Consider the following 227378-nt stretch of genomic DNA (forward strand, 5'->3'; position numbering starts at 1 on the left):
ATTACTGCATGCTAAACCACGTGGTACGCTTCTAGAATAATGCCAGCTCAATGCTGGCGTTAACCCTTTCAGGACCAAGGGACATATTTGTCCCATAACTTTAAAATCCTATACATTTTGATTGGGATAGTCTACAGTTCTAAATTTGATATGTACGGATTCCATAGGATACTGCCTTTATGTAAACAAACTGGTTCCGACATTCATTCATTAGCGTCGTTGTCAGATTGACGAGAAGATTCACTTGCCACACTGTCCATAAGCCAGAAGTGTGATTTTAAAAAAAATAAAATAATGATATTTCACAAAACAAATCAATTTTTTGGCATCTGCAAGCCCTTTTTACCATAAAAATGTCGTCAAAACCACAAAAATTGGCCTACGATCCTTATGGTCCTGAAAGGGTTAAGGTCTAGCGCGCTATTCTGTGCGTTAAGGCTCTAATGCGGCTTAGTAAAAGGAGCCCTAAGTATACCTAAAACTCATTTTCTCTACAATGAAATTTGAAAGTCCCTCATTACAAAATCTAAGACAATACCATTTGATGACTATTTGTAATCTCTGTAAAATGACTGCGTAAGAGTGTGAATTTATGACAATCAGGTTTCCTGTAGAATTTTTTTTAACTTCTTTGGGATAATCATGTTTTAGTTCTTACTGTAACAAAATATAATAGCGTGATTGCTGTAGAAGTTAACTCTGTAGTAAGAGCATTTTCAAAGGGATAAATATTATATTGTCAGGATCATTTCATCATGGCACACAGAACCCACTAAGTTGTACTGCTACCAGGAGCAGAGAGAATAATTTACAATCACAGTATTTCTCAAGAATTCAAAATAGTTTTTCTCAGCAAAAACCCTCTAAGATTTTAGTTTTTCTATTTCATGCACTATATTGAGGAAAGACCCCTGTGGGACCCTCCATCTTTACAGAAGAAGAACAGGTCAAGCACCATAATGGACACTCTATCATAGCTTTTTGTGTGCCTTCTGTTTTAACAGACTTTCTTTCAAGCCTTGCAAACATGCTGCTTCTCTGGATTATGTAGCAACTCCAGAGCAAGACTGTCATCAAGATAGAGGAGCTAAGCAGACAGAAAAGCAGAAGTGTGCACAAGTTGCTGCTATGCTGGTGCATGAAAGGGACAGTTATAAAGTTATACCAGACTGGCCTGGTTAAACAGATGCGCATGTACGCCGTGACCACAGCACTGATAGCAGTGATGGAGAGAGGAAGAAAAGAAAGGACATGCCGGGGGGGGGGGGAGGGAGAGAGACAAAGGTCATGCTCAGATGACTTTAGTAAAAAGCCCCCAAAGACAGGGTGTTGGGAACAGATAAGGCAGGTGGTTTTCGGCCACCACCCAAGTTTGGAAATGGCATGCGTAAATGCTAATGATATACGTCGGAAAAGCCAATTAAGAGAGTAAAGATATAGCCAATTAATTAATATATCAATTAAGATACCAGGATAAACTGCCAATCATATTAGCTTAGCAACACTACGATGCCTTTGAAAAAGGATAAAAGTAGTTGTAAAAAGGGAACTTAGAGCAGACAGGGACTTTTCCACAGACTGCAGCTGTGGTCAATTATCTATCTCTGCTTGACACAGAACGCTGTACTTTGACTTTGATTAAGCTGTCATTTGCTTTATAATAAATCTACTTATTTTAGAAACAGATTCTGTGTGAGGTCTGTCTTCTTATAATAAGGGTTCCGCAGCGCCCTTATTAACAGCAACCAGGTCTTCCATCTCCTGTTTCTGTGCAAATGATATTCCATAAGTAGGGTGTACGATGTACCTGCCTGAAGCACTGCATACTCCTTCAACTGGCATCATTTAAGATGAAAAGCGATTTACATAACTTGAAATCAACTTTAACAATTGAAAAAAAAAACTAATTTCACCTACTAAAATGATTACTTAGTTAAGAATACTCTGCTAGATTTCTGGACATGAAATACTTAACATAATATTGTGGCAGGGAAGAAATAAAAAAGTAAAAGGACAGGCTCTCCTTGCCAAGAAAACCAACTTTGAAATTTATAATGCATGAGTTGGCTGCCCCAGATACAAAATATTTATAAACACATTAAGGCAGCACAGGAAAATTGGGAGCAATAGATTTCCTTTCCCATTTACATGTAGCTGAATTAAAAATGCATGTTAAAATGCCCCAACACACATAAGGCACATGTCAGCTTCTGGGGCCTAGAACTTTCACTCCCTAAGCAAAAAAAAATCTAGATGTACTAAACCTTTGTGTGGTAATTCATTTTTTATATGCTGCTGGAACATTTTTCATCTGAGGCATTTTTTAACACCACTACTGAGGTTTCTAGATTAATACGTATTGCTGCACAAGTTTCCAAAACAGAATATATATGCCTAGTGTGGCACACTGCACAAGATTTCAGAGAACAGTCAGCATTCAGGGCACCAAAGCTGTGTTTTCTTTCCTCTACACTTCTTGTCTTACATGCACTACCTTGCACTGGCACTCATGGCTGGAGATTTTCTTTTTGCCAGAATTAAAAACAAACTAAAATAGCCTAAGTAAAAAGTACCAAACTATTATTAGAAAACTCTAGGTCTTTAAAAAATCCAAAATACTCTAGTATTGACTTGTACTCTAAAGACAGATGTAAATGGGAAATGACAATTACTCTGACTGGTTTTATGCTTTCATGATGAAAAATGCAGTTCTGAATGCTCACACATCAGTGTATTTATTTCAGTGTAACTTGCAGCACCCCTGGTTTTGGTTCTGTGAACCTGTGAAAACAAAAATACAGACATGAGTTAGGTTTGCAGACTTCAGAAAAAGGGAGTTCTTTCTCATTCTCAAAGCTGGCTATAAAAACAGGATGGGTCCCATCAAAGCAAGGCAAAAAATACTGACTGAGATTGACAGCAATCTCCTACTTTCCCCTTCTGGTACCAGACTGTGCCACAAAATAACTATCCAAGACTATTGGTACATCTCTGGAGAGTCTGGCACTACTACTACTATTTATCACTTCTATAGTGCTGAAAAGCATATGCAGCGCTGTACATTCAACATGCAACATACTGTCCTTGCTCAGAAGAGCTAACAATCTCATTTGGACTGACTTAATACTTAATAAATACTTAATATTTATTAATGTCAAAATACTTAATAAAAATAAACAATTTAATTTTTTCCTGAGTGAGGGGATCTCAACAAACCACATGATGGGAAGAAATACTTTTACATGATTAAAGACATAAACCACTAGACATAAACAGAGGTGTGGATGCATGCTGATTATAGAAAGAGAATTAAAAACAAACAAACAAAAAAACCTATGGGAAAATCCAAGGAAAATTTACTGACTTATGCTAACATCAACCCGACATACCCATGTATCCAAACTCTTCATCATGGGTTTAACTACAACAAAAGACAAATTTACCAATAAAATCCAACAAGATAAAATTTAAAAATCAAAATAAGAAAATCTCATGTAGCACGTGCTAAACGCTAATGCATCCATAGGATATAATGGACGCATTAGCGTTCAGCATGAGCTAAAACAGCTAGTGTGTCTTAATAAAAGGACCCCTAAATTACAAATTAGTTAAATCCAGGGAATATCTATATAAATCAAATGCTTGTACATATAGAAAATTATAATCACAACAATGAAACAAAACTTTGATAAATATACTATGAGGCTCATTTTCAAAAAAGAAAAATGTCCAAACTTTGGCATAATGGGGCAGATGGGTATTTTTTTCACCAAACCCTACCAATTCGCTTTTTTTAAAACCTATATTCTAGATGGATTTCTATGGTGCTTGTCCACAGTGCATCTATATCTCAATAGGGCATGTTAAATGTGTGGTTTGAGCAGGACTAAAGTGGGTTTATTGATATGGACATTTTTCTTCAATAATCGAACATTTTAGAAAACGTTAAGGCACAATTTAGATGTTTAGGGTTAGACTTGTTTTAACACTGAATAAGGGCCAAAAAGTTCCCAGACTGACTAAATGATCATTGGAGGGTTGAAGGCGTGACACATACATACACATTCTTCCAATGGTCACAGACCCCGTTCTTCTAACCCCAAAAGATGTGAAAGAAACAGTACATACCTGCCTTTATGATAGTTTCAGACCTGCACTAGTACAGTGGTTAGAGATGGGGACTCAGGCCCATACTGCACTTTACTACATTTATGGAATATGTGAGCTTTCCAAAGTCCACCCAAATCCTACTGTACCTACATGTAGATGACACGTAAGAACTATTGAGGTGGTATACAGTTGGGTCCAGCAGACTTAGAGGGTTCAACACACAACATAAGGGGGTTGTAGTGAGATGTGTATCTGGTCCTTTTTATGTGAAGTTCACTGCAGAGCCCCCTAAGATGCCCCACTGCTCTGCTGGAATGTCTGTGTGGCCAGTTTAGTAAAGATGCTGGCCTCACCTATATACCAATGGCTTATTGTGTGTGGTTTTCTTCTGGACTTTTTTTTTCTTCCAAAAATGGTTCAAAGAGATAGATGCACTGAGGACAAGCACATCTGAGAAATAGCTATTTTCAAAACCAAAAAGATAGACATTTTTCTGTTTCAAAAATGGTCATGTTTGCTCCTGGATTTTTGTGTGCCATCTGCAAAATGTCCAATCTCAGATTTAGATGTCATACTGAAAATGCCTCTCTCTATCAGACATACAAACAAATATACAAATAAAACACTATGGGGCTCATAATCAAAAAAATAAATACGTCTAAAAACCAGCCTAAATCGGTACTTGGATGATCTAAAAGACAAGTTGTCCAAGTGCCGATAATTGAAACGGGTTTTAGATGTACATAAAAACGACTTAGGCCTTGTCAGTGCTGCTGTACGACCAGAGCTAAAAGGGGCATTTTAGGAGGAGTGGTGAGGGCGGGATTTGGGTAGGACGTGGGCTGATCTAAACTTAGTTGTACTGCAAGTATAACCAAAATTTTACGAGGCTGCCTGGACGGAAGTTGTACGTTGTGACTTAGGCCATGTAAAAACAAGTCTAAGTGGCAATAAGGTATCCAAAGTGACCAGATAAGCACTGCAGACACAAAGTACAGACCCACACACACTGCCCCAGTGATCACTGACCCCCACAACACCATAAAAATCGTAATAAAAACATACACATCTGTCTCCAGAACATCAGCAACTGGCAGTCTGGCATAGGAAAGCCTAGTAGAATTGCACAGAGGTGGCTTAAGTGGTCTTGGGGGTGGGATAGTGAACCATGGAGAGGAGGACCCAGGCCATAAGCCACTCTAATCACTACATTCATGGTAAAATATGTGCACCCCTCAAAACCCTTTTGTACTGCCATATAACCGGCACCTGCAGCCATAAGGGCTATTGGAGTGGTAGACAGGTGGGTCTAATAAGTTTTGGGGGGCTCACCATGACCTATAAGGAAGCTGTGGTGAGATGTTTATGTGGCACCCTTTTTGTGAAGTTCACAGTAGTGCCATGTAAGGTATCCAGTACTCTGGTGCAATGTTTGGATGTCCAATCCATCACTTTGCTGATCCTGCCCATGTCCAAAAGGTCTTGTTCTGGACGTTTTTGACTTGGACAAATTTTTGGACGAGAATGGGGTATAACGATAGATGACTTAGTGGTCTGAATGATCAAACAGCTGGTCATCCAACTAGAAGATTTTCGGGGGAAAAATATTTTGGACGTATTTTTCGGGAATGGACATTTTCCTTAGCCGACTTTGGGCGACTAGCGACTTAGGCCAAAAACGGACTTAGACATTTCTTTTGATTATGCCCCTCCATGTATATATTCACTCGTTACTGCTTCTGGTGCTTTCATCTTCAAAATGGCAATGTAGTGTATGGGGCCAGTCTACCATATAAGGGAATTTCTCCCTTATACGGCAAATTGACCCTGCCTAGAGCATCCCAGAGTGCACTACACAGGGTGGGGCACCACCATTTTGAAGATGGCAGTGCCAGAAGAATGAGTGGGTATCGTCCTTGCCCCTTTTAAGGTATGAATCGGAGGGGATTGGGGAAGGGTTGGGGGTGCCACTAAACGCCCGGGATTTTTTTCTTTTAAAAATTGGGTACAAAGAAAGGTGTGAGGAAGAAAGGGAGGGGGAAGGAGCCATTAGACCTCCAGGGATTTTTGTGGATGTTGGAGTTGGGGTTGGGAGAAGGGGCTCACTACTATGACTACTATTATTTATTATTTATATAGCGCTGAAAAGGCGTATACAGCGCTGTACATTTTAACATACAAAAGACAGTCCCTGCTCAGAAGAGCTTACAATCTAATTTAGACTGGACATTACAGGGTTGAGGAGATTATGGTAGAGGAAATGATACAATGGGTATAGGTATCTGACAGCAATGAGTGGGAGTTAAGAGTTGAAAGCAGTTTCAAAAAAAGTGGGTCTTTAGCTTGGATTTGAATACTGCCAAGGATGGAGCACAACATATTGATTCAAGCAGCCTGTTCCAGGCATAATGGTGTAGCAAGAAAGAAGGGAGTTGGCAGTGGAAGAGAAGGGTACAGATAAGAGGGGCTTGCCCAATGAGTGGAGATCACAGGGAGGGGAGCATAGGGGGAGATAAGTGAGGAGAGATATTGGGAAGCTTCAGAGTGATTGCACTTGCAAGTCAGTAAGAGGAGTTTAAACTGTATTCAGAAATGGTCAGGGAGCTAATGAAGTGACTTGGGGAGAGGGGTAATATAAGAATAGCGTCTCTCATGGAATATGAGTCGTGCAGCAGAATTTTGAACGGATTGAAGAGGCGAGAGACAGGTGCACAGGAGGCCCGAGAGACGTACGTTGCAGTAGTCTAAGCACGAGGTGATTAGAGCATGGACAAGGGTTTTGGTAGTGTGTTCAGAGAGAAGAGGATGGATTTTGGTAATATTATAGAGGAAGTAGCGACAGGATTTGGCGGTTTTTGGATCTGAGCAGAGAAGGAGAGAGAGGAGTCAAAGATCACCCCAAGGTTGCGAGCTGACGAGACAGGAAGGAAGATAGTGTTATTCGCAGAAATAGAGAACAGCGAGAGGGGGAGGTGAGTTTAGGGGGAAAGTTAAGGAGTTCAGTTTTAGTTATATTCAATTTGAGATGTCGGTGAGACATCCAAGCGGCAATGTCGGACAGGCAGGCTGAAATTCAGGCTTGAACTCCTGTAGAGATATCTGGTGTGGAGAGGTAGATCTGGAAGTCGTCAGCATAGAGGTGATATTGAAAACCATGAGAGAAGATCAGTGTACCAAGAGGAGAGAGCCCAGGACAAAGCCTTGGGGAATGCCAACAGACAGCCGGATGCGGCGGAGGAGGTTCCACCGTAACATACGTTGAAGGTATGACGAGAGAGATAGGAAGAAAACCAGGAGAGAGCAGAATCTTGGAATCCCAGCAAGGACAACATGTTGAGAAGGAGATGGGGATCCACAGTGTCGAAAGCAGCAGACAGATCAAGAAGAATGAGGATAGAGTAGAGTCATTTGGCAAGAGCAGTTTCTGTAGAGTGGAGAGGGTGAAAGCCCGACTGAAGCGGGTCAAGAATATTATGAGAAGAAAGGAAGTCCAGGCAACGGCAATAAACAGCACGTTTGAGTAGTTTGGATAAGAAGGGAAGGAGGGAGATAGGGCGGTAGTTGGAGGGGGATGTAGGGTCTAGTGAGGGCTTTTTAAGGAGGTGTGTAACTACAGTATGTTTGAAGACATCAGGAACTGTAGTAGTGGAGAGCAAAAAGGTTGAGGATGTGACAGATGGGAGGGATTACAGAGGGAACAATGGATCCGAGTAGGCAGATAGGAATCGGATCAGAGGAACAGGTGGTAGGTTTGGAGGAGGAGAGAAGGTGATCAGTTTCCTCTTCCGTAACTTCAGAAAAGGAAGAAAGGGTTGTTGAAGGGAGGTTGATAGAGTGGACAGTTGGAAGGGGTGGTGGGGGAGGTGACATTGTTGAGAATTCAAGGTGGATCTTGTGAATCTTGTCGTGGAAGAACTCTGCCATCGTCTGGGAGGAGAGTGAAGAGGGGATGGCCGCACTGTTCCCTCTAAGCTGAGCAGGAGTCCTCCACCCACAGGGCCACTAGACTATCAAGTATCTTTTTTTTTTTTTTTTTTTTACTGATGGAGGATGGGAGTTGTATTGGGGCGGGAAGGAGGAAGATTGCTAGACAGGGCTGGATGGTTAGGTTGGAGTGAGAGAGAGTATGCTACTACACACCCAACTCAGTAAACTCCTCTAGACTGCCCTGGAGCTGGTACAAACTTTTTATTTCAGAATAGCTAATGACCTTACTGATGCTCAGGCCTAAGTGGGCCTCTGGAGCCACAAAAAAAAAGAAAAGAAAAGTTAAAGTGGCAAAACCACTACAGAAAAATAAAAGGGAAAGTGAAGAAACTAAGAAAAATAAAACAATGAGGAAAATTTCTCCATGTACTGCAAAAGATGTCACTCAAAAAGTCAAAATGTTGAAGAAGCATTATGGAGAGCTTAGTAAGGCCCCTTTTTATGATGCTGCAATTAGGCTTATCGCTGGCTGCAGCAATATTAGCTCCAAAGCTCATAGGAATTCTATGAGTGTCTGAGCTAATACTACCATGGACGGTGATAAAAAAAAAAAAAAGCTTAATGTGGCTTCATAAAAGGGGGAGAGGAAGGGATAAATGTGACCTCTCTGCTATGGGGAAAAACAAAGACAGCTTCTCTCATGTATAGCAGGAAGGCACTTGTGCAAGCACGGTGGGACACTGCCAAGGCTTCTTAAATCTGTAGAATGCTAGGTAGCATCTGCACTGGGGCTCCGTTGGATGATGTCACCTGTATGTGAGAAACATTTTCCTATTTGACCTTGCAGAAAACTAAGTTACACCTGCATTAACCATGTGGAAGTTTTCTGCATGAGCCTCTATGTTACAGAAATAACCACAATTGATGCCCATGAGAATAATCTATAATTACTTGAGGTCTTGCAGTCTGCAACTCACAGCCTTACCTTCTTCAGTAATAAAAAGGGCAGTGCTAGGTATTATGCAAAATCAAAACAACTGAAATGTCAAGAAAGATGCAACCTCCCTCATTCTCTCTTTTTTTTCAAGCACTTTCTCCAATTTTCATCTTTCTTATCTTTAGGTTTGCTTAATTTTTCCTAATTAAGGAATAATTGCTGTATATCTTATGTGTTACTTTTTTTGTTTTGACGATATCTTTGTTCCTCTGAATTATCTGGTGTTTATTATTGTAATATATACATTAAAACAAAGTGTGGGTGTAGTTTGGCTGCAGAGTTGTACTTTTGATGCCATAAATTTATTCTCAAACTCTCTTAATAGGTCATCAGATATGCTTTCTGTACATGATCACTTTTAATCCATGGAAATGTGTGCACAACTTAGTCAATGATTTCATGAACTTTAGTCGTTACCTAGTACTCCTCACTGACCCAATTTACTGTGCTTTATTTATATGGTTTTTTTTCTGGGTTTATGTTTCTTTTCTGTGTTTATTTATTTTTAACATTTCTTTTCCGCTTACAACCTAAGCGGATTACAATTTATGTAAATTACATTATTTTAAGGCACTTTTAGAAACTTCCCTCTCTGTCCCAAATGGGCTCACATTCTACGCTAATGTGCCTAGGGAAATAGAGAAAATGAAAAAAATATTATGGCCTCTTTTTACGAAGCCGCATTAGCGGCTTTATCGCACGCACATTTTTAGCAAGCGCTAACCCCTGTGCTAGCCGAAAAACTATCACCTGCTCAAGAGGAGGCGGTAGCGGCTAGCACAGCTGGAAAATTAGTGCACACTATTACGCGTGTTAAACCGCTAACTCGGCTTCGTAAAAGGAGCCCTATATTTATGTAAGAACGTATCCAGCAAAAATAAAAAGAATAAAACCAGGAGGCAATAAAATTAAACAGAACGCAACAAAAATAAAAACTAAAATGAAATAAATAAAATAAATAAAGTCAGGTCAGTAAAAGTAAAAGTTCCAAGCTTTATTTCAGTCTGATGAAGGCTGAGCAAACAAAGGTGGAGAAGCAGAAAGGAAATAAACTATGCAGGACTTCAGGACGCTCCAACGTCGATGCAGGAAAGAGCCAAGAACCCCAGGCAGGACCATGGACGCTCGGATGGCCATTGGCTGTACAACGGAATGAAACCATCTGCACACAACTTCTTCCAATTGCTGCAGTGCCTCTCAGACTAGCAGGCTGACTCCAAGATGGATTAAACTGCACCTCCTTCATCCGCACATGCTTGAATTCACACAGTGCCATCCTCTCCACCAACGTGCAGCTCTAGTGTCCATCCCAGCTCAGCGTCCTCCAAGCACCCTCGCCGCCCAGTTGAGCAGTCCGAAGATGCAGCAAGCCTCTGCTGACATCACCACCAGTCTGCGCCCCATCACATTGCAACACAGCACAGCACCAGGCACCAACAGACAAAGAGGTGCAATTCCCCGATGAGAAAACGACACAGAACCACTCAATCCTGGTCATAAAAGGTAAAAGGCTTATTGCCAATGGTCAAACACAGGGGAATAAAAGATAATACATAATGCCCTCTAGTCCATTCAGATTAGATCGGCCCAAAACAAAGTAAAAGAACATAAACTAAACATGTTACTAAGGGCATTTTCCTAAATTCATTGGAAATCAGCTGTATTTACATGCCAATGTTCTTTAACAGATTTAATCAGCCTCTGCGATATATATGAGAATGGAAGGATGCATACCATCCTCTGTGTTTCCTCCTTATCAGTTCTTTCTTTATCAGTTTTTTCTTTTATCTATCAATAGTTCTCTTTGGGCCTTATATATGGATTTAGCTGGATAACCCAATTCACGGAATCTACTGTTTAGCACTTTGGCCTCCTGTTGAAATAATTCATCCGTGGAAAAAATATAAGAAAAGAAAGGGAGATAAGTGTAACAGTGGAGAGAGTTGATAAGTTTTTACAGGAGTTAAATAATGTGTGCCGTTTTGGGTGACAAAAGTTTTTAATAATATCTTGTATGATTTGCAGGGGACAACCTTGATAAAGCCACTGGGCGAAACATGTTGGAGGAAAACAATCCCCAGCCGACATAGTAAACCTGAGTGTGCAAAGTAAGTACTTTTTAGCACATTTATGAAATGAGAACTTTTGATAATAATTAATAATAAAATGTAGTATGAAAGTATATATATAAAATGCAGAAAAGAAACGTATGAAAAAAACATATAAATAAAGCACAGTAAATTGAGTTAATGAGGAGTGCTAGGTAACGACTAAAGTTCATAAAATCATTGCCTAAGCTGTGCATACATTTCCGTAAAAGTGATCATATATGGAAAGCACATCTGATGACCTATTAAAAGAGTTTAAGATAAAACTATATTTGGTTTACATTGCCTCACGTCTATCTGTAATTGTATTTGCTGTCATTGTTAAGTGAGCAAGGTACCAATACTATAAGAGCTGAGTATTGAACATAAATTTATTCTCATCACTAAACACCCCCCTTTTACAAAACCGTGCAAAAGGTTTTTAGCGCTGGCCAGCGTACTGAATGCTCTGCACTGCTCCAATGGTCAAAGAATTCCTATGAGCACTGGAACAGTGCAGAGTATTCAGCACACCGGCTGATGCTAAAAACCACTTGCATGATTCTGTAAAGGATTAATAAACGTTTTTTGAAAGAAAAAGTCAAGGAAATGTCATGGAGGTCAATGGAAAGGAGATATACATTTACATTAATTCTTTTCAAATTTCAAGGGTGAATATGCTGCTAGTACCAACTACATGACTATTTTAAATTTTAAAAAGAAAAATAAATGAGAGTGGTCTACTGTTTTTCATGCTGGTAGGATTGGATTGTGCTTTGGTTCCTTGGCTGTCATTGAAATGAAAAAAAATCAATAAACATTTTTTAAAAAGATATCTTTTGAAAGAAAAGTGTCTGATTTTCCTGGTCCCTTCTTTGCCTAGGATGTGCTGAACTGCACACAAATGCAGCCAATATAGAAGATAATTCTCCTTTCTGAGACTTGCACCAGAACCATTCACTACATCCCTTAGGCTACATCTACTGAGCAGACTCACAACATAGCAACAAGGGATAGCAGCTGTAGTTTTCAAATATCTGTAACAGAAATCTAAAACCTTACCTAAAGCTGTGGTTTGTGAGGTAATCAGTTACAGCCGGTCTGATGCGAGCAACTCCTCCCTGGCTATGGTTTCCTCTTCCCGTAATCACTGAGAGATAGGGCTTACTAGCAGTGTGCTTGTACTCTGGTATAAGAACAATTTGGTTAAATATTTTCTTTTCTGTCAAGCAGTTAAGGATTTCAACAGTTCTTTGTATCTATATTTTCGGGAGTCAGGTGCCACATCAGTTTTGCTGAACATGTGCTTTCTCAACTTTTCATTCATGATTTTAGCCACCTACTATCTTCCCTCCCCCAGGAGGGCCAAGCTGGTGTATACAGGTAGTCGTCGACTTACGACCGCAATTGGTTCCGACTGATAGGTCGTAAGTGGACGTAAGTCGGCCTATGTTAAATTAAAGCAAGAATATTAGACTGGGTAATGATATTTTAATCATTTTAATCATCTTAAAGCTGCGTAGCAAGATTCGGAGAGTGGAAGTCACGTCGTAAGGTCGAACAGTCGTAACTTGGATAGGTCATAAGTCGACGACTACCTGTATAGGTAAAATCCTAGATTGAATCTCATAATTTTTGCTGTCCATACACATACACATGTGTCAATTTAAGAGAAAAGTTATCACCAACAGTCTGAAAGATTAGGTTTCTTACCTCTGCTAATCTTGATTCTTGTAAATCTCTTCTGGAGGCTGAACTCGTGGGTTCTTGTATGTCTGATAGCTTCTACTGCAGGGCTACTAAAACTTGTTCCCTTGCCTTTGGGCTACCTGCCCGGGAGCTTCTTGTCATGCTAAGTTACTAGAAAAGCCAGGTAGATCTATGACAACAGGAAACAGGATCTATGAGAACAGGAAACAGAAGAAAAAAGAGAGGGCGCGGGAACTCCGCTACCAGTCAATTCTGCTCAAGAAATTATTACACTAAAAACTATGGCCAAAAAAGGCCAACTGCAATCAAACACAGAATGCAAACATTATAAAACTGCAAAACATAGGAAATTTTATGAAACATAGACACAGCCTGACGATCAGAAGGGGCACCCTCCCGGAAACCCCACCAACCCATAACCCTTACAAAAGGAAATACGCATGTAATTCTTAGTGAGGCTGGTCAAAGATAGAAATCCAGCTTACCAGTTACTGAAGAGGTGAACTGCGAATCGAACAAAACAGATGAATGGGAGTTCAGCCTCCAGAGGAGATTTACAAGAATCAAGATTAGAAGAGGTAAGAAACCTAATCTTTCATTCTTGTACAATCCCTCTGGAAGCTAAACTCGTGGGACGTATCAAAGCAGTCCCAAACCTCAGGGGGGGGGCGATGAGCCCACCGCCAGAACAGAAGAACCAAAGGCCATATCACCCTTAGCTGCCACATCAAGCTGGTAAAACCTGGAAAAAGTATGAAGGGAAGCCCACGTGGCCATCCGACAAATCTCCTTAGGCGAGACAGCATGAGATTCAGACAAGGAAGCCATTCCTCTGGTAAAATGAGCCTTAACCCCAAGGGGAGGCTGTTTCCCCGCCACCACATAGGCCATGGAAATGGCCGCATGTATCCACTGTGAGATGGTAGCCTTGGAAGCAGGTTGACCCGGCGTGTAGGGCCCGCCAAGACAAACATATGGTCCGACAGACGGAAGTCATTAGTGGCCTCTAGGTATCTCAAAAGGAGACGCCGCACAACCAGAGACCGCAAAACATGGTCCTTACGCTTGGAACCCGAAGTAACAAAGGCTGGTAGCTGAACTTCCTGGTTGACGTGGAAAAAGGAAACCACTTTCGGAAGAAAAGAAGGCACAGTCCTCAAAATCACCAGACTCCGTGATACGAAGAAAAGGATCTCTGCACGACAAAGCCTAAAGCTCCGACACGCTATGCACCGATGTGACCACCACAAGGAAGACGGTCTTAATGGTAAGATCCTTCAGAGAGATCCCATCCAGGGGTTCGTAGGGCGGACGAGTCAGGGAGCGTAGGACCAAATTCAGGTTCCAGGTCGAGCAAGGCTGTCGCAAGGGAGGCCTTAGCCTCCCTGCCCCCCTCAAAAATCGGACATCTGGGTGAGATGCCAGAGAACCCCTGAATGAAGAGGGACCTAAACAGGAGAGTCCTGCAACCTGAACACATAGAGAAGAGACCGCCAGACCCTTCCTGAGGCCAGCCTGCAGGAAGTCCAGAACATGAGCCACTGACGGTACCAAAGGGTCCACCAGAACCCCTGCACATCAAGCTGAAAACACCTCCAGGCTTTTGTGTAGGCCGATAGTCGATAACCACAGAGGTATAACCCCTGGCTGTCAAGACTGCCCGCTCAAGCACCAGGCCGTAAGATCAAAGCAGTCCAGATCTTGAAGTGCAATCGGCCCCTGTGTGAGCAACCTCTCTCCGAGGACAACCTTCATGTACCAAGGTCTCCTGGGCCAGTCCGGAGCCACAAGGATCACTGGACACCTGTGAGAGGACACCCGGCGCAGCACGTGCCCTATGATGGGCCACGGGGTAAAGACATACAGAAGTTCCCGTCTGGGCTAAGGTTCAACCAGAACGTCGAGTCCTTCGCTGCTGACCTTCTGTCTACGGCTGAAGAATCTGTCTGCCTTCCTGTTCTTTGATGATGTCATCAGATCGAAAGTGGGATGACCCCAGCGGTGCACTATTGCCCCGGACGCTAGTCCAGACAGGGACCATTCTCTCTGGTCCAGAGTTTGACAACTGAGGAAGTCTGCCTGAATGTTGTCTATGCTGGCAACATGAGCTGCAGACAAAGCCAAGAGATGACGCTCCGCCCAAGCAAAGAGCATCCGAGCCTCCAAGCCCAGCATGGGATTCCTCGTGCCCCCCTGACAGCTGACATAGGCAACAGCCGTCACATTGTCCGAGAACACATGGACAGCCTTCTGGTGGAGATTCCCTTGAAATCTCAGCAGAGCAACCCAGATCGCTTGCAGCTCCAGTCGATTGATTGACCATCTGTTCTCCCTCGGCATCCAATGGCCCTGCATCGGGACAGACATGCAAACTGCTGCCCATCTGGAGAGACTCGCGTCCGTAGTCGGAGTCAATCAGTCCAAGACCTGCAGAGGGAGCCCTTTGGTCAGAGTGACCGGGTTCAACCACCACATCATACTGCTGCGCGCCACTCAACCAAGGCAGCTTCACCCCCAGCGCATCACTCTGGGGATTCCATCGCATCAGAAGAGAGGACTAAAGAGGACAGAGGCGAGCTCTCACCCATGGAATCACATCTATGGTCGCCACCATGAGGCCCAACACCTGCAGATACTGCCAGGCCGTCGGTGCTGGGACCACTAACATGTCCTGAATCGCACTCCCGAGTTTGAGTTTTCTTGATTCTGGAAGAAATACCTGGTTCAGACCCGTGTGGAACCGGATTCCCAGGTACTCCAAGTCCTGGGTCAGCTCAAGGCGACTCTTCTTCAGATTGATCACCCATCTGAGACATTCCAGAAAAGACATCACTTGTCGAACCACCAAGTGGCCCTGCGCCCACAAAACTCTGATCAGCCAGTCGTTGAGGTACAGATGCACGAGCACACCCAGAGATCACAGATGGGCAGCCACCACCACCATGATCTTGGTAAAAGATCTGGGCGCCGATGTCAAACCGAAAGGGAGCGCTGCGAATTGGAAATGCCTCCCAAGAACATGAAACCTCAGGAACCTCCGATGATCTGGGAATATCAGGATGTGGAGATATGCTTCTGTGAGATCCAAGGAAGTCAAAAACTCCCCAAGTGCCACTGCTGCTATGACATAGCACACCAATTCCATCCGGAAACGTGGAATTCGCAAGAATGTGTTCACAGCTTTGAGGTCCTGAATTGGTCTGCATATGTCGGAGTCCTTCTTAGGCACGATGAAGTAAACTGAGTATCTCCCGGAGCCCAAGTCGTCCCGTGGGACCAGCTCTATGGCCGCCAGATCCAGTAACCTGCGCATCATAGTGCGCACCTTGCTGGCCCTGTCCATATTTCCTTCAGGAAAGGACAGGAAGAAGTCCGCTGCTGGCCGGAAAAACTGAAGTCGAAGCCCGTCCCTGAGAACCTCTAGGTCCGAGATTATCTTTAGCCATTCTGGAAGAAAAGCCAAAACCCGCCACCTGATTCGGGGGGAGGGGGGCCTCCCTAGAGACCTGGAATCATAATTTCTTCTTGGAAGGGACAGAAGGTCGAGAGTTGGAAGGCTGTTGGCGCCCTGTACCTCCAAAGCGAGGTCTGTAGGATGCTCTGAAACGGTGTCCCACCGCAGGGGGTCCAATGTACTGAGAGGTTCTCCAGAAGGGATGAAAATTCAGCTATCTTGTCCCCCTGGTCGGACGAGGCCTAAAGCCAGGAAGCTGGTCATCCAAACCCTGGCCATATAACAGCAAACCTTTAAAGGGTAATTTGCTCAGTGTAGCCTTGGATGATGAATCACCCGACCACTGGCGAATCCATAACATTCTCCTAGCAGAAACTGAATAAGTTCCCAACTTAGCAAAAACTTTCAAAATATCATAGAGTCCGTCTGCCAAATAATTCACTCCAGAAACCAGGAAGTCGAAATCCCAAAGGACAACCTCCTCAGGGTCTTGACGAAGTTTAGTATGACATGCCCAGGCCATAAAGGAAGTAGCCGCTGCAGCTCACACTCCCGTTGCAGTAGAATCAAAAAGACGCTTCATGACAAAATCTAGTCTTCGGTCCTGGACATCCTTCAGGACAACCCCTCCATTCGAGGGCAAAGATGTACATTTTTTTTTTAATTATTATTTATTTTTAAATTATATATTCAAATTTCACAAGAATACATCTTGTTCCATCAAACACAGGGAGGAAAACAAACCTACAAATTAAGGCAAGGCAGATATTGGGTTGTATCAATAGAAGTTTCGTCAGCCGAAAGCCTGAAGTCATAATGCCATTGTACAGGGCCATGGTGAGACCTCATCTGGAGTACTGTGTGCAATTCTGGAGGCCACATTACAGTAAAGATGTGCGCAGAATTGAATCGGTTCAACGGACGGCCACCAGGATGATCTCGGGGCTCAAGGGTCTCTCGTACGAAGAGAGACTGAACAAATTGCAGCTCTACACTCTTGAGGAACATAGGGAGAGGGGAGACATGATCGAAACATTTAAGTACCTCATGGGACGTGTCGAAGTGGAAGATGATATTTTCTTTCTCAAGGGACCCTTGGCCACAAGAGGGCACCTGCTCAAACTCAGGGGCGGAAAATTTCATGGCGACACCAGAAAGTATTTCTTCACAGAGAGAGTGGTTGATCATTGGAACAAGCTTCCAGTGCAGGTGATCGAGGCAGACAGCGTGCCAGACTTTAAGAATAAATGGGATACCCATGTGGGATCCCTACGAGGGTCAAGATAAGGAAATTGGGTCATTAGGGGGGTGGGTAAGCAGAGTGGGCAGACTTGATGGGCTGTAGCCCTTTTCTGCCGTCATCTTCTATGTTTCTATGTTTATTATACACTCATACAGATTATCCCCTTCTTAGACCACCATAATGGGGGGGTGAGCAAGCAAAAATAAATTATGAGAGAAAATTAAGAGGCATTAGTTAAACCTATAGGCTTATGTATCAAGCGCCCTTTACATCCATTGTCCTTCAATCCTTGATGATCTTCTTAACATCTAGAAATTCCTTCAAATGATTAGGAGAGAAAAAAGTATATTTAACACCTAAGTATCTGACCAAGCATTTACAGGAGTATGCCAAAAGAAAATATGGATATACCCTGATGTTGCTAAGACCACACAAGAATGGAGGAAAGAATTTCTCTCTATGCGTCAACAGACTATAAATATGGGAGCAACATTTCTTTTGGCATACCCCTGTAAATGCTTGGTAAGATACAAAGATGTACATTTAGTGACCTGAGCCACCGCTGAATCCACCCTCGGCGGGACTAGACGCTTGGAAAATTCCGAAGCCATGGGATACAATTTAGCCATGGTCCTAGTGAACTTCAGGGGACCCTCTGGGGCCTCCCAAACCTCCAAGAGTATTTCCACCAAATCTGCATGATCGGGAAATGCTGCGGAAAGCGGGGGCTTAGAACTCATGACGGAACACTCTGCATGAACTGCTGAGTCTGAATCAAGTTTCAATGTCCGCAGGGATTCAGAGATAAGATCAGGAAGGCAACTGGACTAAAGAGCCTGCGCAACGTCTGATCCTCTCCCAGATAGCGGAAATCAGTGTTCTGGGAATCCCCGAGATCTGCTAGGCTACCCACATTAGTGGAGCCCGCCGAAGAGCCATGCGACAGCAATGGCATAGAAATCGATGCAGGCACCAAGGCAATAGCGGGAAGTTGCCACTGGCTTTTAAGCGGACCAGTAAGGGAGCAGACTGACATGCTGGAATCCAAAGGCTGCACAGACTGCCACACCAGAGTCTGACAGCCAGACACAGGCATTGCTCGCTTTCTCATGAAAGCCTGATACATCATACCCACAAATTCCGGCGGAAAATAGTCCCCGGCAGCCAGAGCCGATTTGCAGGACTCAGATCTGGAATGTTTTGAAAACTTATGAGACTTTTCTCCGGAACTGCGCTTGCGTTTTGCGGAGCACCCTCCTCGCCCAATTTTGGCGTCCCGGACGCTGGAATCGCGTCTCCGGCAGAATTGGAGGAAAGCAGGGCCTCCCCGGAGGATAGTACGGGATCCGCGCACGGTTCACACCCCTCACGGGACGCAGTGGACATGATACACGGCTGCGAATCCGTCAGGCATCTGCAAAATTTACGGCATGAATCCATACCATCCTGTCCTGAGGTGGCCATCTCTGAAGTTTGAAGCAAAAACAAAGCTTCTAAGACCAAAAAATATAGTTTTAAAAACTTTGAAGAAAATCGAAGATGACCGCCAGGGGTGCTGATTTTGACTAAAAATTGGCTGTTAAAAACGTAGGAAAATGCAAAAAAATGGCGATTTTAGAATTTTATAGGTGTTGGGGGGAGGAACCAGGGCATGCAGGGAAACCCCCTAAAACCCTGATTTGAGCACCCTCCAAAATCAGCAAACTCTGTGACTCACAGATACTACAGAGACATATGCTGCAATGACAGTCTATGGCAGGCTGCAATACACAGTACAAGCAAGGAGATCAGTACCTCAGGAACTGATTAAACTGGATTTTTCAGGTCTTCTGACTGCCTCACCTCCCCTGTCACCTCAGATCATGAACACAAGGACCCCTAAGGGAAATTAAGGAAGAGGCGCGGATCCGATCCTGGCGTACTGCCACGGAACCGCAGCAGCCTGCGCTCTACCCCTTTGCGGACGAATCAGGGGAGAGATGGCTCCCGATCCCAGAGACCCAATCCAATCTGCAGGCTGTCCAGAGGGCTTACTGCAGGTTAAGCTTACAGAGCACCCTCCAAAAGCAGACAAAATTTAAAATGTCTGTGATCTCCCGCTGAAGGATCACTCGCACAGAGTTGATCCGTAGCACGTGGGTAAACCCAAAAATAAATCCCAAAAGACTATGAATTGAAAACAAATCACGAGCAGAATAGACTGGTTTCAACCATGCAGTGAAGCTGCAGGATCAAAACTGAGCATGACATAAAGCTCCCGGGCAGGTAGCCCAAAGAGGAGGGAACAAGTTTTAGTAGCCCTGCAGCAGAAGCTATCAGACATACAAGAACCTACGAGTTCAACTTCCAGAGGGATTGTACAAGAAAGGGTATATCTAGGTCAAATTATTACCAAAGTGAATTACTGGTCATATAATGCAATTGAGCTCAAAAGTACAACAGTTTATCCTGTGACCTGCATACTAGTACTGCCCAATTCAGGAAAAAAATATTTTGATTCAATGCAGCCTATTGTATCGATTTTCCTGCCAAATTGGATTTATTTTATAGCCTCTTCATCCCCTTTGCCTTCTCCTACTCATACTGGCGCTGTGGTGTAAAAATAAACAAATAAAAAGGTATTTTCCTCTCTCTGTTAAATTCTAGCTCACGTTCGCAGTCTAATACCAGCTCTGGCAGGATATTTAATAGGGTTAATTATCTCATTCTCAGAGTCATTCCTTCTAGATATCTGTATGCATTTCCCTGCTCAAGCTCTTTTATACTATAATTTTCTGTCAGAAAGAGGTTTCTAGTTGTCCTTGGTTTCTTTTAAGAAAGGTTGCTCTTCCAGATTAAGTTATCCTGATGCCATCCAACAAACTCTTCTCTACTTGGAATTGTTTCATCATCCACAGACAGTAACTGTGATATTATTTTGGGTGAACAGCACATCTAGGAGTAAGGCTAAATCCTACACTATGGATCTACGCATCTGTATCTATACTATGAAACCTACCAACACAAGTCTATTGCCAACCTCTGCACTGTTCTAAATTCATCAATTCCTATCTCCCTATAGAACAATATCTTCTCCTATTCTGTTTGCAATGCACCAATTTGTATGACAATAATTTTCAAATTGTAAGTCGCCTTGAATCTGTTTGGACATAGTGTGACTAAGAAATTCCAGATTAGATTAGATATTCCTTGGGTATATAAGGAATTGTCAAATTGGTCAAGTAAAATGGTACACCACAGTAATATATTTTGTGAACAAGACAAAAGTATTTTAAATGAAATTATCACAAGATTAGAAGCCAATATAACTGTACTAATAGTGGTCTAGCTTGGTCTGATCTGTATACTTTGAGGATGTGAGCCACAGTGTTTTGTAAAGTCTGTAATCTTTTTAATTCCAATTTTGGTAAAGCTGTGTATATAGTATTGCAAAAATCAATTCTAGAATTGGAGTGGAAGAGTGGCCTAGTGGTTAGAATTGCTGCCTCAGCACCCTGAGATTGCAGGTTCAAGCCCAGCACTGCTCCCTGTGACCCTCTTTTTAATGACATTTGTTCATGAAAGGAAAGTTTAGAGTTAACTAAAATACCTAAATAACAGAAAAAATATAATGCTGTAATGGAAATGCCAAACAACAGTCCCTTCCCGATATAAGCAACATACATGCTTAGATTAGTTTTTAACTTTTCTAGTATTAAATAAGTTAAAGCATTAAATATTTATTTGCACAGAGCACAATAGAGCATAAAAATAGAATTATGCAGGTCTCATGAGGAGGCCAGTGCCAACAAGTTGAATATTAGCCATTGAAAACACTTGGCTATCAGCTGGCACTTTTGAAAACCTTGCAATCACGCTAATACAAATGTTAGAATTGTGAAATATACATATGGAATGACAGTATTTGAATGATTTTGGCTATTTGAGAAAACAACTGCAAAGGCATACTTGAAAGAGAGAAAGAACCTATCATCTAGCACATTATGGTCTTATCAGCACTGAGAACCAAATGGTATCTTAACATCCAATTTATGAGTAGGAACTATGACAAAACATAGCAGTGTTTTTGGACTAGGTCTCAACAAATTTATTAAATCTTTGAGCCAATCCAGAAACTTAGGATCCAGCAGTTGAGATCTCTCTCGCTTATTCCCTATCCCTACACTATTATTCCCAGTGAATTTATTGGGGTGGGGGAGATGGGCATTTCTCCCTGATCAGCAATAATTTTTTTAGAAACTGATTTACTAAGGCTCTTTTCCTATTCTGTGTCCGAGCAAAGGAACTTTAGTAAATCAGGCCCAGATTCTCAAAACTTTAATGCGGTCGCTAAGCTTGTTTCCGACGATTTAGCCTGCATGAATTTTAGCAGCAGATTATCAAAAGGGCTTATCTCGGTCTTTAGCAAGCTTTCTAGTAGTCTCCAACACTGCCATGCAAATGGGCTCTTCCGTATCGAAGGTAAAAACCTAATCTTCCATTCTGTTATATCCCTTCCGGATTCCATACGCTAGGTGACATACCAAAGAATGGACAGAAAAGCATGCTCTCAACACCGAGGTCCCAAAAGCGGCATCAGAGTAAGCTGCCACATCCACTCGGTAAAATCGGATAAAGGTATGAAGAGAGAACCAAGTAGCCACTCTGCAAAGTTCATCTGGATGAATCACTCAAGACTCTGCCCACAACGCAGCAAGACTTCTAGTTGAGTGAGCCTTAAGAGAAACCAATGGCTGCTTGCCGCAGGCGATGAATGTCTCGGAAATCACCAGGTGAATCCATTAAGCGATTAAAGACTTGGATGCCAGCAGAACATGGCGAGGTGCAATTGTCAGGACAAAGAGGTAATCAGAAAGCCGGAAATCATTAGTCCTTTCCAAATAGTGGATCAAGACTCTTCTGATATCCAACTTGGGTAAGATCTCATCCTTTCGCTCTGATCCTGTGGAAACGTAGGCAAATGAACCTCCTGGTTGACATGGAAGGCGGAAACCACCTTCGGTAGAAAAGAAGGTACAATACAGAGAACAACTCCCACATCTATAATACAGAGAAAGGGTTCACTGCAGGAAAGAGCCAGAAGTTCCAAATAAACCGTGCCAAGACAAAGGCAACCAGAAAGACAGTCTTGATAATCAGATCCAGAAGAATAGCATTCTTCAGTGGCTCAAATAGGGCTTCCCCAAGGCCCTGAAGAACGATGTTAAGATTCTATGAAGGGAAAGGAGGACGCAAGGAAGGCTGCAAACGCAGTGCCGTCTCATAAATCTGGTCACATCTGAATAAGCAGTAAGCAAACTAGAGCTGCTGCGTGTTCTGAAGAATGAAAGGCTTGAAATCTGAACTTTAAGGGAGGCCACTGTTAAACCCTTCACTAGACCTGCCAGAAGAAAAGTTAGGACCACTGAAATGGGAGCACTCTCAAACTCCACCTGGTCCTTAGCATACCACTGTTAGAAAGCTTTCCAAGCTTTGGCTTAAGAAGCCATAGTAGAGGGTTTCTGTGACCACAAAAGTGTTGAGAGAAGTACATCTGAAGAACTGCACTTCAGCAAAGTTGAGTGCTCAAGAGCCATGCCGGAAGACCAAAGTGCTGTGGATTCTCCATGGGCATCGGACCCTGACTGAGAAGGTTTCAAGTTTATTCATGGCTTGATATACCAACCTTCACATGTATCTGGGTGGTTTACAATATTAAAAATTAGAAAGGTCTAATATAATTTTTGATTTAGGTGGGATAAAATAAAAAGAGGGTAAACCTAAAGCTATGACGAATTATGCCTGATTAGAAATGAGAGGTTTTGGGGGATAGGGAAATTTTAATTACGATGATAAATAAAAATAAAAGGAAGGGTAGGGAGATAGGGAGTAACGAGAGGGAAACAAGGCTGCCAGGGAGAGGGAGGTTGAGCTTCTTGTCCCACTGAAGACTGATGAGATTTGCAAACCACGGATGGCGAGGCCTATCTGGAGCAACTCAAATCATGAAACTAGGATATCCGGTGAATGACCTAACCAACTGGAGACCATGGAGGGGACACATAAAGGAGCTTGTGAGGTGGCCAGGGCTAAACTAAGGTGTCCAGCCCTAAGTTTCCATGCCCTGTTTGATGACTGAAAACGCGTATGACCCTAGAGTTCTCTATTGACCCCATCAAGTCCATCTGGGTATAACTTCAGCACTGTACAATCCGAAGGAAACGCTTTCTATGAGAGGGACCATTCTCCCAGGTCCAGGACTTGTCGACTGAATAATAATAATAACTTTATTTTTCTATACCGCCATAATCGAGTGACTTCTAGGCGGTTCACACTGAAGAGAGCTGGACAATCAGCGAGTTACAATATGCAGACAATCAGCAATTACAATATGCAGGTTCTTAAAACAGTGAATTACAATGTACAGTTTGTTAAAAATACAACATTATATGCAAGCGTGGACATATTAGAAGTAATAGAAATGGTTTAGTGTAGTTATTGTTTAGGTGATAAATCTATCAAATAAGGCAGTTTTTGTGGCTTTCCTGATCGCGTTGTAGGTCAGTTTAGCTCAATTTATGTAGTTGTCCAGCCAAGTTTGCTGTTTGCTTGCTTGTACATAAAAGACCTATCCTGAAAGGTCTGTTGACTGTTGCCCTGTGCACCACTGAAAGAGATAGAAGACGTAACTCCGCCCGGCAAAAGAACATGCGAGCCTCCTGGCCCAAAGAAGCGTTTCTTGTGCCCCTTGGTGAATTATATACGCCACCGCCGTGACGTTGTGAGACCACACACACCACTGTTCCTTCCAGAGTGGGCTGGAAGAGAGTAACGCCAGGCAAATCACCTGAAGCCCCAAATGATTTATCGAACACCACCATTGTCGAGATCACTGCCCCTGAATAGAGCAGTCCCTGCAGTGATCACCCTAACCTGACAAGCTAGGATCTGTCATAAGAGCTAGCCACTCTAAGATCTGAAGAAACCTGCCCTGGCAGACAGCCTCTCCCTGAAGCCACCAGCGCAGACTTCTGCATGCTGGTGTCATCCAGTGGAGCTGCATCTGAAAGGGATGATGTTGTGGAGACTATCAAAAGTTCTCCAAAATAGCTTCCAGCAGCCAAATAGTTTCACATCAGCTTCAAATGTGCTGCTGGAAGCTATTTGGATAATTTCTTAAGGAGAATCTGTATGGCTGTTGTAAGCTTTTCTGAGAATCCCTGAAAAAACCAAATGTGTTGGTGAAACGAGTGCTTGTTGGAGGTTTTGGCTCTGTCGTTGAATTGACTGTGTACTGGGAGAGGCTTATGTTTGCCGTTGGGGAAAAAGAAGAAAAAGTTTGTACCAGTGAATCCTTTCTAGTTCCGTCCTCTGGCGCCAGAGCTAAATATTTTGCTTCCTTTTTCAGCGATTTTGTATTTGGAACTTTGCATTTCATATATTTATAAAAATGTATTCTAAAAATTTTAATTTATATATTAAAAAAGAATTAAAAATGCTGTACACAGTAGTGAGGTTTTCCCCTTTTAAGATCTTGTTACATTGTGCTGCGGGTGAGTTTTTTTGCCCATGATAAGAAAAGAATGCCAGCTGTGAATCATCAATGATTTCTGCATGCTAAAAACGTTTTTGAGGCTTTTTCTCCACCTGTTTTTGAATTTCAATGTTGGATCTTAAAGAGGTGGCCCACTGCAGGTGAGTGACATTTTTTGCAATTTTTTAAATTTAAACATCTCTATCATATCTCCCCTCTCCCCCCTTTCCTCCAAAGTATACAGATTGAGATCTTTAAGTCTGTCCCCAAACGCCTTAACCCTTTCAGGACCATAAGGATCGTAGGCCAATTTTTGTGGTTTTGACGACATTTTTATGGTAAAAAGGGCTTGCAGATGCCAAAAAATTGATTTTTTTTGTGAAATATCATTATTTTTATTTAAAAAATCAAACTTCTGGCTTATGGACAGGGTGGCAAGTGAATCTTCTCGTCAATCTGGCAACAACGCTAATGAATGAATGTCGGAACCAGTTTGTTTACATAAAGGCAGTATCATATGGAATCCGTACATATCAAATTTAGAACTGTAGACTATCCCAATCAAAATTTATAGGATTTTAAAGTTATGGGACAAATATGTCCCTTGGTCCTGAAAGGGTTAACATGAAGACCACACACCATTTTAGTAGCTTTCCTCTGGACCGACTCCATCCTTTTTATATCTTTTTGAAGTTGCAGCCTCCAGAATTGTACTCAATATTCTAAATGAGGTCATACCTCTCCCTATGCAACCTAGCATTCTTCTAGCTTTCGCTGTCACCTTTTCAACCTGTTTGGCCACCTTAAGATCATCACATACAATCACACCCATAAGTTCTTCACCCCCTAAACTTACTGTTCCCTTGGGTTTTTGCAGTCCAAATGCATGACCTTGAATTTCTATTTAGCTGCCAAATTTCAGACCATTCTTCAAGCTTCGCCAGGTCTTTCTTCATGTTATTCACACCATCCGGTGTGTCTACTCTATTGCAGATTTTGGTATCATCCGCAAAGAGGCAAATCTTATCCGACAACCCTTCAGCAATATCATTTATAAAAATGTTAAAAAGAACAGGCCCAAGAACAGAACCTTGAGGCACACCACTGGTAACATCCCTTTCCTCAGAGCGATTTCTATTGATTACTACCCTCTGTCGTCTTCCACTCAACCAGTTCCTGACCCAGCACATCACTTTGGGACCCATCTCAAGGGCACTCAGTTTATTTATTAGACGTAGATGTCTGTGTGGAACGCTGTCAAAGGCTTTACTAAAATCTAAATACACCACATCTAGCTCACATCCTCTATCCCACTGTTCTTCAACCGCCAGTCCGCGGACCGGTGTCGGTCCACAAAAAAATCTTGCCGGTCCATAAAGGATTCGGGTCCCCGCTGCAACAAAACGTGCCGGCGTCAGCTGACATGCAACCTCCTGTTGCTATCGCTATGCTGGGACTTCTGCCTTCCACCGCCAGGACTCCTGCCACATATGCCTCCTGCTCCTGCCTTTGTCTCCGCACCTCCAGACAAGCAGCGGCAGCTCTGCGTGCTTTTAACTTAGGCACACAGCTGCCCCTAAGCAGTAGTTTAGCCGCGGTTTCATGAGGCAGCCTCGGGCCTTTGGTAGTCCAGCCCACATCACATCATCAAAGCGGGCTGGCCTACCAAAGGCCCTGAGGCTGCCTCATGAAACCGCGGCTAAACTATTGCTTAAGGGCAGCTGTGTGCTGAAGTTAAAAGCACACAGAGCTGCCACTAGCCTAAAGAGAGGAAACATTTGCTGGAGAGGGAAAGAGGGAAGGGCGAAGGGGTACTCCTGGACAAGGGAGGGAAAGGGAAAGGGAAGGGAAGAGAGTTACTGTTGGATAAGGGGAGGAGGAAAGGGAGAAGGGGTACTGCTGGACAGGGGAGGAGGAAAATTGGAAGGAAACAGCTGGCAGGGAGATTAGAGGAGGAGTCGGAGTCAGGAAGGAATGGAGAGATCAGATGAGGGAAAGGGGAGAGACAGAGGAATGAGAAAGTAGAGAGAGATTGATGCTGGGAAGAGGGTCAAATGAGAAATAAGGAGAGAGGGACAAAGATGTTAAATTTGGTGTAGGAGAGATAAAAATGAAGAGAGCAGAATGAATCATGTAAAAAGGAGAGAGGGGGCACAGGCTGGATGGAAAGGGGCATAGAAAGAAGGCAGATACCATATGGAAGGGGGAGAGGGCATACAGTGGATGGAAGGGGCAGATGCTGGATTGAAGAGACAGAGGGCAGATGATGGATGGAAGAGAGTGAAAAGACGATTAAAGCAGAAACCAGAGACGACAAAGGTAGAAAAAAATTTTTTTATTTCTATCTTGCAATTAGAATAGATCAGATTTGAAATATGTATCCTGCTAGAGCTGGACACGACAGCTCTAAAATCTACCCTGCAGGAAGCAATCAACCTCTACATAAAAACCGTGAGTATACAACGGAGAAATAATAGACCCCAGTGGTTCTCCACGGAGATCTCGGAACTAGAAAAGCAAAATAAAAGAGCATTTGTATCCTACAAACAATCACAATGACCGGAAGCTAAAGAAACCTATCTGGTGAAATCTATAACTGTTATAACAGGGATGCCAAACTCCGGATGGAAGAAAATATAGCTAGGCATGTTAAAAAAGGGGAGAAATCCTTTTTCAGGTATCTTAGCGACAGAAAAAAGAACACAGACAGGATTGTACGCCTAAGGAAACCTAACGGTAACTTTGTAGACTCGGACTCAGATAAAGTCGAACTACTCAATAGCTACTTCTGCTCAATCTTTACCTGTGAGGTGCTGGGATCCGGACCGCAGCTACAGACAAGGGGGTGCTCGGAGGACCCATTCCGCGATTTTGAATTTACCGCGAGCAACATCTACCATGAGCTATCGAGGCTAAGAGTGAACAAAGTCATGGGACTAGATAATCTACACCCCAGAGTACTTCGGGAATTAAGAGATGTCCTGGCAGAGCCGTTAGCTGCACTTTTCAATCTTTCCCTAAGCAAGGGAAAAGTCCCCTTGGACTGGAAAACTGCTAACGTCATTCCACTCCACAAAGAGGGATGCAGGTCAGAGGATGAAAATTACAGACCGGTGAGTCTCACATCAATAGTGTGTAAACTTATGGAAACGTTGATTAAAAACAGATTGGATACGATTCTGGATGACGAGAGACTGAGGGATCCCTACCAGCATGGATTTATGAAGGGAAGGTCTTGTCAATCTAATCTGATAAGCTTCTTTGACTGGGTAACGAAACGGAGACTGGGTAACGAAGGGGAGAGTCCCTGGATATCGTGTATTTGGACTTCATTAAAGCTTTTGATAGCGTCCCACACTGTAGGATGAATACGATGGGACTGGGAGAAACATTGACTGCATGGGTTAAAGACTGGCTCAGTGGTAGACTTCAGAGGGTGGTGGTAAATGGTACTCCCTCAAAAACGTCGTAAGTGACCAGTGGAGTGCCGCAGGGCTCAGTCTTGGGTCCAATACTACTTAATATCTTTGTACGAGACCTGCCTCAGGGACTTTGAGGTAAAATTACATTATTTGCCGATAACGCTAAGCTATGCAACGTTGTGGACAGCGCAACCGTGCCCGACACTATGAGGCACTTTTACTGGAACAATGGTCTAATACTAGACAACTGAGTTTTAATGCCAAAAAGTGTAAGGTTATGCACCTGGTAGCGGTAACCCCTGCAGAACATACACCCTGAATGGTGAAAACTTAACAAGAACTGTCGCAGAACGGGACCTGCTTGTAATCATTAGTGAAGATATGAAAACTGCCGATCAAGTGGAGAGAGCTTCAGCCAAGGCTAGACAAATGCTGAGTTGCATCCAAAGAAGTTTTGTCAGCCGAAAGCCTGAAGTTATAATGCCATTGTACAGGACCAAGGGGGGACCTCATCTGGAGTACTGTGTTCAGTTTTGGAGGCCATATTATTAAAAGGATGTGAAGAGAATGGAATCGGTTCAGCCAATGGCCACTAAGATGGTCTCAGGACTCAAGGATCTCCCTTATAAAGAACATCTAAGCAGACTACAGTTATATTCTCTCGAAGAACGAAGAGAGAGGGGAGACATGATAGAGACATTCAAATATCTTACAGGCCGTACTGAGGTGGATGAAGATATCTTTTTCTCAACGGGTCCCATGGCAACAAGAGGGCATCCGCTCAAACTCAAGGGTGGGAGACTTCATGGTGACATCAGGAAATACTTCTTCACCAAAAGGGTGATTGATCGCTGGAATGGTCTTCCATGTCAGGTAGTTGAGGCCAGTAACATGCTCGACTTCAAGGGACGATGGGATAAACATGTGGGTTCGCTAAGGAGAAATGCTTAGGGGGAGAGTTCTTTTAGAAGGAAGGTTCTTTGAGTGGGCAGACTTGTTGGGCTGACTGCCCTTTTCTGCTATCGTACTCTATGTTTCTTTTCCTCTTCCTTTTACTTATTTGCCTCACAAAAAGGTTTGTCGCTCTTACAATTACACTCTTACAATTACACCTTTCAGTTTTGCCCACTGCATTTCCACTCCTTCCAGACATTCCCATCCAGACAATTCCTTGACGTAATCCTCCATGCGAACAATGTTAGTTTTTATTAAGTCTAGAACTTTTGCTTTTGAATGAGCCCTCTCCATACCCATCTTAATATTAAACCGTACCATGCAGTGATCACCCACTGTAACATCAGAAACACTTTTCCCGTTTGTAAGACTAAGTCCAGTATGACCCCATCCTGCATGGGTTCCATTACCAACTGCTGGAGCAGTTCTCCTTGTAGAGAATCCAAGATCTCCCTACTTCTAGAAGACCCAGCAATAGGGATACCCCAATCAACATCTGGCATGTTAAAATCACCTATTAGCAAGACTTCCCCTTTTTTAGAGATATTCTGAATGTCTATTAAATCTCTATCTACTTCTTCCGTCTATGAAGGAGGCCTGTATATCACACCAATGTAAACATATTCACCATTCCCTCTTTCCAAATTGATCCACAGTGCCTCTTCCTTGCCCTGCAGATCCTGCAATTGTGTGGTTTTAATATGATCTTTACCATATAATGCTATGCCTCCTCCTTTTCTTCCTACCCTGTCTTTCCTGAACAAATTATAGCCCGGTATAACTACATCCTAGTCATGGTTGTCCGTGAACCACGTCTCCGTGATCACCACTATATCCAACTCCTCTTCTTCCATCATAACTTCTAGATCCAGAATCTTGTTTCCCATACTTTCTAGATATTGCCCCTTTTTCCCATCCGTGTAGAGGTATTCAGTGATTTACTTACCTGAGGGCTTATACTCACCCGGGAGCTTTGATCACCTTGCCCCATCACTTCTAGTTTAAAGCCCACTTCAGTAGATTAGCCAGCCTGCCAGCAAAGACACTTCTTCCCTTCTTTGATAGATGCACACCATCCCTGCTCAGCAGCCCTTGGAAAATAATCCCATGGTCCAGGAAGCCAAAATGCTCTTGACGACATCTTCCACGTAGCCACGCATTCATCTCCAGGATGCAAGCTTCTCTGCCCTGGCCTTTACCCTCGACAGGGTGGATGGATGAGAATACAACCTGCACAACTGCTTCACCTTCTCTCCCAGAGACACAAAGTCACTTTTGAGACATTCGCAGGGGTGCCTAGCAGTATCGTTAGTGCCAATGTGCATGAGCAGCATCAGATAGTAGTCATCAAGCTTGATGAGTCTTGGCAAGCTCTCCGCAGCATCTTGGATTTTGGCACCAGGTAGACAGCATACCTCTCGTGATATCATGTCTGGTCTGCAGATGGACACTTCTATACCCCTCAGAAGGGAATTGCAAACTACCACTACCTCCTAGTGGTCGCAGATCCAGTAATTTGGGGGATCTCGAGCTTTGGTCTTTCCTTTCCTTGGGATGCTCTCATCCCCTTCACTTTCAGGACAGCATACTTGTCTTCAGTTCAAGGGCGGGGCGGGGGGGGGGGTGAAAGTCACAGTACCAATCTTGCAGTGTTCCGTAATCTGAGTCCAGCTGCCTTCCCCAAGCACAGCCTCTTCTTCCCCACTACTGGAAATCTTTGATGCCTCATGAACGATTTCATCGATGTACCTCTCATTCTCAAGGATGCTTCTTAGTCTTGCCACATCCTCTCTCAGTTCTTTTACTTCCTTCATAAGGGATTCAAGCTGAAAACAGCTTGTACATGGAACTACTCCCTCTGCCTGGGTAACATTTTCTGTCTGCAGAGACAGAAGTTGTAACCTGAGCAGCAGATTTGGTGATACGATATTTCTCAGCCATATTATGGTGCAGAAGTACTTACACCTGGAAGAAAAAGAAGGAGCAAACAGTAGTTCATAGGTTGCTGTGAAAACTGTCTTTAATGCAGATCCTCTATAACCTTTCTTAGAACCAGGCTTACTGAGGGTTAGGCACTAGGTCAATATTCCTCCCCTCAAGGGTCACCTGTGGAATCTGATCTCTTAAGAAAGTCCTCATAGTTCAGTCTCCTCTTAAAAAAGTCCTCAGATTTCCATGGCCAAAAAAAAAAATAAAAAAAAATCGGCTAACAGCAATTCACACGGTCTTAACAACCGTGTTTTATGCATCCAACCCTAAATGGTTTGTTGAAGAAAACCAGTTTTCTGCTAAGCTCCAAGCTGGGATAGAAGCCGTGAACTATACAGAAGGGGTTTTGTTTTTTGTTTGAGAACCAGGGCTTCCAGGAATGAGATGATGCAAAAAAGAGAAATCAGAAATACTGATTTTTTTTTAAGGGGCAAGAGGACTTTTCTCTAGTTTGGACTGAATAAAGCTAAGTGCTAAGAAGTTTTCTTTTTGTTTTACTGAGACTGTATCTTTGTGCTAATTCCTGCGTATGACATGCATTTAACGAAAGCTATTTATGGGCCACTGGTAAGAGGAGTGTAAAGTTTTGCCCTAGGCATATCGCTAGATCCTGCCAAGTCTAAACTGGAGTGTCCCTGAGAGGTATCTAGGCGTCCATTTATGTTGAGAGCCCACACTCTATAATATACTTTTTCTGCACCACCTGGTTGTTCTGTTAAATTACTTCCCATTGCCACTGAAGCCTGAACACAAGACCCAAAATAGACTAGACAATACAAAAAATAACAACTTATTTATTTGAAAATTGTTGATGTGGTGAAATATTTTGAAGCAATTGTTTGTTATTTCTTGTTTATAATTGTATGTACTCTGCCTTGAACCTAATTTATACCCTCCCCCCCTTTTTACTAAGCTGCGGTAGAGGTTTCTACCGCAGGCAAGCGTGCTAAATGCTCCGAGACTGCTCCTATGAGTATCAGAGAAGCATTGGACCATTTAGCATCCCAGGCCACAGTGGAAACCTCTACCATGGCTTAGTAAAAAGGCCTTAGGGAGTTGGCAGATTAGAAGTTCTATATAACATGTGCATATATGCTAGCATGTAAGTAAAGAGAGATCACAAGAAAAATAATGAAATAAATACAATAGTACAGAGAGCAAAAGAAAAATGTGACAAAAAAACAAGGAAAGAAAGGTTTCTCCCAAAGAGCTATCTGTAAAATGAAATGGTTTAAGCCAAGACTTCTAGAAACAGAGGCCAAGTGTTTCCCCGCTTACATCTAGCCACTGTCTGTTTTATTTCTTATTTAGCTCCTCTAGAGGAGGGTTCCTACCTTCTGATTTCTGCTTCAGCACATGACGCAGGTGTTTCAAGGCCTCCTCCACATGCAGACCGTGTAAGTCAAGGACATTCTCAGATAGCAAGGATTCATTCAGTTTTTCAAAGATCTGTTCAGCTGCTTGAGTATTTGCTTCCTTCAATTTCCGACCATGAAGGTGACCCTTGAACAGTGAAAGAAGCAGCAAACGTTAGCTTTCTTCTGCGTGCCTGGACAATGAAATAAGACCAACTCTTGAACTGTCATGGCTCTTGCTGTAGCATTCACTCCTCAGCAATTCATCAGATTTTACAATAAAATAAAAAATAAAAAGCTCTGAAAGGTGCCTGTGTTGTGAAGGATCCAAAGGGCCTCTGGGTAAATGGATATAAGGGAGGAATGGAGAGAGTATGTCAGTCATATGATAAACAGAAATTGTGGAGTTTAACTGAGCCTAGATTTAGTGGCCTTGGGGGATATGAACTGTGACGAGAGGTATAAATTAGCTAGACTTAATGTTCCTGCCAAGAGACCTTGAAGCTTTGACAGATATCATGCGTCTTGCAGTAAACAAGTCCTGAGAAAGGGGGCTTGTATTGCTTTATAATTAATATTAAATTTACTAACCTTGGAGAAAATTATTTAACTAGTGAATCTGAATGTACTATACTGGATATGAAAGAAAGAATAAGGAAAGAACATATCCGTGTAAAGTTTAGCCAAAGAGAGAGAAGAGTTTGCTGTAAATGTTAGAAAGTATATGTCAGCAAAGAAGTATATTGATCAAAACTTTGTTATTGTGTAAAAGAATACATGGAATGTATTATTATGCTAATAAAAGATGCATGAGCTGAGAAAGGGTTAGAGTTCTGTTTGGCAAGACTGTCACATTTTCACAGCTGCAACTGCCTTCTCTCAGATGGGAGCCAATGAAGTGACTTTAGGAAAGGGATAATGTGAGTAAAACGGCTCTCCTGGAATATGAGTCGTGCAGCCAAATTCTGGACGGATTGGAGGGGAGCAAGATGGCTAAGTGTAAGGCCTGAGAGTAGAGAGTTGCAATAGTCTAAGCATGAGGTGATGAGATCTCTGGCTGCTTACTTTAAATCCTAACTTGTGTTTAGACACACCTTGGGCTCTGAAGTCTAAGAGCCGAGGTAAGGGTATGGAGACTGCCAGGTTCTACTGGAGCAATCACAAAACGGTCATATGTTCTTCCCACTGAATTTCAGCAACTGATGGTAAGACAGACAATGCTCATCTACCACATCTTGGAAAAGTACACCCTTGTATAACACACAAACTCCATTTTATTTTCCTTTCAATGCAAGTTTCTTGCCTTTTTATGAGTATATTTAAGCATTTTTTTTTTTCTTATTACTTGGAAAGTTGATTTCATCAGGTTAGTATTAAAGTAATTGACCTTGCTGTCTAAAATTCAAAAAGATCAGTTTTCATTAAAAGTGCCTGAAAGTTTTGAAAACTAATTGTGATTTTAACAAAATGTCTACAGATTTCCAGTGTACCTGCTCATACCATCTTGAACCTGTATACTGCATTTCATTTTCTTGTACATAGTCTATTAACACTAATGCAGCCCAAACTTTCTTTCAGCTCCGGCATACTAAACGGAGTAAATGTTTTTCGCAGAACTCTAAATGGAGCAAATGTTTTTTTGCGGCATATTATAATTGAAATTATAAAATTGTAAAATCAACAAAAAATTAAATGAGAGTTTATTTAAAGTTCTTTAAGCTATGTATGGTAATTGTAACAATGGTGAAACTAAAGTAGATAGAATAGAATTGCTAATCAATGCAATGGATGTACTTGTTTTGAGTGCAAATTAACTCAAAACGCAGCTTGATAGTCGACAAGCAAACATGCATTTCATCATCCACCATCTACAGTTCTCTTTTTTTCAATTTAATTTGTCAGAGCTGAAAATCCAAGTTCACAAAGATAAGAAGATTCAAATGGTAACAAAGCCTCGATTTCTTTGTTGCTCAAGTTAGGATAACTGCTACATATAAAATAAATATAAATCGAATCGAATCTTCTATTTGTGTGTCGCTCATACCTATACAGGCTCAAGGCGACTGTAAAGAGAGATAAGAGGGGAGAGAGAGGAGATGGATAGGTAGGAGGGAGAGGAAGGGGAGAGAAAAAGAGGGGCGAGAGGAGGAAGAGGGAAGGGAGAGAGGAGAGGGTAAAGGAGATTAAGTATCGAACAGATGGGTTTTCAGTTTTCTTCGGAAGATGATGTGGCAAGGTTCAGTTCTGGTCCGTTCTGTAAGGCCATTCCAAGTTTGACTCCTAGGAAGGTAAGCATGGAGTGGAAAACTCGTTGCAGCCATTCAGAAAACAGCACGGGCCGAAGCGGGAGCACGGAAAGCTTTGCTCCTGACCGCCACACTCTTCTGACCTCTGTGCCGCTGGCTGGGAAGTAAGAAGAGGAGACAGCTAACGAGCATGGAAGGGATTTTAAAAGGTACCGGAGGGGGGGGGGGGAGAGGGATGTTTAAAATAGCAAGACAGCCATCTAGGAAGGGATGGATTTTTAAAGGTACTGGGGGGTGAGGGTGATGTTTAAAATACAAAAAAAACTGTCTAGGGAGGGATTTTAAAAGGTACCGGGGATGAGGTGGGGGATGTTTAAAATACCAAGACTGCCATCTAGGGAGGGAGGATTTTTAAAGGTATGGGGCGGGGGGTATGATTAAAAAAGGTACTGGGGGTACGTAGGGGGTATGGGGGATAATTTAAGGTACTGGGGGGTATGGGGGATGATTTATGGTACATGGGGGTATGGGGCCTGCCTGCCATTAGGCCAGCCCTGTTCCTGCCCACCACTAGACCACCAGGGGGGGGGAGGGGCAGGGTACAAAGCCTGGCAGGGAAGTGGGACAGGGTGCAAAGCCTGACAAGGAGTATGGGGTTGGGTACAGAGCCTGGCAGGGAGAATTTGGTTCAGAATGTTTTTTTCTTGTTTTCCTCCTCTAAATCTAGGGTGCCTCTTATGGTCAAGTGTGTCTTATGGAGCAAAAAATACAGTAAGCTTTCAGAATATTAGCTATCCACCTCTACCTCTACCGCCAATGAGACCAACAGGGTTGCCTGAGTGGGTATTTTGTCATTTGATGACTCTAGGAAATTTATAAGATTCAAAAGTAATTGCTGGATCTATGACATGCGCTTCCTTGACCTTAATGGTTAAGAAAGCAGGAAGGGAATTAATAATAATGCAAATTGAAAATGACAAGTTAGCATTAGGTAATTGTAGCATTTTAAAATATGTTTGGAACAAAATGAAAGAAGATAAGAGGTATGTTATTAGCTCTCATCAAAATTTCTATAACTACTTGCTGAATCAAATGTAATCTATCTTTGATATTCTTGATCCTAATCTATAAAGCTGGCAACTGCGGTTCTATTTTTGTAAACTTTGGAATGGAGGTGTAGCCTAGTGGTTAGTGCAGTGGACTGAGAACCTGGGGAACAGCTCCTTGTGACCCTGGGCGAGTCACTTAACCCTCCATTCCAGTGGAGGGACAGGAGTCCTGACTGATGGGTTCTCTCCCCTTATTCGTGAGGATTGCAGAAGGCATCATTTACTTTTTTTTTCAACTCCGTCTCCTACTATCACTTGGCAGTGCTTCAGTCCCTCAGTTTTTCCTTCGGCTAGTTGAGGTGGTGTCATTTTTTTCTGCTCTGCATCTGTTTTATTGTTTAAACATTTTTTAAATCTGATCTTGAGGCTTCCTGCTGCTACAGAGGCTCCCAGAGATCCTGTCTGGTTCAGAGGCCTGTAGCTAGGAAGATATGGGGGGGGGGGGGGGAACCCTTCAGGGCACCTGCCTGACCAACCTGCATTAATTTTGGGACAGCTTGAGGAAGGTACCCCTGGAAGTGCAGCTTGCCCTGAATTTGGTCAGGCATTTAAGCACAGGCTGAGTGGCCCTGTTTTGGTATAGAGGACTATAATAGATGCCGACTGCATTCCCCACCTTGAGGACGCATAAAGAGTTAATGGGCTCAAGGATGCCAGACCCATGAGGTCTGTGTAAAAAGCAACCTGAAGAAACAAACCCCTGGAGGAACTTCAGGCTTCTGTGAGGCAGAAATATTCTCCATGTTCCAGCTGCAGTGAGAGTTGATGTAGGTACAGCACCTTCCTATTCTGTGAGTAATTTCAAGTTTTATTAAAATTTGATTTAATCGCTTATCAGAGTTTCTAAGCGAAGTACAAAAATTAAAAAGGGTACAATAAAATTTAAAACAGACATATTGATTTAACACAAAATACAAAAAGGATCAGACTGACAAACAAGAAGGGAAGGAAAGGGGAAAATACATTTGTTGTAGGATAGAACACACAGGGTAGGGGATTAAACACAATTAGGTAGGGGATAAAATTAGGTAGGGGATAAAAAATGGAGAATCTTGGAAAGGATGGAAGAAGGTACAACTGTTCATGGGATGTTATAGAATGAAGGCATCCTTAAATAAATAGCTTTTTAATTTGCCTTTGAACCAGTCAAGGGTTTTTTCTTCTCTTAAAAGCGCATGTAGTTCATTCCAAATTTGCAGAGTGGTGACTGAGAATGTCATGGCATTTTGTACTAATTGTCTTTAGCGACGGAATAGTTAGAAATTGTTGGTAGGTAGACCTAAGTGGGCGAGTGGGCATATATGATATAAGAAGTTTGTCTATAAATTGTAGCGCTTTTGATAAGTGTTTTAAATGACAGCAATATTATTTTATATGAAATCCTATAAGTAACCAGGAGCCATCGTGTCTTTTCTAAGAGTGGTGTTACATGGTCGAATTTATTACCGTTTGAAATGAGTTTCATGGCTGTGTTCTATATTATTTGGAGATGATTTATTTCCTTTTGGGTAATTCCCTTGAATAGAGAATTACAATAGTCGAGTTTGGCGATCACTAAAGAGTGGATCATAATGTTTAATGATTTGGGTTCAAGGAATTTTGATATTGAGCGAATCATATGAAGTCTCTAAAAGCTAGATTTGACCACACAACTAATATGATCGCGATATGAAATTTTTTGATCAAAAGTGACTCCTAGGATTTTAATGGTTGTAACTGTTTGTAATGAACTATTTTTAAGAGTAATAGGGGCACTTAAGGTTATCCCTTCTTTTCAAGGGAAAAGCATTGTCTTAGTTTTTGGGATGTTTAAGGCTAGCATATTGTCATTTAACCAAAGTCTAATTTGTTTTGAGTTTTTTATTTATTCTGGTTATTTCGTTGATGTCTTCAGGATCCAAGGGGTGTAAAAGCTGTATATCATCTGCATAGGTGAATATAGAAGAGCCGATAGATTGTTCATTGCTCCATACACGACCTAGCTAGAATAAAAGTGCCGGTTAGCAGAAAAATACATTAAAATACATTAAATTTAAAGGGAAAGTACCCTTTAGACCGGCACAGCCTCAGGATTCCCCCCCCCCCCAGAACAGACTCCACTGGCTCTCTAAGGCGGAAGCCTGACTGGCATTGGTGGCCAGGCTATCAGCTGAGGCACCTTTACAAAAACTTAGTGGGAGGTGGGGGGGGGGGGGGAGGGACCCAGCATGAGACCTGCCAGGTTTGATACCCCCGTGGTCGGACGGATCCTCAAACAGGACCTGTCCAAGCTCCATCTGGCACCAGAAAGGGTACTAGGAGTCCTAAACAAACTCTAACAGCTCTAACAAGGGGAGCCTTAATTTTTTTTCCTATCTCACCTGCTTGGAGACTGAGAAAGACAGGGTTAGGAGGGGGAGCCTCAGCTAATATACTACAACCAAAGTTTTGGTCTCAGTCTCTATCTGCTGGTCACAGTGAGATATTACCCATCAGTAAAGAACTGTACCGGTCTAGAGAGCGACATATAAGAGAAGAATTGCTGGCTGGGATCTTTGGGGGGAGAAAAAAGTAACAAGTGATAGCTAAAATAATTAGAGGTTATGAAGAAGATAGCTAGCTTTATATTTTAAATAGATAGCTTTACGTTTTGAGATGCTTTTGGATTAATTGGAATGAGCCTAGGTTCCGCAGCGGGGCAGGGAGGTTATTCCAAAGCTCAGTGAATTTGAAGAAAAGGTATTTCCCTAAATTATCTGCATACATTACACCTTTTATCGAGGGGAAAGATAGTTTGAGTATGTGGGTGGATCTGGTAGTGTCAGGTCTCGAAGAATTCCAGGATAGTGGGATTAAGGGAGGAAGAACGCCATGTAGCTATCATCTTAACATTAGGAAAATCTTTTTTTTTAAAAGGCCCAACAGTTTCCTCTTGCTTTTTTCAGTTCCCAGCTCAAATTGAAACAAGGGCTGAGACATGGTGCCATGAAACTATTTCTAACTCAGATTTTCCCCTTGTATTTATAACCCCTCTGATTTCATCAGCTCAGTTATTACAGACACAGTTCTCAGCTAAGTATCATATATCAAGATTTTTTCCACAACTCTGTCACCATAATAAAATCACTAACACTACCTCCCCCCAGCCATCCTTTCCAACAAGGTACTGCAAACATCTGTACAGAATACCTAAACCATCTGTGGAGTGGAAAAACTAATTGGGATTCACACTCACGACCTCTGCAAGAAAGTGGTCAGTACACTTACTAAGAGAACAGACAGGCTTAAAACTATAATTCTTTATTACCTGTTGTGCATAAAATGTTGCAGCTCCCATCAGTCCCCTTTGATGGGCCTCAGCTGCCTTACGGAAACATTCCAGTTGCTTTTTGCGGTGAAGCAAGGCTTCTGCTCGCAAGTCCTCATAGTCTGGGGTCTCAATGTCCTGAAAGTCTCTTGCAGTCAGAATGTCCTCTTCTACTTTCCCCTTTTTTGTCTGGAATAGCAAATGCTCAAAATGAGGACACTGGTTTGAGATGTCAAGTCTTTTCATTTCACTGCAGCAAAAAGCAAACAAATGCCTGTTCTCCTTAATGAATCAAGCTCAGCACAGTCTTTAAAAACTATATATTAGGTATACCCAACATGTTGACTAAATAGGCTAGGATTCTTCTGCTTGGAGGAAAAAATGGTTGAGAGGATATAGGAATGTAAGTCTATAATATTATGAGTAGTTTTGAATAGATACAAAGAAAGTCAAAACATCACAAAACTAATAGATAGTATTTTGAATAAATCTGAAAAAACATTTTTTTCACTCAGTACATATTTAAGCTGTTGCCAGATGTAGTCAAGACAGTTTTAAAATAGCTGGGTACAGAAAGGGTTGGACTATCTTAATGCGGTGTAATCTGGTTGTGCAGAATCACTTAAAAAAATTGTAAATGGTACAGAATACTGCTATTAGATTGATATTTGCTGCTCATAAATCTGACAGAATTTTCTCTTTTTCCTTGAGCTTCTCTGATTGCTTATTGAAGACTGAGGGCAATTTAAACTGTGTAAACTGGTTTTCACAATATTATTTGCGCCTTTCTTTTTTATTATTATATTTATTAATTTCAATCTTAATTACCAAGCATAACTTGTACAGAAAGCAAAATTGGTCATATAAATGTTCCAAGATAATAAACAATAACAAGTAAATAAAATAATTTAGACTAATTAAGCTCAAGTCCTCAAAATGGATCAAATGTGTTATAGTCTAGCGAGAAACAAAAGAATATTTTACTTTAGAATCAAGACTGGCTAAGGCATTGAGTTGCGGTGTATATACCATCAAAACAGGGCTCAAGATTGTTCTTTTTCCAAACGAGATAAAGACAAAAAGTTTGTCGACTGGTTTGGTTCATAAAAGACATATTTAACTGCTTGATATACAACAATACATTTACAAGGGTGCCGCAAATAAAAGTGGCACCCAAGGATGTAACCCCAGATTTCAATAACAAAAATTCTCGATGATGCTTCTGCGTCTCTCGTGTCAAGTCAGGAAACATTTGTATTTTAAGACCTAAAAATTCTTTGTGCTTATTTTTAAAGAAAAGTTTTAATAACCATGTTTTATCAATTGACAGAGCTACTGATATAAGCAAAGTAGATGGCATTGCTGCCTTTTTATCTTTATCAGATACTTCCAACATTTCAAATAAGTTTAACAATTCTTGATTTGGTAAAGATTTATGAGCTTGATTTTTTTCCAGGAAGATAATATACTGAGGAAAATGGAGGCAACGTTTCTTCTGAAATATCTAAGATTTCTAACAAATATCTTTTAAGCATTTCCCTAGGAGTTACAGATGTAAGCCTAGGGAAGTTAATCAATCTTAGATTATTATAACGAGAATTATTTTCAAGCATTTCCACTTTTCTTCTAAGGTTGACATTGTCTTTTATCAGGGTCTCATGCAATTGTTTAAAAGTTACTATATCTTGGTCATGTTTCTGAAGCAAAAGATTAGAGGCAGTCAATCCAGCTTTTATATCTTTTAGATCTTTAGAATGTTCCAGGAATTTCTTTTCAATTTGTTGAAGTTTGGGACTTATAGCCTTCACAAAACCAGCCATAAGATCCCATATAGACTCTACTTCAGGTCTTTCAGGCATTATCACTGGATTAATAGCAAAGAAAGTCTCACCGGTCTTCAAACTTTCCTGTTGTCTTCCAGCTTGGTCTAATCCGCCCACCGAGGTTGAATTAAGATCAAGTAATCCATCTGGAATCCCTTGTATTGGAATTCCAGCCTCCAGACTCCCCACCGAAGTATCTCTCTCCTCTGGGGAAGAGAGACAACCAATCTCCAGGGTTTCCTCACCCCTGGAGAGCTGGTACTCTAACGCTGCGGGGGCGGAGCCCTAACATCAGGGATTAGCGTTATTTCAACCCCAAGAGGAACTGCAGTAGCCTTGCCTATTCCCTGCGTCCTCAGCAGGCTGTCTCTCGACTCCACCAACGCCAGCTGCAACTGTCGAAAAATTTCATCAATGTTGCCAACAACAGGCACTGCGGGGTGCTGTGAGGCGGTAGCGGCACTTCAGCCTCTCCATTTCGGCATCAGGTAGGAAATCTATTTTCTAAGAGTGAATTCTAGGACGGAAATCTCAAGGCACGTCCTGTCACGCTGCCATATTGGATCCCTGCTCCTTTCTATATGCTGGACTTTATTCATTTGTTAACCGATAGAACTTATTCCTCCTATCAGTAGCATGCCCAGCTTGCTGGCTACCTGGGGCGGAGCACTCCTCTTCTAGTCAGAGCAGCCCCCTCCTCCAGGCAGCAGGGAGGTGTAGGGAGCAGTCATGGGGCCATGATCCACATTTGTGCGACCACTGGCTCTGCCAGTCCTCCGCCCCAGAATAGGAAGTTGACGTCAGAGGGGGCAGGGACGGTGGAGCAGACTCCCCCACATATGCTGATTGCAGCACCCCCAACTCTCTGAACTCAGGTGGACTACCCTCCCCACTCCCCCACCCTTAGTTCACTACAGCTTCCTGTAATCAGACATTATTACATTTTCCAAGTGTCAAAAATATGAAATCTCAAAAATTGTTCATATCAAGTATCACTAGTGGTAGAAGATTCTGCCTGTACCTATATTAAAGATGCTGAGAAATTATTTACAAGTTAGGAAAGCATTGAAAACTTATCTTTTTCAAAAATTTGTTTTATCTTAAGTCTTATTTTACCAATGTTTTAAGCTGATATTTAATTTGTTAGTATTGTACAGTTTATTTTTTTCCAGGAATGGCCTGGTTCTTTTAATTTATCATCAGCATAGAACTGCATAGATGACTGTGGAATGCAAGTATTTTATTTCTGATGTAATGCATCATAATTTTGATGTGATATAATTTAATGTTAGACAAGTTCCTGAAAGAAAAGTTCAATCTCATTAGCCATGTAGACTTGGGAAGCCAGTACTTGTCCATGAGAGTAAAGATAAAACAAAAAAACAAAGAATCAAATCTACTCTCTATAATCTGCCATGCATTTGTTACTTCATTTGGCCACTTACTGAAAAAGAGATGCTGGGTCTGATGGACCTCTGATCTGACCCAGTATGATACATCTTTTATTAACCTTTCTATAATTAATTTTTCCTACTGATAAAGTGTTGCCTGAAGCCTGTGGGAATAGTGCAATTTGCCTGTGATTTGAAAACATGATGGTAGATAAAGGCCAAATGGCCCATCTAGTCTGCCCATCCACAGTAACCATTATCTCTTTCTCTAAGAGATCCCACATGCCTATCCCATGCCTTCTTGAATTCAGACACAGTCTTCTCTCTACAACTTCTTCCGAGAGACTGTTCCAAGTTTCAAGTTTATTGATATACCGCTTTACATACCAAAGGGTCTTTTAAGGGCGGGACCGCCGGAAGAGGAAGCAGCGTAGACGCAGGGCTAAGAGAAGGGGCAGGACCGCCGGCAGAGGAAGCAGCAGGACGACGGTAGGCAGCTTCTACATGATGGGGGGGGTGGGGAGGCTGTGGGGGTGTGAGCGGTCCTTCGGGGTGGGGGTGGAGGTGTGTGTGCGAGCGGTCCTTCGGGGTGGGGGTGCGAGCGGTCCTTCGGGGGGGTAATCGGACGTCGGGGGGGGGGGCATCAGGCTTTCAGGGTGGGGACAGGACTTCAAGGGGGGACAGGACTTCAAGGGGGAGAGGAGAGTCGGGGCGGGCTAAAGGAGAGTCAAGCTGGCCAGAGGAGAGTCGGGGCTGGCCAGAGGAGAGTCGGGGCGGGCTAAAGGAGAGTCGGGCTGGCCAGAGGAGAGTCGGGCAGCGACGGGAGAGTCGGGGTGGCATGCGCGGTATAGGGGTGTGCGCGGTATATAAAAATTTATTTACATAAATTACAGTTTCCCACGCGCTATACCTGTGTGCGCGTTTTACACGGGTGCGCGGTATATGAGTGAAAATACGGTAATGGTGCTTGATCAGTCATTTTTTTTGTAATTGACTTCCTTTTGTATTAGGCAAATAATACACTTGGGGAAAAGGTGGCAAATTTTCCTCTGGAACTTGGAGAATTTCAACCAGGTATCTCCTAAGCATTTCCCTAGGAGTTGGACTAATACATTTTTTAATTATCTTTCAGAGGTCAAACCTTGTTTCCTTAGGTCATTAAAGTATACTGCTGTTACAGTATCCTGTCCTGAGGAAGGAGAATTTGGTCTCTGAAAGTTAGTCAAAAATGTATTAAAATTAGTCCAATAAAATGATCACCGTATTTCAATTTTCTATTTCTAAACATTTATCAACACAGCTACACTACTACATTATCCTAAAGCAAAAAATAATTTTGTCTACCTTTGTCATGTGGTTTCGGCTTTCCTCATCTTCTTGTCATTCTCTTTCTTCCATCCACTATCTGCCCCTTCCAGAAACTGTCTGTCTCACCCTGCCATCTCTCCTCCTGCCCTCCCCCCCTTTGGTCTGGCATCCATCATCTTCCCTCTGTTCCCTCATGGTCTGGCATCTCTCTCCTTCATTCCCCCCTGTGGTTTTTAGCATCTCTCTCTTCTCATTTCCTCCACTCAGATCTGATATCTCTCTCTCCTTCCACGTTCTCTGGCATCTCTCTCTCCTCTCTCTTCCCTTTCCTTTTCTTCTCTGGTCTTCCTTCTCTATTTTCTGCCTACATCTTAATTAAATTCTTACTATTCAGTCCTCAGTTTCCTTTTTCACCGTGTCTACCCACAGCATGCCACCCCTTTCCTTCACCTCTCCACTATCTCACTAATTCTATCTTCTTCCCCCTTTTCAGCATGTCCTTTTTCTTTATCCCCTCCTTTCATCCAGTATGTGTTCTCTTTCTCCACTTCCATTCAACATTTGCTCTCCCTTTCACTTGACATTCATAGAAACATAGAAAGGTGATGGCAGAAAAGGGCTACAGCCCATCAAGTCTGCCCACTCTACTGACCCACCCCATTAAGTCTGAGTGCTGCTCGACCCACGTAGGGATCGCACATGGATGTCCCATTTATTCTTAAAGTCGAGCACGCTTGTGGCCTTGATTACCTGCGTCGGAAGTTTGTTCCAGTGATCTACCACTCTTTCTGTGAAGAAATACTTCCTGATGTCACCACTAAATTTCCCTCCCCTGAGTTTGAGCGGGTGCCCCCTTGTGACTGAGGGTCCCTTGGGAAGGAATATATCGTTTTCTACCTCGACACGACCTGTGACGTACTTAAAAGTCTCAATCATGTCACCCCTTTCCCTGCGCTCCTCTAGAGAGTACAGCTGCAATTTTCCCAGTCTTTTCTCGTATGAGAGACCCTTGAGTCCAGAGACCTTCCTAGTGGCCATTCGCTGGACCGACTCAGCTCGAAGCACATCTTTACGGTAACGTGGCCTCCAGAATTGCACACAGTACTCTAGATGAGGTCTCACCATGGTTCTATACAGTGGCATTATGACTTCAGGTTTGCGGCTGACGAAGCTTCTATTGATACATCCCATCATTTGCCTCGCCTTGGATGAGGCCTTCTCCACTTGTTTGGCAGCCTTCATGTCTGCACTGATGATCACTCCCAAGTCCCGTTCCTCTGAAGTCCTAGCTAGTGTTTCTCCATTCCATGTATGTTCTGCATGGATTTCTGCTGCCGAGATGCATGACCTTACACTTCTCTCTCCCCTTCTCCCCACTTCCATCATTTGCCCCTTCTCTCCCCCCCCCTAATTCCAAACGACTCATGCTTCCCGCTTCCATAGATTTAACCTGGTTAAATCTATGGACGCGGGAAGCATGAGTCATTTGATTTAAGGGGGATTTCCTTGATAAAGCCCTCTGGGCGAAACATAGGTCTATGTTAGAGTGCCTACCCCCACCCGTGTAGATTAAGATGAGTATCTATTTATATTTAAAGCAATATAACTTATAATGTAGAAAATATTTGAAAGGTTGAGACCAATGAAGAATTTTGGTGCCTATATTCTGTATGGGTATAAAGTCTAATATATATACGGGTGGTACTGCTGAGGTCTACATTGATAGATAAGACTCTTATGATATAATCTTCTGTGATTATCGCTGAAAAATAGCTGGAAAGCGATGACCACAAATGCTCGCAGTCTAAGCAACAAAGTTCATGATCTGCAAGCCCTGATGTTAGAGGCAGATCTAGATATTGTCGCTATCAAAGAGACATGATTCAGTGAATCACATGGATGGGATGCAAACATACCGGGTATATAATCTTTTTAGGAAGGTCAAAAAGGTGGAGGAGTAGAGACTGGAAGCCCTGAATATGTATATCCTAGAGGAAAGGAGAGACAGGGGAGATATGATTCAGACGTTCAAATACTTGAAGGGTATTAATGTAGAACAAAATCTTTTCTAGAGAAAGGAAAATGGTAAAACCAGATGACATAATTTGAGGTTGAGGGGTGGTAGATTCAGGGGCAATGTTAGGAAATTTTACTTTACGGAGAGGGTAGTGGATGCCTGGAATGCGCTCCCGAGTGAGGTGGTGGAGAGTAAAACTGACTGAGTTCAAAGAAGCATAGGATGAACACAGAGGATTTAGAATCAGAAAATAATATTAAATATTGAACTAAGGCCAGTACTGGGCAGACTTGCATGGTCTGTGTCTTATATGGCAGTTTGGTGGAGGATGGGCTGGGGAGGGCTTCAATGGCTGGGAGGGTATAGATGGGCTGGAGTGGCAGGCCTGTGAGCAGGAGGGACTGGGTATCCCTCCTGCTGTTTACTTCTTGAATAGGTATGAGTGAGGTTTGGGGGGTGTAGGGGGTATCCCTGCTGCCGATTATTTTTTTTTAGGAAGGGGAGTTGAGAAGAGGAAGGGTCAATTCAGGGGGGTTCTGGCCAGGGGAGGAGGGGAGGTGTCAGTTTGGCAGGTGTGTGGGGGGATCGTGGCAGCAGGAGGAGTGGGTACCCCTGTAGGTTTTTTCGGGTTGTTAGTACTGATCCAATTCTGGCATGCAATGTTAGGCCATCGATCGGATGGCTGTTTTTAATATTAATGACCTCATTTGCATGACAGAATCGGAAAATGTATGACCACATGGAAAACCACACAATGAGCTGTTTTGTGCATCAGGTCGGCAAATTTGATCAGTTGCTAAACCAGTCAAACCAGTTTAGCAACAATCTTTAGACAATGGGAGACTTTAGTGCATCTAACCCTCAGTCTTCTTTGCTAGAGAAAATGTGGCTGAAATCATTCTCACCTGCACCTGTGGAGGAGTTACTCTCTAATGGAGGTAATTTTATAAACCTTGTGTATATGTACAATGTTGAACTGAGCACATACAAGGCTTATTATAAAATTAGATCATACCTAAAAATATACATGGTGCAAGTAGGTGTGAATTTATAAATACACGTACTCATGGGAAGAGATTGGACAGATCATAGGTAAAGGCATGATTTACATGCATTAAAAAACCCCAAAAACATTAATACTTTAAATGGTAACATTTATGCCTACTTCCGAGATAGTATAATGTCAGCATCCACAATTCTAGGTGCTATTAGAACACATAGAGGTAAGTAAGGAGGATGTCCTCAAGCAGATAGACAGGTTAAAATGCGGCAAATCGCCGGGCCCGGACGGGATCCACCCAAGGGTTCTGAAAGAACTAAGACAAGAAATAGCGGGCACAATCCAGCATGTTTGCAACCTATCCTTGAAAACTGGAGAGGTACCAGAGGACTGGAAATTGGCGAATGTCACACCTATCTTCAAGAAGGGATCGAGGGGTGACCCCGGAAACTACAGGCCGGTGAGCCTGACTTCAATTATAGGGAAGATGGTGGAAGCTATGATCAAGGATGGTATTTGCGAGCATATCGAGAGAAATGGCCTACTGAGAACAAGCCAGCACGGATTCTGTAAGGGAAGGTCGTGCTTAACGAACCTTCTGTACTTCTTTGAGGGAATAAGCAGTCGGGTGGACAATGGGGAACCCATTGACATCATTTACCTCGATTTTCAAAAGGCTTTCGACAAGGTGCCACATGAAAGGCTGCTTAGGAAACTGTGGAACCACGGGGTGGGAGGGTATGTGCACAGATGGATCGAGCACTGGTTGTCGGGTAGACTGCAGAGGGTCGGAGTAAAGGGACAATACTCTGACTGGCGGGGAGTCACAAGCGGTGTGCCACAGGGATCGGTGCTGGGGCCGTTACTCTTCAACATATTTATCAATGACCTGGAAAAAGAGGCAAAGTGCGAGGTTATAAAACTTGCAGACGATACCAAACTGTGCGGCAGAGTTAGGTCTAGGGAGGAGTGTGAGGACCTGCAAAGGGACCTGGACAAGCTGGAAGACTGGGCAAACAAATGGCAAATGCGCTTTAACGTGGAAAAATGCAAGGTCATGCATATAGGTAAAAAGAACCCGTTGTTCAAATACAAATTGGGGGGGGCATTATTGGGAGACAGCAGTCTTGAGAGAGACTTGGGTGTGCTGGTAGATGCATCACTGAAGCCATCTGCACAGTGCGCAGCAGCCTCGAAAAAAGCCAACAGAATGCTGGGCATCATAAAGAGGGGCATAACAACCAGGACGCGGGAAGTCATCATGCCATTGTATAGAGCTATGGTGCGTCCACATCTGGAATACTGCGTTCAATATTGGTCGCCGTACCTCAAGAAGGATATGGCAGTGCTTGAGAGAGTCCAAAGGAGAGCAACGAAACTGGTAAGAGGGCTGGAACACTGCCCATATGCCGAGAGGTTGGATAGGCTGGGGCTCTTCTCTCTGGAAAAAAGGAGGCTCAGGGGAGATATGATAGAGACCTTCAAGATCATGAGGGGCATAGAGAGGGTGGATAGGGACAGATTCTTCAGGCTGAAGGGGTCAACAGGCACGAGGGGGCATTCGGAGAAACTGAAGGGAGATAGGTTCAGAACAAATGCAAGGAAGTTTTTCTTCACCCAAAGGGTCGTGGACACTTGGAATGCGCTACCGGAGGAAGTGATCAGGCAGAGTACGGTACAGGGTTTCAAACAGGGATTGGACGGATTCCTGAGGGATAGGGGGATCGTGGGATACTGAGAGAGGTGCTGGGATGTAACACAGGTATAGAAAGCAAACCAAGTAATAAGCATAGAAATCCAACCAGGTCGTGCATGTGCAAGACCGGAGGGTTGGGACTTCGATGGGAAGATAAAACTCAATGGGAAGCCAAGGTGGCAAGGGGGCCCCTACTGGTGTCTCAGACAGGCCGTGACCTGTTCGGGCCGCCACGGGAGCGGACTGCTGGGCAAGATGGACCTGTGGTCTGACCCAGCGGAGGCACTGCTTATGTTCTATTTCTGCAGGATCTGCGTTAGCATTAGGCTAAAAATAGGTGTTTGTTCTAAAATTACCACCAATGTGTACACTAGTTAAAAATGAAAATTAGAAAATTTCAAATAGTCACAACATACAAGTCCTACTAAGCCCTACAGCTACCCTTCTGGGTTTCTAGCAAAATACAGCAATTACCCGGAAAACTAAATACCTGGGAAATCAGCCAATTCTGGCCACTTGGCATATCATCACTTTTTCCTGGAAATCTGAACCACGGTTGAGCCATTAGGTTTCCCAAGTGAAGGGAATGGCAACACTAGAAAAATACATTCTCTCATGTCAAAGACTATGACCTATAACAAAGCATGAGATACTTATTGAAGCTACCTGTAAAGATAGCCATGAAATATTACAATAAAAATTTGCCTATGTATTACTGTATTTGACCTAACATTCTCAGTTTTGTATATTATCACCATATATACTCGAATATAAATCGAGACCCCCCAAAAGGAGGAAAAATGATTGACTCGAATATAAGACAGGGGCTTAATATTCAAGTGCCATGCCCTGCCAGGATCTGCACCCAGTGTCCCCTCCCTCACGCCCTCCCCTGCCAGAGTCTGCACTAAGCCCCCCTCCCTGCCAAGTTCTGTACCCAGTCCCCTTCCTCCCTGCCCTGCACTCAGTCCTATTCCCTACCAAGCTGTGAACCAAGCCCCCTTCCCTACCAGGCTCTGAACACTGTACCTCTCTCCCTGCCAGGCTCTATACCCTGTCCCACCTTCCTTCCCTGTACCCTCTTCCCACTTAAAAGAGCCAACCTCATCAGCGACGTCACAACATAGAAACATAGAAAGATGACGGCAGATAAGGGCTACAGCCCATCAAGTCTGCCCACACTATTGACCCTCCCTATTAAGTCTAATGACCCCCTTAAGTATAATTGTAATTATACTGCCACTCTACTGACCCGCTCTTTCAAGTCTATACCCTAGTGACCCTATCCCTTGGCATGACCCTCGAAGGGATCCCACATAGGTATCCCATTTATTCTTGAAGTCTGAGATGCTGCGTGCCTCGATCACCTGCACTGGAAGCTTGTTCCAATGCTCAATCACTCTCTCCGTGAAGAAGTACTTCCTGGCGTCTCCACGAAACTTCCCTCCCCTGAGCTTGAGCGGATGACCCCTTGTGGTCGAGGGTCCCTTCAGAAGAAAGATATCATCTTCCACCTCGACCCATCCCGTGATGTACTTAAAAGTCTCAATCATGTCTCCCCTCTCCCTACGCTCTTCGAGAGTGTAGAGCTGCAATTTGCTCAGTCTTTCTTCGTACGGGAGACCCTTTAGCCCCGAGACCATCCTGGTGGCCATCCGCTGAACCGATTCAACTCTGAGCACATCTTTACGGTAATGTGGCCTCCAAAATTGCACACAGTATTCCAGATGAGGTCTCACCATGGCTCTGTACAATGGCATCATGACTTCAGGCTTCCTGTTGACGAAGCTTCTCTTGATACAACCTATCATCTGCCGTGCTTTAGTTGAAGCCTTCTCCACTTGAGTGGCTGCTTTCATGTCAGCACTGATGATTTCTCCTAAGTCTCATTCTGCCGTAGTCCTGGTTAAAGTTTCTCCATTCAGGGTGTAAGTTCTGCAAGGATTTCCGTTACCGAGATGCATGACCTTACATTTCTTGGCGTTGAAGCCTAGCTGCCAGATCGAGGACCAACTTTCTAAAGTACGCAGGTCTTGCTCCATAGCATCCTGTAGATTATAGCCGTTTACTATATTGCATAGTTTGGCGTCATCAGCGAATAAGGTTACCTTGCCTTGAAGCCCTTGAGTCAGATCCCCAATGAATATGTTGAAGAGGAGTGGGCCCAGGACTGAACCCTGTGGCACTCCGCTAGTCACCCCCGACATTTTAGAGAGGGTACCGTTAACCACCACCCTCTGAAGACTTGATTGTCCTGTACTCCCCTCTGACCTCCAACCCAGCCAGCAGATTAACCTTTCCCCTTAACTGAAACCATCTAGTGGTAGGTTGGGACAGGAGGATCCCTCCCATCTTCTGCCCTGGCCAACACTAACAATTACCACCCTCTCTCGCGTACCTTTTCCCTGGTGGTCTGTGTATCCCGTACTGAACCCTTCCTGCAGATTGCAAAGGTAGTAGCCAGTGGCGTACCTGGGCTGGCACGCAGGAGCGAGCTTTTTGTGCTCCCAGTTGGCCCTGCATCACTCCTTGATAGGCTGCTGTCAGGGAAAAGATACGCGAGGGAGGGTGGTAATTGTTAGTGTCTGCTAGGGCAGGAAGTCCGGGAGGGTTTCGGGTGGTCACTGGGGGATGACCCGAATATAGGACAAGACCTCCTTTTTTTTGGACCATTTTTTTGGCCCAAAAATCTCATCCTATATTTGAGTATATATGGTATTTATTTTTTATAATACTACTAGATGCATCCAGCACTGTGTTCAACTTGACATTTTACAGTGGAAATTCAGATAATACTATGCCTATATATATATAGGCAGTGTGGTTGCCATGATAGTCCAAGGTAAGGGTAATAAAAAGGGTAATAAAACAAAAGAAAAATAAGGTGATATCTTTTTATGGGACTAACTTAATACATTTTTTGACAAGCCTTCAAAAGGCAGAACCTTCTTCTTCAGATCAGATATGAGCAAAAGATAATATCAAAATATATATAAATGAAACATGCAAAACATTTCAAGGAAAAGGCAAGAGTGTAGAAGGGTGTTTCTAACATTTAGGCACCTGTGGTTACACTAGTCATAGAGCTAGCATAAGTTCGGGCATCCAAATATGGTAGGCTCATGTGTAAACTCACATGTGTAAGTGAGAACCCTGCTCATGCTCTGCCCTCTGGAAATATAACCTAAAGACATTACAAGGGTATTTGCAGAATAGCACTCAGGAACCCCTGCTAGCGCTTATACAGGTATGTACACACATGTGCTAAGGGTTAGTATTTAAAATATTTAGATACAAAAGGGGTGCATAAACTCAGGCACCTGGATTACATACATCCTTTTAAGCTCATTTTTGGGAAACGAAAGTATGATCATGTTTCCCCTTTGTTGATAAAGCTTCATTGGTTCCCAGTTCGTTTTAGGATCCAGTTTAAATGCACATGCATAATCTTCAAGTTTCTCTATGGAATATTTGATCCTTTTGACCCCTTATGTTGGAATACCCTTAGACTTTGCTATTTGAGAAATACACAAAAATATAAGCTATCCTTCCCGTCCTTTTTTTTTTTTTAATATAGTGTACCCCTCCTGAAGAAGCCATTTGGTGAAACCTAGGTTGGGGGGCCGGAGAATTGCATGTATGCAATTGAAGCAATTAAGATGGTGCCCGGAGTAGCTGTATTGATTATTACCCACCATTACAAGATAAGTTATTCCTTGTTTTGGACCTGTGTTTACAGTGATGCAGCACAAGTTTTGTTGTTAAGGTGGGTGAGACTGTGAACCACTATGATGGTCTCTATACACAGCTACCCCGTGATTTCACTGGGATAAAGTTGTGGGTCTGAGTGTTCACTAGGTGCTCCAGCTGACTGTAGCAGTTTATGAATTTAAGTTAATGTGTTTGGAACTATAAGGTGACCAATGATAGTGTTGATATAAATTTTTATCAACACAACTAATATACTACTTTATCCTAAAGCAAAAAAAAAGAAAATAAATAGAATTTTTTTCTACCTTTGTTGTCTGGTCTCTGCTTTCCTCATCTTCTCATTCAATTCCTTCCATCCACTGTGTGTCTTCTTTCTCCGTCTTCCATTTGCTCGGTTACTGTGCCTCTCCCTTCAACCCCCCCCCCCAATTGGTCTGGCACCCATCTTCTTCCCTCCGCTCCCCCATAGTCTGGCATCTGTCTTCTTCCCTTCCAGCGTCTTCTCCCCACTCTGTCTTCCACAGTTCCCTTCAGGGTCTGTTCCTCTCCACCCTCCTTCAATGTCTGTTCTATTCCTTTCTACCACCATACTTCCCTCCCTTCTTCACCATCTGTTCCTTTCTACCACCCTTCAGCTCCTCTCACGCGGCCTATCTATCTACCTCCCTCCCTCTTACTTTTGTGGCACGTTACAATGTAATTTGTGCAAGCCGCTGGAGCCTGCGAGCTCGGTCCCCAAACAATCTTGCTTCTGTGTTCCTATTTTCCCCATTTCTAATATCTCCCCTATGTATCTGGCATTGCCTCCCCCGTGTCCATATACCATCCCCATGGCATGTATGTCCTCTTTATGTCTCTGTCCCTATGCCCCCATGCACATAATTTCCCCTGTTTCTGTTACCTTCCTGTGTCCTGATTTCCCCTCTCTTCCTCTTCCACACCAATGTGTCTCTTCTTTCCTGCTGTGGGTTTCTTTCTCTCCCTCTTCATCCCCTTGGCCCAGAATCTCTTTCTCTTTCACTCCCTCCTTCCTAATGTGAGCCGGGAACACGCGTGATCCAGCAGCACCCTCCCGCCCAAATGCAGCGTTCAGTCATCTCCCTCCACCTCACCTTAGATGCCGAGTTTGCCGGCTTTCTTTTTCGCCGAGCTGCACGCGCGGCTGCTCTGTTGTTCAATCTTCTCCTCTGACGCAACCAGAAACAGGATGTTGCAGGAGAGAAGATTGATCAACTCCAGCAGCTGCGCGTGTGCGGCTTTTTGAAAGCGTGCGGCTGGGCGAAAAAGAAAGCTGGCAAACTCTGCATATAAGGTGAGGTGGAGGGAAGGAAATGGCGGAACGCTGCGATCGGGGCTTATGGACCATGCGATCTATGATTGCCTCACTGCGGAGACAAAACCATTCACCGCTCCACGGGGTGGTGAATGGCCTTGTCCCCATCCCCGCAGAGACCACTATTTTTTCTCTCCCGTTTCGGCGGGTTACCCGCGGCTACTCGCGGCTAGCTGCGGGTAACAACCACCGTGTCATTCTCTAGTTGCAACGTCAGAGAGAAGGCTTCCGGTTCAGGTGCAGGATGCGCGTAGGAGCCACTGCCCGTAGCTTTGTGCACTGAATCAGTGAGGAAGAAGGAGCTGGTTCGAAGATAACGCCACATCGATCGCACCGTGGACCGGCGGTTGAAGAACACCGTTTTGGGCCTGATGCACATGCTGGCCCTATGGACTGGCAGGAAATTTCTGTGGACCGGCACAGGTCCATGGACCGGTGGTTGAAGAACACTGCTCTAGGGACTGTGTTGATTCCAAGGGGCTTTTGCAGAATTTTATGACCTAGCCCAGATTCTGCAGGGGCTGTACTACTTGTTCCACTGCTCTCCTTTCTTTAGATTTGGACAGAGCTCTTAGCAGCCAATAGTCCAGTAAAGGATACCCCTGAATCCCTGCCTTGCCCAAGTTTGCTACTATGATGACCATTTATTTATTTGCAATTATTTATAACCTGCCTATCCACAAATCTAAGCGGGATACAATAAAGACATACAAATTCATAAAAAACAGTAAAAACAATTACAATACAGCAGAAAGCAATACACAAGCAACTAACTCACATAGTCACTTATCTAGCACCAAAAAAGCACTCAAATAAAACAGTTTGCACCCTCTTTCTAAACTGGCAAAGCATGTTTGATTGGCGCAACGCCAAAGATAAGGCATTTCAAAGCACCGTGCCCTGCACAAAAAACATAGATTTATGGTTTCCTGTCAGCCTTACGGTGGCTAGTGATGGAATTTCTAGTTTCAAACTGTCTGAGGACGAAAGCTCACGGGAGGGACAATGCCACTGCAATAAATAACGGACACTTGAAGGGCAATTATACTGAAGAACCTTAAACATCATGCAAAGAACCTTAAATTCAACCCGTGTACCAAAAGGTAGTCAATGAAGCTCTTGAAGTATCAGAGTAATATGATTGATTTTTGAAGCATGTTCAATAAGGCGTGTAGCGGCATTTTGTGCCAACTGCAATGTGCGTAGGACACATTTAGGAAAACCTAAATAAATGGAATTACAATAGTGAAGTAGCGGTGAAATCATCAATGTGATAACAGTTCGAAAATGGTCATACGAAAGATAATCATGTAGCCTTCGAAATAGATGCAATTTAAAGAACATGTCAGATATTACTGCCTTGATTTGGGCCTTAAAAGACAAAGTAGCATCAAACATAACTCCCAGATACCTACACTGCCTACGAACTGGAACAACCTCCCCTGCAAGAGAAATCTCAGATGGACTCGAAACGAAAATTCTTCCCGCGACCGATAAACACCACTTCGGTCTTAGCGACATTTAACTTCAATTGATTTTGAAACATCCAGTCCTGAATAATACCAAAACAATCATTCAAGCATGATAAAAGCTTCATCCTGTGATTTTTCGATAGGTCATATAGAGCATCTGGTACATAATCGATTCCAGCCATAAGTAGCTTAGAACGCAGCTCAGAATCTGCTTCCGGAGTAGACGTAACTTAAAATGGCAAGCTCATGTGACATAAGATGCCGCTGCTGATGCCTTCTCTCCCAATGCCATGGCCTTAAACTGTCTTTTAATGACCAAGTCTAGCCTGTGGCCTGTGCATCTTTTAGCACCACGCCCCCTTCTTTGGGAAGGGAGTTTTGTAACCTGTGCCATGAGAGAATCCACCTTCGGCAGGAGAAACAGATGTTGAAATTCAGCATCATTTGGGTAGAGCTTTGCCATGGCTTTATCTACCCTCAGGGGCCCCTCAGGAACCTCCCAATGGTCAGTCAGCATCTTTGTACTGTCTGGATGTGAGGGAAAGCATATAGTCTGAGCTTTTGTGCTGCTCATGAGTGAGCATTGAGCAATAGAGGTCTACAGCGATTCTAAGTTTAATTTCTGGAGAGATTCTGTAATAATTTCCAGAAGTCCTGAGGGCTTAAAGAGCTTGAGCACTGTTGGGTCCTCTCTGAGGTTAAGGGCTGCCACCATGACGTGGCTCAGCCCACCCAGCTGAGATGCCAAATCTCCTACTGAGGACCCAGATTTGGGAAAGTAAAGGCATTGATTCTGAGCCTTATTCATCCCAGTCGTCTTCTATAACCATGTCTTGCTCATTGCATTGCTGTGGGGAAACTGCACTCTTAGAGGATACAGACCCTGGCACTGACCCCTGAGGAGTCAATTTTGACATTGGAGAGGATGTTCTGGGCCAGCCTATTCCTTGGTGGCGGTGGAAGCATGTTCCCCAATGGCGGTGGCTTGGAGGAGGGCAGGGAGAAAGAAAGAAAGGGGGGGGGGACAGGGAGACAGAAAGAAAGAAGGGAGACAGGAGTCACAGAAAGAGGGCATGGAGAGAGAGAAAGACAGACATACAGAAAAAAAGGGGGCATGGAGAGAGAAAGAAAGAAAAAGTTGGGAGAGGGAATGAGATCTGGAGGAGAGGAAGCATACAGGAGGCTGAAAGAAGGGAGAAATATTGGATGCACAGTCAGAAGAATAAAGTGCAACCAGAGACTGATGAAATTACCAGACAACAAAGGTAAGAAAAATGATTTTATTTTCAATTTAGTGATCAAAATGTGTCCATTTTGAGAATTTATATCTGCTGTCTATATTTTGCACTATGGCCCCCTTTTACTAAACTGCAATAGCAGTTTTTAGTGCAGGGAGCCGATGAGCATCGAGAGCAGCGCATGGCATTAAGCGCAGTTCCGTGCGCTAAAAACCGTTATCGAGGTTTAGTAAAAAGGGAGGGGGTATATTTGTCTATTTTTGTATAGTTGTTACTGAGATGACATTGCATAAAGTCATCTGCCTTAACCTCTGAAAACCCGCGGAATATAAATGATAATTAACATTTTCTCTGCGTACAGTGAATCTATCTTTATGGAGATGATGCAGTATACAAACTTAAGGTTTAGTTTAGTTTACAGTGTGCTTTGTGTTTTTAAAAATTTTATTGTTGGTAGATCATTTTGACTTGGCCACGAAGGTAAGGGGAGGGAGGAAGGGAGGGAAGCTGCTGAAAGACATCTAGTAATCCTTGCAGGTTTGACTGTGCAGGGAATTATGTTTGTAAAATCATGTTTTGTTATGTGACTGGCATTATTTAGACTTTAATTTCTATAAATCAATAGAATGAAAATGATATAAAATTGCTTGCTTGTTTTTATGTGCATACGCTGAAGGGAAGTTGAGAGAGAGTGGACTGAGGACATTGAAGGGAAATGGGAAAGAGAGAGTGGGGAGAAGATGCTGATTTATAAATTGACAATTGTACAGAATATTGTTTCTTTTTATACTTTAATATAATAAGTTCAGTGTAAAACTATTCGAGGCTTGTGTGGATGGGATCAGGTGATTTGCGGGGATGAGGAACAAGCTCACGGAGATAAGGCGGGGACAGAGACAAATTTTTTCCCTGTGTCATTCTCTAGGCTCTGCCACGAATTGATTTTGACTACGTGCGGACGAGCGGGGTGTCAGTCGGGTTGACATAGCCATCATAGCGCAAGCGGGCATGGGGTATCTTAATCGTTGTACTGCTGATTTTGGCTCTTTTGACTAATGAGTTTGCCTACCACTGCCCCAGAGGGATCAGAAGGGACAGCATGTGGAACAAGGATGGTCCTTGGCTGGCCATCCAGTGCAAATCTGGCATGAATCCACAATTACACAGCCTGAGTCCATTTACACTGATTTTGAGCCAAATCAAAGTGTTTTGAGATAGACAGAAGCTTTTAAATTAAAATCAGGAAATCTAAGATGGCTACCGTAGCAGCGATTTTGGTACTGAAAACGGCTCATGGGAGCTAAATAAAGAGTAAAAAAAATTGGGGGAATAGGATTTTAGAGGTGGGGGGACCCCCATCTTTAACCCCAGAAACCACTTCTGGAGACCCTCCCCAACCTGATTTTTCTCATAGACTATTACAGCCTATATTCAATGTGCCAGACAAGTACAGGGAGCTGCCTAGGCTGAAACTGCAGCCATAGAAACGAAAAGATTTCTGCAATAGACAAGCCTGGAAAACTGGTCAGCTTACTTCTCCAAACTGCCCCTCATAGCTCCACTGGAAGTTGCACGCAAAGTTGGGAGGAGGAAACACAGACAGCACCTGATCCTGGTGAAAAACCACCACGGGGCCACTCAGTCTGCACTCAAGCTCTCTACTACTACTATTTTACATTTCTATAGCACTGATAGGCATATACAGCACTGTAAAACAACATATTTAAGAGACTGTCCCTGCTCAGTAGAGTTTACAATCTAAATTAACAGATAACACAACAAGTTGGGGCTTAGGGAGCTTCTCGGGGTGCTTAGGGTGATAGGGTATCAAGTTAAATGCATTCTTGAAGAGGTGGGCTTTTATTCTGGATCTGAATAGTTCCAGGGACAGAGCTTGACAGACTGACTCAGGCAGTTTGTTACAGGTGTAAGGTATAGTAAGAGAGAAAGGGCATAATTTGGATTTGGCAGTTGAAGAGAAAGGAACAGATAAGAGAGATTTGCCTGATGAATGAAGTTCCCGGGGTGAAGAGTAGGGAGAGACAAGAGGAGAGATATTAGAGGAGCTTAAGAGTGAATACACATGTAGGTCAATAAGAGAAGTTTGAATTGTATGTGGATGTGGATGGGGAGCCGGTGAAGTGACTTGAGGAGAGGGGGTGATGTGAGCATAATGACTCTGGTAGAATATAAGTCATGTAGTAGCATTCTGAATGTATTGAAGGGGAGAGAGGTTAAGCTGGAGGCCAGTGAGAAGCAAGTTGCAATAGTCTAGAAGAGAGGTGACAAAGGGAGTAGATAAGTGTTTGGTAGTGTGCTCAAAGAGGAAAGATCAGATTTTGGTAATTTTATAGAGAAAGAAGTGACAGGTTTTGGTGGTCTGTTGGATATGTGCAGAGAAGACGAGAGAAGAATCAAAGATAGCACCAAGGTTGCAAGCTGATGAGATAGGGAGGATGGATGAATGCTTTATCCACTGAGATAGTGAGGGGGAGGGGGGGGAAGGAGATGTAGGTTTGGGCGGAAAGATAAGTAGTTCTGTCTTAGCCATGTTTAATTTTAAGTGATTATCCACCTTAGGCTATATAGTTTACTAGGGATATCTCATCCACAGTTCAACTAGTTATACTAGTTTTTTAGCCCGTTACATTAACAGGTGCTAGAATAAATGTGTAGACTTAGGCATTTCTTTCTGTTTTTCTCCCTGCCCACTGTCTGTCTGTCTTTCTTTCTGTCTCTTCCCCCTGTCCAGCAGCACCCCTACCCTGCTCCCCCTGTCCAGCAGTAGCCCTTCTCCCTTCCTTTTATCTCCCCCTTGTCCAGCAGCACCCCTTCCCTGCTCCCCCTGTCCAGCAGTAGCCCTTCTCCCTTACTTTTACCTCCCCCCTGTCTCTCTCAGGCAAGCTCTCCTCCCTTTTACCTCCGGCTCCTTCACAACGCCAAAGAGCCGCGGTCATCTTCCCACACGCTGTTTGTGCGCCTGGAAGCGGTGCCTTGACCCCTAGAGGCCTGGACATTTGCCATTCATCGAGGTGCAGGCTGGCTGGGGTGTGGGAGAGGGGAAGCCATTGCCACGTATGTGCATGAGAACGAAACCGCCGCAGGCTCCAACTGTGCATGCAGCAGCATGGAGTCACGGAGGTACGGAGACACACAGATTGAAGTGCGCATGCAGATAGTCTTTTAGCAATGCATATTTGGTATTTATCCCTACTGTCAACTTTATTGTTCAACTTTAAATACTCAAAGCTCGAGTTTTTCATTGCTTTAAGCTTCAAGAATCCACTCTTCATTGGTTCTTTATTAAATGACAAATTTATCCTCACTGTTCTTACTTATTAATACAAAATATTTTATATTTATTATTCTATTTTATTTTCTACTTATTACTTAGCTTTGTGGTTTCACATGCAGGGGGTATATGTAGCCAACATGTTTTGCCTGATGCTTTAAAAAGGCTGCCCCTATTTTCTGTCAACCACCATCTGAGAGCTGCTGGCGCCCCAACCAAGATAGCACCTGGGGCGGTCCTCCCTCCTTTACAATGCCACTGCAGCCACTGACCCTCAAGCCTTGCATTGAAGAATGCTAGTATAGAAGGACTGAGATTGAGATAAACACTAAAGAATAACACGGGATGGTTTCCTAAGGTTGTCCACGGGGATGGGGACAAATGTCACCATGTCATTCTCTACATGTCTTCATATAATAGTATTAAGTAGGCATCTCTTTGTCCTCAAACTAGGCACTCTCTTATGAAATTACCCTCAAGGTAATTTGAAAGAATGCTGTTCCCTTCTCTCTCCACAACTCATGGTGTTTATTCCTAATCTAATCCTTTCTGGTTTAATCTGTTGAGGGTTTTTTTAATCAAAATTTATTCATTGGCTTTTGAATGACAAGGCAAACAGGTAATGGCAATTATAAACATATTCATGTGCAAATAGAGGCTTTCACATTTTATATCGGATATAAATGTAAATTCAGAAAGCAGCTAATTAATCATGGAACTACACATCACGTAACGATATGGGGGGGGGGGGCATGGTTTAAGCATGGCTTGAACAGGACTAAAATCTAGATGTGTAACATAGTAAATGACAACAGATAAAGAATTGTACAGTCCATCCAGTCTGCTCAATACAACATAGGTGGAAGTCCAAAGCGCCTACCTAAAAATAAGTGTTGTTAGGGGGCGGGTCTCGTATGAGGAAAGACTAAAGAGGTTAGGGCTCTTCAGCTTGGAAAAGAGACAACTGAGGGGAGATATGATCAATGTCTACAAAATCCTGAGTGGTGTAGAATGGGAACAAGTGGATCAATTTTTTTACTGCATCAAGATTTACAAAGACTAGACACTTGATGAAGTTACAGAGTAATACTTTTAAACCAGTAGGAGGAAATATTTTTCCACTCAAAGAATAGTTAAGCTCTGAAATGCATTGCCAGAGGATGGAGTAAGAGAGGTTAACATAGCTAGTTTTAAAAGGGTTTGGATAAGTTCCTGGAGGAAAGGTCCATAGTCTGTTACTGAGAAAGACATGGGGAAGCCACTGCTTGCCCAGGATTTGTAGCATGGAATATGGCTACTCTTTGGGTCTTAGCCAGATACTAGTGACCTGGACTGGCCACTATGAGCACTGTCTACTGGTCTTGAAGGACCATTGGTCTGACACAGTAAGGCTATTCTTATGTTCTTATGCTTGTCCAGAATATGGAACCTCAAGAACTTTCTGCGAGATGGAAAGATGAGAATATGCAAGTATGCCTCTGTGAGATCCAGAGAGGCAAGGTATTAACCCCCAGTGCAACCGAGGCAATGACCAACTGCACTGTTTCCATGAGGAAGTGGAAGTCTTGAAGCTGCGTTGACCGACTATAGATCCAGAATTGGTCTCCAGTCTTCTGAGTCTCTTATGGGCATGATGAAGTATCTGCCCAAGCCTCATTCTCCTTGTGGTATGGGTTCTATGGCTCCTAGAGCAATGAGCCTCTGAACTGTCACCCACACCCAGGCTGCCTTTTCCAAGTTCCCTGCTGGAGAAATAAGAAAGAATTCTGTTAGGGGCCAGTAGAATTCTAACTTGTACCCCTCCCAAATGACTTCCAGCACCCACTGATCTGAAGAGATCTGTGTCCAAGCCTGCCAGTACTCTGCCAGCCTGCCCCCCCCCCCTCAGGGGAATAGCTGCTCTCCTGGCATCATTGTTGTTTCTTGGAAGCCACAGAGGGATGGGATATGGACCATTGGGGATGCCTGGTGCTCAGAACTTTTGTCTCTGACCCTGGAATGTCCTCTGATTGGAGGATGCTCTTGAATACTGGTGAAAATAAAAATGGCGGGAGCCAAAAAAATTTCCCCTGCCAGACCTCCTGGCATTCAATGTCTACTATCTGGTAGGGATTTTGGCTTATGATCCACCACACTAGCCATGAGATCATGCACACCCTTGCCAAAGAGCAACTGTTCATGAAAGGGGAGTTTGTTCAGGGTCATCTCAGAAGCTGAGTCTCCCATCCACTACCTATCCCAAAGCATTCCCTGGGCAGAGATAGTATATGCCGAGACCTTGCTCAGAACCCTGAAAAGGTCATAGAGCGCATCTGCAACATAGTCAACCCCCTTCAAGAGGAGCTGGGGGTTAGGGCTGCCATCTGAATCAGGAATCCGGCTTAGACGACAGAGGCATGCCTGGGCAATATAAAATACTGCCACCTTGAATCCCCATGCAGAAGCCTCAGATTGTTTTTAAGGACAAAGTCTACTCTGCAGCCCTGTGTGTTTTTGAGGACTATATCCCCTAGGAGTGAAGGGGGTATAATCCTCGCTTTGTAACCTGCACCACCATTGAATCCATTTTAGGTGCAGCAAACCACTGCTGAAACTCAGCATCCATCAGGTAAAGCTTAGTCTAGGACTTAGCTACCCCTACGGGTCCCCCGGGAACACTCCAGTGATCTGTTAACATTTTAGTAATTTCTGGATGTGAGGGAAAGCAGGCATTCTCTTCTTTGCTGCTGCTCATGAGCGAGAACTGAGCCATGGAACTGAGGCAGCTCCAACTTTAGCATCTGAACTGCCTCCACAATCAAACCTTGCATGCCAGGGGGTTTGAATAACCTTCAGATCCTCTCTGAGATCCAAGACTGCCACCTGATCATGGTCAGCCCCTCCCATCTGGGATGCTGAATCTCCCAGTGCTGAGAACCCTTAATAAAAAAATTAATGGCATAGACTCTGATCCTTCGTCCTCCAAGAACTAAGGTCCCTGAAAAATCAGCATGGCCTTTAACTAAAAATCCTGGCACTATATCCGCTGAGGCCCTCGTGGGGTTAGGTCGGCTTTTAAAACCTAAAAAGGTTTCATACATCATTAAATTTCATCTGCCACTTGGATGTCCAGTCTTCCAATTTCCTATGGTCTGCCTGCAATTTTTCACAATCTGCATGCGTTTTAACAATTTTGAACAGTTTAGTGTCATCTGCAAATTTAATCACCTCACTCGTCGTTCCAGTTTCCAGATCATTTATAAATAAGTTAAATAGCACCGGTACCAGTACAAATCCCTGCGGCATTCTACTGTTTACTCTCCTCCATTGAGAAAAATGACCATTTAATCCTACCCTCTGACCAATTCCTAATCCACAACTGATTTTTGCCACCTATTCCGTGACTCTAATTTTCTCAGGAGCCTCTCATGAGGAACTTTGTCAAAAGCTTTCTGAAAATCTAGATACACTACATCAACCGGCTCGTCTTTATCCACATGTTTATTTACACCTTCAGAGAAGTCAAGCAAATTAGTGAGGCAAGATCTCCCTTAGCTGAACCCATGCTAACTGTCTCATTAAATAATGTTTGTCTATGTGTTTCACATTTTAATTTTTATAATTATTTCCACCATTTTGCCCAGCACTGAAGTCAGGTGTGTAATTTCCCGGATCTCCCCTGGAACCCTTTTAAAAAATCAGCGTAACATTAGCCACTCTCCAATCTTCAGGTACTACAGAAGATTTTAGCGACAGGTTACAGATCACTAATAGCAGGTCAGAAATTTCATATCTGAATTCTTTTAGTACCCTGGGATGTATACCATCCAGTTCAGGTGATGTCAATTTGGCTTAATACATCTTCCAGATTCACCGAGATTTCTTTCAGTTCCTCCACATCATCACCTTTGAAAACCATTTCTGGTTCAGGTCTCTTACAATCTTCTTCCGTAAAGATCGAAGCAAAGAATTCATTCAGTCTCTCCAATATGGCCTTATTCTCCTTGAGCTCCCCTTATGCTTCATGATCATCCCACGGATTCCCTCACAGGTTTTCTGCTTCTGATGTACCTAAAAAATTATGTTTTTGCCTCTTTGGTAAGTTTCTCTTCATATTCTCTCTCAGCTTTTTTTATCAGTGCTTTTCATCTAACTTGCTTGTTCCTCTTTTTATTTTCTTCATTCAGATCTTTTTTTCATTCTTTAAAGCAGTGGTTCCCAACTCTGCTCTAGAGGACCACCAGTTGGGTTTTTGGGATAGCCCTAATGAATATGCATGAGAGAGATTTACATATAATGGAGGAGACAGGCATGCAAATCTGCTCCATGCATATTCATTAGGGCTGTCCTGAAAACCTGACTGGCTGGTGGTCCTCCAGGGTTCTGAACCACTTCTTTAAAGGATATTTTTTTGGCTCTAACAGCCTCTTTTACTTCACCTTTTAACCACACCAACTCTCATTTCCTCTTCTTTTCACCTTTATTAAATACGTGGAATACATCTGGTCTAGGCTTCCACGATGGTGTTTTTAAATAACATCCACGCCTGATTTGCAGTCCTAACCTTTGCAACTGATCCTTTTAGCTTCTTTTTAACCATTTCCCTCATTTTATCAGTCATCCTTTTGAAAATTATCACTGAAAACTTAACAAAGGTATTTTCAGTTTTGAAATTACTGCTTCTAGTTGAGTCTTCTCCAATCTGAACTAATATTTCAGGTTCTCCTCATATTATCAGGGCTTTGCCTGGTTAATTGCTCTCAAAACAATGGTGGGCTTTAGCCATGAAGTCCAAATTTGCAAGCCCTGGTCAGAAAATCTCACACAGTTCCTATATATAACTTGTGTTAAGTGACAGGGGGAGGATCCAGGGATAATATTCATTTATTGGCCAACAAGTGTATTCATTCTGTAGCTCCTCAGTATCTCTCCTCTCTTGTTTTTCCCTATACTCTACTCTATATGCTTTGTTCATCAGGGGAGGCTCTCTTGTCGATGCCCTTCTCCTCCACTGCCAACTCCTGACTCCATCCTTTCTGCCTCACTGCACTATATGTCTGGAAAATTCTACCTGACTATGTGCGCCATGGTATTCAAATCCTGACCTAAAACACACTTTTTTGAAATTCCATACCATACCATACTGATTCTTCTATCCCGCAAATGTCAACTAGGAATCATTGCGGCTTATATAATATTAGAAATGATGCAGAGGTCTATACCACATGAATACGTTGTAACAGATCAGTGTAGTGAAGAGAATAGATATGTTTTCAGTGCCTTCCTGAATTGGAAGTGTGTGGTAAGTCGTCATAGGCTGCTTGGGAGTTCATTCCAGACTTTGGGTCCTTGGAATTCAAAGGTGGTCTCAAAGAGAGCTTGAGTTTATATCCGATCCTACCAACTTGTAAAAGCATCCATATCTGTTGTTATTCCCTCTTTACTCCCCTACCTCTGTGTTTTCCCACATGAGTTGCATGTATAAATCACTTTTGTCCTGTATGTCTGTCATATTTAGATTGCAAGCTCTTTGAGCAGGGACAGAATCTTGCATGTTTTTTGTACAGTGCTGTGTGCATCTGGTAGCACTTTAGAAGTAATAAATAGTGGTAATAGTTGATTTGAAAGAAAAACTCACTACAGCTTTGTTTCACAATCCCCTCCCCCTCTTTCATTTAAGAAGTCAATCAGTCTAGCTAGAAATACAAATGGGAGGAAGGCTGTCATTTAGGATAGGCTGTCAGTTTCTTTAGTTTGGCCTTTTCCAATAAGTGGTAGGTTTTCAGTGATAATGCATGAGATAAAATAAATAACAAAGGACAGGTGTAACACCAGTTTTTTGGAATTAATCAATGAAGTAATTAGTAAAAAGCAGGCTGTTTTATCAACACATAACTAACTACCTTTTCTCTTGTCTTCTCACTTTGGTAAGCAGGTTTTTGAGCTACGACATTTTGAACTGGGTCTGCTTCAAGAACAAATTCAAGCAGCTGCTGAGTCATCTCCAAAGAATAGCTGTGGGAGGTAAAGAAAACAGATAAAAAAATGATATAGATTACAAGTTAGAATTTATGTTTTCTGCCTACTAAAAGAACAGAAGCATCAGATTTCAGCCTGTGGCATCTACCCTACAAAATACTTTATAGTCAGAACTGTAAAACAGAAGGCTCCAAATGGTTAAACAAAGATAAGTGGCGGGATCCAAGATGGCCGCGGACAACAGTTAGTGAGAGAGATGCTCTCAGAGAATAGTGTTTTGCATACCGGAGTTCGCAGTGATGCTGAAAAGGAGAGGAAAAAGCGCTGCTGGAGCCTTGCGGCGCTTGGAGACTCCCTCACAAGCAACAATTGATGATTTTTTGAGGCGCCTTCAACAGGAATCTTTTGCATCTGGGAGTCGCCCGCTGGAGCCACAGGCATTGAGTGAAGCCGCTGTGTGTCTCCCTGGGCTGGAATCCACGCTGAGCCCAGACGCTAGGACCCCGCCTCCACAACCGCAGAGTGCCAGCTCTCCACAGGAGGACAGTCTGCCCGAAGTGGTGAACTCTATCTCCCGGGAGGCTATCTCGAGTTTGGCACTGGATGAGAGCTTGTCTGCGGGGAAGCTATCGATGGAGCAAGAGGAACAAGGCGCTCAGAAAGGACTCGGAACAGCTGGACAGGAATCAAAGGCTGCAAGTATGTTCATAATTACTAAACCCACTAATGTTACCCTGGATTCGCTATGGGATTTAGTTGTGACTCTGGGTCAAACTTTGTCACCCCAAATTAAAGTGCTAGAACAGAAGTTCCAGGAACAAAATGAGGATATAAAAACTTTGAAACAGGATAATATTGTAATTAACACAAAAATTGAAAATGATTTTTTGGAAGTTAATAAGATTCAGTCCACTATAATCAGAGACAATCTGAATCTGAGAAGGAAGATGGAAATTTTGGAGAATAATAGCAGATCTAATAATCTTAGAATTTTAAATTTTCCCAAAATATCCTCAATCTCAGCTAAAGAAATGTTAAGAAAAATATTTTCAGGATATACTTGATGTCTCGGAAGAAATTTTTCCTCCATTTTCAAAAATCTATTATCTTCCAATGGAAAATCAAGGAAGGCAGCAATCCAGGCAACAACAAGATCAGGATCAGGAGCAACAGATGGACTTAACAACTATGCTGGATATCTCATTGAAAGAACTAGTCAGACCAGCCACATTGTTGGTCAATGTAGTATTGCTGCCAGATAAAAATTGGATATTGAAATTATTCTTTAAGAACAGACATAAGGAATTTCTAGGTCAAAAAATTCAAATATTTCCGGATGTGACAAAAGAAACTCAGAAACGAAGAAAACAATTTCTGTTGTTAAAGCCAAGAATAACTGCAATGGGTGCAACCTTTCTTTTACGATATCCATGCAAATGTTTAGTAAATATAAATCTTCTAACTATATATTCTTTGAACCCTCTCAGCTGTCAGGATTTCTAACCATGAAATGTCTTGAGGGGGGAAATGTGATAACAACTGCATTTGAATAAGAAAATTTTTTTTTCCTGTATTCACTGAAAGTTGTCTGCTTTTCTTCAACAGGATGTTATTTCCTTTCTTTTTATATTGATTCACTCATTTGAATCTTGAATCGCTCCAATATGGGACTTTAAAGATTGATTAAGTTGATAATTTTATTTTTAAAAAATTTATTGTTGTGATATTGGAATCTATATCTTATTCATTTTCTGTACAAGAAGTTTATTTTCTTGTTTAAATTGTTAAAATAATAAACAAATAAAAAAAAAACAAAAAACAAAGATAAGTTCACTTGCCAAACATTTCCGCATAACCACAGAAGAAAGGTTTTACCTTGTTAATCTTTTTTCTTGTAGTTGGGTCTTATAGTCCTGAACACTAGGATCTTGTATCTGAATCAGAAAGTTGCTTGCAGAAAACTGTCAATCATGTTTTCCAACTCTACCTCCTTCCCAAGGAGCTGCTCCTGCCCTCTCAGTTTATACCACAGGTGTCAAAGTCGGTCCTCGAGGGCCAGAATCCAGTCGGGTTTTCAGGATTTCCCCAATGAATCTGCATGAGATCTATTTGCATGTACTGCTTTCAATGCATATTCATTGGGGAAATCCTGAAAACCCGACTGGATTCCGGCCCTCGAGGAGGGACTTTGACACCCCTGGTTTATACAAAAGCAATCAAGTAGCAGTGTAATCAAAGACATAATCAGTCTTATTAGGTTTACCCTCTTTTTATTTTATCGCACCTAAATCAAAAACTATATTAGAACTTTCTAATTTTTAATATTGTAAACCGTCCAGATACATGTGATAGTCAGTATATCAAGCCATGAATAAATTTGAAGGAGGAAAAAGCAATGTTACTTACCATAACAGTTGTTATCCAGGGACAGCAGGCAGCTATTCTCACTAATGGGTGACGTGATCCAACGGAGCCCCGATGCGGACGCTTCTTTGAAGAAAACTCGAAGTTTCGAGTTGCCAGCACCGCGCATGCGCAAGTGCCTTCCCACCCGATGCACCGGGCGTGTCTCCTCAGTTCAGCTAGCTAGCAGAGAAGCCAACCCAGGGGAGGTGGGTGGGATGTGAGAATAGCTGCCTGCTGTCCCTGGATAACAACTGTTACGGTAAGTAACATTGCTTTATCCCAGGACAAGCAGGCAGGTATTCTCACTAATGGGTGACCTCCAAGCTAACCAGAATGGGATGGAGGGAGAGTTGGCAACTTAGGAGAATAAATTTTGCAATACTGTTTGGCCAAACTGTCCATCCTGTCTGGAGAACGTATCCAGACAATAGTGTGAAGTGAAGGTATGAACCGAGGACCAAGTGGCAGCTTTACAAATCTCCTCAATTGGTGTTGATCTGAGGAAGGCTACAGAAGCTGCCATCGCTCTGACCTTGTGGGCTGTGATTTTTCTGTCAAGGGGCAATCCAGCCTGGGCATAGCAGAATGAGATGCAAGCCGCCATCCAGTTGGATATAGTGCGCTTGGAAACGGGGCGTCCCAACTTGTTCGGATCGAAGGAGATGAAAAGTTGAGGAGCAGATCTGTGAGGTTTGGTGCGTTCTAGGTAGAAAGCCAAAGCACGCTTACAGTCCAGAGTATGAAGAGCAGAGTCTCCAGAGTGAGAGTGTGGCTTCGGAAAGAACACTGGTAGGACGATGGATTGGTTGAGATGAAATTCTGAGACAACCTTAGGAAGGAATTTCGGGTGTGTGCGGAGAACCACCTTGTCATGATGGAATACTGTAAAAGGCGGGTCCGCAACCAAGGCTTGTAGCTCACTGACTCTTCGGGCAGAAGTGAGGCCAATGAGAAACATCACTTTCAGGATCTTGAAGGTTTCTATCATGTCTCCCCTAAGTCTCCGCTTCTCCAGGGAGAACAGTCCTAACTGTTTCAATCTGTCAGTATATGAGAGATTTTCCATACCCTTTATCAGCTTAGTTGCTCTTCTCTGGACTCCCTCAAGTACTGCCATGTCCTTCTTGAGGTACGGCGACCAGTACTGGACACAGTATTCCAGATGTGGCCGCACCATTGCACGATACAGTGGCAGGATGACTTCCTTCGTCCTGGTCATGATACCCTTTTTAATGATACCCAACATTTTGTTTGCTTTCCTTGAGGCTGTGGCGCACTGCCCCGACACCTTCAGTGTTGTGTCTACCATCACTCCCAGGTCTCTTTCAAGGTTACTTACCCCTAGTAGTGATCCCCCCCCATTTTGTAAGTGAACATTGGGTTCTTTTTCCCCACATGCATGACCTTGCATTTCCCTATGTTGAAGCTCATTTGCCACTTTTTGGCCCACTCTTCCAGTATCATTAGATCCTTTTGGAAGTCTTCGCAGTCTTCCATGGTTTTAACCCTGCTGTATAGTTTGGTGTCATCCGCAAATTTAATGACCTCACATTTTGTTCCCACCTCTAGGTCGTTTATGTAGATATTGAACAGGAGCGGTCCCAGCACTGACCCCTGCAGAACTCCGCTCGTGACCCATTTCCAGTCTGAGTAATGTCCCTTTATTCCAACCCTCTGCTTCCTGTCCGCCATACAGGTCTGATTTACCTATGCATAATATATCTTTTTATTTTTTTCTCAGCTTCTGTGAGAGACAGAAAATTCTTCCAATCCAGATTAGTCCTCAGGCAGAAAAAGCCCATACACAAGGCGGGGCTTTAGGATTACTAGACACATCTACAAGAAAGAAGATTACCAAGGTAAAAACCTAATTGTTCTTTCTAGTGCAATGTGTCTAGTGGTCCTGAATGCTAGGGACATACCAAAGTAGTCTCCAGAGTCTAAGGTGGGTCCGCTGTGCCTACCTTTAAGACAGAAGCCCTGAAAGTGGCATCTTTCCAACTTCCATAGCCTCAATACCACTCTATGTCAAACTAATGGAAGGCCTCGTAGCCAAAATCCTCACCAACTACCTAGAAGACTACAACATACTCCACCCTACACAATCTGGCTTCAGACCTAACTACAGCACAGAGACACTATTGGGTTTCCTCATAGACATAGCTAGACAACACCTCAACACAGGTAGAAAAATGCTGATTATACAACTGGATCTCACCGCAACATTTGACCTGGTAGACCACAACATCCTACTACAAATACTAGATACAATAGGAATCACAGACAAGGTGCACACATGGTTTCAAGGATTCCTACAATCCAGAACTTACAGAGTAAAGTTGAACAAAGAAAATTCAGAACTTTGGTCCAACCCCTGCAGCATACCCCAAGGATCTCCACTATCCCCAACTCTCTTCAATCTCTACATTGCATCCCTCGGCACCTGCCTGGACAATTTAGGCTTAACCTCCTATAGCTATGCAGACGACATCACCATTCTTCTTCCTTTTGACCAACCAACGTCCTCCATGACAGACACGCCACACAGGACACTTGAAGCAGTAGCAACATGGATGAAAAATCACAAACTAAAACTGAACCCAGCCAAGACAAAATTCATTCTCCTCAAAAATAATAAAACTCCAACCACAACAAATCTAATAATAAACTCAATCACATACCCCAAACAACCCACTCTAAAACTTCTAGGAATGACGATAGACCAGTGGTCTTAAACTCAAACCCTTTGTAGGACCACATTTTGGATTTGTAGGTACTTGGAGGGCCTCAGAAAAAAATAGTTAATGTCTTATTAAAGAAATGACAATTTTGCATGAGGTAAAACTCTTTATAGTTTATAAATCTTTCCTTTTGGCTAAGTCTTAATAATAATATTGTCATTTATAGCTAAAGAGACATATAAATCAAGAAACTGTTTTATTTTACTTTTGTGATTATGCTAAAAATACCGAGGGCCTCAAAATAGTACCTGGCAGGCCGTGAGTTTGAGACCACTACGATAGACAGATGCTATACTATGCAACCACAAATCAACAAAACAATACAAAAATCATTCGCGATCATGAGAAACTTCAGGCAAGTTCAAAAATTGTTCGACAGAACAGAATTCCAGCTCTTGGTCCAGTCCCTAGTCCTATGGCTTCTAGACTACTGCAACATACTCTATCTCCCCTGCCCTGCAACCATGATAAAACAACTACAAACAGTTCAAAACACAGCGCTAAGATTTATCTATTCACTGAGGAAACATGACCACATCAGGCAGCATACCTTGATTTACACTGGCTCCCAATACAAGCAAGAATTCAATTCAAATTCTACTGCCTACTATTTAAAACCTTAAACGGAGACAGCCCAACCTACCTAAACAACTGCCTCATCCAAACTACCTCAACCAGACATAGGAGAACCCACAAACTATTCATGCATCCACCAATCAGAGATGTATAACGAAAAAAAACTGTACGATGGCCTTCTAGCCACACAAACAGCAAAACTGGACTACCAACTCTTCAATTTCCTGATAACGACCCCAGACTACAAATCATTTAGAAAAGAAATAAAAACCATGCTATTCAAGAAATCCTAGAAGACAAACTAACACTACAAGACTCATCCCAATTTCTCTGAAGCAACCCGTTCTTCTCTTCAATTCCTCTGGAAATGGCCAGATAACTTCTTTTATAATCTGCCTTGAACCACAAGGTATTGGTGGAATAGAAATCACTAATGTAATGTAATGCTACGCCCACCCTATAGAACCTGGTAAAGGTATGAAGGATAGACCATGTAATCGCTTTACAAACCTCCTTGGTCGAGACAGCCCTAGTCTCCACCCATGAGGCAGGAACTCCTCTAAGTGGAGTATTCTTTCAACGTGATCAGTGGTTGCTTACCACATCCCACATATGCGGAGGACACAGCCATTTTAATCCATCTGGAAATTGAGGCTTTAGACACCAGCTCCCTTTCTTGACATGACTGGTGAGATCAAAAGGTGATCTGAAAGGTGAAACTCATTGGTAGCTTCAAGGTACCGAAGAAGCACTCACTTGATATCCAGCAAATACAACAGTTTATCCTTTTTCTAAGACCCTGTAAGGCAAAAAGCAGGCAAGCAGATTTCCTGATTGATGTGGAAGGCCAAGACTATCTTCAGTAAGAAAGATGAGCCCATGCATAAGGAGAGCCCTGCTTCTGTGAACCTAAGGAACAGCTCCCTGCAGGAAAGAGCTTGTAACTAAGAAACTCGTCTCACCAATGTAAATCGTCACCAGGAACAGTCTTGACTGTAAGGTCCAAGAGGGAAGCCTCCCATAAAGGCTCATACGGAGCAGTACTGAGACTTTGCAACACAATGTTAAGGTTTCAGGAAGAGAAAGGGGAATGCACCAGAGGGCACAACCACAGAGCCCCTTTAATGAACCAGACGACATATGGATGAAAGACCAAGGAGCCTTGCTCCCTTTGAGCTTGGAAACAGGAAAGCCATGCTAGCTACACTTTGAGAGAATCTACTGAGAGCCCCTTCTGATGTCACTCCTGCAAAAAAATCCAGGACTACTGAAATTGGAGTTCGCCAGGGCTCTACATCCTTCACTGAACACCAGAGCTTCTTTGCTCTTTGAGTCAGGATCTCACCTTCACATTAGATCTTTCATTTCTCCACAGAGTAAATCTTCCTCTCGCATTTCCTGCTGTCTTATCAATTATTCCAATCTCTCTCTCTTATTTCTAGTTGTCTTCCTCTTTACCTTCTCTTTGTTCCTACTCACCCATCCTGTTGTCTTTCCCCTTCTTGTTCTTCTTTCCTATCCATTATTGTATTTCCTACCCTCCTCTCCTTTTGGCACAGTAAGTCCTGTACGTCTTTTGTATGTCTGTCATACAGTTCCCCTTGAATGTTGTAAAAATTTTTTTTTAACTATGCTAATCGCTTAGAATTATGATTAAGTAATTTATTAAATTTTAAATAAAACTTGAAACTTGTAACAACCACATCCGAATAACCCTTGCAAATCAGGGCTGCTTGCTCATGCCGTAAACCCAAAGTATTCCAGATTCTCGATAGGAACTGGTCCTTGAGTGAGAAGATCCATTTGGATCAAAAGTCTGAGGCTGTCGGCCCTCTGGATATGAACTAGGTCTGCATACCATGGTCTGCAAGGCCAATCAGGCATTACTAGGACTATCAAGCCAGGATGTGTGGCAAGCCTATGAATGAATCGGCTGAGCATGGGCCATGTGGGAAACATATTTAAGAGCTTATTCCCAGGCCACAGTTAGACTAACACGTCCAACCCCTCGCTTTGAAGCTCAGCTCTTTGGCTGTAAAAATGAGGTGTCTTGATGTTCATCGCCAAGGCCATCAGATCCATCTGTGGAAGCCCTCACCACTGAACTATGGCGTCAAACACCTGTGGAGTAGAGAATGACAAGGGGAAAAATTTTTCCCTGTCCCCGCAGGAACTCATTTTCCCATCCCGGCGAGTTCTTTTCCTGTCCCTTCCCCATTCCTGTAAGCTCTATCCTCATCTGCACAAGCCTCAAACAAATTTATTTTTTGTAATTGTTTATTTAAAGACAGTAGGATATACACAGCAATACAATCTTTACACCAACAAATAAGCAATAATCACAGAACATAGTGAGACCCTAACCCCCAAAATCTTGGTATGGCGGTTAACATTCCATTGGTCACCTTGGCCCTGCACTATAGAAAGTAAACCCCCTAAAACAAGAAAACATAATGCCTCCCCACACCGATAACAATAATTGCTGCAACAGCACAGCAAACCCTTAAAATGAAAGTTCCTATCAGAGAAGTTCTTTGTGTCTCCCTTAACTATAATACCAAGAAAAGATAATAAATCAGTGCCTTAGCAGCCTCAAGAGCCTCAACCTTCCAATACCTTCCCCAAATATCAAGAAATTGCTGCCACTGTCTGGTCAGCATAACAGACAATCTATAACGATCTCATACCCATCCACATTAAAGACAGAGTAGGCAGATCAGGACTTCTCCAATGCTGGGCCCCCACCATTCTAGATGCCGTAAACGTTAAAAGCATAAGTTTGTCCTGGGTAGCATCCATCCCCCTCCACCTCAACTCCCAACAGGGCTGTCTCCACCTTCAGCGGTAGAGGAACCTGCAGGAGACCACTTATATAAACCTGCTCCCAATACGACTTGAATAAGGAGCATTCCCATCTCATATGGTAGAATGTGCCCTGGGACCCACAGCCCCTCTAGCAATCCGCAATAGCTGTCCCAGTTATGTTAAAATGGCTGGACCCAGATACCATCTCACAAAAAGCTTGAGAGCATTTTCCAATAGGGGGACAACCCTATATGATGTAATCATAAAGATATGCATTCCCATTCCCTCTGAGTAAAGATTCTCTCCACATCCTGTTCCCAAGCCAGCATATATGATGTTTTCCTGGTGTGGTCAGATTATAATAACTCGTATAGTATCAAAATACACCCATGTTATACTGGGTGCCCCAAGCACTGCTCAAAGGCCAATCTCCTGAAAGCCCCCAGATCTGCTGCTTGTACTCTTAAGTAGATAATTCTTCATCTGTGACGTTAAAAGAAGCCCTGCAGTATCCAGAAACAGGGGTGGAAAATAAAGGGATAATACAAAAACCTTTATTTTGTCCACCTAAGCCTAGAGTTAGAACACTGCAGGAAGAGAAAACTCCTTTAAATAGTAGCCCTGTGTTAACTAAACCACCTCAAAATCCTGTTCATCTTTCTCCAAGAATGTGAAAATAGGGAAGTATAATGAACTACAGGTGCATCCTGACCCTGGGTGACCAATCCCTTCATATTCTTTCTTGGAATGTGTCTGGCATAACATCTCCAGTGAAACGAACTAAGATCTTGAGACAAATAAAACACCATCACGCAGACATGGCTTGCTTGCAGGAGACTAAATTAACTCAAGAAGAACACCAGAAGTTGAAGAGGGGCTGGGTGGGCTTTGTGTATTCTGCTTCTTCCTCAGGAAAGAGAGCGGGTGTTTGTTTACTGGTGCGCAAAGGTCTACAGTGCTCTGTCACGCCACTTTCTGAGGACCCCTTGGGTTGATATTTGCTCTTACATATTTCACTACAGGGTACCGACTTCCGGCTGCTGATTGTCTATGGCCCTAATAATTACTCCCAGGACTTTTTCGATTCTCTGATGTCCTTGGGTCTCCAGGATACGTTTTTGCCCCTGGTTGTAGCTGGAGATCTTAATCAGGTGATGGACGTTACCCTTGATCGCTCCTGTTCTTCTGAGTCTTCTTCCCCCAACTTGACTAAAGGAGTCCCTTTTTTTGTTGGTCTTTGGGCTTGGTGGATCCTTGGAGACTTCTCCATCCTCTTGAACGGGACTATACTCACCAATCTCGCGCTCACGGGTCTTTTTCTCGTTTGGATTACCTTTTGATTTCGGAATCATTGTTTGCCCGTGTTTCCGAGGCCATTATTGGACCTTTGGAGGTGTCCGATCATTGCCCTATATGGCTGGATGTAGTTTGGGGTTTTTTCCCCATGGGCTCGCGTCGGAGGCGTTTCCCGTCCTATCTCCAGGACGATTCAGCTTTTTGGGAATATCTCCGGACTAGCTGGGATGATTATTTGTTGACTAACGCCCAACACCGTTCTGACCCAGGTCTTTTTTGGGAGAATGCTAAGGCTGTTCTTAGGGGGGCGATTATAGCGTACGTAGCGGCTTGGAATAAACGTATTTCAACTGGTATTATTTGTCTGGAACGACAGTGCTCTTCTTGGAAAGCGGCTTACTTGCGCAACCCTACCGCTGTTTTACGGGATGAACTTCATTCGGTACAGGTCTCTCTTAATGCTTTAATACATGATCGTACTAAGCGTTCTCTTATTTATTGAAAATATAAGTTCTACTGTTACGGGAATAAACCGGGTCGGATGCTGGCATCTTTAACTAAGAACTGGCATGAATCTAGGTATATCTCGCGACTCCGGAGTGGCTCTGACTCTTATCATACTAGGCCGGCTGATATTGCTGATGCTTTCTATCGGCATTTTTCTACTTTTTATTCTGGTCAAGGTCCTTATTGTGGTCCTGACGTTCTGGACTATCTGGAGGATGCTGGCCTGCCCCGTTTTACGGATCTACAGAAGGAATTTTCCTTGAATCGACCTTTACAAGGTTCGGAGATCCAAAAGGCGATTAAGAACTTACGCTCCTGTACAGATCCGGGCCCGGACGGGTTTTCGGCGGAATTTTTTAAGATGCTGTCGCCTCAGCTGTGTGACTCTTTATTGAGCTATTATGATACTGCTATGGCGGCTGGGACTTTCCCGGACTTTGCAAATACAGCCACTATCATGTTGCTTCCTAAACCTCATAAACCTAGGGACGAGGTTGAATCGTACCGACCGATTTCTTTAATTAATGTTGATTTGAAAATTTTAGCCTGCTTGCTCGCTAATCGTTTAACACCTCTTTTGCCTCACATCATTTCTCCAGCACAGGTTGGCTTTGTTCAGGGTAGACACTCAGTTCTAAATGTACGCCGGGCGCTGTTGGCCATGGCTCGGGCGCAAGCTTCGGAGACCTTGGGCATCTTTGTCAGTCTTGACGCAGCCAAGGCCTTTGACCAGGTCCTTTAGCCTTATCTTTTTGAGGTGCTTGATTTTGTGGGCATCGGGGCTGTTTTCTATCAGCACTACATGCTTTATATTCTTCCCCCACTGCGTCTATCTTAGTTAACGGGATCCTTACGCAGTCTTTTGAGGTCGGCAGAGGGACTCGTCAGGATTGCCCGTTGTCGCCCTTACTATTTCTGCTCTACTTAGAACCCCTTCTTCGGACAATCCAGAGGGATGATGTTTTGGTTGGGCTGCAGGAGGGCTCCTCTCAATTACGGGTATTGGCTTTTGCAGATGATCTTTTGTTGGCTTTGGCTCACCCTCAGAGATCTTTATCCAGGGCGCTTGAGCTGCTGGATGAGTTTCATCTTTTCTCTGGTCTGACGTTAAACAGGCAGAAGTCTTTAGTTCTTCCTTTGCAGGAGGTGGTTAGGAGCTCTTGGTCTGGACCCTTTCCTTTAGAGTAGGCATCCACGACCCTGCGTTATCTAGGTGTTTTGATACCAAAGGATTTGGCACAGCTTTATTCGCTTAATGTTCTTCCTCTGCTTACGCGAACTGGGCAGAGGTTGCGTGCTTGGCGCTCGTATCCGCTGACACTTTTGGGTAGAATAGCATTATACAACATGATGGTTATCCCCCAATGGCTTTATCTCCTACAAACTTTACCTTTGCTTTTGCAACGTCGCCATCTCTGGGTTTTACATTGGTCCTTGTTGGGGTTTTTATGGGGCAGTAAGCGTTCTCGGATTCCTCTTCGCACTCTCTCTTTACCTACTGACCAAGGGGGACTTGGGTTGTTACATTTGGGGAGATTGAATGTTGCTTGTCAGCTCTGACATGTGAATGATTGGTTCTGTGGGACATCTAATTTTTCAGCAGCCGGGGTTGAGTGTCTTGCTAATGCTCCCTTTCACTTTAGTTATTTATTACATGCCAAGAGTCTACCTTTGCGCCCTCAAACTTATGGGGACCTGTTCTTATTTCCTGTGCGTAAAATCTGGAAACAAATTTGCATGCAATTGCGCATTCGGTTTGATGTGACACCATGCTTACCTATTGCTGGCAATGGGGATTTTTCTCCTGGTCTTAGTTTGGGCTCCTCATCTCTGTGGACTCGGAAAGGCTTGTTTTATTTGTCTCAAGTATTGCAGTCTGATGGCACGCTGCAATCCTTCCAGATGTTGCAAGACTCCAATTTGCTATCGGCAGGTAATTGGTTGAGCTATCGTCAACTTTTGCATTAAGTACAATCTCTCCCTAGCCAGGCCTTGACAGAGGAAGTTCAGGAGATCCTGTCGGAATCCTTTTGTCTGACAGCACAAGTTCCCACCCCCCTACGTTTTCATCATCGCTTTCTACAGGAATTGGCTGGGGAACTGGATTATGAATCTTTGGCTCGTTCATGGACTCAGGACCTACAGTCGACAGTAACGGCCTCTATGTTGAAACGGAGTTTTAAGTTGAGGTCTACCATCCTGGTTGCAGCGGTGGAGAGGGAGCGCTATTATAAGTTCCTGGTTCGAGCTTATTTTGCCCCTGTGCGAGCTTATAGAGCGCATATTAGCTCTTCTGTGAGTTGTCCTAAATGTGCTGCCCCTCGTGCAACCCTGGGGCATATGTTTTGGTTATGTCCTGGCATTCGGGCTTATTGGCGGCGTATCGGTCTCCTGATCCAGTCTCTTTGGAAATGCTCTTGGACCCCCACAGTGACTTTTCTTTTTACTTTGAAGCTTTCTCTGGTCACGGTTAAACCGGGTGTTGCTGCCTTTGTTCAGAGGGCCATTTTTGTGGGTATTAAGACTATTTTACAATGTTGGTTGACTCCGCAGACTCCTACTGTCTCTCATTGGCGGACCCATATGATCCATCTGGTGGGTTATGAACGCCAGGCTATTCCAGACCTGGACTCTAAGCAGGGTACTTTATTTCTTCGTTGTTGAATGCCTTTCTGTTCAACTTTGTCGCCCACAGCTAGAAGTCGCTTATTATACTGATATATTCACGATTTGTTTGGTGGTGTGGCTGTTCCCGGGGAGGGTGGGGGAGGGAGTGGTTGGTGGGTGGGTGGGCAGGGTTTTGTTTGCTGTGTATTGCTTTTGTTTTGCGTGTTTGTATACTGGTTGGTTCTTGAAAATTTAATAAAACAGATTTAAACATAATGAACTACAGGTTCCAGCATGCCACAGACAGGAGAAAACAAAGTCCAGAGCTGGAACATTTACTGCAATCAGCCCAGCTGACACAGGTTCTAATCAGCGGTAAATAACCGCTACTATGAGAGACAGGGGGGCGAATAGACGGCGGAGTGAATTTCAAAGGAAGGAGAACAGTGATATTGATGCAGAAGAAGGGGTTGATATTTATAAGATGGTGAGAGTAAGAGTCCAACACCGCCTCCATGACCATCCGGGCGAGGAATATGAGAGAAAAGGTACCCTCCATGATTCAGGGCGGCAGCCGAAGCAGAGTCTTCAGGGCAGATCCAGGTTTCAGTTAGTGCTAGCAGGTGGAGCTTTTTAAAGATAGAGAGGTCATGGATGAAGGTAACTTTGTTGGATACAGAGCGGGCATTCCACAGGGCACATGAGAAGGGCATGAAGGAATGAGGGAGGAGAGGAACAGAAATAAGATTTGTTAGATTGCGGCGTGATCCTCATGAGTAGGCTGAGGGATGATTGGGAGGACCGGGATTAGGATCAATGTCCCCAGCAGAGAGCAAAAGGAGTAGGAGGATATGAGAGAGTGTGGGAGAGGCATCAACATTTGGACTTGTGTTGAGTTTGAATTGTAGAAATTCAATGTTTGTTTTCGACAGTGAATGTTTGCTCTTATTTGTTATATTGTCTGCGATAAATTACTGCAAGACCACCACCCTTACGACCCTGTCTGTGATTATACTAATACAAGAAAGCTAATACACAAGAAAATTCTCCCTCAATACCCCAGATTTTCCGAGAGCTGGACAGAATAGCATTTGACATGGAAACAACCTTTGCCTTCTAAGGGGTTAGAAACTCTAGAAGGCTAGTGTGTCCAAAAATCTCCAAAGAGGAGGAACCAATTGGGGAAAACCACTCCTCAGGAGAGAGAAGTGGGGTAGACATTTCTCAAGGAAGCCTTGGAGTCAGTAAAATAGTGGAGTCTTAGGAGTATTAATTTTAAGTACTAAAACATGTTTATCCAAAGGGCCTTCTATCACCAAAGCATAGGCCAAACCATTCTTTGCTTTACATTTATCTATGAGTCACAGTAATGTACCTGAAAGTTCCAATTAAGTCTAAGAGAACTCTATCTGCAGAATCAGTGTTCTATGGGTACACTGGCTTTGCTTGGACTCTGAAGAAGCTCCAAAGGGGAATTCTCCTTTGGGCATAGGCCTACAGCTATGCACAGCAGTCCAGCACAATCTTATATCCCAACACAGCCCTTGTTGAGGACATTACTGAGATGACTTTCACAAATTAGTTTCAGGGTAGCCTAGTCATAGAACCATTTGAAAGAGTAAATAAGTGATCCCTGTTAACCCATTGCTCACTGCTCCTAATTAAGTCATATCTCCTCTTATGGTAGTCATAGTATTAGATTTCAATTTGCTGTTTACAAGTTTATTATACTTAATATATCACTTTGAAGACCAAGTTCATTCAGTGGTGTACATAACAATAAAATCAATAAAACCCCCAGTTGTTTCATTGGTTGTATTTATGTTTATATTTGGTAATTTTGTTATTGTTATGCTGTGTATGTTTTATGATAAAATGTATTATAAAGATTATTAAGATTATTGTAAACATGAGCGAATCCCACGAGGTCTTCGAATGACAACAGCACCTCAGATATTTAAATCTGATGATATATTCGTGGATACCTGGAATAAAATACTTAATAGATGTTCTCTGGATATTATGTTGCTGATCATTGATTGCAGTAAAAAAGAACTACATCAACAAAAAGGTTTGCTAGAAGAACAACTAAACAATAAACGCACGTCTATGCAGCCAGAAACATTGGATCAAAAAATGACAACAATTTACGATACTAAACTAAACTAAACTAAGCCTTAGGTTTATATACCGCATCTTCTCCACTGAAGTGGAGCTCGACACGGTTTACAGAGTTTAAAAAATATGGGAAGAGAGAAGAGAAAGAGTTTACAAAGCATAAAAAGAGGGGATGTAATCAGGAGAAGAGATTATTATATGCTAGAGAAAAGCCAGGTTTTCAGTTGTTTTCGGAATAGTTGGAGGGAGTCCAGGTTCCGCAGCGGGACAGTGAGGTCGTTCCAGAGGCCAGTGATTTTGGAGAGGAGGGATCTACCCAGTTTACCTGTGTGGAGGATGCCGTGTAGAGAGGGGAAGGATAGTTTATGTCTGTGGGCAGATCTAGTGGTAGTTGGTGTCGGGGTGAGGAAGGATAAAGGGATTAGGGGCGGAAGGATGCCGTGAATGATCTTGAAAGCCAGGCAGGAGCATTTGAAATGAATTCTGGAAAGTACTGGGAGCCAGTGAAGATTGGTAAGTATTAACAATTATCGAGACACTATTAAAAAACACAAGTTGAAAAAAGCCAACAGGGATGCCACGGACTATTCTACTAATAAAATCTATAGATGGATGTACTCAAACCAACAGTCATCGACTCGTGATAAATCATCTGATTCAAGCTCTTCTGCTTTGACCAGAAGCGATGGATCAGTTAAGAACTCATCTGATCAACAACATACAAGTAACCCTCAAAAAAACCAAGGAAGAGAACGTCCCAGAGGCAGAAGCAGGGGCAGACGAAATACTCACAGCAACCGGTATTAGTAAAAGAAACAGAAGTTGGTAGTTTTTCACGGAACTCTACTGTTGTCAATATATCTCATAAACAACTAAATCACAAATAATATGAGGTTTTAGCTAAGGGTCTTTTGTTTGTACCCACTACCCCTTATAATCACTTCCAGTTTCAAATCGATATTGAAAGATTTGTACGGAAGTTGTCCTTAAGAAAATTTTTTGGGGGTAAAGAATCTTTTTCAGATAGATCTATAGTTAAAAAGAAATCAACGTGGACCCCTCCTGGGCTGGTAGACCCTCTTCTAGTGGCATTTAAACAAGTAGTACTTCAAGATGCAGCTAAACTACGATCTAACAAAATTGAGTCTTATAACTTATCCCGGGAAGAGTGGAATATAGTCAAGGAATTACAAAATGATCAATCTCTTATTATCACCAAAGCTGATAAAGGCGGGGCCACAGTTCTTTGGGATAAGCAAGATTACCTGGCAGAACTAAAACTCCAGCTTTCTGACACAACAACTTATCTTCCTATAGACCAAGATCCCACAAACCGGTTGCAACTTTTAATTTTAACCCTGACGCAGGAAGGGTTTGATGAGGGATATGTAACAACTCATGAATTTCAATTTTTAAATTCTCAACAACATACTATCCCCTGGATCTACCTGGTGCCAAAAATACATAAACGTTTACATAAACCCCCGGGTCGTCCGATAATATCCTCTAAACAATCTATTCTTGAATCTTTATCCACCTTAGCGGATTATTATCTCAAACCGATTGTGACAACTAGTCAATCTTACATCAAGGACACTAATCATTTTTTAACATGGTTACAACAGATTGAACTTCCAGAGGGTCCCATAATATTGGTGACGTTAGATGTAGTATCTTTATACACCTCTTTACCACAAAGTCACTGTCTTGAGGTAGCTCAGAAAGCTTTAGACAGCCGTATCCGTCCTCATCAGTGTCCTACAGAGTTTATTATCTCTCTTCTGCGATTAGCATTAATGGAAAACTTCTTTACGGATGGCTACTCCTTGTATTTACAAATTAAAGGAGTGGCCATGGGAGCAACTTGTGCACCTTCCATCACATGCTTATACATGAAGGAGTTTGAAGAACAGCATGTATATGATAACTTGTGGACTAATAATATTAGGGGGTGGAAAAGGTACATCGATGATGTTTTCTTGCTGTGGCAAGGTTCCCATCAGCAACTTAACTCTTTCTTCGAGTGGCTAAATACAAGAGACTGTCACATACAATTCACGCTGCATCAATCTATAGTGGGCATAAATTTTCTGGATACATGGGTTTCTATCAAACAGGGAAAACTAGAAACAACATTATATATTAAGCCCACAGACACTATCAGTCTTTTAGAATATAGCAGCTGTCATCCTGTGAACCTCAAGGACAGTTTACCATTCTCTCAGTTTTTGAGGTATCGAAGGATTTGTACCCATATGCCGGACTTTAAGTCATCGTCTAAACAACTTTCTAAATCTCTCTCTGGTAGAGGGTACCCCAAAAAAGTTTTAAGAAAGGGGTATCGAAGAGCCAAGAATAACCATCGGGAGTGGCTCTTACAAAACAGCAGTAACCCAGGGATACCTGTCGATACTAATGAAGAACTAATGACCTGTGTTCTTAGACACAACACGGAATCTCAGCAATTGGCTAGCATCATCCGTAACCATTGGAGAATTTTACAAGGTCTCCCATGCTTTGAAAACGTTCAGCTCCGTTTGGCGTACACCAGGTCACGAAACCTTAGAGAATATTTGAGCCTTAAACCTGATGAGTACATTCCGTTGGATAGGTCGAAAGGTTACCATTCTAAGTGCGGCAGTTGTCAAATCTGCCCCTTAACCATGCAAGGATCTTCTTTCGAGAATCCGTTGAATCATAGAACATACAATTTAAGACATAAAACATCTTGTAGATCAGAATATGTGGTCTATTTGATTAAATGTCCCTGTTCTAAGATCTATATAGGGAAGACCACTAGGCAGTTTAGGATACGGATGTCTGAACACAAGTCATGCCTGCATCTGCAGAGAAAAGAAGTTCCGCTGGTCACACACTGCTTAACTTACCAGCACACATTTCAGCAACTGACCTGTATGGTTATTGATCAAATTCCGGAATCATGCATAGGAGGGGATAGGGGGAAAAAACTTCTTCAGAATGAACAGAAGTGGATCGATCGACTCCAGAAAATACAACCTAAAGGTTTAAACATAGCGCTTAATTGGCAAGCCTTCTTTGGTTGAGGGTCGGTTCAGTCAGATCTGTCAGTTCAGTCCAGCTCAGACGTGTTGGTCTGCTTTGTCAGATGTGCCTGTTTATTTAAATGTATTCAGTTTATCTAAATGCTTCCAATTTAATTCACCATCAAATAGCTGTTTTCTGTAAATTAGATATATACTTTAAAAAAAAGGGGCTCTTTAATCGGGGCAGTTCCGGATATGACGTCAGACGCCGACATAGGCTTTAAGTAGCAGAATCTTTACTGGCAGTCTCGGTCATTTCACCCTGAATACGATGGCGTGATTTACAACTTCGGACTAAAAACACAGTAAGCAAAATGCAGTTGAAGTTTTAGTGTTATAAACGGATTTTCCATAACTTCTTTATTTGTTAAAATCATGTAAGGTGGTGTTGTTTCCATGTACGTTTTTCTAGGACAGTTTAACTATGATAGACATAGTTACTAAGTAGTAACATAATAATGAGAAATTTTAGTAACAAAGATGTTTTATTTATTTGTATTGTAGTATTGAAGCTAATCCTCTCGCTGTTCTGAAGAAGCTCTTTGAAATGTATAGAGAGCGAAACAGAGATCTTCCGTCTTGACTGAGTGTGGGAAGTGTGCCGGGCAGTCGATTACCCAAGCTAAGTACCACACATCTACAGCATTTATTTAGAGTGATACATCAATTTATGTTAAAACTAACATCTATAAAACATCCACATAAAGAAAAAAGATAAAAGATAAAAAAAGAATAAACAGGCATATTGAGAAAATAAGACAGTACCCAATGATAGCTCAGTTGTGGGTTTAACGGCCAAGATAAGTTCTGGCCATTGACCCTGGGCACTTGAGGCATTTAGTCTTCTTCTCAACGTATATGCCTGCTCTATTTTGCACGTTTTAGTTTCATTGTTGGCTCTCATTAGGATTCTGAGTAGCATTACTATTTTGATTGAGTGCATTTATGTTAAAATGTACCTGCTATTCACCACCTTGGGTGAATCTCTTCATAAATGTGGTCAACAAATCTCAATAAATAAATGAATACATTTTTATTTAAAGTGTAAGCTGGAGGAAATGACTTAAGTGGCATCAAAGTTATGGACAGGACTATATATGTTGAAGAAATAATGAAGTTGTTGAACAACAAGGATTACTCCATCCTCCTTAAAAAAAAAAAAGACCTTACTAATAAAGATACTGGGCTAGATAGAACTTTGTCTAACTCAGTACGGCTATTTTTATGTTCTTATATAGCTAATCATTGTATGTTAGCTAATAATTCACTAAAGAATGCCCAAAAGTAGCAGTGGTTCTGTGGCCATTTCTAGCTATCAGGTTTGTCTGGGATCCTTTTAAATATGAATACACTTCTCCCTCCGTATTAGCAGTTTCAGCATTCGCGATTTTGATTATTCATGGTTTTTAGCTTGCTGACTCCTCCTCCCCCCCACCCCCCATTACATCAGCTTGCACAGAGAAATCTCTGATTCCAAGCATTTACAGAGAAAATATTCCTGAATTCCCAGCACTCTCTTCACCGTGTTTTGCCTCTCTTTCAGGAACAGGCCAGTTCTCCCACCATGTTGTTCGCGGTTTCACATATTCACGATGGTTTTTAATATAAAACAGCAAATAACGTGTGAAAAAGTTATTCACGGTTTTTCTGTATTCGCGGGTCTGTTAATCCCCTATCACAGCGAATACGAAGGGAGAAGTGCATTTGCAATGACTAATGCAATGCAGAATACAGATCATTAAAGATATAAAAGGTACTTTACTTGTTATCCCTGAAGATCTCCACGAGAAGCCTTTGATCAAGGTTTGGATACATCTCCTGCAGCTGTTTCTCCTTCAGTTTGGTAGCACAATCTTTTTTCAGCCAAACTGGAACTCTTCTCTAGACCAGAGTATGAAACCAACATTAGCAGAATACTTCTTAATTACACACAGAAATTGAATGCCCAAGAGATATAGGTTTGATTCTCACTGGTTATAGAGATCCCTTCTCTCATGAGTGATCTGTAATACTTTCAAAGAACTGTCAACACAGTTTATAATAAGAAAAATAAGCCAACAGAAAACATACATGGTAATAAAATGGAAAATAACATGCCGGTGAATTATCTGTGTGTTATCGATAAAGGCCTTTCATTTAAAAGATATTAGTTTAATGCGTACTGTGTCTGTCAGACAGATCGAAATAGTCTCCAGAGTGACAAAGCAGGAATTATGCATGCACACAAACATTAAAAAAAATTACACAAAAAAACTAATTGCTATAATTTTATATTACATAGAACAGTATTTCAACATTATTAGAAATATATAAAAATATTTAATAATAATAATAACTTTATTCTATTATACTGTCATAACCAAAAGTTCTAGGTGATTTACACTAAAAAGAGCTTATAAACTTATAACAATTTAATGAGGCTTATATTATTTCAAATACTTCCAGACCTAATGCCCCAGGGTCACTTATGTACTTTGTTCACCTCTCGCATGTGTACATGATATACCCATACAGTCTTGAACATGGCCACCATGAAGATTCTCAGGTCAGTTTTCAAGCAGAATACGCAATGACATCTGCTTGTGTGCCCAAAGTACATGCATAGTTTAGGTGCTTTTTCAGTGGCACTGCATATATAGGGCTCAATATTCATAATGATTTAAGCAGACCAAAGAGGCTCTGGTCCACTTATAATTGCTGATCAGAGACTAAATGCTGACTATTCAGCAGCACTAAACCGGGCAGTGCCAATGAATATTGGCTCTCACCAACCACTGGGGAGGAGCTATGAACCACATAAATTGAGCAGGTGAATTTAGGATAGCTCAAGAGCTGTCTTAAATTTATCAGCTCATCTTATGCAGGCTGTGGCCTGAATAAGTATCTGTTTATGTTCAAATATTTTTATTAAAACTTAAGAAGTAGAAAACAGCATTACAACCTAGGAATTTCTTATAATAATTCAATCCTTACCTTCTGAATATCCCACCACATTCCCAGCTCAAATCCCATATCACACACAGAAGCTATATAAATTACAATGTCTTTTATAAATTATCTATTACATAGGTGGATCAAATGATTTCCTGTAGTCTAAAGCATGCTCATCCAAAATGGTTCCCAGATCACACAAAATTTTTTTCCACAGCCCTGAATCCAAATCCTATATAGATAATCTCTCCATAAACTTGAATGGAATATTAGGTTTTCACCTTTGATAATCTTCTTTCTGTCCCTGGAGGATTCAGTATGCTAGGTGTTCAATCCCTTCCCGCAATCCAGGAGTTGCAGAAATACAAACACTTTTCTGAACACATGCTCCTCCCACCTTAGAGAGAGCGTTAGGGCTCCCTGTAGTTCAGTCCCAAAGTCGAGCAACATACCTGAACAAATCCATGACAAGGATGGGGGTACTGGGGAAGGTCCCCAGCAATATAACATAAACAATTTGCGAACTGATTTGCTCTGCAAAACATGAAAACAAGCAACAAACAGGCAAAGGCAACACAGAAAAAACATTGAGGAACAATGTAGAACTAACCTGCTATGTGCAATGAGCACCCACATGCGACAGCCTTCAGTAATGTATTCTCACAGAAGTGGAAAACTTCCCACAGGATCTGTCAACTAGTTGGAAGATTCTGAAGCCTGGAAGGAGAATAAGCGAGGCAGAAAGCAGGTGATTCAGAACAAGTGAGAGGGTGGGCCGCACTGAATCCTCCAGGGACTAACAGATTATCGAAGGTGAAAACCTAATCTTCCATTCTGTTATGCCCCTTTGGATTCAGTAAGCAAGGTGATGTATCAAAACAATGGCATCATCTTGGGAGGGACAGAAGAGTCTGCCTGCAACACCGAGGGTGCAGGTCTTTGACACAAGGGCCACCGCGTGAGCGGACTGCTGGGCATGATGGACCACTGGACCCAGCAGCGGCAATTCTTATGTTCTTATGAGGTCTCAAAAGAGGCATCAGAGCGAGCCACCACATCTACCCGGAAAAAAAACAGGTAAAGGTAGGAAGAGAGGACCAGGAGCCACCCTGCAAATTTCATCTGAAAAAAAATGCACAAGACTTTACCCACAAAGCAGCAAAACTTCTAGTGGAGTGGGACTGAAAGAAGCCGGTGGCAGGTTGCCACAGGTGACAAACTGCGAAAATGGTCATATGAATCCATCAGGCGATCGAGGTCAGACATCGGTCAACTACGCCAAGGCAGAATAGACAGGACAAATAGATCAGATAGCCGAAAATCATTAGACCTCTCCAGAAGTGGAACAAGACTCTTTTGATGTCCAACTTGCATAAGATCTGATCCTTTTGCTCCTCAGGCAAACAAACCACCTGGGTGACATGGAAAGCAGAAACTACCATCGGTAGAAAGGAAGTTACGGTATGGCAAACAACTCCGGAGTCTGTAATACAGAGAAAGGGTTACTACATGAAAGAGCTTGAAGCTCCAAAAAACTTTGTGCTGATACAAAGGCGCCCAGACAGTCTTGAGCATCAGATCCAGAAGAATGGCAGCCTAAAGTGGCTCGAATGGGGCTTCCACAAGGCCCTGTAGAACGATGATAAGATTTCACGAAGGGAAAGGATGACCCAAGGGAGGCTGCAAACAAAGCACCCCTCTCAGAAACCTGATCACATTTGGATAAGCAGGAAGTGAACTAGAACCCCTGCATGCCCTGAAGCATGAAAAGCCTGCTACCAGAACTTTAAGGGAGGCCACAGCTAAACCCTTATCTACGCCTGCCTGAAGAAAAGCCAGGACCACCAAAATGGGAGCCCACTCAGGCTCCAACCAGTCCTTAGCACACCACTGTTGGGAAGCCTTCCAGGCTGAGGCATAAGAAGTCATAGCTTAGGGTTTCTAGGACTTCAAGAACATTGAGATGACCTTTCCTCCAACAGAGGACCACCACAAAGGGATCTCAAGGCATTCAAGCCACCAAAAAAGATGAACTTTAGGCAAAAAAATAAGAAAAAGATGCAGAGCAAATCCAAAAGACTTCTGTACGGATTGCTTGCAGAAATTGAAACTACAAGGGGCTCTAACTCTTTCTCTAAGGTACGAGGAGCATGTGCTCAGAAAAGTGTTTGGATTTCTGCAACTCCCAGATTGTGGGAAGGATTGAACACCCAGTGTACTAAATTTGGAAGGGACATAACAGAATTTTCAAGGGCCTTATGCTAACCCACAAAACCTTCCATCAGAAGGAGTCAGGTTACATATCAATTAAACTAATATACCCAGATGGCCATTTCGATCTAAGGATGAAAAACGACTCAACATATCTCCAAGACAATCCATACTCCTTGAAATAGCTCGCAAACAATTCTTCATCCACTTCCTGCCAAAACCATGGAACCTTTTACCCGCAGATATCAGAGCACTGGAAAACATAATGGACTTTAGGAAAGCAGTTAAAACCTCTCTCTTTCGATACCCCAACTACAACCCTCCTACCCACTTAAATGAACTAAGGAAATAACCTCACTCACATCCACATGAGCTCATGGATAACCCCGCAGCCCATAAGGCACAGCATATAGCCAAGTTGATTGACCAAGCTACCTGATATACTGAACTATATTCAGTTATAACTCCCAGTATATGTTCTGTTATTTCCCCAGCATGTAACCTTATCCCTTTGTAAATCATTCTGAGTTTTTTGGGAGGATGGGATATAAAAACTAAACTATGGGGGGGGGGGGGGGGGGGATCTGATGTTTGGATTCCATTGAAAATTTTTGAGCATTACATTGTTTATTCCTTTGTGACTGTTTTACTATTTGTGCTTGCTTCTTTGATGGTTTGCAGTTTGCTCAATTAAAAATGATTTAAACAAAATAACTAACTAACTAAATAAAAATGCTTCCTTGAATCGCTTGGATCCACCACTGCTGCAAGGTCAGCGGATCGTGTCCAATCCAGCTTTGTAAAATGCATTTTTCCCCCATGTGGACAGTACGCTCAATAAAACCTTTAAGACCTTTGGGTATTGGTGTTAGCAAGGGTTATTGAAAAAAAACTGGCTGTATGTTCCATTGGTATCTCCAAAAATTCTGTATAGCTGGGCAGCCTCAAAACATGTCTAGCAAAGTGGCATGAGATTGCAAACATTTTACACAGCAATCCAAAGCACTATGCTTTGCCTTTTATGTACCTGTGCATTCTCAGGAGAAACGTATAATTCTGTTCAAAGTCCGTGGCTAGGATGCCTGAAGTAAATTCACCATTGCTTGTTATAGGTAAATATGGTGAAACCTGAAAGGAAGACTTAATTTACATAGGTCAGGATTCACTAACCTGCTCGATCAGGCCCGATCCAGGCAGGTCCAACGAATTCTGTAAACTCTAACATGCAGATGAGGGCGATTGGAGGAACGCCCTCATCTGCAGGCACAGATCGCACTATAGTGATCTCTGCGCATGCGCAGACCATCTGTAGATGGTCTGAGCATGCGTGGGACCTCTGGGCCGTCGAAGTTGGGGTTTTTTCCCCCCTTTCTTCTTCTATTTTTTAACACCAACCAAGGAACCTAAAGTGCTGCCTGCCTGCCCTGAACCCGAACACCCTGCCTGCCCCGACTCTCCCACCCTTCCCCGCACTGCAAGCCCGTGGTTTTAACAACACGGGCTTAAGCGGGTTAAAACCACGAGCTCCCAAAAGTTCCTTGATCACCTATTATTTTTTTAATAGGCGATCAAGGAACTTTTGGGAGCCCATTGTTTTAACCCGCTTAAGCCTGCGGGTTAAAACCATGGGCTTGCAGTGCGGGGAAGGGTGGGAGAGTTTGGGTTAGGCAGCATGTTCGGGGCAGGAAGGCAGGCAGCGGGTTCGGGTTAGGCAGCATGTTCGGGGCTGCAGGATAGGGGCTGACAGGGCAGAGAGCACCGCAGCAGAAGGCAGGGCAGCCAGAAAGGGCTTCAGCGACTGGTCCTCAGCAGTCGCTTTTTTTTTTGATTGGCCAGCCCAGTCGGTGTTGCAGGGTTTTCTTTAGTGAATCGTGTCCCTGCCTATTTTGCATGCCATTGCCTTCATTTGCATGCACGGATCGTAGGATGGTCGGAAGACAAGTAAGTGAATTGGGCCGGAGTCGCAAACCAATCGGTACACGATTGGTTTGCTTTGTGAATCTAGCCCATAGTCTCTTCTAGGTTATAAATATCTGTTAAAAAAACAAACAAAAAACAGCCCGTGCCACCTCAAACCCCCTTTTAAATGTCCCTTGTTCTCTTCCCTCCCCACTCCTGGCATCAAACGAACTCTCTCCTAGCCCATCTGGCCACCCCTTCCCAAAGTGTAAGTAGGCCCCCTTGATCCTGCCCCTTTGTAGCGGCCTTTCAAAATGGCCATCACAAAGGTACTTTGCTCCTGCCCCCGAAGACCTCTGCTGGATCATCAGGCATGTAGATAGGCTTGGGGGAGCCTACCTACACTTTGGGAGGGAGTGACCAGGCAGAGGGAGAGCCTGGCTGAATATCATCCAGGCCTGCATAAGCTCCAGGTGGCCAGACTGCCTGGAAAATGCCCCAATATTCAATGCCAGTGCCTGGACATGGCATAGAACAGAATATCGGGGCATAATTTAGCTGGTGACAATCAACGCTTAAATGCTGACTGCCACCGGCTGAATATTGGGGGGGGGGGGGGGGAGAATAAGGACAGTGATGAATCTAGACTATATGTTTGGCCTGGCTGCTCCAGGTTATTCCTGGTTCTGGCACTTCCAGACCAAACATGGGGCCTGATTCTATAAATGGTGTCTTGGTTAGGTGCTGCTAGACACCTAACTATCCATTAAAAACCCATTAAAAAAATTTAAATTGCTAATTTAGTTTGTAGGCAGATATCCACGTGGCGCCCTCCAACACCTACTTCAAAAGTAGACCTGCTTAGGGGCGGAGAATAGGTGTGGTTGACTTAGGCATCACTAAGCATTGTAGTTAGGATCTCTAGAACGCCTAAGTCCACTTAGGCGCTGCTAGATGTGATTCTATAAAAGACGCATAGTGGTTGGTTGACAACCGGAAGGAGCAGTGCCTAGAAGTTAGGTGCTGTTAATAGAATCAGGCCCAACATGCAGACCAGATATATAGGTGCCCAATATCAGCACCTACAAGTGTCAAGTACAGTGAGTCACACCACCTGAAAGCCCTTTTCACACCCAATTTTCTGTATGTTTAACTATTACCTATCGGAGTGCACTTAGTATGTGCACTTACACTGAAAATGAAATTCAAGCAGCATTGAGATGTTTGGCACAGCACCATCCATTTAAGTGGCTTTTGAAAATTTACCCCTCTGTATCTAACATGGTACCTCAATACTATCACTATATTACCAGAATAAAACCCAGTGCTGCAATGAATGAAAATTTTGTAGCAAATGAATTTTAAGTAGGATCCAGAAAACATTTCTTGTAGAGGGGAGGAATGCCTAGTGGTTAGAGCTGCAGCCTCAGCACCCTGAGGCTGCAGGTTCAAATCCAGCACTGCTCCTTGTGACCCTGGGCAAGTCACTTAAGACTCCATTGCCCCAAGTATGTTAGTCAGATTGTGAGCCCACTGGGACAGATAGGGAGAAATACTTGAGTACCTGAATGTAAACCATTTAGGCTCTAAGTGATGAATGAATATAATATTTCTCTGTCAACTCTCTATCTTTTCCACCTCATCCCTGCATATAGCTCTTCCCATTATTCCCTTCAATGCTCTCTCCTTTCCCTAGCCCCTTCTCCCCAATACTATCTCTCAGCTCAACCCCCTCCTCCACACACATATCCCCCTTATCTTCGCAAGCTTGTCTCTCCTACCTACATTTTGTTCTGAAGACATTCTCCCTCAATGTTCCTTTTCCTCACCTCATAAAGCTGCTAGCACCCTTACCTTCAAATACATGCTTCCTCCTCACAGCTCTCTCAGCATGACAGTCATGTGGTGTCCGAAACTCAGTGCAGCTCTCAGTCTCATGAGAATAGCACAGGAGTTTGGGTATCATGAGATAGACTGCAGTGGCTCTTCTTTATCTACACACTATACCTAGCCACATCTTCTTCTTGCTAGCTTGTAGATAAATTCTAGCCCCAGAAGAAATCACCCAGCATACTTCATTGGCCTCGTAGATTTTATATGGGCTGAGCTTGTGTTTCAAGGAAATTAGATGAACACATGTTCGGGAGTAGCCACAGACTCAATATACAGTGTTCTTATAAGACCAATTTCTCTATATACTGTAGCTCCCAAATCCTGCCATCAAGAACCTAGAACAGGTTTATTTTTTAGTATCATTAAATATCCAAACTCATTACCAGTTATTTCATGAATATTCATTGTGTATATCCTGAAACCCCAACCCAGTGAGAGGCTCTTAAAGATTTGATCTTAGAAACACTAGTTTAACGAATCATACAGTTCATATTAACTTGAAGTACTCTTACAAGATCCTGGTGCTCTTGGAAAGCAATTTCCTCAGACATGATTTGTCTGAGTGACACTTGTGGAGTCTGTGTATTCCAGTGGTCCATGAATGGCAGCCCTTCCTTAAGCTCTGACTGCTCGCTGAAGACCTTGCATGACCCAGTAGATGCAGGAGCAGGGGGCCGGGACTTCCAGTCTGCATTCTTGCTCAGCAATTCACCTTCTGTACCTTGGAGAAAGGAACTGACCTCTGAATCATCCAACTGGGACTGCTCAGACAAGGACCAGTCTGCAAAATAGCATTTCATACAAGGGCATTTCATTTAATCAGTTACACCCAACAACCCTGGCCTTTATCAGAAATACCTGAATGATAGGTCTACCACAATTGGTAGGATGAAACTGGTAGTTGAAGACAATTGGTAAGATCATCCTACCAACTATTGCCCTACCTCTTACATCTACAAATTGTTGGAAATAGGATCCTTAACCATCCCCCCCCCCAAGAAGCAGCAGCTTGGCAGCATGGGGGTGCCATGCCCTCCTAATCCCCCAGAAGAAACAGCAGCTTGGTGGCAATCACTTCAGAAGACCCCCCCCCCCAATCTCCCATAAGTAGTAAATAGGTCTACTCCTTCTCTTCCTCCTCCTGCACAGCTGTTCACATATCTTATGTGAAAGAGTTCCCTCTGACATCAGAGAGAACCTCCCTCCAATGCTGAGGGAGCTTCTGATGTCAGAGGAAATGCTTACGGGTCAGCCATTGCCTGTGGATTTCTACACAGACCTTAGAAGAGAAGAAGTAGACCTATATGGAGAGATACAGGCCTATGCAGAGAGGTACAAAAAAAAAAATTGGAGGGGGGACACGAAGTACATATCGCGGGAGGGCCTTCCAGTCTGACGCAATAGGCCTATGCGGAGAGGGAGGAGAGTACAAAGAGATACAGACCTATTTGGAAAGGTACAAAAAAAACCTGTGGGAGAGGGACACAAAGAGATATATACCACGGCAGAGGCCCTCCACAGAAGGGCCTCCTGTTCCGACGCAGTTGGCCTATGCGAAGAGGTACAAAAATACCGTGAGAGGGGGCCATGCAATACCTGTAATAGGAAGGGCAACAATTGGTAGGATTTTCCAACCCACTGTCTTCCTACCAATTGTCATTCTACGAATTGTCATCCTACCAATTGTCAGGATCCCATCAAAACTGACTCTAGCAATTGTGCTTCCACAGAGTTGCATATGAGCCATTTAGACATTTATGATCCTTGTCTCTTAATCTCAAAAAAACAAAACCATGGTCATAACCAAAAACATAAAAATACATTTTTTATCACTCACAATATTTACCACAAAAGATCCTCTACGCCTTATTCCCATTTAAAATATATTTTTGGCTAAAACAAACGAGTACAGACAACTGTGATGAATGATACCATAAAACAGCAGGGGCTGAGTGTTAGAGGGGATGACCACTAGTGCTGCCTGATTCAGGAAAAAAAAATTCTGATTCGATTCGGCCTATTGAATCGATTTTTTGATTTGATTTTCATCCCCTTTGCCCTCTCCTACCCACACTGGCGCAGTGGTGCAAACAAAATAAACAAACAAAAAAGACTTTTCCGCTCTCTGTTAAATCCTAACTCACATTCGTGGTCTAACACCAGCTCTGGCAGGATATACATTTCAAATCTGACATATTGTAATCACAAAACAGAAAAAAAAATTATTTTTCTACCTTTTGTTGTCTGGTCATTATTCAAATCATGTTGGTCCCATGCTCTGGTTGTCTTGTGTAACTTGGTCTCCTGCCCATTTGTCGTTTTCTCGGTGCTAACCATCCATTTTTCATCTCTGTGTTTCCCTTCCCTCCCCTCTGAGGTCTGGCATCTTTCCTTTTTTTGTCTCCATCCCCGCGCAGCTGCAGCGATGGACCCCCACCATCCCCAGATCCACCATCTCTCCTTTTCTTAACTACCCTTTCATCCAGCATCTCTCCCTCCTTCTCCACCACCCCAGGGTCCACCATCTCTCCCTTTCTCTTCCCAACTACCCTCCTATCCAATATCTCTATCCCCCCTCCACACCATCCCTTGTGTCCAACTTCTCTCCCTTTCTGTTCCTTCCCTCCCTAAATCCCATTGTCCACCATCTCTCTCCCTCCATCTCCTCTGTTTTTAGACCCATTATTTCTTCCCCCCTCCAGTCCGGCATATGCACATTTCTTTGAATCCCCCTTCCCTCCCTCCCTCTGTGTACTTCTATACCAGGGCCCTCTTCCCCCGAAGGCCTGCCCCCCCTCCCCGAATGCCTGCATGTTTCCCCCGGCCTCCCGGTCTTAACCTTTACTTAATTACAGCAGCGGAGCAGCCTGCAGAGAGGATCGCCAGTGTTTTAGCAATCCTTGCAGGCTGCCGTTGTCTTCAGGAGCATGTTCAATCTTCTGCGATCCTGCTCATGACGTCGGAGGAGGAACTGCGGCAGAGTGAACGTGCTCCTGAAGATGATGGCAGCCTGCAAGGATCGCTAAAGCACCGGCTGCGGGAGGCCAGGGGGGGAAGCCAGAGAACACCAGCACTTCCCAACTGACCCTTGCCCCCTAAAGCAGGAGTGGTAGTGGACAGCCAGCAAGAGGCAGCGCTGCCGCTCCTTATTTAGGAGATCTGAAGGCACGGGAACGAGAGTTGGGCCCCAAATCAGCCAGACTGATTTTTTAAAAAAACCAAATCGATTTGAATCTATTCACCCGAAGTGAATTGGTGAATCGATTTGAATCAGGAATCAGGCAGCACTAGTAACCACTCTCACAGTATATACAAGTAGTCCCACTAGAATTGCAACAGTAAATTAGCCGATGGAAGCCGTTGTACAGGGCTCATCTGGAGTACTGTGTGCAATTCTGGAGGCCACATTACAGTAAAGATGTGCGCAGAATTGAATCGGTTCAGCGGACGGCCACCAGGATGATCTCGGGGCTCAAGGGTCTCTCGTATGAAGAGAGACTGAACAAATTGTAGCTCTACACTCTCGAGGAACGTAGGGAGAGGGGAGACATGATCGAAACATTTAAGTACCTCACGGGACGTGTCGAAGTGGAAGATGATATTTTCTTTCTCAAGGGACCCTCGGCCACAAGAGGGCACCTGCTCAAACTCAGGGGCGGAAAATTTCATGGCGACACCAGAAAGTATTTCTTCACAGAGAGAGTGGTTGATCATTGGAACAAGCTTCCAGTGCAGGTGATCGAGGCAGATAGTGTGCCAGACTTTAAGAATAAATGGGATACCCATGTGGGATCCCTATGAGGGTCAAGATAAGAAAATTGGGTCATTAGGGCATAGACAGGGGGTGGGTAAGCAGAGTGGGCAGACTTGATGGGCTGTAGCCCTTTTCTGCCGTCATCTTCTATGTTTCTATGAAGCAAAAAAAGACAGCAAAACAGTGTAAAAGCATTTTTTTTCCAAATGCTTTCACACATTTTACTCTTTTTATGTGAAATGGAATCCCTCCAGGTGGTACAGCACTGTCATTATCTCTGTAATTTCTTGAAATAAAAGGAAATAAGAATCACCTCAATCAGAACTGAGCCTGGAATCTGGCACCATTCACCCTTTATATGCAGCTCCCAGAGATTATTTCTACCATTTAGTATCTTTCCCTCCCCGCTCCCTGCTAAGACACCTAGGCCTAGATGCTTTAAACTCACCGCACCTGTAACGACTGACACTAAATCAGTTTGAACTGGTTTAGCATTGAAATAATTTACCAACTGATGCACATAATTGCTCACCCCAGGCTTTTCTGTCGGTTCATTGCAGCCTCCGACTCTGCTATGCATATGTAGTGTAATGAGGTCATTAGTATTAAAATGAGATCATTAATATTAAAACGAGCACTCCGACTGATACCCTAACATCGCTTTGTAATGAACAAAATTTAGCAATGACTTCTAATGACCCAAAATTAGCGACCGGTCTGGAGGTGCTGGTGTGTTACCAATAGGTCTGCCATGTGTTAAAGGTGTGTTTATGTGCACCCCTCCTTCATGAAGATCAGCAGGAGTGATGCTCACCCTCCTGCAGATGATCTTCATGGGGGGAGGGGGGGAAGGGCTGAGTGGCCAAGGCAGGAGGGAATGGGAATCCCTCCTGCTAATATTTTTTTGTTCGTATGCTGTTTGTGGTGGTGGTGGTGAGGATAGCACAACCTTCTTTTTTTAATGGAGACAGATACTGTGCATGTGTAACACACGCATATCTGAGCCCATTAAATAAAATAGAAAGTCTTCCTGCCCTGAACAGCTGAGCAACAGGAGGCTGCATCAGGGCTTCCGCTGATCAGCTGTTTGGGTTTACCCTGCCGGCTCTGTGCATGTGTAAGTAGCTTTTCCAATGAATGATCGGATAGGATTACGGTGGATCTGCACAAAACTCATTTGCATGCAAAATTATTTCAACATAGATGGCCTTTTCAAATATGACAATTTATCAGCACCACAGCTACCCACAGGATTTTAACGATTTTAGAGCATCCAGCCCATAGTTAGGTCATTGCAATACTAGGACAGGAGTCATGCACCAGGAGCTCCTTCTAGAATCTTAAAATCAATGACTGGAACTCCCCCTACTCAGAGGCTGTGAACATAGCCTTAGTAGCATCCCCAGCACTATCTGGCCTGGAGAGTGGAAGACTGACCCAGGAATAAAACTTAGGTCCTCTAAGTGCCAGGGCACAGGACTGCTATCGAGCCACTGGAACAGCTTTTGTATTTTTGACTTCTGCTGTCTCAATTATTTTCCACATTACTTTGACAATACAGAGTAGAATGGATCAGAACAACATGGCAAAGCCATGCTACTAAGTAGTATTTAGATAGAGCCAGGGAATTGACAAGGTCAGGATGAAACCCTAAAGCAGTGCAGTGAAGGAAGGGTGGGGTTGATCAGACAAACAGCTAGCTTTCAATGAAGTTTTAATTTCATTTTTCCTACCCAACTCATTTGTACACTGACACAAGAGACTTGCATACCTTCCAAAATCAGCTGATAAGACAAAGCTTCTCGTCTTTGCCGTTCCTAAAGAAAAGTATTAAAAATTAAAAACATCACATGTTACTGAGGAAACATGTCCCTGACCTTTTCTAGAATTCTACCTCCACCTCCCCTTCTCAAAGAGGATCCTGATACAATCCTGTGAACAGGCATTCCATGCTCTGCCTTACAATTGAACAAAAAAAGATATTGGCTATATGACCAATATCATGCAAGAAACACCACTAGTGTGGGCACTGATAAAGAAAGCACAGGAAAGAATGAGTAAAAACAGAGGGCAGAAAACATTTCAGATCCTTTTCAAACAAAGATACAAGATAAGATTCACACAGGAGAAAAGTATTTAAAAACAGATGCATTTTTCCCATCACCTATAATATAGCAACTCAACTCAGCTGATAAACAATCTTGGAAACAGAGTTTATAATCATGAGGGAAAGAAGGGCTGGATTATGAGTTACATTTCACTTTTTTTTCCATTTGACAACTATTTTTCCTAATTAACCTAGCAACCACAAGCAATCATTCCCAGGATAGTGCTGGCAGGAAATCCATGAAAGCAGCCAGAGAACGTCTTTTCAAACTTACCTTGTTTGTATCACTAGAGACCTTTGGTCTGTCCCAGTATGGCAATTCTTATGTTTACCAAGTGTGCACAAAGTTGGCACACTTTAATAAATGGAAACTCAAAACCAGGTTGGATACCAAATTGGTAGGTTCTTTTGGGTTGGTTTTTTTTGTTTGATTTTCTTTTAATTTGGATTTCAAACTTTTCTTAAAACATTTTGCAAAAAAAATGAATCGGTGCAAACTAAGGGAGTAATCACGGGTGGCCCAGGACCCTTCACTTCTTCCTCAGACTCACCCCCACCCCACAGTCAGGTGCACCATTCCTGTAGCTGCCTGGGATCCACAAGCCCTGCTAGCTGAAGATATCCAGAGCCTATCCTAAATTTAAAAAGAATGACAGTCAACAGCAGCACTTTGAGTCGCAGATACCAGGAGCATGAGCATGTTCAGTTCACATAGTAAGAATTGAACATGCTTGTGGTGCCAACATCAACTTTGGTCATTGTAGCAGTGAGTCAAATCCTGCCAACCTTTTTTCAGCCCTATATCTGGCTCCGCTTCGATGTCGATGACTAGCTTGATATGGGCCTGTTCATCTTGGAAGCATGGAGTGACACTGATGGTACCGATCATGAGACAAAGGTACCAGTGTTTTTTTTTTTCTTCTATTCTAGAGCCACACCTATGGTACCGGTCATCGACCGGTGTTCTTTTCTTCCTGCTCTGGAAGGACACCAATGGTACCGGTCGGGGATCATGGGTACTGGTGTTTTGTTCTTTCTCCTTCAGGAGCGGCACCAATGGTCATTGGCCCTGGGTGCCGGTGCTTTTTTCTTTCTACTCTGGACCGACACCATGGGTACCGGTCATGGACCAACTGTACCGATTTCCTTTTCTCTCTGCTTGGCAATGACACCTTCGGTTCCGGACATGGACCAACGATACCAGTGTCCTTTTCTCTCTGCTTGTCACTGACACCGTCAGTGCCGGTCATGGACCAACAGTACCGGTGTCTTTTTCGCTTTCCTTGGCACTCACATCATGGGCACCAGTCACGGACAAACGGTACCGGTGCCCTTTTCTCTCTGCTTGGGAATGACACCATTGGTACCGGTGTCCTTTCCCGTCTGCTCCGGTGGTGCTTTGTGCTTTGATATCGGTTTTGTTCATCTTGGGAGTGTTGACCCTTGGTACCAGCGTTATATCCATTGGTACTGATACCGATTCTCCTTTTTTAACAGTGTTTCTTTCATGTCCATGATTTCGGTCGACATCGGCATGTTTTCACTGTTCCTGAGCGTGATGTAGATGTTTTCTCATTGGTGTCGCCCTCCCTACTCAATGTCAACTTCTCTCTTGACGCCATGTTATTGTTGTCAGTTCTGATCAATGTTGCTGTCCATATCGACCTTCAGGTCGATGTCAGATTTTCTTCTCGACATCGCTATGTTCAACTGTGATCCAGTTATTTGGGTTCTGTTGACAATGTCTCTTGTAGTGCTGCCCGGTTCAGTTTTTTTAATTCTGGGGATATTTTCACTTGAGACTTCTCTGATTTTGTTGACTCCTTCCCGTGTCACCAGTTGTTGTTGCAGTTACCGGTGTCGGTGATTGAGACATAACCAATTGGCTCTTTCAAAAATTCACTATCCAGCCCAGGCTCTACAAGACCTAGACCACCTGAGCACTACTTGTTCACCTTCTGTTAATGAAGGAGCTCTGATCAGCCAGTTGTCCAGATATGGATGCACCTCTGTGATCCTGCGTATCAATACTACACAACCCTCACTTGGCAGGGATGTGCATTTGGCTACCTGAGCAACCAAGGAATCCATCTTAGGCTGAGCGAACATCTGTTGACACTCCTGTCTCATAGGACAGTGTTTCTCAACTTGGTCCTGGAGTACCCTCTTGTCAATCAGGTTTTCAGGATATCCACACTGAACTTGCATAAACTTGATTTGCAAATACTGCCTCCATTATATGCAAATTTCTTTCATGCATATTCATTGTGGATATCTTGAAAACCTGACTGGTAAGGGGTATTTCAGGACTGAGTTCAGAAACACTGTTATAAGATACAGCCCAGTTATTGTTTTCACTACCTTTTGTATTAAGCAGGATATCAAATGTACAATAAGCAAACATTTAGAGAGCCCTCAGGAGCATCCAAGTGCTCCAGGACTAAAACACTCATATTAGGATGCAATGGGAAAGATGTGAACTGTATTTTCACTGCTCAGGATAGAATACTGACTGGAAGGGACCTGCTAGGAGTCTAACTGTAACTTCCACAGGGAGTTGGTAAAGAGCTCTAATAGCACCAAAGTCTTGAACAGCTGGAATACTGTAGGATCCTCCTTGGTCGAGGGTAACCACTGCTTCCTGCATACTAAGAACATAAGGATAGCCTTACTAGATCAGACCAATGGTCCTTCTAGCCCACAATCCTGTCTTCACAGAGGTCAATCCAAGTCACAAGTTAGAATACACATTTTTGTGGATATCTTTTGTTTCATGAGTAAATCAAGGAAAATTTTTGTTGTTTACCTGGCAATTACATCACTTTCTTTTCCAGAGATAAATAAAAAAAAAAGATTTGACATCGATATGTGAACATTTCTTAAGAAAGAACTGAATATTTCATGGGGTATCCTAATTTTTTCACATGACTGTATATTTATTGTAGAGATCATGGAAACCTGACTGGATGGGTGTATTCTGAAAACTGGGTTCAGATCCACTGGTCTATATCATTACATAGAAACGAAGGCAGATAAAGGCCACATGGCCTCTCTAGTGCCATCTACTATCCCTTCCTCCCCTTAGAAATCCAATATACTTTTCCAAGCTTTCTTGAATTCAGATATATTTTCCATCTCTACTACCTCCACTGAGAGGCCATTCCACACATTCACAAACCTTTCCATGAAAAAGTCTTTTCTGAGGTTACTTTGACTTGTTACTCTCCTTCTCCTCTCATATCCAACAGACTGGCAAAACGTGTTTCTGTATAATATTGCTAAAATCCGTCCTTTCCTTTCTGAGCACACTGCCAAAACCCTCATCCACACTTTCATCACCTCTCATCCGGGTTACTGCAATGTGCTTCTCACCAGTCTACCAATATTGCTCCACTTCAATCTGTTCAGAATGTCGTTACACACTTCATATTCCACCAGGTCGTTATACCCACATTACTCCTCAGGTCACTTCACAGGCTCCCGGTCCGTCACTGCATACGATTCAAACTCCTCTTACTGATGTTCAAGTGTACTCACTCTGTATCTCTCCTCTCTTGTTACTCCCTATACTCCCCTCCAGGAACTCCACTCATCAGACAAGTCCCTCCTCTCTATACCCTTCTCCTCTACCACCAACTCCTGTCTCTATCCCTTCTACCTTGCTACACCACATACTTGGAACAACCTGCCTGGCTCACTACGTCAGCCTCCTTTTCTGGCGGTATTCAAAGCCAGACTTAAAATTCACTGATTTGAAGCTGTGTTTAAACACTGACCCAATCAACATATCTGTCTGTCGTCATTCCCTTAATAGTCCCCTACCACCTTTTAGCCCCCTCTGTGTGCCTGTCATAATTAGATTGCAAGCAGGGACTGTCTCTTGCATGTACAGTGTACAGCTCCACATGCACCTGGTACAGCTATAGAAATAATAAATTGTTGTTGTACTTCCAAGTCTATCTCCTTTCAACTTCATCCTATGCCCCCTCATTCGAGTTTCCTTTCAATTGAAAGAAACTCACCCCATATACATCTATGTCTTGTATTTAAACATCTCTATCGTATCTCCCCTCTCCCACTTTTCCTCCAAAGTATACATATTGATATCTTGAAGTCTATCCCCATACTGTATGCTTTATGAAAACGACCATTGACTATTTAAGTAGCCATCCTCTGGATGACTCCATCCTGTTTATCTTTTTGAAGGTGGAGTCTCTAGAATCGTACACAATATTCTAAATGAGGTAAAGGAAGAAGTGAGGAGTAGCCTAGTGGCAGAGCTGCTGTCTCAGCACCCTGAGGTTGTGGGATCAATCCCAGCATTGTTCCTTGTGAACCTGCAAGTTGCTTAATCCTCCATTGCCTCAGGAACAGAAAAAGGCGGTATAAAAGTCCCATCCCCCCTTCTAACTTCAGCAGAACTCACAATTATAGGACTAATAAGAGTTTACATACGTACACAGCTATCCAATACCAATATACTAAAAACTCAATTTTACATAGGATGTTGAGATGGGTGTTGATGTGTCCAGGACAAAACATGCACTATTCCCCCTGCATTTCACAAAGACTCATCCAAATACAGATTCTCTAGGAAAATAAGTACTGTATAAGGACATAAAATAAAGCACATGTATCTGCTGGCACACATGAAGAAGAAAGTGATTCTTAAAAACTGTACACGAGGGGGAGAGGGAAACAGTGTCTTGTACTGCCCCATATGTGTTTGAGAGCAGTGTTTTAAAAATTGCTGCATGTAATAGCACTGATCCCCTCTCACCTCCTAATCCCTTCCTGAACCAGCAACACTTTTCTCCTAGCCCCTTACATCAATACCCCTGCAGAAGCACTTCCCCCCATGACGATTCCAATCCCATCTCTAACTACAGATCTCTGGTGCCCTGGTGGAAGCAGGACTATAATCTTCATGTTTAGAAGTAGCAAGATTACTACTAGTGGGTAAAGGGTAAACCACCTTGCCATGATTAGGAGAGCAGGTATATCTCACAGTTAAGACTTTGGGCTCCTTTTACTAAGCTGCGATAGCATTTTTAGCGCACACAGCATTTTAGCATTCGCTAACTCCGCGCTACACAGCTAGAACTAACGCCAGCTCAATGCTGGCGTTAGCGTCTAGCGTGCACGACAATTCTGCGTGCACTAAAACAGCTATTGCAGGAGTCCTTTAAGTGAAGAGAAATTTTAAAGTTTCAATAAACAGCCATTTACAGGACAATTCTGTTATAAAGACTGTCCTGATTAGTTTGTCACAAATTGTATCATCCTCCTAAGGTACTGCAGTGGATCACATCTCATGACTGACTTAACAAGACTCCTGACATTATTTTAATGCACATTAAAACTAACTCAAATACAATAAAATGACCAAGATTGCCTAACATATAATAGTGATGATGCTAGACTGAAGAGATACAGATATGCAGCATTTCATTTTTTTTTATCCCATGCAGCATGGACATGGTATCTTTATTTGCAAATTATAGCAACTGATGTTGGATGGGCAAATCTGGTCCTTGGGGACCACAAAATGGTTTTAAGGATATTATTTATAACAAAGGTTCATGAGATATATTTTCATAGATCTGGTCCAAAACATTATTTGGAGACTTCAAAGATGAAATTATTTAATCCTGTGTGCACCATGTGCAGTAATATTCAGCACACAAATAAAGACAAAGGAATTCATTTCAAGAATTCTACCAACCATAATGGATTCTTTCCATTTCTTATGAATTGTTTGAGCCAAATTCAGATCCATGTATACCACACAGTCCTCACCAGTCAGTGAACCTGAAGGGGGAAAACAATTTTCTTATTAAAGCGTTCAAAGTGATTGGTCCAAAGATGAGTAAACAAAGAACGTGCTGCCCTTCCCCATGTCACAGAATGCTGTTCACTAATCTACTATTAAATTTTGTGGACTTAATGATAGATATGATAACCCATAATTTCTGAAAGGCTGCAACTCTATAAAACTAAACTTTTCCTCAGATGCCATTTAGAGTAAGTCTCCACGGTAGAAAAACCATCTCTGATTTCAACTTCATGATTCTTTTTAATTTATTTTCCGTTTAATTTGTTATAATAGTGATATACCCTCATAACAATATCCTGAATTTAAGAGACAGCAAAGACACTTACCTGTAGCAGATGTTCTCTAAAGACAGCAGGCATACAGTGGGGAGCAAAAGTTTGTGAACACCCAGTCAGAAGTTTTAGATCTAGCAAGTGTGCTAAGGAAACTAAGGCAATAATGGTCTATTTTTCTTCCTGATGTTCTTCAATAAATGTTTGTTTACTTGAAAGCATGTTTCTGTATAAACACTGTGATAGTTTAGTGTTTTTTTTTAGAAATTTGGACTAAACCCATCAAGTGAGTGAATCTAAATCTTGTATATAATATGTGTGTTGATGCTTTCTTTGAGGACAAGCAGGCATAATATTCTCACATGTGGGACTCCAAGATACTAGGATCATGTCTCTGGAAGAGGTTAAACATTGAATATACAGGAGCCTGATGAAGCCCTATATGGTTGGAGGGAAAGTTGGCTTTAAGTAGAGAATAGATTTTACAGAACTGCTTGTCCAAACTGACTCTCTCTTCTGGAGTTGTGTTATAAACAGTAGTGAGACTGAACGTATGGATTGAGGACCAAGTAGCCACTTTGCAGATTTCTTCAATAGATGCACAGCGAAAATGAGCCACTGAGGCAGCCATATGGCTTGTAGTACCAACTCAGACTGAGTATACACAAGCCAAGTGGAGATGGTTTTTCTAGATACAGCAACTGCTAGCCTATTAGGATCAAAGGTGAAAAAGAGCCGGGAGGACCCTCTATGTGACTTAGTGTGGTCCAGGTAGTATGCCGGACCACTTTTGAAGTCTAATGTGTGAAGGGCTGTGTCAGCCCAGCCTTAACTTGCTGGCCTTACCAATGTCAGCAAAGGCCTATGGGAGATCAAATTCATATCTGATCTTGGAGCATGTCAGTGCAAACAGCATTAGATTGCCCTAGACAACCTAAATTACATCAGTGCTTAAAGGTAACAAAGGATCTTGGTACAGTTATGAGGTGCGAAGAGGTGTTAAAGACAGCTAAGATGTGTTAATGTCTGGTGCTTAAGACAGACAGCTAAGGTTAATCAGAAGCCATTGTCAGAGGCATGCCGGAAATTACATTTGACTCCAGTCTTTAAGGGACAGGTTCTCACTCTATTCTTCTCCAGTCTCTCACACTCAGTCACCTTATTCACCGTCGTTTCAAACAGTTTACAAAAGATAGGGGTACTTAACTTCAATAGATTCTATTTTTAGAACAAGCCTCAAAACGTATAAATATGGGAGATTAGAACTCCCCCCACCCTCTCTCCCTTGAACATCACCTTCTTCTCTGTCCTTTCTCTGGACTCTGTAAAGCAGGCAAACTGTCTTTTCTCTCTCATTAATTGTAATCTTTATAAATCTTGCTTTTCTGTAATATTAAGCTTATTTCTGCACAATATATATATTCTTTATGCAAGCACTCTTAGCTGTCTTTGTCAGTAATTTTACTGCCTACTGAATCTTCAACGAGGGTATCGAACTTGGGACCTGTGGCTTTGGGAAGAAAACAGACAAAATGAAAGATTGAGGTAGAATTCTGAAACTACTTTTGGAAGGAATTTTGGAATTGCTCAAAGGATTACTTTGGTCATGATAGACCTTGTAAAGAGAGGATTCAATGTAAGGGATTGAAGTTCACTCGCCCGACGTGCAGATGTGAGGGTTATGAGAAAAAATACCTTCCAAGTGAGAAGTCTGAGAGAGCAAGATGTGAGCTGTTCAAAGGGAGATTTCATAAGAGCAGAGATCCAGGAAAACAGCACAGGGTGCCTAGTCTTCGAAAACCATCTTTATTAGCAACCAATAGTAAAATCCATATAAAACATGTGGTAAGTCATGGCCTCGATACGGACCATGTTTCAGCTTCAGTGCCTGCATCAGGAGTCCCAAAATGATAGATGAGAAACAATGAAATCCTAATCTTTCAGTGTACAAGGTAGAAAAAAACGTGTTACAGTGTGTTTCTTCCACAAATGAGAGAACCACGTTAAGATACTAAGTGGCAGGAGCAGGTTTGATAGGTGATTTTGTATGGAATAGACCTTCAAACAGGTTCTAAGGGATGCACAAAAAATGGTTTGTTGTCCAGAAACAAAATGCACTGATAGAACTGAGATGACTTCTAACCAAATTGGTTTTTAGATCATAATTAGAGTGGTACAGAAGATAGTCGAAGGATGGACAGAAGTGGACATGAGAAGGGCCCCAGAGAATCCACACCAGGAAGAGAATTGTGTTCATTTGGAGAGAACAGCACTGAGCGGAAGGTTTCCTAGATGCCTCAATGACAGCAGATACTGCAGCCATGAGGCAAAAAGCTTTTACCTTATCAGTTAAAGAAATCATGCTGTTAGTTCAGAGTTAGTAATGTTGGAAACAGTTACAGTTTCCATGGTTTACTAATCGAGAGCTCTAGGAGCAATGGAAACCAAACCTGGTGTGGCCAAAGGGGTGCAATGAGGATGATGATGCCCCAATCTTGGATATAGTTAAAGGAAATCTTGCTTCAACAACCTACATTTCTTTGAATGGATGAATGAACATGTGGATAAAAGTGAACTGGTCGATATTAGAAAGTCATGGGATAGGAGATAACATCCTATTATGGATTAAGAACTGGTTGAAAGATAGAAAACAGAGTACCGTAGGTTTAAAACATGGTTACTATCAGAAGATGATCCAATAATAATTGACCTCCTACCAGACAATTTTAAAATCCTTACGCTAAACCGCGTGGGAAATAAAGGAGGAGGTCTAGCAATTATTCTTAAAGATGGATTTGAGTTCGAACTATTAGATTCCAAAATGACCGACCAACTAGAAATTCTAGCCTGTAAAATTAGCAACCATCATCTAGAAGAATCCCTATCATGCATATTATTCTATGTCCCACCAAAAAGTTGGCCAAAAGCCAAAGAAGACTTCTGTGTATTTGTCCTAAACAATTCACTCGGTTCTTCTTACAATATCATCGCAGGAGACATAAACTTACACCTAGATGAAGAGGACAATACAAACGCGAAAGAGTTTAAAAACTTTCTATCCCTACTCAATTACAACCTCCCTCTACCCACACAAACACATGAAAAAGGCCATCAGTTAGATATGGTAGCCATGTCCACAAAGGACATCCCAAACCCTGCCATCTCTATACGTAAAGGCACCTGGTGTCATGATATCTGGTCTGATCATTTTACTTATTATTTCAAGCTAATCTGGTCTTATTCTAAATCTAAAACGCGCCCAATAATAAAAAGAGAACATCACACCAGAGGCTATATTAATCCAATAGATTTATGGTCACAATATGAATTGCAATCAGAGATAGAAGAAGGAATCGATTTCTGGGTGACTGGATGACAACCAGAACATCCATTTTAGATAAAATTGCCCCTATACGCAATAGCAAAAGCAATGCAAATAAATATAACAAATGGTTTGACACCAAACTTCTAAAACTGAAACAACTAGCTAGACGACTAGAAAGAACTTGGAAAAAACAGGAGAACTAACAGACCGTAACAAATGGAGAGCTAACATAAAAATCTACAAACAAATGATAAAAGACAAACGTAAATCATTCTACTCAATTAAAATCAACTCATCTTGTAATGGTTCACAAGGAATCAATACAAAAGAGCTATTCAACCTGATCACAAATTTATTTGACACCGCACGCTACACCACATCCACACACAACTCTAAGTTACCCTCTGCAAATGACTTAGCACTACACTTCGATTCGAAAATTAAAAACCTTAGAATTCATTGTTCAACAAACGACCCTAGTGATCATCCGATACCTATCACCCAAGGAAATGATACACCGGCAAACATGATCTGGAGCTCCTTTCAAGATTTAGAGTGGAACAATTACAACAGACTATATAAAAAATACTCTAAATCCTATTGCGTTCTGGACTCATGCCCCCCGGAAATCATGAAAGCGGCACCTTTAGTATTTAAACTATCGTTGATGCAATATTTGGCTCATAACCTAAAAATTGGGAAGTTCCTCTCTAATAATGGTCACATAATAATAACCCCAATTCTAAAAAATCGAAAAAAATCTTCAGCTATAATATTCAACTACAGACCAGTAGCATCCATTCCGTTTATTGTAAAAATTATGGAGGGATTGGTACACACCCAACTGATGGATTATCTGGATCAGTTCTCTCTCCTACATGAAACTCAATCTAGTTTTAGACCGTTATTCAGTACTGAGACAGTAATTGCGGCTATTTTAGACAATCTGCGCCTACTGTTTAGTAAGGGTCTTAATGCCCTGGTTATGCAATTCGATATGAGTTCTGCCTTTGATCTAGTAGACCACGGGAAACTGCTGCAATGCCTAGACGCCATTGGTATCAAGGATGAGGTGCTGAATTGGTTCCGTGGCTTCCTTATGTCCCGCACTTATCAAGTATGTTTTAATTATGAACTTTCAGATACCTGGAGCAATCCATCCGGGGTGCCACAAGGGTCTCCGCTATCTCCATTGCTCTTCAACGTCTACATGTCCTCACTAGGCACGCAGCTAACCCAGTTAGGGATAAAACTATTTAGTTATGCAGTTGATTTTACGATCATCATCCCATTTGTTAATTCTATCTCTGAAACTATTCCTAAAGCTTCAGAAGCCATAAACGTGATGGAGCACTGGATGACAACCTTTAGGCTCAAACTTAATTCAGAAAAGACAACTTTCTTCGTTGCTTCGCCACATCCGCTTGACACCAAATCACCACTATGTATCAATAATCTTAATTACCCTATCCAATCTACCATAAAGATACTAGGTGTAACTTTGGATCAGTGCCTAACTATGAGAGACCAGGTGGACTCCTTGATCAGAAAGGGATTTTTCACTCTCTGGAAACTCAGATCCATTAAAGCTTATTTCGATACAGCAGTAGAAAAAATGATTTTATTTTCAATTTAGTGATCAAAATGTGTCCGTTTTGAGAATTTATATCTGCTGTTTATATTTTGCACTATGGCCCACTTTTTACTAAACTGCGATAGTGGTTTTTAGCATTTGGGGCATTCAGCACAGCTCATTGCGCTAAAAACCGCTATCACAGTTTAGTAAAAGGGGAGGGGGTATATTTGTCTATTTTTGCATAGTTGTTATCTAGGTGACATTGCATATTTTAAAGTCATCTGCCTTGACCTCTGGAAAAAAACCCGAATACAAATGATAATTAATTTTATTGTTGGTACTGTAGATTTTGACTTGGTCATTTTAAAAGTAGCTCACAAACCAAAAATTGTGGGCACCCCTAATCTAGGTGTTATCGTTAAGGATATGTTGAAGCACTCATTGTGTGGCAGTGGCTAAGAAAGCAAATAGAATGTTAGGAATTATCTGGAAAGGAATGAAAACCAAAGATGAAAATGTTATCTTGCTTTTATATCATTCTATGGTGCGACTGAACTTCGAATACTGTGTGCAGTTCTTGTCACCATATCTCAAAAAAATTATAGCAGAATTAGAAAAGGTATAGAGAAGGGCGACAAAAATGATAGAAGGGATGGGATGACTTCCCTATGAGGAAAGGCTAAAGCAGCTAGGTCTTTACAGCCTGAAGAAGAGACAGCTCAGGGGAGTTATGATAGATGTCTATAAAATACTGAGTGAAGTGAAACGAGTAGATGTGACTCTTTCCAAAAATACTAGGACTAGGGGGCATGCTATGAAACTACTAAGTAGTAGATTTAAAATGAACTGAAAAAAATATTTCTTCATTCAACAGTAATCAAACTCTGGAATTCATTGCTAGAGAATGTAGTGAAAGCGGTTAGCTTATCAGGGTTTTAAAAAGATTTGGATAATTTCCTATAAAAGTTGTCCATAAGCCATTATTAAGATGGCTTGGGTAAATCCACTGCTTATTCCTAGGAAAGGTAGCATAAAATCTGGTTTTCTCCTTGGAATTTTGCCAGGTACTTGTGACCTGGGTTGGCTACTGTTGGAAACAGGATACTAGGCTTAATGGAACTTTGGCCTGTCCTAGTATGGTAACTCTTAAGTTCTTAAGTTTGAGTAGTGTTTTCCCTATAATTGGAATTAGAGGAAATGCATAGTGGAACTTGTTCCCCTAGTGAAGGAGAAAGGTGCCTGATGCAATGCGATTGATAGCAAATAATCTAAAAGAGAAATATAGAAGTTTGTGGTTCTGAGGGGAAGCAAAGAGATCTGTTCAGTGTTTCCCATCAAGAGAAAATCTATGCAAAATTGTCATGTTGAGAGACCATTCGTGAGGCTGAAGTCTGCTCAACTGTCTGCCAACACATTCTGCTTCCTGCTAAATAAACAGCTCTGAGAAGTATCCCACGAGCAATGACCCAATTCCAAATCTCGATTACCTCCATACCGAGGGGACAAGATCCCATGCCTCCTTATTTGTTCATATTGAACATGGCAATCTAGTTATCCATATGGACAAGTACTACCTGTTGAAGGAGGTGGTCTTGGAATGTCTTGAGAGCATTCCCTATCACTTGTAGCTCAAGAAGATTGATACAAAGGGTTTGGTCATAAGACCACACTCCCTGGGTGTGGAAACCATCCAGATGAGTTCCCCAACCCACCATTGAAGCATCTATGGTTAGACTTTTTTGGGTGGGAAGATGGCTGGAATGAAAGACCCCAGTAAATCCACTGTTAGAAAGAGTGCTGATCTGGGGTGGCTTGAACTGGAGCAGAGAGGGATCCCCTGACTTGGAATCACTGTAGATGTGACTTTTGGTAGTTGACAGCAAACTCTAAAAGCTCAAGGAGGCAAACTCTAAAAGCTCAAGGAGACAAACTATTGAGCTTATGGCATGCTGAGCTGCTTGTGATGAAGCCTTGATCAACAAATTGTCCAAGCTGGGAAATAAGTGAAACCCCCATGAGCGAAGTGTTGCCACAACTACTACAAGGCATTTTGTGAAGAGATGAGGAGCAGAGGCTAGTCTAATGGGTAAGACCTTGTTCTGGAAGTGTCGAAGAACCAATGAAGAAGAGTAAGGTCCTTCAATGAGCAGGTACGCAAAGGCTCAAAAGGGGGGTACCCCAGCCAGGACCAGATTCAAATCTCCAGAGGAAATAGATGGTTGTAAGGGAGGCTTGAGCAATTTGGCCGCCCATAAGAAGTAGATCCTGTAATAACCCACGAAAGGCTGACAAGGCCGCAAGCTGAACCTGGAGAGAAGACCAAGTCCAGGCCATCCTGCAAGAATTCTAAGATGTTATTCAGGGAAGCGCAAAAAAAGACCACTCCTTGCGCCGTACACCACTCCTGAAATATACGCCAAACCTGCACATAAGCCCAAGTGGAAAGTCTCAGGGACCCTAAGAGAGTGGAGATCGCTTTATCTGAATACCTCTTCTTACCTAGGCGTTCCCTTTCAAGAGCTACGCTGTAAGACAAAAGGGACCTGGATCAAACATGGGAATGGGGCCCTGAGTCAGAAGATCGGGCAAAAGAGGCAGAGGAAGAGGAACTGACACCAGATGCCACATCAGATCCACATACCACGGCCGTCTGAGACAATCTGGAGCTAGCAGAACCACAAGGCCCAGATGACGAACAATGCGGAGTAGAACTCTGGCCACCAATGGCCACATACAACAGCCCCTCCAATGGCCATGGTTGAACCAGAGCATCCAGACCTCGGCCTGACCGTCTCTGCGATGAATGAAGAAGCGGGGTGTTTTGGCGTTGACATCCGTAGCCATCAGGTCCATGAGGGGCTGACCCCAAGACTGCACTATCAACTGAAAGGCCATGTGGCTTAGACACCAATCTCCGGGATCTAGCACGTGACTGAGGAAGACCACTTGAACATTCTCCATTCCGGCTATGTGGGAGGCCGAGATGTCCTGAAGATGCGACTCTGCACAGAACATGAGCAGAGCCGCCTACTGTGCCATCTGAGTGCTCTTGGTGCCCCTCTGACGATTGACAAAGGCCACCGCCGTGGCATTGTCCAACAGAACCCTTACAGACTTGCCCGTCCAGAAGGAACGGAAGGCTAACAACGCTAGATGAATGGCTCTGGTCTCCAGAACATTGATTGACAAGGACGCCTCCTCTGTGGACCTCCTCTGCGACCTGAGCTAAGTGACCTAGACATTGAGCTCCCCAACCGAGGAGACTAGCATCTGTGAGAAGCACCGTCCACTGTGGCTGAGCCAGGCTCATCCCTTGAACAAGATGGGAGGTCTGGAGCCACCAACGAAGACTACAGTGAGCCAAGCCACACAGAGGAACAGGGTGATCTAGACTGTGCCTCTGTGGTGACCATGTATGAAGCAGAGCATACAGAAGAGGATGCATGTGAGCACGAGCCCACCTCACCACAACAAGGGAAGCCACCATTGACCCCAAAACTTGGAGGAAATGCTGTGCTCGAGGACAATAGGGCAACCTAATCAGGCAAATTTGAGATTGCAATTTGCTTACCCAGGCATCTGGGAGGAAGACCTTCCCCATGGAGGTGTTGAACACAATCCCAAGATACTTCCAGGTTGACAATCCATCCCAGTGACTGCAGGAACTCCACCACCCGAGCCATGACCCGGGTGCTCTCCTGGAACGACTCTGCACGAATCAACCAGTCATCCAGGCAGGGATGCAACAGAATGCCCTCTGTCCGCAAGGTCGCCGTGACGACCACCATAACCTTGGTGAACATCCGTGGAACCATGGCCAGACAAAAAGGAAGCACACAGAACTGATAGTGTTGACCCAAGATCAGAAAACGAAGGAAATGCTGATGGGAGGCCCGTATTGGAACAAGTAAGACAGACTCCGTCAGGTCAAGAGAGGTTAGATACTCCCCCGGCTGGACTGCCAGAATCATAGATCGCATTGTCTCCATGCCAAAAGACGGAACTCTGAGAGCCCTGTTGACTCCCTTCAAATCTAAGATGGGCCAAAAAGTCCCCTTTTTTTGGGCACCATAAAGTAAATCGAGTTACTTGCAGGTGCAACACTCGAACCACAGCTCTGAGATCTAGCAATCTTTGAAGGGTCTGGCGAAAAGCCTGCTTCTTCCACTCTGCCTGACAAGGAGAAGCTAGAAAATGATCTGGCAGGAAGCGGGCAAACTCCAGAACAGAACTGTCCCGAATCACTTCCAGGACCCACTGATCGGACCTGATCAATGTCCACTTGAAAGAAAACTCACCCAGCCGGGCACCCACTGGAAGCAGAAGGGGTGCCGACAAAGAGTCATTGGTCAGGACAGGCTGCGGGGGAACCGGTGGGGGGGAATCCTAGCCCTCCAAAAGGTCTGCATGTGCTGAAATAAACACCCCCGGGAAAACCCAGAAGTCGGGAAGGTAGCAGTCCCACGCCCAGGGCAGAATCTGCAGAAATCCCGCAGACACTCCCTAACAGTGCCACATCTAACTGCTAGGCGGGCACGGTCCTCAGGCAGGCAGGGCATTTTAGAGTCCGTCAGAGTCTGAACCAACTTATCCAAATCCTCTCCAAACAAAAAAAACCCCCGAAAGGGAAATTTTGTGAGTTAAGTCTTGGATGCCGCATTCGCCGACCAAGCGCGCAGCCACTAGGTAAGATGCGCGGCCACCCCATAAGCCATAAACTTGGTGGAGGTTCGCACAAGTCATAGAGGGCGTCTGAGAGGAAAGAAGCCGCCATCTCAATCTTCACCACCTCTTGATCCATCAAGGAATAATCATCAGACTCACAGTCAAGAACACCATCGGCCCACTGAAACATGGCTTGAGCCCCCCCCAAATAGCCGTCTGGACTCCCAAGACAGAGACATCAAAACTCTGTTAAGTTTCCAACTTACGCTCCTCACGTAAGGCAGAACCGCTCTCTATGGGTACAGTATGCCGTTTTGCAATAGAGAAGACCACCGCATCCACCACTGGCGACTTCAAGGTAGCCCTATCCCCTTCCGGAATGGGATACAAATGAGCCATGGAGCGCAAAAACTGAAACGGCGCCTCCAGTATATTCCACTGCGCCAGGACAATATCCCGAATATCCTGATGCATAGGAAAAGAGCAGGAAGCAGGGTGGATCCCCAAAGAAGAGGGTCCCCCACACATGGGGTCTCAAGTGGCATCTCCTCAAAGCGTAATACCGAGGAGACCTGTTGAACCAAATCTGGGAGCTCATCTCTCTGAAAAAGGCACACCAGATACCTCCTCGCCGGTAGCCAGAAAAGCCAAGGCCCCGCTACCAGCGGCCATTCCCTTGAGAAGATCCTGGAGGTCTCCCCAAGGGTCCAGGTCCTCATGCAGATCCACAAGCTCCTCAGACCACAAATCTTTGTCCCAGGCCACATGCGGGCACTTGGATGAGAGAGGAGGGAATGTAATTCTGTTTAAGGAAAGTTTCCAACTTACGCTCCTCACGTAGGAGTAGAGGGGGCAAATCCGCAGAGGGCGTGGAGGGAACAACCCCCCCACCCGAGACCCCCCGGGACAACCGCAAAACCTCCGCCCACCTGAAAATAAACTCTGCACAAAGCAAAAAATAAATCAGGGCCGGCCGCAATTGCCTCGCATCTGGAGCAAACTGAGCACTTCCCCTGAGAAGTGTTTATTGTTCCATACATGACCTAGCTAAAAGAAAGAAGCCGGTTAGTTAAAAATACAGTAATTTACATTAAATTTAAAGGGAAAGCGATCCTTCAAACCGGCACTACCTCAAGATTTTTTTTTTTTACAGAACAGACTTCACTTGGCTCTCCAAACAATATGCCTTACCAACCAGGGCAGTGTTCTCCCCAGAAATGTTTTCCAGCCGGGTGGCATGAAAAAGTAGCTGGGTAGGGCAGGATGGGAAAATTTGGTGGTAGGGAAAATTAAATGTGTACTATTTTTATTAGTCTATTATTATTTTCCAATGCTCAATATGACTCCTTTTGTAAGGTTTAAGACAGGGGTGTCCAATGTCGGTCCTCGAGGGCCGCAGTCCAGTCAGATTTTCAGGATTTCCCCAATGAATATACATGAGGTCTATTTGCATGCACTGCTTTCATTGTATGCTAATAAATCTCATGCATATTCATTGGGGAAATCCTGAAAACCCGACTGGATTGCGGCCCTCGAGGACCGACATTGGACACCCCTGGTTTAAGAAGTATCCAATTCTAGAAGTGAAAAATTAGATATGCGCCCTCTTTCAAATTGTATAGAGGTTTAAAAAAGGGAAATTAGTTAATGAAGTTTCAATCTAGCCATTTATTTCTGCATGAATTTAAACAACTAAAAAAAAAAAAAAGATAAATATAGCTCATCCAGTCAAAAAGAAATGGCTCTATAGCACCTCTAATAATGTTTTGATCACTAGGTTCCTTCCCGAGGTCTCACTGAGGATATGAAATAGATGCGATCCCCACTTCCAGAACTCTTCCACATAATTTATGGAGAGGTGTTACTGAACCTTGAAGGAGACCTGTGTGACTGTATTACAGCAAAATAAAAAAGTAGCAGATAAAGATCATAGTGAGAGCTAGGGCAAAATAGTTTAGTTAAAGATGCAGGTAATAATTAGCAATGTATTAAAAATATTTTATTTTTATTTGCTTATAATGTCATTTGAAAGCTGCTTGATGTTAATTTAAGTTAATTTTTTATAGTGTGTGTGTGTGTGTGGGTGTGGGGGGGGGGGATGGACAATACCTACGTCAACAGTTAGAATAGGGTCATTTAATCTAGTGGCGTACCTAGTATAAATGACAGCCAGTGCTGATCATTTTTTAACAACCCCCTCCTCTATATACAAAAAAAGATATTTTTAGTAGTAATCCATGAGTCACACAATAAGGGTGCATCTAGGAAAAGGCAGCAACTTAAACATTGCAGTGAGTACTAGAACACCAACGTACACATTGTAAAACTAAACAAGCCAGATCCTACACAGTCAATTGATCCTGTACAGTTGATGCTAACAGAAAGCCATGTCCTTTTCATAGAACACAGATACACCCTCGCCCAATATGGAATAATCACAAACTAAAAATAGAAATATGTAGACAAAAGTTAAACTGAACCAAGAAACCAGACTCTGCATACAATGCAACACCACAGAAACAGCGACACGTCCCCTAATACTGTACAAAATATAAAGACATTAGATGTAAATTAAAAAAAACTGATACATAACAATCACCACTTTACAAATTAACAAATAGAAATAAAACAAATAATGAGAAATAAGAAAATACCATTTTATTGAACTAATCCATTTTACAATTAGCTTTCAGAGGCCACATCCTTTTTCAAGGCAGTACAGTATACTGCTGTTATGGTGTCCTGACCTGAGGAAAGGAGTTTAGTCCCCCCAAAATTGCCTTATTTCCATTTCCTATTTATAAACTTTAATCAATATAGTTACAATACTACTTGATTCTACATAAAGCAACTACAAAAAAAAGTTTTTCTACCTTTTGTCATTTCTGCTTTAATCATCTTCTCTTCACACTCTTCTTTCTATTCAGCATTTGTCCTCGCTCCCTTCCATGCAACATCTGCCCTCTATCTTTGCCCCTTCCACCCAACCTCTGCTCTCTACCCCTTCCATCTACTGTCTACCTTCTCTCTGCCCCTTCCATCCACTGTCCACCCCCTCTCTGCCCTTTCCATCCACTGTCCACCGTCTCTCTGCCCTTTCCATCCAGTGTCCGCCCTCTCTCTTTTCCATGTGGCATCTTCCCTCTTTTTATGTCGCTTCAATAAACTGTATATCCTGTGCCCTTTCTCTCCTTTGTACATGATTCATTTCAGCTTTACCCCCTCGCCATTTTTTTGTCTCCACCCCCTCCTCTATGCTCTGGCATCTCTCTATTCTTCTTTCCTTCCTTCCTTCCTTCCCATTCCACCCCATGGTCTGGCATCTCTATCTACTTTCCTTCTCTCCCCATGCCCTGGCATATCTCTCCCTCTCCCTCCTTCTCTGGCACCTCCTCTCCTTTCTTTCCCTCTGGTCTGGCATTTTATGTCTCCTTAGTTTCCTTTCCCTCCCCCCATGCCCTGGCATCTCTCTCCTCTCCTTCCATCTCCCCCTCTCACTCCCTTATCTGGCATCTCTTCTTCTTCCTTTCTCTCCTAACTTCCTTTCACCTGGTCTGGCATCTGTCTCCTCCCACTCCCCCCATATGTCCTGACATCTCTCCCCCCCTCCATGGTCTGGTAGCTCCTTTCCTTTCCCTCCCTCCCATGGTCTTGGCATCGCTTTCCTCTCCTCTCCATTCCCTGGTCTAATTTCTCCCCTCTCACCAATTGGGTGCAGCAGCAGCAACACTTCTCTTCTCCTTCCCCATTTGGGTGCAGCAGCAGCACTTCTCTTTCCCTCCCCAATTGGGTGCAGCAGCAGCACTTCTCTTTCCCTATCCCCTCCCCAATTGGGTGCAGCAGAAGTATTTCTCTTCCCCTTCCCCCAATTGGGTGCAGCAGCTTTTCTCTTCCCCCTCCCCTCGAAAAAAAAATTGGGTGCAGCAGCAGCAACATTTCTCTTCCTCCTCTCCCCATTGGGTGTAGAGCAGCAGCATTTCTCTCCCCCCCAATTGGGTACAGCAGCAGCAGCATTTCTATTCCCCTCTCCCCCCTTGGGTGCAGCAGCAGCATTTCTCTTTCCATCCCTCCCATCGGCAGAGTCACAAGCTTCCCTCTATCGCTGACCTATCTTCCATAGGTCAGTGACGGAGGGAAGCTTATAACTTGCTGCTCTTGCTTGCTTCGGGCCTTCCTCATTGCCAGGTGCTGCCTTCACGGAAACAGAAAGTAGGCAGGACCCGGCAGCAAAGAATGCCCGAAGCAAGTAAAAGCAGCAAGTTTCTCCAGGGCTCTAATGTGTGCGTGCCGGATTTCCTTCTCTCCCCCCATGGGATGTAACTTCCAGTTTCAGAGGGAAGCCGGCACGCACACGTTAGAGCCCTGGAGCGTGGGTTCAATTCGCATGCTGTCAAAAAAAAAAAAAAAGAGGCAGGAGTCAAACACAATTTTCGGTGGCGAGTCAGCCCGGGAAGGAGCATCGGTGGAAGCAGCAGGATTCGCTGGGCGGTCATCTAAATTAGCCGGGCGGAGTGCCTGGCTAAAAGGCCCTAGGAAGAACGCTGCAGGGAGTAAGGCTAACTGTTGAGGCACCTCTAAAAAAATGTGGGGGAGGTGGAGGAAAGTGGGGGAGGGACCCAGCACGCGACCTGCCGGGTTTGACATCCCCAAGGACAGACGGACCCACAAACAGGGTCCACCCAAGCTCAATCCGGCACCAAAAAGGTGACAAAGAGCCCTAAACAAATTCTAATAGCCCTACTAAGGGAGATGGGTACAACTCACCAACACCTGCTGAAGACTGAGAGAAGACTGAGGTAATTAGGGGTGAGACACCTGATATGTACTATTCCAAAGTTTTGTCTCAGTCTTCACCTGCTGGTCATGATGAGATATAACCCGCTTGTAAGATTAATCTCTGCTGGTCTGGAGAGTTGCTAAAGAAATTAATGTTTCTATCGTTTCACTCTCTTTTTTTTTTTAAAACAGAAAAGAAAAACGAGCCGAAAGGCAAAAAATACGTGCGGAAGGCAACGCAATTTGGACAACACAACTTTTTCACCTGATGCTGGGCGGGAAGGCATTTGTGCGTGCAGTCTCAAAGCTTCTTAAGAAGTTTAAAGTGACAGTACACTTTTAGCACTGCCCGTACCAAGCTATGTGAATGATGTCACCCACATGTGAGAATATGCTGCCTGCATGTCCAAAGATAATATATTATATACGATAATAAAGGCTTATACATCACATCTTGAAACCTATCAGAATGCCCAACTATTTCTACCAAATCTGCCATGCTCCTATAACATGAATTCATAAATAGAATTTTAGCACAAATGCACAATCCACTTTTCTGTTTTTAGCATTATCAAACATTCACAATGAAGCATGCATGGACTTTTAATTTCCATATACAATTTATAAGCACTTACCTGGATCAATTCCAACAGGCCCGAATAGTTCACTTAGTTGAGAGGCCAGTTCAAATGATAGAGATAGTTCTAGACAATCAAACTCTAAAGAATCAGATGATGCCAGTTTACCACTCAGTATCTTTGCTTCGTCTTCCTTTTGAGGAGCCATGCATTTTTCTACTTCACCTCCTCCTACACCAATAGTCAGAAATTCCAAAGTATGTTTATTTTCCTCAAAGCTGTTAGCATCTTCAAGGTTTGTATTTTCTGTTTCTTGGCTTGTTTCCAAGACTGGGCTCAACTTATTATCCATGCTGGAAACATCACCTGTTTCCAATTCTGAAGCATTTTCTTCCTCCAACAAAGATGGGTTTGCATCATCCAATGTCTCTATATCAGACACAGTAACCAGCGGCTGATTTATGACCTGAATAACATAATCAGCACTAAGATCATTTATGGGTTTTGGCTGTGCAACCAGTGACAAAGGCTGCTTAATGCAGTCCACTTCAAATTGTCTTCCATTAGCATTGTGAAGAATATCATTTCCATATTCTGCTTCTTGTACATAAGTACTTAATGGCAGGCTTGCTGCTGCATCATATAGTTCTGCACATACTTCAGGTTTTGCACATGTAATTTTTCTTTCTGACTCACAGAAAGACAACGCTCTGTTTTCAAAATGTTGAACAAAATCATCAGGCTCCTTTCTGGTTTGCTCCCATTTTAAGTCATCCTTTTCTGGGTTTGTACTGGCTTTCAATTCTGCCTCAGTACTAAATGGCCCTACATTAACATTCTTACACACTCCCTGATCGTAATCATCTTCATCATCTTTGAATAATTTCTCTCCAGAATCCAGCAATAGGTTTGTGGCCCAGACTATGTCTTTGTTGCACCTTTCATACAACTCTTCCAATGTATCAAATGAAACTGATCTAAAGAGCTTACAAAGAATTTTTAAGTTTGCCATTTCATCCACACTATCTAGTTCACTTTCTTCTACATAAGTGCTTTTATCATGCACAACTCTATATGGTATTTTTCCCTGAGAATCTAAATCCATAATAAGCTCAAAGTCCTTTGGCTTGAACTGATCAGCTTTGCCTGACAGCACTTTAGTAGATTCTGTAAGAATAGCTTTTTGCTTTTCTATTCTCCAAACAAGAGCAAATTCTTGGGGTTCAGTTTGTGAATACTGGTTTATTCCTTTGCACAAATCCCATTCTGGATTACTTTCCTGTGTGTTTATTGCAAATAGTAGATCTGCAGGTGTTCCAGACACAGAGTTATTCATAAACGTGAGAGCCAGTTTGCATACCCTTCTATTTTGCTTATATTTCATCTCTTTTGTTTCAATAGTTGATGCACCATCATCATGACAAATTGAAGTTATGTTGCCCTGCAGCTCTCCATGAACTCCAGAAGCTCCTTGAAACATATCTACAGTTTGTAGCTCACAGATGTCCACTTGTTCATTAATTCCAATTTCTGTTTTACCATCATTTAGACTATGTTTTTGTGGTCTCCGGGACCTTTGTGGCTTCTGCTCTAAAGTGGATGGCCAAGCAGCCAGAATGTTCACCTCAGTTTTAGCACTTTCTAGCAAATTATGACTAGGAAATTCTGAGGCAAAACTTCTATCTTCTTGCCTTTCAGAATGGCTTTGTGCTTTATTTTCCAAGACATTTCTCAGATCATCATCTAAACACACATTGAAATCTTCCCTTGCCATCTCATTAGATTCAAGAGGATAAGAAATGCTAGATTTTTCCTCATTACAACTTTGCATAGATGAAAATTGCTGTGCTCTTTTATTTCTAAGGACCCTCTGACCCATTGACTGTTCTATTGGCCAATCACCAACAAAATTTAGAGATGAGACCAAAGTTGAGAACTTGCTTTCATCAATTGTTTCCGATTCTGTGGGTACTTTGGAACACCAGTCACAATCAGTTTGGTTTTCTTTTGGCCCCATGTCATTGACTTCCTCCATTTCTCCAGTAGACGAGACACTTAAGATTTCAGTATTTCCAGAGATGACTACTTTGCCTTTGCTTCCCTTTTCAGTATTCTCACTTTCTGTGATTTCTTTTGTAACGTCATGACTTTCCAAATATGCAGACTTGTTGGCAGAATCTACCACTGATACACTTGTAGTGCTCAGAATACTGCTGTTATCAGAGCTGTAGTCTACAATGCCAATTTCCATTTCTTTCTTTTCTTTTTCAGAATCGCTAGTGGAGAAATCTAAGACATTCTTCAATGGTGATGGGCTCATCATCAATACAGATTCTCCCTCTTCGGCTGTCTGGTGACATGTTAAAGATGAAGTCAAAAGATTTTCTTCTTTCATGTGAGTTTCCCCATGAGAGGTATTTCCCCTGAAAAACAAAACAAACAGTGAGTTATACTATGAACACTTCTTTAATCAAGCACAAACAGCAAACTCAATTTTAAAACAACATTGTCAGGGCTGCTAAAAATGGGAATGGTTGACATTAACGTTGCACCATGGTTTTAAACATAAGACTTACAAACAAAAACAAAGCAAACTCAGCTGCAGCTGTTCATGACCTGGCTGAACAGAATAGACCAATTCTATTATTTCTATCTGCATACCTTTATATCAGCACCACAAACAAATATAAAAGCTTAACAAGTGATCCAAGTGGAAAACTAATATTTTCATTAGTAATCTATAAAATTGGGCTCCAGTCCTGGAAAGCATATCACTCAGTATTTCAGGACAGGTTGGCACACACAAACTGCCTCAACCAGTGCATATTCGATAAGAGATGTCCTGAAAACCCACACTAGTATGAGCCCGTCAAGAACCTGATCTATAGAAACACTGCTAGTGTCCCCTCTGCTTTTTTTTTTAGGTTTATAATATTTATTGATTTTCCATTAATATATATCAGAACAGAATATGTACATGCTTGTACAAATAACAACCTTCAAAACAACAGGCAATGTAAAGCTATCTGTGTGAATTCTTCATGGAAGCTTTAAGTAATGTAACAAGTTACAATGAAAACTAAACCACCCACCTCTTCCACCCCCTCAGAGCTCCAACGTCATGAATTAAATAGTAGTCTACGTGCTCTATGGGACAAACCATACACTTGGATCTGGAGCTGCTCCAACCCAGCCTGACTGCAGAAGCCGCAAGGGAAGGAGTTGGTCGGGTATAGGAGACCAGCTCCACCCCCAACAGCCCTTGCAGTGCTTCTTTTCAAAAAAAGATTTTCCTCTTCAGGGCAGCTCCTCTTGGATTGGGAGCTGCCCCAACCCAGCCCGACTGCAGCAGCCGCAAGGGAAGGAGTTGGTCGGGTGTGGGAGACCAGCTCCACCCCCAACGGCCCTTGCGGTGCTTCTTTTCTCTGATGTCAGAGAAAGGGTGGGACCGCCGGCAGAGGAAGCAGCGCAGACGCAGGGCTCAGAGAAGGGGCGGGACCGCCGGCAGAGGAAGCAGCAGGACAACGGTAGGCAGCTTCTCCATGATGGGGTGGGGTGGGGAGGCTGTGGGGCTGCGAGCGGTCCTGCGGGGTGAATCGGACGTCGGGGGGGAACTTGTACAACGTGCTCACGAATATAACGCGCATGGTTATACTCGGTTTGTAAAATCGTGTATAAAGCATGCATTATATGCGTGAAAATACGGTAATTAAATACACAATATAGCAACAGGAGGTTATGAAGAGAGCCAAAGTGTTTAAACACATATTTTGATGTGAATGACATTGAAGGCTTCCGCCATCCTGTGACTGAACCCAAAACAGTGAGGTGTCCTTTAGCTCCACCCCCAACAGCCCTAGTAACGCTGATCACACACACAATCACACAAAAACACCAACCACCTGCTACCAACAACCTCCAAGAGAAAAAACAACTTCTCCACCCGAAAAGACTAACTATAACCGCACTCTCACAAATTCCTTCCTCCTAGCTTTCACAATGAAACCTACACCACAAAAACAAATGGAAACTATCCTACTGATCATCCTGCTCCTAACCAACTGGAAAGCAGCAGCAAACAACACCTCTCCAATTCCAATTATTTCAATTACTAACAGAATTCACTACCCAGCCAGGAGAATCACAGTGGACAGAAACATAAATTGCCAGACCTATACCACACCATCATACCAACATGGGGAAGAAACCACACCCTCACCCAAGACCACTCATCTAACCAAAAACAATAAAGGTGCACAAACAGAATACACCACACTTACATGTGCCTACATAAACATCAGAGCTCTAGGCCCAAAGACAGAACACTAAAAGACTGGATAGAAAACGAGAATCTTGACTGCCTCTTCCTCACAGAAACCTGGCTTACATCAGACTCAGATCCCAGGATAACGGAAGTCTGCCCTAAGGGATACAAAATAACAGTGGTCTGCAGGGGAAAAAAAAAGAGGGGGAGGTCTAGCCATCTTAGTCAGAAACTCCCTAAACCTGAATATACTAGACAAAACGTCCACCCCTTACAGGGAACTACTAGCCTGCCAACTTTCATGCACCACACTAAAAGGATCCATAACTTGCATGCTCTGCTACATAACACCAGGGAATTGGAACACAGCAAGATCCAAATTTGAAGATTTTATATACCAAAACTCACTAACGGCAACTTACAACCTAATCCTAGGAGACCTAAACCTCCATCTCGAAGACCAATCTTCCAAACAAGCAGAAAACCTACTGTCATTCCTCGAAGCCCTAACATACAAGACTTTAGACCCACAAACCACACATGAGAAAGGTCACCAACAAGACATCGCAGCCTTTATGACTCAACAGCCCTTACTGCCAGAGATTCAAACATCAAATAGAAAGTGGCCCCAAACCAAAATCCCAAAGATCAACCTATAACTAAGGTAAATACTTTGACCCCCTCCAAATTCTGGACTAAAACAGATGCAACAATCCAATAATGCAACCCCAAGGACTTCATCTCACAATGGTGCAGGCTAAGCAGAGCTACCCTCGATGAGCTAGCCCCAATACAAACAAAAAACAGAATTAGCAGACGATCAGACAAATGGTTCGATAACGAACTACTCCTACTTAAAAGACAATGCAGACAACTAGAAAGAAAATGGAGAAATAATAACCAAGAACTCACGAAAACAGCATGGAGAAAACTAAAGCAACAATACAAGCTAAAACTAAAAGAAAAAAGAAAGATATACTACACCAAATAGGCAAAGAAATCCAAGACACACAAAAAAAACAACACCTATTTCAAATACTAAAGCTATGGTCACTTATGTTGCTGAGTGCACTGCTTGAGGCGAAGCAGCTTTTATCAACCAATCATCCAGATGTGGAAATTCTTGAAACCTATAGGTATGGAGGGTTGATCCAACCACCACCAGGCACTTTGTGAATACTCTTGGAGATGAAGTGAAACTGAATGGCAGAACTTTGTTCAAAAAATGCTGTTCATCTACACAAAAACAAAAAAACTTTCTTTGTTCAGAGTGTATGGAGATGTGCATTAAAGCAGTTTTACACCTATGGACCGGCGGAAATAAAATAATTATTTTGTGGACCGGCAAACTAATAAGACTGAAATTTTTAAAAACCCCATTGCCGCCCCATCCCCGCGGTCCCATTAACCATCTGATCCCATCCGCACAAGCCTCAAATAGTTATGATTTTATATTGAATACCTCTCGATTAATCTTGTGAAACTCACTCTCCTCTTAAATAAAAAGCACTGTCACACAAATTCTTCTTCACACCTTCACAAGAGAATTAGAGATTAACAGGGTTCTCAAGTGCTCACAGCCATGGACCTGAATTATTTTTCAAAACCAATGGCTGATACCGTGAGCTATCATCGGTCCCGTTTATTTTCTCTATATCTCTGATTAGTGCTTATATTTTTTATATAATATTTTATTTTATTTTATTCTGTTTTATTTTGCCCTTCCCTTTTAGGCTGTATTATTTCTCCTCTTATTCTTCTTACTTATAAATTACTCTTAAAATATATAAATATGACACCAATGTTTTGCCATTCCATCCACTTCAGGATCACTTAGCTTTTTTTCTTCTCCTTAATTCAACTTCCTTTCGTTTAACTTCTTCAACTTCCTTTCATTTAACTTCTACGGAAGATCTCCGTTTCGCCCCCAGAGTTAAACACGGGGCTTCATCAGGAATGTGCCAGCATTTTCTCATTTTTACTCATGGCACAAAAAGTCCTCAAGGCAGAAAACCTCTGTGTAATACACTTCCTCACAGAGAGCCTGGTCTTCAAAAGACCACAAGAGAATTCTTCAAAAGACCAGGCTCTCTGTGAGGAAGTGTATTACACAGAGGTTTTCTGCCTTGAGGACTTTTTGTGCCATGAGTAAAAATGAGAAAATGCTGGCACATTCCTGATGAAGCCCCGTGTTTAACTCTGGGGGCGAAACGGAGATCTTCCGTAGAAGTTAAATGAAAGGAAGTTGAAGAAGTTAAACGAAAGGAAGTTGAATTAAGGAGAAGAAAAAAAGCTAAGTGATCCTGAAGTGGATGGAATGGCAAAACATTGGTGTCATATTTATATATTTTAAGAGTAATTTATAAGTAAGAAGAATAAGAGGAGAAATAATACAGCCTAAAAGGGAAGGGCAAAATAAAACAGAATAAAATAAAATAAAATATTATATAAAAAATATAAGCACTAATCAGAGATATAGAGAAAATAAACGGGACCGATGATAGCTCACGGTATCAGCCATTGGTTTTGAAAAATAATTCAGGTCCATGGCTGTGAGCACTTGAGAACCCTGTTAATCTCTAATTCTCTTGTGAAGGTGTGAAGAAGAATTTGTGTGACAGTGCTTTTTATTTAAGAGGAGAATGATTTTATATTGAACATATTTTATTAAAGTATAAAAAGAAACAATATTCTGTACAATTGTCATTTTATAAATATAAATAATACAGGGCAAGGATCAACAAAACCCCCGTCTCCCCTCCCCTTCACATATATCCCCTCTACTATCAAGAAAACTGAATAAGCCAAATTATTACAGAATGCTACACAAATATCATGTAACAGAATACCACAGTCACACATGGCAGGAATGGTGTTAGGGGAGTGGAACTAGGGCAACTGCCTCCTGGCCAGAGACAGCCCTAAGCCAGCTGGAAGCTAAAGACGCACTGCCTGGGCTCTGCACTCCCCAGTTATGTCTAACATCAGCTCTAGCAGGATACATATTTTAAATCTGATATATTCTAATCACAAGATAGAAATAAAATTATTTTTTTCTACCTTTTTGTCGTCTCTGGTTTCTGCTTTCATCTTCTTTTCACTCTCTTCCATCCAGCGTCTGCCCTCTGTCTCTTCAATCCAGCATCTGCCTCTTCCATCCACTGTCTGCCCTCTACCCCTCCCCCTTCCATATGGTATCTGCGTTCTTTCTATGCCCCTCTCTCCTACACCAGATCTAGCATCTTTGTCCCTCTTTCCTTATTTTTCATCTGACCCCCCTTCCCAGCATCAATCTCTTTCTACTTTGTCATTCCTGTCTCTCCCCTTTCCCTCATCTGATCTCTCCATTCCACCCTGACTCCTTCCCCTCCTCTAATCTCCCTGCCAGCTGTTTCCTTCCAATGTTCCTCCTCCCCTGTCAGCAGTAGCCCCTTCCCCTCCCTTGTCCAGGAGTACCCCTTCTCCCTTTCCTCCTCCTCTTATCCAACAGTAACTCTCATCCCTTTCCTTTCCCTTCTCCCCTGTAAGCAGTAGCCCCTTCCCCTCCCTTGTGCAGGAGTACCTCTTCTCCCTTTCCTCCTCCCCTTATCCAACAGTAATTCTCGTCCCTTCCCTTTCCCTTCTCCCCTGCAGCAGTAGCCCCTTCCCCTCCCTTGTCCAGGAGTAACCCTTCTCCCTTTCTTCCTCCTCTTATCCAACAGTTATTCTCATCCCTTCCCTTTACCTTCCCCTCCCTTGTCCAGGAGTACCCCTTCTCCCTTTCCTCCTCCCCTTATCCAACAGTAATTCTCTTCACTTCCCTTTCCCTTCTCCCCTGTCAGCAGTAGCCCCTCCCCCTCCCTTGTCCAGGAGTACCCCTTCTCCCTTCCCTCCTTCCCTCTCCAGCAAATGTTTCCTCTGTGTAGGCTAGCGGCAGCTCTGTGTGCTTTCAACTTCGGCACACAGTTGCCCCTAAGCAGTATTTTATCCGCGGTTTCATGAGACAGCCTCGGGGCCTTTGGTAGGCCGGCCCATTTCAATGATGCAATGTGGGCCAGCCTTCCAAAGGCCCCGAGGCTGCCTCATGAAACCGCAGTTAAAATACTGCTTAGGGGCAGCTGTGTGCCGAAGTTAAAAGCACACAGAGCTGCCGCTGCTTGTCTGGGGGTGCGGAGACATACGCGGCAGGAGTAGGAGTTGGAAGGCAGGAGTGCCGGCATAGAGACGGCAACAGGAAGTTGCACGTCAGCTGACGCCGGCACTTTTTGCTGTGGCGGGGACCCATGTCATGTTCCCATGAAGACCTCTACCCTGGACTTCAAGGAGGCGTAATTTCACATCACCGTTTGGCCATCTCACCAGCAGTATCTGAGGTTTGCGGTTCTTGGGCAGAACTTCCATGGGAAGTGGTGAAAATTCTTGCTCCTATGGTAAAAAAAATTGCGCCTGTGTCAGACTCTGCATCTCCTTCCCAGCTCCTCTTACACCTATTTTACCTTCAGGAGCCAGCCATGCCACGATGAAGACAGAAGGAACTCAAAACCAAAGCCTGAGACCAATGTGATTTGAAGAATAAAATGACGATATAACAAAAGGTAGAAAAAAATAAATTTATTTTATATTTTATGATTAAAATATTTTAGATTTGAAATATGTATCCTGCTAGAGCTAGTATTAGATATAACTGGGGACCGCAAAGCCCAGGCTGTGCTTCTTTAGCTTCCAGCTGGCTTAGGGTTCTCTCCTGACCAGGGGTAGTTGCCCTAGTTGAACTCCCCTAACACTATTCCTGCCATGTGTGACTGAAGTATTCTGTTGGTTTGATTTTTCTGTGTAGCATTCTGTAGTAATTTGGCTTGTTCAGTTTTCACAATAGTGGAGGGGATATTTGTGAAAGGGAGGGGAGACAGGGGTTTTGTTGATCCTTGCTCTGTATTATTTGTTTTTATAAAATGACAATTGCACAGAATATTGTCTCTTTTTATACTTTAATAAAACAAGTTCAGTATAAAATCATAATTATTCAAGGCTTGTGTGAATGGGATCTGACAGTTTGCAGGGCAGGGACGGGGACCGAGCTCACGGGGACGGGGCAGGGACGAGCTCACGAGCACAGGGCAGGAACGATGATAAATTTTTTTCCTGTGTCATTTGAAGTCTAGAGAACACAGCCAATCATTTCATTCTAGAAGTGGTATATAGGATTCCCAGGGATATAACATCCAAAATTTTTTTTGACCAATTATTTATTGAGGGCTCAGAGATCGAGAATAGAACGAAGATCTCCTATCTTCTTTGGAATTAGGAAATAAATGGAATAGAATCCAAAAGATTTTTCTGGGTAGGGAGTATTACTTCTACGGCATTTAATTGAAGCAAGGACTTCTGTTGAGATGTGAAAGAGGACTTTCTTGGAGGGTTGTTTGGAGGAATGATGACGAAATGAAGAGTAACCCTCCTGAATGACTTTAGGACCCAGGTGTCTGTGGTAATGAGAGTCCAGCGTTGATGATATAACAGAAGATGGGTTGGTGAGGTGGCTGAGAAGGGGGTATTGTGGCTGTGTTCTCTACAAGCATGCCAAAAAGACTGAGCTGGTTTCTGAGGAACAGAAGTCTGATGTTTCTGAGACTTTTGTAATTTCTGCCTTTTCTGTGGTAGGGGTTTTGAAGAGGATGTGGTTGTTGGATAATGCCTCGTATGAATAGGAAGCAGGTCTCTGAGAAGATTTAGAAGGCTGAGTCTTGAATCCCATTAAGGTGGTCCAGCTTTGTTCATGTTGGGTAAATCTTTGAGTGGCATCCTCCTCCTTGTCCCCAAACAGCTCTTCACCAAGACAAAGAATATTTACTAAATGATCCCAAAAGTTAATGTCCATGTCAGAGACTCGCAGCTATGCAAGCCATCTCATAGCATAGACACAGTCGATGCTTTGGATGTCACATCAAATGCATCAAAAGTTATTCTTGCTATAAACTTCCTGGTTTGAAGAAAGCTATGAGTAGTCTCCTGGAATTCTGGAAGTTGGTCAAATAGAATATATTGTTCAAAATCAGCCAATTTCTTAATGAGTGGTTTAAGGTAAAATGACATTTAAAAGTTATAACTGAGAATCTTATTGGCTAACATAGAATTTTGGAAGTGGTGGAACTGAAATTTGTCCACGGTGCAGCCTTCACATCCTGGTGGAGCAATAGCATATACTATGGTACCATAAGATTTTTTAAGAGTAGACTGGACAGGATTGTATTCTATATAAAGAGTCTATCTTCCTTGGAGATATAGGAAGAGTGAGAGGAATCTCCCAGTTCTTAAAAACAGCCTCCTTAAGGAGACTATGTAGAGGCAATTTAAGGAGCTCTTTAGGAGGTTCATCAAAGCCTAATGCCACAGGGAGCTTTGCTCTGGGCTCAATGTCTGACTCCAGCTTAACAGGCAAAGCTTTCCCCATCTGCCTGATGAATTTGGTGAAAGAAAGTCCTTCTGGAGGCGATCTACGTTTAGGCGGTGGAGGTGTTGGATCTAATGGGATGCCATACAACTCTGGAGCAGATAAGATGGGATCAGAATCAGTGTCTCATTAAGAAAGCTCTTAATCAACATCTGGAACTCCAGGAGATTCTCTACAGAAAGAGGGAGAAGGACGATTTCTTGTCTGAGAAATGGGATGAATGTGAGAATGTTAAGATAGGTTCCTTTGACGACGTTGCTACCGGTCAGATGAAGAGGAAGATGGAAGTGAAGTGTGTCAACGAGAATGTCTAGATCTTGATCTGCGTTGAGAGATGCACAAATTGGTACCATGCAATATATGCTTAGATTTAGAGGAGAAAGTATTGGTGCCGTGTGATCCCAATGTTTGTCGATGCCTCGATGGAGAGCTGGAGCTAGTACCTTTGGGCCTCAATGTGCCATGCTCAGGCTGGTCCAGTACCAATGGAGTCAATGTAAGCATCAGTACTATAAGCAGCTCTCTCCAAAAGAACTCCTTCAGTTGGTCCTGGATAGACTGAACCGGTACAGTTGACTCAACACCTGGTACCATTGGTGCTGCAGGGTGGGTGTTGAGGGGTGGGTGACCTTGATTAGAAAGCATACCCTATAGTAGAAACAGCCTGCACAGAAGGAAATCGATGATGGTGTCGGAACTTGGCATGCATCGAGGGACTCGATGCTGAAGATGCCTGTGATGCTGATGGAGTAGAGCAGTGTTTCCCATCCCTTGCCAGTCAGATTTTTAAGATATCTGTAATGAATATGCATAAACTTGATTTGCATACACTGCCTCCATTATATGCAAATTTATTTCATGTATATTCATTGTGGATATCTTGAAAACCTGAATGGCAAGGGGGTACTCCAGGACCGAGTTGAGAAATACTGGAGTAGGGAGGCATCGATGCTGGTACAGCACAGTTACTTACCGTAACAGTTGTTATCCAGGGACAGCAGGCAGATATTCCCACACATGGGTGACGTCACCAACGGAGCCCCGCAGCGGACAGCCTCGAAAGCAAACTTGCTTGAAGATCTCGAGTTTTCGAGTGCTGCATCGCGCATGCGTGCGTGCCCTCCCACCCGAACTAGGGGGCGCATCTCCTGTGAGGATCCTCAGTTCAGATACCAAGCCAAGAAGCCAACCAGGGGAGGTGGTGGGTTGTGGGAATATCTGCCTGCTGTCCCTGGATAACAACTGTTACGGTAAGTAACTGTGCTTTATCCCAGGACAAGCAGGCAGCATATTCCCACACATGGGTGACCTCCAAGCTAAATAAAAAGGGAGGAGGGAAGTTGGCAATTTACGAAAAAAGATTTTGCAAAACTGATTGGCCAAAATGGCCATCCCTCCTGGATAAAGAATCCAGACAGTAATGAGAGGTGAAAGTATGAACCGAGGACCAAGTGGCAGCCTTGCAAATTTCCTCAATAGGTGTTGATCTGAGGAAAGCGACAGATGCCGCCATAGCTCTAACCTTGTGGCCCGTCACTCGACCTTGCAGAGGAAGACCAGCCTGAGCATAGCAGAAAGAAATGCAAGCAGCCATCCAGTTGGAGATGGTACGCTTAGAGACAGGACGTCCCAACCTATTCAGATCAAAAGAGATGAAAAGTTGAGGAGATGTTCTGTGAGGTTGAGTACGTTGAAGGTAAAATGCCAACGCACGTTTACAGTCCAAAGTATGCAGTGACGCCTCACCGGGATGAGAATGTGGCTTAGGAAAAAAGACCGGGAGAACAATAGATTGATTGATATGAAAATCTGACACCACTTTAGGCAAGAATTTTGGATGCGTACGGAGAACCACCTTATCATGGTGAAAAACTGTGAAAGGTGGGTCCGAGACCTGCGCTTGTAACTCACTGACTCGACGGGCAGAAGTGAGGGCAATCAAGAATACAGCTTTCCAAGTGAGATACTTAAAATGAGCCAAAGCAATAGGTTCAAATGGAGGTTTCATCAGTTGAGCCAGAACAACATTAAGATCCCATACAACAGGAGGAGGTTTGATAGGTGGATGAAGGTTAAAAAGGCCCTTCATAAAACGAGCGACCAGAGGATGTGCCGAGAGCGGTTTCCCATCCAGAGGTTGATGAAAAGCAGCAATTGCACTAAGATGAACTCTAATAGAAGTGGATTGAAGTCCTGACTGAGATAAATGAAGCAAATAATCCAGAACTGAAGCCAAAGGAGAAGATTTCGGCTGAAGACGACGACCGGAACACCAAGTCGAAAATCTAGTCCACTTCTGGCCATAACATTGACGAGTGGACGGCTTCCTGGAAGCCAGAAAAACATCTTGAACAGACTGAGAGAATTGAGAAGGATCTGTTATGCAGAAAGGAACCATGCCGTCAAGTGAAGAGACTGCAGATTGGGATGAAGTAAAGACCCCTGACTCTGAGTGAGCAGAGAAGGAAAAACCGGTAGCAGAAGAGGTTCCCTGATGCTGAGTTGAAGAAGAAGAGAGAACCAAGGTTGTCGGGGCCACCGAGGTGCTATGAGAATCATCGTGGCATGGTCCGACTTTAGTTTGACAAGAGTTTTGAGAATCAGAGGGAACGGAGGGAAGGCATAAAGAAACTGACCCCTCCAGTCCAGAAGAAAAGCATCCGCCTCGAGACGAAGAGGCGAGAAAATGCGGGAGCAAAACAGAGGCAGTTTGAAGTTGTTGGGCGATGCAAAAAGGTCCACCCGAGGAGTTCCCCAGCGAAGAAATACTTGACGAAGTGTGGGGGAGTTGAGCGTCCATTCGTGAGGTTGAAGCAGATGGCTCAGTTTGTCTGCAAGACAATTCTGTTGACCCTGAATATAGACCGCGCGAAGGAGAATGTTGTGAGAAATCGCCCAATGCCACAACCTCAGAGCTTCCTGACAAAGGGAATGAGATCCCATTCCGCCTTGTTTGTTGACATAATACATGGCTACTTCATTGTCCGTCCGAACCAGGACTACTTGGTCGTGAAGGAGGTGAAGAAAAGCTTTGAGAGCAAGAAAAAACGCTCTGAGTTCCAACAGATTGATGTGACATCGACGATCTGCGGTCGTCCACAATCCTTGTGTACGGAGACCATCTACGTGGGCTCCCCAGGCGTATTCGGACGAATCTGTTGTGAGCACTTTCTGATGAGGAAGAGGGAGAAACTGCAAACCTCTGGAAAGATTGGAAGAGAGCATCCACCAGCGGAGAGACTTCTTCAATAAAGGAGTTACTGCTATACGTCGAGAAGGCGGATCTAGGGCCTGTTGCCACTGAGACGCCAGGGTCCACTGAGGAATGCGAAGGTGGAGTCTTGCAAAGGGAGTCACATGAACCGTAGATGCCATATGCCCGAGAAGGACCATCATTTGTCGAGCTGTGAGAGACGACAGGGAAGCTACGTGATGACAAAGGCGAAAGAGAGTTTCTTGACGATTGAGGGGGAGGAAAGCTCTCATGTGAACAGAATCCAACACGGCGCCAATAAATTGGATGGATTGAGTTGGAACCAACTGAGATTTTGGAAAATTGATATGGAACCCCAGACTTTGAAGAAACGAAATAGTCTGAAGGGTCGCTTGAATAACCCCTGGAAGAGAAGGGGCCTTGATAAGCCAATCGTCGAGGTAAGGAAAAACCTGAAGTCCCCGAGCGCGGAGGGCTGCAGCCACCACGACTAGACACTTGGTGAAGACCCTGGGAGAGGTCGCCAAGCCAAACGGAAGAACCCTGTACTGAAGATGAAGGTTCCCCACCTTGAACCGGAGATATTTGCGAAAATTCGGATGGACAGGAATGTGAGTATAAGCCTCTTTGAGGTCCAGTGAGCACATTCAATCTCCCTGATCCATGAGAGAGTACAAGACTGGAAGAGAGAGCATGCAAAATTTCTCTTTGACTAGAAATTTGTTGAGAGCTGGGAGATCCAGAATGGGTCGCAAATCCCCCGTCTTCTTTGGAACCAGGAAGTATCTGGAGTAAAACCCCAGATTGTGTTCGGAAGGAGGGATCTCCTCTACCGCTCGAAGGCGAAGAAGAGCCTGAGCCTCCTGAAGAAGAAGAGGGAGTTGCGAGAAACTGGAAAGACACTCTCCTGGAGGGTGATCTGGAGGCACCTGAAGCAGGCGTAGAGAGTATCCTTCGCGGATGACTGTGAGGACCCAGAGGTCCGATGTAATGGTTTCCCAGACAGATGTAAAAAGGGAAAGGCGACCTCCGATGGGTAGGGAGGAGTTCGGATGCAAGGAGGTTGGAATGCTCACCACTGGACCGTCAAAAAGACGGAGCGGGTTTGGATGGAGCAGGCATCTGGGACTTCTGAGGACGTTGTTGCTGAGGCCGTCTAGGTGGAGGCCTAGAGAAAGCTGGTGTGGACTTCATAGGGTAGCGACGAGCTGGAGTCTTGTAAGCTCTAGTCGCAGGAGGTTTCGGTTTGGGGCGAAGAAGAGAGACGAAGGAGCGTTCATGCTCAGAGAGCCGCTTAGTAGCCGGCTCAATCGAGTCATCAAAAAGCTCAGAACCTTGACACGGCAGGTTCGCTAAACGATCCTGTAAGTTGGGATCCATGTCCACTATTCTGAGCCATGCAAGACGGCGCATGGCCACTGCAAATGCCGAGACCCTAGAAGAAAGTTCAAACGCATCATAAGATGCCTGCAACATGAAGAGACGCAATTGCGAGAGAGATTGAAGAATTTGTTTATATTCAGCAAGGCGGTCTCTAGGCCAGTCTGGGCAAAAGGATGACAACTGCTTCAAAAAGTAATTAAAATAAGAAGTGAAGACATAGTTGTAATTTAGAATTCGGTTAGTCATCATCGAATTTTGATAAAGTCTTCGCCCAAACTTATCCATAGTGCGACCTTCACGCCCTGGAGGAACTGTCGCAGACACACACCTTAGAAGGATGAGCCTTCTTCAGGGATGATTCCACCACTAAAGATTGGTGAGAAAGTTGTGATTTATCAAACCCTTTGCAAGGCACAGTGCGATATCGAGACTCCAATTTAGACGGGACCGCCGTCACAGAATAAGGAGTTTCCATATTCCGCAGGAAAGTCTGCTTCAGCACCGGTGTCATGGGCAGACGCAAAGTCTCCTTTGGAGGATGGGAAAGCTCCATATCCGCCAAATATTCAGGCGTGTACTTGGAATCCGAATGCAAATCGATGTTAAGGGCCTGGCCCATATCAAAAACAAACTTCGCAAAGGAAGAAGACTTCGATGTAGAGGCTTCCTGAGGCGAGGGAGAACGAGGCGCCACTGAAAAAGATGGGGAAGCCTTGCGCGAATACTGAGAAACTGGCTCTGAATCGAGACGCAAAGTAATGGAGGACGCCCCACTACCAGTCAGAGGCGGAGTGGTGGAATGTTTCCGCTTAAGACTCCGAGACGGAGAAGTGCGCGGAGTGCGAGGTTTTGCAAGAGGAGACAGCTCCCGAGGCAAAAGTCTCGAAGGTGGAGTCCCCGACCTGGAATGCCTCGATGAAACAGAGGAGGCAACAGTACTCTGAGAGCGAGGCACATGCTTCGAAGGGAGATCCGAAGGCCTCGAGCTTCTCGAGGAAGGAAACTTCGAAGACTTAGAACGGTGCTTCGATCGAGGCAAAGACCTCTTAGAAGCTCGGTCAGGTGAAGAGTCCGAGGAAGAGACCCGAGATCGAGACCTGCGACGAGGGGACCACCGACGAGGCAGAGACTGCTGCTCAGGCTGGACTTGGGCAGACAAGGTCGAGGTCGGGACCAACTGAGCCACAATTGAGGAAATTTGCGTCGTCAAAATTGACTTGAGCATGTCCTCAAACATGGGGACAGAGACCAAGGGACTCGGAGTCACCAGAGGTCTCGTGCATTCCAATGAGGGCGACCTCGGAGGAGAGTATTCCCTTGATTTGGAAGCACGTTTGGAGGGCGGTCTAGAAGACGGAGCCGAACCTGGAGCCCCAGGTTGCGAGGTACTAGACTCCGTTGGCTTCTTAGGAATGGTACCTGAAAAGGAAGCAGGAGACTTACCCCCCAATCCAGGCTTCGAGGACACCGAAGAGGCCTTCGAGGGCGAGGACCCAGAGGTCTTCGAGGCCGAGGCCTGCAGAGGAGGCGAAGTCGAAGTCTTCGTACTCGAGGCTTGTCCCGAAGTGGAGGCTTTCGTAGATGCCTCGGCCGAGGCCACCGCTTTTTCAGGCTCCATTCGAGGGAAAAGCTCGAAGAACCTGTCGCAGCGGCGCTTAAAGGCATGAGGTTGAAGAGTGAGGCAGTGAAGACAGTCTTCCGGACGATGAGTCGTCCCCAAGCAGAGCATACACCGACTATGGGGGTCAGTTATGGAAATAGTCCTGCCACACTGATAACACCGTTTGAACCCGGTAACAGGCTTGGACATAGAAAGGACAAAGTCCGTGTCGAGAACGAGGGAGAGAGGCCTAGGCCTCAATCTCCCAACCAGACGCAAAAAACAAAAATTGAAATGTTTTTTTTTTTTTAATTTTTATAAATCAGAAACAAAGCAAAAAACACAGCGACCGAACAGAAACAAAAAAAAACTACTCAGCCGCGGTGAAGAGAAGGCACAACGCTACGGGAACTAAGTCGACAAGTCTTCTCAGCTCCGCGGAAAACGTTGAACTGAGGATCCTCACAGGAGATGCGCCCCCTAGTTCGGGCGGGAGGGCATGCGCGATGCAGCACTCGAAAGCTCGAGATCTTCAAGCAAGTTTGCTTTCGAGGCTGTCCGCTGCGGGGCTCCGTTGGTGACGTCACCCATGTGTGGGAATATGCTGCCTGCCTGTCCTGGGATAACATCAGTACCGATGGCATCGATTTGTTTCTGGAGGCCATGGTTGGTCCAAACAACTTCTTTTGCTGAATGCGCCAAGCCTTAAGAGAGCACTTTTGAAATGTAGAACAGTAGATGCAAGTATCCACTTGATGCTCCAGGCCCAGACACTGAATACACCAGTTGTGCAGCTCAGTGATGGAGATGGACAGTTGGCAACGAGTGCACTTTTTGAACCCAGCAAAAGGCCCCGACATGTGAGGAAAAATCTCTGCGGCTAAATAAAAAAACTCAATTGTTGCACATCAAGACAAAACCAATGATAAAAACACCGAAGAAGAGAAAGCATGACAGAGGATAACAAAAAACTTAACATGTTTTTTTGTTTTATTAACTTTTTATAAGGAACAACCCCACCCCCCGAAAACTTTAGAAAAGAAATGTAAAACGAGCCAAAGGGCAGAAATACATTGGGAATGCAATGAAACTTGCCCAGAGTCCAAAGCACAACTTCTTTGCTCTGCAGAGAATGAAAAATTGAGGAACCGCGAGCCAACGTTGGGCTGAAGGCACTCAGATGTGCATGGTGCAGGCAGTCTCGAAGCTTCTTAACAAGTTTAAAGTGACAGCATACTTTTAGCACTGTCCATACTAGACTCTGTGGATGATGTCACCCACATGTGATAATACGCTGCCTGATTGTCCAAGGATAAGCATAAGCACAAACAAAAAAGCTAAAAAACCAAAACCCCACATAAAAATCCTTGCAACAAACATCATCATAAAACCTGGAGCAATTCCTATATTTTCATTATAATGCTAGATATCAACTAGCTCCTACCCAGCTCCTTCTTCGTCTTGATCTTGGAGTTGACTAAAATCCTGTTCCAATTGATCAGGGACTGAGGAACCGAGGATGGTATGTACAGTGACACATCGTTCATAGCGGTCCAGCATCCTTTTGATCTTTTCTTTGCTCACACCATGCTTGTTTCGCCTGATAAAAAACAAAGTACTGCATCAAGCTTCAATGCCAAGAGTAAGCAAGCAAAAAGCAATCTACAGGATCCTCAAGTTGCCATTCTGCAAGAAATAATCAATGTCTTATTAAGTCAGGTGTTCAAAGGAAAAATTTAGACTTACTTGATACCCTTCCTTGACTCCTACTAAATTTGTCCAAACCAACATGTTATGGGGCCCTATCAGCAGATGGATAAAAAAGATGAACTCTTCCAGTGACACTATTAACATAATGAGTCCTGCACCTTAAAACTAAGCACTATGCTAATACCAAATCAAATATTTATGTAAGCAAATTTTATCCCTCAGGATGGGAGGAAGACAATTCTCCCTCCAACACAGCTCTACCAACGGCATTACCACTCATGGTTCAAATATCAATCTTATAGTGCCTCACAAAGAAATGCAGCAAAAAAAGAGAAAAGGAGATCCAATAATCCACAGTAGAATCAATCCAACGATAAAAACAAAACTGTGGATGCTGATGTTCTGAGAATGATTTATTTATACACTCACAATAAAACCATAAAAATACAAATGTAATAGTCCAACTGGACCCTAAACGGTCCAAGCAAAGCGCAAACTGAAATTTTGATATGTTTGGAAGCTACCTACAAGAGTGAGGATTATTTATACTGTTATCTATTTGATTTCCTCACACATAAAAATTAGAAATTTTTGCCACTCTTTATGGGATATAGTTATACCAGGCTACAGGTGTGTGGAACAGTCTCCTAAATGAAGTGGTGGAGACAAGAGACTGTCTGAATTCAAGAAGGCATGGGATCTCTTAGAGAGAGGAAGAGATAATGGTTACTGCGGTTGAGCAGACTAGATGAGCCATTTGGCATTATCTGCCATAATGCTTCTATGCTTAAATCTCAACTTCCACGTGTACGCTGACGATATCACTGTTGTGCTACCACTATCCGATCTGTTGCCGAATTTCATTAATCTCCTATCCAATACCCTAACCAAACCAAATAGGACTTTGGATGAAGGCCTTCAAACTCTAACTGAACACAGAAAAAACGAAATTTTTCCTGGCTTCTCCCAATGAACAGATAAAAGACAAGAAGATTCACGTGAATGGCAGAGATTACGAAATCGCACAATCTATAAAAATACTAGGAGTTACCCTTGACAGACATCTAACCCTAGAAAAGCATACAGATCTAATGTTCAAAAAAAGTATTTCAATACTATGGAAGCTCCGCACCGTCAAAAAATTCTTCGATGAATCATCCTTTCGACTACTCGTACAAGCTTCCATCTTGAGCACACTGGACTACTGCAACATCATATATCTGGGAGCTTATAAAAAGACACTTCATAAGCTAAGATTAATCCAAAACACTGCAGTCCGACTCATATTCGAATTAAAAAAAATGGGAACATATCACCCCATACTTCCAAATACTATACTGGATGCCGGTGGGTCATTCCATGTCAAGTGATCAGATTCTTGGAAAGTGCCCTGCATGACCATCACGGATTTTGATGAAACTTCATATGCAGAGTCCACCATGTCTCAAATGAACTTTGGTAAAGTTTTAGTTTCGCCTGTGGAATATTTGTGGAGATATAGCCATTTGTTTGACCCCCATACCACAATGAAATACAGTACGACAATGACATTCTGACAACTTTGAGACACAATATCTCCCGAGCTGTGTTTCCAAAAAAACTGAAACTTAGCTACACTGCACAACTTTTGGAGCTCTATTCAGTGCTACCAATAATAATTTTTGTCGAGCACTGAGTGAATGGCTGAATTACAGTAAACTTGGCCGAAAAAATTAGTGCTCCAAAAAAAGTCAAAGTTTGACATTACTTAGCTCCCACAATAATTGAGTAATAAATGCGAAATTTGGCGCATGATGTCTCAGTACAACGTTGTTTTCAAAAGTACAATTTCAACCTCCAAGCTCTTTCCATTAGTTTACAAATTAAGTGTAAAGTTGCTAATTTGTGTAAAAAGGCCCAAAAAAGGGTATTTTCAGCCTGCTTTTACAGAAAAATACCTTTTAGAAACTCTTTCAAATCAGTCTCATTAGAAAGAGCATATTTCATACCCCCTAGAAATGTGGACTTCATTTTTCAACGCAGGTTAACAATGGCTGAAAAAGGGGAACAAAGTTGGGAGACGTTGCCACGGCAACAACCTCTATTTCAACATAGTTCTGTCATTTTTAAAGTTACAGTTTTGTATTGACGTAATATTACTACTACTCTATTGCGTTGGTCCATGGTGACATTGTCACTACCAGTTCAAGAGTTTGAACTGGCAACCCCATCGCCATAGGGGTTACGCCCGATAGCTGTGCAATACCAGCCACGGGTGGGCCACTTCGTCCAGGTTCCCAAGCCTCACATTTGGTTTCTTTGTCAAGGTTCCAAAGCCTTTTGTTGGTATCTTTCTGGTTCCAAAGCCAATGATTAGGGTGTCTTATCCTAGGTTCCCAAGCCTAAATTGGGTATCTTATATGGTTCCCAAGCCGAAGTGAAGTCCACTTTGTTGGCATCGATTAGTTGGCATCCATTTTAAACTGAATTAATAATAATGTGGATCTGAAAAAGAAAACAAGTTGTAATTTGTGATCTGCATGCAACAAAATTATAACCTCAATTTCTAGTTAGGAATAATCATTAATTAAGAACACTATAATTGTACCCAAAGCTTGAGTAAAAATAAACAGGGAAAAACAGTGTGAAAAGTGACATAATTGTAAGTTGAAACATCTCACAACTTTGTCCCCCTTTTTCGGGCATTGTTAACCTGCGTTGAAAAATGAAGCCCACTTTTCTAAGGGGTTTGAAATATGCTCTTTCTAATGAGACTGATTTGAAAGAGTTTCTAAAAGGTATTTTTCTATAAAAGCAGGCTGAAAATACCCTATTTTTGGCCTTTTTACACAAATTAGCAACTTTACACTTAATTTGTAAACTAATGGAAAGAGCTTGGAGGTTGAAATTGTACTTTTGAAAACAACGTTGTACTGAGACATTATGCGCCAAATTTCGCATTTATTACTCAATTATTGTGGGAGCTAAGTAATGTCAAACTTTGACTTTTTTTGGAGCACTAATTTTTTCGGCCAAGTTTACTGTAATTCAGCCATTCACTCAGTGCTCGACAAAAATTATTATTGGTAGCATTGAATAGAGCTCCAAAAGTTGTGCAGGGTAGCTAAGTTTCAGTTTTTTTGGAAACATAGCTCGTGAGATATTGTGTCTCAAAGTTGTCAGAATGTCACTGTCGTACTGTATGTCATTGCAGTATGGGGTCAAACAAATGGCTATATCTCTACGAATATCCCACAGGCGAAACTAAAACTTTACCAAAGTTTGTTTGAGACATGGTGGACTCTGCATATGAAGTTTCATCAAAATCCGTGATGGTCATGCTGGGAGCCCTTGATCACTTGACATGGAATAACCCCGGTAGAATCCAGAATACTCTTCCAAGTTTGCCTGCATTAGCTACAAAGCGGTCTTCGGGATGCTAACAACTTACCTCGCCTCCCAATTCTTCACCAACAGCCCGAATAAGACCTCTCGCAGAGCAATCCTCTTTAATTACCCATCTCTGAAATCATGTCACTATAAGAAGTACCTAGACAGAATGCTATCATTCCAGGCAGTTAAACTGAACACATGGTTAGCAAACCAATACTCGAGGCCACATCATACGCTGACTTCAGAAAATCACTGAAGACCCGTCTCTTTAACACAACCTGAGTTCTCCCCCTCTGCCAATTTTACCTCCCCGAAAGCCCTTTCTCTCCCTTTACTCTTCCCCTTTCGACGTATATTGCTGTAATCCTCTCTTATTCACATTGCAAATATTTCCTGTAAACAGCTTTAATCTCTTGTACCCTGTTCTAAACCATTTCATACTGTAACTTGATCTAAAAACATTTGCTTCATGTTGCAAACTTCCTGTTTTCTCATTGCATGTATCTTCTTGCAAGCAGCCCTAATCTTATGTATCCTGTTCAAAACATATGTATCTTGTTGTAAACATATGTCTCTCGCTGTAATCACTGAATTCTCTCATTGCACGATTCTTGTTGTAAACCGCTTTGAACTTATGGTATAGCGGTATATAAGAAATAAAATTATTATTATTAAATAATCAGTTCAGGAAAAACAGGGTATGAAGAAAAGGAGGAGGAGTGGCATTATATGTTAAAGATCATATTAAAGTCGCACAATTGCAGGATCTACGGGTTAAGGAAGAGGCACTGTGGGTCAATCTGGAAAGAGGGAATGGAAAATGTATTTACATTGGTGTGATATACTGTACAAGCCTCCTTCATAGACAAAAGTGGACAAGAGATTTAATAGCAGACATTCAGAATATAGCTGTAGAAGGGAAAGTATTACTGATAGGTGATTTTAGCATGTCAGATGTTGATTGAGACAACCTTATTGCAGGGTCTTCTAGAAGTAAGGAGATCCTGGATTCTCTATAAGGAGAACTGTTCCAGCAATTGGTAACGGAACCAAGTTTCCAAGTTTTATTCAAAATTTGATAATCTGCTTATCATTTTTCTAAGCGGTGTACATTGTTAAAATAATTAAGGATACATCAAACATAGACATAGATATTTGCTCATAGACATTCCTCACATAACACTAGATTGGCTCTCCATATGTTGACATTAACAAAATCCATGGAGGATCCAGCATTCTCTGTATCTTTGGATGCGGAGAAGGCATTTAATCGAGTAGAATGGACTTTTATGTACCAAGCAATGAATTGGTTTGGAGTGGGTTCTGGATTTATACAAATGATCAAAGCTTTGTATAATTCTCCTTTGGCCAGATTGTATATAAATAATTCTTTTTCAGATAGTTTTCATCTGAAGAGAAGAGTCAGGCAGGGATGTCCTTTATCTCCTCCGTTATTTGATATTATATTGGAACCTTTATTATTGGCTATTCAACAAGCAGAGAAGATTCGGGGTATTCCTTATGCTGGTCGGGAATACAAAGTATCTGCATATGCAGATGATATTTTGCTTCATTTGAGAAATCCTGAATCTACTATTCCATATTTATTGGACTTGATCGAAAGATTTGGAAAGTTTTCAGGATATAAAATAAATTGGAATAAATCAGAAATCCTTCCACTTAATATACACTCTCAAAAAGAAGAGGGTATAAAATATTTAGGAAAATGGATTTACAAGTCACTGGAAGAAACAAAAATAAATGAAAAAAAATTATTAAAGGTTACAGAAATGTGTGAGCAATGGAATCCGTTACATTTATCTTGGTGGGGGAGAGTTCAAACAGTGAAAATGATGATTTTGCCTGGGTAATTTAAATAATTCTTTACTATTTATATTTGATTTTCTTACTTTTTTGAGCATAGTGTTTAGTTAGTTTCTCCTTGATCAAGGTTTTATAGTTTTTTTATCTCTAATCTCCATATGATTTTATCTTCAAATTTGCCTAATCTTCTCCAAATTTTTTCCTTTTTTCTCACTTTCTTTTTCAGCTCTAACAATTCATCATCTAACCATATTCTTATTCTTTTTATATAGGTTTTTTTTGGGTGCTATTTGATCTAATATTAGTTTTCGATAATCATTCCATTCAGATAAAAAAATTCTCCTCTCGATCAGAAGTTCACATTAGATTATAATGGGTCCAAAATTAAACCTGATTAGTTTGTCCGTTACTAGTAATAGATGTAGTTTTCTTAAGGCTTTTTTGTTTTTGTCACTCTTGATGTGTTTTCCTGCCAGTTGATTTTAAAATTGCAGATATAATGATCGGACCAGATAGATTCTATCCAAGTGGCCTGATGAAAAACTATCTTAGGAACAATAAGTTTATTTGATGAAAAGGTCACCGATCTAATTGGTGATCTTTTATATGAGCTTTTTCTGAACCAGGTATAGAAAATCCTACGGAAGAAAGAAATTGGAATAAAACACATTAGCCATAAAGGCTGCACCCAACTCTATCTGAGCCAGTTCAAATGAGGCTGGAAGATGCTGAGCCCAACAAAGTACAGCTCTTACCACATACGTTTACCCCCGCCCCCACAGACCATCACCTATATCCAAGTGCACAAAAGCCAAAGGCCTACTTGAGGAGCAATTCCGCCTTCCTGTCATGTGAATCCTTCAGAGTTGAACACATGTCTATGGGAATTGTAGTCTTCATCACTGCTATCATCAATGCATCCACCTCAGGGTCATACAGGAATCTGTTCAGACCATCCCGAGGGAGAAGACAGACTGTCCATCCATACTACCAGGATCATTTGCATAAGAGTTCTATGAAAAAGAGAAGCTTTAGAAGGCTTCCACCCACCCCAAGATAGGATCACTGTCCAAGACTTCTTTCTGAAATACAGCTGAGTTGCTAAGTCAAAACTACTTAGTCTATAAAGGAGGTTAGTTCTTCCCCATGGAGCTTTACTATAGGGAGTCATCCTCAGAAAGGCACCTTACAGAAGGGAACTGTCCTCAGCATCTTCATCCTAGTCTTTCTCCAGTGTGATTAGGGGACCATCTATTTTCTCAGTCCATACACTGGACCCTGGGCCTTTTATTTCCCCAGACCATCCCCTGTGAAGGCTCCAGGGCCTCCAAACTGAACCAAGATCCACAAACTCATGGAGCCCTCAAGAGCAGGGTTCTATAGCTCTGAAAGAGCCCTTTGGAGGCATAGAGTAAGAGTATGGCAAAACTCTGGCCACAGATCCAGAAGGGGTAGCCCCTCTGGGGTCTCCTTGGGACACCTATAATAGGGGGGGGGCTAGAGAGGTTCTCCTTCTGCAGTTCCTAGTAGAGACTGTTCCCTCTTGGGTTATGTGGGATGCTTGCAATTTAGTGAGAAAATCGTCACCATGACCACTAAAATCAGTCCACTGTGTCTGGAGCAACCACATCAGAAGGTGGCTAAATCCCCGCTGCATTGCTTATAACCATTGCCAGAGAGTCACTGAAGATGTCCTTTGCTGAGGAAACAGTCCCCCACTTCAATTACATATGAGACAGTAGAAGCCAATGACACTGCTAACTTGCCAGCTCTAACACACCCTTCAGCACCTGCCACCTGCTTTTGCCCAGACATAACAGCCAGCACAAGCTCCCCATCCAGGATTCCAACACACTAAATGAGGCTGGAGATTTCCTTTTTTAACAACTTTATTGAACAGGACCACCTAACTGCTGGTACTCTTACAACCCTTAATCACTCCACCACAGAGGCCCCTACCAGAAGGAATTAGCGATCACAAGTCTGTAGGGAAGTGGGGAGGAAAAACCTAAAAAACATACAAAGTAAAAGATTTTATGCTGAGCTTCAGAGCTGTAGAGGGATGGAACCTCCCAGGCTCAACCAAGAAAAGGTCAGTAAACTAATCTCTGAAAGCCAATACCAGTAAATAGACTATCATCAGGGCCACAGACCACAGATTGTGCCTTGGGGAGTCAGATCTTTAACAGAAGAATCCAACTGTACTTGTCTAATGTGCACCATCTGCTGGGGGCAAAGAAATATTGATCAGTTTCAGGCTGTCACTGTTGATATATCAGATTTGTCTTTTCTTCTTCTAACCAGAATAGCTTGTTAATTTGGCACTTGTTAATTTGGACACTGAATATGACTATATAAATGATGTCACTGGATCAGTTCAGCTGCTCTGCTTCTGTCTGCAAGTAGGGTGGCATAATCAGTTGGTCTGGACTGATCTAGCAGGATGAAAAGGAATGAACTGTCTACTTGGATTCAGAAGGACCAACAGAGTCACACCCCACAGAATTGTTCCCCATTAGTATGAAAAAGGACTCAGCCCTTGGAGAAGCTCGGGTAGTCTCTATTAAATATAGAGAGCTACAAACAAATCAAATTCTTAGACCAAATGGGTTTAAACATTGGATAAATATACACTGTAGATATCTTGAAAATCTGACCTGTTTGCAGGTCTCAAGCACAGAACTCCATACCTCCAAAGCAAAGCATGGTGGGTAAAGGGATTAGTGAGGTTTTTTTTTGCCATTGTAGATCCATCAGCACACAAAATGTTATTTCAGAGCAAGGAATAAAACAGTGACACCACAGCACTTCAAGAGTTCACTGTATGTTCTAAATTTACACATCATGATGGGATATAAATAATGGTAGTTTACTTCACAAAAAAAGCAGCTAAAAAAATATGTGAACATGTTTATTCCAAGAATTTCTACAGAGAGAAACTCATTTGAAAGGAACAAATGTCACATTTCACAAACAATGTCTCTGGGACAACAGCAGTCTGCCTATATAAAAGCTGCTGACATTCGGGCCCTGATGCTCAAACATCTGCCATGCAAGCAAGACTGTCTTACTTGCAAAGCAGCTCAGCTGCCAAACCTCAAAAGGGTTCTCGGGGGCTTTTATTAACCATGGTAGCAGCCACCAAGAACCCTATGCAAATGCATTACAAGGAGCTCATTAGTATTAAAATGAACGCCCACTTCTTGCCAGGGAAAATTTTTTTGGCAGGTCTGGAGCTGCCGGTAGTGGGTTTATAAGTTACGTCACGTGAGTATATGTCCCAAGCAGGACATAAAAGCTGCATTCAAATCACTAAAACTTACACATGATCAAACCCACAACTTCAGGCTGCTGAAGTAGGAGCTCTAACCACTAAGCCACTCTTCCACACTGTGTGGGGCTGTGCTTGAGCTCTGGAAAGCAGCAGCAAACAAACAAACAAAAAACTTCCAGCCTTGGATGTCTTGTCTTTTTTTTTTTGTTTTTTTTGCTCCTACTGCTGCTTATCAGAGCTCAGCACAGCCCTGCATGGTATGGAAGAGTGGCTCAGTGATTAGAACTCCTGACTCAACAGCCTGTGGATTTGATCTTGGGCAAGTCACAAATAACATACTGCTCACAAGCTCCAGCGATCAGACCTATACTGGGCCTGCACAGAAGAGATGTGCCTACCAATTTGCTCTTCTACACAGGTGCCAGGCACAGTTCCTGCCCCCTTTACCGGGCTGCTCAGCACAAACAGTGCTATTTGGGTTGAACATAGCCCGGCAAAACAAAATTGCTCCCAACTTAGAACTTTTTACCGAATTACCAGAGCTTTGTGCAACAGATCCTTCAAGTCCACAGATAAAAACCTGAACAGTCCATCCAGTTTGCCCAACAGTCACATTCATTATCAATTCATGAATTAATTCCACAATTTTGGGAGAAGCTTGCACATATTGTCAGTTCTTTAATCCTTTGTAATTTTTTTTTTTTTTACCTTTCAAGTTCCTTTGGTTTAAACTTCCACCAGGTATCTGGCTCTTGGAACACAACTCTGTATCTGTGCTGCATGGCCTAAATATTAAACACAAAATCAACAAAATCTTACATTTTAAGAGACCAACACATGAAACTAAAAAACAGACCTAAAAATTGCCATACTGGGTCAGACAAAAAGAGGGTGGGAAAGAAAGTGTGCGCAGTGGTTAAAGCCACAGCCTCAGCACCCTGAGGTTCTGGGTTCAAACCCACACTGCTCCTTGTGACCCTGGGCAAGTCACTTAATCCCCCCATTGCCCCAGCTACATCAGATAGATTGTGAGCCTGCCAGGACAGAGGGGAAAATGCACGAGTACCTGAATAAATTCATGTAAACCATTCTGAGCTCCCTTGGGAGAAAAGTTTAGAAAACTGAATGAATGAACGAATTCATCCAACTCAGTATCCCTCTTCTAACATTGGCCAAGCCAGGTCACAAGTACCTGGCAAAATCCCCAAAAGAAGCAAGGTTCCATTCTACTTACCCCCAGTGACAGGCAATACCTTTCCCTCAATCAACATTAATAATGGTTTACCTCTAGGAATTTGTCCAAACCTTTTGTAAACTCAACTACATTAATTGTTTTTACTACACCCTCTTACAATAAGTTCCAGTTTCAGTATATATTGAATGAAAAAAACTTTTTTCTCCTATGTGCTTTAAATATATTAATATAACTTTGTAGTATATATAGTCCATCGCCACTAATCAAATCCCCTTAGTTGCCTGTAGAAGCCAATCTTGTAGTGACCAGTAATGCATTGCTTCAGACTTCTCATTTCCCTATTGCTGCACCAATCAGATTCCCAGAATAGAGAATGACACGGTGGCGGTTTACCCGCGGCCACCGCATTTTAGCCGCGGGTCACCCGCCGAAAACGGGGAAGAAAACTAGCAGTCGCTGCGGCGACGGGGACAAGGCCATTCACCGCCCGCGGGGCGGTGAATGGTCTTGTCCCCGCAGTGAGGCATGAAGGATCGCGCGGTCCCCGCAGCTCACACCCGCCTGCCCAATCGATTCTAGTGTTTAGCCAGCTCTCTCCCTTCTCCTCACCTTAGTTTGTAGATTTTCTTTTTCGGCGACCCGCACGCTATCAGAGAGCCGCGCACCCGCTGCTGCTCAGTTTCGATCTTCTGCTCTGACGCAACCGGAAACAGGAAGTTGCAGCAGAGCAGAAGATTGAACACTGAGCAGCCGCGCGTGCGCGGCTCTTTGGGAAAGCGTGCAGGTCGCCGAAAAAGAAAACCTATAAACTAAGGTGAGGAGAAGGGAGAGAGCTGGCTAAACACTAGGATCGATTGGGCAGGCAGGTAGTGGCTGCGGGGACCGTGCGATCGCTAGTGTTCCCGGCTCAAATTGGAAGGAGGGAGTGAAAGGGAAAAGGATTCTGGGCCAAGGGGATGAAGTCGGAAAGAAAAACCCACAGCAGGAAAGAAAGGGAAGGACTGGCAGGTGAGCCAGATGCTAGAAGCAGGGGGGGGGGGGGAAGAAAGGGAAAAAAGCTAGATGGGGTTGAAAAGAAGAGACACACTGGTATGGAAGAGGAAGATAGGGGAAATCTGGACACAGGAAGGTAACAGAAAGAGGGGAAATTATGTGCATGGGGCATAGGGACAGAGACATAAAGGGGACATGCCATGGGGATGGTATATGGACACAGGGGGGGCAATGACAGATACATAGGGGAGATATTAGAAATGGAGAAAATAGGAGCACAGAAGCGAGATGGTTTGTGGGGATGGGACAGGGACCGAGCTTGCAGGCTCCAGTGGCTTGCACAAATTACATTGTAACGTGCCATGAAAATAAGAGGAAGGAAGGTAGATAGGCCACGCGAGAGGAGCTGAAGGGTAGTAGAAAGGAACAGATGGTAAAGGAGGGAGGGAAGGGTGGTGGTGGAAAGGAATAGAACAGACATTGAAGGAGGGTGGAGAGGAACAGACCCCCAAGGGAAATGTGGAAGACAGAGTGGGAAGAAGACAGATGCCAGACTATGCGGGAGCGGAGGGAAGAAGATGGGTGCTAGACCAATTGGGGGGGGGGGGGGGTTAAGGGAGAGGCACAGTAACAGCAAATGGAAGACGCAGAGAGAAGACTCACAGTGGATGGAAGGAATTCAATGACAGATACCTGTGGAAAGCAGAAACCAGACAACAAAGGTAGAAAAAAAATTATATTTATTTATTTATTTTTTGCTTTAGGATAAAATAGTATATTAGTTGTGTTGATAAAAATTTATAAACAAAGCCCTGCCAGCTGAACATCTCTTTCTCTAGTTCAGCAGCAGGAACTTTGATTTATAAGAAAGGAATAAGCTAAATATTACAGTACTAAGGCTTATATGGATGCAGCGGGGACGGTGACGGGGCGGTGAATGGGATGGCAGTGGCGGTGACGGGGCGGTGAAGGGAACGGCGGTGACGGGGCGGTGCAGAGGATGGTGGGCCGGTGACGGGGACAGATTTTTTCCCCGTGTCATTCTCTATCCCAGAAGATAGATAGGCAGGCAGGCAGGCAGGCAACTAGGCAACCAATGAAAAAGAACTTACCAGGGTAAGTACATAATCTCTTTTTCCAGTGCAAAAGCAATAGGTGAGACATTCTAGACCAGTGGTTCCCAACCCTGTCCTGGAGGACCCCAGGCCAGTCGGGTTTTCAGGATAGCCCTAATGAATATGCATGGAGCAGATTTGTATGCCTGGCACCTCCATTATATGTAGATCTCTCTCATGCATATTCATTAGGGCTATTCTGAAAACTCGACTGGCCTGGGGGTCCTCCAGGACAGGGTTGGGAACCACTGTTCTAGACCATAGGGATGTACAGTAGTCCCCCAAGAAAGTTAGGGTGGGCTTGCTACACCGGCCCTTAAGATTGAAGACCCAAAGGCAGAGTCCTGTCTGGCAGCAACATCCACTCTATAGAACTTGGCAAACGTGTGAAGACCACGTCGCCATCCTGCAAATCTCCTCAGGAGAAACGGATCTAGCTTCGGCCCACGAAGAAGCTACACTCCTGGATGAATGCACCTTAAGAGAAATAGGGGACTGTTACTCTGCAAGAATGTAAGTGGATGAAATGGCTCTATAGATCCACCTGGAGATCATAGCCTTATAAGCAGAAGTACCTCGTATAATAGAATAAGCCAGCACAAATATGAGGTCAGAAAAGTGAAACTCGTTAGTGACCTCCAAATAACGCAGGAGCACCCTCTGCACGTCCAACTTCTTCAGCAGACAATCCTAATGTTTGGAACTTGTCAGCTGAACAACAGTCAAAAACACACTTCCTGACTGACATGGAAAGCTGAAACCACCTTCAGCAAAAAGGAAGGACCTGCCTGCAGAAATTTGGAGAAAAGGGTGTTGACACGACAACGCCTGCCATTCAGAAACCCTACAGGCTAAAGTGATGGCGACCAGAAAAAATAGTCTTGAGAGAAGTATCCCTAAGAGGCTCAAAAGGAGCTCTGGCAAGGCCAGACAGTTCCATGTTAAGGTCCAAGGCTGGGAACGCATGCTTAACAGGTGGCCGGACTTGCAATGCCGATGATCCTGGGATCTAAAACCAGACAGGCCTGCCACCTGGACCCGCAGAGATGCCACCGTGAGGCCTTTATCCAGACCAGCTAGGAGAAAAGCAAGGAACAGCAACACAGGAGCTGAAAAAGGGTCCACCTGTTCCTGGTCACACCAGTGCTGGAAAGTCTTCCACGCCTTAGCATAAGCCGACACCGTGGACGACATATTAAACCTGAGAAGCGTAGCTATCACAAACCCTGAATAGCCTTTATGTTCTAAGGCTGCACGCTCAAGAGCCAAGCCCTAAGAGCAAAGCAACCAGGATCCTCCATGGCTGCCGGGCCTGAGTTAGAAGGTCAGGATAGACACTCAGGTGCAGTCTGCATTCCACCCGAAGCCACTTCAGAACCGCATACCACAATCTTCAAGGCCAATCAGGCGCTACCAGAATGACGTGGCTGGGGTGAATCTCAATCCTCCAAAGGACTCGGCCGATCAGAGGCCAAGGCATAAAAACGTATAAAAGAACCTCCAGAGGACACCACTGTTCTATCCGGGCTCAGATCTGCAACTGAAGTGTGGTGCCTTCTTGTTTCGCACCGTGGCCATGAGATCGAGGCGGGACTGCCCCAGTGCCTCATGATCACCCGAAACATCTGCTGCACTAGGGTCCACTTGCCCGGATCCCGAGTCTGACGGCTGAGGAAGTTTGCTTGAATGTTGTCCACTCTGGCCACATGCACCACCGTCAGCGCCAATAGATGAAGTTCCATTCAAAAGAAAAGAAGTTGAGCCTCCTGAGCTAAGGGAGAGTTCTTGGTTCCTCCCTGACGATTAACATAGGCTACTGCCGTCGCTGCTCAACCACTTCCTTGGTGAAGGAGTCCAACAGCCCTGAAGAGGACTATGACCCCAGTAAGTCCCCACCCCCAGCCAAGAAGACTGGCATCTGTGGTTACTACAATCTGGGAGGCAATGCTTAACGGAACGCCTTGGCAGAGTGATTGAGGACAAAGCCACCAGGTCATACGCACTCTGGCCTCCAGATTCCATGGCAGACTCCGCTCTAAGACATCTCGGTGGGGCGCCCAGCGAGAAAGCAAGGCATTCTGAAGACAGCATGTGCGCCCTCACCCAGGGAACCACATCCAGCGTAGCAACCCTGGAACCCAGAACCTGTAAGTTGTCCCACACAGAAGGGGCTGCCATCTTCAGTATCTCCAAAATTTGTACCAAAAGCTTCTATTTCTGAGCCTCGGGCAGGTAAACATGGCCCGCCGCTGTATCAAAAAGAACTCCCAAGTATTCCAGTGACTGCGTGGCCATCATATGGCTCTTCTTGAAGTTGACAATCCAGCCCATGTCTTCTAGTACGTGGAGCACTGTCGCTACCATACTGCACCCCCTTTTCTGAGAGCAACCAGATAAGGGTGAACCTGCAACTCCATCTTCCTCAGATGAGCCGCTACTATCACCATCACTTTGGTGAAGGTCCAGGGCATTGTCACCAGCTCAAAAGGCAGGGCCAAAAACTGATAATGCTGATTCACCACAACAAACTGGAGAAACTTGTGGTGATCTGGTAAAATGGGAATGTGCAAATTTGCCTTCATAAGATCCAGGAAGGCCAGAAACTCCCCCACAGCCACTGCTGCAATGACCAACCGCACAGTCTCAATCGGAACCGAGGAAGCTTGAGAGCATGAGTGTGCAAGCTTGAGAGCATGAGTGTGCATGCAAGCAGTGCCCCAGAAATGAATTTAACTGTGCCAGCCCGAGCCAGGATGCATCGCTGGGGCTGGCACAGTTAAATTCATTTCTGTTGCGCTGCCGGCATGCACAAATTGACAACCACACCGGCAGTGTAAATTACTGGCCGGCACTGTTAAATTACTGTTGAAGAGACCACAAGAGAAAATTCAGGCAGCAAGAAGGGGTGGGGTGGGAGAGAGAGCTGATTATAACCATAGGCTTGCCCTCTTGATTTCCACCTCCAGCTCCAACTCCCCTCTTGACTTCCTCCTCCAGCTCCACCTCACTACTGGTCTGGCCCAGCGGTACAATGTGCGTAAAGGTGGGGGAGCATGAGTACCTCTCCTGCATCCAATAATATTCTGCACAGCCGCAGTGGTGAGAAAGATTAGGCCTGCTTAAAGCAAAACGAAGCCATGAGGAACTGCAGTGAGAGGCACAAGGTACTGCAATGAGCGTCGGGCATTTGGTTGGATTGGAGCTGGAGCCTCAATTTCTCCCTTGTTTGTGACAGCCCAGTTTAGTTGCAGCAGGAGTCTGCCCTCATCGCTTTTCTCCAGGGTGGGCCACAGGCCATATCGGGTAAGAAAATGTAATGCAGATGAGCTTTGGTGGGGATGGACTCTGATTCTGACTGAAAAGATTCTAAAATAATGTTTTATTATTAATGTTGGTGGGTTAGAACCCACCAACATTAAATATAAAACAGTTTTTTGGGATTTTTTTTTTAAATTAAAACCATCCTGGTCAGTCCAGGATGGTTTTAATTAAAAAAAGAAGATATTTAATGTTGGTGGGTTTCAGGGTGGCGGTGGGCTCTACAGTACCCAGGATGGTTTTAATTTAAAAAAGAAGATATTTAATGTTGGTGGGTTTCAGGGTGGCGGTGGGCTCTACAGTACCCAGGATGGTTTTAATTTAAAAAAAATTTTAAAATATGTTTATGATGCTGGGTTTCTGGGATGGTTTATTTCAGTGTTCTTCAACCGCCGTCGGTTCGCAAAAATTTCCTGACGGTCGATGAAGAATTAGTGTCCCCTGCAAGTGCGTGTCCATCTTCCTTCTGGCTTGGCTGCTCCTTATCTTCAGCTTTGTGCACACTGCGGCAGTGAAGAGGGAGCCGCCAGAAGATAACACCAGGGGTCAGCAATGAAAACGCCGTGTCGCACCACAGGTCGCATAAAACAGCCAGGTGGGAGCCAGCCAGAAGGTAAGACACCAGCCAGAGGGAGGCACCTAGTTGAGGCAAAGCATGGAGGGAGGGAAACAACAAAGGAAGGGGGAATGATTTTACTTTCAATTTAGTGATTGAATTGTGTTAATTTTGAGAATTTACATCTGCTGTCTTTATTTTGCACTGTTCAGGAAGAAATGCATTTGTTTCTTTTTCTCTTGCATCTTTAGGGTTTCCTTTGTATATATTAGTACTTTTAGTTTCTGGTCCTGTATTTGCATAGGGGTTATCTGTGTTCTGGTAGGAATGAATGTTGAGAAGCATACAGTGTGCTTTGTGTAGTTTAATTTTGTGGTTAACCGTTATGTGTTGTTAATAAGATTATATTGTGTGTGTATACATGAAAAATGAAAGAAAAAAATGGTGTTACAATTAGTACTATTATGGGGCAGGGTCTGGCCCAAGACTTAGCCTGGGTTTTGGATTTCAGCCCCTTAATGTGACTGAGTTTGACACCCCTGATCTAGTGTATGGAAGGGACATAACAGAAAAAGTAAATAGCACTGCTCTCCTCCTGCCAGTGAGAGGCAGAGGTGAAGATCAGGTCAGAGGTATGTTAAGAGGAGGATCATACCCATGGGACTATAATAGGGGTCAAAACAGGAGTTGGGGCAAAATGCCATCTAGCTTCTCTTAGGGCCTGTTTTACAAAGCTGCACTAGCGGCTGCTGCGCGGCAACAGCCCCAAAGCCCTTTAAATCTCTATGGGGCGTGGCTTTGTAAAACAGGCCCTTAGTCAGGGGCACTCCAAGCCTTCTCTCACAAATTACTTGTTTTTTCTCTTTCCATAGTGTTTCATATAATCTGCAGGTTTCACATTCAAATTTCAATGCATTGGTCTATTTCAGGGATCTCAAAGTCCCTCCTTGAGGGCCGCAATCCAGTCAGGTTTTCAGAATTTCCCCAATGAATATGCATGAGATCTATGTGCATGCACTGCTTTCAATGCATATTCATTGGGGAAATCCTGAAAACCCGACTGGATTGCGGCCCTCAAGGAGGGACTTTGAGATCCCTGGTCTATTTGTTTTCAAATTGTTTTTAATGTCTTGCTTGATGTCCTATTACCAGTTTACATCATGTGTTTTATATTGTTTGTAATTTGTCATGGCTCAATAGCCTCTTGACAAAGGCAGAGACGCTGAAACACTGTCAGTGTTGAGTCTTCACAGTGCTACAATCAATAAAGTGTATCTTGAATTATACACCCGTGGCTGAATTATTGACATCTTATCCTCACGACTCCTCTGTTATGTTGTTTTTTCTCACTCCAGTGCAGGTACATTTGCTGATACTTTTGCACAGCCATTTCTGTGTTAGTGGATAAGTATTTACAAGAGCTCATCTCAACAGTCCTCAGGCTTTCTAAGCAGCACTGTCGCATTCTGCAGTGCAGACAAACCCTTAACAAAACATTATGAGAGAAACTCACAATTACCGTATTTTCACGTAGATAACGCGCACCCGTGTAAAACGCGCACACGGGTATAGCGCGCGGAAAACACAAATCTATGTACAGAAATTTTTATATACCGCGCACACCCGTATACAGCGCATGCTGCCCGACTCTCCCGTCGCCGCCTGACTCTCCTTTCGCCCGCCCCGACTCTCCTCTGGCCACCCCGACTCTCCTTTCGCCCGCCCCGACTCTCCTCTCCCCCTTGAAGTCCTGTCCCCACCCTGAAAACTTGATCCCCCCCCGACGTCCGATTCACCCCAACGCAGGACCGCTCGCACGCCCACCCCGAAGGACCGCTCGCACGCACTCCCGTCCTCTTGCCCCAGCCAACCGCGGCACCCCCGACACGATCGGGGCAAGAGGGAGCTCAAGCCCTCTTGCCCCAGCCAACCGCGGCACCCCTGACACGATCGGGGCAAGAGGGAGCTCAAGCCCTCTTGCCCCCCCCGACATGATCGCGGCAAAAGGGAGCCCAAGCCCTCTTGCCCCGCCGACTCCCGAACTCCCCGACAATATCGGGCCAGGAGGGAGCCCAAACCCTCCTGGCCACGGCGACCCCCTACCCCAACCCCGCACTACATTACGGGCAGGAGGGATCCCAGGCCCTCCTGCCCTCGACGCAAACCCCCCTCCCCCCAACGACCCCCCCCAAGAACCTCCGACCGCCCCCCCAGCCGACCCGCGATCCCCCTGGCCGACCCCCACGACACCCCCACCCGCCTTCCCTGTACCTTTGTGTAGTTGGCCGGACAGACGGGAGCCAAACCCGCCTGTCCGGCAGGCAGTCAACGACGGAATGAGGCCGGATTGGCCCATCCGTCCCAAAGCTCCGCCTACTGGTGGGGCCTAAGGCGCCTGGGCCAATCAGAATAGGCCCGAAAGCCTTAGGTCCCTCCTGGGGGCGGGGCCTGAGGCACATGGGCCCAACCCGACCATGCGCCCAAGGCCCCGCCCCCAGGAGGGACCTAAGGCTCCCGGGCCTATTCTGATTGGCTCAGGCGCCTTAGGCCCCACCAGTAGGCGGAGCTTTGGGACGGATGGGCCAATCCGGCCTCATTCCGTCGTTGGCTGCCTGCCGGACAGGCGGGTTTGGCTCCCGTCTGTCCGGCCAACTACACAAAAGTACAGGGAAGGCGGGTGGGGGTGTCGTGGGGGTCGGCCATGGGGGTCGCGGGTTGGCTGGGGGGCGGTCGGAGGTTCTTGGGGGAGGGCGGTCGTTGGGGGGAGGGGGGTATGCGTCGAGGGCAGGAGGGCCTGGGATCCCTCCTGCCCGTAATGTAGTGCGGGGTGGGGGTCGCCGTGGCCAGGAGGGTTTGGGCTCCCTCCTGGCCCGATATTGTCGGGGAGTTGGGGAGTCGGCGGGGCAAGAGGGCTTGGGCTCCCTTTTGCCCCGATCGTGTCGGGGGAGGCAAGAGGGCTTGTGCTCCCTCTTGCCCCGATCGTGTCGTGGGTGCCGCGGTTGGCTGGAGCAAGAGGGCTTGAGCTCCCTCTTGCCCCGATCGTGTCGGGGGTGCCGCGGTTGGCTGGGGCAAGAGGACGGGAGTGCGTGCGAGCGGTCCTTCAGGGTGCGGGTGCGGGTGGGAGTGCGTGCGAGGGGTCCTTCAGGGTGGGGATGCGGGTGCGAGCGGTCCTTCGGGGTGGGGGTGCGGGTGCGTGCGAGCGGTCCTTCGGGGTGGGGGTGCAAGCGGTCCTGCGGGGGGTGGGGTGGGTGGGTGAATCGGACGTCGGGGGGGGGGGGAACTATGTAAAAAAAAATTTGTACAACGCGCTCACGCGTATACCGCGCAAGGTTATGCACGGTTTGTAAAAACGCGTATAACGCGCGCGTTATATGTGTGAAAATACGGTAATTAATTAATTTAAAACTATATCACCGATAACTATTGGTTCGCGGTAGACCCAAAAAACATAATGAAATAGCATCATTTAGACATAACCAGATCATGCCACCTGCTGCAAGGAAATGCACAATCAAACAGGATTCATTCTCACAGGACAGAAAGACACAGAAACCTAAAACAAGGGGGATCAACAAAAGCAGAGGGGTCTGAAACATTACAGTTCCCATACACTACAGATTCCAAACACTTTGATATACATATGATGTAAAGGAAAACCCATTACAGTCAACTATTGATCTGCTTTCAAACATATTCAAGTGTGTTAACAGCCTTTATCCCAGCAATGACATTATAACACTAACCATAGCAACATAAGGTTTCATTTCCCATGCCTCTGTGTTTGTGTTGTCTATTATTATAGGGCTGACCATCTTCTCAAATGCTTCTTTGGCTGAAAAACAAACAGGAGTGCAAAGAAAATAAAAATAAACTTGGTGTCTTGATATGGACCTTGATACCCAATGTTTACTCCACTAGCTTGGATCACCTTCCATTATTTGAATAGCAATAAATAATGAACCTGTGTGCCTTTCACAGTTTTTCTGCTACTAAATCTATTGTTTATTCTTAGATTCAGACTAAACAATTAATTCCTCAAAGCAACATACATAGCAATGAAAGGCACTAAAATTCTAAATAAAGAACATAAAATGATCAAACAGCAAAGCAAATTGTCATTAAAATTATATGAATACTAAGATATACTTTGTTATACTTTGATAGAAAGTTTCTCACCTGATAATCTTTACTATATACCTAGTGGTTCCAAAAAACTATTAGAAGAAAGGGGAATAGATCAATTAGTATCACCCGACAGTCTAAATATTTCTCAATTTTTAGTCATCAAAAGACTATATAGCCAAAGGGGCAACACTGTTGCTTACCTTTATAACTGAAATAGAAAAACAACCTATCCTTAAATTATATTTTGTTAATAAAAATGCACTGTTTTGTGGGCAACAGCTATATATCTTTCCAGATATCTCTAAACAGACACAGTACAGGAAACAGTTGCTTATTTTTCCTAAAGTTTCCATGTAAAAGTTTAGTGACTTATCAGAATAATAAGTACATTTTTGTTGATCCAGCTCAATTAGAAATATTTCTTCAAGATAAACCTAAATTAGATATACAGGTAGTCATCGACCGCAATCGGTTCCGACTGATAGGTCGTAAGTTGATTTGGTCATAAGTCGGCCTATGTTAATACAGTACTGTACTAACTATTTTTTACCTCTCCCCGCCTACCTTATCCCTGGTGGTCCAGCGGTGTATCCTGTCTGAGCCCCTCCTGCCGATGTCAGAAGCCAGCAGCACAACCGGGCTGGCACGCACAGGAGCAAGCTTTTAGAACTCCCACCCCGCCCTGCGCTGCTGACTGAAACACTGCTGTAAGTTCTCACGGGATTTGTGGTTTGAGAACTTATGGCAGTGTTTCAGTCAGCAGGGCAGGGCGGGAGTTCTAAAAGCCCGCTCCTGTGCGTGCCGGCCCGGGTGCGCTGCTGGCTTCCGACATTAGCAGGAGGGGCTCAGGCAGGATACACTGCTGGACCACCAGGAAAAAGGTCGGTGGGGAGGGGTAAACACTGTAATTAGTATGGGCTGGGGAAGCACGTCGTAAAGTCGAACGGTTGCATGTCGCATAGGTCGTAAGTTGACGACGACCTGTATTTCCAGTAACTAATGCAGAGGTTGAAATTGAGTTATGTAGAATAGTTTGTTTTGCTTGACATTAGAGGATTATGATTTATTTTTTTTATGCAATTCCCTCAGAAGATAATCAGCCCCCATAATGTGGACTTGATTAATACTTTTTAGTTTGGTATATTTTTTCTTGTACCTTTTTGCAACTGCCTGAAGTTATTATATGTTGTAACAAATGAATAAATTTATAAATAAAAACAAAACAAAACTATATGAGTACTTAATGCATTGAATGACCCTGTCTACCGTACACAAAATTACTGGTTTCTAGAATACTACTTCCAAGAAATTCATTTTGCATTAGCCACACCAAAAATGGAAAAATCACATACAAATATAGCAGGACATAACGTTTCAGATGCAACAAATATAGCATATACAAAAAATAAAAGTGAAGTTACTTACCTGTGGCAGGTGTTCTTTGATGAAAGCAGGCCAAATATTCTCACAGCTGGGCGACATCTGATGGAGCCCAGTGGAGACACTTGCTGGCAAGTTGTTAGTAGAAGTTTCTAGCAGTGTTGCATCATGCATGCATGGTTGCTTCACGCCCAAAGTGTATGCACAGGGTGATCAGCCTCATGCAAAAGCTTAAAGAACACAACTTCAAGGGACAATCAAACTTTCATATTCTCACAGCTGGGAATCCCTAGCTTACCAGGCTCACCAAAAACAAGGTTAGGACAAAGGGGGCTCAAAATATTGAGGCCTTTAAAGGAATTAACCTGAAACTAATTGTGAAGGTGCGGCCTGAACAGAATAAGACTGGGAAGGAGGACGGAGTTGGATTCTAGACACCAAACAAATTATGCAGAACTGGCTGACTGAATCGGCTGCAAATTCTATTCAAGGCTATGAATGTGTGGATATGAATGTGTGGCCGATGACCATGTAGCAGCTTTGCAAATCCCCTCTATGGAGATTGATCTTAAATGAGCTACCAACTAGGGTTACCAGACATCCGGGAAAATCCAAACATGTCCTCTTTTTAAGAGGACTGTCGGGCACCCAGACAGTCATCTTTTCAGAGGACTGTCTGGGTGCTCGGATGGATTTTCCAAAACCCGGTAGTTTGTCCAGGTTCTTAGGATCTTAGGAAGGAACTTAGGGTGCATGCGGAGAACTACCCTATTGTGAAGAAATTTAGTGTAAGGTGAATCAACTACTAGAGCCTGAAGCTCACTGACTGGAATTTGAAGTGACCACCACTAGAAACACAAGTGGCTCAAAAAGAGCTTACATCAGAGATTCCTTGACTCAGTAGAAGGTCTGATGGGAGGGCTTCAACAACAACAAACCTCTCATAAATCGAACAAGAGGCTATGCAGAGATAGGCTTACCTCCTGTGCAGAAATGGTAAGTATTAATCACTGTACGAGTTGAAACTTTACAGAGTTGGTTTTCAAACCAGACTCAGAGATTTGAAGGTGGCACTCAAGCAATTTATAGAGGACAAGTAAGAGAATCTAGGACCTTGTCCTCACATCAGATGGCAAACTTTCACCACTTAAAAGAATAGTCTTAAAAAGAGTCTTTCCAGGAAGCAAGCAAGATTTCAGAGGTAACCCTTGGGCACACTTAAGGATTTAAATTCTATGCTCTCAACATCCAGGCCATGAGGGCCAGAGACTGAGGTTGGGATATAGAAGGCAACCCTTGTTCTGAGTGATGAGGATAAGAAAACATTCCAGCCTCTATGGTTTCAATAAGGAGCGATTAGGATCATGGCACAGTACTATGATCTTGCTTCAGTTTCAGCAAAGTCTCCCCTGTGACAGGTATCAGAGGATATGCATTCAGAAGGCCCTCCCCTCAACTGAGGAAAAAGGCATCTGACGCTAGCATGCTGTGTGATCTGAGCCTGGAACAGAATTGGGGGACCTTATTGTTTCAAGGTTTATTAGGATTTGTTATCTTGCATTTCAAAGTATATCTAAGTGGCTTAAAATATATGTCTAAACAAAAAGGGAAGGGGGGAGTGTTAAAATCAACAACATGACAGTGATGGAAAAAAGGAAAGAACTCCCAAAATTCTTAAAGAAGGAGGTGGGTAAAACATAAGGAAGAGTATCTGTGTTTTGGTTCAACCATGCTACTGCCAATGAGTAACCTAAGTAAATGTGTCTTCGAAAAGAAAGGTCTTAAGCAACGTTCCCACTGAGTTCATGTGAACAAAAAAATTTTTTCATGAGCAAAGAACTGAATTGATGTGTGCAAAAATTTTCTATTACATTACCCTGATAGTATTATATACAGTACACTATACATTACAAATTAAGAATTACAAATATAAATAAAATATGGAAAATAAGATGATATTTTATTGAAAGGATTTAAAATGTTTCCTGTTAGCTCTCAGAGGCCAATACCTCCTTCCACCGGTCAAGACAGTAAGTTGTTCTGACCTGAGAAAGGAGGTTTTGATCTCTGATAGTTGGTCCAAAACGTATTAAAATTAGTTCATTGAAAAAATATCTGAATTCTATTTTCTATTTATGAATATATTTTCAACATTTTATAAGCACAAAAACTTGTTTAAGATAGGGATAAATAAGTACACCTGAAGTAAACAAACTAACACTGACTTTTACACTGCTGTGGAAGAGGTTTCTACTGTGGGCTAGCGAGGTAAATGCTCTGATGCTCCTAGAATTCCTATGAGCATTGGAATGTTTACCTTGAAAGCCCAAGGTAGAAACCTCTACCGCGGCTAAATTAAAGGAGCCCTAAATCTCTATAAAGAGATAAGGGAAAAAATTACTCCTCCTTAGACTACAAATTGGAGGGAAGAGATCATTATAAAATAGGAGAACATTAAAGAAAAATGTTTCTAGGAATAGGCAATAAACTGAACTTAACCACATAAATTTATAAATTCAACCTCTAGGTGTCTCATTAACCTTGGAGATCTTCATTTACAGGAAGGTCTTAAAATGTTGTGGATCATAAAAACATGCAAACTGGAACAGTGCACCCTCTCACAATACTAATTAGAACTTCATATTTCCAGTTTTTAAACAGTGCTCAGAGGTTTAAAGCTCAGACTTAACTATAGGTCATGCCTGAGTTCTTAATCGTCAGTGTCTGGACTCTCAATCATCGCACATGTTTTAATGCATTATTGTCCTTTTAATGAATATGGTGATCAAAAAATCACTTATCTGTTGCTGTTGGATTGAAAAGTTTCTTGTTTACTTCTTTGGGTTCTGACATTTCACAATTGCTGCTTTAGAAAACCCATACCATATAACACTAATGAAACTGATCTGTTAAACTGCCTTCACTGATTGTCCATCAGGCACAACTGCTGAATGAGTTCCCTTAGACCAGTGGTTCTCAACCCTGTCCTGGGGACCCCCCAGCAAGTCAGGTTTTCAAGATATCCCTAATGAATATGTTTTATGAATTGAAGAACAGGACCATTATGAGGACAGAGAGGCCTGCCGATTGTGTTTAAGAAACTGTGATTTTCATGTGCTAGACCAGTGATGGCTAACCTTTTTGAGCCGAAGTGCCCAAACTGCCGCACAAAACCAAAGAATTTCCTCAAAGTGTCAGCACGTCAATTAAACCTTAATAACAAGATTTTAGTATCTAAAAACTCTTTATAAAGTTGCCTGAACTATGTAACATCATTTTTAAAGGTTGGAATCTTTGTATTGTCAGAGAATCAATTTGATTCACAATCCTTTGGTTTTCATTTCAATTTATTGGCAATTTATAATGTTTTAATGATTTCATTCAATTTAATGAATTTAGGAAGAATTTGATTCAGTTACACAATATATTTTAAATGTATTATTCACATAACATGTCAAATGTATCCTGAGTAAAAAAAAAGATAAACTTCTTAAAACTGTTAACTGTGTCAAGACTCGGTGTGTATTCCAAAGAGTCTATACATGTTTTTTTGTAAAATTTACAATCAAATTAGAAAATAGTTAAATCATTACATTTCTAATAATATGATGTAAAGAAAACAAAAGAGCTTTCAATTAAACCAACCGTTTTTATTGGAAATTCCAGATTGGAATACAACAGGGCCATGTAAAGTCCCTTTTTTAAATAACATCTTTAAATAATATTTAAATAACTTAGAAAGTGTCTTAACTGCAAACACTGCTTCATGTAAATATATGCATTGGACATGCTCTGAAAAAAATTAATGTGATTTTTGTTGTTGCATGCATGCTGATAACTTGTCAATCCTTGGCTCATAGTGCGTTAATTTCAGAGCAACACATGCAGCACTCATGTCATCCGTTAATCTGTTTCTAGCATCAGATTTTATACGATTCAAAGCCGAAAACAGCTGCTCACAAGCATAGGATGACCCAAACAAAGTAAGAAGAGCAATCCCAAGTGCTTTCATGGACTTAAAATTGTCTGGCAGAGAATTCCACACTTTTAGGATTTCATTTTCAGAACTGCTAGCAGTGATTTCATGTCACCCTTTCACACTCAATACGTTCAAGAGCCGCACGCAGGTCATTGAATTTACTTTTCCAGATAGAGCTTTCTTGAAATTCCAGTAGCTCCATTTCCAAATTTTGAATATCCAACCACTGTAAGCAGGAAAGATCAAGATCTTCAAATGTGGACTTTTCTGGGGAAGTTATAAATGAAAGGGTTGTCTCCATCTTACGGAACTGAGAAAATCTTTTACTAAAATTCTCCTTTGCTTCGGCTACAATGGTGGAATATGCTTTGTGGATTTCCTGGTGTTTTTTATGACTGTCCACAAATGTTGTAGAATTATCCAAATGTATTTTTAGGTTGGGAAAATATTTTAGCTGTCCACTCTCAAGGTCTTTTTCAAAAACATGCAATTTTCTCTCAAAAGCTTTGATGTCACTAAACATGCTTTCTGCTGTTTTTCCCATGCCTTGTAATTTTTTGTTTAGTACATTAAAGTGGTTAGTAAAATCTGTAAAGAACATGAGGTTGGTAAGCCAGGCCATGTTGGTGAGTTGAGGATAGTCTTCCCCCTTTTCGTTTCTTAAATAGCCTAACTTCTTCCAAGCAGGCCACAAATCTCTCTAACACTCGTCCTCTGCTCAGCCACCGGACATTATTGTACATCATAAAGTGTTATATTGTGCCTGAACCTCATCAAGAAGGGCTTGAAATTGTCAAAAATTAAGAGCACGCGCCATGATGAAGTTCACCATTTTTGTTACATCTTTGAGGACATCGTCAAGTTTTTTGCTGCTTTCTTTGGTGCAGAGAGCCTCTTGATGTATTATGCAGTGAAATTGAATCAGTGGATGTTTTGCTTCCTTAGCAAAGAAATGAATGAATCCTGATGTTGTCCCCACCATGCTAGGTGCTCCATCGCTAGTAACTGAAACCACTTTTTCTGGACTTATGTCTAATGATGAAAAAGCCTCTATCACAGCATTGTGGATATCTATCCCTTGTGTTCTTCCAGGCAAAGACAGCAGTTTTACCAGCTCTTCTCTCATGGTGTCACCAGTAGCATAAAGCAAAATGAGCGCTGGTCTTGCATGGTTAGTAATATCTGTACTTTCATCCAAGCACATGGAGTAGAAGGGTGCTTTTTGTAAGTCGCAAGTAAGCTGTTGACTAACATCAGCAGCCATTCGCAGAACCCTATCTTTTGCAGTATTTCTGCTTAGCGGCATCTCAGAGATGCGCTGCACAATTTTATCCTTGTTTTGGAAATAATGGAAGAGTGAATTACTCCCAGCCAAAATTGCCTTTTTGATAAAATCTCCATCAGAGAGGGGCTTACCATGTTTTGCCATGCACAGTGAAATTTGAAAGCTGGCAACTGTAAGATGATTAGTTTTTGAAAGATAGTTGCTAAAACTAAGAGGCTGGGTGTGATATTTCTTTAATTTTCCTACAAGGAACTCTTTTCTTTGAGCTAAACCAAGTTCAGCAACACTGTTATGGTTGGTCTCAAAGTGACGTTTGACACTTGATGTGCGAGACACAACACTTTCATTACACATAATACACGATGCTTTCCCACTGCGTTCAATCACTCCATATGTCTCTGTCCAGGCCTCTTGGAATGGTCTTCCACTATCTGTTTTTGCTGTACTCATTTTCTTTGTTCAAGACTTCAAGTCTACAAAAAGATAAAATTTGTATAATAAAAAAAATCTAATGAAGTGCTGTATACAAATCCGTCCCCATAAAAAAATATGTGATTGGGGAATTTTACTAATTGTAGACATCCGTTTTGGAGTCACACTACAGCTTCACTGAGTTCCTGTGACAGACTCAGTGTGAAGCTTCTCTTCCTCCCCCCTCTTCCCCCTCACACAGTGCCTGGCTCATAGGATACTAAGGGGAAGACAGGCAGGCTAAACATCCACTCACAGGACTGCAGCCAGCACAGGAGGATGGGACGCGGCCCACCGGGACAATGCCCGGTCCTCCCAATAGCCAGTCCGGCCCTGTTGCCAGGTGAGCTGCAAAGCAGACACTGGCACACTCGCCTCCCGCCGCGCCGCATATCTTAATTGCGGACCTTCCCGCGTGCCAGCTGCAAGGCCTTCGCGTGCCATAGGTTCGCCATCGCTGTGCTAGACTGTTGTGCAACTCTCAGTTTGAAGCCTCTCTGACTAGATGATCATGGACTAATGAATTCATGAACTAACCAAGATCCAGCATTGGATAAAAGTAATCACAATGATTAGTATGTGTGTGAAAGTTGGGAGGTGAGTGTGAGTGATGGGGATTGGGTTCACAGACTAAATTATTCTGATATTTATTAATAAATTAAGTATTGGTAAGTTGTATAAGTACTGTAATGAAATGAACTGTGGGAGATAAGATTAAAATTGAATTGATTCAGATAATACTTTTTTGTATTAAATAGTTAATAGCTGGTTTTAAGAATTTGAGTTAATGAATATGCATGAGAGAGATTTGCATACCTGTCACTTCCATTAAATGCAAATCTCTTTCATGCATATTCATTAGGGATATCTTGAAAACCCGACTGGTTGGGGGGTCCCCAGGACAGGGTTGAGAAACACTGTCTTAGACCTTCTGGATTAAACATAGAAACATGATAACAGAAGAAGGCCAAATGGCCATCCAGTATGCCCATTCGCACCATCTCCCTTTCTTGAATTCAGACACAGTCTTTGTCTTCACCACCTCTACCAAGAGACTATTCCAATCACCTACCACCGTCTATAAAAATATATTTTCTTAGATTAATCCTAAACCTATCATCTCTTCCAGAGCTTCCTTTTCAAATGAAAGACTCGACTCATGCGCATTTATGCCAAGAAGTTATTTAAATGTCTCTATCATCTCTCCCCTCTCCTGCCTTTCCTCCTAAATATACATATTGAGATATTTTAAGTCTGTACCCATACGCCTTATGATGAAGACCACGCACCATTTTAGTAGCCTTCCTCTGGACTGACTCCATCCTTTTTATATCTTTTTGAAGGTATGGTCTCCAGAATTGTACACAATATTATAAATGAGGTCTCGTCAGAATCTTATACAGAGCCATCAATACCTCCTTTTGTGGCGAGGGACCACATCTGCCCTTCTCCAGTCCTCCGGTATCAGTCCCAACTCTAGATACTCGTTGAAAAGGTCAGTCAGAGGTGCTACCAGAACTTCCCTAAGTTTCTTCAGCGCCCTAGGATGTACACCGTCCGGCCCCGTCGCTTTGTCTACTTTTATTTTAGCTAGCTCCTTGTGAACACAACCCTCTGAAAATCGATCAAGTTCCATTAATCCTCCATCCTTATTCACTTTTGTCTTCTGTGGTCCCGCTCCCGGCGCTTCAGCAGTGAACACAGAACAAAAATATTTGTTAAGCAACTTGGTCTTTTCTTTATTAGCTTCTACATATTCCTCCCCTTCACCTTTGAGTCTCACAATGCTACATTGGCACTTCTTCCTATCGCTAATATATCTAAAAAAGTCTTGTCTCCCCGTTTTACCGTGTCAGCTATTTTTTCTTCCATTTGCATCTTTGCTTTCCTAACTACACGACCAGCCTCTCTTAACTTTTCCATATATTTTTGCCTGTCTTCCTCTTTCTGCGATCTTTTGTAGCTTATGAAACCTAATCTCTTGTTCCTTCTCAGCTACTACTTTTGAGAACCAAAGCAGCCTTCTTTTCCTTACTTGCCTCACAAAAAGGTTTGTCGCCCTTACAATCGCTCCTTTCAGTTTTGCCCATCACATTTCCACTCCTTCCAGACATTCCCATCTAGATAATAATTCCTTGACGTAAACCCCCATCCGATCCCCTTCGTAATCATTCCCAGCATTCTGTTTGCCCTTTTAGCCGCTGTGGCACATTGTGCGGATGGCTTCATTGACTTGTCGACCAGTACTCCCAAGTCTCTTTCCTGGGGGATCTCTCCAAGTACTGCACCGGACATCCTGTATTCATGTATAAGATTTTTATTACTGACATGCATCACCTTACCCTTATTACATTACATTACATTAGAGATTTCTATTCTGCCATTACCTTGCGGTTCAAGGCGGGTTACAAAAGAGATTAAAAAACGGAGGGTTACAATGGAAGAACATTTGTCCTTTCTAGAGAGGTAAAGAGTAGGTTATGTAGTTTCTGTGTGGCCATGTCGCAGCCCATTTTTCAAGCATGTTTATGTCCCTTTGCAGGTCTTTGCAATCCTCCTGCATCTTCACTACTCTGAATAACTTCTTATTGTCTGCAAATTTAATCACCTCACTCGTCGTACCAATTTCCAAGTAGTTTATAAATATGTTGAAGAGCACGGGTCCAAGCACCGAACCCTGCGGCACTCCACTAATGACACTTTTCCAGTACAAGTATTGTCCATTTACCCCCACTCTCCATTTCCTATCCGCCAACCAGCTTTTAATCCACATGAGTATTTCACCCTCGATTCCATGGCTCGCAATTTTTCGAAGTAGTCGTTCATACGGGACCTTGTCGAACGCCTTCTGAAAATCCAGATATACAATGTCGACCGGCTCGCTCTTGTCTATCTGCCTGTTTACTCCCTCGAAGAAGTGGAGGAAGTTCATCAAGCAAGATCTCCCCTTGCTGAAGCCATGCTGGCTGGTCCTCATCAGATTGTGTCTGTCAAGGTGATCAATGATGCACCTCTACCATTTTTCCCGGTACCGGAGGTCAGACTCACTGGTCTGTAGTTTCCCGGATCTCCCCTCGAACCTTTCTTGAACATCGGTGTGACATTCTCCACTTTCCAGTATGACCCCATCCTATGTGGGTTCCATTATCAACTGCTGGATCAGTTCTCCTTATAGAGAATCCAGAATCTCCCTATTTCTAGAACAGTGGTTCCCAACCCTGTCCTGGAAGACCACCAGGCCAATCGGGTTTTCAGGCTAGCCCTAATGAATATGCATGAGAGAGATTTGCATATAATGAAAGTGATAGGCATGCAAATCTGCTCCATGCATATTCATTAGAGCTAGCCTGAAAACCCGATTGGCCTGGTGGTCCTCCAGGACAGGGTTGGGAACCACTGTTCTAGAAGACCCCCGCAATAGGGATACCCCAATCAACATCTGGCAGGATGAGCATACGTCCCTCTTTATCCTTTTGCATGCCTCTATATTGATAGCTAATGTTCTTGAACAGCAAGATGCCCACCACATTGGCCATCCTGGAAGCATATATGCCACTGGAAAGAGTGTCCAATACTTCGAAAGTGGTATAACTCAGACTACCTCCTAACCACCGAGATACTCAAGTGTGTCTCATAGTATCTGGCTTTATGCATTGGATCTTCATTGGGTCTCATATTAGTTTGTAATATTTTCTGATGTTGAATATGTTTCTGTCTTTCAAAACAATAAACAGTTTATAATAAATATATTTTATGATAGTAGCTTTTGTGATACTTAGCTTAAAGTGGTCAAATTCTAAGGGATACAAAAGCCGACATGTTTCACCCCAAGGGTTTCTTCAGGGCTACCATCCTTACAATGAAGAAAACATGTCGGCTTTTGAATCCCTTAGAATTTGACCACTTTAAGCTAAGTATCTCAAAAACTACTATCATAAAATATATTTATTATAAACTATTTATTGTTTTGAAAGACAGAAACATTTTCAACATCAGAAAATATTACAAACTAATATAAGAGACTCGGTTAAGATCCAATGCATAAAGCCAGATACTATGAGACACACTTGAGTATCTCGGTGGCATTTCTAAGGGTCTGGTGACTAATAATATTGTGAGGGGAGTTAGGAGGTAGTCTGAGTTGTACTACTTTCGAAGTATTGGACCATATACTTTCTCATCATTATCTAGATATGCTGTTCGTACAATTCATTACTGGAAAGAGTGTTGCATCACTCTCGCATGTTTAGCTAACAGGTGAGTCTCTTGCACAAAATAATGGAGGCCTTTAGGCATTCTGTCTCTTTAAAGTAAAGGTGATGCTTTTGTGGAGAATTTAAGCACTTGGCATTGATAAATAAGAGTACACTTCTCCCTCCCTATTCACGGTGGTTAGGGGCAGAGCCGGCCCACGAATAGGAAAAATTTGTGAATAACTTTTGGGCCGACTCTGACCCACCCCTGGACCTTATCTGGTGGTCTAGCGGTGATGTGGGGCAGGAGCGATCTTCCTACACTCCTGCCACTTGCAGAGCCATGCTGCGAGTTCCCGTGGTCTCACGAGACTACAACCCATTGTAGTCTCGTGAGACCACAGGAACTCACAGCACGGCTCTGCACGGGGCAGGAGTGTAGGAAGATTTCTCCTGCTCTGAGTCACCGCTAGACCATCAGATAAGGTCCATGCTCCTGGGGCAGCTGCTCGCCTGTTCCGCCTCTTCCAATCTCCCCTCTCTGCTTCCGATCGTCCCCTCCACCTTCAATCGCCCCCCTCCTCCGATTGCCTCCCTCCTCACCCCGATCCATGTCCCGGGGCTGTTTTTTTCGATGCGGGCTACCAATGAGCAATTTTCGGGAGGGGGGGGGGGCTGAGGAAGAAAATTGTGAATAATCGAAACCGTGAACATCAAAACCGCGAATAGGGAGGGGGAAGTGTAACATGATTACTTGATATACTCGCTAGTAACTTTGTTTGTATTTGGTGAACCTACCATCTCCTGCTTATGGGAATCCCTAGGGGCTCAGTTATCCTCATCACTCTGCAAAGCACCAATACCTGGGAGCAGGACCAGAGACACCATTAGCCCTCTCGTTCCCACTCCAAAATCAGGACCCATCTAACAAAAGTGTAAGCCTAGTGAGTTAGGCACCTTCCTCCCTTTCCCAGAAATGCCAAAGAGATACTGATAAAGAAGAAAACAAGCAGCATTAACAGCAGCAAACATAGTGAAACTCTACTGCAAGCTAAACCTGTAAATTATCTAACACATGAAAGGAGTTATCAAGTCTTAAGATGATGTGCATAAATTAATTGTGTCTGTTCTATGCAGTAACCTTAGTCACATACCAGCAGAAATGTAATTGTTCATCAGTGTCCCACTGCTCCATCCTGTTCATTAGCCTCTCGCTTGGGGCTGACAGCCCTGTTGGGCTGTGTGATGCCAGCGTTGCCTCAGTCCTGAGGCTCAGTTCTTCTCTAGGGGAGTGTGTGGCACAGTGGAATGTGTGGCACAGTGGTTAGAGCTACAGCCTTAGCACCCTGAGGTTGTGGGTTCAAATCCCACACTGCTCCTTGTGATCCTGGGCAAGTCACTTAATTCCCCCATTGCCCCAGATACATTAGATAGAGTGTAAGCCTGCCAGGACAGATAGGGAAAAATGCTTGAGTACCTAAATGTACACCACTTAGTTATAAGTGGTATATAAATTATAAAAATAAAAATAGTATCAATCTGTAAAATGATGTTCATGTAGGACCACTTTGGCTTCTTTCGACGTCGTAAACTTGTGAGGGTGAAGATCAGGCCAAATGGGAAGGCCCGGCAATACTTAATATTATGAACTGAGTTTTCGTTAACACCTAACATTTCACGTTTCTTGTGAAGTGTGATAGCAAATATATTTGCAAATGCTTCCACCTTTGCTCCCTTCCATTCAATGAAGCCCACTTTGTGCACAGCCCGCAAAACCTGTTCCTTTATTATAAAGAATTGAAAGCATGCTAAAATGTCCTGAGGTTGCTTTCCTGTTTTAGGGCCCAGTGCACGATGAGCACACTCATGATCTATAATAGGGAGATCATCTGTCCAGGCACTTGCCAGCAAGAACTTATGGCAGATTTGTTGCATCAGCTTTACAGTTTGAGTTTCCTCAGTTTGCTCTGATACTCATTGGTCATGGAGTTTTATTTTTCTGTGTTCTGTTCTCTAGATCTTTTAATTGTGTGGACAGGATTGCAGCCATATGTTTTTGGTTGAGGCCTTGCAACTGTAGTTCACTTGGTGTAAGCAAAGTTCTTTAAGCCCACAATTCGCTTTTTCGAGGCCATGAAGTAGGATGCTCTCATGCCTATATATCCCAATGAGGTTTGACAAGATCACAAATGATTTGCTGCTAAAAATCGCTAAAGTAAATTTCCTGGGATTGGGAACTGGTCGTCTATGCTGCCATCAGCTCATTGATGTCATCGAAATTCCTTCTCATTTAACAGTTTTTAATTTCCAATTCTCAAAAACTGAAAATTTTGTGCTCTATTAATATAATAGCAGTGTTCTCCCCAAAATTTTTTTCCAGCCGGGTGGCATGAAAAAGTAGCCGGGCGGGGCGGGGCAATTTGGTAGTGGGGAAAATTAAATGTATACTATTTTTATTAGTTAATTATTATTATTATTATTATTTTCCAATGCTCGATATGACTTCCTTTAAGGTTTGTCACTTGTGCCAGAATATTTTTACTAAATTTAAGAAGTATCCAATTCTAGAAGTGAATAATTAGATATTCACCCTCTTTCAAACAGTATAGAAGTTTAAAAAAGGGAAATGAGTTAATGAAGTCATTAGGTTCAATCTAACCATTTATTGCTGCATGAATTTAAACAACTAAAAAAAAAAGATAAATATAGCTCATCCAGTCATACAAGAAATGGCTGTACAACACCTCTAATAATGTTTTGATCACTAGGTTCCTTCCTGAGGTCTCACTGAGGATATGAAATAGATGCTATCCCCACTTCCAGACTTCTTCCACATAATTTATGGAGAGGTGTTACTGAGCCTTGAAGGACACCTGTGTGATTGATCTTTATCTGCTTCTTTTTTATTTTGCTGTAGTGCAAAGTAAGAGCTAGGGCAAAACAGTATAGGTAAAGATGCAGGTAATAATTAGCAATGTATTAAAAATATTTTATTTTTATTTGCTTATAATGTCATTTGAAAGCTGCTTGATGATAATACAACTTTAATTTAATTCTTTATAATGTGTGTGTCTGTGTGTTGGGGGGGGACAACACCTACGTCAACAGTAAAGTTAGAATAGGGTCATTAAATCCAGTGGTGTACCTAGTATATATGACAGCCAGTGCTAATCATTTTTTTTTTAACAACCCCCTCCTCTATATAAAAAAAATATATTTTTAGTAATAATCCATGAGTCACACAATAAGGGTGCATCTAGGAAAAGGCAGCATCTTAAGCACTGCAGTGAGCACTAGAACACCAACACACGCATTGTAAAACTAAACAAACCAGATCCTACACAGTCAATTGATCCTGTACAGTCATTGCTAACAGAAAGCCATGTCCCTTTTATACACACAGACAGATACATCCTCGCCCAATATGGAATAATCACAAACTAAAAATAGAAATATGTAGACAAAAGTTAAACTGAACCAAGAAACCAGACTCTGCATACAATGCAACACCACATAAACAGTGATACATGTCCCCTAATACTGTGCAAAATATAAAGACAGTAGAAGTAAATTTGAAAAAAACTTCTACATAAGTCACCACTTTACAAATTAACAAATAGAAATAAAATAATGAGAAATATGAAAATTCCATTTTATTGGACTAATCCATTTTTCAATTAGCTTTCAGAGGCCAAATCTTTCTTCAAGACAGAACAGTATACAGCTGTTATGGTATCCTGTCCTGACCTGAGGAAAGTGTTTATTCCCTCCCAAAATTGCCTTATTTCCATTTCCTATTGATAAATTTTAATCAATACAGTTACAATACTACTTGATTCTACCTAAAGCAACAAAAATATTTTTTTTCTACCGTTTGTCGTTTCTGCTTTAGTCATCTTCTCTTCACTCTCTTCTTTCTATTCAGCATTTGTCCTCACTCCCTTCCATGCAACATCTGTCCTCTCTCTTTGCCCCTTCCACCCAGCCTCTACCCTCTCTCTACCCCTTTCATCTACTGTCCACCCTATCTCTGCCCCTTGCATCCACTGTCCACCCTTTCTGCCTTTTCCATCCAGTGTCTGCTCTTTCTCTGTTCCATATGGTATCTTCCCTCTTTCTATGTCTTTTCAGTAAACTCTATATCCTGTACCCTTTCTCTCCTTTGTACATGATTTATTTCAGCTTCAAACCCTCTCCATTTTTTGTCTCCACCCCTCCTCTATGCTCTGGCATCTCTCTCTTCTTTCCTTCCTTCCCACTCCACCCCATGGTCTGACATCTCTGTCTCCTTCCCTTCTCCCCCCCCCCCCCTCTCCAGTATCTGCCTCCTGTCTTTCCCCTTTGGTCCAGGCCTCTCTCTTTCTCTCCGTCTTTCTTCTGTGAGGTGATCATGTTGATCTTGAACACTGAATAATTATTCTACATTCTCCATATCACTGTACTGTAGTCTGGTCCAGCAGACTGTTTTGGCACTATTACATGGGTAATAGTAAATTCATTATGCATCAGCTTTCCTCACAGAATGCCACAAGTCTCTATTTCTTGTGCTGTGTTTACATCTGCCAGCAGCAGAAACTTGTCAGACAGATCCCTTGGCAATACTACACTTCGGAGCCCTTTGACCATCTGGTTCTGTATGGCTGCAGGCTTTAAAGTTCTGTTTAATGGAGGAGATTGTCCAGCATACATAGTTGCATCACTCTTAAGGATCTGATCAGAGATTACATTAGACAAGGTGGTATTTTTAGGCATGGAAAAAAAAGGACATGTTCTCCTCAATCTGCTCAGATGCTTTCAAATGCCCTTTAATGTTCGTCTGATCTCGGGCTAAATCTTGCCTCCTGAGCTGATCTTCAAAGGAGAGCGAAGTGAGAGCCATATCGGCAGTGAGATCCGTTTTGGGCCGCATGTTGTTCGGGGCTGGACTAAGGCAAGTTGTAAGCTTCCTTCCATCGCTGACCTATCTTCCATAAGTCAGCAACGGAAGGAAGCTTACAACTCGCTGCTCTTGCTTGCTTCGGGCCTTCCTCGTTGCCAGATCCTGCCTTCACGAAAACAGAAAGTAGGCAGGACCCGGCAGCGAGGAAAGCCCGAAGCAAGCAAGAGCAAGTTGTAAGCTGACCTGTCTCCGATAGCGAACCCATGCTCCGGGGCGTGTGCATGCCCGACTTCCCTTCTCTTCCCCCCTTGGGACGTGACTTCCGGTTTCGGAGAGAAGCGGCATGCACATGTTAGCGCCCCGGAGCATGGGTTCAAGTTGCTTGCTGGCGTTAAAAACTTTAAAAAAAAAAAAGTCAGGCTCCTGCGATTCAGGCTGTGCCGAGTCAGCCCGGTAAATCTCCAAGCCGGTGAGAAGGGTTTTTTAAAAAAATGTTGAGCAGAAGGCGGCAGCAGCAGCAGGATTGCGATCGAGATTACAGCCGGGCGCTCATCTAAATTAGCTGGGCGGAGCGCCCGGCTGAAAGGCCCTGGGGAGAACACTGTAATAGGATATACAAGAATAAATATTCAACTAGAATATAATAAAACCATAAATAAATAGGTATATTCCTCAGCGATTTTTTGGTAAAAATGAAGAATCCTACTTTTGTTGGTGTGTTTAAGCTCTTATCACAGAACTTGCAAGATTTTATCCACTTAAGGCTTCTTTTACTAAGCTGCACTAGGGCTTTACCACGTGGAATAGCGCGCGCTACATTGACCCGCACTCTAGACCTTAACGCCAGCATTGAGCTGGCGTTAGTTCTAGAAGCATAGCCCACGGTAATTTCCTGTGTGCGCTAAAAATGCTAGCGCATCTTAGTAAAAGTAGCCCTTAGTGAAACAGCTAGAACTGACATGTAATGCCTTACCTCGCAGGTGGTTCCACTCATGTGCTTCTCCTAAGCAATTAATATCATACTGGTATTCTCCATCTCTGCAGAAGTAATCATCAGAGCTAAGAACAATGCCATTTGAGTTTTCTTTAAGCAAAGTCCTGCAAAAGCCGGGAAGATGATAAAGCAAATATAAATAAAATAATAAATGATTTTGTTTCAGTTTACCAATGAACAGTCTAGCCTAAGAGGAGAGGAGAAAACATTATTATTAACCACTGTTTTGGAGACTTAACATACAGTATTTTGCAAATATTTTCAGAATACCCTCTCAAGCAGTTTCTATCCAACATTTTTAGTAAAGTATTTATTTATTCCTCACAGGTGGTCTATGGAACTCTGTGCATTTATGGTTCCAACATTACATAATGTTGTAGCCCACCATTTATGTAGCCCTCTGTATAATAAGGTTGTCCACCCATGGTCTAACCCAGCGGTCTCAAACTCAAACCCTTTGCAGGGCCACATTTTGTATTTGTAGGTTCTTGGAGGGCCGCAAAAAAAACAGTGAATGTCTTATTAAAGAAATGACAATTTTGCATGAGATAAAACTCATTATAGTTTATAGATCTTTCCTTAATTGCTTCTGATAATTTCAGCTATACACAGCTGAAAGCAGTGCACCAGGCAGAAAGATGCAGGAAAGCGCTTGTGTGAGGTTACAGCAGTGAGGCGGGGAACATTCCAGAACAATGGTAACATACCGAGGGCCTCAAAATAGTACCTGGTGGGCCGCATGTGGCCCCCAGGCCACGAGTTTGAGACCACTCGTCTAACCCAATCAATCAATCAGCTTTGTTCTTGGACTTACACATATGAGAATATCAAAACAAACATCATAATTCTTAACTATGCTAGGGCCATATCACTGTTACTGAGGACATATTTACAGATTGGTTTTCATATTAAAGAGCTGACTGCAGAAGACATTTCAATATCAGAGCTCAACTCAAATGTTAACATACTATACTAACCACTCACAAAAGAACATGCTGTATTTTTCCAGTGAGGCATGGGAGAAATTCAAGGTCTTACTCTCAAGGCAGCTCTCTGGTCCCTGCATTTTCTCAGGACATATGTGGGAAGCACTCAGCAACCTCATACTCTTGCTGGGGACTTGTGCCACTGCTAAAGTTCCATAAATTCTCTCAACAAAAACATATACCACAAATTATAAAAGTGTAAGTGTAACCCCCCCCCCGCGCTACCCCCCCAAAAAAAAACCCATTTTCATTTGGACCTGCTTCATAGGAGGCTTATCTGGAAAATGCCTTGAATCTCATCATGAAGCCAGGGTATAGTCCGACTCAAGTCTTTCAAATTCACTGCAGTTTCTTTCAAAATAAAGGCATGTATAAAGGTGGCTTTGAAGTTTTTCTAATTACACCAATGTTATATTTTAGCATCTACAAACACTAATGCTGCCCAATTCACCAATTCAAATCAATTTATTTTCTTAAAAAAAAAATCAGACTCAGTAATTCAGTGAGTCCTGAGTCTCCTGAAATATGTCCGGGTCTCCTAAAGCAGCAGCTGCAGTGGCAGAGGCAGGCGGTAAACAGGCTTTTCCTGGCTTGCCCACCAGGGTCTTCCCTCTGCCACATCACTGATGATGCGGTAGAGGGAAGCCTTGGCGGGCAGGCCACAAGCAGCCTATTCACTATTGCTGCTGCTTTAGGAGGCCTGATAGTTGAGGTCTCATGGTGAGGAGGGGTGGGGTGTCGATTGGGAAGTACTGCACAGGGGGATAAGAGGAATGCAAGGCTGTTGAACAGGGGGATAGGAGGGAGGGATGAAAAACTATTGCATGAGGGGAGGGAGGGAAGGATGGAAAGTTGCTGTACAGAGGAATGGGAGGGATGGAAAGCTGCTGCACATAGGGGGAGAGACGAGAAAGGAAGAATTGTTGGAGGAGGTGGTGGAGATGAAGGAAGAGATGCAACAGAGGTAGAAAGGGATGAGAGGGAGAAGACTTGCATATGGTGGAGGGGAGAGAGAGATGCTTGGAGAAGAGAGAGTGAGAGATGCATGGAGAAGAGAGAGGGAGAAAATATTGGACATAGAGTGGAGGGCAGGGAGAGATGGGACAGAGAGAGAAAAAATGTTGCACATAATAATGGAGGGGAGGAAGGGAGAGATGCTGCATAGAGGGGAATAGAGAGGTTTGACCCAGGGCAAATCATGGAAAGAAAATAGATGATAGACCATGGAAAAGAAACAGAAATGTTGGATATGGCAGAGAAAGGCTCTGCATTGCACAAGGCCTTTTTTCTGGTTTAAATATCCATTAGAGGTTTTTTATGCCGATGAGGTAACTTAGCTCTGTGCAGTGTCTCCATCTTCAAAGTCTAATTGTTGGCTGGGGGGGGGGAGGGGAGGGATGTCTGAAGCTTTTTCCTACCTTGTGAGATTTTTGGTTTTGAAATTTGGCCTAGGTGCTAGATCTTTAGTTTTTGAACACTGTCACAGCAAATTTTCTCTTGGAATTTCAGTAAGCTGCTCATAATTTTATGTATACTGTGATGTTTTTGAGGGAGTGGTATTATTTATTTAATGGAAGGGAAAGTACAGAGATGGAAGATGGATGGTGAGCAGGGCTGGATTAAAGGGTAGGCCCGGTAGGCATGTGCCTAGGGCACGAAAATGGCCCAACTCCCTCACCTTTGCGGTCACCTTTCCAATGTTTTCTTTGTCAAACAGGTCCTGGCATCGACGGAAAATGTTATCTTGCAAGTGGTGCTCGACCCAAAGCTAACGCAGCTTCCTATTTCCGCCTTGGCGGCTTACGTCAGAGGGGAAGCTTTGGGCTGAGCACCTCTTACATGATAACATTTGCCATTGATGCCAGGGCCCGTTTGACAAAGAAAACATTGGAAAGGTGACCTACGAAGGTGAGGGGAAGTGAGAGAGATGGGCCAACTAGGGGGAGATCTCAATCTGTATACTTTGGAAGAAAGGCAGGAGAGGGGAGATATGATAGAGTCGTTTAAATACCTACATAATGTAAATGTGCATGAGTCAAGTCTCTTTCATTTGAAAGGAAACTCTGCAAGGAGAGGACATAGGATCAAGTTAAGAGGTGAGAGGCTCCGGAGTAATCATAGAAAATACTTTTTTATGGAAAGGGTGGTAGATGCGTTGGAACAGTCTCCCGGAAGAGGTGGTGGAAACAGAGACTGTGTCTGAATTCAAGAGGGCTTGGGATAGGCACATGGGATCTCTTGGAGAGAGAAAGAGATAATGGTTACTGTGGATGGGCAGACTAGATGGGTCATTTGGCCTTTATCTGCCATCATATTTCTATGTTTCTAGGTTAAGTGGAAGGGAGGGATATGGGCCAACTAGGGAGGGAGAGAGAGAGGGCAGATGATGGAAGTGGGGGGAGAGGGAGAAGGGGGCAGATGATGGAAGTGGGGAGTAGGGAGAGAGAGAGAGAAGGGGGCAGATGATAGAAGTGGGGAGAAGGGAGAGAGAGAGAGAAGGGACAGATGATGGAAGTGGGGAGAATTTGTGCCGTCAGCGTTGGAGCATTTGGGAAAGAAGCAGTAGTGGTGAGGAGGCAGGATAATGCGATGGAATTAGGGGAGAAGGGAGAGAGAAGAGGCAGATGATAGGAATACCCAAACACATAATTCAGCTGATAGAGAGCTTATATGAAAATCAAGACGACAAAGGTAGAAAATAAATTATATTTTTAAATTTTTTTTTTGCTTTAGGATAAAGTAGTATTGTAGCTGTGTTGATAAATAACAAATGGAAATACGGTGATCATTTTATTGGACCAATTTTAACCCAGTAGCATACTAAGCTAAGTATACAATTTATTTGAATATGTTTAAATATAATAATCTTTCAAGGAAACTTCTAAAAAGATTATGGTGGATAAAAAAGTTAAAGTTTTTAAAAAAGTTTACCTAAATAACTGCAATAAAAGAATGTGGGCCAATGAGGAATAAAAACAGCGGTACCGCTATTGAACATTACTAAGGGTGGAGGAGGTGTACCTGAGGCCACATTTTGCCAGATTTGAAATATATGAAAGCATGTGGAACAACTTGTAATTTTGTGGAGAGAGATGTTGGATATTGTGGAGGTTGGGTGAAGTATTGGAGACTCAAACAGCTGTGTGACATTTAAACTGTCCATAGAAAGTTCTTCCTGAACAAGAGCCTGGCGTTTTTTCCCAGGAATAAAATAGATACGGTAGAGCGGAGTTACAGCTTCTTTGGGAACCCTTAAATCTCCACCAGGTATTTCTTGAACAATTTAAGGGGGCTAAGTTCTTTGATTGAGGAATACTAACAAACCGCAGGTTTAACCTGTGAGCATAGTTCTCCATCTTATTCCTCAATCTCGCTATACCTTGAACATATGTCAAAAAATTATTTTTTTATTTCACCCAGATCTTTTTGTGCCTCCTCCATTTTCCTTTCCAGTTCCACTTTCTTGCTTCTTGGGTAGTGATTCGTATTTCAGATTCTTGTAAGCAAGTCTCTACCATAAATTACTCATCACAATATTTTCCAAGCGGGCCACAGCATCCCAGATAGAGTCCAACGTGACATGTGCTGGTCTAATCAAAGGAGTAACAGAAAGCTCACCACCATTCTGAAGTTGTGCAGATCTTCCCAGCTCAGAAACTCCTCCAACAGCTCCTTCCAAATCCAAGCAATATTCAGCAACAACTTCTACCGTGGCAGGCAACACTTCTGCTACACCCTCCATACTCTGGTCACTCCCCTCCAACGATGATAGAGCCGCTGAGCTACCTGCTTCTTGCAGTGTCATCAATTGCTCTGGGTATGCACTCCATTGTTTTGGCCAGAAACCCGAAATACAGTTAGACGATGGGAGGGCTGGTAATGGGTGAAAGTACCCTAGAATAGGACTTGGGGGTAATAGTGGACAAGACAATGAAGCCGTTGGCACAGTGTGCAGCGACCTCTAACAAGGCGAATAGAATGCTAGGTATTATCAAGAAAGGTATTACAACCAGAACGAAAGAAGTAATCCTGCCGTTGTATCGGGCGATGGTGCGCCTGCATCTGGAGTATTGCGTCCAATATTGGTCGCTGTACCTTAAGAAGGATATGGCGATACTTGATAGGGTACAGAAAAGAGCGACGCGATTGATAAAGGGTATGGAAAACCTTTCATATGCTGAAAGATTAGAGAAACTGGGGCTCTTTTCCCTGGAAAAGCGGAGGCTTAGAGGGGACATGATAGAGACTTACAAGATCATGAAGGGCATAGAGAAAGTGGAGAGGGACAGGTTCTTCAAACTTTCGAAAACTACAAGAACGAGGGGGCATTTGGAAAAATTAAGAGGGGACAGATTCAGAACCAATGCTAGGAAGTTCTTCTTCACCCAAAGGGTGGTGGACACCTGGAATGCACTTCCAGAAGGGTGATAGGACAGAGTATGGTATCGGGGTTCAAGAGGGGATTAGATGATTTCCTGAAGGAAAAAGGGATAGAAGGGTATAGATAGAGGATTACTATACAGATCCTGGACCTGATTGGCTGCCGCGTGAACAGACTGGTGGGCATGATGGACCTCTGGTCTGACCCAGCAGAGGCACTGCTTATGTTCTTATGTTATGTTCTTATGTTCCTTCCTAAGGAAGTCCCTGATTGGCTGAGGTGCCCCGGCCCCTCCAAAGGGAGGAGTCTGAGGCGCCTCAGCCAATCACTGCCTTAAGCCTCTCCCCGTGCATCAGATGATGCGCCGGGGCAGGGCCTAAGGCCACTATTGGGTGGCGGTGGCAGCGGCAGCAGAGTAGGAGCAGGAGGAGTTTACTCCCACTCCTGAAGATTTTGCCGGTGCGTAGGAGCAGGAGGAGGGTTTGGGCACCCCTCCTGCTCCCGAAGATGTTGGGGAGCCTTGCCTAAGGAGGAGGGACTGGGTACCCCTCCTGTTCCCAAAAATTTAAAAGGTACCGGGGTGGGTAGGCCGGGCCCGACCAGGACCGGTCCAGAGGGCTGGGAGCAGGAGAGACTGAGCACCCCTCCTGCTCACAACTTTTTGCTGCCAGGATGGGCCGTGCCGGTCGGTGTGTGTGTGTGGGGGGGAGGGCGAGGGCCGTGCTGCATGCATGCAGCTTTTATTTATTTTTTTTTTTTAAAACGCCGATGGCAGGAGGGAGTTGGTATCCCTCCTGCTTTTTTCTCCATGTTGGGGGTGGGCATGGCAAAGCAGGGTAGGCATGAGAGATCAGGGCCTGGGGGCGTGTCGGGCAGATCTCTCTTGCTTGCTCCCTGCTGCCGTTCTCCGCAGTGCAGGCCTGCTTTAAAACCATGGGCTTGCACTGCAGGGAACGGCAGCAGAGAGCAGGAGAGTCCGGGAGCAGGCAAGAGAGATCTGGGCTGGGCTGAGCCCTGACAGCAGTGACAGGAGGCTGCTTCTCCTGTCACTACTGTCAGGGTGTGCGCATGAGCAGGGATCACTCTGGCCATGGGTAGGGGGCATGTAGGGAGTGAGCTAACGATCATCCCCATTTGCATGCAGGCCTTTACTGAATCAGTCGGCCAGCATGCAATAGGAAATGGATCATGCACGGTTTGGAGGTTTAGTGAATCCTGCCCTAACTGATTTGCACATGAATCCTTACTATCTACAAAATAGGTGTTGCTAGTGCTCACAGGTTAATATTATTTAATGACCACTTGCTAATGGCTTAAGTAGGGCAAACCTCCTTCAAAATGCTGAGTAAGGATATTCTAATCATATGAACCTGATGTGATACACCTGTGTGTGATTTGAGCCACTTTAAATAGAAGGATATGTGGGGGTGTCCTAATTTATTCCTCAGTTACATCACTTTCTTTTCCAGAGATTTAAAAAAAAAGATTTGACATTGATATTTGAACATTTTTTAAGAAAAAACTGAATATTCATGGGGTGTACTAATTTTTTTACATGACTGTATATTGTAGCCACACTGTAGCCCAGGACTGGGGCTCTACAGCACTCCAAGTGGCTACACGTAAACAGTACACCAGCGTGTGACCAGGCTGGAGTCACCCTGCAGGACTGAATTGACACAAAACAGGAACTGCACTCAAAACCACCCAATTAAAGTTTGAATAGAATTATATTAATTTTACTTTCCAAAACAAAAAGGTCAAAATGACACAAACAAGGAAAATGGTGTCAAAAAGGCAAAAGTTCATCAAATCAGAACTCAAAAGTAGGGAGATTACATAGTTCAAATAAAGTTCCAACTTTCTCTCTGTTAAAAACAGTCAAACCTGCACCTGAGGTATTGCTCTTCTCAGAGCTTGCACAGTCTGCTCCCAAGCAGTTTATCATGAAAAATCAAAATATAGTTCTCTGCAGTAGTGCTAACACAGTTCCAAATCCAAACTAAATCCTCCAGCAGTTCTTATAGCACTGCTGGGCCAAACGGGGAAAGCGCCTTCAAAATTTCCCACCCTGGGTGATTGCAAACCTCTCCCCAATTAAGGCACTTTCAGCTTTATAAAGTCAAAAATCAAAAACAGGTTCAAAACCAATTCAAAAACCAAAACTCACTGTTGCAGATTTATTCATCTTAAAGCTTGTTGGAAATATGGCGAGGGTATAATGAAGTAAATGCTATATCCAGTCAGATACAATGTAGGTAGATGTATAATATTGTCTGGATTATGATAGTTTTGATAACTTGTTATACTTTCAAAAAGACGCCTCAGCCACACCACTCCACCACATATGATGCTTTATATAGCGGGAAGCATATTGTGGCGCTTCATCATTGGCTGTCGATTTTTGAATGTTATTTTCTCCTTTTTGTCTTTAATTTTCTATATATATTGCTCCTTATGAATACTTGTAAGAAATAAATATTTCAAAAACACTTTGCTTCTTCAGTGTCATGATATGTGCTTTAAAAGTAGATAGTACTTATCTCAGCCAAAACCTGGGGAGTCAGACCCGACATGTTTCACACAACCGAGTGTTTTATCAAGGGTCTCCCTGTAAAATATAGAACAGAAGCTGTCACATACAATACTAAGACTAAGTTCGAATCAAATTTGGATAGGAGAGGGGCAGGACACAATTGTATGTGACAGCTTCTGTTCTATATTTTACAGGGAGACCCTTGATAAAACACTCGGTTGTGTGAAACATGTCGGGTCTGACTCCCCAGGTTTTGGCTGAGATAAGTACTATCTACTTTTAAAGCACATATCATGACACTGAAGAAGCAAAGTGTTTTTGAAATATTTATTTCTTACAAGTATTCATAAGGAGCAATATATATAGAAAATTAAAGACAAAAAGGAGAAAATAACATTCAAAAATCGACAGCCAATGATGAAGCACCACAATATGCTTCCCGCTATATAAAGCATCATATGCGGTGGAGTGGTGGGGCTGAGGCGTCTTTTTGAAATTATAGCAGATTTATTCATGGCACCTGGTGAGCAATCCTACTTCCATCGGTTCCAAGACCTCCACAAACTCCTCTGGCAGAGGTGTTTGTATTTCCATAGGGACTTCCGTCTCCTCCTCAGGCAATGGAAGGTTCAGAGTCTCACCAGCTTCTTCTGTCTCCATGAGTGTACATCTATCCCCTTTACTTGGCCCAGGGGGGTCATCAGGAAAGAAAGGCTTTACCCTTCTCCCTATCCTGCTTGCCTGTCTGTACTCAACTGAGAGCTTTTCTACCTTAGGGACACGCCCTAACCTGGCTGAGTCAGCAGGATACAGTGGAGCTCTTGAGCTCCCCTGGTGGTGACCTGAATACTGCCTGCCTAGAGTTCCCCTAGGTGTTTCAGGCTCCCCCTGGTGGTCAGCCGGGAAATCACGCTGAACAGGGACAGGACAGGTCTTGTACATTCCTTTCCTGGGTTTCTTATTCACTTGCCGGTCAGCTTTCACTGGGACCCTGGCAGGCACGGCGCCTGGCTGATCACAATATGAATATAGATAGTATAAATAGGTAAGATTCACATATATTTAGCCCATGTATTCTAACACCTTTACTGAAGCTCATGCAAACTGCTCAGAATTGACTCCCCAGTCATTAGTAGCGGTATAGAAGCTACTACTACTACTATTATTAATTATTTCTATAGCGCTACCAGACGCACGCAGTGCTGCAAAGAGTCACAAAGAAGAAGAAAACAGTCACTGCTCGAAAGAGCTTATAATCTAAACAGCTAAGACAGACAAACAGGATGTCATGGATACAATTAAGGGGAACAGTTATGCAGCTGGCTGGGTTGGAGGGCAGAGGAGTAATCTATATTTAGAGTTCCTTTAGGGCTTTAGGACCAGGCAAAATGACCCTCCTAGCCACCTCCTCTGATTAGCCCTGGTGGGGAGGGAGAGAGGAAGTGTGCTAGGAGTTATCCCTGGAAGGAAGAAAAGGGGAAAGATGAAGAGCAGGTCAAAACCCATTTCCTCCCCCTAGTTGTAGACAACCATAAATCAGAGTTCCTCTAATCATCACTTTGTAGGACTGAATCAGAACTGTCCCAAATTCTTCTAAGCATCTCCAAGATTACCTGGTCAGCTCCTTATCTGGATTTGCAGTCAAGGATGATATTCCTTGAAAGTTTTATTAATCAAAACTGAATGACTTAAATATTTGGAGAACAGCCTTGTATTTTCTGGAAACATATTCTCATGAAAATTCCATTGGTTCACAAATGGTACACAGAGGTCTAGCTCCTCAGCTTTGGAATAGATTAGATTAGAAAATGTTGTTTAATAAAATTTTGTGATTTAGTTAAACCTTGGCTATTTAAACATGGGTTAGAATATCATGATTTTAGAATAATTTTTCTTGGGTTTATTTTATGTTTCTGTATTTATAAATGATCTAGAAACAGGGACGAAGTGCGAAGTAATAAAATTTACAGAGGACACCAAACTATTTAGTGGAGTTGGGACTAAAGAGGACTATGAGGATTTACAAAGGGACCTGAACAAACTAGAAGAGTGGGCGACGAGATGGCAGATGAAGTTTAATGTAGATCCCGGAGGACTGGAAAATAGCTAATGTCACGCCCATCTTCAAGAAGGGTTCGAGGGGCAACCCGGGAAACTATAGGCCGGTAAGCCTCACATCGGTCCCGGGAAAGATGATGGAGGCACTGATTAAGGACAGCATCTGTGACCATATCGAAAAAAATGGACAGCTAAGGTCGAGCCAGCATGGGTTCTGCAAGGGTAGGTCGTGCCTCACAAACTTGTTGTACTTCTTTGAGGGGGTAAATAACCAGGTGGACAAAGGTGAACCCATAGACATAATTTACCTAGACTTCCAGAAAGCCTTCGATAAGGTACCACATGAACGGTTGCTCAGGAAGCTATGGAATCATGGGGTGCACGGGGTGGTCCACCGATGGATCAAAAACTGGCTGGCAGACAGGAAGCAGAGGGTTGGTGTAAAGGGCCATTACTCGGACTGGCAAGGGGTCACGAGCGGGGTTCCTCAAGGATCGGTGCTGGGACCGCTCCTGTGTAACATATTCATTGACGACCTGGAGGCGGGAACAAAATGCGAGGTCATCAAATTCGCAGATGACACCAAACTATTCAGCAAGGTTGAAACCACGGTTGACTGCGAGAATCTCCAAAGGGATCTTACGACATTGGAAGAATGGGCGAAAAAGTGGCAAATGAGCTTCAATGTAGGGAAATGCAAGGTCATGCATATAGGGAGAAGGAACCCGATGTTCACTTACAAAATGGGGGGAGCAATGCTAGGGGTCAGTAATCTGGAAAGAGACTTGGGAGTGATGGTAGACACGACATTGAAGGCGTCGGCACAATGCGCCACAGCCTCGAGGAAAGCAAACCAAATGTTAGGTATCATTAAGAAGGGTATCTCGACCAGAACGAAGGAAGTCATCCTGCCACTGTACCGGGCTATGGTGCGCCCGCATCTGGAATACTGTGTACAGTACTGGTCAGTCCAGTGTTCCCTCTAAGCTGCGCTGGCGTGCGCTGGCGCACAAAATATTGCATCGCAGCGCACAAGTTTACGTCACAGCGCACGGCGTACGGAGATGGCAGGGCGGCGAGACTGGAGAATCGGGCGAGTTGGCGCTGGCGCCCGATATTTGTAGCGCACAGCGAAAAAAAAATTGCCCACAACACCCGCCCGCTTAGAGGGAGCACTGCTGGTCACCGTACCTCAAAAAGGACATGGCAATGCTTGAGGGAGTCCAGAGAAGAGCAACTAAACTGATTAAGGGTATGGAAAACCTTACATACACTGACAGACTGAAGAAGCTGGGGCTGTTCTCCCTGGAAAAGCGGAGACTCAGAGGAGATATGATAGAGACCTTCAAGATCCTGAGGGGCATCGAAAAGGTTGACAAAGACAGATTTTTCAATTTGAAAGAAACCACAAGAACAAGGGGTCACTCGATGAAATTGAAGGGGGACAGGTTTAAAACAAACGCAAGGAAGTTCTTTTTCACACAGAGGGTGGTGGACACATGGAACACCCTTCCGGAGGCCGTGATAAGAAATAGCACAGTACAGGGTTTCAAGGATGACCTGGATAGGTTCCTGGAAGACAAAGGGATTGAGGGGTACAGATAAGAGCAGTGGAAGGTTTAGAGATAAGTGTAGAGGTAGGCATAAAATTAGTCAGGGACCGCTGACCAGGCAATATGCCTGATGGGCCGCCGCGTGAGCGGACCGCTGGGCTGGATGGACCGCTGGGCTGGATGGACCTCTGGTCTGCCCCGGCGGAGGCGTCTACTTATGTACTTATGTAGAGAAATGTAAAGACTTGCATGGAGGAAACAGAAACCCGAAGTACAGCTATACGATGGGAGGGCTGGTAATGGGTGAAAGTACCCTAGAAAAGGACTTGGGGGTAATGGTGGACAAGACAACGAAGCCATCGGCACAGTGCGCAGCGGCCTCTAAGAAGGCGAATAGAATGCTAGGTATTATCAAGAAAGGTATTACAACCAGAACGAAAGAAGTTATCCTGCTGTTGTATCAGGCAATGGTGCGCCCGCATCTGGAGTACTGCGTCCAATATTGGTCACCGTACCTAAAGAAGGATATGGCGATACTCGAGAAGGTTCAGAAAAGAGCGATGCCATTGATAAAAGGTATGGAAAACCTTTCATATACTGAAAGATTAGAGAAACTGGGGATCTTTTACCTGGAAAAGCAGAGGCTTAGAGGGGACATGATAGAGACTTACAAGATCATGAAGGGCATAGAAAAAGTGGAGAGGGACAGATTCTTCAAACTTTCGAAAACTACAAGAACGAGAGGGTATTCAGAAAAATTAAGAGGGGACAGATTCAGAACTAATGCTAGGAAGTTCTTCTTCACCCAAAGGGTGGTGGACACCTGGAATGCGCTTCCAGAGGGTGTGATAGGACAGAGTACGGTATTGGGGTTCAAGAAGGGATTAGATGATTTCCTGAAGGAAAAGGGGATAGAAGGGTATAGATAGAGGATTACTATACAGGTTCTAGACCTGATGGGCCGCCGAGTGAGTGGACTGCTGGGCATGATGGACCTCTGGTCTGACCCAGCAGAGGCACTGCTTATGTTCTTAGGTTAGGAGATTGTATATTGGGGGGGGGGGGGGGTTCTCCTTTTTTATGTTTAAATATATTTATTCATTTTCAGAGAATAACTGATACAAAACCATGTTGAAAAACACATTCTCACTAGTGCTGCCCAATTCAGGAAAAAAAATTTTGATTCGATTCAGCCTCCACCAGGTACTTGTTGGCTAGCTTCTTGGTATCCTCCAGGCCATGCAGGGCGGTGATCTTACACACCTGCTTGTGGTTCTGCACCGAGATCTGGTCGTTCAGGAACTGCATGCAGAGGTGGGTCACCTGCGGGATGTGCAGGAACTTGATCACCAACAAGACCTCCTCCACAGTGTCTAGTGATAGGGTCATTTTGGCAGGGTACAGGTACTCCAGCACCAGCCGCAGCCCGATGGACAAACAGCCCTGCAGCACCAGGTTGTTGTTGGCCCGCAGGCGGGCTAGCAGCTTATCTCCAATCCAGCTGCAGCACTTCTGAATTGGCCAGGCCAATTTTTTTTTTTTTTAAATCAATCGATTAGAATTGATTCACCCAAAGTGAATCGGTGAATCAATTTGAATTGGAAATCGGGCAGCACTAATCCTCACCATTGAAAACTATTATATACATAGCCCCTCCCCCCACCAATCCCTGGTGAACACGTAGCAGCATGTATTATAAGGTATTGTTTAATGATGCTCAATTTTTTTCTGTTTTGTAGCTAGGAAGGATAGGATTATTTTATAGATTGTAAACCTTATTTATCCTTATTTAAGGGGACTTTAGAATAGAAGCAGGTTAGAAAATGGCCAAATTAACCTCCTCTTTTAGAAACGCACAGCGCGTGCTTAGTTGCGGCAGCAACTGCTCCAACGCTCGTAGAATTCCTATAAACAATGCACCTCTCACACCCCAATGCACAAAGCTCCAACACCATGGTAAAAAAATACCATTGTGAGAGCAATTTTTACACAATAGGTGATACTCTGCATTAGTAGCATGCAAATTATATGCACGCTATTTTTGCAGAGCAGGCCCAGTAAAAGGGGGAGGAACTCTGCCTGGCATCTGCTCTGAAGAGCAATCGTTAGGCAAAGCTCCTCCCCCATCCCTCCTGTCAGACCTGAAAAAGAAAACTTTTTTTTTCTGCTGCTGCTTCTCCCTGCCAGCTCATCCAATCGTGGCAGGGGAATCCCCCATCAGCTGAGCCAGCAGAACTCCCTGAAGCCAATGATCAGTGGCTTCCCCTGCCGATCAGCTGTTTGGGGCTTCCCCTATCAGCTTAGCCGCTATCAACAGAGCCGGCATAGGAAAGCCCCAAACAGCAGAGTGGCAAGGGAAGTCCCAAAGCAGAGTACTACCGACTCAGCTGATCATGGAGTCTCCTAAGCCGGCAAGGAGAGCAGGGGCTGCCCAATTCCCCCCTCCAAACGATCCCCCCAGTCCTACAAAGATAGAGCCTCTCCAGCCAAAAAAGACCTGGTGGTCTAGTGGGCTGAGTGGAGTCAGACCCCCTTCTCCCCAGCTTAAGGATCTGTCGTGTCCCTCCCTACACCCTGTACCTTTTTGTTAAAGATCAGCAGCTGCCGGAAAATTTCTGCACAGATTATTCATTGCTGGGGGGTGTTCCCTTTTGTGCATTGCTAGGAGAACTCATTTAAATACTAAAGAGCTCCTAATGATTCATTTGCATAGGATTCTCAGTTGCTGCTGCAACAATTGGTAGCAGCCACGGAGAATCCTTTTCTACACTGGGAGGACAGCTTTCCGTTCCAGTAAGAGTGCTTTAACGACTCTTACTACCAGGGAAAGTTCTGTGCGCCAGGGCCTCAGCCTCTATTTATTCTCTATGACATAAAAAGTTACAGATTTTAATTGAAGGGTCCTTCTTTCATTTTCAGATTGTAAGTGCAGCCTAGAATTTAAAACAATGGCACAAATCCTGCTTTTGCTGTGAACACTCCTTACAACTTTGGACAAGTCCCTTAACCTTCCATTGCTTTATGCTCTAATCTGAATTGTCTTGAACTCAGATTTACTTTATAAAGATGAATCATCTAAAACCCAAATTTAATTTTTGAAACATATCAGATTTTAACCCTTCACACATGCCAATATACCAAAGAGAGGAAGTGGGCAAAGAGCACTGAAGTGTTTTGCCTCTCACATTATCCCCTTCCTTTTAATCTCTAGGTCTTCTATCTCTCTGAAGGGTCAAATGAATGTCCTTGCATAGTTATTTTGCTCACAGCTGTACAAATTCAGAAAACAGATATCACTAGAAAGAAGAATCTCTAACATTCCTTCTTTTCTTCCTCTACTTGAACTATAGCTGTTGCATCTCAATAAGCTTAGCCCTCATGACTAGGAATCGGGCTTCCTCTTTCAACATATATACTGCTCCCACCGAGCCATCAGATTACCATACTGCAAAAGAAGAGAATTTACTGCAGAAGAGCTGTGATAAGACTATTTAGCATTAGGATCCATGTTGGTGTTTTCAAAATCAAGACCCTGAGGGCTGTACATCAACCAGGTTTAAAGAATTTTCCCAGTAAATATGTATTGGGTACATTTGCAGTCTCACTACCCTTCATCATATTCAAATCTTTCACACAAATTCATTACTCATGAGATAGATTTGCATATAATGGAGCCAATGGGCATGCAGATTTATTTTATATATATTTACTGGCGAAATTCTGAAAACCTGTTTGGTTTGTAGCCCTCGAGGATCAAAGTTCAAGTTTGGTCTAAATACCATCTTCTCTGTAACCTCCACACAGGTTATTTATATTTTTCTTTAACTTTTTTTAAATATACAATTTTACCATAATCATATAGTAAAATATTCTGACCTTGCCAAAGTAGATTTTCCTGAGCCAGGAACACCTCTGAGTAGCACCAGAACTTTGCCTGAGAACTGTTTCTTTCTCTTCACATTTTGAACCACAGAGCGTGGGGATACTGGGTGAAACTGTGTATTTTGTCTTACATCTAGCTGACCCCGATGGATGTTTGATGCAAAAATGCCACTACTGTACCAAGGTGTTAAAGAGACTGCTGGAGAGGCAGGAACTCCCTGAACAAAAAATCTGTCAGAAAAAGGTTTCCACTGCACAGGACTACCCGCAATTGGTGTCACAAAGCTGTAGCATCCAGCAGTTGGATAAAATTCACAGGCTAGGGGATTCCAGGTAGTCCATGGCACTGCTGAAACCCTGGCAAATTGATCTGGCTGTGAAAGGCAAGAATCAGCATGAATTGATGGCTTGGTGTTAGACTCCATACTTCTCTGCAAGTCACTATTCTCTTGTTGAAGCCTCTGCAAGCTTGCATCCTTACATGTCTCCAAGTCTTTACTGGCACTACAAGAAAGGCCCTTGAGGTCTGAAGCTCTATGAAGGGTGACAGAGTTTCCACTGACCTTTTCCACTATACTGCTTCTGTCCAGTTCATCTGCAGAGAGTTCAGCAGTGTCAACTAACATGCCAACTCTACACTGCATAGCATTGTTGACTTGAGCCAAGTGAGAACTGGTGTCCTCAGCATTTATTACAGAAGGAGAATACACCAATACATTACTGTCCGCCTGATTTTGTATAGCAGGAAAGTCAGAATTAAAATGTAAACTGGGTTGTACCAAACCTAGTGGCTCACAAATTTCCTGAGAATGGTCCAAAGTCTTAAATTGTGGCACAGAGTCTGGACTGCACTGTGGATGATTCAAACTATACATCTCAAATGCATTCTCTATCAAGGGATCCAACTCTGCAGTAAGCAGCCCATCGGGAAGAGACAGGTTTTCTTCTGCACTAGTTTTCCTTTCGGTGACTTTGCTTCCAGTAGAATTTTCCTGACTGATATCATCTAGAGATGCAGCTACAAAATCAAACCCTGAGTCCAAAGATGATGATACAACTGCTCCTTTAGCAGCTGTTGACAGCTCCAGGAGATAATCCATAGCAACATTAACTGTTTACAAAGAAAACAAAACATAAATTAGTATTTCTAGATTTTTTTTCATTTTTTTAGCTATAGGTGAATAATATACAGTATATTTGACAGTGTGTGTATGTGAGACATCATGGAGAAGATCAAGAGTTACTGCTATGGAGTTTCTTGGTCACTATACAAACAGCAGTCACTATACAAACAGCATATGTGGAATAGCTCGATGGCTCAGATGGCATGTGCTATGCCTAAATTCAGCCTCCCGATCACCACGTTGGCTCTTCAATGCCCCAGTAGGGTTATAAGAGGGAGTCATGATAGCCAACAGCAAGCAAATGGAAGGCAGTACTAAGGGAGAAAAGGAGGAACATCTTTACCTTTAAAATCATACTCGGAGAGAACCATGTACACCACTCCAGGATCCAGGTCAGAGAACATCTCTGAGAGATTGTCGAGAAGCTCCTTATAGTTGGGGGGCAGCTGTCCCGGAGGTGGAGCCATGTCAGCAGCAGAAAAGGATGCAACCTTCTCAGAGTCCAAATTCTTTCTATAAGGGCTCACAGAGAGAGTTTTCTTTTTCTTTGGCATCTCTTCCCATATGTCTTCCTGTTGTCTTCCTTATGCAGTCCCCGTAACGACAATGGCAACATCAAGCAAATGGAAGGCAGAACAAGCTCATGGTAAGCAGTACTAAGGGAGAAAAGGAGGAACATCTTAAAATACACAAGGAAATTGAAAAATATAAAGGATTAGGCTTTTTGATTCAAGTGTTCACCCTTCCAAATGAGCACAAGGCAAGTTACAATTCAATCATTGGAGCCATTTCCCTGACCAAGAGGATTTATAATCTAAACTTTAACTGAGAAAACAAAATGATATGGCTTGCCCACTACTGCAAGAAGAAATGGAACTGAAACCCAGATCTACTTGATTCTCAGCCCACTGCTATAAACACTATATTACTCCACTCCACAAATATCTGTAGTCATGAAAGGCAACACATCTTCATTTCATTTATTACATTTGATATACTGCATTTACACTAACAGTTGCATACAGACAGTGAGCCTAAGGGGAATAGTAGTTTTTCTTTAGTTTAGTTCCCTCTAGTAAGTTTTGCTATGCTTATGGAGAAGTGGATTTGCTTCAGACTTTTGAAGACCAGACTGCAACTGTGACATAGATAGCTTTCTGACAGTTTTGTGTATTAAATATCTCCATATAGTACTTTCTTGTGTAGGATAATGGTATGCACATGTTTTTTCTTGCTTAAACTGCTGACACTCTCTTTAACTGTTAACTGTCACATATCTTCAAGCTTCAGTTAGCATAGAGCTCAATTGCTACATGTAACTCTAGAGCCCACAGTGTGCCTATTTTCATGTGCTCCCATTGGCCCTAATGCAACCATAAAGGATTCAATGTAAGCTCCTCCTTAAATCCAAAATCTTAAACAATCTGGGATCACAGAATCTGGCTACATTTTGGTAACGTATTCCCTTTCAGAGGACAAGGTAATTGGTATTACAATTAGGGAAAGCATGCAGAGCATACCTCCTAAAATTCTTTCCAATCTGCGTGCATATGTGTGTGTGTACACGTTTTGTGTGTCAGCATACACTGGGCATATATGGTGGGGGGCTCATTTCTCTGGAACCTATTTGCTTTTTTTATCAGTTTTTCCCACATGCCAAATTTCATCCCATTCTGCTCATTTTCTATGCAACAAGCTGTAACTCTTTCCACAGAAATGAATATGCCATTATTTGCGGTATCGATGGGATGAATGATCTGAATATCGTCAGCGTAAGCAAAAGCTGTGAGGCCGATAAATTGGCATAACGTCAGTAAAGGAGCAAGATAAATATTAAACAATAGCGGTGATAGGATCAATCCTTGAGGGATTCCAAAAGAGTTAGAGAATGTCTTTGAATTGGAATTGTTAAAGAACACGGTAGAAGATCAATCCGTGAAGTAAGATTTAAACCAATTAAGTATTGGTTGGTGATTCCAACCGAAGCTAATCTTTGTAAAAGTAATTGATGATCGACCGTATTGAATGCCGCTGTGAGATCCAATGAAATTAGGATTACAGATTGATGGTGCTCCAGAAAGCACAGTTACTTACCGTAACAGATGTTATCCAGGGACAGCAAGCAAATATTTTCACTGATGGGTGACATCACCACGGAGCCCCCGGTACGGACCACTTTAAGAACTTGGAAAGTTCTCAGCTGCCCACACCGCATATGCACGAGTGCCTTCCTGCCTGACGTAAGCGCGTGGTCCCTCAGTTAAGATAAGCCAGCTAAGAAGCCAACCCGGGGAGGTGGGAGGGTTGTGAGAATATCTACCTGCTTTCCCTGGATAACACTTGTTACAATAAGTAATTGTGCTTTATCCTAGGACAAGCAGGCATATATTCTCACTAATGGGTGACCTCCAAGCTAACAGAATGGGATGGTGGGAAAGTTGGCCATTAGGAAAATAAATTTTGTAATACAGATTGTCCGAAGTGCCCATCCCTTCTGGAGAAAGACTCCAGACAGTAGTGAGAAGTGAAGGTATGAACTGAGGACCAGGTGGCAGCTTTGCAGATTTCCTCAATGGGAGTATACCCGAGGAAAGCAACAGAAGCTGCCATAGCTCGAACTTTATGAGCTGTGACACGGCTTTCCAGTACCAGTCCGGTCTGAGCATAGCAGAACGAGATGCAAGCGGCTAGTCAGTTGGAAATCGTTCTATCCGAAACAGGATGTTCCAACTTATTTGGATCAAATGAAAGGAAAAGTTGGGGAGAAGTTCTGTGCGGCATTGTGCAATCCAGGTAGTAAGCCAAAGCTCGTTTACAGTCCAACGTATGCAAAGCCCGTTCTCCAGGAAGAGAATGAGGCTTAGGAAAAAATACTGGTAGAACAATGGACTGATTGAGGTGAAAGTCAGAGACAACTTTAGGAAGAAACTTTGGATGAGTACAGAGAACCACTTTATCATGATGAAAAACTGTAAAAGGTGGATCTGCAACCAGTGCATGTAACTCACTGACCCTCCTGGCAGAGGTGAGAGCAATAAGGAAGACTACTTTCCAGGTAAGAAATTTGAGATGAGCTGTAGCCATTGGTTCAAACAGAGGCGTCATCAAACTGGAAAGCACCACATTAAGGTCCCAGACTACAGGTGGAGGCTTGAGAGGTGGTGTCACAATGAAAAGCCCCTTCATGAATTTGGATACCAGAGGATGAGTAGTAAGAGGTTTCCCTTGCACTGGTTCATGATAAGCATTAATAGCACTGAGATGGACTTTAATGGATGTAGATTTAAGACCAGAGTCAGACAAAAAAAGAAGATAATCCAACACCAATTCCACTGCCAAGGAAATGGGATCATGATGATGAAGTAAACACCAGGATGAAAACCAAATCCACTTCTGTTGGTAACATTGTTGTGTGGTCGGTTTCCTGGAAGCATCAATGATTTGACGAACAGGCTGAGAGAGGAGTGTTCGAGTAGAACTCAGCCCGAGAGAAACTAAGCTGTCAGGTGTAGAGAATGCAGGTTGGGATGTAGAAGGGATTGCTGATTCTGAGTAAGCAGAGTAAGAAACACTGGAAGTAGTATGGGTTCTCTGGAACTGAGTTGCAGAAGGGAAAACCAATGTTGCCTTGGCCACCATGGAGCAATGAAAATCATGGTGGCTAGGAAGTGGAAGGAAGGCATATAGAAACCGATCCGTCCAATCCAGGAGAAAAGCATCCGCCACCAAATGGAGAGGAGAATAAAGTCTGGAACAAAATTGGGGCAACTGGTGGTTGTGAGGAACTGCAAATAAGTCCACCTGTGGGGTGCCCCATTGAGCAAATATGGACTAGAGAGTTACAGAGTCGAGAGTCCATTCGTGAGGTTGGAGAATTCTGCTGAGGTTGTCTGCTAGGGAATTCTGCTCGCTTTGTAGACAGCTTTCAGGAACAGATTGCGATCTGTCGCCCATGACCAAATCTTTTGAGCCTCCTGACACAACAGGAGAGAACCCATGCCTCCCTGCTTGTTGATGTAGTACATTGCTATTTAATTGTCCATGCAAAGGAGGAGGACTTGAGGACAGAGATGTTGAAATGCCTTGAGGGCATAAAACATCACCCTGAGTTCCAGGAAATTGATGTGGAATTTCTTCTCTCTGGCAGTCGAAAGACCCCGAGTCTGCAGATTGTCCATATGCACCCCTCAGACATAAGGGGACGCGTCGGTGGTGATGATCTTGTGATGAGGTGGCAAGTGAAAAAGAAGACCTATGGAAAGATTGGATGAGATCATCCACCAACAAAAAGACTGCAGAAGAGATGATGTAACGGATATGTGCTTCGAGAGACAATCCGTCGCTTGAGACCACTGGGATGCTAGAGTCCACTGAGGAGTTTGCAGATGGAGTCTTGCCAGGGGTGTGACATGGACCGTGGAGGCCATGTGTCCCAGAAGAACCATCATATATCTGACAGAGATGGTCTGAAGAGGAAGCAATTGCTGACAGAGACGAATGAGAGTCTGAAGTCGATCTGGTGGAAGAAACGCCCTCATAAGAGTGGTGTCAAGAATCACCCCAATGAATTGAAGACACTGCGTTGGAATGAGATGTGATTTGGGGAAGTTGACTTTGAATCCCAGAAGCTGAAGAAAGGAGATGGTTTGAGATGTTGCTTGAACCACTCTCTGAGATTAAATATCCTTGATCAACCAGTCGTCCGGGTAAGGAAAGACCTGGAGACCATGTAAACTCAGAGAGGTGGCCACCACAATCAGGCATCCCTTGTACTGGTAATGATATTGATTTATCTGAAACCGAAGGTACTTCCGAGAGGCCGGATGCATGGGAATATGCGTGTAGGCTTCTTTGAGGTCTAGGGAGCATAGCCAATCGTTGAGATTGAGATGAGGATTCAAGAGAGACAATGACAACATCTTGAATTTTTCTCTAACCAAGAAGTTGTTTAGAGCTCTGAGATCCAAGATGGGTCTGAGTCCCCCAGTCTTCTTTTCCCTGTTGATCGAGAGGAACTGTTTTGATGGCATTTAGCAGAAGAAGAGATTGCACCTCCTAGAGAAGAAGAGAGGACTGTGCAGGGTCCAAAACAGACTCTTTTGGAGGACATTCTGGAGGAAGAGTCTGGAAATGAAGAGCGTAACCCTGACGAACGATGGTGAGGACCCAATGATCGGTGGTAATGAGTTCCCAACGACTGATGAACAATTGAAGACAACCCCCTATGGGCTGGGGTAATGGAGGAGAAATGCTGAGATTGGCTATGCTCCGAAGAAACTGGTCAAAAGGGCTGCTGAGGTTTAGGTTGAGCAACCGGTTGTTTCTGTTGTTGTTGGCAAGGCTGCTGTTGTTGAGGCTGCCTTTGTCTGCAAGGTTGAGACTGAGGGGGTTGCAAAGGCCTAGCAGTAAACCTACGCTGATAAGTAGACTGTGGCCTGTAAGGACGAGCAGGGGGAGTTTTTTTTCTTGTTTTTAATCAAAGTATTCCACCTGGTTTCATGAGCTGACAACTTTTGGGTCGTGGTATCTAAAGACTCACCAAAAAATTCATCGCCCAGACAAGGAGCATTGGCGAGACGATCTTGATGGTTAACATCCAGCTCAGATACTCAAAGCCAAGCCAAGTGGCGCATAGCTACAGACATGGCAGTAGCACGAGATGTAAGCTCAAAGGTATCATAAATAGAGTGAACCAAAAACTTCCTCAACTGCAACAAGGAAGCAACATACCGCTGCAAAAGAGGAACTTTGCGCTCAGGCAAATATTTCTGTAGAGCAGACACTTGTTGTATTAAGTGTCTGAGATAAAAGGAAAAATGGAAAGCATAATTTCCAGACCGATTGGCAAGCATGGAATTTTGAAATAAACACTTACCAAAATGGTCCATGGTTTTACCCTCCCTGCCAGGAGGGACAGAAGCGTAAACACTGGCACCTGTAGATTTTTTAAGCGTAGACTCCACGAGAAGTGACTCATGAGGAAGTTGAGGCTTATCAAAACCAGGAAGAGCCACCACTCTGTAGAGGGAGTCCAGTTTACAGGAACAGTTAGAGGGGTTTCCAGATTCTTATAATAAGTCTCCCTGAGAATATCATGAAGAAACTCTTTAGGAGGCTGCTCAAAATCTAATGCATCCAAAAATGCTTTAGATTTTTTAGAGCCCGACTCCAGAGGAATGGAAAGTGCCTCTGACATTTCCCTCAAAAACTTTGAGAAAAAGGTCTGTTCAGGCTTCGAAACAGGCTCTCTAGAAGAAACATCACCATCAGAAGAAGCCTCATCTTCTGTCAGGATAGGCTCCTCAGAGTCCTCCCAGAGATCCGAGTCCTTCGTCGGAGGAAGTTAGGAGGTGGGTGTTGAAGGCTCGACATACTTGAGCTTCCGCAGTGATTTGCCTGATTTGATCTACATCGTCTCAGGAGATGTATAATGTCGAGCAGAATCCGACATCGCACCCGAAGGTAATACTGTTGGCATAGAAGAAATTTTTCGAGATGGTGTCGGGGCAGTAAAAACAGGCTCAACAAACATCGATGCCGGGACAGCGGCTCAGACCTGGTCGGTGCTGCCAAGGTCGATGCAGAAACCATTTGCTCAGAATGAACCAGCACCAGAGGAGCTGGTGTCGCTAGCACTGGAAGCAAAATTTGCAATTGCTCTCGTAACTGGACTTTAAGCACGGCAGCAATAGTGTCCTCGAGACTGGATCGGTACCGCTTGCCTTTTCGCCGGTACCTTCGATGCCACTCTGTGCTCCGGAGATGAGGAGGCTGATGACGAGGCACTCACCTCTATCGGAGCCGAGTGTATTTTAGGACGCCTCGAGGTCGGCAGGACTTGGCTCACTGCAGTAGTGACCTGAGGACCTGTAAGGGTAGGGGAAGGCTTCTTAGCTGGCTTACTCACAGACTGCGACACCGAAGGGGAATCCTGCGATGCTGAATGATGTGAAGTAGACTTTGGCGTTGACTCCGACGCCGGGACCGATGCCGAATTACCTTCTATAGTGGACTTGAAGAGCAACTTTTGTTGAATTTGGCGGTTTCTGAGGGTTCTCTTCTGAAGAGAAGAACGACGGGTGCAGGATTCAGCCCTGTGGTCTGGCCCTAAACACTGGAAACACCAGCGATGCGGGTCCATGAACAAAATAGGGCGAGCATACCGTTCGCACTTCTTCAAACCCGTAGACGGTCGGGACATGGAGGAAAAAATAGCCTCAGCGAAATCGAAGGTCGAGGCTTGAGGCTTGGAACAGGCCCCGCAGGGCCGAGATCGCAAAAGTGAAAAAAAAAAAAGAATGAAAAAGAGAAGATTAAAGAAACAAAGTATGAAGAAAAAAGAATAAAATAAAGCCACGTGAGTGGGAAGGCAGCAAGATATCGACACACACGACTGAAAAGCGACTGACAGCTCCGCGGAAACTAGAAAACTGAGGGACCGCGCGCCTATGTCGGGCGGGAAGGCACTCGCACATGCGCGGTGTGGGCAGCCGAGAACTTTCCAAGGGGCTCCGTGGTGACATCACCCATCAGTGAGAATATATGCCTGCTTGTCCTGGGATAATGTATTGTATTGAAGTTGTTAAACCTATCAAAGAATGTTCAGTTGAATGATTACTACAAAATTCAGTTTGATTTGGATGTAAGATTTGAGTTTTTTTCAACTATCTTTTCCGTTAATTTTGCTAAGAATGGCAGATTGGCAATAGGTCTATAATTTGGGCACGCCTGTTGACTTTCCTTGGTGTTTTTAAGTATCGGTATGATCGAGTGTTTCCAAACTTTTGATAAATAAGATGAAGTGAGACTGGTATTAATGAACTTGGAAATGAATGGACCAAAGATCGAGAATAACTTTTTTTTTTACAATGAATTATGTCCTTTTGAATTGAGTGATTACATTACCCTCTGTAGATCATTTAACAATGGTAGGGCGAAATGTGCACAGATAAAGCACTGGGGACTATTAGTTTCCTTATTATCCTGTGTGATCGCCACTGCATTGCTTAGAATTTCTCTTCTAATTTTAGCAATTTTTTCTTGAAAGAAATCAGCTAGATTTTGTGCTGAGAGGGAGCTCTTTAAGGGAGATTTTTTAATTTGTTTATGTGGTGTTAGTTTTTTTAAGATTGAATAAAGTGTTGCTTAATTCCTAGCTTTCTAGCTTAATTCCTAGCTGTATAGTATTTTTTTTTTTTTTAGATTAATTGATTTTTTTTTTTATTATAATATAGTGCATGTTCTTTATATTTGTAAAGATTAGTTAAGTTGGGATTGGCCCTCCATTTACGCTCAAGAGATCGTAATTGACATTTCAAAAGGTTAAATGTGGAGGTAAACCAAGGGATTTTTGGGTTTTTTTACGAAATAGTCCGAGTATTAATTACCACAATTTTTTCTAGTAGTGAACGACTTGCCTCATTCCACATTGCTATCTGTTCAGTGAGATCAACATTGTTTAGATTGTCAATCTGAATTGAGAGTGTATTTAAAATTGAAGAGACATTAAGATTACTGAAATCTCTGTAAGTTATGGTCTTAGGAGGGATGGATTTAGTAGTTGGCTTTAAATGGCAAGATGTAATGATGAATTAATGATCGGACCAGGGAACCTGGTAGATATGTGGTTTTGAAAAATTAATGTCCTGCGATTCAGGTATCAAGATCATGTCTAAGGTATGCCCTTTAGAATGTGTTGGATCTGAAAACTAAACATGAATGTGCTGAAATTTGGCAGATTTTGTACGATCTGATTACAAAAAAGTATGACAGTATGAAAAATATATATTTTAGTCTCACTGTGGTTCTTTTTTTATTTTTATTTTATATTTAAATATTTATTAAAGATTTTGTAAGATAAGGATACACACAATTCAACAGTCAACAGACACATCAAATGTCAAGGAAATAGCAAATACAAAAAAAAGGCACAACCTTACAATTTTCTCCCACAGAACCTCCCCTTCCCCCCCAAACTCATTATCCTCTAACCAATGCTCTCCACAACCCCTCCCCCCAGCACCTAGCAGACCAACAAAGTAGCAAGACCCTAGGGACCCTTTACAGAGTGGCCAACAGGGCCCCTAATTTGCTCCATGTCAAGGTGTGTAGTGTTTAGGAGTGGCGACGTTTAGCCACCGCCATCTCCATCCTCCCCAGGGATAACAATCAAGTGGTCCAGTCAAGATGTGTGGGGGCTACCTTATTTTTCCAATGATTAGCTAGTAAACATTTTGCTGCCGCCAAACCCCATCGAAGTAGTTTGGTTTGCCAAAGATGCTCCCGATTATTATGTAAGCCTAGCAAGCAGCTCTGAGGGGTCGCTTCAACGTGGTCCCCCAGAAAGGCAGACATAGTATGAACCACTGCTGTCCAAAAGGGGCCAATGATCACACAATCCCACCAAATATGAAGAAAAGACCCCACATGCATACCACATCTCCAACATTGATCAGACATTCCAAGGAACATTCTATGCAGTCGTTCCAGGGTATAATACCACCTAGTCATGACCTTATAAGCATTCTCTTGACCAGTGCATACGAGGAAGCCTTATACACCTCCCTACAAATAACCCCCCATTCTTTAGTGGTGAAATGCAACTCCAGATCCCCCTCCCAGTGCTTTTGAAATGAGAAATGAGTGGGTGAATTACCTCTCCAATACTGGTACACCACTGATAGCGGTCTAGGAACCTTCTGTAGAAGTAACCACAAATTCTCCAAGTGTTCCCGCTCGAGTGGAGACTGGGAACCCCATCCCTGAGCCTGCATAAAATGTCTAATCTGGAAATAGGCCAAATAGTCCCCAGCAGGCAAATCAAATTTCCTCTGTAGCATAGCAAAAGAAAGGATCCCAGAGGGCCCCAACAAGTCTCTAAAGACACGCAACCCTTTCTGAGACCACCGATGAAAAATCCAATTGTCCCTGCCCACCTGAAATTGGGGCTCCGCTTGTATATTAGCCAGGGATGACACTAAAGCTCCATCGCCCAATTTAGCCCGTACTTGAGTCTATACCCTAGCAAAATGTTGTACAAAGGGGTTATTGATGCTTTAGATCCATTGGCGCTGCGAGCTGGACACCCAAAGCCTGTTCTTCAACAACTCCCGGCCCCCATACTCCTGCTCCAACTGTACCCCACTTTTATGTTCCCCTATTTCCCAATCAAGCACCAGTTTAATCTGTGCCAAATGATAATACCACTCAAGATTAGGAAGTCCCCTGCCTCCAACTTCTCTAGCCACCCATAGTAAAGAGTGAGATAATCTGGGAGGCTTGCGCTGCCAGATAAAACTACGTAGCTCCTTTCCCAACCCCCACAGCTCCCCGGGAGACACTGGCACAGGCAGCATCTGAAAGAGGAACAGCAACCTGGGTAGCACATTCATCTTTACAATGGCTATCCTACCCCACCAGGACAACCATAGACCGTTCCAACGCTGTAGGTCAGATCTTAGGTATTTATCTTAGGTATTTATCGTAGGTGGCGATAAATGGGTGGGTAATTCTTCTCTTACACCCGAGTCAGATCCTTGGGGATATAAATGCCCAGATACTTAATCCCAAGGGCCACCCTTCGAAAAGGGAAACACCCCCTAAGCCCATCCACCTTCCTTTGCATCAGGGTCAAAATCAAGATTTCCGACTTATCCAAATTTATTTTAAACCCCAAGACTCTCCCATAAGTTTCAAAAAGCCATAAGAGATGTGGTATTGTAACCTCAGGGTGTTCCACAATAGAATGTCATCTGCAAAAAGCGCTACACGATGTTCCTCCTCATTCCGCTTAGAACCTAACGGATGTAGCGGTATATAAGAAATAAATTACATTACATTACATTACATTACATTCCGCAAGAACCCAACCAGTTCAGGGTGAGTTCGAATACCCAAGGCCAGAGGTTCTATAGACATAACGAATAATAAAGGTGAGAGCGGGCAGCCCTGTCTGGTCCCATGATAGATGTAAAAAAAAAAATCTGTATAGGATTGATTAATCCTCAGGCAAGCCCGTGGTGTGTCATACAGGGCTCGAACCCAAGCACTGAAGGTGCACCCCAAACCCATATGACCCATTACGTCCCAAAGAAACCCCCACAAAACCCGATCAAAGGCCTTTTTAGAACACCGATCTGCCCGTTCCTCCTCTGACAGCAAATGGTTGCAAAAGTCCTGCACCACTTCCTTTGCATCTTTGTACTGGTCAGTTTTAGGGATACCTTTAAAACGCAAATTATTGCATCTCGATCGATTCTCCAAGTCCTCAACCTGCCGTCGCAAGTCATCAAGCTGGATACCCAGGAAGATAGAGGAGAAGACTCACCGGATCACAGGCAAGACAGATCAAAAGGGATACAAGAGGGAAGGAAATGCAAGAAAGGAACAGGCCACACACCCAAATGTATGTACACTAATGCAAAGAGCCTAAGGAGTAAGATGGGTGAATTAGAAGCTATGGCACAAAAAGATAACGTGGACATCATCGGCATCACGGAAACATGGTGAACTGAGGAAAACATCTGGGACATTGTACTACCGATTACTAATAGCAGTTCAGCAATTTCATCCGGTCCAGGTGATTTATTACTTTTTAACTTATTGATTTGGCTTAGTACATCTTCCAAATTCACTGAAATTTCTTTCAGTTCCTCTGCAATTCCTCTAAGGTATGCCCTGTCACCTCCCACAACAAACAAGACAGCATGCAGCCAGGTGAGCTCTCTCCAGGGAAAGCATACCAGCTCTCTGAAGCAATGTCTGGCTTAGATCATTTACCACAAGGAGTGGTTCCCTGATTACTGTAACAGTACTTGGCAGCAAAAGGCCATGGCTCTACAAAGATGCTATTGGCTCCAGGCTTCAAACTGACTGTCATACTGCTAGGGTGACTTTCATATGCCCCCCCCCCAGTTGCTGCTGCAACTAATCAGCTGGTGAACACCCAAATACCCCCAGATAGTCTTGCTCTTGTGAAGAACAGGAGTTGATGCAACGAAGCTCACCAGAATATGGTTATCTTGGCTGCCAGCGCTGCCACACATTTGCTAGACACTTTGTAAAGTTAACATAAAATCTTGCAAATAAATACCTAGCTTAACATACCATACCAACTCTAAGAACTTAACCTGCACTAACAAATTAAAGTACTAGAAGACAAATCAAAACAAAACAAAAAAATTCTAATTATATTTAATGGACTGTAATTCACTTTGTACCACAGAGAGGCAGTATATCAAAAGTAATAAATATACTCATAAAAAATGTAATTGTGGAATAAATCCTTTCGGCCTCCAAAAAAATGTTCAGTTTCAAAGTGAATATATTCTGTTTTCTACATACAAGAAAAGTCTATTTTATTTAATATTTTTGTCTTCTGATCATTTTATTTTTCTATTTGAGTTGGTCTTAGTCTTTCTTTACCATTTCCTCTTCTCTTAGTTCTTTTCCATCTCATTATCATTTTCTGCTTTTTCCCTCTCCCTAACTTCTTCCCCCTTATCACCAACATCTATCTGACATTAATCCTTCTGTTCCCTATTTTTTCCATCTCAATTTCTTATATTTTACATTTTTTACACCCCCAGCTAGATTTGATTCTTCCTTTTTCACACCTCTAGCACCTCAATCTCCCTCTTCATGTTTCAACCAGTTTGTTAATGTCCTGGAAACGTATGGGCAAGTACGTACAGTGCTAAGATTTCAACTGCATGATCATATAGCCTGTAGAAGCTTACCAAATTTCGGTTTTGGTGCAAAAGTCAATCCAAAATCTTAATTCAGTCCTGTTTGGTTTGGCTTAAAATACAAGTATATTTTAGGCCGAAACCAAAACTCTGGTGCTCCCTCCTTCCCCCCCTCCAAAAAAAATAAAAAAAATAAAGAGTTTGGAACCCCCTTCCCCCCCTCATCTCAAAGCTTTCATTAAAAGCACTGGTGGTGCAGTGGAGGCAGGAATGATCCACAATCACTCCTGCCAACTCTATTGTCAACATCACCTACTTTTAAAAACTTCCTTATCCCCTGTCTAGTCCCCTTCAGTATTTCATCTACTTTCTAGTCTCCCATTTCCAACCTCTGTACTCACCCCCTCCAGTCTCATCTATTTCCCTCTGCTTCTTACCAGTCCAGCTCCTTTCCCATCAGTTATCTCATTGCAAAATCTATTGATTTTCTTCTATTTATTCTTTGCCATTTTACTTCCTCCATTTCCAGTCTTACTCATCCCTTTCAAAGACCTGTTCCCTTTCCTTTAATTAACACCTTTTTAGTCCTCTGTCCCTTTCAACTGTTTCCCAACATTTCCCCAAACTCTTTAGGTTCTTCAAATATTCTACTCTTCCCATTTTTTCATCCCTATTCATACTCAAACAGAAACCTAGACTCCATTGAACTCCTGAATCCCAGACAGAGATTGCTTCTTTCCATGCCCCCTCCCACTGATCTTTATGTGCAAAGGAACTGCTAAGCATTTCTGTCTCAGCTAGCACAGAACTTGCCTTTTGAAGCAATGTAAAACCAATTTTTCTGTTCAGAGTGTCGGTCAGATCCTGTAAGCAAGAATCAATACTAAATCAGAATTCAGATGACATCAGTGAAGATGTTATCTAATCTTCCAGTGCATGTACTACAGCAGTGCACTCCTGCATGGACTATTGGGCCGCCACATCCTGCAGACTTAGGATTCTCTATTTATGGCCATAATGTTCACCATCCTTCAATTACACTGCTGTTATGGATCGCCTTGATTGGTGAAGAGACCTGCATCAACTATCCTTCCATGTCTTCAGTACTTGAGGGTGTAAGCATTCTGGCAAAAGGCAGGTTCTCCTCTCCAGTGGTTGCACATTTTAGATGCTGGCTATGGCAGAGCTGATCCAGTAAAGGAAGAGATGAACTGCTTGACCTTCTGTGTTAATCTTTTTGTCTGCAAACTGGGCAGTTCAGGTTCCATGGAAGGCGGATTCTTGGATCGCCTGGATATCTTGGGCCATGTTCTCTATAGCTGGTCTGCCTCCTCCTTCTACTGCTCACCTGCCAAGGAGGTTTAAAAAAATGCATTTGTCAGTAACGATTGATAGCACAACCAAAATTTATGACATTTTCCCCAGTTTAATAAAGAATATTTACTTATGAAGTACATTAACCTATTTTATACCATTTCCTCCACATCCCCACCCCAACCTCTTCCTCCCTCCTAGCTCACAATGATGCATTAATCTTTTGCTATGATGAGCATATACTCACCACCTTCTGCCAAAGCATGCATCTCAGTTATGTCAGTGCCTATGTGCATGCCTTTGATGGCTTTCAGATGAACATTTGCTGTGATCATCTCCTACAGCAGCATCAGTTCAAGGGTGAAGATTTTTTTCTCATTAGGTTTTTTGGTTATGCCTTGCTTTTCATTTAAGGTCTATCGAGAGTCACATTGTTAGTGCTTTAGTTGCTGGACAAATATTATCCCCATTGCCAGGCTACCAACGTCCTTTTGACAGCATCTTAAGTCTTCCCTCTTTAGCTGATTTCATTCTGAAGAGCATACTGTGGCTCTCACAAATCTACCGGGTCAGAAGGCTCACACATCATTCAATAAGCACATATTGCATACGTGATTCTTTACCTCCTCCTACTCACTGCTGGCCCCACCTTAGTTACTCCTGGTGGGCTTTTGTTGGTCCCTACCTTCTCTAGTACTACTCCTACCCTATTTCATCCACTCTACTCTGCCACATCTACTACTACTACTACTACTACAGTACTTATTTCTATAGTACTGCTAGACATACACAGCACTGTACATTAAACATGTAAGAGACAATCTCTTCTCAATAGAGTTTACAATCTATTTAAAATGGAGTTCCTGACAAATAGAAAAAACTGTGTACGAAAAGATGGCACCTTATCTCAAAGCTGGAAAGTGTTCTGTGAAATGCCCCATGAGTCCCCACTAGTGCTCCCTGATTCACTTTGGAGAATTGATTCAAAATCAATTTGCTCTCTGAAAAAAATCAAACTGACTGATTCAGTGACCAGCACCCTGTCATACCTCCAGGATTCCTAAAGCAGCGGTAGCCAGTAATGGCATGCTCTGAACAGGCTGCTTGTGGCCTGCACCACCGGGGCCACGTCACTGATGACACGGCAGAGGGAAACCCTAGCAGGGCAGGCCACAAACAGTGCTGCCTCTACCATCTAGCCACCGCCACTTTGAGAGGCCTGAAGGTATGTCAGATCTCACGGTGGGGTGGGGGGGGGTGTGATAGAAAGCTGCTGCAAATGAACGGGGGGGGGGATAAAGGAGAGAGAGAAAGAATTGTTGACATAATGAGCGAGAAAGAAAAAGAGAGAAAAAAGACAGTAGGAAAGAAACAGAAATGTTGATTATGGCAGTGGAAGGGAAGGTACAGAGATAGAAGTTACATCAAGAGGGACTCAGCCAGAAGAAGATCCCGGAGCAGGCCTGCAATGTTACTATGTTATTATTACCAGTAGTTCAATTTTTCTTGGAAAATTAATAAAACATAAGTTTCTCATCCTAGAGGCAATTTTCCATAGCTTCTAATTTTCTATGAATTACCTTATCAGATTAATGAATATCAGGAATCTAAATGTGTGATCAGAGAGTGTGCCAGATTGTTCACCAACAGCCTTAAATTTTCCAAGTAAAAACCTTTCCCAAGTTATCACCCAGTGTGTTTCAGGAGTCGCAATTGCAGCTTTTTGATTGACGAAAGAGAAAGCTACCCGATAGATTCTGTATACTGTATTTATGCTTAGAAAGTAAAATGGAAATCTTACAATTGCTGCCTCTCGAGATATATCTTTTACTAGTTTTTAAGCCCGTTATATTAACAGATGCTAGAATAAGAGTTTTTTTCTCATGCAAAATTGTCATTTCTTTAATAAAACATTAACTATTTTTTTGGCAGCCCTGCAAGTACCCTATTTTTTTCTGCAGCCCTCACAGGTAAAGTTTAACATCTTTCCTTTCTCAAAACTGACACATTTCAATCAATGTAAGGAAAATAAAATCATTTTCCCTACCTTTGTTGTCTGGTGACTATTTTTCTGTGCTTTTAACTATGTTTCCAGGGCCTCCTTCATGCTTCTCCTTTGGTCCTCCTTCCCTCCCCCAACCAACATCTATCTCTCCCTCCCTCCATGAGTCCAACTTTTCACTCTCTGCCCTCTCTCCCCTTCCCCAGTGTAACATTTACCCTTCCCTCCTTTCTGCCCTCCCCATCCATCTCACCCTCTCCACGTTCAACACTTTCTGCCTCCTGCACACTTTCTCTCTCTGTCATTGCCTCTTCCTTCAGTGGCATCCCTCTTTCCCACCCCCCAATTCAACATGCTCTCTCCCCATGCACCATCTCACCCTCACCTCCATTGTGTAGCACCTTTCCATTCCCTCCCTTTCTGCCAGATCCAGCAGCACCTCTTCTCCCTTCCTTTTACCTCCCCCCCTGTCCAGCAGTACCCTTTCCCTTCACCCCCTGTCCAACAGTACCCCTTTTCCCCTGTCCAGCAGCACCTCTTCTCCCTTCCTTTTACCTCACCCCTGTCCAGCAGTACCTCTTATCTGCTCCCCCTGTCCTGCATCAGCTAACTTTAGTTTAGCTTTAGCTGCGGTTTCATCAGGTAGCCTCGGGACTTTTGCTAGGCCAGCCCACCTCGTATCATTGAAGTGGGCTGGCCTAGCAAAGGCTGCTTGATGAAACCGCGGCTAAAGCTAAACTAAAGCTAGCTGCCGCTGCTGGTCCGGGGGGGTCAGCCGGCGTTGCCAATCGGGGCAGAAGACAGAAAATCATCAGACACCGGCAAAAGGCAAGATTATTAAACCACCTCATGCTCCTTCTACTGCGCAAGCGGCAGCATGTAAGCACAAAGCATGGACGCATGGAGTTTCAAGTGCGCATGCGTGCTAAGGTTTTATTATGATAGATAGTAACATAGCAAATGCCCATTAGTTATACCCATTAAAAATACATGATTAAATTAACTTGTCTCTTCTTTGATATTTCTGGGTCATAGATTGTAAAGTCCTCCTGGTATTGTCATAGGTTCCAAATGCTGAAGTTGCCATCCAAGCTCACTCCAGCCTATCTAACCATCCTGTTTGCAGGATATCTACCATAAAGTCTGGCCAGTAACATCCTCATGTTCCAAGTTAGTGGAGTTCAGATTGCTGCCCTCCCCAGTCCAATCCAACACCAAATCATCACATATGGGACACAGACCATGCAAGTCTGTCCAGTACCAACCTTAGCTCTTTAATTTATATTCTATGTTTTCTAATTAGAGATCCTCTATGTTTATCCCATGCTTTTTATAATTCCATCACCGTTTTCCCCTCCACCACTTCCCTCTGGAAGGCATTCCAGGCATCTACCACCCTCTCCGTGAAAAATAATTTCCTAACATTGCTCCTGAGTCTTCCTCCCTGCATCCTCAAATTATGCCCCCTAGTTTTACCATTTGCTGTTCTCTGGAAATGATTTGTTCTGTATTAATACCTTTCAAGTATTTAAACGTCTGTATCATACCTCCCTTGTCCCTCCTCTCCTCCAGAGAATACATATTTAGGTCTTCCAGTCTCTTCTCATACTTCTATTGGTTCAAACCCCTTACCATTTTCATCGTCTTCTTCTGGTCCGCTTCAAGTCTTTTTATATCCTTCACCAGATACGACCTCTAAAACTAATCACAATATTCCAAGTGTGGCCTCACCAATGACCTATACAGGGGCATCAACACCTCCTTTCTTCTGCTGGTTATTCCTCTTTCTATACAGCCTAGCATCCTTCTGGCTACAGCCACCGCCTTATCACACTGTTTAGATGCCTTTAGATCAGGGGTGTCCAACCTGCAGCCCCATGAAGTATTTTATGTGGCCCCGGTCAAGGGTGATGCAGTGTTTTCCTCTGCTGCCCCCAGGTGTTTATCGTCTTGCCAGCTCCCTCCTATGTCTTGCTGCAGCGTTTGCGCATTTGTGCGGCCCCAGAAAATTTTTTTTCGGCCAATGCAGCCCAGGGAAGCCAAAAGGTTGGATACCCCTGCTTTAGATCCTCAGACACAATCACCCCAAGGTCCCTCTTTCTGTCAGTGCTTATCAGCTTATCACTTCCCAGCACAAATGGTTTCCTCGGATTTCTACCCTCCAAATGCATCACTCTGCAATTCTTCATATTGAATTTTAGTTGGCAGACATTGATTCTTCTAACTTTTACAGATCCTTTTTCATATTTTCCACTCTCTCCGGGGTGTCCACTCTTGTTACAAATCTTGGTATAATCCGTAAAAAGGCTAATGTCGCTCACAAACATAAACAGAATCGGTCCCAGCACCGATCCAAGGCATTCCACTAATCACCTTTTCCTACTCCAAGCGAATTCCATTAACCACCACCCTCTGGCATCTGTCCATCAATCAACTTCTATTCCGGTTCATGACTTTGGGCCCTAACTTCAGCCCATGGAGTTTAAGAGCCTGCTATGAGGAACCGTGTCAAAAGCTTTGCTGAAATCTAAGTAAATTACATCTTTGAACCAATTCTCTGGCCACCCAGTCAAAGAATTCAATCAGATTCGTTTGGCACGATTTACCTTTTGTAATCTTATAATCCATTAGATTCTAAGAATTTCACCATCCTTTCCTTCACGTTTCCATTATGTTTCCAATAACCGAAGTGATTAAATTAACTTGTCTCTTCTTAGAATTTCCTGCTTCATCTCTGCAACCACTTTTGTGAAGAGGGACCACATCCACTATTCTCCAGTCCCGTGGAACCTCTCACATCTCTAAAGATCTATTGAACAAATCTTTAAGAGGACCCGCCGGAACCTCTCGGAGTTCCCTCAATATACTGGGATGGATCCTGTCCGGTCCCATAGCTTTGTCCACCTTCAATTTTTCAAGTTGTTCATAAACGCTTTCTTCTGTGAATGGTGCAGTATTCATTCCATTCTTAGGTGTAACTTTGCTGACCAATCGCAGTCCTTCTCCATGTTTTTCTTCTGTGAACACCAAACAAGTATTTGTTTAGCACATTTGCTTTCCCTCATCACTCTCCACGTAGTGGTTCATACCTTCTTTGAATCTTGTAATTCCATTATTTTGTTTTCCTCCTTTCACTAATATACCTGAAAATCTTTTTACCTCCCTTTCTTATATTTATAGCCATTTGCTCTTCCGCTTTCGCCAGACGTATCTCTCTCGACTTCTTTCAGTTTCATTCGATATTCCTTTCTGTACTCCTCTTCTTGAGTTTTTGTTTATATTTCATGCCTGCCAATTCTTTTGCCTTTATTTTTTCTGCCACTAGTTTAGAGAACCATATTGGTTTCCTTTTTTTCTTATTTTTATTTATTTTCTTCACATAAAGATCAGTAGCTCTTTTTATTGCACCTTTCAACTTGGACCACTGTTTTTCTGGTTCAAAGTCATTCGCGTGCAGGACTTCGTCGTGCCGACATCGCAGCGCAGACAAATCAGCGCAAGACCCCAGTGCGCTGCCTAAAAAGTTACTTTTAAAGAGCTCTAACCCCCCCCCCCAAGTTTACTTCATACTCTTCGCTCTGCTGTTGGGGGGGGGGTTTGGAACCCTCCATTATAGAGTAAACTTAACTTTTTCCCAATTTTTAGGAAAAAGTTAAGTTTTCTCTATAATCCAGGACTTTGAGTTTTGTGTGGCCATCCTCCACTTTGGCTGCTGTATCAAGCCAAATTGTATGAGGATCGCTACTTCCCAGGTGGACCCCCCACTTGGACTTTAGAGATACTTTCACCATTTGTGAGCATCAGATCCAGTATCGTGTTTTCCCTCATGGGTTCCATTACCATTTGTCTGAGCAGAGCCCCTTGAAAGGCATCCACAATCTTCCTACTTCTTTCCAATTCCGCAGAGAACGTTCCAGTCTGCATCCGGCAGGTTGAAATCACCCAGCAATAGCACCTCCCCTTTCTTTCCCAACTTTTGTATATCCGTAATCAGATCTTTGTCAATTTGCTGCAACTGAGTCGGAAGTCTGTAGACAAAATTCAAGTGGATAGAAGTTCCATCTTCTCTTTTCAAAACAACCCATAACGCTTTTTCCTTTCCCCAGGCGCCCTGCATCTGTCGCTTGGATATCTGTCTTTACATAGAGAGCTACTTCTCCACCTTTTCTACCACCTCTGTCCTTCCTGAAGAGATTATAGCCCGGTATGTTTGCATCCCATCCATGGGACTCACTGAACCATGTCTCAGTGATAGCAACAATATTCAAGTCTGCCTCTAACATCAGGGCTTGCAGATCCTGATTTTTGTTGCTTAGACTGCAGGCGTTTGTGGTCATTGCTTTCCAGCTACTATTCTACTAATTCTAAGGCCTGATTGACCCAGGTGCCTACGAGCCTGGGCCAAACACACCTTAGGGTTAGTGGTGATGGGCGGACCTGCTATGCCTAAGGCTTGATTGGTCCAGGCTTCTAGAACCTGGGCCAATCAGGCCTTAGACTTAGCGGGGATGTTCCAGGAAGGGGCGGGCCTGTCGGCTGAACGGCAGCAAGACCCGTCCAGACGGCCAACAATTTAGAGATTAGTTGGGGGGGGAGGTTAGTTGGGGGGGAGGTTAGGGTCGTTAGCATGGGGGTCCAGAGGGGGTCCAGCTTTCTGGCAGGAGAAGTTGGGCACCCTTCTGCCGGCGATCAAGAATTTCGGGAGGGGGCAGGGGCAGCTTTCCGGCAGGAGGGGTTGGGCACCCTCCTGCCGGCGATTGGGAGTTTGGGGGGCTGTTCCGGCAGGAGGGGTTCGGCACCCTCCTGCCGGTGATCAAGAGTTTCGGGGGACGGGATGGCTTTCCGGCAGGAGGGGTTCTGCACCCTCCTTCCAGCGATCAAGAGTTTCGGGGGGGAGGGGGCGGCTTTCCAGCAGGAGGGGTTCAGCACCTTCCTGCGGCGTTCCGGCAGGAGAGGTTGGGCACCCTCCTTCCGGTGATCGGACAGGTGGCCACGGCCGCTATACTTATTGCGGCAGGGAGATCACTTGCCGCGATAAGTATAGCGGCCGCATCTACTTACAATGTAGGCCAGCATTTTGCTGGTATACATTTTAAGCGTCTCTTCCTCTACTAGGGAGACGCGTAGGGCCGCCTAGGTTCGCCTAAGACCCTTAGCGAGCTTAGGCATCTTGCGGGCCTCCTTAGGCTCCCGGAGGCGCATTCAATATATGCAGCCTGCCTGGGGAGCATTTTTTTTTTAAAACATGCATCCCGATTGGCTGATTAGACAGCTGTAGGACGCCTACAGCTGCCTAAAATCGGGACAGCACTTTGCAGAATCAGGACCTGAGTGTCCATTCATGAGATTGTAGAAGATGACTCAATTTGTCCGCCAGACAATTGTTCTTTCCTTGAATATAAACTGCTTTCAGAAAGGTGTTATGAAGGATAGCCCAATTCCAAACCTTCTGAGCTTCCTGGCAAAGAGGGAGAGAACCTGTTCCTCCCTGTTTGTTGACATAGTACATGGGGACATGATTGTCTGTCCGAATGAGGACTACCTGATCGTGGAGAAGATGCTGAAAGGAGTCCCTCACTGAGAAAAAATGTGATGGAGAGGAGAGGAACTGAGTGTCCACTCGTAAGGCTGCAGAAGACGACTCAATTGGTCCGCCAGACAGTTTTGCTCTCCTTGAATGTAGACCGCTTTCAGAAAGGTGTTGTGAAGAATCGCCCAATTCCAAACCTTCTGAGCTTCCTGGCAAAGAGGGAGAGATCCTGTTCCTCCCTGCTTGTTGACGTAGTACATGGTGACTTGATTGTCTGTACGAATGAGGACTACTTGATCGTAAAGAAGATGCTGATAAGCTTTCAGAGTATTGAAGATTGCTCTGAGTTCAAGAAACAAGAGGAAGGGAAGGAACAAAAGGAGGAAAATAAGAACGTATCACAAGGGGATAACATAAGAGTCAATAAACAGGAGTCTGCAAGACAGGAAAGGGACGGTAAGGACAACAAGGGAAAGTAACAAAAAGGGAAAGTAACAAAAAAACAAAAATATCAAGACTTAAATTGTATGTACACTAATATAAGTAGCCTGAAGAATAAAATAGGCGAACTAGAAATCATGGCCAAAGATGAGAACCTAGACGTCATAGCGATCACAGAAACGTGGTGGAAAGAAAGAAAACAAATGGGACATAGTACTGCCGGGGTACAAGCTCTACCGAAGAGACAGGGCGCATCAGAAAGGGGGAGGAGTAGCACTTTATATAAAGGATACCATTCACTCGACTGGAGTGGATGCAGCAGTGACAAATGACCAACCGGAATCAATATGGGTTAAAATACCAGGAAGAAAGGGAACCGAGATAAAGATGGGACTGTACTACTGCCCACCTGGACAAACAGAAGCAATGGATGAAAAACTGAGGGCCAAATTGAGACGAGAATGTAAAAACGCAAACACCATAATTATGGGAGATTTCAACTATCCCGGGATAGACTGGAGCCATGGAGCTTCAAAATGTTCAAAGGAAACGGAGTTCCTGGAGGCTGTACGGGACTGCTTCTTGGAGCAGCTTGTCAAAGAACCAACGAGAGGGACAGCTATACTGGATTTAATCCTCAGCGGGCTGAAATGACCGACCCAAGAAGTGGAAATAGTAGGACCATTAGGAAACAGTGATCACAACATGATCCGATTCAAAGTGGAAATAGAAATGCCAAAGGGAAAGAGAACCATTGCAACATCGTTTAACTTCAAGAAAGGGAACTATGACGCCATGAGGCAGATGGTAAAGAGAAAACTCAAGAACAGCTCCAGGAAAACACAGACAGTGGAGCAAGCCTGAACCTTATTCAAGGACACAGTAAACGAGGCGCAAAACCTGTATATACCCAGATTTAGAAAAGGGAGCAAAAAGAACCAAACAAAAGACCCGGCATGGATAACAAATGAAGTTAAGAAGGTGATAGGAGACAAGAAAAAATCATTCAAGAAGTGGAAAAAGGATAAAACCGAGGATAACTAGAAGAGCACAGGAAACACCAAAAAAAATGTTACCGTGTGGTCAGAACAGCGAAAAAAGACTTGCCAAGGAGGCACGGAATTTTAAACCATTCTTTCGATATGTGAAAGGAAAACAAACAGTGAGGGAGGAAGTGGGACCCCTGGATGAGGGAGGCAGGAAAGGAATGGTAAAGGATGAAAAGGAGGTGGCAGACAGATTAAACACATTCTTCTCGTCAGTCTTCACAAAAGTGGACACATCCAATGTGCCGAAACCGGAAAAAACCTTCAAGGGGGATCAGGAGGAAAAATTATTATCAATAGAGGTGAGCCTCGAAGACGTACTCAAACAGATAGATAGATTAAAAACTGACAAATCACCGGGACCAGATGGAATCCACCCAAGAATACTGAAGGAGCTCAGAGACGAAATAGCGGAGCTACTACAGAAGATTTGCAACCTATCCTTGAAAACAGGGGTAATCCCGGAGGACTGGAGGATAGCGAATGTTACACCTATCTTCAAAAAGAGATCCAGAGGCGACCCGGGGAACTACAGACCAGTGAGCTTAACCTCAGTTTCGGGGAAGATGGCTGAATCATTAATCAAGGATAGCATCAATGAGCATATAGAAAGAAATAATCTGATGAGAACCAGCCAGCATGGTTTCTGTAAAGGAAGATCTTGCTAAACGAACCTACTGCACTTCTTCGAGGGGATAAACAAACAATTGGACAAAGGTGACCCCATAGACATCATATATCTGGACTTCCAAAAAGTCTTCAACAAGGTACCCCATGAGCGCCTGCTAAGGAAACTGTGGAATCACAAGGTGGAAAGGGATGTGCACAGATGGATCTGTAATTGGCTGGCGGACAGGAAGCAGAGGGTAGGAGTAAAGGGACACTACTCTGACTGGGAAGCAGTCATGAGCGGTGTCCCGCAGGGGTCAGTATTGGGACCACTGCTGTTCAATATATTCATTAATGACCTGGAAGTAGGGATGAAGTGTGAAGTTCTAAAATTTGCGGACGACACAAAACTCTCCAGTAGGGTTAGAACTATTGAGGAATGTAAAGAACTACAAAAGAACTACAAAAGAACTGAGTGAATGGACAAATAAATGGCAAATGTGCTTCAATGTAGAGAAATGCAAAGTCTTGCACATAGGGAAAGGGAACCCGATGTACAACTACAAGATGGGGAAATGGTATTGGGGAAAAGCAACCTAGAAAGGGACCTGGGGGTTATGGTGGACCAAACAATGAAGCCAGGGGCACAATGCGCAGCGGCCTCAAAGAAGGCAAACAGAATGTTGGCATTAACAAAAAAGGAATCACTACCAGAACCAAAGAAGTTATCCTGCTGCTATATCGGGCGATGTTGCGCCCGCATCTGGGAATACTGCATTCAATACTGGTCGCCGTTCCTTATGAAGGATCTGGCGACACTCAAGAGAGTCCAGAGAAGAGCAATAAAGATGATAAAGGGCATGGAAAACGTTCCATATGCTGAGATGCTGGAGAAATTGGGGCTCTTTTCCCTGGAAAAACAGAGACTTAGAGGGGACATGATAGAAACTTACAAGATCATAAACGGTATAGAGAAGGTAGAGAGGGACAGATTCTTCAGACTGGTGGGGGAAACAAGAACAAGAGGGCACTCAAGAAAATTGAAGGGAGACAGATTCAGAACAAATGCTAGGAAGTTTTTCTTCACTCAGAGGGTGGTGGATACCTGGAATGCACTTCCAGAGGAGGTGGTAGAGCAGAGTACGATTTTGGGTTTCAAAAAGGGGTTGGATAAGTTCCTGAACGAAAAGGGAATTGAAGGGTATAGTTAGAGGGGTACTATACAGGACAAAATGTCTTAAGTAAAGGATCATTTACAGGTCACAGATCTGGGGGGGCCACCGCGGAAGCAGACTGCTGGGCGCGATGGACCTATGGTCTGACTTGGCAGAGGTGATGCTTATGTTCTTATGTTCCAACAGATTTATGTGGCACTGACAATCTGTGTTGGACCAATGGCCTTGAGTACAGAGACCATCTAGATGAGCCCCCCCCAAGCATAGGTCGAGGAATCTGTTGCGAGGACCTTCTGAAGAGGGGGGCGTTTGAAACAGTAAACCTCTAGAGAGATTGGAAGAGAGCTTCCACCAATGGAGAGACTTTCTCAACGAAGGAGTCACTGTAATGTGCTGAGAGAGTGGGTCGAAAGCCTGCACCCACTGAGATGCCAGGGTTCACTGAGGAATTCTGAGATGAAGTCTGGCAAAAGGAGTCAAGTGAACTGTAGAGGCCATGTGACCTAGAAGAACCATCATGTGTCTCGTTGAGAGTGAAGTGAGGGAAGACACTTTGTGACAAAGTTGAATAATAGCATCCTGACGTTGTTGAGGAAGGAATGCTCTAAGTTGTACAGTATCCAGTACTGCTATAATGAACTGCAGAGTCTGAGAGGGCTGTAGTTGAGATTTTGGAAAGTTGATTTCAAACCCCAAGTTTTGGAGGAACCAAGTAGTCCGTTGGATCGCTACAATAACCCATTGAGATGTTGAATTTTTGATGAGCCTATCGTCCAGGTATGGGAAAACCTGAAGATCATGGGTTCGCAGAGCTGCTGCTACCACCATGAGGCACTTGGTGAAGACCCTGGGAGATGATGCCAGGCCGAAGGGGAACAATCTGTACTGGAAATGATGATGTCCCACCTGAAATCTGAGAATCTTGTGAGAGGCTAGATGAATGGGAATGTGGGTATAAGCCTCTTTGAGATGTAGAGAGCATAACCAATTATTTTGGTCTAGAAGGGGATACAAGGATGCCACAGCATCCAAAATTTCTCTCTGACAAGAAATTTGTTGAGTGCTCTGAGATCCAAAATAGGTCGCAGATCGCCCGTCTTCTTCGGAACTAAGAAGTAACGGGAGTAAAACCCCCTGCTCTGCTCTGCTGTTCCAGAGTAACTTCTTTGATGGCACGGAGATGAAGCAGAGCTTGAGCTTCCTGAAGAAGGGCGGTTTGGGATGGATTGGAAGAATACTCTCTTGGAGGCAGATCTGGAGGAATCTGGATGAAATGAAGAGAGTAATCGTCCCTGATGATAAATCTCATTACATCCGACCCAAAGGTCGGATGTAATGAGTTCCCATCAGTGGTAATAAAGATGGAGATGGCCCCCTATGGGAAGAGGAGAGGACAGAGACAGAATGATTGACGTTATGCTCTGTGTTAGATGGTCAAAAAGACTGAGAGGTCTTGGGTACAGCAGGAGTCTGAGGTTTTTGTTGCCGTTGTTGCTGCTGTTGTTGTTTCTTAGGAGTTGTCCTTGAATAAGGAGCTGCCTTCTGAGGAAAACACCTCTGGTAGGATGGAACAGGTCTATAACCCTTGGTCGTGGAAGTCTAATTATGGAAGCAAAGGACTCGTGTTCAGATAAACGCTTGGTAGCTGCCTCAATAGAGTCGTCAAACAAGTCATTGCCCTGACATGGGATGTTAGCGAGTTGATCCTGCAGATTCAGATCCATGTCCATGGTACAAAGCCAGGCATGGAAACGCATGGCCATGGAAAAAGCAGTGACCCTAGAGGACAGTTCAAATGCATCATATGCAGATTGAACGAGATGCATGCAAAGTTGACCCAAAGTGTTGTGCAGTTGCTGAAACTCTGGAAGTTGATGTTGTGGAAGATATTTGAAAAAAATCAGGCATGGTGTTGACCAAATGCTTGAGATAAGATGTGGAGATAAAATTGTTGTTCAAAACTCGGGTTGTCATAATTGAATTTTGATACAGTCGTTGACCAAATTTGTCCATAGTCCTGCCCTCTCTTCCAGGTGGGACGGTGGCGTAAACCTTGGCAGTATTGGTTCTTTTTAAGGAAGATTCCACAAGAAGAGACTGATGGGATAATTTAGATTTCTCAAATCCCTTACAGTGGACCATCCGATATCGAGATTCCAACTTTGCTAGCACAGCAGGAACAAAATATGGTGTATCAAGGTTTATTTTGAAAGTTTGAGAAAGAATGCCTAGAAGATGCAAGAAACTCCATATCAAACACCAGTGTCCCCAGAGTAAAAAGTAAAAATCAGAAAGCACAAAAGTCCTTCAAGTATGTTCCTTCTGTTGCCGTTTCCCAGCTCGCCCAACTGTATTCCACAGGCCAGGGGATCTCTTCTCCGCCTTCTTGGACATTATAGCAGTCAGAACTGGAACATTTTTACACCCTAATTCTTTCAGGGTGGCCCATGCCTCCTCCACTTCATACTCATTTAGATTTTCCATCTATTGTGATCCAGACTCCAAAGGGAAACAGCCAACGATATCGATGACCCTCGGCTTGCAGCAGTTGCATGATCTCTTTAAAATTCTGATGCTTTTGCAATATTGCCCAGGCTAAATCCTGAAAAATGCCCATGGATACATTGTGCCAATGATATCCTTGCTTGCACCTAGCAGCCTGCAGTACTTTTTCTTTAATCCCAAAATCCAGGAAACAAGCAATTATATCCTTAGATCCCGCGCTTCTTGCAGGACCCAAACTGCGATATGCCTGCACAATGACAATCTGGCCAGGTGGGGAGCCATGCACCTCCGTTAATAAGTCAATACAAATTTTGCTCACCACAGAGGCACAATATTTATAATCCTCTGTGTCTGGTAGACCCTTAAACTGCAAATTGCAGTGACGAGAATGATTTTCTAAATCTTCCACCTGGTTTTGCAAGTCCTGAATGGAGGACGCCATCTGATCTGCTTCAGCTCGCATGGTCACCATATCATGGGTCAACTCCAACACATTGTCTTCCGTGGTCCCCACCTGGCCTCCTAATTCGGCCACCTTTGACCGTAGCTCAGCCATTGCAGTTTTTAAATCCTGTCTAACTCTCACCATTTCAGCTTTTAAAGCATGAAACCATTCATGTAACATTTGGGGAGTAACTTCCACAGTGTTAGTGCTCTCAATCGCATTCTCCTCATCTTCCGACTCCGCAGGCACCATTTTTTTTTTTTTTTTTGCTTCCCACCAGCACACAGCCGCTCGCGGTAGCAGATTTCTCCCCTTCAACCAAAAGAAATCGATATTTATCAAACTTCTTACGGGTCTCCATCGTTGCTGACATCAATCGGTACTGAAATCTCAGGAACTCCGTTGTTCAGAACGCCGTAAAGCACTTTTATCTATTTCACCCCTACGGAGCTCTCAGCTCAAGCAGCCATTCTGTGAGCTGACGTCACTTCCTCCCGATTGTTCAGTTTCTTATGGTGGTATAAAAGAATAAATTTATTATTATTATTTTTGTACAAGATGGGAGGTCTAGAGCCACCTACAAAAGACTGCACCAAGCCAAGCCCGGAAGCCGAACAGAATGATCCAGACTATGCCTCTGAGGCGATCACCTCCGAAGAAGAGCATACTGAAGAGGACGTATGCGGGCCAGAGACCACCTCACCACATCGAGGGAAGCTGCCATCGACCCCAACACTTGGAGAAAATCCTGCGTCCGAGGACACCGGGCAAAACTGATATTGCAATTTGCTTTCCCGGGCATTCGGAAGGAAGACCTTTCTCAAGGAGGTATCGAACAGCATTCCTAGATACTCCAGGCACTGAGATGGAGATAACCGGCTCTTGGAAAGGTTGCCTATCCATCTCTGCGATTGCAGAAACTACACCACCCGAGCCATGACCCAGGTGCTCTCCTGGAATGACTTGGCACGAATCAACCAGTCGTCCAGATAGGAATGAACTAGAATGCCCTCTTTTTGCAACGCCGCAACGACAACCATAATCATCTTGGTGAACGTCCACGGAGCCATGGCCAGACCAAAGGGAAGTGCACGAAACTGATTGTTGGCCCAAGATTGCAAAGCGCAGGAAGCAATGATAGGATGCCTGAACAGGAATGTGCAAGTAGGCCTCTGTCAGATCTAGAGAGGTCAGAAACTCCCCTGGTTGAACCGCCAGAATCACAGACCGCTGAGTTTTCATGCGGAAGGAAGGCACGTGAAGAGCCCTGTTGATCCCCTTCAAATCTACGATGGGCTGAAAGGTCCCTTCTTTCTTTGGCACCACAAAGTAAATCGAATATCAACCTGTGCCCCACTCCTGCGGGGGAAATGGAACCACTGCATCGAGATCCAACAATCTTTGAAGGGTCTGGCGAAAGGCCTGCTGCTTCCATTCCACCTGCGAGGGGGAAGTGAGAAAACGATCTGGCACTGAACGGGCAAACTCCAGAGCATAGCCGTCTCGAAATCACCTCCAGAACCCACTGATCGGACATGATGTCTGCCCACTTTGGAGAATAATCTCGCAGCCTGGTGCCCACCGGAATCAAGACGGGCGCTGGCAAAGAGTCATTGGGCAGAGCGGGTGGCAGGGGACCTAGCGTGGGCGCTGTTCGCAGCCCGGCGGGCCCCACGAAAGGACTGCATGTGCTGAAAGAACCTGCCTCTAGAGAGCCCAGGAGACTGAAAGGAGGCAGCCCCTTGATCAGGGTGGAAGCGGCAGAAATCACGCCCACGAGCAGCCCCGCCTCGAGCCAGGCCTATCCTCAGGCAAAAGAGGCACTTTAGAATCAGTTAGAGTCTGAACCAACTTGTCCAAGTTCTCACCAAACAAAAAGGACCCTTTAAAGGGAAACTTTGTCAACTTAGCTTTGGATGCGTTATCCACTGACCAAGCACGAAGCCACAAGGTATGGCATGCTGTCACTCCAAAAACCAACAACTTGGCAGAAGCTCGCAAGAGGTCATATATGGCATCTAAAAGATAAGAAGCCCCCAATTCAATCTTTTCCACTTCGCACTTTAGCAATTCACAACTACTGTCAAGCACATGCTCGGCCCAGTGAAAACACGCCCAAGCCACAAGCCCACCACACATCGCCGGACAGACCGCCAGAGCTATCACATCAAAACTCTGTTTAAGGAGGGACTCCAACTTATGCTCCTCAGGGTCCTTCAAGGCCGCACCACTCTCAATAGGCACGGTATGCCTCTTAGAGATAGCCAAGACCACCGCGTCCACCACAGGCGACTTCAGAGTGTCCCTATCCCCTTCAGGAATGGGTTATAGGTGGGCCATAGAGCATGCAAAACGAAAAGCAGCTTCTGGCACCTGCCACTGTGCGAGTATAATGTCCCGAATATCCTGATAAGAACATAAGAACTGCCTTCTCCGGATCAGACCCATGATCCATCGAGTCCGGCGATCCGCACACGCGGAGGCCCAGTCAGGTATACACCTGATGTAGTTTTAGTCACCCATATCCCTCTATGCCTCTCGTAAGGAGATGTGCATCTAATTTGCCTTTGAATCCTAGCACAGTGGATTCCTTAATAACCTCCTTTGGGAGAGCATTCCAGGCGTCTACCACTCGCTGCGTGAAGCAGAACTTCCGGACATTTGTCCTAGACTTGTCCCCACCTTAGCTTCAAACCATGTCCTCTTGTTCTTGATGCATAGGAAAAGAGCGGGAAGCAGAACGGATCCCCTTAAGCAAGGGGTCCACCATACACGAGAGCTCCGACAAGGTATCCTCAAAGTGCAAAACCGAGGAGACCTGAAGAATTAACTCATGAAGCTCTTCCCGCTGAAAAATGCGTACCACAGACGCATCCTCGCCAGCAGGGGGGTGCTCGAACCCCTCATTGACAGGATCTGGCCACACAAGAGGAACCTGGAAATCTCACCTAAGTTCCAGGTCCACATGAATACCATCTTGCTCCTCTGGGCAAAAATCCTCATCCCAAGAGACCCTCGGGCACTTGGATGAGAGAGGAGTAGAGGGGTGCAAAACTGCTGCTGTATGGGGCCACACCGGGGAAGACGTTGAGGGCAAAACCTGAGACTCCTGGAGTGGACACGGAACCTCCAGCCGCCAGCACATAAGCTTTACATAGTGCCAACATAAATTCAGGAGGGAAAACCCCCGGCGGTCCCAAGGGACTCCCTGCCCCAGCAGGGGACCCTGCCATACCTTGCCCTTGAGGTAACAGAAATGAAGGAGGAGGCTTCCGCCAAAATTGGACCTGAAACCGCCAAAATCGGAGCTCCTGCGGTCTGTCATGTCTGAAAAGCCTGGGACTTTCCTGACACCGAGGAACCGACCGACATGAAAAGGGAATCCCCAGCCACTCCGGTAGTAAGGGAACCCTTCACGAGGTACATGCGGCAGGGTGCCCTGACAACCGGCAACCGTTGCCGATGAGACTCCTCCACCGCTCCGGCCTGCACAATGCTTCCACAGGCCTGACACGAGTACCTTGCATCTGGAGCACAATGAGCATTTTTCCTCCTTAAAAATGCTGATTGTGCTGAAAAACACCCTAGCTGTAATAAAAGTGCCGGTTACATGAGAACAAATGGCAGTTTTAAAGGGAATTGAGCCCTTTAGACCAGCACACCTCAGGATTTTTTTTTTTTTTCCACTTAGTCAGAACAGACTTCACAGCTCTCAAAGCTGGAAGTCTGACCAACCAAAAATGTGGGAAGGTGGAGGGGGGAGAGATCCATCAAGTTTAACTCTCCCCGAGGTCGGATGGATCCCCAAACAGACCCGTCTCCGGCACAAAAAGGGAACCCAGAAGTCCAAAACAAATTCCAACAGTACTAATAGGGGAGCCGAATTAGTCTTACCACCTGCTAATGGAGATTAAGGAAGACTGGATTGGAAGAGAGGAAGCTATCCTGCTATACAAGTTTGTTCTCAATCTCTACCTGCTGGTAGCAGTGAGGTATATAACCCATTCGTAAGGACTATACCAGTCTACCAGGTGCTACAGAAGTTCTAATTTCCTCATAGACCACAAATCCTCCCACGTGCAGAGTTCCTTGGAAATGCTATGGGGCATGTAATATGGCTTTCCTTCAGCTGTGGCCTCCATCGTGCTACCTCCTTGTCCCAATGCAGGCAAAATCTGTGTAGTAATCTTGACATTATAGTCATCATTTTACCCAAGCTTTAGTCAGATATCTCCATGGTTCTTAAAATAATTTTAGGTCACACAGTGATCTCTCACAGCAGTTTCCTTAATCTTATAGCTACTTATTTTGAATGAATGGCATTATGAAGGCAATATTTTCATGGAATCAAACTTTACAATAATGATTCAAATGAACTGAAGTTTTATGTAGCTTTTTTTTTTTTTATATAGCCTATACCTCTGAAAATTTTTAATCGAAAGTTCTTGCAGCTGCTTCCTGTTTGGCATATTTAGACACCATTCACTTCATACCACAAAACCATCTTAATTCTTCACCTGTAAATGCTCATATCTATCTACTCAACTATCCAAGTGGGCTCTAATTCCTTTAAGAGCCTCGACAAGGCAACTTTTGGGAGTGGTGATGCAATGAGAATATAAGGGAAAACATTAATCTTATTTACAACCATTTTTTCTCTTATTCTTAGGTTCTACTTTGAAATCAGCACACAAGGCTTAACAAAGATTGGATCCTATCATAACGGAGTGTGTGGCACACTGGTTAAAGCTAAAGCCTCAGCACCCTGTGGCTAAGGGTTCAAATCCATGCCGCTCCTTGTAACCCTGGGCAAATCACTTAATCCCACCATTGCCCCAAGTACATTAGATAGATTGTCCCGGTGGGCTTACAGGCAGGGAAATATGCTTGAATAAATTCATGTACACTTCTCCCTGCATAGTCGCGGTTTCAGCACTCATGGTTTTGATTATTCACAGTTTTTAGCTTGCTGGCTCCTCCCCCTAAATTACATCAGCTTGCATAGAGAAATCGCTGATTCCCAGCACTTTCTTCACCGTGTTTTGCCTCTCCTTCAAGAACAGGCCAGGTCTCCCACCATGTTATTCGCGGTTTCACCATACCCACGATGGCTTTTAATAGAAAACAGCGAACAACATATGAAAAAGTTATTTGCGGGTCTGTTAATCCCCTATCATAGTGAATATGGAGTGAGAAGTGTAAACCGTTCTGAGCTCCCTTGGGAGAACAATATAGAAAATAAATATAAAAACCATAAAATTCTACTGCTTTACTTTATGCTATTTTATGTTTCACTTCACCAAAAATATTCTGAAGCGAAGTACAATTTAATACTTGAAAAAGTTTTTCACCTGAATCAACACCAATAAGTTTCAAATATGAGTCAGTTATTTTTCATTTTGTCTTAAATATTATTTTTATTTTTCATAACTTTTGATCCAAAAGTAAATGATGCCATAATTCTGAATCTTGCCATCCAAAAATCTTTTGCTAGTAATTCGCAATTTAATATTACTTGGTATTTCGAGAAAACCTGGTCAAGATTACTTAAATTGTCTACTAGGTTTGTACATCTTTAAAACTTCCTGTAAACACAAGAGTCACACTGATTGCAAGGTACAGAAACTAAACAACTTAAAACAAATACATTGATCACCCATCCATCTTTGCCTCGGTTCTCCCACTTTTTATAAAGCCTGTATGATTACATTTCTATATATTTATTTTTTACAATATTGTTTATTGCCCAATTCTCTTTTATATATCTTCTAAAACAGTAATTCTAAAACACATACATCTCCCCCCAATATCATAATGGAATATTTCCTTTCATTGAAACCAATTTTTCATTTCTATAGCCCTGTACCCTTTTTATTCAGTTATGTATTCCAACCCATTCACTTAGGCACTCTCAGTTTCTGACAGTAAAAGATTTGCCACTACATTCTCCGAAGTTGGGTTTCTACATTTTTGAGATACCATCTGACTGCGTTCACACTCACCAAACATCCCTTTTCACACACATTGGGGGAACGCATCGCTCCCCTATGGTCTGCTTTTTACTCCTTCATTCTTCTGGTCTCCCCATCCGCAACCTGGCATCTCTCTTAATTTCAACTCCCCCACATCCACCAAACCTACCTTAAAGTTCACACTTGAAGTCGCTCGCTGATTTCCCTCTGATACAACTTCTGCCCCTCAACCTCTCTTTCTGCCTTCCCGGAAATAGGAAATAGCATCAGAGGAAGGCGGGAGAAAGAAGTTACGTCAAAGGGGGAGGCGGGACATGGGATTTATCTCGGATGATCCCGAAGGCGAATTGGAACGTGGGACCCGGGGAGATTGAGGTGGAAGGATACTAGACGGAGGAGATGGGAATTACCTGTGTGTCTAATTCTTTTATTTCTCACCGCACAAGTAGACATCCGGCCGGTTTCCACCTCAGTCCCTGGGATTGGGCGGGAGCTGCGTAGAAGGGCGCAGAACCCTATAAAGCAGTCTACAACCAGAGAGCTCCAGTCCTATTCAATCCAGAGCCAGTTTGAGAACGATCTTACACATGTCGAATAAAGGCAGTGGCGTACCTAGGGTATGTAGCCACAAATGACCCAGATATCATGGAAACACAATATGTAATTAGATAATCACTTTCAATAATGATTACTGTGATGTCCTATAATATAGTATAAGAACAGCATAGGCTATAGACTCATTCAAAAATGAAGGAAAAAGCCTCAGAAAGGGCCCTCCCACCTCCACCAAAATGGTTTTTAAAGAAGTGGTCGAGCGGTCACCTCATTGGCAAGAAACTTTCAATGTGTGTTAAAGCCTTATGCTGTGCTCCGCTAATGAAAAATAAATGATAGAAGAAAAACTTCAACTTATCTTCGCTGATCGGTACATCAACGGTGGCCAGCGTTTCACAAATATGCTGCCTCAGGGTGTATCCCGACCGATCAGACTTCTTTCAAAAGGGGACACCGATTCTTTTTGAAAGAAGTCTAATCGGTAGGGATACACCCTGAGGCAGCATATTTGTGAAACGCTGGCCACCGTTGGTGTACCGATCAGCGAAGATAAGTTGAAGTTTTTCTTCTATCATTTATTTTTCATTAGCGGAGCACAGCATAAGGCTTTAACACATATTGAAGGTTTCTTGCCAATGAGGTGACCGCTCGACTACTTATTTAAAAACCTTTTTGGTGGAGGTGGGAGGGCCCTTTCTGAGGCTTTTCCCTTCATTTTTGAATGAGTCTATAGCCTATGCTGTTCTTATACTATATTATAGGACATCACAGTAATCATTATTGAAATGTTTATCTCCGTACCTAGGGTATGTGACACCCGGGGTGATCATTTTTAACACCCCCCTCCAAATATAAAAAATTTGTTGGTAATTATTTTATTTATTTGTATGGTCGGTCCTCCCCAGAGAGCTCAGAATGGTTTAACAATATAGAATTCTTTTTCAACTTTTTGTTGTCTGGTCACTTTTTTATTCAAATCATGTTGGTCCCAGGTTCTGGTTTCTGTTTGTCTTCTGTTAACTTGGGCGCCAGGGTCTCCTGCCCTTTTGACGTTTTCTTCTTTCTCCATGCTCATCATCCATCTTCTATCTCTGTGCCTTCCCTTCCATTGCCATATCCAACATTTCTGTTTCTTTCCTACTGTCTATCCTCTCTCTTTATCTGCCTTGTTATCTTAGTCAAACCTCTCTCTTACCCTCCATGCATAATGTGACCATTTATTTTTTTCATCAAAACGGAACATCTATTGCTATTCAGTCCCACCCCCAATCATATCCTAGCCTGCCCTAGTCCCGCCCCCAATTTCTTCCATTCATGTACACACAATATCTTATTAATTCATAATGGTAAACATAAAATATTTTTAAAAAACAAAGCACACTGTACACAGAGAAAATGTTAATGATCATTTACTAGTGTGAGGGTTTTTTCAAAGATGT

General features: G+C 43.4%; 1 protein-coding gene across 7 annotated transcripts; it reads right to left on the reverse strand.

Moving 5' to 3' along the window:
- Positions 1-354: 354 nt before the first annotated feature.
- Positions 355-225727, reverse strand: N4BP2 (NEDD4 binding protein 2). 7 transcript variants are annotated; one of them, XM_033947076.1, is made up of 19 exons: positions 225554-225727; positions 205159-205693; positions 192003-192315; positions 190530-191646; positions 175119-175243; positions 157577-157665; positions 147365-147441; positions 137921-138076; positions 119643-122008; positions 104283-104368; positions 98222-98267; positions 93209-93477; positions 85525-85643; positions 65566-65677; positions 49128-49232; positions 39403-39591; positions 32741-32909; positions 12184-12307; positions 355-2781 (listed from the first exon to the last, which is right to left on the reverse strand). In XM_033947076.1, the coding sequence occupies exons 3-19, from the start codon at positions 192211-192213 to the stop codon at positions 2736-2738; spliced, it is 5406 nt and encodes a 1801-aa protein (XP_033802967.1). In that variant the 5' UTR covers positions 192214-192315; positions 205159-205693; positions 225554-225727; the 3' UTR covers positions 355-2735. The 7 variants fall into 7 exon arrangements, with proteins under 7 accessions (XP_033802967.1, XP_033802976.1, XP_033802993.1 ...); XM_033947085.1 differs by lacking the exon at positions 225554-225727 and adding an exon at positions 225415-225535; XM_033947102.1 differs by lacking the exon at positions 137921-138076.
- Between the last annotated feature and the right edge of the window lie 1651 nt (positions 225728-227378).

The sequence above is a fragment of the Geotrypetes seraphini genome, chromosome 1 (genome assembly GCF_902459505.1).
Source record: "Geotrypetes seraphini chromosome 1, aGeoSer1.1, whole genome shotgun sequence".
In the NCBI taxonomy this organism is placed as follows: Eukaryota; Metazoa; Chordata; class Amphibia; order Gymnophiona; family Dermophiidae; genus Geotrypetes; species Geotrypetes seraphini.

Coding starts and splice junctions, on each gene's coding strand:
- N4BP2 (XM_033947076.1), bottom strand. CDS start 192,213: ATGCCAAAGAAAAAGAAAACTCTCTCTGTGAGCCCTTATAGAAAGAAT. Junction 65,678..85,524: donor GAGATCTTCAGGGATAACAA/GTAAAGTACCTT, acceptor TACCTCCCACAG/CTATTCTTTGGAGATGACTC. Junction 49,233..65,565: donor GTGAGAAGACAAGAGAAAAG/GTAGTTAGTTAT, acceptor GTATTTTTCTAG/TGTTGCCATTCCCTTCACTT.